The sequence below is a fragment of the Microcebus murinus genome, chromosome 10 (assembly GCF_040939455.1).
Source record: "Microcebus murinus isolate Inina chromosome 10, M.murinus_Inina_mat1.0, whole genome shotgun sequence".
In the NCBI taxonomy this organism is placed as follows: domain Eukaryota; kingdom Metazoa; phylum Chordata; class Mammalia; order Primates; family Cheirogaleidae; genus Microcebus; species Microcebus murinus.
Genome location: NC_134113.1, coordinates 94,227,070 through 94,482,422, shown reverse-complemented (window position 1 = coordinate 94,482,422; position 255,353 = coordinate 94,227,070). Strand labels below are relative to the sequence as shown.

The window sequence follows — 255,353 nt, the reverse complement described above, 5'->3', positions numbered from 1 at the left end:
CTATCCCAGAGGTGACCGGAAAGGTGCGGGCAGCCCCACCAACAAGGTTGGCTCCCCCTGTCAGGTCCCAGCTATCCTGAGCATACTGTAAGCTGAGGCTTTGAGGGGAAAATAACACATCCCCTGAAAATAAGCCCTGGGGTGTCTTCCTGAGGAAAAATAAATATAAGACCCTGTCTTATTTTCGGGGAAACACAGTAGCATGAAAGTTTCTAAGAGGATTCTTGCATGGTCAGTGCCAGGTACATCTTTTGAACTCAAATCAAATTTGACCAATATTACTGAGCCCCTACCACGTGCCAGGCACTGAATCCTATACAAGACTAACTGGAACAACTGGGCTCCCTCCTGCCAGTTGGGGTGATAGGATTCGGGACTAGCAGAGGCTATGTGGAGGCACTTAACCACCGGAGCAAGTGGACACAATTACCATAGTGGACAGTGAGGTTGGAGTGGGAGCAAGTGGGCCCTGACACATACGAAGCTGTTGCGATGGTGAATAAGCCACGGCGTGAAGGTGTCGCTGATGTCAGCCTCACAGGCTGATGTCAGCCACTGCAATGGAAAGTCATGACCCCTTGCCCAGGTTCAAGATCTGAGCCAGCTATTGATTGAAGAGGAGGTTAGGTCCCTTTGAAAAAGAATCCTGTGATACCATACACAAATATATTCGTGAAATATTCCAAATCCTCTCCAAAGGGACCGATGGGCATGTACTAGAGTAACCATATGCCAGGAAAAGGAGAATGCCCAAATCTTCAGGGGATCTAAAATGCCATTATGTAGGTCTGTCCTAGGAACACTAGAAAATTAAAATGCCATTATGAACTTGTTTGTTATAGAGGGTTTGTGAATGGTAGCCAGGAAGTATATGGAGTCCTGGCCCAGTCCTCATGGAGGGTCTGAAGTGGTCGTTTGTTTCAACATTTAGCCTTTCCTGACTGATACAAGTCATTATTATTAAAAGCCTCAGCCCCTTCAGTTTCCCAGACTGGAAACCCTAGTTCCCAACCCTCTCTCTGCTTCTATATCCCATCAGTTACTAAATTATAACTAAATCTTTTTTATTCATTGTTTAAAATGATTTATTATGTAACTTTGATACATGCCAAGAATACATTTAACTTAACATGTAACTTCTAAAGCACAAAAATGAGATCAGTTCTTTTCAATTCATAGCAAGAATGTTATCAATAAACATTGAAACTCTGCTTCCCCTCTAATTTATCTCCTTGCCATTTTCTCAGAAGTAACCAGTATCCTGCATTTTATAAAATATTTTTATCACACATGTATACTAAATAATAGGGTATTTATTTTTGAGTTTTCTAAAAATGGCATCATTCTGTTGTGGATTCCTGGGATTTGCTTTTATTCATTTAACTTTATATTTCAAAGAGTCTTTCATATTTTAGTGTCCAGCTAAAGTTCACAAATACACCACAAATTATTCTTTCGTTCTTCTGTTGATTCACATTTAGGTTGTTTCCACTTTTGGTTATAGTGAACAAGTCATTGCTATGAATATTCTTGCAACTGTCTCCTGGTGCAACATGTGCAAGAGATTTTTGGGTAGATGTCAAGGAGTAGAATTGTTGGGTAGAGTATATACCAATTGTTGTGAATGTTTAATTTATTAGGTAATGCTGAACTGTTTCTAGAGTGAGTGTGCCAATTCCTTCCCCACTATCAGTGTATAAGAATTCCCATTGTGCTATATCACTCCCAAACTTAGTACTGTTGGACTCCAACTTGTTCTCTAACTTGCAATTGTTAGACTTATTAATTTTTCCATCCTAGTGACTTTAAAATGTTATTTCATTGTGATTTTTACTTTGCAGTCCTCTTAATAAGGAAATTGTGCACCTTCCATGTTTATTACACTGATAAGAACAGATACTGCACTTGATCTTAGCTGAGAAGCCAAGGGCCGAGAAGTGAATTTCCATGTTTATTGATCATTCATATTTCCCCTTCTGTGAATTGCCTACTTTATGTCTATTGTCCACTTTCCATTGGGTTGTCTTTGTATTACTGATTTTTAGAAGATCTTTATATATTTTGGATACTAATCTATATGTATTACAAACAAATTTTGCCCATTCGTGGCTTGTCTTTGCACTACCTTGTATTTCTTGATTAACAAAAGTTTCATGTAGTTGAATTTCTCACTCTTAAAAAATGATTATTGCTTTTTGTGTATATATCAAAAAGTCCTTGCCTACTTATCAAGGTCATAAAATACCATACTATGTATTATTCTTTAAGTTTTAATGCTTTGACTTTCACATTTAAAACTTTAATCCAAGCCAAGTGGTGGGTCATGCCTGTAATCACAGCTACTTGGGAGGTTGAGGCACGAGGAGGGTGACTTGAGCCCAGGAGGTCTAGGCTGCAGTGCACTATGATCAGGCCACTGCACTCCAGCCTGGGCGATAGAACAAGACCTTGTCTGTAAAAAATAAACAAAACTTTAATCCATCTGAAATAAATTTTTATATATGATATGAGGAAAGGATCAATTTTAATATTTTTCCAATGGATAGTTAATTACTCCAGAACAATTCATTGAAAGACATCTTTTTTTTTCACCTACAAACCAGACACATAATGACATCTTTCTCTAGTGATCCACAGTGCCACTTCTAGTATATAGCAAGAGTCCATATATGTGTGGGTCTACCTTTTTTTTTTTATTTATTTTATTTTTTTATTTTGGCATATTATGGGGGTACAGATTTTAAGGTTTCAATAAATGCCCATTTCCCCCCCGCCCCCCACAAGTCTGAGTCTCCATCATGACCATCCCCCAGATGGTGCATATCTCACTCATTATGTATGTATATACCCGCCCCCCTCCCCCTCCCACCTGCCCAATACCCTATTACTGTAGTACCTATGTGACCACTTAGGTGCTGTTCAGTTAATACCAATTTTCTGGTGAGTATATGTGGTGCTTGTTTTTCCATTCTTGGGAAACTTCACTTAATAGTATGGGTTCCAGCTCTAACCAGGAAAATATAAGATGTGCTATGTCACCATTGTTTCTTAGAGCTGAATAGTACTCCATGGTATACATATACCACATTTTATTAATCCATTCTTGGATTGATGGACACTTGGGCTATTTCTACAGCCTTGCAATTATGAATTGTGCTGCTATAAACATTCGAGTGCAGGTGTCTTTTTTGTAGAGTGTCATTGGATCTTTTGGGTAGATGCCCAGCAATGGGATTGCTGGATCAAATGGCAGAATCACTTGTATCGCTTTAAGATATCTCCATATTGCTTTCCACAGAGGTTGAACTAGTTTGCAGTCCCACCAGCAGTGTAGGAGTGTTCCTCTCTCTCTGCAACCACGCCAGCATTTATTGTTTGGAGATTTTTTGATAAAGGCCATTCTCACTGGGGTTAAGTGATATCTCATTGCAGTTTTGATTTGCATTTCCCTGATGATTAGAGATGTTGAGCATTTCTTCATATGTTTGTTGGCCATTCTTCTGTCTTCTTTAGAAAAGTTACTGTTCAAGTCCTTTGCCCACTTTTTAATGGGGTTATTTGATTTTTTCTTCCTTATTTTTGTGAGTTCTAAGTATATTCTAGTTATCAGTCCCTTATCAGATGCATAGGATGCAAAAATTTTCTCCCATTCTGTAGGTTGTCTGTTTACTTTCATGACTATTTCTTTGGCTGTGCAGAAGCTTTGTAGTTTGATCATGTCCCATTTATTTATTTTTGTTGCTGCTGTGATTGCCTTTGGGGACTTCTTCATAAACTCTTTGCCCAGGCCGATGTCTAGGAGAGTGTTTCCAACTTTTTCCTCTAGAGTTCTAATAGTTTCATACCTTAGGTTTAAGTCTGTTATCCAGCGTGAGTTGGTTTTTGAGAGAGGTGAAAGGTGTGGGTCCTGTTTTAGCCTTATACAGGTGGCTATCCAGTTTTCCCAGCACCATTTATTGAAAAGGGATTCTTTTCCCCAGCGTATATTTTTGTCTGCTTTGTCAAAGATTAGATGGCTATATGAGGATGGTTTTATATCAGGATTCTCACATCTGTTCCACTGGTCAATATTCCTATTTTTGTGCCAATACCATATTGATTTAATTACTACAGCTTTATAGTATAGTTTGATATCTGGCATATTAATGCCTCCCATTTTGTTTTTGTTGCCTAGGATTGCTCTTGATATTCGGGGTCTTCTTTGGTTCCATACAAAGCGTAAAATTATTTTTTCTATATCTGTGAAGAATGCTGATGGGATTTTTAATAGGTATCGCATTGAATCTGTAGATCAGTTTGGGTAGTATAGACATTTTGATGATATTGAGTCTGCCGATCCACGAGCATGGTATGGATTTCCATCTGTTCACATCCTCTGCTATTTCCTTCCTCAGTGTTTCATAGTTCTCCCTGTAGAGGTCTTTTATGTCCTTGGTTAAGTATATTCCTAGGTACTTTAATTTCTTTGTTGCTATTGTGAAGGGAATTGAGTCTTTGATTTGGTTCTCAATTAGATTGTTGTTGGCGTATATGAATGCCTCTGATTTCTGTGTATTGATTTTGTATCCTGAGACTTTACTAAATTCATTGATCAGTTCCAGGAGTTTCTTGGTTGAATCTTTGGGGTTTTCTAGATACAATATCATATCATCAGCAAACAGTGAAAGTTTGATCTCTTCTGCTCCTATTTGGATACCTTTGATTCCATTTTCCTGTCTGATTGCTGTAGCCAAGACTTCCAGCACTATGTTGAACAGAAGTGGAGATAGTGGGCAGCCTTGTCTGGTTCCAGTTTTAAGTGGGAATGATTTCAATTTTTCCCCATTCAGTATGATGTTGGCTATGGGTCTGTCATATATGGCTTGTATCATTTTTAGGTATGTCCCTTCTATGCCTATTTTCTTAAGTGTTCGTATCATGAAAGGGTGTTGAATTTTGTCAAAAGCTTCTTCTGCATCTATTGAAAGAATCATGTGGTCTTTGTTTTTGCTTCTGTTTATGTGGTGAATTGCATTTATAGATTTACGTATGTTGAACCATCCCTGCATCCCTGGGATGAAGCCCACTTCGTCGTGGTGTATTGTTTTTTTGATAAGCGTCTGGATTCGGTTAGCTAAGATTTTGTTGAAAATTTTTGCATCTATATTCATTAGGGATATTGGTCTGTAGTTTTCTTTTTTTGTTGCATCCTTTCCTGGTTTTGGTATCAGAGTAATATTCGCTTCATAAAAGGTGTCGGGGAGGTTTCCTTTCTTCTCGATGTTGTGGAATGGTTTCTGCAAGATAGGTACTAGTTCTTCTTTGTAAGTGTTGTAAAATTTGGGTGTGAAGCCATCTGGACTGGGACTTTTCTTTTTAGGGAGATTTTTAATTGCTGTTTCTATTTCAGCTGTTGAGATTGGTCTGTTCAGGGAATCTATTTCTTCCTGGTTGAGCCTAGGGAGGCTGTGTGTTTCTAGAAAATTGTCCATTTCCTCCACATTTTCCAGTTTGTGTGCATAAAGATTTTTGTAGTATTCATAAATTGTATCTTGTATCTCTTTGGGATCAGTTGTGATATCTCCTTTTTTATTCCTGATGGAGCTTATTAGAGATTTCTCTTTTCTGCTTTTCGTTAGCTTAGCTAATGGTGTGTCAATTTTGTTTATTTTTTCAAAGAACCAACTTTTTGTTTTATTAATCTCCTGAATAGCTTCCCTGTTTTCAATTTTGTTTAGTTCTGATTTGATCTTGTTGATTTCACTTCTTCTGCTGGGTTTGGGGTTGGTCTGTTCTTCTTTTTCCAGCTCTTTGAGTTGTTTCGTTAGATTGTCTATTTGTGATCTTCTTGTCTTTTGGTTATAGGCATTTATGGAGATAAACTTTCCTCTCAGAACTGCTTTAGCTGTGTCCCAGAGGAGTTGATAACTTGTCTCTCCATTGTCATTTTCTTCATAGAATTTTTTTATTTCCGTCTTGATTTCTTCATTTATGAAGTAATCATTTAGTAGGAGGTTGTTTAATTTCCACGTTTTTGTGTAGAAATGTGAGTTTCTGTTAGGGTGGATTTCTACTTTTATTCCACTGTGATCTGAGAAGATACATGGTATGATTTCTATTTTTTTAAATTTCTTGAGATTTACTTTGTGTCCTAGGATATGGTCAATCTTAGAATGTCCCGTGTTCTGATGAGAAGAATGTATATTCAGTGGATTTTGGGTAGAATGTTCTGTAAATGTCAGTCAGACCCAGTTGTTCCAAGGTTTTGTTTAAGTCCATTATTTCTTTATTAATTTTCTGTTTGGAGGATCTGTCTCGTGTCGTCAGTGGGGTGTTGAAATCTCTGGTGATTATGGAGTTGCTATTAATCCATTTGCTGAGCTCCAGTAAGGTTTGCTTTATGAATCTGGGTGCACCTAAGTTGGGTGCATATATATTTAAAATTGTTATATCTTCTTGTTGAACTGTCCCCTTCACCATTATATAATGACCCTCTTTGTCTTTCACTACTTTTGTTGGTTTAAAAACTAAATCGTCTGAAATTAGAACTGCCACGCCAGCCTTCTTTTGGCTTCTATTTGCTTGGAATATTGATCTCCACCCTTTTATTTTTAGTCTATATGCATCCTTGCAGGTTAGATGTGTTTCCTGAAGACAGCATATACTTGGCCTGTATTTTCTTATCCATTCAGCCAGCCTATGTCTCTTGAGTGGAGAGTTTAAGCCATTCACATTTATTGAGAGAACTGATAGGTAAGGTAGATTACTGTTCATTCTGATGGGTTGGATGTTGTTGCTATGATTTCTGTCTTGAGCCATTGTAATATCTGGCCTTTAATATCTTTAGGTTTTGGTTGTTTTTATATTTGTGGGTTATTATTATGTTGTTCCGTGCGTAACGCTGTTTTAAGTACTTCTTGTAGGGGTGGTCTTGTCTTGGTGAATCTCTGAGCCTTTGCTTGTCTGAGAATGTTTTTATTTTCCTTCATATATGAAGCTTAGTTTTGCAGGGAATAATATTCTAGGCTGGGCATTGTTTTGTTTCAAAAGAGTGAGAATGGGGCCCCAGTCTCTCCTTGCTTGTAAGGTCTCATTAGAGAAGTCTGATGTTATTCGAATTGGCTTTCTCTTGTATGTTACTTGCTTCTTTTGTCTTACAGCTCTTAGAAGGGCCTCTTTAGTTGATACTTTGGTCAGTCTGATGACTGCATGTCGTGACGTCTTCCTGTTTGCATTGAATCTCCCAGGGGTCTTCTGAGCTTCTTGAACTTGTATATCAAGATTTTGAGCAAGGCCTGGGAAATTTTCCTCTATTATATCTTCAAACAGCTTGTCCAACCCTTGAGTGTTGTCTTCTTCCCCTTCTGGTAACCCTATCACCCTCACATTAGGTTTCTTCACATAATTCCACAGCTCTTGTAGGCTTTGCTCTTTTCTCTTGTTTCTCTGCTCTATTTCTGTGACTGATTTATTTAATTGGAGGGTGTTATCTTCAAGCTCTGAGATTCTTTCCTCTGTTTGATCTACCCTGTTCTTGAGACTTTCCACTGTATTTTTTAGTTCCTTGAATTGATTCTTCATTTCCAGGAGTTCGGTTAAACTTTTCTTCATTGTGTTTCTTTCTTTTTCCATATCCTGGAGGCTTTTTGTGGTTTCTTTGTGTTGGTTATTGAGTTGTTGTTGCAGCTCGGTGAGTGTTCTTATGATCCACATACGAAATTCCTCTTCTGTCATATTGGTTGCCTGATTTTGGTCGGTGTCCGTTTCTAGGGGGCTGGTGCTCCTCTTTGGGGGTGTGTTTTCCGTTTGGGTCTTCATATTTCCTGTGTTCTTTCACTGATTTCTTCCCATGTCGATCAGTTGTTGTTTCTTTCCTTTAGGTTATTGTTTGGGTATTCACCCACCTTGTTTAGTTTCTGAGGCGTTAGGTGGTGTCTGTGGGTGAGATTGGACCACTCCCTGTATATTGAGTCAGTGGGTGCCGTGGAAAGGCTGTGCAAGATGCCGTCCTTGTCAGTAGGTGGCGCTTGCTTGTAGGAACAGGGTATGCTGTTGTTTTTGTGTCCTGTTATCAGCTCTTGTTCTAGGCGGAGCTGGGTTGGGTAAGCCTGCCCTCAGGCAGTTAGCAGGGGTCAACGTTCTGTGGCCGGGCGCGGTGGCTCACGCCTGTAATCCTAGCTCTCTGGGAGGCCTAGGTGGGCGGATTGCTCAAGGTCAGGAGTTCGAAACCAGCCTGAGCAAGAGTGAGACCCCGTCTCTACTATAAATAGAAAGAAATTAATTGGCCAACTAATATATATATACAAAAAATTAGCCGGGCATGGTGGCGAATGCCTGTAGTCCCAGCTACTTGGGAGGCTGAGGCAGGAGGATTGCTTGAGCCAGGAGTTTGAGGTTGCTGTGAGCTAGACTGACGCCACGGCACTCACTGGGCAATAAAGTGAGACTCTGTCTCAAAAAAAAAAAAAAAAAAGTTCTGTTCTCTGCTTCCAGGAAAAGCTGTCAGGGCGGGGCTGGAATGGTCCTGCACAGCCAGAAAGTCTGGGTGTGGGGGTGGGGCTGTCTGAGACCTGCAGTCTGGAGCGGGCCTCGCTTCTTTCCACCCTCCACAACTCCGCAGCTACTCCTGGTCCTCTACCAGCAGGCCAGACCACAAGCCACCAGGCCTTCCTGGACTGTGATGCCGGCGGGGAGGTTCCTTGCACAGGAATGCCACCTGGGCTGGGTGCATGGCCTCCTCCTGGGAGGAGGGTTGCCCTCTAGGATGCTGATCCGCCCCTGGAGGCACACACACCTCAGTAGGCTGTTCAGGTATAACCCTTCTTTGCCCTGGGCAATGCTAGCCCTCGGTGCAGGGGATCTGGTCTGCAGGTCCGACCTCTGGGTCCCAGAGTTCAAACTGTATCCTCACCAGGGAGAGGAGTTCTGGTCCCAATTCACCCACAGGGAGCCCAAGCTGGGTCTATGTCTCCCAGCCTCTGAGTCGGCACCGTTCTCCTGGGAACACCATGCCAGCAGCACCTGGGAGAGCTGGCGGGTAGGGAGCTCACTGTCTGAGTTCCCCTGAGTCAGCTGTAGGGTCCCAAAAGGGAAGGTCCCGTTCCCTGGAGGTGCCTCTGGCTGGTGGCTGTATTGTCTCTCTGGGCAGCCGCGGGTAGGGTCGGTGGAGGGGAGGAGGAGGCCATATGGCGCCTGTCGCGCGGCTCGGGTCTGTGCACACGGAGGTGCCCGGAGGAAGTTGGGAACCTGGTGCCACGTCTGCTACAGGCTCACCGCTGGCTGGCAGCAGCAGTCTCTGGGCTGGTGTCCGCAGGTCTCTCCACCCGCTGGGGAGCTCACCAGCAGTCCCAAATGCAGGGGAGGGGAAACAGCAAATCTACCTACCCTTGCCTCTGGTCTCTGGGCTGCTCGGGTGGTCTTAGCCTCCAGTTCTCCTCCGCAGCCTCCTCCTGTGGAGTCTCCCGGGGTCTCAGGTACCCCTCCTTCCGGCCCTCGTCCGCTGTATGCTCGTCTTCTTGCTTCTTTTTGTGTAATTTCTGCTAGAATCTGTCTTTTCTGCAGAGACACTCTGTCTGGCGGTGTTTCTCGTCCGCCATCTTGCTCCAGTATCCAGTAATGGCCATTCTAATTGGACTAACATGATATTTCATTGTGGTTTTAATTTGCATTTCTATGATGATTAATGATGTTGAACATTTTTTCATTTGTTTGTTGGCCATTTTTATATCTTCTTTTGAAAAATGTCTGTTGGCCGGGTGCAGTGGCTTGTGCCTGTAATCCTAGCACTCTGGGAGGCCGAGGTGGGAAGATTGCTTGAGCCCAGGAATTTGAGAACAGCCTGAGAAAGAGTGAAACCATTTGCCAGTTGTGGTGTGTGCCTGTAGTCCTAGCTGCTTGGGAGGCTGAGGCAGGAGGATTCCTTGAGCCCAGAAGTTTGAGGTTGCAGTAAGCAATGATGATGCCACTATTCTATACCCAGGGGGCTAGAATGAGACTCTATCTTAAAAAAAAAAAAAAAGAAAAAGAAAAAGAAAAATGTCTGTTTATATCATTTGCTAACTTTTTAAGAGGGTTGTTTTTTTCTTGCTGAATTGTTTGAGTTCCTTGTAGATTATGGATATTAGGCCTTTGTGAGACACAGTTGCAAGCATCTTCTCCCTATTCTAGGTTGTCTATTTACTCTTGTGATTATTTCTTTTTTTGTGCAGAAGCTTTTTAGTTTAATTAAGTCCTATTTGTCTATTTTTGTTTTTGTTGTATTGCTTTTGGGGTCTTAGTCACATGAGATTAATTTCTTTAGAAATCTTCAGATAAATATACACTATTAGCTAATTATTTCAGTATTATATTAGTCCAATGTTAAAATGTCATCTTGGAATTTTCAAAATTATATTGAAACTAGCATTAGTGAACAATGTAATTACTATTGATAATCCAAATTCATCAGAGACATATGGCATCTAAAAATTTTACCCAAATTGTATATTTGAATAACTTGGTATAGCCTCCAAAATTTGTAGTTTCAAGTAAGGTATTATAAAGACACTGATTATTAATAATACATTTAAATAATAATTAAATCAAATTATTTAAATACCCATGTACACCAATATATACATTACATACTCTTAAATAATGACAAAGGTAATAACAACTTACTTTATCTCTAAGGCAGGTGTAAGTAATTTAGGAAGTTTCATTTAATCTAGTCTTTTAGAAAAATCCAAAGTCTTGCATAAACTGTAATGCCATATTTGCATTTTATTTTACACTATGGGAAAAAGAATATATATATAGAATTCTTGTATGTCCCAAACTCACAAATCCATTTACTTATACCTAAGTGAACTTAGATTAAAATTTAATAATTATCATATTTATTCTGTCATCATAACTTCTAGTTTTTGGTTTTAGGACAAACATTTTTAAATAAAGTATCTTTCAATGATTCAAATACCATATATTTGAATGGGATTTAGACCCAGAATTTTTGTATTTATTTTTATTTTCTCTTTAGCCTTTTTGTGATTACTAATCATTATCCTAGTGTCCATTTGTGTTTTTTTGGTACTTTTTCTTATAACACAGCAGGGACCCTGAGGTCATTAAACCAAAGCAAGATTTCCTTTATTCCCATCCTAAAACTTTTTAAAGGAGATAAAGCAGTTTTATTAGAGAATAAGAATATTTAATATTTTATTAATAATTTATTACTTTACACCAATTCATATGTATGTATTTTATTTTATTTCCTCATCTCAATGGAGTATTTATTTTTAATCAAAGTTTTTATAATTCAAAGTAATCTAGTATTCCATTTGAAAAAGCCTTTCCCAAGTAGGAAATCATCATTTTAAGATTCAGTTTGCCAGGCATAGTGGCTCATGCCTGTAATCCCAGCACTTTGGGAGGCTGAGGTGGGAGGATCACTTGAGCCCAGGAATCTGAGACCAGCCTGGGCAACTTAGTGAGACCTTGTCTCTACAAAATGAATATAAAAAATTAGCCAGGCGTTGTGGCGCAGGCCTGTAATCCCAGCTGCTCGGTGGGCTGAGGCAGGAGGAACACTTGAGCCCGGAGAATGAGGCTGCAGTGAGCTATGATGCATTCCAGCTGCCTTCCAGCCTGGGCGATAGAGTGAGACCTTGTCTCAAACAACATTAAAAAGATTTAGTTTTATGAACTATTAGTTCATGGGGGATATTAACATATTTAAAATATTTGGGTAAGTTAGAGTGGTGACAATTATGATTGTACTCTCATTTTCTAACTAAGAAAGTTTTTCTTAAAGAGCTAGTGTACTTAAAGCATTCAGAGTTTGGTTGTCTATTTAAATTTTCTTGGGAGATGTATTAGTTATTTCTTATAAATGCCATTCCAAAATTTAGTGCTTAAAACAATAACAATAATTATTTCTCCTGATAGTGTGGGTTGTCAATCTGGGTGGTCCACCTGCGAACATTCATGGGGCTGCCTGCAGTCATCTGATGGCTCAGCTAGGGCTGGAACGTTACACAGTGTCTCAACAACACAACTTGTTGTTGGCTAGGGTGGCTCAATTCTCCTCCATGGGGGAGAATTCTTCAGTAGGCTCATCTGGGCTTCATCACAGCATGGTGGTCTCAGGGTGTCAAAAGGGAAAGAGCAGCAACTGCAAGGCCTCCGAAGACCAAGTCTCTGGGCTTCATACAATCTCATTTCTGACACTTGTTATTGGTCAAAGCAAATTATTTCTTTTACAATGTGCTGTCTTTGAACCCGCCCCCCCTCCAACAAAGTCCAGGTCTGTTTCTGGCTTTCTACTATCTTTTTGTCTGTCCATGTGCTTTTGCATAACTGAGGCCACCTGCCCCTGTGGGCTGCCCTCCTGGCTGGCACTAGCCTCAGGGGCTCTGTGACAACCCTTACATCCAAGCTAAAATGTCTTAGGGGGTTGATGGGGCTATTGTAGGCACTGCAGCATAGTGATTGCCCCATGTGTGCCTCTATACATTCCTCTGCCCTCCTTAAGTGTCATGAGGTGCACTGGGAATTCACCATAAGTCCCTTTACCCTAAATCCTTTCACTGTAAGGCCCTAGCTGTCATCTCTTTGTGGTGATCGGTGAGAGACTGCAGGTTCAGTTGAACATGGCATCGGGTGACATTGGTAGAGAGGGGAGGTGAGACTTGGGTTTTGGCTTTGAGCAATTTAAGGGCCACGGTGTACTTGACAGGAATTGGCTTCAGTCTGGAGCTGTATGAGTTTAACTCCTGGAAAAAAATTATTTATTTTACAAATTTATAAGCCCAATCCAGAATCAAGGGTGGGAAGAGATAGACTCCATCTCTTGAAGGGAAGAGAAGAAACGACACATTGCAGAGATGTGGATACAGGGAAGTATGACTTATTGAGGACCATTATTATGGTGATCAATTGCAGTAGCCTTTAAGATTGCTTCCAGGATTTATGTAGAATGCTTTATAGTCTTTCTTATGTCAACTAAAATAGGAATCCATTGCAATTGAGACACGTTCTGGCCTTTACATTTAAAGATATTCTAGAGACAGGCAAACTATTCTTGGTCAAAGTTTCCTGTAGTGGAAACTGTACAACTGGGTTTTATTCAATCTACCCATTTCTTTTGTAAAGAAATACATGGCCTCTGCAGACACTGCTTCTGAATCAAAGGGCTGGAGTTCCCTTGAGATCCTGAAATCATCTTTGATTCTCTACTCACCATTTTGGACATTCATAAAGGAAAACAAACTCTCACTTGTTCTAACAATAGATGAAAATTATTAAAGTTTGGACACACTAGACATTACATGGCAGCCTTGTATTTCAAAGAAAAGAAAAGAAAAGGAAAGAAAAGAAATAGTTGAATTGGGGGTAAAACTCACTTCCAACCTCAGGATAAGATGCTTAAATACCTTGCCCTAGGAATTCTAGCACACTGCACGTTTATTATATGGCTAAGGCAATGGTCCCTTGTTTTGAGGAAGGGCTGCCAGGCAGGGCCATATATTTTGTTCTTCTCTAAGCTCTACTCTAGATGAATTTTTCTAACAGTATGGGAACTCATTCCCTCATCCCTGCAAATAGCTTAATATAAATGTCACAAAGAAAGAAACTTTTTGTCTCAAGTTGTATTAATAAATCTATCTAACTTGATAAAATTTTCAAATAGAGAAACACTTATTCCAAGAGGACAGAGCTTACATCACTTTTCCCTAGAGTTTGATTACTCAGGGTTAACAGTTCAAAAAATTCTCGTACTAACTCCACTAACCATAACTGGCAGCCTCACTAGGCAGGAGGAAATGTCACAGCCACCACTGTTGTATATGTGCAGTTTTCTTACTTTTCGATGGTCCTCAAAGCCAAAGTATCCCAAGTTGTTTGGATCTCGTTAGAAGCACAAAATCAGACAGCCTTCAACATTCACACAGTGATGCATACTAACGCTATTTCTTCTGGGCCATGTTTGGACTCATTTTGGAGTCATAACCATCTGCCTTTTGCTTTTTAGTTTAAGTGAGATGAATAGTCTCAATCTATTCATTTGAATTATATATCCAAAAGTAAAAGAAGAAAACATCATATGTACACGTGTTTTAGTAAGCGGAAGAAAAGAACATCAACTATAGGAGTCCAAATTAATTTGGAACCGCCAACTCTGAACCAACAGCAGATGGCGCCAAAGGACTTTGGTAGCAACCAACAGCTGTGCTGCCACCTCTCTTATTGCTTCCTGCTTTCTCCTCTGCCTACCCAGGGTTGCTAAGGGCGTTAGGAAAGGAGTAGGGATTAAGAGCACAGGCTCAGGAGGTAGACTTCCCAGCTTCACAATACCACGTTCGCTAGTTGGGTGACCTTGGATGCCTGACTTAACTTGGTTTTCTTCTTTGTAGAACAGGAATGTTAAGTCATGAGAGCAAATAGACAACCCACAAAATGGGAGAAAATTTTCGCATCCTACACATCTGATAAGGGGCTGATAACTAGAATCTACTTAGAACTCACGAAAATCACCAAGAAAAAGACCAAACAACCCTATCAAAAAGTGGGCAAAAGACATGAAAAGAAACTTTTCAAAAGAAGACAGAATAATGGCTAACAAACATATGAAAAACTGCTCAAAATCTATAATCATCAGGGAAATGCAAATCAAAACCACAATGAGATGTCTCTTATCTCTAGTAAGAATGACCTTTATCAACAAGTCCCAAAACAATAAATGTTGGCGTGGATGCGGACAGATAGGAACACTCCTACACTGCTGGTGGGACTGCAAACTAGTTCAATCTCTGTGGAAAGCAATATGGAGATACCTTTAAGCGATACAAGTAGATCTACCATTTGATCCAGCAATTACACTACTGGGCATCTACCCAAAAGATCAACAGTCACTCTATGAAAAAGACACCTGCACTCAAATGTTTACAGCAGCACAATTCACAATTGAAAAACAACCCAAGTGTCCATCAATTCATGAGTGGATTAATAAAATGTGGTATATGTATACCATGGAGTACTATTCAGCTTTAAAAAAAATGGTGATATAGCACCTCTTGTATTTTCCTGGATAGAACTGGAACCCATACTACTAAGTGAAGTATCTCAAGAATGGAAAAACCAGCACCACATGTACTCACCAGCAAATTGGTATTAACTGATCAGCACCTAAGCGGACACATAGGAATAACATTTATTGGGTATTGGGCAGGTGGAAGGGGGGAGGAGGGGATGGGTATATACATACATAATGAGTGAGATGTGTACCGTCTGGGGAATGGTCATGCTTAAAGCTCAGACTTGTGGGGGGAGGGGAAACAAGGGCATTATACGCAACCTTAAAATTTGTACCCCCATAATATGCTGAAATATAAAAAAATAAAATAAAGAAACCCCTACCTGCCAAGGTTGTTGTTAAGATTAGATTATTATTACATATAATCATAAAGAATTCTTGGCACTAAATAAGTTTTAAAAGTGTTAGGTGTTACTTGCTGAAACATATTTCTCTCCTTATATATCCTTATATTTCGAAATCTCTAATAGTATCTAATCCTATTGTGTTGGCACCACCCCTTTAATCCACACTTAGGCTCCATGGGAAGCTTCCTCTGACAAATTGACTGGGCAAAAGTTCAGATCTGATTTACGATGGTTCTGATAATATACTGGTACCACCTGAAATTGTATGACCACAGCATTATAGAATCCTTCAAGGGTGACCCTGAAAGGGATTTGAGAAGAAATATCTTTTTTTTTAATTTCAGCATATTATGGGTTATGTATAATAAGGTTACGTATATTGCCCATGCTCACCTCCTCCCTCGAGTCAGAGCTTCAAGCATGACCCTCCCCCAAACGTTGCACATCTCACTCATTGTGTTAGTATATACCCATCCCTTCTTCCCCCTTCCCACCTGCCCGACACCCGATAAATGTTATTCCTATATGTCCACTGAGATGTTGATCTGTTAATACCACTTTGCTGGTGAGTACATGTGGTGCTGGTTTTTCCATTCTTGAGATACTTCACTTAGTAGTATGGGTTCCAGTTCTATCCAGGAAAATACAAGAGGTGCTATATCACCGTTTTTTTTTAAAGCTGAATAGTACTCCATGGTATACATATACCACATTTTATTAATCCACTCATGAATTGATGGGTACTTGGGTTGTTTTTCAATTGTGAATTGTGCTGCTGTAAACATTTGAGTGCAGGTGTCTTTTTCATAGAGTGACTGTTGATCTTTTGGATAGATGTCCAGCAGTGGGATTGCTGCATCAAATGGTAGATCTACTTGTATAGCTTTAAGGTATCTTCATATTGCTTTCCATGGAGGCTGAACTAGTTTGCAGTCCCACCAGCAGTGTAGGAGTGTTTCTATCTCTCTGCATCCACGCCAACATTTATTGTTTTGGGACTTGTTAATAAAGGCCATTCTCACTGGAGATAAGTGATATCTCATTGCAGTTTTGATTTGCATTTTCCTGATGATTAGAGATGTTGAGCATTTTTTCATAAGTTCGTTGGCCATTATTCTGTCTTCTTTTGAAAAGTTTCTGTTCATGTCCTTTGCCTACTTTTTGATAGCATTGTTTGATTTTTCCTTGCTGATTTTCCTGAGTTCTAAATAGATTCTAGTTATCAGCCCATTATCGAATGTGTAGCTTGCGAAAATTTTCTCTCATTCTGTAGGTTGTCTGTTTGTTCTCATGACAGTTTCTTTGGCTGTGCAGGGCTTTTTAATTTGATCAGCACCATTTATTGAATAAGGATTCTTTTCCCCAGTGGATGTTTTTGTGTGCTTTGTCAAAGATTAGATGGCTATATGAGGATGGTTTTATATCTGTGTTCTCAGTTCTGTTCCACTGGTCAATGTCCCTGTTTTTGTACCAGTCACAAGCTGTTTTAATTGCTATAGCATTGTAGTATAGTTTGAAGTCTGGTAAATTGATACCTCCTATTTTGTTTTTATTGCCTAGGATTGATTTTGATATACGGGGTCTTATCTGGTTCCATAAGGAGCATAAAATTATTTTTTCTATATCAGTGAAAAATGATGATGATATTTTCATAGGGATTGAGTTGACTCTGTAGGTCACTTTGAGTAGTATAGACATTTTAACAAAATGTTGATTCTGCTGACCCATGAGCATGGTATATTCTTCCACCTGTTTACATCCTCTGCTATTTCCTTCTTCAATGTTTCATAATTCTCCCTGTAGACGTCTTTTATCTTCTTAGTTAAATATATTCTCAGGTACTTTATTTTCTTTGTTGCTATTTTGAAGGGAATTGAGTCTTTGATTTGGTTCTCACTTTTACTGTTATTGGTGTATAAGAATTCCTCTGATTTCTGTGTATTGATTTTGTATCCTGAGGTTTTCCCAAATTCATTTATCAATTCAAGGAGAGAAATATATTCTTAATGAACAGAAATTCGAGCAGTGCATTTATCTGTCTACTTTGCCAGGAAACAGAGAAGACCGGAAGTTATGGATCTATATTGATTCATGGGTAGTGGCTAATGGTTTCACTGGATGTTCAGGGACTAGGAAAAAGCAAAATGGGAGGCTTGACAAGTTGGGGAAGAGGTATGTAGATCCATCTTTCGTAAGGGCACAGGCATGAAGATATTTGTGTCCCATGTGAATACTCACCAAATGTCATCTGTTGTAGAGGTGGTGCTCAAAAATCATCTTGACAAGATGACCTTTCCTGTGAATGCCGACCAACTGCTTTCCCAAGATACTCCAGTGCTCACTGGAGTCATTAACAAAGTGGCTGTGGTGTCAAGAACAGATGTTATAAATGGGCTCAGCAATTGGCATTTCCCTCATCAAGGCTGATCTGGAGACACTTTTGGTAAGTATTAAACTTGACAATTGCAGAGCCCAAACCCTCATTCTCAATATTATGCTATGCCTGCTGTGAACAATGAGCCACCCGGTAGCAAATTGGTTATATCAGCTCTCTTCCATTGTGGATAAGGATGTAATAATTTTCCTCACTGGAATAGACACTTACTCTGGATGTGGGTTTGTCTTCCCTGTGCATAATGCTTCTGCTGGTACCATCATTCTTGGATTTACTGAATTCCTCTTCACCATGATGGTGTCCTATGCAATACTGCTTCTGTGCTAGGAACTCATTGTACAGGAAAAAGATCAGGCAATGTGTTCATACCCATTGCATTCACCAGTCTTGCCATGTTTCATTTTATCGCCCTGAATTAGCTGGCCTGATAGAATTATGAAATGGTTTGTTGAAAACTCAATTATACCATCGGCAGAGTGACAACCCTTTGAGAGGTTAGGTTTCTGTCCTATAAGATGTGGTGTCTGATCAGAATCAGTGACCAGTAGAAGGTGGTTTTTCTCCCATAGCCAGAAAGCATAGCTCCAGGGACAGAGGGCAGGAAGTGGAAGTGGCCTTTTTCATTGTTATCTATTATCCACACTCAAAATTTGTGCTGCTTGTTCCTGCAACTTTGGTATCTTTGACTTAGAGCTTTCAGTTCTCAAGGGAAGATGACTTCTACCAGAATGCCCAATTTTTCCCATTGAACTGGAAGTTGAGATACAATCTGGCCATTTTGAACTCCTCATGCCACTGAACAAAAGGCAATGTGGTGGCAGAATAATGCCTCCCCCCACCATGATGTCCACATTCTAATTCCCAGAACCTGTGAATATGTTGTAACTTTCCATGGCAAAAGGACTTTGTGGGTGTGATTAAGTTAAGGATTTCGAGATGGGGAGATTATCCTGGATTATGTGGGTGGGCCCCATGTAAGCTACAGGGGTCCTTCTAAATGAAGAGGAATGTGAGAGTCACAGAAGGAGAGGTGGCGATAGAAGCAGAGGTCAGAGTGATGTGGTTACTGGCTGGGGAGCCGAGGAATGCAGAAGCTGGAAAAGCCGAGGAATCCAGAAGCTGGAAAAGCCAAGGAAACAGAGCCTCCCATGGAGCCTCCAGAAGGAACCAGCTCTGCCAACCCCTTGGTTTTAGCCCTGAAAGACCCATTTTCAACTTCTGACCTCTAGAACTGTAAGATGATAAATTTATGTTATTTTAAGCCAATACGTTTGTGGCAATTTGTTTTATCAGCAGTAAGAAATTATATAGGCAAATAAGAGACTTACTGAACAGGCTGAAGTAGTTGATCTTGGTTATCAAGGGGAGACAGGGGCACAGCTGGACAATGTGGAGAGGAGGAGTGCGTCTTGAACCAGAGGCTTTGTTCGAGGGACCTCTCAGGACTTCCACAGACAGGCTAAAGATTAATGAAAGACTACAACAGCACACTGCAGCTAAGACCTCTCGGAACTCAGGAAAATATAGATTTTGCCCCGTACCAAATCAAGACGTCAGCCAAGGTGTTGTGATAAGGTGGGGAAATGGTATATGAGGTCATTAAAATGAAATGTCTGATTTCGAATCAAACGTGTACTTTATTATATCTCAAACAAGAAGCAGTATAATTAATCAAAGTATGCACCTAAACCAAACTATCGACACAGTTTTGCCATCTTAATGGCAGCCTGTTTATGCCAGCAGTGAAGAAGCCTGAAGAGCGAGTGGCCATGAAATCACAAAAGGCATTTTCCACAGCTTGTTAAGAATTGAATATTTTTCCTTGCAAGAAGTGGTCCAAAGCCTGGAAGAAGTGGTAGTCGGTTGGTGCGCGGTCTGGCGAATACTATGGATGACAGAGAATTTCCAAGTCCAGCTGCTGTAGTTTGAGCAGCGTTGTTTGTTCAAGATGTGGTCGAGTGTTGTCTTGCAAGAGGACTGGCCTGTCTTTATTGACCAATCTAGGCTGCTTAATTGCAAGCATCCTCATCATTTCATCCAACTGGTTGCAGTAGACATCTGCTGTAATCGACTGATCAGGTTTCATGAAGCTGTAGTGGATAATACAGTGCTAGACCACCAAACAGACATCAGTAACTTTTTTTGATGAGTATTCAGTTTTGGACTGTGTTTTGGCACTTCATCATTATCCAACCATTGTGCTGAATGCTCGCAATTGTCAAAAAGCATCCATTTTCACCACGCATAACAATTTGGTGTAGAAATGGTTCACCTTTATTTGACGACAGCAAAGAAAGGCAAGCTTCGAGATGATTTCTCTACTGATGCTTGTTTAATTCACGCAGTATCCATCTCCATCTATCTAGCTTCTTTATATTGACAATTTGTTTCAAATGGTCCAACAGTGTTGAACTAGTAACCTTGCTGCTAATTCAAGCGCATGTTTAGTTGGATCCGCCTCCACTATAGCTTTCAGCTCGTCAGTATCCACCTCGGTCTCAGGTCGCCCACGTGGCTCATTTTCAAGATTAACCAGAACAGAACTTTTCAAACCATCGCCCTACTGTGTGTCCATTAGCCACATCCTTCCCATTCTGTTGATATTTCAAGCTGTCTGTGCTGCATTGGTTCCATGATGGAACTCATATTAAAAAACAACACAAATTTTTGACTTATCCACGGTTTCACAAAGATTGCTCTAAAAAATTCAAAAGATACTCACAAGCCAAAACAATGAAAATAAAACAAGAAGTGTCAAAGTAAAATGTCAGAGATATCAACCGTCAAACTTAGTATTAAATACTTAAGGATACTGGACATTTCATACTTACTAACCGAACACTGCAAGGTGGGAGATCTAGTGTCATGAGGGCCTCACCAGGCTAGGCTCGGCTGGGCTAAGTCAGGCTGTGCAGGAAGGCCCGAGACCTCATGGATTCTGCTGTGGTTACAGTTATCTTGCATATATTAATAGAAGTGGATAAAACCAAAGCTATAATGAATCGGGGAATAAAGAATGACGGAAGCAGCATCTAGCATCTAAGACCTTTTCTAAGTGGGTGAGACAGAAGTGATTGAAGAACTCAGCTGACGTGTTTGCCTCCTCATTAAAGGTAGTTAAAACTGTAAATCTTCATAGCATGCGGACCTGGGTGAGCTCTCCTTGGAAATCCCCCTGGAAAAAAAATCCAGAAGTCCTCAGGGCACCAGGAAATGGATTTAGGCCCCAAACCATGTAGGTTTCCTAAAGCTACAGGTTTAATTCCTTACCCCAGCCTCTCCCAAACTTCCTCACTTTTATCCAATTAATTACTCTTAGGGCAGAGCTCTCTAAATTTTTCACGATTAATTCATATTCCAGGTATTGAAACACTCCATAGTTCTATAACATCAATTCTTATTCTTTTTGCTTTTTATTTTTATTTTTTTTATTTATTTTTTATTTTTTTATTTTTTCCCAAACCAACAGCTCTTTTATTGCACCATCAAAATTACAAATACATCTTAGTAATCATGTGGTGTCTTCATGTGGCTGGACAACTCTTAGATCTTATTCATCAGCCTGCTGAACTGTTCCTTTTTCAGAGACATAGATACCATCCAAAAATTTTCTGATATCCTTGTTTTTAACTGTTGTGGCCTGCTGAATCAATGCAGCCGAATTTGAAACAAGCTCAATGTCATTTCCTTCGAGGATCAACTCATCTTTCTGTGCTTGAGATACTGAACAAGCAACACCTGGCCTCATCCGAACCCTGCGGATGTATTTTTCACCTAAGAAATTTCGTATTTCAACAAGAGACCCATTCTCCTGGATAACAACATTGATGGGGAAGTGAGCATACACAGACCTCATCTTGTAACGGAAACCCAGTGTGACACCTTGATCATATTCTGTACATGACTACACATAGTGCGAACAGTAGCCAGTTCCTTTCTATTTCCCCACCATTTGTCAACCCGGAGGCTCTTCTTTTTCTTTCCAAGGAGACTAAGTTCTACATTGATGTGATTGAAGTCCCTCCGCAGGGTTCCTCTGGGACCCTTCACGATAACTGTACGTCCCTTAAGAGTGATGTCTACATTTTCTGGAATGTCGACAGTCTGATTGCTGAGAATGGTCTTCATTCGGAGAATGCTAGGCAGAAATTCGGGGACTACGGAACTCGCGGGAGATACGGCAAAGAGCTCTTTTTGCTTTTTAATACTTTATTAAGCTGTACATGCATGTTGTATCACTTTTCTCTCTGTATGTTACATTTAACAATAAAAAGATTTTAAAATGTAAATCTCTTAAATTGTACCTTTTGGAAACCTTAAAAAGGTGAGTTGTTAACAAAAAAGGTTATTGAATGACGTGTTGTGAGTGGCCTCTAAAGATTGGTGGAGACCATGCTATCTTACCACCCCAAATCTTAGAAATAGTCTGCACTCAGAAACACTTTATAAGGGTCTTTATATTCTTGCTTTACCTAAAAAATTCAAAGTGTACATCATAAACCACAGTCACAGACTGTGCAGGAAAGAGAAAGCAGAACTCCAATCAGAAGACCCGCACTTAAAGAAAAGCATTGGCTCTATATTAAGAAATACAAGGCCGGGCGCGGTGGCTCACGCCTGTAATCCTAGCACTCTGGGAGGCCGAGCGGGCGAATTGCTCAAGGTCAGGAGTTCAAAACCAGCCTGAGCGAGACCCCGTCTCTACCATAAAAATAGAAAGAAATTAATTGGCCAACTAATATATATAATATAAAAATCAGCCGGGCATGGTGGCTCGTGCCTGTAGTCCCAGCTACTGGAGAGGCTGAGGCAGCAGGATTGCTTGAGCCCAGGAGTTTGAGGTTGCTGTGAGCTAGGCTGACGCCACGGCACTCACTCTAGCCTGGGCAACAAAGCGAGACTCTGTCTCAAAAAAAAAAAAAAATACATATATTCACACTATACACATATAAGTATATATGTATACATATTATAAGTAAAAATACTGAAGTTCTGTATGTATCACTTTTTGGAATTCTTCATTTTTTTTTTTTTAATTTCGGCATATTATGGGGGTACAGGTTTTAAGGTTTCAATAAATGCCCTTTCCCCCCTCCCCCCACAAGTCTGATTCTCCAGCATGACCATCCCTAAGATGGTGCACATCTCACTCATTATGTATGTATATGCCCATCCCCTTCTCCCTGGAATTCTTCATTTTAAGATTTTTAATTAACTGCCAATTTTTGTGAGTACTTTTACTCTATTTGCAAGGCATCATTACAGGCAATGGCAAAAAGTGGCACACAAGATAGACATAGTCTCTGTCCTCCTGAGTTTATGCTCTAGTGATGAAGAAAACATTAAGCAAATAATAATGAGATGGGGAGAAGTAAAAAGTGCTGTGGATGCAAGTGGACCCACTTCTGAATTGTAGTGGACGGGGGAAGCCTGAGGAATGACTCAGCGAGGGAAGACGAGGGTGCTGTAGACATAGCAGGGTCTTGGTTCCTTCCCCTAAGGAGGAGCACGAGCTCTCCAAGGAGAAACTCTCCGAAGGCTAGAGGAGCTTAGGAGAGAAGAGGGCGATGACTGAGTGAGGCAGGAGACCAGACACACTGAGCGTTTTACTGGGGAGGGAGGAGAACAAGGAGAGAAAAGGAATTAACTATTCTAAGTTGTGAGACTGTGTGAAGAGAAATAACTTGGAAAACATTTTAGGGAAGAATAGTTGTCTGTTCTGTGATGTAAGTCCTTTTTTCCTCCCTTATCATCAGGAGATATTCAGTAAGGAGATAAATTCAATAATTTAATTTTTATATTCATTAACGTTGGGGAAATGGTTCTTGGGGAAGGAGCATCCTATTTGAAGTGTGTCATTGATAAATTTGAGTTTTCCAGGGGCAGGGGGCCAAAGATGGAGACATCTTTGTAGCTGTCAAGGAATGTTTCGTCTGTGATAGTCTATGGGGAGTGGAAGGATAATGTCTGTAGAGGCCCTCTCTCCGTGTCTATGACCTGGATGTGCCAGTCTCTTCTGGGGGGACAGGGTTGGGGTCCAGGAGGAGGGCAGAGGCTGTTCATAGCATGATGTGCTTCCTAAGCATTGGTTTATAAACTTAATATACATAAGAGTATTTCCTGCTGGTTCTGTTCAGTTCCATTTTGGTCCAAGGGACATAGTTTTCCCTTTGTACCACAACGTGTTCAGGACTGTTGAAAATAGGAGCACATCTTGCCCTAGGAGTCCTTCCACTCTGGCTCTAGCTCTCTCCTGCCACTTTGCATGTACCTTTTTTCCAGGCCATCCCCTCTCCCCAGTTCACGTACCCCTTTCCTTCTCTCTAGTCCTTTTCCCAACCTGGCTGGAGGGGTAGGATCACCAACAGAGATGAATTTACTGAGTTACGACTATCTCTACCTGTAGCAGGGTGAACCCCTTGCCTGGGTGTCTCCCTACTTTTTATTTTTTGATTCAACATTCTTAAAACAATAGGATGGTTCCTATTGTACTTGAATAAAATTCATACCCTTTACATGATCTGGTCCTTGCAACCTCTTCTACACCATTTCCCACCCCTCTCATCTGTGCTTACTGTGCTCTGACCACAGTGCCTTCCTCTTTCTTTTGTCCCTGATGATTCCTCCTGGGGCATTTGCACTGGTTGTGTCAGGATGCTTTTCCATTTCTGGATGCTTCTTAACATTCAGGTCTCAGCTCATGTGTCATCTCTTGAGCGAGAACTATCTAGTCTAGAGCAGTCTAAAACACAGTGGAACCCTTTATCAATTCAACTGTTTTAGTTTCTTCATAGCACCTATCACTCTCTAATGTTTTCTTTTCTATTTATACATTTATTTTCTGTCTATGCTCTTTTTCATGTGTACTGTGAGCACTATGAGGCAAGACCATGATGACTGACATTGAATGGGCTCAGGAACTGGTTCAAAGTTTCCAGGACCAGCGTTTGGCTCCAGTCAGTCTCTACACGAGCCCACTTATTTTCTGCTACCACTATAGTGCGCATGCCCATGTACGTGTGTGTGCACGCACATATACACCCCCCACCGCACGCATATACCGATGTGAGGATTGGTAATAGAGGGGAGGGACATCTCTTAGTGGTGCTACCAGAGTCCTGAGCTAATGTAGTAACTTGCTTCTTTCCACTTCAGGACAGCAGCTGTGAGCTTATAGGTCAGGGAGGACCAGACTTGCGGGGCCACTGAGCCTCCTGGGAAACTTGTAGAAATCCTCAGAGCAATCTGTCAGGCACATACCCTACCCCTGCAACTTGACCTGCTGGCTCCTCTTCACTCTGTCTATTGTGGTGCCTGCCAGTAATTTACTTTTTTGTGCAGGACAATTTTGTTGTCTCGATCTCTACAGTGTCCTTCAAGATCGGCTCAAGAGGATTTTCCTTTCACAATGTTTTCCTAAGCAAAAGAAGTCTTTTTGCACCTCCTCTCCATGCTTACGTCATGTAGACTGCGCTGCAGTTCCTTTGTAATAGCAAATTTTCCTTCCTGCTCCATTCCTGTGTGGTTTTACTTGGAAAGCAGCCAAATGATAAGTACACGTATCAACATCCTGCCTCCTCTGTTGTGTCTGATTAGGACTTACTGAGAGGCCTCGTGGTCTCCACCTGCTCGTGTGTTGTGGTTTGTCTCGTGTATCTTTGGAGACAGGGAGAGATTGGCGGCATCCGTACATTTGTTGGAGATAAACTGCTTCCGTTTTTGAAAATTGGAATTTACTTTATTAATTGCTGAAAGCTTGTGTCTTTGAAACTCAAATATAAATCGCCTAGGAATGTTCTCAAATCTAATTCTTCTTATGTAAGATAATTTCTCCTAAATGTGTAGCACAGTGGCATTCGAGCATTCAATACACATTAGTTGAACATTTTTTAAGTTCTAAACATTGAATATTCAGAGTTACTTCCCTCAAAATCCAGCTTAGGAGAGCAAGTGTCACATTAATAAATGAGTAAGAATTCCAGGCACTATGGTAGCAGCGCCTGGGAGGCAGGTATAGGCTTTTCCCTCGGCAGATGGCTGCGGCTTGCAGGGGACTTAGCATGCCCAGATAAAGAAGGATTCAAGGATAAAGAAAAAATAATCTATTTACGTCATTTTTAGGTATTAAGGGGAAGAACAAATTTTGCTGTATTTTCACGCAGGTTGCAGACAGCACTTTAAGCTGCACCAAGCTTCACGTGTACAACAGCACAACAGAGCACCTGTGAGGAACATCTGGCTTTGGACTCTGAGTGCCAGCCATAGATGGACAATCTTGGATCGGCTGCCCAAATTCTTTCTTTTTTTTTATTGTTGCATGATTTATTTGTGCTTTTCCACTAAGTAGAAAGCAGATTCAAAACCCTAAAGCTCCTCCCAACTTTTTACTACTTTTTCCTAAAATTACCCTGTTATAAAAGCACACCTTTTAGATGATTTCAGAATGTAATTACTAATTTAGGCAAAGGAACTCCTTAATTTTCAGCAGACCTGAGGGTACTGAAAGTCCTAGAGGAAAATATGCTTCCTAGCTCACAGCTGGGATGCCTAGTGGTCTGAAGCAGTGTAAATCTGCTAAGGTCAGCTGTCTAATTCTGTCCCTCTTTTATTTTGGTTTGAGCTGCCTTCTGTGATAGAGATGGAACTGTGATGACACTAAACTTAGATTCAATTGGCTTAAGAATCACCACTCACAAAAACTCAGATTGCTTTGGAGTTGTTAATTGCACAGCCTTGTGACCAGAGGTGGATTAATCATGAAGCTAATGAAGTTTAAGTTTCCTGGCTTCTTATTGTACCAGCTGCTTCCAAGGCCCTGGGAGGGGCGTTAACATTATGTTGCAGAAGTCAGCTCTTTTAAATGCAGTCAGTTAAGATGGTTATGTCTGTCCACTTCATCCTCCTCTCTACCACACTTCCCCTTGCATTGGAGAAGGTTGCAGTAGCCATGGCATTTTAGATAAGTAATTTTGTATTCTTTTCCTTAATGAGAATCCTTCAAATTGCACAAGCTTCAGACTCCTCCCTGGATCCATCCCTAATTCTGACCATGATTGTGGCTTCACCCAAAGTCAACATTTAGATTGTATTAATAATCAAATGAGAGGAAATGGGTCCTTCTTATGAAAAGGTTGTACCATCTTCTTGGGTAGAGGAAAAAAACCAATTCAGTGAAATTATTTCTTACTCAAAAAAGGTAATTAAAGGGGCCTGTGCATGGAGCACTAAATCTCGGGATCAGATTTGGTCAGGAAGTCAGAAGAAACTGAAGAGAGGTTTAAAAAACTTATTTTGGCTGTTTGTCAGTATAGGAGTGGTGGAAGAAAAAAATAAATTAAAGATGATGGATTGATTAATCTAGCGGAAAGGAGATATGATTAAGATTAAGGTTAAGATACTCAGGAACAGAAGGGGAGAGATGGGAATGTGACCACCAACAGAGACTGATATAAAAGGAAAAAGATGCACCTAGGTCCAGCTGCTTTGAAAAAGGATTTTTTAAAATGAGAAATGGCAACTGGGAGCCAACGAAGTCCAACAGAAGAAGCAAGGTGAGATCTGTGAGAGCTGCTTCGAATGAATGCAAAGAATGAAGCCTGGATCCAGAAAACTATTGAGAATCACCCGATTCCATCTTCTTTTCAATTATTCTTTCTTCATTATATTTGTCAGCATAGGCTAGGTTATGCTGCTGGAACAAGTTAATCCAAAAATCTCAGTAGCTCACATACACATAGGAAACTTATTTATCATCATGCTGCAAATCTATTGTGGTTGGCGGAGTGCTCTGCTACACATGGTAACTCAGGGACCCAGGTTGACCAAGGTGCCACCATCTTGCAGATACATCATCTGGAACATATTGCGAAGGCAGGAAAAGAGAGAGACCAGAGAATCATACTTGGGCTTTTCATTGCCTCCACTTGGAAGTGACCCATGTGGCACCCACTCACATTTCATTGGCCAGAATAATCACTGGAGATTAGGGAAATAAATATTCAATGAGTATCACTCTCTATGCTACATACTGTCCAACTCTTGACAGTGAGGCTGTCAGCTTTTTCTTGACTTGGAGAGGCTTTAGAGGTGCAGCTTTGTGCAGAAATTGGTCGCTGTCTGAGCCTCCCCAGGGTGAGATTTGAATATGTTGTATATTTGGTTGCTTTGACTGGTAGGGTCTCTAAGTCCTTGCCTCCACTTCAGTCTGTGCTGAGGGTGATTATTCAAATTTTGTGTCTCCCCTCTTCCCTACCTCCAATGTCCCACGAAGGTCATTAATTGCAAGGTTATTTTCATCCTTTGTTCATGCATTCATTTCTTTATTTATCTAATATTTATTACACTCTTACTATGTGCTCTGGCTTTTCTTGGCACTAAAGACACAGTGAAGATGAAGACACAGTCCTTGCTCTCAGGAAGCTCCCATTTTGGAGAAGATGTACAGATTACATAGACATTGTAGTCATTTCTAGCTGGAAGGACCAGGAAGGACTCCACATAGATGACAGCTGTGTGCATTTATAATGTCGGGGAGATTTAGGAATTTGTTTGTAGGGGGCTTGAAAATGTGTACTCTAGAACACAGATATGCATAAATATAGGGTTCTCTATTTTTATAACTGATGTCATTCTGCTCACTAACAAGGGGTATTTTTTTTCCATTTCTTTCAGGATTTATTTATTTTTTTTAAATTTCAGAATATTACAGAGGTACAAACATTTTGGTTACAGGAATTGCTTTTGTACAGACTGAGTCAAAGTTATAAGTGTGTCCATCACCCAGACAGTGTGCAATGTAGCCATTAGATGTGAATTTACCCATCTAACAAGGGGTATTTGTGTGGATTAAACATTTCTGTTAAAGTTTACTCAGACTCTTCCATTTAATGTGTCTTCTTCAGGTTAGCTCAGGCTCAACATGACAAACATTTTGTCAATTCTAGGTTCAACCTCCCTATCAGGATTGATTTTCCTCTTTTTAAGGAGCTATTCCTTCCTCTTCTCCTCCCAAAGATGATGGTGGGGTGGGGGGATCTTATTACCTAATGGCAGTGGAGAAGGGTCCTTGGTCTGGGCGCTCTCCTCCTAGAAACTGCTTGTCTTTGATTTGGGAGGTTTGTTCTGGTCTGGTCTCTGGGCATCACGTGTTGGGCCTGTGAAGAAATGAATGAGGCCCAAGTGCAGGCTCTTTGTGAGATGTTGCTGGTCATAGCCTGCAAATGGCTGAGCAAGGACAATGGGCTGAGCCTTGATCCGGGTTCTTCACCCATGAACCACCCACAGAAGGAACACAGATTGGTGAGGTGGATCTGCAATGCTTTAATGAAACAAGTCAATCAACAGTTCCTTTATAATGTACAGATCTTTTTAATTCATATGGCATATTTTGGGTCTTAATCACTTTGTCTCTCATAGCAGAGAAGAATCTCCAACAAGGATGTTTAATTATTAACTTCCTCAGTGAAAGGATCACTTTTCATCCCTAAACCTCCACTCTCTCTTGGGTAAATTGGGAATAATAATGCTATATTATAATATTGTTGTAACGTGTTGTATTCCTTTACAATACGTAGGCCAATTAAGCAGTTATCTGAAGTAAAAGAACAGAATTCTTTCTACACTTTATTTCTGCACTTCGTATTCAGTACAGAATGCTGAACTGAAATGCTGCTGAACTAAAATTTCTTGTATCAAAGTTGTCTTCCTGTTACAGTCATGTGTGGTTTTAATTGAAAATGTGCCAAATGATAAATTTATAAACATCCTGCCCACTTAGTTATGTCTGGTTAACACTAGGGCAGGAGGCTTCATGGTCTTCACCTGTCAGTATGTTGTGGTTTTCTTCTGTATCTTTGAACAAAAAGAAACCTGCAGCACCTATTCATTTTGAGAATTGGCTGTCTCAGCACTGCTCTGGGAATGGGGCTGCATTTGTTTTTGGAAATTGGAATTTACTGCATTCATTGCAGAACTTTTACATATTGTGTTGTTTTGATTCCTAGCTTATATCGTTCAATGGCATTGTCTTAAATACAAAAATAGCGTAGCAGTTAATGTTATCATATTATTGTATCGAGTGATATAAATTGCATTGTGAAATTAAATCCTCACGTCATCTTGATTGATGTTCTCAAAACACTTCTTTTTAATTGAGATGACTAGTGTGAAACACCTAGGAGAGTGCCATTCAGTAGACATAATCTGAGATTTTTAAAAATAGCCAGGTGCTGGGAATATAGAGATAAATTAGACACAGAACTTCTACCAAGACAGCATGCCAATTATGAGGCGAGCACCTCCTTTCTAGCCCGTCATCCCCCATAATGGGTCTGCAGCCCCTAACAGTGTTGTCTTAGTCCATTTTATGTTGCTTATAACAGAATACTTGAAACTGGGTAATTTATAAAGGAAAGAATTGATTTCTTACAGTTATAGAGACTGAGAAGTCTAAGATTGAGGGGCTGCATCTGGTAAGGAATTCTTGTGGTGGGGACTTTCTGCAGAGTCCCAAGGCAGTGCAGGGCATCAGATGAAGCCACTGCTCCCGCTCCCACGATAACCCATTAATCCATTAACCCATTAATTCATGAATGGATTAATTCATGAAGACAGAGCCCTCATGACCCAATCACCTCTTAAAGGTCCCACCTTGCAATAGTACCACTTTGAGGATTAAATTCAACGTAAGTTATGGAGGGGACAATTATTCAAATCACAGCAAGTGCCTTATCCAAGAGATCTCAACCCTGAGGTCAGTGAGACCATATTAAACTGGTCACACTAAATGAATGCCCATGCGATCCTTTGGGAAGGTACGACTGGACTCCACCAAGCATATCCTATATCCCAGGCGTCTGGGTGAATGGTGATGGTGTGGAGTCCAAAACTGAGTAAGAAATGGTACATCAGAGCCCCAGAAGGAGGATAGCATCAACTCTAAGTGACTGAGCAGATCTTGATCCTGGCTCCAGCTCCTGGATTCAAACTCCAGTTCTAATATTTATGATCAGTAATTCTCACTAATATGTTCACAGTACAGACAGAGGAGGAGACGGGGCTCATGCATGGCTGTGGGGCTTAGGAGTGGAAGGAACAGATGACAAATAAGTGATTATCAGAAAATTAACAGGAAACATTAGAACATTTAGGGGGAGAAATGCAGATGTTCAATTGCTTTTATGCTGTTTCATTGACCTGATTCTCAAGGAGAAAGTGATGGGCATGGCAGGAACAGACAACCTGTAACTGCTGACTTGGGTGCTGTGCTGCACTAGTGACACGGCTGTGGGTGACATGGCTGTGGGTGGACTGAGAGCTGCCCTTAGGTTTGTCCCACTGAGAACATCAGGTGTGTGTGTGTGGGGGGGCAGGACACTGTCTCTGAGCGCGGCTGGGATCCTGGGGTGTGGTCATGGAATGCTTCCTTCCCATGCGCATGTGCTTCCATGTTGAGAGCAGAGTGAGGGGCTAGAGGGGGGCTTGTGTGACTTTAGGGAGCATCAAGGGAACACTGGGCGTGAGGGGGCATGAAGAAAGGGTTGGCAGCACGTGTTGGTAAGGTCTTCCTTTGAGGCAGGGCCCTGTCTTGCACCACCTATTGCTCTCTCACTCTCTACACCCGTCCTGTGGCAGCTTCTGTGAGCCTCTCTGTTCAGTGGAGGTCGAGCAAGGCAGGTCCAGATGGCTAAACTGGGCATGAGCCCTTCTGCTTTTGGCTTTCCACCTCAACCCCTCTGGGTTTTTATTCTAGTTCCCCACCCTCCGTCTCAGCCTCAGATGTAAGGAGGTGGGGGAGGTGGTAAGGCACCGACAGCTTCAGGCAGCGTCACCCTCTCTCTTTTCTGTTTCACACTCCTTTGTCCCCCACCCTGCTGCGATCCCCTAGCAGAAGACTTTCTACTTTGTCTTCCTGTCTGGGGAAGAAGTTCCCTTAAATCACAGTTTACGTCTTCTTTAGCTATGGTTTATAATACAATCGTGTTTTGAGTTCTACCAGACCAAACTCTTAATATATAAAGGGGATACACTTGAAAGTTTGAAAACGCTGGATTTTAAAAACTATTTATATGCTTCTTGAGACCCCAAAATCCTGTTTTGGGTTGCTAGATCTGAATGTTGACTCCTTTCGCTTTATTTCCTGTAATAATCTCTTTCTCTCCCAAGTCATCATCCAGAGACTCCATCTGAAAGGGGGTATTCACATAAAATAAATGCACTAAGAAAAAGAGATTTGGCATACTAAAAAAGCCGCTTAACTATTTTTTCTATCTTTCTATCTATTGATTTAGCATCACCATCACGATCAATCATCCCATCTACCTAACCAATTTCTTTTATGTCTATATTTTTACATTCATTAATTTATTTTATGGTCAAAACAATGAAACTCTGATATCCTAGGCAAAGGAGCATTCTAAGATGTTTAATTATGAAATAGAAATATTAATTATGACCTTTAAAAAAATCCAGGCAATTTACTTTGGCACTTTCAGCTTCCAGGAATTTGTCATTCCCAGCTCTGCCATCTTGTGGCGATCCTCTAAACCGCACACTTGCAGCCTAGAACCACAGATCTTAGACAGGCAGCACCCGTGAGAAACCGACGCCTTCAGACGTTGGACAGGTCCGCTAGGAGAGTGAGTGGATTACAGTTTGATTTTAAACTTTCTTTGTAAAAATTAAGCACTGCGTATCTGAAGCACTGAAACTGAGAAGTCTAGAACCAATCGGGAGCTATTTGAAGATCCCACGTGTACTTGAGCTGAGTGCTGCTGGCCATGAGCCCTGGCACGGGGGGAAGGGCTAGAAACGGGTGACGTCATCAGTACTGGAGTCTCTTTTGCCTCAGACACTCCCCACTCCAGCCGTCCTTGATAGACAGTGGCCTAGGCCTGGCATGGGTTGAAGGAGATAGGTTTATTTTTTCTTTTCTCCTCCTTCGAGAAGGTCGAGTGATTCAGAGAAGAATACATAGATTTTTCCAGGTACTACATTGCAATATATGGTAAAAAACTTGATATTTCTTCCAGTTGACTAATAATAAATTACTTTTTTTGGAATATAATAATAATAATAATTCTCTTTCTGGGTATCTATAAGAAATCATCTGAAACATGGACAAAATTTATGTGAAAAGATTTTTAAAAATTTTCTAGGACTATTGTGAAACAGCATATATAAAAAGATTTTTATGGTAACATTGATTATATGAAAATGAAGATAAGAAATTTCTTTCCACACTTCCTTTTCCTCTATGATAATTACTGATAAATTATTACCATTAAGGAAGCTAACTCTGAACATATTCTTATTTTCAAAAAGGACATGAAGTGTCTACTGATTGCAACTTTTCAAATAATAAATATTAAATCAGAAGACTATTTTTATTAACTTACACTTTAATTAATTAATTTTATTAATGCAACTGTCAGACAGACTGGCTATTACCCAATATGTCCAAAGCATCTTCTAATGGTAACCCACAGGGTGGAGTAGGGCTTGGTATGAAATGATTGAAAACCTACTCAATGAATAGAGGAAGTTGGATATTCGGTTGTAAGGTTTAATGGTCTCAAGCTCTGCAAGCTGACAAACCCATGTTTACAGTAGGTATGGATGTATCTTCCATACCAGCCAGACAATATCATATGCCTTTCAGGAGACCACCACATTGGCCGGTAGGTGCATTCTCTGGCTTATACAGTGCTTGCATAGATAAGGGCTGTCTTCTCTGACAGCCCTTTTATGCTTTTGGATTAAAATATTAAAACCGAAATTTCCACTATGACATCAAAATGTAATAGATATGAAATCCTAAAGCCAGATTACTAAATACAGAATCTGAAAAGATTTGGTTTCATGCCAGTTGGCCCCAGTAAGTGTATCATGGACATGAAAGAGTCAGAGTGTCGAGGGAGGGGACATTTGTCAAGGATTATTAGTATTAATATTATTTTTTGAAGAGAGCTATTGCAATGCTGTGAGCTCCCCTTCACACCAAGAGGGAAGAAGCAGGGGAATCTTATACCCTTTGCCTTCTCACTATACAACACAGAGTGCTTGAAAGATGGGGAGAGAGACCGAACTCATTGAACTGGTGCTGAGCGGGGCAGCAGGCAGAGGCGGCCGTGTCGGGGCTGGCTGCACTCCTAGAGTTCGCTGGGTGCAGACAGCACCAGCGTGGGGCTGTCCTGAGACCTGTCCAGAATGAGGTGAATGCTTCATTCTCAGGGGCTGGGAAAGAAATTGTAGAATACAGATGGATCATCCCTGAGAAGAGGACTACAAGAGAAAGGGCCCTGGTGATAGAAATCTCTGGAGAACTCACTAAGAACAGGAAGCCAGCCAGCTGAGGATGAACTGCCCTGAGAACATACCTCTCTTTTTCCCTCTATAGCAATTAGTAGGTGGGAGGAAGTAAACAGGCAGAGGGAAAAAAACCCAACCAAATCCACTCTCCCCAAATTAGCTAACCCAGAACTATAGGCCTTAGGATAGAGAAGGGAGGAAAGAAGCCTTACTGTTGAATAAAGATGGCAGGTTTTGATTATTACCTTGGTGTGGACAAAGGCCCACCCCTGATGTTTGTGGGCCCAGGCAGGAATCCAGTGGTGCCCACAGACTGTTTGTCTCAATATTTAAAAGCTCTGCTTCAAGCTAATGAACTTTTAAACAGAATATATCATATCTTCTTCCTTTGAGATTATTTTTTTATGAATGATAAAAACCTCAAATTGCTTGCTAGCTAGCTGATGCTAGATCCCTCAGCCTCCTCTTCCAATAATTCAGGACATTAACAGTATAAACACATATTTTCTCCCCCTTTTTATTTGGGGGAGACCCTTTCACCCCTTTCCTGAGGCCGACTCTGCCAACCTCCTGTGCCTGAGTGTGGAGCGGGGAGGCTTCCCCCATGCTGTCTAGACCAAGGCAGGCAACCTCTGTTTAAAACATGCACCAGTTCCCCACCCCCGTCGCATCTCCTTGGTCCCTTAGAAGAACCTGTGTCTGGAAGGCTGGGTTCAGAATGTGGCCTTGTGGGGACAGCCAGCCCAAGGCCTTCCCTCCTTCTCTGCCAATTCCCACACAAGTGCTTGCCCATCCAGCCTGCACGTCCTTGCTCTCTATAAACCAGTGCTTTCCAAACCTTGGCATGCATGGGAATAACCTAGAATGTGTGTGAAAACAGATTCTGATTTAGTAGGTCTGGGGTGGGGCCTGAGAATTTTTGTTTCTAGCAAACTCCCAGGTGATGCTGCCTGTGGGGGAACCACACTTTGAGAAGCCCTGGTGTAGTTGCACCTCCATTTCCACAGCAAACAGCAGGCCCTCGGTCAGCCCTCAGAGCTAGCGTTGCTCACACCCAGCAGAAACATCCAGTTCTGGACTGGGAGGAGCGTGCCACGAAAGAGGCCGTGCAGGTCCTGGAAGCAGGCTGGGCTCCATTTGGGTGAAGGGTTTCCAGGTTCTGGTCTAGATAGAAGGGGGGTGGTGTGGGCTCCATCTGGGTTGGCACATCCACTTGGCCCATGGACTTCTCACCCTATGGGAGGGACTGGCTGGGGGACAGCCAGAGTGGTGCCCTGTAAGGTTCTAGGGCCAGGGAGGGGGCCAGTTCAGATGGAGTCTAGGTGGGAGGGTGTTCTGCCTGAACACATTCTCACTATTCCACTGAGGTTGTGTCTTGTGACTTAAAGTGACATTGGGGCTGGCAATTAATTAATAGTGAGCAGTCCTGGGATCTGCCATGAGGAGGGAAAAGCTTCCCTCTGGATAAAATTTTAAAGGATGTGTGGAATAAAAAGTTTCATTATTTCGTGAACTGTGTTTATTCAACATGCCATTTATTTTCCATGGCTGACTAATCTCCTTTCTTTAGTGACAGGTCTTTACCAGGATTCATCCAATTTTCTTGGTATTTACTCTGCATAGCATGCTCACTTGCTCACCCCCCTGTTTGTTCTTATTTCTTTTAACTTGTGGCAATGGACTCAAGCCCTGAGCCTCGGATGCAGCTGAGTCAGAGAGGAGCTCATCTTCCTGGGCACGGAAGAAGAAGCCAGCCGGTGTCTTCTGGATTTGTCACACTGGAGCTGGACGAAGAGACCCCTTTACCTCCTGGGGCAAGGAGATGTCTTTGTCCATCTGTGCTGCTGTAACAAAGCACCAGATACTCGGTAAGGTATAAAGAACAGGAATGTATTTCTCACAGTTCTGGGGGCTGGGAAGTTCAAGATCAAGGTGCCAGCATTTGGTGTCTGGCGAGGGCCTGATCTTCACTTCCAAGATGGTGCCTTGTTGCCACATCTTCCAGAGGGTACAAATGCTGTCCTCACATGGTGGAAGGGACAGAGGGTAGAGAGTGTCCCTGTCAACCTTGAGGCCTTTTATAAGGGTGCTAATACCATTCCTGATGGGGGCATCCTTATGACTTAATTACCTCCCAAAGTCCATACCTCTTAATACTTTTGCAATGGGCATTAAGTTTCCACATGAATTTTGGACAGGATACCATCATTCAGACCGAAGCAGGAGGGGAAACAGTTGGTCTGCAGCAGGAAATAACGAAGACAGGCAGTGGGAAGGGGAGAAAGACGTCCCTGAGGGACCCACAAGCACGCCCACCACTGGGTGACTCCCACCGCGCTCCCTCCGCCTTCACCCGCGACAGTCTATGCTGCTGGCCCCCGCTGCCTGCCCTGGTGCTTACCCTCCTGGTGCAGGCCTCCTCGTGGTTCTCTGCTTTGGCCCTGAGCTCAGTCACAGGGAGGAACGAGGGTCTGATCACACCAGAGACATCCTCCCGCCGCTGAGGGAATGAGGGTCGGGGACGCGGCGCCTCGACCCCGGATGATCTGTCAGTCCATCGGGCAGAGCGCGCCCTTGCGGGAGAGAGAGCCGCGCCAGCCGGGATGCAGCTTCTGCCCCGGCCCCCAGCACGGCGCGTCTCGGGGACCTGAGGAGACACCATGTCAAAGGGCCGCGCTGCACATATAAGGAGACACTGAAGACTCAGAATCTCACCGGTGTTTGAGCTTCAGGGCTGATAGCATCTGAGACGGTAGAAGGCGTCTCTGTTGGCGCCCAGTAGGGAGGATGGGGGATGGGGCATGGGTGTATATATCCCCTCCCACTGCTGTGGGCCCCTCAGTGTCCTGCCCCTCGCAGGGCTGTTTGTAGTGGGGCCGTGGCCCTGACGACATGGCAGTCAAGATGGCTTCGAATGGACGTCTCTGTCTCCAGGGACTCTGTTTTCTGCTCCTCAGCGCCCTGGTGGGTGCCCAAAGTAAGAGTTGCCTCTCTTTTCCTGGGGCAACACCGGGTGGTGGGTACCTTGGTGAAGGGAGGGGTCTCTGCCCGCGTGGAGCAAGCCCTCAACGTAGACAAGGTGTTTTGGACCCAGAGGAGGCACAGCGATTGTGAATATTGCTTTTTGTCCTGAGGGGTGGCAGCTGGTCACGGTGGCAGATTTTGCAGAGAAATGATGTCTGGTTCCAGACTGGGCCGAGTCTGTCTCTGTCCCCTCCAGTGTCTGTCTCCCTTCTGTTCAGTGCCAGGGGCTCCTAGTGTGTGGGAAGGACCAGTGCTGGCCCCGGCTGCTGCTCCCACCCCACATCCGCCGGGCTGTTTTTCCTCTGCCTTGGAGAGGACTGCGCCATCAGGATTTGTTTTGTGTATTTGTGCTTCTTTAGGCTACGTGCCTGTGTGTGGGGATGTGAGGGTGTGTGGGCAGTGAGTCAAGGCCATCTGTGTAAGGGGAACTGCCAAGAAGTGACAGAATCAGCTGGTCTGTGAAGTGCACTGTGCCCCCACTGGTGGGCTATGAGTCTCTGTGTGTGTGTGTGTGTGTGTGTGTGTGTGGTGTATGAACCAAGTGTGTGATGATAGGCAGAGGTCCCTTGTGTCAGCCCTAACCAGATCGTAGATAACCCTGCACCTGCCTGCCTCTCTCTGGCTCCCCTCCTTCAGCCCACGGACTCCTCTCTGCCTGACTGCAGTGTCTGCTCAGCTCTGGGCTCCATCAGAGGCTTAGCCTCCTGCTGTACCCATTCCTTCCAACTCTCTGGTGGAGAGAAGAGGACCCTCAGCCATGACAGGGGACCTCTTGTCTATAGACAGAGCATCAGTTATATTATTTCCCAGGTCCCTGCCCTAGTCCTTGCGAATTGTTTCCTGACTCCCGGGGTCCTGGACTGGTCTTTTCCATTCCCTAAGATCCTGTGTGAATTCTATGGGGTGCATTTTCTCTCTCGTGCTTCCCCTGTCCCTCCTTGCAAGCTTGTTTCCAGTGAGCCTTTGACTCAGAGGACTGCAGGCATCAGGGATTGATTGGGCTGCAGAAAATCTAGCCTTTGGCCTGGAGGAGGCAGCTCTTTCAGATTTGGGTGTTGGTCCAGGCTGGGACTACTTATAGCTCTGTCTCCTCTCAATGCTCAGTGTCTTTTTCCTAGAGTCCCTTAGTCCCTAACTCTCCTGGGGAAGCTTCACCCCAGTAAGCTGCTGCTCAACTGGTGTTGGCCAAATGCTAGTGAAGATTCTTCTTTTGCTGGCTTTGAAGGACAGAGGTAGGTTTTGGTGCCATGATACAGGAGACAGTGAGTGTTCCAATACAGGCCTCTTCTTACCAGAAAAGGTGTAGGAAATTTCTTCAGAAGTTACTTAAAAAGCAAAGACATTTCCCCAAAGCAAGCATCATTTTTATTTTCCTTGAAACAACACTGTTTAATTTTACCTTATTAAAAATTTATTCTTCCACTTCATATGACATTGATCTTGCTCCTTTTAAAATGTCGGTTCTGGCATTTCTGGGCATTTGATGATTTCTGAGCTGGACACATATTACAGAAGTCTTTACTGTGAAATCTGTGATGGGCATTGAAAAGAAATTGTCCCCTCAAATACACTTTATACCACTATACATAAAAACATAGACTACCCCGAATTGGATAACTTAGTATGTATTATTTTGTAATCTGTTTTGAAAAATTAGCAATATATTTTGGACAATTTTTTATATTGTTAACTATTCTTTTACAGGTTAAAATATTTTATTGCAGTATTACAAAAACATAGACTATTCCAGGGATAATAAAGAAAATTTTAATTGCTTCCATTATTTCATTATATGACTGAAACTCAATATACTTACCTAATCACTAATATTGGGAATTTACTTTTTGACGTTTTTGCTGTTATGAAAAAGTTGTTCTGAACTTCCTTGTGCAACTCAAGGGCTATTCGTGATTATTTCTCCTAATAACATTCTTTTTAAAAAAATATATATATATATATTTATTTATTTTCCAGCATATTGTGGGGGTACAAATGTTAAGGTTACATATATTTCCCTTGCCCCCCTTCCCCCTCAAGTCAGGGCTTCAAGTGTGTCCATCCCCCAGTTGTTGCCCAGAGTGCTCATTATGTATGTATATACCCATCCCCTCCCCCCTCACCTGCCCAACACCCAATAAATGTTATTCCTATATGTCCACTTAAGTGTTGATCAGTTAATACCAATTTGCTGGTGAGTACACGTGGTTCTTATGTTTCCATTCTTTGGATACTTCACTTAATAGAATGGGTTCCAGCTCTATCCAGGAAAATACAAGAGGTGCTATAACACCATTGTTTCTTACAGCTGAGTAGTACTCCATGGTATACATATACCACGTTTTATTAATCTACTCATGTATTGATGGGAACTTGGGTTGTTTCCACATCTTTGCAATTGTGAATTGTGCTGCTATAAATATTTGAGTACAGGTGTCTTTTTCATAGAGTGACTTTTGTTCTTTTGGGTAGATGCTAAGTAGTGGAATTGCTGGATCAAATGGTAGATCTACTTGTATTGCTTTAAGGTATCTCCATATTGCTTTCCACAGAGGCTGAACTAGTTTGCAGTCTCACCAGCAATGTAGGAGTGTTCCTATCTCTCTGCATCCACATCAACATTTATTGTTTTGGGACTTGTTAATAAGGGCCGTTCTCATGAGAGATAAGTGATATCTCATTGCAGTTTTGATTTGCATTTCCCTGATGATTAGAGATGTTGAGCATTTTTTCATATGTTTGCTGGCCATTATTCTGTCTTCTTTTGGAAAGTTTCTGTTTATGTCCTTTGCTCATTTTTTGATAGGGTTGTTTGATTTTTCCTTGGTGATTTTCCAGAGTTCTAAATAGATTCTAATTATCAGTCCTTTATTGGATGTGTAGCTTGCAAAAATATTCTCCTATTCTGTGGGTTGTCTGTTTGCTCTCTTGATAGTTTCTTTGGCTGTGCAGAAGCTTTTTATTATTTATTTATTAATTTATTTATTTTTGATATTAATTTTTATTTTATTTTATTAATTTTTTAAAATTTCAGCATATTATGGGGGTACAAATGTTGAGGTTATGTATATTGCCCATGCTTCAAGCATGGCCATCCCCTAAACGTTGTACATCTCACTCATTATGTTTGTATATACCCATCCCCTCCTCCCCCCTCCCACCTGTCCAACACTTGATAAATGTTTTTCCTATATGTTCACTGAGGTGTTGATCTATTAATACCAATTTGCTGGTGAGTACATGTGGTGCTTGTTTTTCCATTCTTGAGATACTTCACTTAGTAGAATGGGTTCCAGCTCTATCCAGGAAAATACAAGAGGTGCTATATCACCATTGTTTCATAAAGCTGAATAGTACTCCATGGTATACATATATCACATTTTATTAATCCACTCATGAATTGATGGGCACTTGGGTTGTTTCCACAACTTTATGATTGTGAATTGTGCTGCTATAAACATTCGAGTGCAGGTGTCTTTTTCACAAAGTGACTTTTGATCTTTTGGGTAGATGCCCAGCAGTGGGATTGCTGGATCAAATGGTAGATGTACTTCTATAGCTGTAAGGCATCTCCATATTGCTTTCCACAGAGGTCGAACTAGTTTTCAGACTCACCAGCAGTGTAGGAGTGTTCCTCTCTCTCCACATCCACGCCAGCATTTGTTGTTTGGGGACTTTTTGATAAAGGGCATTCTCACTGGAGATAAGTGATATCTCATTGTGGTTTTGATTTGCATTTCCCTGATGATTAGAGATGTTGAGCATTTTTTCATATGTTTGTTGGCCATTATTTTGTCTTCTTTTGAGAAGTTTCTGTTCATGTCCTTTGCCCATTTTTTGATAGTGTTGTTTGATTTTTCCTTAGTGATTTTCCTGAGTTCTAAATAGATTCTAGTTACCAGCCCTTTATTGGATGTGTAGCTTGCAAAAATTTTCTCCCATTCTGTGGGTTGTCTGTTTGCTCCCTTGACAGTTTCTTTGGCTGTGCAGAAGCTTTTTAATTTGATCAGGTCCCATTTATTTATTTTTATTGCTGCTTGATTGCCTTTGGGGTCTTCTTCATAAATTCTTTGCCTAGGCCAATGTCTAGAAGAGTATTTTTAATATTTTCCTCTAGAATTCTAATAGTTTCACACCTAAGGTTCCAGTCTGTTACCCACCGTGAGTTGGTTTTTGTGAGAAGTGAAAGGTGTGGGTCCTGTTTCAGTCTTCTACATGTGGTTATCCAGTTTTCCCAGCACCATTTATTGAATAAGGGTTCTTTTCCCCAGTGTATGTTTTTGTCTGCTTTGTCAAAGATTAGTTGGCTATATGAGGATGGTTTTATATCTAGGTTCTCAGTTCTGTACCACTGGTCAATGTCCCTGTTCTTGTGCCAGTCACAAGCTATTTTAAATACTATAGTGTTGTAGTATAGTTTGAAGTTTGGTAAATTGATACCTCCTATTTTGTTTTTATTGCCTAGGATTGATTTTGCTATATGGAGTCTTCTCTGGTTCCATACAAAGCATGAAACTATTTTTTCTATATCAGTGAAAAATGATGATGGTATTTTCATAGGGATTGCATTGACTCTATAGGTCACTTTGACCAATCTCTTGGTTGAATCCTTGGGGTTTTCTAGATATAATATCACGTCATCAGCAAAGAGTGAGAGTTTGATCTCTGCTGCTCCCATTTGGATGCCCTTAATTACACTCTCTTGTCTGAGTGCTGTAGCAAGGACTTCCAGAACTATGTTGAATAGAGTGGAGATAGTGGGCAACCTTGTCTTGTTCCAGATCTAAGTGGGAATGCTTTCAGTTTTTCCCCATTCAGTATGATATTGGCTGTGGGTTTGTCATATATGGCTTGTATCATTTTTAGGTAAGCCGCGTCTATGCCTATTTTGTTGAGTGTTCTTATCATAAAGGGTGTTGAATTTTGTCAAATGCTTTCTCTGTGTCTATTGAGAGGATCATATGGTCTTTGTTTTTGCTGCTGTTTATATGGTGAATTACATTTATAGATTTGTGTATGTTGAACCATCTCTGCATCCCTGGGATGAAGCCCACTTGGTTGTGATGGATTATTTTCTTGGCAAGCACCTGGATTCGATTGGCTAGGATTTTGTTGAGAATTTTTGTATCTATATTTATAAGGGATATTGGTCTGTAGTTTTCTTTTCTTTTTTTTTTTTTTGCATCATTTCCTGGTTTTGGTATCAGGGTTATGTTCGCTTCCTAAAATGTGTTGGGGAGACTTCCATCCTTATCAATGTTGTGGAATAATTTCTGCCGGATAGGCACCAGTTCTTCTTTGTAGGTATGCTAAAATTTAAGTGTGAAACCATCGGGTCTGGGACTTTCCTTTTTAGGAAGGTTTTTAATTTAATTTAAGTTTTTAATTTTATTAATTTCATCATATTATGGAGGTACAAATATTATTAGGGTTACAAATATTGCCCCTGCCCCCCTCCCTCCCCTCAATGTGTCCAATCCCCTGGTGGTGTGCATCACACATGTTATGGAAGCATACACTCCTTTCCTCCTCCCCCCTACCGCCTGCCCACCACCCAATAAAAAGTTTTGTTTTGATTTTTTTGACATTTTGGTTACATTGTATATCTTTGCCTCTCCCTAAGAAGAGTTAGAGTTATGCCCTTCCCTTCCAAAATACTCGCCACCTCCCTAAGATTTGGTCCCTCCCCCTCCCGAATACCTGGTGAGCATTGCCACCATTCGAAGACCATAGTTTTAATCAGTCAGTACCAATTTGATGGTGAGTAGATTTAGGGCCCATTTTCCATGTCTTGTGTTGCCTCACTTTGGATAATGGGCTTAAGCTTAATCCAGGATAACATAAATGGTGCTAGCTCACCGTCATTTCTTAGGATTGAGTAATATTCCATTGTGAGGATATACCACATTTTAATTATCCACTCATGAATTGATGGGCTCTTGGGTTGCTTCCATGACCGTGCAATAGTGAATTGTGCTGCTATAAACATTTGGGTGCAGATGTCCTTATAATAGAATGTCTTATGCTCTTTTGGGTAGATGCCCAACAATGCTATTGCAGGGTTGAGTTGTATTTCTATTTCTAGCTGTTTGAGGTATCTCCAAATTCTTTTCCACAAAGGTTGCACTAATTTGCAGTCCCACCAGCAGTGTAGGAGTGTTCCTGTCTCTCTGCATCCTCGCCAGCATTTGTTGTTTTGGGTTTTCTTGGTATAGACCATATATACTGGGATTAGGTGGTATCTCATTGTGGTTTTGATTTCCATTTCTCTAATAATTAGAGAAGTTGAGCATTTATTTATATGTTTGCATGCCATTATTCTGTCTTCTTTGGAGAGGTTTCTTTTCATTTCTGTCACCCATTTCTTGATGGGATTGTTTGCTTTTTTCTTGTTAATTCTTTTAAGTTCTAGATAGATTCTTGTTATTAGACCTTTATCAGAGGTGTAGAGAGCAAATATTTTCTCCCACTCTGTGGGTTGTCTATTTGCTCTACTGATGGTTTCCTTGGCTGTGCAGAAACTTTGTAATTTGATCAGATCCCATTTGTTTATTTTTGATGCTGCAGTGATTGCCTTGGGGGTCTTCCTCAAAAATTCTTTGCCTAGGCCAATGTCTGATAGGGTTTTCCCAACATCTCCGTTAGGATTCTTAAGGTTTCATGCCTTAAGTTCAAGTATGTTATCCATCTCGATTGAATTTTTGTGAGAAGTGAGAGGTAGGGATCCTCATTTGCTCTTCTGCATGTAGCTTCTGTTCTTGTGCCACTCCCAGGCTGATTTAACTATCATTGCTTTATAGTACAGCTTGAGGTCAGGAAGACCGATGCCTCCCAGTTTGTTCTTTTTATTTAAGATTGCTTTGGCTATATTAGGTTTTTTTCTGGTTCCATACGAAGTGAAGAATTATTTTTTCTAGATCTGTAAAGAATGCTGATGGTATTCTGATGGGAATTGCATTGATTCTGTAGATCACTTTAGGTAATATTGACATTTTAACTATATTGATTCTACCAATCCATGAACAAAGTAGATCTTTCCATCTGTTTAAATCTTTTGCAATTTCTTTTTAGTGTTTCATAGTTCTCCTTGTATAAATCTTTTGTATCTTTCATTAGGTATACTCCTAGATATTTAATTTTCTTTGGAGCTATAGTAAAGGGTATTGCATTTTTGATTTGAGTTTCTGCTTGATGGTTCTTGGCATATATGAATGCTTCTGACTTGTGTATATTGATTTTATAACCTGAAACTTTACCAAATTCGGTTATCTAGTCTAGGAGTCTCTTGGAAGAGTCCATGGGGTTTTCTAGGTATAATATCATATCATCGGCAAAGAGGGAGAGTTTGATTTCATCTGCCCCCACTTAGATGCCCTTAATACCCCTCTCCTGTCTGATTGCTATCACTAGGACTTCAAGTACTATGTTGAATAGGAGAGGAGATAGCGGGCACCCTTGTCTAGTTCCGGATTGAAGGGGGAATGATTTCAATTTTTCTCCATTTAGAATGATATTAGCAGTGGGTTTGTCATAGATGGATTTAATAAGTTTAGGGTATGGGCCATCTATGCCTATTTTGTTAAGAGTTTTTATCATAAAGGTGTGTTGGACCTTGTCAAATGTTTTGTCTGCATCTATTGACGGAATCATATGGTCTTTGTTCTTGATTTTATTTATGAAGTGGATTGCATTTATAGACTTGCGTATATTGAACCATCCTTGCATCTCTGGAATAAAGCCCACCTGGTCATGGTGAATTACTTTTTTGATGTGCTGCTGAATTCTATTTGCTAAAATTTTATTTAGGATTTTTGCATCTGTATTCATGAGGGATATTGGTCTGTAATTTTCTTTTTTTGTTGTGTCCTTTCCTGGCTTTGGTATCAAGGTGATATTGGCTTTGTAGAATGAGTTAGGAAGGATACCATCCTTTTCAATGGTGTGGAATAGTTTCTGTAGTATAGGTATGAGTTCATCTTTGTATATTTGGTAGAACTCTGAAGTGTAACCATCTGGCCCAGGACTTTTCCCTTTGGGCAGGTTTTTAATTACTGCTTCAACTTCTGAGCTTGAGATTGGTCTGTTTAGGAATTCTCTTGCCTCCTGGGTGATCTTAGGGAGGTTGTATGAATCCAAGAATTTGTCCATTTCATCTTTGTTCTGTAGTTTTTGGGCATATAGTTTTTAATAATAGTCAAATATAATGTTTTGTATTTCTTTGGTATCTGTTGTCATCTCTTCATTTTCATTTCTTATTGAGTTTATTACAGTCCTTTCCCTTTGGGTCCTTGTCAATCTAGCAAGAGGGCCATCGATTTTGTTTATCTTTTCAAAAAACCAGCTTCTGGTTTTGCTGATTTTTATTATAGTTCTCTTGTTCTCCATTTCATTCAGTTCTGCTTTGATCTTTGTTATTTCTTTTCTTCTATTAGGATTGGAAATCGTTTGCTCTTCTTTTTCCAATTCCTTGAGCTTATTCATTAGGTTGTCAGTATCTAAGCTTTCTGTTTTTTGGATGTGAGTGTTAATTGCTATTAGTTTCCTCTCAGGTAAGCTTTTTCTGTATCCCGCAGGTTTTGGTAAGAGGTATTACCATTATCATTTTGTTCGAAGAAATTCTCGATTTCCCTCTGAATTTCTTCCTTTACCCAATAATTTTTCAATAATAGATTGTTTAGTTTCCATGATTTTGTGAGGGGTTGAGTGTTTCTATAGGAATTGAAGTGTAATTTTATACCGTTATGGTCAGAGAAGATACAAGGTATAATTTCTATTTTCTTGAATTTTTTGAGAACTGATTTGCAGTCTAGGATGTGATCAATTTTGGAGTAGGATCCATGGGCTGCTGAAAAGAATGTAAATTCAAGTTTGCTTGGATGGAATGCTCTATAGAGATCTGTCAGACCTTTTTGATCAAAGGCTTTATTCAGGTCCATTATTTCTTTGCTTATTTTCTGTTTGGAGGATCTATCCAGATCATTTAATGGGGTGTTGAAGTCCCCTGCTACTATGGTAGTGTTATGTAACAAGGTGTTTATATTAGAGAAGGTTTGCTTTAAGTAATTGGGTGCTCCTGTATTGGGTGTGTAGATATTAAGAATTGTTAAATCTTCTTGTTGGATCTTCCCTTTCACCATTATATAATGGCCATCTTTATCCTTTTTTACTTTTGCTATCTTAAAGCTTATATTATCTGCAAATAGTATAGCTACTCCAGCTTTCTTTTGACTTCCGTTTGACTGGATGATACTTTTCCAACTCTTGACCTTCAGCTGGTGGGCATCTTTGTGGGTTAGATGTGTTTCCTGTAGACAGCAGATGCTAGGCTTGTGAGTTTTTATCCACTCTGCCAGTCTATGTCTCTTCAGAGGACAGTTTAAGCCGTTTACATTTATTGAGAGGATTGAAATTGGAGGAAGATTATCATTCATATTGTTGGGTGGAATCTTGTGGCTTTGTCTTACTCCTTGGGCCATCATTTAGTTCGAGATTTAAACTTTAATTCTTTGACGATTTCACTTTGAGGAGTGTCTACTGCCCTGTTCGGTTAGAAATGCGGGTCTAAAAACTTCCTATAGGGATGATCTGGTCTTTGCAAATTCCTTCAGTGATTGCTTGTCTGAGAAGGACTTTATTTCTCCCTCATAGATGAAACTTAATGTTGCCAGATAAAGAATTCTAGGTTGGGCTTTGTTCTGTTTTAGAAGGTTAAGGATAGGCATCCAATCCCTCCTGGCTTGTAAGGTTTCAGATGAGAAGTCAGCTGTTAGTCTGATAGGCTTACATTTATAGGTCATTTGCTGCTTTCTTCTCACTGCACGGAGAATTGTTTCTTTCACATTTACTTTGATCAGCCTAAAAGTCACGTGGCGAGGTGATTGCCTTTTCACATTGAGTCTCCCAGGAGTTCTGTGTGCTTCTTGTATTTGAATATCAAGATTTCTGGCCAGGCCTGGCATATTTTCCTCCAGTATTCTGTGAAATAAGTTTTCCAGCCCTTGAAAATGTTCCCCTTCCCCTTCCGGAATCCCAATTAATCTGATATCTGTTTTTTTTTTAACATAATCCCACACTTCCTGTAAACTTTGGTCTTGTTTCTTGTTTCTGTGTTCCCTTTCTTCCTCTGATTTGTTTAGAGAATAGGCATAATCTTCAAGTTCTGAAATTCTTTCTTCTGCATGGTCCATCCTGTTATTTAGGCTTTCCACTGAATTATGGAGATCCTTGACTGTTTCCTTCATTGCCAGAATTTCTGTTTAGTTTTTCTTGATAGTCTCAATTTCTTTGGAGAATCTTTCATTCATTTCTTGGATTGTTCTTGTGGTTTCTCTATGTTGTGATTCTATTTTCTCTTCAATTCTGTTCAGTTTTGTAGCAATCCATATTCAGAAATCTTCCTCTGTCAGTTTACTCATATCATGTAAGTTGGTGTCAGATGATGGAGAATGAGTATTTTGCTTTGGAAGTGACTTTTCTCTCTGGCCCTTCATGTTTCCTGTAAAATTTTGCTGGTTCTTTTTCATCTGGATGCTTTGAGGATCGGAGATGCAGGGAATGGATTATGAGCTACAATCAGCTATGCTTGAGCTGCCAGGGACCACTGAGGGGTGAAGACTGTCCCTTTTTTGTTTGTCACCAGTGGAACTTTAGTCGCTGCAGACCCCTGGCGAGGATTCACGGAGGATGGCGCTAGCCCCCTCTTATGCCCCTTCCCAGGCAGAGCTCAAGCAGCTGGGGGCCGCAGACAAGTTCCGCTGAGGGGTGAAAACTTTTGCTCCCCGTTGGTGGAGCTTGGGCCGCTGGAAACCCTTGGGGAGGGTCCGCAGAGGATGGCTCTCACCCCACTTTCTGTCCCTTACCGGGAGAGTTCAAGCGGCTGGAAACCGCAGACAAGATCTGCCAAGGGGTGAACACTATCTGCGCATCCCTGCATCAGTGGGGCGTGGGACGCTGGAGTCCCCTGGGGAGGGTCCACAGAGTTTGGCTCTCACCCCACCTTCTGTCCCTTCACCGGGAGAGTTTCAAGGGGCTGGGAACCACGGACGAGTTCCGCCGAGGGGTGAACACTACCTGTGCCTCCCCGCCGTGGCGAGGCTTGAGATGCTGGAGACCCCTGTGGAGGGTCTGCAGAGTTTGGCTCTCACCCTGCCTTTTGTCCCTTAACCGGGTGAGTTCAAGCGGCTGGGAACCGTGGACAAGTTCCGCCGAGGGGCGAAAACTATTAGGGCATCCCCGGCAGCAGCGTGGCTTGGGCCACTGGAGACTCTTGGGAGGGTCTGCAGAGAATGGCTCTCACCCCACTTCTGTCCCTTCACCGGCAAAACTCAAGGGGCTGGGAACCGGGGACAAGTTTCGCCAAGGGGCAAAAACTATCTGCGTGTCCTCAGTGGCGGCAGGGCTTGGGCTACTGGAGATCTCAGGAGTGTCCCGGAGGATGCCTCTCACTCCCCTCTTCCACTCCCTCCCGTACAGGGCTTGGGCTGCCGCCTGAGTCCACCTGGCAACTCAGTCAAATGAGCAATCTGTCTCACTTTTCTGTCCCTTCACAAGTGAGGCATAAGCCGCTGGCGTTTATAGATCTCCCAGCAAAGGCTACCCCACACCGTGCCCTGGAGATTTCAAATTACTTTCCGCTCTTGCCTCCTCTCCAACCTGCCTGCCCGTCCGTGTTACCTCTTCATGCTGTCTTCAGGCACTTTCCTGCTTGCGTGGGCATGGAGGTCAGTGAAGGAGAAGTCATCCCCCTGTGGGAAGGATCACACAGCCGTTTGGCTGGCTGCTGAGCACAGCCAGCTTACACTCCAGTCTCTGCAGTACCACTTGGATTCTTGGAACTTCACAGTAAATCCACTGAGACACTTTATTCCTTTTCTGGGCACTGCTGCCCCTTGAAGCTTCCCTGCAATTCCGTGAAGCTGATCCTGTGGGAGAACTACCCACTCAAGTGATCTAGGCCGCCTTCTTCACCCCCCACTCCAAGAACAGAGAGCAAGGAGGTCATCCCTAGTCCGCCATTTTTAACAAAGCTCGGCAGGCAGAAAAGGAAGGTTTTTTATTGCTGTTTCAATTTCAGTACTTGATATTGGTCTGTTCAGGAATTCTATTTCTTCCTGGTTGAGCCTAGGGAGGCTGAGTGTTTCTAAGAAATTGTTCATTTCCTCCACATTTTCCAGTTTGTGTCCATAGAGGTTTTTGTAGTATTCATAAATTATATCTTGTATCTCCATGGCATCAGTTGTAATTTCTCCTTTATTGTTCCTGATGGAGCTTATTAGAGATTTTTCTTTTCTGCTTTTAGTTAGTCTAGCCAATGGTGTGTCAATTTTGTTTATTATTTCAAAGAACCAACTTTTTGTTTTATTAATCTTCCATATGGTTTCCCTGTTGTCAATTTCATTTAGTTCTGATTTGATCTTGTTGATTTCACTTCTTCTGCTGCGTTTGGGGTCATTCTGTTCTTCTTTATCCAGCTCTTTGAGATGATACATTAGGTTGTCTATTTGTGATCTTTTTGACTTTAGTATATAGGCATTTATGGAAATAAACTGTCCTCTCAGGACTGCTTTAGCTGTGTCCCACAGGTTTTGGTAACTTGTGTCTCCTTTGTCATTTAGTTCAAAGAATCTTTTGATTTCCATCTTGATTTCCTCGTTTATGAAGTGACCATTCAGCAGAAGGTTGTTTAGTTTCCATGACTTTGTGTAGAAATGAGAGTTCCTGTTAGGGTTGATTTATACTTTTGTTCCATTGTGATCTGAAAAGATATATGATATGATTTCTATTTTTTTAAAATATTGTTTGAGACATGCTTTGTGTCCTAGGATGTGGTCAATCTTAGAGAATGACCCATTAGCTGATGGGAAGAACGTATATTCCGTGGTTTTGGGGTAGAATGTCCAGTAAATGTCAGTCAGGTCCATTTGTTCTAGGGTTATGCTTAAGTCCATTATTTCTTTGCTGATTTTCTGTTTGGAGGATCTGTCCTGTGCTGTCAGTGGGGTTTAAAGTCTCCAACTATTATGGTGTTGTTGTTTATCCATTTGTTTAGATCCAGTAGAGTTTGATTTATGAATCTGGGTGCACATAGGTTGGGTGCATATATTTTTAGAATTTTTATGTCCTCTTGTTGGACTGTACCCTTCACCATTATATAGTGACCTTCTTTGTCTTCTATTACTTTTGTTGATTTAAAAACTAAGTTATCTGTAATCAGATAACCGCCATGTCAGCTTTCTTTTGGCTTCCATTTGCTTGAAATATTGTTCTCCACTCCTTTACCTTTAGTCTAATTGCATCCTTGCAGGTTAGGTGTGTTCCCTGAAGGCAGCAATACTTGGCTTGTGTTTTTTTTTTTTTTTTTTTTTTTTATTCATTTGGCCAGCCTATGTCTCTTGAGTGGGGAGTTCAAGCCATTCACACTTATTGAGATAACTGATAGGTGGTGCAGATTTGTGTTCATGATGTTGGGTTGAACTTTGTTGCTGTGGTTTCTTTCTTGAGCCATTGTAGTGTCTGGGCTTTGATCTTTAGCTTTGAGTAGATTTACATTTGTGAGAGTTTATTGTGCTGATCCGTGGGTAACACTGTTTTGAGTACTTCTTGAAAGGCTGCTCTCGTCTTGGTGAATTCCCTTAGTCTTTGCTTATCTGAGAATGTCTTGATTTCTCCTTCATATACAAAACTTAGTTTTGCAGGGAATAAGATTCTAGGCTGGGCATTGTTCTGTTTTAGAAGAGTGAGAATGGGGCCCCAGTCCCTCCTTGCTTGTAAAGTCTCAGTAGAGAAGTCTGGTTTTATTCAAATTGGCTTTCCCTTGTATGTTACTTGCTTCTTTCATCTTACATCTCTTAGAAGGGCCTTTTTAGTTGATATTTTGGTCAGTCTGATGACTGCATGTCATGAAGTCTTACTATTTGCATTGAATCTCCCAGGGGTCCTCTGAGCTTCTTGAACTTGTATCTGGAGATTTTTAGCAAGGCCTGGGAAATTTTCCTCTTTTATATCTTCAAATAGCTTGTCCAACCCTTGGGTGTTTTCTTCTTCCCCTTCTGGTAACCCTGTGACCCTCACATTAGGTTTCTTCACATAATCCCACATCTCTTGTAGGCTTTGCTCTTTTCTCTTGTTTCTTTGCTCTATCTCTGTGCCTGATTTATTTAATTGGAAGGTGTTATCTTCAATCTCTGACATTCTTTCTTCTGTTTGATCTACCCTGTTTTTGAGGCTTTCCACTGAATTTTGTAGTTCCCTGAATTGATTCTTCATTTCCAGTATTTGGTTAAACTTTTCTTCATTGTATTGATTTCTTTAGTGGATTTTTGTTCCAGGTCCTGGAGGCCTTTTGTGGTTTCTTTGTGTTGGTTATGGAGTTGTTCTTGAAGGTCGTTGAGTTTTCTTATGATCCACATTCGGAATTCCTCTTCTGTCATTTTGGTTGCCTGATTTTGGTTGGTGTCCATTTCTAAGGGGCTGGTGCTCCTCTTTGGTGGTGTGGTTTCCATTTGGTTCTTCATATTTCCGGAGTTCCTTCACTGATTTCTTCCCATGTCAATCAGTTGTTGCTGCTTTCCTTTAGGTTTTTGTTTGGGTATTGACATGCCTTGTTTAGTTTCTGAGCCAGTAGGTGGTGTCTGTGGGTGAGATTCGACCACACCCTGTATGATGAGTCAGTAGGTGCTGTGGAAAGGGTGTGTAGGATGTCCTCCCTGTCGGTAGGTGGCACTTGCTTGGAGGAACAGGCTATGCTGTTGTTTTTGTGACCTGTGACCATGTCTTGTTCCTCTAGAGAGGCACTCTAGTGCCTCAGGTGGTGGATGGGGCTCTGGGACTTCCAGGTGTGTCCTTTTCTCCCCCTCAGTGAGGGCTGGTCTGGGAATGAGTCTGGACGGGGCTGGGTTGGGTAAGCTTGCCCTCAGGCACCACCATGCCATCAGCAGGGGTCAAACTTCTGTTCTCCGCTTCTGGGAAAAGCTGACAGGGAGGGGCTGGAATGGCTCTGCTCAGTCAGAAAGTCTGCATGTGGGGGTGGGGCTGTGTGAGATCTGCAGTCTGTAGCAGGTCTCGCTTCTTTCCACTCTCTCCAACTCTGCAGCTACTCCTGGGCCTCTGCCAGCAGGCCAGACCTCACGCCTCCGGACCTTGCTTGGCTGTGATGCCGGCCAGGAGGCCTGCGCAGGAACACCACCTTTGGGAGGAGGGTTGCCCTCTAGGATGCTGATCTGCCCCTGAAGGCATACACACCTCAGTAGGCTGTTGGCATATATCCCTTCTGTGCCCTGGGCAATGTGAGACCTGGGTGGACGGGATCTGGTCTGCAGGTCTGACCTCTGGGCCCCAGAGTTCAAAATATATCCCACCAGGGAGAGGAGTGCCAGTCTCAATTCACCCACGGGTAGCCCAAGCTTGGTCTATTTCTCTCAACCTCAGGGTCTGCCCCATTCTCCTGGGATTACCGTGCCAGCAGTACCTGGGAGGTCTGGCGGGTCAGGAGCTCACTGTCTGAGTTCCCCTCAGTCAGCTGTAGGGCCCCAAAAGGGAAAGTACTGTTCCCTGGAGGTGCCTCCAACTGGTGGCTATATTGTCTCTCCCAGCAGCCGTGGATAGGGTCGGGGGAGGGGAGAATGACGCAATATGGTGGCTTGGGTCTGTGCACAGCGAGGTTTCCCACGGGAATTGGGAGCCTGGTGCCGTGTCTGCTATAGGCTTACTGCTCACTGGTGGTGGGCATCTCTGGGCACGTATCCACAGGTCTCTCCACCCGCTGGGGAGCCTACCTGCAGTCCGAGATGCAAGGGAGGGGAAAGTTAACCATTCCACCTACCCTTGCTGCTGGTCTCCAGGCTGCTCTGGAGGTCTCTGCTTCTAGTTCCTCTCCTCTCCCTCCTCCCGTGGAGTTTCCCGTGGTCTCAGGTACGCCTCCTCACGACCCTTGTCCGATGTTTGCTTGTTTTCTTGCTTCTTTCTTCTAATTTCTGCTAGAATCTGTCTTTTCTGCAGAGACACTCTGTCTGGCGGTGTTTCTCGTCTGCCATCTTGATTCTCAAATATTAAGTCTTCCCTCTTTAGTTTCTGGATTTTTAATGACCAAAAATTTTGGTAGCTAGCTCTCCATTTGGGCCTTGTTGACACCATCATCATGTGTAAAGTGTAATGATCTTGGTGGGCATTCTTTACTCTGTCACTGCGTTCATCACTTCTCTGTAGCCAGTGGCCATGTATGTCACTGGAAGAAGCCCTAGTCATCTTCCAACCCCCATGCGCTGCACGAGTTATGAGAATTGCAAAGAATACATACACTGGACCCCCACATGGCATCCAGAGCTATCAGCTAAATAGCAGGTTGGGCTCTGCTCATACCTCCAGTTCTTACGTTAATTCAGCAAACCTCCCGATAAAGTCCCTACATGATGGAGGGTTCTGGAGATGTAACCTTTTCTTGGCCACTAATATACTATAGCTTTCTCTGCCCTGAAGAACCACAGAAGGATCACATTGCATTTTAAATAGTTATCAAATAAAAGCAATTTTGAAGCAAAGTATTTTTAGAGAGAAGCCTGGTCTAAAGTTCGTCCTTGGTTAGGTCAATCGTGTCAGACCCCTCCCCATCCATATGTAAAATGCAAATAGCCAGAAGTCCTGGCTTTTCTGTCTATGCTCCTTCAGAGTCTCCTCTGTCTGGTCCCCTCTCTCCTGCACTGTCATCACACACGGACAGGCCTGTGGGAGACGCCAGCTGTCCTCCACCAGGCTGCAGTGAAGAGAGCGCTGAGCTGACATAATTCCCTCATAAAATGGGAACGTCCTGAGGAAAGGAGAGGAGGTGATGTAAGAAAAGAGACCAAATTGAAAAGGATTTGATGACCAACTGGACACGAAAGGAGTGAGGAGGAATCTGTATGGGCTGAGTAATAAATAGAAAAAATAACCTAGGTAGAGATAGAGAGAAGACATAGTTATGTAGGGTTAGATTTTTAATTAGTCCTTGAAAATTTGTGTAGAACAAAGAAAACTATGTCCATTCCCCTCACCTGACAACTTCCCCTCCTCAACTTAGCAGCTCACGCTCATGTCTGTTTAAACAAGATGATGCAACTTCTCCGGGAAGAGCATACGTGAATGTTCAGGATTGGTTTTTTCCCCTTGAGGTCATCCTGCTAGGAATGAGGGTGAGTATGTGGACCAGGTAGACCTTGTGTAGACTATGTGTAGTCTACATAACCTGTAACATCCGTGTACCTGGGCAAAGCAATGCCTGAGTAGCCTGTGGGGGAGATGAGAGAAGAGGTGAGTTCACTCTCCTGGGGTTTCCTCTGAGGGAAACTGGGATTAGGAGCTAATCCTCCAAGAGCAGTTGGGATGACACTTGCTAAATTATCACAAAGCAAAAAATACTTTATTCAAAATATGTAGTTTTGAGTAATTTCCATATTGTACAGTTACACATCAGCAGTAGTTTGTTGGGATGCAGGCAATTAGACTATCAGAGAGCTCATCTCATTGCTAACACAACATCATGGGAAAGCCACTGCAGATGTTCCAGGGGCATGTAGTTCAACATCGTCATATGCAGGGTCCCCTTCTTGCCCCTGCAGCAGCCAGGGTCTATCCGGTCCTTTCCCAGGGTCAGCTGTCCCTCTGAGGAACTGCAGAGAAGAACCTGAAATGGTACAGGGACTTTGGTTAGAGATGTGACAGAGGGAGAGGACAGAGCCCTGTGGTGGAAGCACAGTCAAGGAAGAGGGGAGGACAAAGCTTCCCCTGGGGCCACCAATGCCAAGGAAGCTCAGGCTGCCTAACATTAGTTACAGCAGGAACACAGCAGGGCCACTCCATCGGGGTCCAGTCCACGTGGGTCCCTGGGGCCGAGTCCCAGCTTATCTGGGACACACTGGATCACAGGTCTGTGGCCAACGCAGGTGCCCTGTGCTGACCTATTTCCTGGCTTACACAGTCAGTGAGGGGATGGGAAAGGAATTGGTGAGGATCCTAAGAGGGGCTGCTTAATTTTCTCCTTCCACACCTGACAAGTCTGAATTCACAGGGCGAAGGAAGCAGGATACGACATCTGGAAAATGTGTTTCTCACTGACCATCCAACCGTGCACTGGGTGGCCATGGTCTGTGTTCCCAGACGCCCACAGAGCCACCATAGAAACCTCCCACAGTTGTCCCCTCCCCAGGAATCTGACAACATTAAGGAAAGGAATATGGTCAAGCTAAGGGTATGGAAAATATGAGGCCATCCAATGTTTGAATATGCAGGAACTATGAGCACTGAGAAACTCAAATTCGCTTTTTCCTGGACAGAGACAGAAGATTACTGCAGACCAACTCACGCCACGCACCGGCCCTCGCCACACTGTCCTCCTGCGGTGGCAGCTGCCCCCCACTCATCTGCGGGACGGGGGGCGGCTCCTTAACTGGCATCTCTGCAGCATCATCGTAGCCATCACTAGGGGCGTCGGCCCCCTGACCCGGCGGTTCTGAGGGCAGATGGGGAGCAGGTGAAACCACAGTAAATGCTTGGCCTGGGCGGCACCGGCAGTCCCTCGACCCAGAGATTCTGACGGTTCGTCAATGGAGGCACCATCACCCCTGTGTTAACAGGCCTCTCCAAGGCCAAAGTTTCATAAACCGGAAAATAATCCAATTATCCTAATATTTCTCGATGAAAACAGCATATTTCAAAGAGACTCTCATACCAGTGAGCACTACTAAATATTAATAAAACATTTTGTCAGATTATGCATCCCACGTGTTATATTTTTAAACAACGTGTGTCATTGTGACTGAACCAGAGTGGCTCCAGGCACAAAACACCCGGCCCAAACATGCGACCTCATAGAGGCGCAAGAGAAGGGGGAGGATGGACCCCAGCAGGAAACAAGAGAGCCCGCCAACCCCAGGCAGAGGAACACTGTCCCCTCAGGCCCTCATCTCCATGAGGGAAATTCCTCCTGCCCCTGAGCCCAGCCAGGGACAGCCACCTCTGCTACCTGGAGTGGATTTATAGTCTCACCGTTGTCCTCAGCGTCCCCTGTGTAATATGGCAGTTTACTTGCTGAGTCATCTGACAGGGACCCTGATGTGGAGAAAAACATCCAGAAGCAAACAGAACACTCCTCCCATCCCTGTTGGCCCGTGGAAAGGCAGAGAAGAAATCTGCAGCCCACGGGGCTCCTGGGGGGTGAGGGGAAGGCTCAGGGCTTGGGGCTATGGAGAGGCCGAACCTGCAGCCTCAGGTGGGGGCTGCCTCGGGGGGCCTGGGTCAGAGGCGGGTCTGTGGGTGCTGGGAAGACGTGGCTCTCGGTGGCTGACAGCCAGGGCTCCCAGGAGGGCAAGGTGGGGACACACACCTGGGCTGCCCAGCAGATCCTCCTTCAGTGTCCCGAGGTAATCGATCTCCTGGTACACAGGCTCGTTGAGAGCATCCTGGAAACTGGACAAGGCTGAGCAAAGCAGCTGCAGGTCAGAGATCGCCACCTGAGACCACCCTGGAATCAGCAGACTAAACCCTCACCCTCGCCATGCTCGCACGTGGAAAGCCCGCAGGGCTGCCAGGACCCCTTGAAGGGCCAGAGCCCATGCAGATGTCCGCGCCTTCTGACCCTACCTGCCCTGCATGCACAGCTCAGCTCCTACTCTTTCTTGCCTCACACAAGAGGCCATGAGCTCTCTGCCATGACCCCAATCCTAAGGGCCTCCTAACAGAGCCCTTGGAGTGTAGTGTACGGCAGATGGAGTTTGCAGACTAATGGGGTGAGAAGACACCGAGCCCAGTTTTCCTCTTGCCACGCCTGGCCCCACTGCCTGCCTCCACACACTTCCTGGGCCACATAGTTGTCCCCTAGGACGCACCTCTGTGCTCTGCTCTCCATCTGTGCAGCTGAGTCCCCAGAATGATGAGCACCAGGAAGAGAAGGGCTCCCAGGACGAGGCAGAGGATCCCAGGTAGGGAGAAGATGCCAGGGACAGGAGCTGAGCCTGGACTGGCGCCTGAGAAGATAAAAGGGTCATGAGCCTTTGGAGACGGTTGTAAGTCCCACAGATCCCCTCAACACCAGCCATCTCCTGGTCCTCACGCCCATGAAGACAGCAGTTCAGACTCGATGCACCTGCGTGCACCCCATGATGTGCCCAGCCCAGGCCCTGCCCTGAGCCCTGCCCACTGCCTTCTGGATCCGGTTCTAAGGGATTTCTGTGTAGTGAATGCTGGTAATCCGTGCAGCTCTCTGGCTGCTACAACTTAATGAAACTTTATGGCTGCTCCCAGCACTAGATCAGCAGGGCTACTGATATTTCGCAGGAAGAAGGCAGATTCCATGGTGCAGGTCCCTGACAATCTGGGTTATCTCCTCTGTCGCATGGCCCAGAGCAGAAGAAACACTTACCTCCAGGGCTAGGGGGAACTGCTGTCCTTTCACCTGGAGAGAAGAGAAGGAGAAGGAGGTCACTGTACTGGCTTGGCCTGGAAAAGTCACCAGGTCACACCTACCATCACTGGCACATGGTTCTCTCCTGGGTGCCAGGAGATCAGACCCAGGTGTCTCCAGGGCCACAGCGCAGGGCAGCAGGGCATCCTAGGAAGAGCTTTTGGATGTGCACTCGCACCTGCCTCATCCCACCCCATCCTCCTGGTCCTGCTGCTCACCTGAGCACCTGACTCCCGCGTCCTCCTCGTGCTTGCAGTTGCTGCGCCCCCAGGGCTGTGCAGCGCAGGCCCACAGGGAGGACTCCCCGCTACTGCAGCGCACGTCGTCCAGCCAGATGCTTCCATTTCCCGGGCCAAACGCAGCCTCCCCCAGGGCGTCCAGGGCGGAGCCACAGCCCAGCTGCCGACACACCACCTCGGCCTCTGCCAGGCTCCAGGAGTCGTCACACACCGTGCCCCAGGAGCCGTCGTGCCAAACCTCCACTCGGCCTGAGCACACGCTGTCTCCTCCCCTGAGTCGGAGCTTCTCTTTGTCTGAAAAGGCAGCAGCACATCCAGTTACGCCCCTCACCCCTGGTGGGAGGGACAGAGCCCCTGGGGGCAAAGAGGGGAGGGCGTGGGGGCTGCTGTACCTGTGCAGGGGGCTCCAGCTGGGCAGCTCTCAGGTGTGGCTCCTGCAGAAGCAGAGAATGGAGGAGCCTGATCAGGAGCCGCTGGGCGGCCCTGCCCCAGACAGGTGCCTGCTGTCCTTGGGGCAGTCCATGTGCGAGTGACAAAGCAGGATTCATAATGAGCCTTACAGGCTGAGTGTCTGAGATGTGTAATCCCAGTATAACTTGTCCGTATCACTGCCTGCAATTAGTTTATCTGTTTGTTTATCACTCTCCACATTCCCGCAACACAAACACAGACGTGTTCACACACAGGAATGAAAGCTCTGCTAGAGGAAGGACCTCGCCCATCTCAGTCCCTGTTCCTGTTCTCAGGACAGAGCTTCGCCATCGAGTCTGTATGGAGAGCCTTCTACGAATACTGTGATCAGGGCTTGATAAAGAGGTATTGAGTGAATGAATAGATGAGTAAATTGCACTTAAAAATAGTTCCTTTGAATTCTCGCTAATCAGTAAGATAATAGTGAAAACATAAATTAATCTTAATGGTTTGTGATAATAAATAGAAAGTATTTAAAAACATAGTCCAAAAGCAGAAGTAATTTGTGTTCAATAGTCAACTAATATACCTTTTAATGAAAAATTATAGACCATTCAAAACTACTTTAATCTATTTTTCAGTATGACAGGTGGGCAAGCAAAGGAGATTACTATAGTGAGAGGAAAGATTTTAAAAATAGAATATTTAAAAAATAGAACAAGTAGAATTCAAAGAAAGATATATAAGTAGACAGATAGCTATTAGACAGAAATGTCTCCAAGAGACTCAAATAAATGTACAGAGAAAAAATGTATCAGGAAGACACAGAGATAAACACGGGACCAAAAAATATGTCAAATACATACAATCAGAAGCAGTACACATAAACTCAAAACAATACATAGAATCCAGGAGTATACATGGCACTTGTCATAAAATATGTAGCAGATTCATGGAGGAGACACAGCAAAAGGCAGGGAGGGGTAAGGGAAGGTGGGCTGCCAATCCCTTAATGCCTCCAGGGTTCTTGTTCCGGACAAGTAGCACTGTTCATTCCCTGGGAGACCACCACATGGGTGACATCCTTTTATGTTCCTTCTACTTAGAGTGAACCAAACCTGCCCTTTGTAACCTCCATTCATCAGTCCGAGCCCGGCCCTGAAGCAGCTCATGGAGGACTGACCTCTCCCCTCTCCCAAAGCAAAGTCCTTCAAAGGCTGAGGTGAACAAGCTACACCATCCCAGACATTTTTGCTAAAATACGCCAATTATAGACTCCCCGTGACATGGTTTCCAGTTGTTTTTGTACTCAGGACACATGCCACTAGACAATGACATGTACAAGTGTCACTACTAAAGGCAGTCCAGCCAACCATACATGAACACATGAATCACCTTGGGAACTAAAATAAATATATTTCCAGGACTGAATAGAGAATATATTACAGAAGAGAAAGACCACTAAAGATGTGACCACTAAAGACTGTTGGAATAACCAGGCAACAGGTGACCTTTCCTGGACTAATGTAATGATGAGATGGAAAGAGCGGGAGGACTAAGCTGTATCTGATTGTAGAGGCACCAGAACCTGCTCCTGTGCTGAAAGTGAAGGGAAGGGAAGCAGAGAAATGAAGGTTGACTCCCACGCCCTGAGCTTAGGTGACTGGGTCATGGCAGTGACACGAACTGAAATGGGGCATGTGGCAGGGAGGAAAAGTTAGGGGCAGGGATTGAGTGGGTGGAATCAAACATTCCACTTTGGAAAGCTAAATCTGAGATGCCCATTAGATATTGAAGTGAGGCTATCTATTACATATATCAATAAAATATAAGAGTTTGAAGTTAAGGGCAGAGATCAACTGTGAAGGTATACATTTGAGAGCTGTCAGCCTAATGATGTCATTTAAGGCCACAGACCTCAGTGAGACCTTGCAGGGAAGGTACACAGATAAGGAAGAGTAGGACTGATGCTCAGCCCAGGGAGTGTCTAAAATCTAGAGGTTGAGTGGAGAAGTTGCAAGTCAGAGAGACAGAATAAGAACAATCAGCGAGGTAGGGTGACTGTCAGGAAAGAAAGAAAATTGAGAAAGAAAGAGAAGTCAACTTGTTGAATGGTCCTGAGAGGTCAAGAACAATGAAAACAGGAAAGGTTGTTGTATATCATGACATTATCTATTCTAAGGAGTGGTAGAGTCTAACAGTTAAGAGGAATGAGTTCTGAAAACAGGAAACACAGAGGTGGAGACAGTGCGTATCTGGCCATACTGTTGGAGATTTGGGCTGTGGAGGGCAGAGAGGAGAGGTGGCGCAGTAGCAGCAGTGGGACGTGGGGTGGAGGAAGCATGCTGGTTTGTTCATGTGTTTCCCAGATGGGAGACACTCGAGCCCATGTGAATATTGATGAGAATGAACCAGGAAAGAGAGGGAGAAATTGATGTTGCAGAGGAAGACTGCACCTTTGAAACAGTGAAGTCTTTGACAAGGTGAGTAGGATCAGAATGTGTCACCCAGGGAGAAGAGCTGGTGTCACACAAGGCCTGAGGCCACGAATCCAGAGGCCAGGTAGAGGGTGTGCCAAAAAACGTGCAAAGGTAAAAGACAGGTGAGGACGTTCACAGCTGACAAATTTCCCAGTGAAGTGTGAGGCTTGACCATTTAAGGGAGGATGGTGCGGGCAAGAGCCGTGTGGAGAGAGCAGAGAATATGTAAAATACGACCTTAGAGAGAGGGCGAGCGCACGTGCCAGGGAGGCACACTAGACTCTGGGCAGCGGGAGTGTCCACTGGGGATTCAAGTCCTGGAATTCAAAGAGTCCAGCAACGTAATTGTGTGCTATTCTCCAGCCACTTTCAGTAGTCCAGTTCAGGCAAGGCGTGGTTAGGTGGTTGACTTTATCCATCCTTGTGCTTGTCAGGTAAGAGTGACAAGGGGCAATGGAGTTGAGTGTACTTAAAGGAGAATGATTATAGTGTTGAATCACATTATATAATCTGACCAGGAAATGATATGTAAACATAAGTAGCGTGGAAAACTATGAAAAAGGGATGAGGTACAATATTGGGCATCTCTATGAGGATGGAAAGTACTGGAAAGGAGCATTAAGGATATGTGCCATGAGGAGAAGAGGTAATAGAGAAAGGACCAGCAAAATGGAAAGACTGCAAGGTGCATGGTTATCGATGGTCAGCAGTGTCTGCACAGGCAGAGGGGACGGAAGGCAGGGACGTGGAAATGGGTTGCTCACTGAATTGAGAGGCCTGCTGCTGTCTCAGTTGGTTTCGGGGTGTTGACAGTGTCTGAGATGAGATGAGGAAGAACTTGGCTGGTGAACCTGGTGTGACAGGCTTCCCGGCTGAGGAGTGACCAGGGCGAATAACTACAGCAACAAACAGAAGCAGCGGGCGGTATCACCTCATGGGGAATTCAGGTGCTGGATGTTGAGATGAAAGACAGAAGAGGAATTGTTGAAAATGACACCTGACAGCAGGAGTTTACTCATTCCAAGTTTCACCCCAGAGAAAAGTGTGTTGATGGAGAAACACAGAGCCTCCAGTTGATAGGGAAATCAGTGATCTCAGAGAAAGCAGGTTTTGATCAGAACATGAAAGCGAAGGGAACCTGGCAAGTGTAAATAAATCCAACACTGATGCACTCCACATCCCGGCAGGCACCTTGGAACGTTTTGTGTGAGTGAGATCGGGGGGAGCAGTCACGCACAGTGTCAAAGGGTAAGGCTCCGAGGATGCAGGATCCGCCAAGAAGACCGGGATTCAGAGAAGAGATCCACTCAAGGAGAAAGGTGTGAGCACAGCAGGCCCCTGACCTCTCAGCAGTTCCCATGACGTGGCCGACAGGATGAGGAACAAACGTCCCCTCCAGGCATTGCATGGGCCCTGCCTAAGAGAGGCCTCTGCTCTGGTCGCCGCTCCAGGTAATCAGCTATTCTCCCTCCACCCTTTGTCTGCTCTGGCCATGGTGGAACTTTCTCAATACCTCAAAGACACCACGATCCCTCCCACCTCAGTATTTAAACCCCCCCAAATTATCTCTACTCTTACTTCCCCTTAGCGAATTGCTACTCATCCTCAGGTCTCAGCCAAAATGTCATTTATTCTTCTGCTCCAAGTGCACACTCCCAGCGTCTTCTACTTCTTCATGACACTTGAAATTTCTGCCTAATGAGTGTTTTCAGCTCCAGAGTGTAAGCTGCCTGAGGGCCATGACTGCACACCCTTCTCTTCTCTGTCCTCTCACCTGCAATCCAAATTTCTACCTGCAGGGCACTCAATACATTCTGCCCACAGACTGCGACGTTGTGCGTGTGGTGCAGACGCAGCACAGAGTGAAAGACCCGGGCTTAGAGAACAGAGCAGTCAGACTGCAGCTCCCAGCTGTCCCTTACTCACTTTAAGGCATAGGGCGTATGACTACTCTTAGCCTCAGTTTCCTTGTCTGCTTCAAGTGATCACAATGGTACTTACTAACAGTTTGCTGCGTGGATTTCATCATATGTTAAAAAAAACAAACTCAACATAACGATAGCACCCAGCAAGTGATTTATATAACTGACCTCCTATCTCTTACTCTCCTCACTAAGGAAATACAGAATAATAAACATGGCCTAAGATGGCATGAGCAATTCCTTAGAAAATTTATTAGATTATTAGCTCATGTTCTCACCATGTTCAACTCAATCTCTTTGGTATTTTTCACACAAATTGCAATTGGCACAGGGTTTCTTTTTTTAATTTTAATTTTTTTTTATTTCAGAGTATTATGGTGGTACAAACGCTTTGGTTACATAAATTGCCTTTGCACCACCACAAGCATGCCCATCCCCCAGACGGCACACACCTCCTCGGTTAGGTGTGGATTTACCCATCCCCTCCACCCCCCTCCCACCTGTCCGACACCTATGAATGTTGCTTCCCACATGTGCACATTAGTGTTGATCAATTAGTACCAATTTAATGGTGAGTACACGCGGTGTTTGTTTTTCCATTTTTGTGATACTTAGAAGAATGGGCTCCAGCTCCATCCAGGCACAGGGGTTTCCTATTTTTGCCTTTGCAAGTAGGTTGGAACACACGGATTAAAAAATCTCCACCCAAAATTCATTTTGTAGATTTATCATATACTCATCACTTAGATTTGGAAATACAAAATTTCGCTAACAACAACTATAGGGATAGGGCAGACACATAGAAATAGGCAAAAAGTCACCTGCACATCTGATGTAAGCTTCATCATTTGGAAAGCAAGATGTGTCTTTCCAGGGATCAGAAGGACACTGCCAGAGGGAGGTAGCAGTTTTCCGACACCGGATTCCATCCACCCACCGGGGTCTAGAACCTTCTCTGACAGCAACAGAAGAGTCAAGAGTCCCGTTGTCCCCACAGCCAAGCTGTCTGCAGATGATGGACAAGGTCGTGGCTTCCATGGGGCTGTGGCAGACACTGCCCCAGGTCCCGTTGTAGAAAACCTCCAGCCACCCAGCACACTTCTGGTCCCCGCTCACCATCCTGAGGGCCAAGAACTCTGCAATCCAAAGGAGAAAGGAGGGCACAGTAAGCATTGCACTCTTGGTGCTGGGGTTTTTGTTTTTCTTCCTTCCAGTCCCAAAGGTGGTGAACACTCATCGCTGACTCTGCTGAGGAAGCACTGCTATGTGGCAACATGAAAATTTTTCTCCCTGATCTGATCTTGCCAGTTTGTGCCTGTCTTTCTGTTTCTGCAACGATGTAGTGGAATATAAACAGACCTAGCACTCTGCAGGGAGGAAAAGCTGAATCCTGTTTACTGACTACACTTCTGGCAGACTCTATGAAAGGGAGTTTGGATAAGGGGTGGCGGGCACAATAATGGAGCCATGGATATGTTCACCCTTATTAATCCTTGCAACCTGCACACGTGTTACCTGACATGGCAAGGGGACGCCGCAGACATCACTAATACAAGGACTCCAGGATGGTGGGATCATTCAGGCCTATCCTGGATCAACCAGCTCAATCTAATCCCATCCTTAGACCTGCTGTCCTTAAAAGCAGATAACTTTTTCTGGCTTTGGTCAGAGGGTGGTGACACTATGGAAGAATGGTCAGAGAGCTGCAATGGTGCTGGCCGGACAAGGAAGAGGGCTGTGAGCCACGGAGTGCAGGCGACTCCTGCAAGCTGGAAAAGGCAAGACAAGGAATTCTTCCCCAGAGACTCAGAGGAATGCAGCTGTGCTGACGCCTTGATCGTGGCCCAGTGAGACGCATGTCAGACTATGGCCTCCAGAACTGTATAATGAAGTTGTGTTGTTAACTTAGTGACGATTTGTTATGGTACAGAAGCCATAGGAGAGGAATACAGTGGGCCTCAAGATTTTGCTACCACAGGTAACTGAAGAGTGATCCCTGCTTCCAAATGGAAACTCCATAGAAAATGACTGTGTCGGGAAGTATTGCTGAGAGGGAAGGACCAGAACCCCAGCTGCCGAGGGAGGAAAGGAAAGCCCCTAATCTGCACGTCTGCTGGAAAGACGGGCGCTATGGAAGCAGCCTCCTTTCCTCTGGACCTTTCAGCAGTTTGGGGTCTTCCCCCAGGGCTCAGAGGCCACCCTGGAGAGCCCCCCCAGTTCCCCCAGCCTGTGGACAATGTGCCCCCCAGACCTGAGCAGGTGACCCCCGCGTCCTCCTTGTGCCTGCAGTCGTGCTGCCCCCAGCCCAGCGAAGGGCACTTCCACACGTGGGACTCCTTCCCTGTGCAGTTCACGTCGTCCAGCCAGATGGGTCCTGCCCCCTCCCCAAAGCGAGCAGAGCCCAGGGCGTCCAGGGCCTGTCCACAGCCCAGCTGTCTGCACACCACGTGGGCATCCCTCAGGTCCCAGCTGTCATCACAGATGGTGCCCCAGGAGCCCTGGTGGTAGATCTCCACTCTCCCGGCGCAGCGACTGCCCCCATCCGCCAGGCGGAGCTGTCGGCTCTCTGAGGAGAGACAGAGCCATGTCAGTGGGGCGTTTATGCAGGAAATGAGAATGGTTTCTGGTCCTGTGGGACCTCTCACCGGAGCAGTTGGCAGCGCTGTCCTCTGAGGCTGCAGGGGCTGCTGGGTCAGATGGGAAGTCACTGCACTGGGGCAGCAGCTGGGTCTGGTGTCCTACAGAGAGGGTCAGAGAGCAGGAAAGTGAACTCAAGTGGAAAAAATCCGTGATGCAATCTGAGATGAAGGCTTTTATGTTTATATCTTCAGAGTTAATATTCTTTATGGAGATTTCTGCTTTTGATGATGCTAAACTTTGTGTTTTAAATCAAACATACAGTAGGAATGATTTTAGAAAAGTGAAATTATGTCAATATTGTTTGAAAGCATTTTGGAGCCCCCAAGGCAGTGAGAATTTTTGGAGCCAAGGTCTCAGAGAGAAGTAAGAGGTGTGCCTCCTCCTCCTTGGGGCATTGGCCCATTCAAAGGTAATAGCTGAGACCCTGAAAAGTTTAGTAGAGGTTTTGTGAGACTCACAGGACTTCGGAAATATGCAATTCATGGTTTGCCAAGGGGGTGCAGCCCTGTTAAACAACCAGAAACCTTGTACCAAAGGAACAAATAATCTACTAAAAGTAAGCTATTCCTTACAAGAGTGGGTGCTCAGCTCCTAATCTTTCCAATTCTCTTTAAATATGTTCATCTACCCGTAAAACACATGCCCAGAAGCAAAATAAAATTCTTTTTCAAGGATTTTTATGATTTTTCATCTACAATATCAATAAAAATGCCCTCATAAAAGAGATTTGATGAAAAACCAATAGGAAAGCATCTCAGACTGCTGGTGGGCTCCCCAGTGGGTGGAGAGACCTGTGGACACCAGCCCAGAGATGGCCACCACCAGTGAGTGGTAAGCCTGTAGCAGATGTGGCACCAGGCTCCCAACTCCCTCGGGGCACCTCTGTGTGTACAGACCTGACCCACGTGGCAGTGGCCATATTGCTCCACTCTCCCCTCCCCCATCCCTATCTGTGGCTGCTGAGAGAGACAATATAGCCACCAGCCAGAGGCATCGCCAGGGAATGGGACCTTCCTTTTTGGGTCCCTTCAGCTGACTGATGGGTACTCAGACTGTGAGCTCCCTACCCACCCTCCCAGGTGCTGCTGGCCTGGTGATTCCAGGAGAACTGGGCAGACCTTGAGGCTGAGAGACATTGACCCAGCTTGGGCTCTGGTGGGTGAATTAGGACTGGCACTCCTCTCCCTGGTGGGGTCAGGGATTGAATTCCGGGGCCCAGAGGTCAGACCTGCAGACTAGATCCCCTGCATGGATTGTAAGAAAATTCAACAATTTGCAAAAAAACTGGATAACCAAAACAAAAAAATGCAAAAAGACTCCAGGACCTGGAACAAAAATTCACTAAAGAAATTGAAACAATGAAGAAAAATCTAACTGAACTCCTGGAAATGAAGAATCAATTCAGGGAACTACAAAACACAGTGGAAAGCCTGAAGCCAGGGTAGATCAAACAGAAGAAAGAATTTCAGAGATTGAAGATAACACCTTCCAATTAAATAAATCAGTCACAGTGATAGGGCAGAAAAACAAGAGAAAAGAGCAAAGCCTACAAGAGATGTGGGATTATGTGAAGAAACCTAATGTGAGGATTATAGGGTTACCTGAAGGGGAAGAAGAAAACACTCAAGGGTTAGAAAAGCTGTTTGAAGATATAATAGAGGAAAATTTCCCAGGCCTTGATAAAAATCTAGATATACAAGTTCAAGAAGCTCATAGGACCACTGGGAGATTCAATGCAAACAGGAAGACATCATGACAAGCAGTCATCAGACTGACCAAAATATCAACTAAAGAGGCCCTTCTAAGAGCTGTAAGACAAAAGAAGCAAGTAACATACAAAGGAAAGCCAATCCGAATAACACCAGACTTCTCTACTGAGACTTTACAAGCAAGGATAGGCTGGGGCTCCGTTCTTACTCTTCCGAAACAGAACAATGCCCAGCCTAGAATCTTATTCCCTGCAAAACTAAGTTTTGTATATGAAGGAGAAATCAAGACATTCCCAGATAAGCAGAGACTGAGGGAATATACCAAGATAAGACCAGCCCTTTAAGAAGTACTCAAAACATTGTTATCCACAGATCAGCACAATAAACACTCATGAATATAAATCTACTCAAAGATAAAGATCAAAGCCCAGATACCACAATGGATCAAGAGAGAAAACAAAGCAACAAAGTTCAACCCAACATAATGAACAGAAAGCTGCCTCACCTATCAGTTATCTCAATAAATGTGAATGGCTTAAACTCCCCACTCAAGAGACATAGGCTGGCTGAATGGATAAAAAAACACAAGCCAAGTGTCTACTGCCTTCAGGAAACACATCCAACCTGCAAGGATGCAGTTAGACTAAAAGTAAAGGAGTAGAGAACAATATTTCAAGCAAACGGAGGCCAAAAGAAAGCTGATGTGGTGGTGCTGATTACAGATAACTTAGTTTTTAAATCAACAAAAGTAATAGAAGAAAAAGAAGGTCACTATATAATGGTGAAGGGTACAGTTCAACAAGAAGACATTAACAATTCTAAATATGTATGCACCCAACCTATGTGCACCCAGATTCATAAACCAAACTATAATTGATCTAAACAAATGGATAAACAACAACACCATAATAGCTGGAGACTTTAATGCCCCACTGACAGCAAAGGACAGATCCTCCAAACAGAAAATCAACAAAGAAATAATGGACTTAAGCAGAACCCTAGAACAAATGGGCCTGACTGACATTTGCAGGATATTCTACCCCCAAACCACTGAATATACATTCTTCCCATCAGCTAATGGGTCATTCTCTAAGATTGACCATATCCTAGGACACAAAGCATGTCTCAAACAATTTTAAAAAATAGAAATCATACCATGTATCATTTCAGATCACAATGGAATAAAAGTATAAATCAACCCTAACAGGAACTCTCATTTCTACACAAAGTCATGGAAACTAAAGAACCTTCTGCTGAATGGTCACTTCATAAACGAGGAAATCAAGATGGAAATCAAAAGATTCTTTGATCTAAATGCCATGGAGACACAAGTTACCAAAACCTGTGGGACACAGCAAAAGCAGTCCTGAGAGGAAAGTTCATTTCCATAAATGCCTATATCCAAAAGTCAAAAACATCACAAATATATAACTTAATGAATTGTCTTAAGCACCTGGAAAAAGAAGAACAGACCAACCCCAAACCCAGCAGAAGAAGTGAAATCATTAAGATCAAATGAGAACTAAATGAAATTGACAATAGGGAAACCATATAGAAAATTAACAAAACAAAAAGTTGGTTCTTTGAAAAAATAAACAAAATTGACACACCTTTGGCTAGACTAACGAAACGTAGAAAAGAAAAATCTCTAATGAGCTCCATCAGGAACAATAAAGGAGAAATTACAACTTACGCCCTGGAGATACAAAATATAATTTATGAATACTACAAAAACCTCTATGCACAAAAACTGGAAAAAGTGGAGTAAATGGACAATTTCTTAGAAACACACAGCCTCCCTAGGCTCAATCAGGAAGAAATAGAATTCTTGAACAGACCAATATCAAGTACTGAAATTGAAACAGCAATAAAACTCCTTCCTAAAAAGAAAAGTCCTGGACCAGATGGTTTCACACCCAAATTTTACCCCACCTACAAGGAAGAACTGGTGCCTATCCTGCAGAAATTATTCCATAACATTGAGAAGGATGGAAACCTCCCCAACACATTTTATGAAGAGAACATAACCCTGATACCAAAACCAGGAAAGGATGCAACAAAAAAAGAAAACTACAGACCAATATCCCTTATGAATATAGATGCAAAAATTCTCAACAAAATCCTAGCCAGGGACAGGAGGTCATTCGAATTGGTCTGGGTAATATGGCTTGGGGATGGGGAGGAAATAATATTGAGGTTTCTGGTGCTCAATGTACTGTCATAACTAGACCTGGCTATAAAACCAAAGGGCAATATAATTAAGGTAGGAACCAATGGGGATGCAATTGTAGAGGACTTGCAGGTGAACATATGGTTCAAAGTAGGAATTTATGTATGAAAGAAATGTATGTTCTTGCCTCACTTACCATATGTGTTATAGAAATAAATGTGATGTCTGAATGGAGAAATCTTCCCTTGCCCAAACCATTGGAAAAGGGATGTACTACTCTTCATCCTATTTTAATCAGGCCTGTTAGGTGGGAACCTTGGAATTACCTAAACCCACTCAAGTGACTAATTTCAAATAGCGTAGGATAACTGGGGTAGGGGGCACCAAGAATTTATACCTTATTTAAGGATCCGTTAGATGCAGGTGTATTTGTACCCACCATTTTCTTATTTAATAGCCCATTGTGACCTGTGAGAAAAGCTAATGGGTCCTGGAAACCAACTGTGGATTACAGAAATCTCAACATAAGTAGTGTCAGCTGTATCCAGTGTGCTATTTAACAACTCAAACTGTGCAACAAGTTAAGGAAGACTGGTGTTTTGTGATTAATTTTGCTAATGCTTTCTTTTCAATTTCTACTTTGAAAAAAAGTCAGAGCCCATTTGTATTTATGTAGGACAGACTTCAATATTAATTTACTGTGCTCACACAGTATTTAAGTCTTCTGTTATTGACATAGCTGAACTTGAGGGATATTCTACATGATAATTGGCCTGCATTCTTAAAAAATGTCAAAGTCATAAAATTTAAAGAAAGATTCTGAAAGTGTTCCCTATTAAAGGAGACTAAATGGACATGACAATTGAATGCACCACATTACCTTAAATCTTTTACTTGGGACTACTGGTGAAATCTGAATAAGGCTTATGGACTAGATAATAGTATTATAACAAGTTAATTTCTGTAATTTAGTAACTGTACTATAGTTATGTATGGAAATTCTTTGAAGTGTTTTAGGGGTAAAGAGACATCACATCTGCAACCTACTTTTAACTACAATTCAGAAAGATTTTATGTATTTATGGGGAAATGGGGCAAAGAGGGGACAGGGGAGATAGAGAAAGAAAAGGAGAAAATGGCATAATACTAAATCAGGGAATATGGGTAAAGGTTATCTGGAAATTCTTATACTACTCTTACAACTTTTCTGCAATTATCAAATTATGTAAAAAGAAAAAGAAACAAATACGAAAACAACAAAAAAACAAAGGTGAAAAGTCAGAGAGAACTCATTCTCAGGAGATCTTCACTGTAAGAAATGCTAATAACATCAAATCATAAAACATTTAGGAGAAACGTAAGAAGTGATGTATAAAACCATCAAACTCTCACTTTTCGCTGATGATATGATATTATACCTAGAAAACTCCATGGACTCTTCCAAGAGACTCCTAGACTTGAACTGAATTTGGTAAAGTTTCAGGTTATAAAATCAATATACACAAATCAGAAGCATTCATATATGCCAAGAACCATCAAGCAGAAACTCAAATCAAAGACACAATACCCTTTTCTATAGTCCCAAAGAAAATTAAATATCTAGGAGTATACTTAACAAAAGATACAAAAGATTTATACAAGGAGAACTATGAAACACTAAAAAAAGAAATTGCAGAAAATTTAAACAGATGAAAACATCTACCTTGTTCATGGATTGGTAGAATCAATATAGTTAAAATGTCAATATTACCTAAAATGATCAACAGATTCAATGCAATCCCCATCAGAATACCATCAGCATTCTTTACAGATCTAGAAAAAATAATTTTTCACTTCGTATGGAACTAGAAAAAACCTTGTATAGCCAAAGCAATCTTAAATAAAAAGAACAAACTGGGAGGCATCAGTCTTCCTGACTTCAAGCTGTACTATAAAGCAATAATAGTTAAATAAGCCTGGAACTTGCACAAGAACAGAAGCCTGGATATCTGGAATAGATCTGAGATACCAGAGATGAAACCATCAGTATACGGTAATCTAATCTTTGATAAAGCTGACAAAAATATATAATGGAGAAAAGAATCTTCAATAAATGGTGCTGGCAAAACTGGTTAGCTACATGTAGAAGAGTGAATCAGGATCCCTACCTTCTCACCTCTCACAAAAATTCACTCAAGATGGATAACAGACTTAAACTTAAGGCATGAAACCTTAAGAATCCTAGAAAAAGATGTTGGGAAAACCCTATCAGATATTGGCCTAGGCAAAGAATTTTTGAGGAAGACCCCCAAGGCAATCACAGCAGCATCAAAAATAAACAAATGGCATCTGATCAAATTAAAAAGTTTCTGCACAGCCAAGGAAATCATCAGTAGAGCAAATAGATAACCCACAGAGTGGGAAAAAAGTATTTGCTCTCTACACCTTTGATAAAGGTCTAATAACAAGAATCCATCTAGAACTCAAAATAATTAACAAGAAAAAATCAAACAATCCCATCAAGAAATGGGAAACGTCTCCAAAGAATACAGAATAATGGCCTGCAAACATATAACAAAATGCTCAACATCACTAATCATCAGAGAGATGCAAATCAAAACCACAATGAGATTCCACCTAACCCTAGTGAGAATGACCTATATCAAGAAATCCCAAAACAACAAATGCAGGTGAGGATGCAGAGAGACAGGAACACTCTTACACTGCTGGTGGGACTGCAAATTAGTGCAACTTTTGTGGAAAAGAATTTGGAGATACCTCAAACAGCTAGAAATAGAAATACCATTTGACCCAGCAATACCATTGTTGGGCATCTACCCAAAAGAGTATAAGACATTCTATTATAAAGACATCTGCACCCGAATGTTTATGGCAGCACAATTCACTATTGCACAGTCATGGAAACAACCCAAGTGGCCGTCAATTCATGAGTGGATAAATAAAATGTGGTATATGCTCACAATGGAATATTACTCAATCCTAAGAAACGACAGTGAGCTAGCACCATTTACGCTATTCTGGATTAAGCTTAAGCCTGTTATCCAAAGTGATGTGACACAAGACATGGAAAATGGGCACCACATCTATTCGCCATCAAATTGGTACTGACTGATTAAAACTATGGTTCTCAAATGGTGGTGGTGCTCACCAGGGATTCGGGGATGGGGGCATCTTAGGGATGTTGCCAGCATTTTGGAGGGGAAGGACATAACTCGAACTCTTCTTAGGGAGAGACAAAGATATACAATGTAACCAAAATGTCAAAAACAAACAAACAAAAAAGAAAAAAAACCCTTTTCATCAGGTGGTGGGCAGGTGGGTGGGGGAGAAGAAGGGTGTGCACTTACATAATGTGTGCGGTGTGCACCACCGGGGGATTGGACACACTTGAATCTCTGGCACATGGTGGGGGGGGAGGGTAGGGGCAATATTTGTAACCCTAACAATATTTGTACCCCCATAATATGATGAAATAAAAGGAAGAAAAAAAAGGATGTATAAAGCCTCTGAGAGAAATTAAAGAATTAATGAATGGAGGTATATATCACATAAATGAACTTAAAGACTTGGTATTTTCAAAATCAATTATTCTCAAATTTATATGTAGATTAAATCTAATCTCAATTGAATACCATTATGCTTTTTTTGGGTAGAAAATGATAAGTTGATTTTAAAATTTATATAGAAGCACATAAGACCAAGCATGACTTTACACATGGTAAGCAAAGGAAGAAAGTTGGAGGAGCTACTTTAAAGTAACTCCTTACAGTTGTACAGATTTACCATGAAGACACAATAATTAAGAAAGTATAGTATTGGTGCAAGGATAGACAAATGATAGAATGGAACAGAATAGACTTTAGAAAAAGACTCAGACATACTTGCACTGTATTTATTACAAATGCTGCACTGTAATGAGGAAAAGAGTCTTTTCAGGAAAGAATTCTGAGTCAACTGGATAGCTGTATAAAAACATGAAACTTGACCCCAAATTATATCATACACAGATATCAATCTGTACAATTATATACAAAATAAAAGTAATTAATCTTCTATAAGATACTCTTGGAGAATATTTTTACAATATTAAGGTAGGCAAAGTTCTCTTAAAAAGGATTTCTTATATCTCATTTGTTATATCTTACCTTTATTTCTTACGTCTCATGGACTAAGTGCACAGGAAAAAGTTAATAAATTGTGCTTCATTAAGATTAAGAACTTGGCTCATCAAAGAACACCATGCCAATAAGCGAGTGAAAAATAAAAGGCCAAGGGGTCAAATACACAAAATAAATACACCCATATTTGCACCAAAAGTCATTGTCACAGTAATTGAAACATTTTTATTTGTAATGGTCAAGAACTGCAACAACTCAAATCTCCCCCACCAGTTGAATGGTTTGATTCGTGGGCATGAGGTCAATTCGATGGACTACTCTATAGCAATAAAAATGAATGAAGTGCTACTGTAAACAACAACATGGATGAATCCCAAATGTAATATTGAGTCAAAGAAGTTAGGCACAAAAGAGGACATATTGAGTGATTTTATATCCATCATGACAAAAATATCCTTTGTTAGTAGAAGTTAGGGAGTGATTTTCTTTGGAGAGGAAGGAGGGCATAGTGCCTGGGGGGTATGTAAGTGACTTCTGGGGCTGGCTAATGCTCTCTTTGTAGATCTAGGCTGGGGCATTTGACTGGGCTATGTACTTATTGTTTATATGTTGCTCTCCATGTATTACACTTGAATAATAATGTTCATTTAAAAAATATTATTCCTCTTAGCATTTCTTGACCTAAAGTGAAAGATGAATGAACAATGAGAAGAACCACTTTTCACCACAGAATGTCTCACTAATGTCTCACTTTTGAGGTCAGTTTTTCACATTCTCTGCTCTTAGGGACATTTTGCTTAAGGAGCATCCTGAGTACCAGTCAGCCCTCACCTCTCTCTTACCTGAGCAGACCACAGAGGCCGTGTTTCCACGGTTACAGTCGGGAACACCCAGGGCAGTCACGGGGCAATGCCACAGGAAGGGCTCAGCCCCTGAGCAGTGAAATCGGTCTTTCCAGACCCCATCACCTCCTTCCACAGAGTATGCTCCTTTTGGGGTAGAGATGGCGACTCCACAGCCCAGTTGACGGCAGACGACATTGGCGTTGGCCATACTCCAGTGGGAGGCACAGAGCGGTCTCCAGACTCCAGAAATATTCATCTCCACTTGTCCCTCACACTGAGAGGTGCCATTTTTCATGAGCCGGACTTCTGTGTAATCTGGTAGGAGAAGTCAGGAATTCAGCAAAATTTCATGTTCTTCTTAACCCCAGCAGAGTGTGCAGGGAGGTTAAAGTCCTGCCCTGAGTCTCACCTAAACAGACGATTTGAACAGCCCCACTGTGGTGGCAAGTCCCTCCAGGACAGGGCGCTCTCGGGCAGAACCAGAGGCTAGACTCCTGCCCCTCGCACTGGAACTCTTCAGCCCAGACCTGTCCACTGGCCCCTCTGAAGGGCACGTGCCCCAGGACGGACACAGCCTTGCCACACCCCAGCTCTGCACAGATGACCTGGGCAGTGGAGAACGTGAAGTTCCCATCAGAAACTGGAGTCCAGCCTCCACCAGAATTCACTTCTACTCGTCCTGAGCAGGGTCCATTTCCTCCAGCCAGCTGCACAAATCCTAAGAGAAAAAATGAGCACACCGAGTGTCCATGATCCTGGCTTGTCAGTATGAAATGACATATTACAGGTAATGATGGGAAAGCTTTTTTGTTTTTCTCCAGGGGTGGGTCATGGGGAGAGGATTTGACTGTTGGTGTCAGAATGGAACTTACATGAGCAAGTTTCTGAAGACAAATTCAGGGGGAATTTCAAGGGTCAGTTCAGAATGGCTGAATCGCAACACACACACACACATGCTCACTTACATACACACATATATATGTATGTATATGTATGTGTGTGTATATATCCTTTCGTAAGGATACATTATCCTACGTATTAAAAGGATATCTATCTCTCTAAAAATCCTTGTAAAACTCTACATCTTTCCACTGAAGGTGAACGCTGATTTCCAGTGTAATACAGAACCCTTCCAAGGAAACTCTGCATAATTTTTTGATGAAAATTGGAAACATTTCTGAGAAGAAATAGATCATCCAGTGTAGTTCTCAACTTTACCATTCTACTCTTCACAGATCCATGGGCCCCTCGTCCTTTTACAGCCTGAGAGGGCGGTGATGAGAGTAAAATTCACACGGTGAATGTTCCTAGGGCAGCAGCCCAGTGTCGGGCGCTGCGTTGGGCAGACTCCCTGAGGTGACCCAGCAGGACCATCGCTGCCAGCTCAGCCATCCATTTACTCATCTTAAGAAAAGCATTTCTTGAGCATTTCCATGTTGTAGGCACTGTATTATGAAACAACAGACACGCCAAAGCCTTGGAATAGTGTTTGAAAAATACATGATTCAGAACTCTCGGCCAACCATCAACACTACACAGAGGTCATCGCCATCTGTCATTCTCAGGGATTCAAGAACTTTGTTGCAAATGATGACACAGTCTGGGTGTGATTCAGGTTCAGGTGTCCATTGTCCTCCCAAATCAAGAGCACCTAATTTCAAAAGATGGATATTACTATGGTCTACACAGGTCTTCAATTAAATAGGTGTTTTTTTTATATAATGGTTTAAAAACTTCATTAGTTTTAATTACAAAACTACATTTTTTTGGTAATATGTGAATAGTATATAGGAATCTAGACAGAAAATTATTCCCCTTCCTTTTCTCCATTCCCAGATGGCTGAGGTAAATAATGCTCCCAATAACTCCACAGATGTTGTCATCTGAGGTAAAATAGAATTTGGGCTCACCAGAGACAACACCTGCTTGCTTGATGCCATCTGTATTTTTATTTGAAGGTAAGTGAGGTTTCTGTACACATGAGGCCAAAGAAGGGCCCAGTGATGCAGAGCTGTTCACTGAACTCACGACAGAATCATCTGAGGGGAGTGGGTGAAAATTTCAGGGTGAAGCCTGGGTTTACACTGGTGGCTACTGTCCAGCCCCTTGTCCTTTTAATGGAAATCAGTCTTCCTGACTTGACTTGGGAAATGTTGGGACACATTTCTAAGCAGAGGAAATGATGGAGGAAAAGCAATTTTACCAAAGACCACTGAATTTAGAATTAATATCTTTAACCTAATACCACAGAAACCCCAAAGGACCAACATAACAAAAACTAAAAGTAACAAAGACCCTAAAATTCAGAATCAGTGTCTTGCATTCTAGAGAACCAGGCTCATATTTTTGTGTTATAAATTATAAGAGATACAGACACACCGTTACTTTAGTCAAAAAAGGAGGAAGGCACCCAGGCCCAGACTAAGCAAGATGTGAGTCTTCTCTAGTGATATAAAGCAAGACTGAAAAGGACTTACGGTTCCTGGGTGTGTGTTTGGCACATGATCATGAAAGGCCTCTTTGTCAGCTACCCTTGGAGTGGCTGAAAGATGGGAGGTTTCCAGGAAAGGCCTGGGGGCTCTGATTTCTTTCTAAGCAAAGAGGGTACTACACCCCTTCAGCTATATAGCCTAAATCCACTCTCTCTTTCTTTTCCTAGTGTCTTATTTCTCCAATATTCTAAACTTTCTGATGTTGGCCTCCTTCTAGGATAAGATTAAAGAACAACTATAAATAAATTGGGGATCCTTGAGCACTGTGTCCTTATTTTACACCAGAGAAGACAGAACCCAGGGAGGGTAAGTGACTTGTTCAAGGTCACAGACTTAGGGCATAGGGTTGGTGTCCAGACCTATCCTTTTGTGTCTTTGTTTTATGACTCTCAATGACAACTCTCCATCCCAAGTGTCTGCACAGTGTTTCCTCTTCCTTCAGGGCCAGCGTTAAGTGTATATCATGTCCCACCCTCCTTGGCGAGTCACCTCTTGTCCCATAGGTAACCTCCAGTTTCCAAACTTAGTCTATCTGCAAGAGAGACATCAACCTGTGGCACAGGAGGATCTCAGAGGGACGGGCTGTCAGGAAACTGTTCTTTCAACACCTATGCATCTGGGAGAGCCTCAATTTTCTATATATCAGCTTCTCCTGAGGGATCTTTGGCAAGAAGAAATGTCCCCTCTTACCTCTTCTCAGTATTAAAGCTTTAGTGCTTAATTTTATCCAGAGGCAAGAGAGAGCAAGAATGGCCAGATTGGTTTCATCATCTTTCATCTAGAACATGCCTTTACTTCTTTCCTCATAACCAGATTGCATCCTCTATTCTGCCTTTGGCTGTGACTCATCTAACTCTCAGGTCCTCTGACCATAAGCCTCACCTGCCTGTGTGTCCATCTGGCTTCTCGTCATCTATCGCTCCAGGCTCCTATGATACTGTTAGGACAGGAGCACTGTGTTGCCTGAGATGCTGGGACTGTCTTTATTGGATGTGGCATATAGCCATGCAGAGACCCACAAAGATCAAAGCACCTTCTTTGAAGATCAAACTTGCCCTCTGCCCTTGGGTTGCCCATCCACCTTTGAAAGCCAGAAATGGTCAGCATGGTCTTCTGGTCAAGGGGCAGTAAGGAGAAGAAGAGTGGTCACTAGAAGCCATGAAATAGGTGAAAATCAATCCTCTGATCAGGATATGATGAAAATGGGGAAAGAAGGGAGGCTTCACAGGAGGCACACCTAAACTTTCTGCACAGGGCTGATGTTTAGGTAGGAGAAAAGGATTTGAAAGCAATATTGAGAGTCCACTTTCACATTGTCTTATTCAAAATAAAAACATCTTTTCGGAACGTTACATCTTCTAGGAACTTTGGTAGGTGCTGGGGATGTAAATTGCAATAAAACAATGTTCTTATCTTTGCTGGGCTTTTCTTCTAGTGGTGAGAAAACAAGCAGACAGATTTAAGCCCTCCGAAAAGTTTTATGAGAGAGCTGGATAGCACAAAGGAAGGGAAACTGCCCTTTAGGAGGGCTACTACTATATATAAATCAACACCTCTGAGGCAAAATGAAATTGCAGTCAGATAAATCCTTGTGTGTCCTTAGGGAAGTCATTTAATAAAATGTCATCACCAGGACTCTTCCTTCCTGACCTCCATACCTCAACTTCCTGAGTTGAGTCAGCCTTACAACTCATTCTTCTTTCTTACAATCGGCCGTACAGAACTCACATAAATATACCCCTGGAATTCTTCACACCACACATGGAACCTCAGCACTGCTCAGACAATCCTTATGTGTCTTTTGCCATTGCCACCTCCCCCCCAGCTACTATAGGCCTCTGCACCTTCTTCAAGAATTCCATTTGTCATCTAGCTCCCATTCTTATCAAATAAATCCACCAATGCACTTCCCATATCATTGAAGCAATCAGGTATAAATTCACTTATGCCACCAGGTAGAACTCTATAACATCTTACTATAAAATATGCAAGTTAATATCAATATTTTATCGCATTCTCCATTGATTTGCCATCAGGTGGCTGAGTGTCCCTCCAAAGTTTGAATTTATACAGTTCTTGTTTTGAACCAAAAATGGAGAATGAATCTTTTCTAGTAATCATGCAAGGAGAACATATGACTCAGCATTTCATCCACAGTTCTCTGGCCCTTCCACGCAAGAGCTATGCATACTTACCTCTGAATCTGCAAAGGAGTCTCTCAATTTGACACAAATCCATAAATTCCTCTCTGGTTGGTTTAATGATATCTCATGCACCTATATACCTACTAGCCTAGTGCAAAACAATGTCTCACCCTATCCATACAGAAAAACTGAATTCAACCAAGGAAAGTACTCCAACATGCTCACTGTCACAAAAGGAGTATGTATAGTGATTTGAAGATGTTTCACTGTATAAAAAGTAAATTATAAAAACAAAATTATGAAGCTTGATTTTGAGATGACACTAGAATAAATTATCTTGTCAGGCAAGGGCACTGGAGAAGAAAAGAACAGTGATGGAGAATTAGAAGAAAGTAAATGCAGGCCATCACCCGCAGCTACCCGCAGCAGTCAGGCACCCTGGGTGGACGCTCAGACCTCTCCAGCCCATCCATCCCCTATTCCCGCAGAGACCAGACACCTGCTTCCTGTAACTTTCCATTTTGCCAACCAGTGGACACTGCGCTGACCATACCTGAGCAGGTGACCCCCGCGTCCTCAGCATGAATGCAGTTGTGCTTCCCCCAGCCCGGCGAAGGGCACTCCCACACGTGGGACTCCTTCCCTGTGCAGTTCAGCTCGTCCAGCCAGATGGGCCCCGATCCCATTCCAAAGTAAGCAGAGTACCGGGCGTCCAGGGCCTGTCCACAGCCCAGCTGTCTGCACACCACGTGGGCATCGCTCAGGTCCCAGCTGTCGTCACAGATGGTGCCCCAGGAGCCCTGGTGGTAGATCTCCACTCTCCCGGCGCAGCGACTGCCCCCGTCCGCCAGGCGGAGCTGTTGGCTCTCTGAGGAGAGACAGAGCCATGTCAGTGGGGCGTTTACGCAGGAAATGAGAAGGGTTTCTGGTCCTGTGGGACTTCTCACCTGAGCAGTTGGCAGCGCTGTCCTCTGAGGCTGCAGGGGCTGCTGGGTCAGACGGGGAGTCGCTGCACTGGGGCAGCAGCTGGGTCTGGTGTCCTACAGAGAGGGTTAGAGAGCAGGAAAGTGGATTCAACTGGAAATAATCTAGTGAGCATAAAAATAAATAAAAAAATAAAAAAAATAAACTTCAGGAACATCAAAACGCAAAAAAAAAAAAAAAAATCTAGTGAGCAGTCTGAGATCAAAGCTGTTGCATAGAGCCTGTCACAGTCAACCTTCTGGTTTGTAGAATTCTGCACAGGATCTGAAAAGAGAGAACTGTAAGCGTCAGAATCTCTACCTTGATTAGTCAACAGTGTCTTTCTCTGAGTGAATTCAGTTCAAGAGTAACTGGAATGGCTCAGCAGCTGGATTTATTAATATTTCTTGTAAACCACACACACACTTCAGTGCCAGTGACCTGGAAGATGGGAGGATTAGAGCAAAGGGAATGGCATCAAGAACTGGGGTGAGCTCATCAGAAGCCTCAGGCAGTAGCATGAACCCAGGAATAATCCGAATTGTTCCTCTTAGCCAAGTAGTGGCTTACACTTATAGTCCCATAGACTCAGGAGGTGAATTCAGGGGATTGCTTGAGCCCAGGAGTTCAAGACCAGCCTGGGCAACATAGTGAGACCCCTCTCTCTAAAAAGAAAAAAAAAAAAGAAAAAGAATTATTGTTCTTGGTAGTGTTATTCAGACTGAAAAAATGAATGAACACTGGGACAGGTCATGGTTTACTTCAGAATATTTCAGTTGGTATTCCGGATTTAGACTCTAGATCTAGATACTTAATTTAAAAAAATGTGCTCCTCTTTTGAGTAGATTGAGCAACCTCATGTGAGAGATGATGTCAGATGATATTGACATTGACCCAATAACACTGGGAATCATAGACTGATGTTTCTTCCCCCTGTATAATTCTAATCTCTGCTTGGACTTCACATCAGGAGTTGCTATTATTCAATATTTGAACTTTTTTGTTCTCTAGGGGCAATATATATATTTTTAACTCCACCACAGAGCAGAGATAGGTTATATTCCTGCTCTGTAATCACTTGAACGGACAATTTGTATTATTGTTCTCTTCTTTCTAAACAGAATAACACCATTTGATCCAGCAATCCTACTACTAGGCATCTACCCAAAGGAAAAAAAGACATTCTATAATAAAGACATCTGCACTTGAATGTTTATGGCAGCACAATTCACAATTGCAAAGATGTGGAAACAACCTAAGTGCCCATTAATACATGAGTGGCTTAATAAAATGCGGTATCTGTATACCATGGAATACTACTCAAATACAAAAAGCAAAGGTGAACTAGCACCTCTTATATTATCTTGGATGGAATTTGAACCCATCCTTCAAACTGAAGTATCACAAGAATAGAAAAACAAGCACCACATGTACTTGTCATCAAATTGGTACTAACTGATCAACACTAAAGTGCTTGCATGGAAGTAATATTTATTGGGTGCTAGTCAGGTGGAAGGGGGGTGTTGGGGGTGGGGAAACGCACGACTAATGGATGCAGAGTGCACTGTATGGGGGACAGGCACACTTGTAGCTCTGGCTTGGGCGAGGCAAAGGCATTATATGTAACCAAAATGTTTGTACCTCCATAATATTCTCAAATTAAAAAAAAATCAGAAATTAGTAAGAAAAAAAGTGATAAGTAGTTAAGTAATGCCCATCAATGTTTCACTTTAAGTAAATGATGAAGCAGAGCATCAAACCTAGAGCTTTTGCTTCTATGAAGAATAGAGGAGAAATTCACAGCAGGTCAATATTTCCATTAGGTACAACTAGAAAATCTGGAAACTGTAAACAAAGGGAAAAATATATAAAGCATTAGATATTTGTGGAAGCAACATGGACTAAATATACTAAAATCACAAAGAGTAAGATTATTTCAGAGTTTATCCAATGATCTACACCTTCTTTTTCTCTAAGGGAATTTCCCAATTCAGTGCAGGGGCTAACGGCTTAAACTCTGGGCTTAGGCAAGGCAGAGGACTGCTGTCTCTTAGAAGCCAGCACAACTTTGGGAGTTGCATGAGGCTAGGATGACAAAATTGGAGACTCGAGGGTCACTATCATATGGCAAGTTTTCTACTTAAATATTTTCCTGGAATTAAAGCTGTGCAGAGGGCAGGAGGCCAAAGAACTACATCAAACACCTTGGAATTCAGAGTAGATACTCCCTTATTCCCTTGGTGCCAAGCAAGCAAAAATGCACAGACTCAGCCCTGAAAGCTGAATTGACAGCTAGTTGACCACCCTGAAAGCTCATGCCATAGGAACAGAGGCAAATAAGAGTGGACTGAGTCAGTCTAGACTTGCTCCAGTTCAGTTCTGGGTTGGATGTAGATGTTTGGGTGATTGGCACTCCCACCTGCCTGGAAGAACAAAAGATGAATTCTTTCAGGTGTTAGGAAAAATAAGAAATGTCTTATTTGTTCATATATAATTTCTGGCTTTCAATAAAAAATTATGTGGTATGTAAAAAGATGGAATCACATGGCAAATTAACAAAGTGAAAAAAAAAAAAACACCAAGAGACTGCAGAAGCACAGGCAACAAAGATACTGGAGTTAGTGAATAAAAATCTTGATTATGATCAATGTATTTAAGAAAATACAGTAAAGGAGAGAACAAAACAGGTGAAAAGATGAAGAAATTTTAACATAGAATTTTAAACATACAGAAAAATTGTACAATCACCAACTGAAAATAAAATGTTTAAACTTAAGAATTGGATGAACACGTTTAAAAACAGTTTAGACAGAACTGAAGACAGAATCAGTGATTTAGAACTCAGGTCAAGGAAAAATTTTAAAGCCAAAAATCATGGAGAAAAAGATTGGTAGACAAAAATACAGTAGAAAAGACATTGGGAATATAATCAAAAGGTCTAACATACATAATTGAAGTCAGAGAGGGGACAGGGGAGAAAGGAGGAGGTGGAACAGGAGGAAAGAGAGAAGCAGAAGCAATATTTGAAGAGAAAATAAATGAGATTTTCCTAAAATAAATGAAAGATATTAATTCACATATTTAAGAAGCTCAAGAACCCCAAGAATGATATGAAAACTCCCACACTTAGTAAAGCTGCTGAAAATAAAAGGAAAAGAGGAAGGCTGGGCTCAGTGACTCAGGCCTGTAATCCTAGCACTCTGGGAGGCTGAGGTGGGAGGATCACTCAAGGTCAGGAGTTCGAAACCAGCCTGAGCAAGAGCGAGACCCCGTCTCTACTAAAAATAGAAAGAAATTAATTGGACAACTAAAAATATATAGAAAAAATTAGCCGGGCATGGTGGTGCATGCCTGTAGACCCAGCTATTCGGGAGGCTGAGGCAGGAGGATCGTTTGAGCCCAGGAGTTTGAGGTTGCTGACGCCATGGCACTCTAGCCTGGGCAAAAGAATGAGGCTCTGTCTAAAAAAACAAAGAAAAAGAAAAAGAGGAAAATCTGGAATAATAAACAAATTATTTAACATAAAAAGGCAAAAAAGTAGAAAAAGAGGAACATAAAACAGATGGGTCAATTAAAAGCAAATAATAAAAGTTCCCCTTTCTCCACATCCACACTGGCATTTGTTATTTTTTGTCTTTTTGATAATAGGCATTCTATCTGGGTTAGGTGATATATCATTGTGGTTTTGATTTGCATTTCTCTGATTAGTAATATTGAACATTTTTCCACAAGCCTGTTAGTTCTTTATATATCTTTGGAGAAATATCTATTCAGATCTTTTGCCCATTTTAAAATCAAGTTATTATTTTTGCTATTGGGTTGTTTGAGTTCCTTATATATTCTGGGTGTTAACCTTTCCTTGTCAGATACATAGTTTACAAATATTTTCTCCCATTCTGTAGGTTGTCTCTTCACTCTGTCCATTGTTTCCTTTGCTGTGGAGAAGGTTTTCAGTTTGATGTGATCCAATTTGTCTGTTTTTGCTTTTGTTCTCCGTGCTTTTGGAATATTATCCAAAAAAATTCTTGCCCAGATCAGTGTCATAAAGCAGTTCGCCTACATTTTGCTTTTGTAGTTTTATCATTTTGCATCTTACATTTAAATCCTTAATCCATTTTGAGTTGATTTTTATATATGGTGAGAGATAGGGGTCTAGCTTCATTCATTATGGCAAAGAGTATGGAAGTTCCTTAAAAAAAGAAAAATAGAGCTATCATATGTTCCAGCAATTCCACCACTGGGTATATATATAGCCAAAGGAAATGAAATCAGTATGTTGAAGAGATATTTATAGTTCCACTTTTAATGCAGCACTCTTCACAAAAGCTGAGATAGGAAACCAATTATTTTCCATCAATGGATGAATGGACAAAGAAAATGTGTTATGTATACATAATGGAATACTATTCAGATGTAAAAAGAATGAAATCCTATCATTTTTTGGCAATATGGAGGACACTATGTTAAGTGAGATGCTAGGCACGGAAAGACAAATATGATATGATCTCACGCTTATGTAGAATCTAAAAAGTTGATCTCATAGAAGTAAATAATAGAATGGTGGTTACCAGAGGCTGGGAAGGATATAGGAGAGGGAGGGATATAGGGAGAGATTAGTCAATAGGTACAAAGTTGCACTTACATAGAAGTAATAACTCCCAGTGCTCTATTGAACAGTAGGGTGACTATAGTTAACAATATTGTATTGCGTATTTCAAAATAGCTAGAAGAGAGGATTTTGAATCTTCTCATGACAAAGAAATGATAAATATTTGAGGTGATAGATATGCTAAATATCCTGATTTTTGTTTCTACACAATGTATACATGTATTGAAACATCACACTATACCCCACAAATGTGTAAAATTATGTGTCCATTTTTTTTTTTTTTTTTTTTGAGACAGAGTCTCGCTTTGTTGCCCAGGCTAGAGTGAGTGCCGTGGCGTCAGCCTAGCTCACAGCAACCTCAAACTCCGGGGCTCGAGTGATCCTTCTGCCTCAGCCTCCCAGGTAGCTGGGACTACAGGCATGCGCCACCATGCCCGGCTAATTTTTTATATATATATCAGTTGGCCAATTAATTTCTTTCTATTTATAGTAGAGACGGAGTCTCGCTCTTGCTCAGGCTGGTTTGGAACTCCTGACCTTGAGCAATCCGCCCGCCTCGGCCTCCCAAGAGCTAGGATTACAGGCGTGAGCCACAGCGCCCGGCCTTATGTGTCCATTTTTTAAAAAAGCAAATGATGGATATTAACCAAATATATCAATAATTGCATTTAAAATAAATGGATTAAATACTCTAAATAAAATTCAATCTAGATAACACAACAGAATCCAAGTACCTGCTGCTTGTGTTAATAATATACTCACCTTATATATAAGGGTGAAGGAAGATTAAAGTAAAATGAAAAAATTATGTGTACTATGTAAACACTAATGATAAGAAAACTGGCGTATCTCTATCAGTATCACAAAAAGTAGACTTTAAGGTAAGATACAAAAATGTGGTTATAGAAGGACTTTTCATGATTATAATGGGATACATCTTTAATAAAAATATTACAGAGCCTAGTATGATGGCACATGCCTATAGTCCCGGCTACCTGGGAGGATAAGGTGGGAGGATCGCTTCAGCCCAGGAATTTGAATCCAGCCCGAACAACACAACCCCCACCTCAAAAAATTATAATTATCAAAATCCAAGAAAGATGTCAAAATATGACTTCGAACTGTACAACAACATTTTACAATACAAAAAGAAAAAATAGACAACTTCACAATCAAAATGAGGGAACTTTAACACAACTCTTTCAACTGCAGGTAGTCCAAGCAGACAGAAAGGATGAATACCGTACATGTCAAACAATGTAATCAATCCACTGAACTAAACATATTTAGAACACATCATTCGGCAATGATGGAATTCTCATTTATTGTAAATGCACATAAAACATAATTCAAAATTGACTACATTATGAGACAAAAAGTTTCAGATAGTTGAATTCATAGAATATTTCTTCTGGCCACAGTGAAATTAAATGAATAATTAATAAGAAAATATAGCTAGCAATTCTTAAATGTTGGGAAATAGAGCGACAGTCTTCAAAAATGCCTTCATCCAGGAAGAACTAAAGATTAGAAAATTTTATAAAATAATGATAATGAAAATATGTAACTAAACTCCTCTGATGCAACTAAAGCAGTGCCTAAGGGAAAATTATAAGCTAGAATGCATGATTTAGAAAAGAAGACTGGAAGTGAAAAATGCATGCTTTCATTTAAGAAACTAGAAGATCAGCAAATAAAGCCTAAACGAAGCAGAAGGTTGGAATTAATAAAGTCAAGGCTGGGCGCGGTGGCTTACGCCTGTAATCTTAGCACTCTGGGAGGCTGAGGCGGGTGGATTGCTCGAGGTCAGGAGTTTGAAACCAGCCTGAGCAAGAGTGAGACCCCATCTCTACTATAAATAGAAACAAATTAATTGGCCAACTGATAGATATAGAAAAAATTAGCCAGGCATGGTGGCACATGCCTATAGTCCCAGATACTTGGGAGGCTGAGGCAGCAGGATTGCTTGAGCCCAGGAGTTTGAAGTTGCTGTGAGCTAGGCTGACGCCACGGCACTCACTCTAGCCTGGGCAACAAAGCATGACTCTGTCTCAAAAAAAAAAAAAAGTAAAAAGTAAAAATTAATAAGGTAGAAAGCAAACATAAGGTATAGAAAATTGAGAAAAAACCCTTCAGATGTAGTTTATTGAAAATATTAATAAAATTGATAAACACTGAGCATTACAAATAAAGAATAGAGAGAAAACCAACTTACCAATACCAGGAATAAAAGCATAGATATTACTATAATCATTTAGATTTTTTTGGCATCAGTTTTATTGAGAAACAATTCACACACCACCCGATTTGCCTATGTAATTGCGGTCCTCCCATCTCAGCCTCCCGAAGTACTGGAGTCTGTACCTGACCAAAATCATGAGATTTAAATGTGGTCCCGGCCGGACGCGGTGGCTCATGCCTGTAATCCTAGCACTCTGGGAGGCTGAGGCGGGTGGATTGCTCGAGGTCAGGAGTTCGAAACCAGCCTGAGCAAGAGCAAGACCCCGTCTCTACTATAAATAGAAAGAAATTAATTGGCCAACTAATATATATAGAAAAAAATCAGCCGGGCATGGTGGCGCATGCCTGTAGTCCCAGCTACTTGGGAGGCTGAGGCAGCAGAATTGCTTGAGCCCAGGAGTTTGAGGTTGCTGTGAGCTAGGCTGACGCCACGGCACTCACTCTAGCCTGGGCAACAAAGTGAGACTCTGCCTCAAAAAATAAATAAATAAATGTGGTCCCCAAAAGTGTGGAAGAGATTTTAAAGAGAAGAGAATCTGGGCTTGAGTCCTTGGGACACCCTATAATTAAGAGTTCTGGGAAAAAAGGCTGACCTAGCAAACACACTGGGAAGGAACCATCAGTGGGGCAGGAAAAAAACCAAGAGAGTGTTGGCGTCTTAGAAGTCAGGGTGAAGAACGTTCTGAGAGGAGGCAGGAATCAACTGTGCCAGATACTACTGAGTATACTACAGCAAGCAAAGATTATACGAACATTAACTGAGAACTGATCATTGAGTTAGCAATGTGGGAATCACTGATGGGCTTTAAAAGGGGATGTTTTGGTGGAGTGAGGGGTCAGCAAGCCTGCTCTGGTTTAATTTGAGAGAGAGGCGATAGAGGGAAGTTGCAGACAATGACCACAGACTGTGCTCGTGAGGAGCTTTGCTACAGAGGGGAGCAAAGAAAGGGAGCAGTAACTGTAGAGGAAGTGGGGTCAAGAGAAGTTTATTTGTTCACTTGTTTTAAGATGGGGGGCATGTTTGTAAGTTGGTAAATAATCAGCAGAAGGTGGAAACTGATGGGATATGAGAGCTGGGGAGACTTGTTTGAGGCATGCGCTTTAGTGGCCGTGGTGGGATGGGGGGCTAGTGCAGGAGGGGAGAGACTGGTTTCAGACTGGAGATAATTAACCTATTGGGAAAGTGGAGAATTGCCGGTAGGTGAGTAGATATGGTGGTGGGTTTCTGGGAAGTCTCCCTCTGATTGCTTTAATTGGAATTGAAATGCAGGCTGGAATCTTTTAACTAGGTTGTTAAAGTGATTGAATGTGTCTCTCCCTATAGTATCAAAGACTAGTAAAGCCAATATTACACATCTGTATTTTTACTTTGTGATGGAACAAAACTATCAAATATCTAAAATGTGATTCCTATCTGGTACAAATGGTATAACACTATCACATACATTAAAATAAATTCAGGTACAATAAAGTTTTAAATACTCTGCAGTGAAACTGTAAAATTATTTATGGAAAATAAAACTTGACTGAAAGTGATTCTGGAATGAAGAATGGCATTCAAAGCATGGCACTAAAGGCAGAAATCATAAAGGTAAAACATTATAGATTTGACCATGTATAATACTCCTCTTCCCACACAGCCTAAGAATATTAATATGCAAAAAGCAAATAGGAAAATTATTTATGAATATGCAAGACAAACAGTAAATGATGTTAGCTTATAAAAAATTTCTATAAATAAATAAGAAAATGATAGATATTATAGAGAAAAAAATAAAAATGTTACCAGAGATATCTGAGGACCACAATATGAGAAAGAAAATAGTATTTTTGTAGATGATGTTCATATAGACTAAAAAACATGATATAACACACTTGTGGTGAGGTTATGAAAAAATAATACTCTCAGTTAATGTTATTGAGAATTAAAGTTATTGAAAACTACTCTGATGGGCAATTAGGTAATATATATCAGAGGCCTTTATAATTGTTATCTTGCGAAAATGGCTTTTCTATTAGGTCAGTATAGATGTTAATAAGAGTTTTATCACAGCATTATATTTGAAAACATAAATATACAACAAATGGGATTAGATAAATAAATTATGATTCCATAATACAGTGAAATACTGGCAACAATACAAATGACGTAGAAGATACTATAATAAGAAAGAAATTTAAAATCAATTGTTAATTTTTAAAATGGAAAATGACATGCAAGAACTTTATGATCTAATTGTGTGTGTGTGTGTGTGTGTGTGTGTGTTTAGGGACTGAAACATGCCTACTATTAAAGTAGAGATTTAGTGTTCAGAAAGAATCTAAGGAGAGATGGTAAATCCTGACTTTCACTGTGGAGTCTGGTCACATATGTCAGGTCAGGAAATTTTTAATGGTCTTCAGCAGTATGATACCAAAATTGAAATTTCACAAGTAGATGGGGCAAACTCATGTGAACTGAGTGCTTTCATATTTGAACATGTGCTTTAATAATATCCTACAAAAAGTTCTCTCTGAGAAAAAATTATGCTTGTTTGAGTAAGCTGTCATTTCTTTTTAGCTTAATGAAAAATTAATTCATGGCTCTCATGCTGGAAAGGAAGGATAGAATAGAGCACCATTTAAAAATTTTGTTTTGAGAATTTCTAGCTCCACCCCCGAGAACTGGCAAAGCCTGGACAAGGACAACTGTTGCTGGCATACAGCCAAAACTCAAGGACCTTGATTTCTAAGACATATACTAAGAGAGTGAAGAGCAGAGCTTCTTGCTCCTGTTAGCAGGGGTAGAATTTCCCAAAGGAGAGGGACAGATAATTCTGACAGAAGAGGCTTGAAATATGGAGGAAACATGGGCTAGAGAAGAGACAGAGAAGTGAGGAGCATTGTTGAAGCATCCAGGACCAAGGCCCACACCTGAAGAGCTGGCTCTCTGGGTATGTGGCTGGTTATTCTCATTTCAGGAGATCAAACACTGATGTCTTGGACTCCCTTGAGCCAGGGGCTCAATGGAAACCAGATTTCATGTAGGGTCTGAAGGAACTACAGGGAGAAAATTCACCATAAGGACATTTACAAGTATGGGGTTCTTCCTAAATAGCAGATCCTTTAGGATGGCACAGGATAAGCGTGAGTACCCTACAGAGCAGGGAGAAATTGACCAGGAGAAGCACATCCTGAAGTCTCTAAGGCCAGATCCCCGTTCTGCCTTTAATGCTAATATCAATCCATCCATGAGCTCCAATATTCGGCATCAGTTTTCTCCACTGCACAAGGGCATTGAAGGACCACCAACCCGAGAGGCGGGAAGGGAAATGTCACAGACTGGAAGAAAAAGTTCTACCAAAAAGCCAGGGCTTGGGCAAGACTACAGTATAAAGCAGAAACGCCTGAGCTGTGGGTTTGTGGGGAAGAAAACGAGACTCACACTCAGGCTCAGACTGCAGGTGCAGAGTTATCTACGGTGTAATTCTAGTTAATATCGGGAGGGCTTTCTTCATAGGCAGCAAGGTTTCCATATCTGCTCTCATCATGTACACGCACACATATATCATTACCATCACGACCACAGTCGCCAGCAAATCCAGCAGCCTGGCGTAGACAGGGTGAGTTCTATGGACGCCTAGCTAAAAAATTGACTTCCACTGGGCAGACATGTTCCTGTTCACATATTTGCCCTTCATATGCCCTTCAAACTCCTCTTTAACCATGTCTCTCCCTCTCCTTTCTTACACACACACACACACACACACACACACACCCAGTTCGCCAGCAAAAAAATCAGAAATACCAGAATCTTGGTGTGGAAGACATAATATGGAGTACAGAAAGGATCAGAGTACATATCAGAGACCCTGCTGAACTTGAAAAACAGAGACTCCCACAGGAGAAAAATCAGCATTAACTGACGCTAAAGACCTCATTTAGTCAAAACCCAGTAGTCAATACAGAGGCGTCATCTTTACCGTCCCAGGGACCATTCCCCAGAGCCTGAGAGCTAATCGGGCATCTCTGCTGGTCTTAACAAGTGAGAGTCTGCTTACCCTGAGCATCCGCTAAGACACTGAGGAGGAGAAAAGCAAGTCCCCGGAGGAAGCAGTGTCCATTCATGGTTCTTCTGGTCCTCATGTCTTTAGGTCACAGCCTCAGTTTCCTCAAACCATACGAGGATCCCTCTGGCCTTTAATGGAGGCTTCTAAAACAGCAAGGGGGTTATATAGTCCCATTGCCTGACATTGCCATCTTCCGGAGCCAATAGAAACTCTGTTTGACATCTTCCCTGCCATCAAAGACTACATAAAAGGAAACTTTCTGAAGTTCAAACACCAATTAGATGCTGAATCTTAAATATCTCCTTATATGAGATGCAGGGCTTTCTGACATGAGATGTCCTTCTGTCCTGGCGGATGTTTCTAGCTGACGCAGTGAAGCAATATAAAAAAACATTACATATGTGGCTTTCTTTTCTTCACCCCAGGGGTCCACCTCAATGGCTAGTTCAACTGAGTTGGGGATCAGTTAGACGCACTGTTTTTGCATCAGTTCTGCTACTTTATGTGCCCAAGAAAGATGATTTTTTGTTTAAATAGACCTTGGTCTCCAGGTTCCAAATGAACAGCATGTTGTGTCTGCAAAGAATCAAGAAGTACCTAATAGTAAGAATGAAAAGTCATGTGAGTAGAAAATTGGAATTAGAAAGATGAAAAATTCTCATGTGAATGAAAAAAAGGAGAGACAGACGTCCAACGTCTCTCATGGGGTGAGCTTGCCTCTCCGTTGATTTCTGATTGTTAAATGAAGCCTCAAAAGATGTAGGGCTCTCTTGATGACAAGCCTGAATTTATAAAATCTGTCTTTTCTTCCTTCACATTGCAGAGAAATTTTGTCCCCAAGGCTACCATGATCAGTACAGATACTTCATCTATAAATTTTAAAATAAACTTGTCTATATCTACAAAACTTTTGCCAGATTTTTGATAGATATTGCATTAAATCTGTAGATCTTCCAATCCATGAATACAGTATGTGTCTCTCTTTATCTTCTTTGATTTCATTTATAGCATTTTATATATTCCTGCATACAAATCTTGTATGTATATTTTTATGTTTATACCTAAATATTTATTTTTTGTTATTGTAGATGGTATTATGATTATGTTTTTAATTTTGGTTTCATTTGTTCAATGTTAGTATATAAAACTACAATTGGTTATTATGGTCAAAAAACACATAAAATTTATCATCTTAACTCCATTTTTAAGCATACAGTTTAAATCAATTGTGTAGAATGTACAGTTCAGTAGTGGTAAGTATATTTACACTGTTGTGAATCAGCTCTCCAGAACTTTTTCATCTTGCAGAACTGGATCTCTATGCCTAGTAAACAACAGCTCCTCCTTTGAGCCTCCACAAAGTCTCTGGTAACCACCAGTATACTTTCTATTTCTATGAATATAATGAGTTTAGAGACCTCATGTAAGTGGAATCATACAGCATCTGTCTTTTTGTGATGGGCTTATTTTACTGAGCATAATGTGCTCAAGGTTCATCCATGTTGTAGCATGTACATGATTTCCTTCCTTTTAAGGCTGCATAGTGTTTTATTTTTTTTTTTGAGATAGTCTCACTATGTTGCTCAGGCTAGAGTGAGTGTCGTGGCGTCAGCCTAGCTCACAGCAACCTCAAACTCCTGGGCTCAAGCGATCCTCCTGCCTCAGTCTCCCGAGTAGCTGGGACTACAGGCATGTGCCACCATGCCCGGCTAATTTTTTCTATATATCAGTTGTCCAATTAATTTCTTTCTATTTATAGTAGAGACGGGGTCTCACTCTTGCTCAGGCTGGTTTTGAACTCCTGACCTTGAGCATTCCACTTGTCTTGGCCTCTCAGAGTGCTAGGATTACAGGTGTGAGCCACCGCGCCTGGCCGGCTGCACAGTATTCTATCGTATGTATATATAACATTTTGTTTATCCCTTCATTTGTTGAGAGACACTTAGGTTGCTTCTACCCCTTGGCTGTTATGAATAGTGCTGCTATGAACACAGGTGTGCAAATATCTCTTTGAGACCTCATTTTTAATTCTTTTGGATACATACCCAGAAGTGGGATTGCTGGATCATTTGGCAGTTTTATTTTTAACTTTTTGAGGAACCACCATATTGTTTTCCATAGCAGTTGCATCAGTTACAACTGATCTTTATATATCGATCTGGTATTCTGAGATGTTGCTATAACTTATTTATTAGTTCAAAGATTTTGTATCTGTGTGAGTGTGTGTGTGTGTGTGTGTGTATGTATGTGTATGGATGCTTTGGGAATTTAATGTAAACAGTCATGTCATATTCAAATAGAGATAGTTTTATTTCTTTCTTTCTAATGCGTATGTGTTCTATTTTCCTTTCCTTGCTTTGCTGTGCTATGCAGGCCTTCCAGTACTATGTGGATTAAAAGTGGTAAGAGTGAAGATCCTTACCTTATTACAGACTTGGGGGAAAGCATTTGGCTGTTCATCATTAAGAACAATGTTAACTGCAGGTTTTCTAGATGCTCTTTATCAAGCTAAGGAAGTCCCTCTCTATTCCTAGTTTGTGGAGAAATTTTTGTCATGAATATGTGTTAAGTTCTGTCAAATATTCTCTGCTTCTATCTATCCACATTGTGTGATTTTTCCCCTTACTGTCTTTGTCTCATTTTGGTATCAAGGGAATCCTAGCTTTGTAGAATGAGTTAGGGAGTCTTCCTTCTTATTCTATTTTCTGGAAGAGAATGTGCAGAATTTGCATTAATTCTTCTTTAAAATTTTCATAGAATTCTTCAGTATAATGAGCTGGGGATGAAGAATTCTTTCTTGGGAGGTTTCTGACAATAAATTCAATTTCTTTAATAGATATGTGACTGTTGAGATGATCTATTTAATCTGGATGAGTTTTGGCAGTTTATGGCTTTGTTTTTTTAGGAATAGGTTCATTTCACTTAAATTGTTAAATTTATATGAGTAGAGTTGATCTTTTAATGTATATATCTTTTAATATTTGCAGGGTCTATAATGATAATTTCTCTTTCATCCCTGAAATTGATAATGTATATCTTTTCTCTTTGTCAGTTTCAGCCAAATTTTATCAATTCAATTGATTTTTTTCAAAAACCAGCATCTTGTTTCATTGATATTCTATAATTTTTTTTCTATTTCTGTTCTTTGTTATTCTTCCTTCTGTTTGTTTTGGGTTTATTTTACTCTTTTTTCTAGTTTTTTAAGGAGAGAGCTTAGAATATTTATTTGAGACTTTTATTCTTCTCTAATGTAAGCACTTAGTGCTATAGATTTCTTTCTTTGTATGGGTTTAGCTACATATCAAACATTTTTATATATTGTATTTTTTTTTATTCAGTTCAATGTATTTTTAAAATTACCCTTGAGAATTCTTTGACCTATAGATTATTTCAAAGTGTGTTGTTTAATTCTCAAGTGTTTGGAGATTTCCTGTTATCTTTCTATAGATAGTTAATAGTTTGATTTCATTATGGTCAGAGAGCATATTTTGTATGATTTCAATCTTTGAAATTTGTGAGGCTTTCTTTTTTTTTTTTTTGACCCAGTCTACGGTCTATCTTGGTGAATGTTCCATGTACTCTTGAAAAGAATGCTCATTCTGCTGTTTAGTGGAGCATTCTATAGATGTCAATCAAGTCTTGTTGTGGGTGGTGTTTTTCAGTTCTATCCTTGCTGATTTTTTCTCTACAGTGTTTTTGAATGTATCTCTTTGTATATTTATATGTATTTCAATGATTGCCCTAAGTATTACATTATATGCATATGGTAATATACAAACTGAAACTAAACTGTATAACTTACAACAGCGTACTGATGTTGACATTTTACTGCTTTGAATGAAATGTAGGAATATTATCTCTTTAACCTCCCACCTTTATAATATAGCGCTAAACATTCCTTCTACATATCCTGAGAACCACATCAGATAATGTTCTAAGTTTTGCTTCAACTCTCAAACATAATTTAAAAAACTCAAGAGGAAAACAGTAGTCTATTATATTTACCAATGTATTTATCCATTTCATTTCTCTTTTTTTCATTGCTGATGTTCCAAATTTCTTTTTCCTTTCATTTACTTTTGTTTGAATAACTTTATTTAGCCACTGTTTTTGGGCATGGGTGCCAACCACAAATTCTCTTATTTTCTTTCTTCTAAGAATGTCTTTATTTCATTTAAATTCCAGAGGATATTTTCCCTGGATATAGAATTCTGAGTTGACAGTTCTTTCAGCACTTGGAAACTGTTGTGCCACTTTTTCCTGGTCTCCATGGTTTGTAGTGAGATATCAACTGTTGATTCAAACTGTTGTTTCTTTATAGGCAACGTCTCATTTTTCTCTTATTTAAGGGATTTGTCTTTCATTTGCAGACATTTGATTATGATGTGTCTTTGTATAAGTTTATTTGGGTTGATCCTATTTGTGATTCTCTCATTTTCTTGCATCTGTGGATTTATGCTTCTTCCCAAACTTGGGAAAATTTCAGCCATTATTTCTTAAAATATTTTTTCAGTTCCACACTCTGTTTCCTTTCCTTCTGTAACTACAATAGCATGAAACTTAGATCTTTTCTTATTTTCCCACAGGTCTCAGAGGCTTTGTTGATTTGTTTGTTTATTCACAGTCTTTTTCTTTCTTTTTTCACATTGTACAGTTTCTATTGATCTATCTCTAAGTTCAATCTTTCTTTCCTCTGCCATCCTTGTTTTGGTAGTGAACCCATCCAGTTGGGTTTTTATTTTGGTTATTGTATTTTTGAAGCACTGCCAAGTCACCTCTTTCAGCACTGAAGCACTTCTTCCTCTTATTGGGAACGGTGACAAGTGACATTTTTTTGTCTGAATTCTTCTCTGGGAACTTCCTCCTGCTACAGAGCATTTCCTCACCTCAAACTCCTTCCTTGGAGGTGGCCCATAACCAAAGCCTGGTCAAAGTAGGAATGTAAAGGCCCAGTTCCTTTGCTTCATCTTGGGACAGCTCTGAAGGGCCTTCCCAGCTCCCGAGCCACCTATGACCACCAACCAGCCAGATGGTGGCAAGGTGACTGCATTGGGCACCTAGCACCCTGGAAAGGGCAGTGATTCATCTTCAATAGGATCAGCGGCACATATTTTGCATATAGGTTTACCTTTCCTGCCTGCAGGATCTCAGCCACCGTCACTGTTTGTGGGTTGGGGTTCTTACAAAGTATTTAAACTATTTATATGGGATCCCGTACCACGTTTCTCCACACCAAGGGGTCCACTTTCTGTCAAAGGAGGTTTGGCATCGGTTGCATGACCATAGATACCAAGGTCCTATCACCTACCCAGAATCTGCCATAATACCAGAGTGATGAAACAGTCTGCTGAAGGTATAGCTGAAGCATCAGCTTGGAGATGATACCTTGCAAGGATGGGGTCCATCCTCCAGGACATCTAAATCAATGTGTATGGTATTGTGTAACCAACCGCTAAGAATACATGGGTTTGACGCCAGGCACGGTGGCTCACGCCTGTAATCCTAGCACTCTGGGAGGCCAAGGCAGGAGGATTGTTTGAGTTCAGGAGTTCGAGACCAGCCTGAGCAAGAGTGAGACCCCATCTCTATTAAAAATAGAAAGAAATGAACTGGACAACTATAAATATATAGAAAAAATTAGCTGGACATGGTGGTGCATGCCTGTAGTCCCAGCTACTCAGAAGGCTGAGGCAGGAGGATCACTTGAGCCCAGGAATTTGAGGTTGATGTGAGCTAGGTTGATGCCACCGCACTCTAGCCTGGACAACAGAGTGAGACTCTGTTTCAACATTAAAAAAAAATAAAAAGAATATATGGGTTTGAGAACCTGTGGAAATAGTGGCAATACTACTTTCATTTCCAGTGGTCCATTTGAGGAATTTGGGGTTACCATCTTTCAAGTCTAGATTTTGTGGATTTAGAGGCTCTAGTTACCAGAAGGAAAAGGGATTCCACCAGGGGACATGGTAAGAGTAACATTAAACTTTAAGCTATTGCTGTTGCTCAGTCTCTTCAGGATGCTCCAGGTCTCTTCCCCTATTAGAAGGTTACTGTTTTTCTGGGTGCTGATAATTTCCCACGAGGATCTGAGGTGACTTTGCAGCAACTAAAGAGATGCCCATGGAGGTGGAGAACTGCTGCACAGTGGGCGCAGGTAAGAAGATATTTGACACCTAGGTAATCTATTTGGGTATTTCTTGACACTCTCTTGCCCCATTTTGATAATAAATGTACAACTGCAGCAGCCACAGCCCAAGAAGTGTATGGTGGCCAGGGTTTCAGACCCCCTGGGTTCCCCCACCAGCTAAGCCACCTAGACCAGCAGAGCTGCTCACAGAGGGAGAGGCAAATCGAGAACGTGGTGGAGGGGAGATGATGACTAGTTGCTGTGGACTCGAGACCCAGTGGCAATGCTAGGATCTGTTGTTTATCCTACTAACTCTCCTCTTGCATGTTTCCTAAGAAAAGAGGCATACAAGAATCCAACAAGAATAAGCTCGCGGATGAATGGAAAAACAAGCACCACATGTACTCACCACCACATCGGTACTAATTGATCAACACTTGAGTGCACTTAGGAAAGTAACATTCATCGGGTGCTGGGCAGGTGGGAGGGGGTGGGCCAATTCACACCTAATGGATGTGGTGCGCACCGTGGGGGATGGGCACGCTTGCAGCTCTGACTCGGGCAGGGCAAAGGCAATATGTGTAAACTAAACATTTGTAGCCTGTAATATTCTGCAATAAAAAATAAATTAAAAAAAGGAAAAGATAAGCTCACAGAACTGAATGTATGACGTATGCTTACTGTATAAAGCAAGTGAATCAGGCACAAAAGGTGACTGTGGCTGAAGCTGCGGTGTGTCCCTCTGCCTTGATGAAAGCACTTGCTCCATCCCCAGCTGCTGTGGGTGTTGGTGACTGTCCACGCCCTGGGGACAGTCCTTATCCAATGGCTCTCAGTTAATGGGTATGAAGATCTAGCCCTTTGTCTCCGTTTGGGACAACTATGAAGGGCCATGCCAGCTCTAGAGCTCCCTGTGGGATTGACCAGCCTTTCTCGTGACTGCATTATAGTTGAACTTATCCTCTTCCAGTCTGCCTCCTTCGGTCCCCTAAAGGAGTATTTATTCCTCAATAAACTTCCTTCCCTCAAATCTCTGTCTTAGAACTGATTTTCTGGGGAACTTGACTTGTTTCTGTTGTTTCTGTTACAGTGAAAAATATCCAGCCACTGTAATAGTGACTATTGTAAATGCTGGCGCTTGGCCCACACTTTGTACCACATAAACAGCACTGGGGGTTTGGCTTGGGGTTTACTACTCTGCTTTTCTGTAAGCCCTAAAGAGTGGTGCTGGTACCCTGAGGTGTGGGTCACTGCAGATCACAGGCTCCTGGTACCAGTTCTATTGGGAATCCAGACAAAAGAGTGAACAGTTTGCTTTGATCATACAACTCGTGATGGTTTCCACGACATGGTCATATAAATTAGTGGACCCTTGAAAGTGTGGTTTATCATTTTTGTACTTCCTATCACTGTGCGCGTGTCTTCACTCTGCCACCTGAGGAGGCAGGGGATGCAGCACCTGGCCGTCGAGGTGCAGTACAGGGCCAGGGAGCCCTCCCCACTGGCCTGTGACTGCAGTTACTGTGGGACAGATGACAGGGTGAAGAGGACACTGGAGGGAGGTGCTCTGGGAGTGGAGAGGCCTGGGCTATGGGTTCAAACTGTAAAGGAGAATTAGTTTTGACACCTTTGGGGATGAGGTATGTATTGGGTTGAATAGCATCTCCCCCAAATCCATGCCCATTCTCTTCAGAATGTGATCTTATTTGGAAATAGCAATTTAGTAGATGTAATCAAGTTAATATGATGTCATAGTGGATTAAGGTGGGCCCTAATCCAATGACTAGTGTTCTTATAAGAAGAGAGAAATTTATTTATTTATTTATTTATTTATTTATTTATTTATTTATTTTTGAGACAGAATCTCCTTCTGTTGCCCTGGGCTAGAGTGCCCTGGCATCAGCCTAGCTCACAGCAAAGCTCACAGCAACCTCAAACTCCTGGGCTCAAGCCATCCTCCTGCCTCAGCCTCCCGAGTAGCTGGGACTACAGGCATGCGCCACCATGCCCGGCTAATTTTTTCTATTTTTGGTAGAGATGGGGTTTCGTTCTTACTCAGGCTGGTCTCGAACTCCTGCACTCAAACAATCCTCCCACCTTGGCCTTCCAGAGTGCTAGGATTACAGGCATGAAGCCACCTCGCCTGGCCAGAAGAGAGAAATTTAGACACAGCCACAGAGAGATGAACACCGTGTGGAGACAAGAGACACGCCAGGAGAACACCATTTGACGACGGAGGCAGAGGTTGGAATGATGTGTCCGTAATCCACGGCAGGCCAAGTGTCGCTGGCAATCACCAGAAGCCAGAAAGAGGCAAGAAGGGGTCCTCCCCTGGAACCTCCGGGGAGCATGGCCCTGCTGACACATTGACTTTGGACCTAGAGCCTCCAGAACTGTGATAGAATAAATTTCTGCTGTTTAAAACCACTCAGTTTGTGATAGCTTGTTATGACAGCCCTGCGAGACGGTAGAAATGTAAACATATCCTTTCAAAAATCTCTTCTGTGGAGTAGTAATATTCTTGTACTCGGCGCGGCTGTGGTATGAATTGCTGGTCTCTCCAGGCACTTTTGGAGGAGAGGACCTGGCACCTCCCAGGAACGCAGGGCCAAGGATTCAGAGTGGGTGTCCTAGTATGGTTAGATAATCCCAGGTTCTTTCCAGACAGTCCAGACTAGAGAGAAAGTCTGCCTCACAGTCCAGCAGGGACCGTGTTCCCTTCCTTCTGCCCATGTGACAGGAGAGGCAATCTAAGATTCTCTCTGGGGCACACAATGCAGACAGGGCTAAATGTGCCCCAGAGGGGGTTGGCTTTTCAGAAAAGGATCAGGAGTCCCTCCTCGGAAAATTTTTCTCTTCCTTGGGTTGGTTTAGGACAGAAAAGTTGGGGAAACAGATCACTCGCCGAGCACTGTCCTCAGACTTGCTCTCTCCCCACTTAGATGTGAGTGAGCTCTGTCCCTGGGAAGGGGGTTGGATCGGTGCCTCTGAACCTATGAGTCGGTGGCAGTTGTGAAGCTTCTACGTGTTCATTAGCATCCTCTCTTTTAACCAAGGTTGTCCAGGATGGGGCTGAGATTCCCTAAGGGCAGAGGCTGGCCAGTCCCTGCTAGCTCTCACAATCTCCCATTGTGCCTGAAGCAGTGACTTCACCATTCTGAGCACTCAACAGGTGACAGTAAAGGGGCAGGATTCTCCCCATGTTTTTTCCCATCTGCAGGATATGTCTGTTTCAAATACCACTCAAATACCTTTAACCTCAGACCCTGGCCCCGGAATCTTCTTTGTGACAGGTATCCTCAGTTTCATCGCGGGACCTTGCATCTTCCTTTTCCTCATTCACCTGGTGATTTATCATTTCAAAAAGAAAAGAAAGTGCCAAGGTAGGCTCTAGAAAGTACCAGGCACCTTGAGAGAGCTTGTGGGCAGTAGGTGAGAAGGGACCCATTGTGATGTGGATGCTGAATCTGCATTCTGTCCTTATTACGTCCACTGGAAATGACACCTGTGCTTCTCTGGACTCTAAGCCTTAATGACTTCGGGGCGCTTTAAGGAAGTATGATATCATGTATGACAGCAGTAAATTCAGTGCCAGGGGTGAGGACATAGATTAGGATTGGGCCAAGAATTCTGGGTGTATCCACAAAGCATGAAGAAGGTCAGGACTCTGATGGTCTGAGGGCAGCCCCAGGGTCAGATTCTCTTCTTCATAAAATTTATTTATCTATCTATAGTGATGCCAGTCAGGCAGGGGAAGTTACAATTAAATCATGAGCATAGCAGCCATCAATTTAGCCCTTATGGCTTACTAATGTTCTCATTGTGCTGGATTATTTCGTTGAAACTTATTTTATTCTTTGGTATTTTAAATACGTTCATTTAAAAAGTAAAATAAAAACATAAATGATGTATAAAAATGTATTAATAAAAATAAAAAGATTGTTCCATAAAATTTGGATTCAGTCAAAAGGCCACACTCAAGGACCTAGATGGCCACATGTGGCCTTAAGGTCACAGGTTCCTCACCCCTGGTATAGTCAGATACTACTACACAAATTGACTGAAAGAAGATAACATGGGACTTTCTCAAGGTCACACAAGAAGTCACCATTAGATTCAGGATGTCCCTGTCCTGATTCCTAGGGACAGGTTCACTCCTTGCTTTCCACCAGAGACCCTTGCCTGCTCTTAGAGAGCAGAAGACTGATAGTCTAGAATATAATTACAAAAGTGGAGGGTTTTCTGGGCCTGAAATTCTTCTTGAGCTCTCTATATGTGAAATGGATGAGATAAACATGCCCAAGGCCATCTTCATGGGAATGTGACCTGTGCCCTTGTGCTTGGATGGTTACTCTCCTGTCACCATCTTGCAATTCTTACTAGTTTTTGAACAAGAAGCTCTGCATGTTAATTTTGCCCTGGGCCTCACAAATTATGTAGCCCAGAGGACAGTTCCTCATAGACAAATAAAACGGAGGGATGTTCAGTCTCCAGTAGTCCTATTCTTATTTCCTGGGAGGTTGAGTTTGAGCCTTTAATTGCCAATCCTTCCTGCAAAGACAAATTTGAGCATGCCCATAATTCTTAATTTCAATCAGGATTACCTTCCTAAGTAATTTCTGTTATTTCTAGGTACTTTTAGAGAAGATAGGAAGAGGGTGGAGTTTGTGATGGGCATTCTCCTGTAGTTTGAGCCATGCACCCATTTTTTGGATGTTGTGACCATATTTTCCTAATTACAACAATCACATAGATTATGTAAAGATGTTTTTGGTTAATTCAGGATGTAAAAATGCAGTTATACTGGCAAAACATTGATATTAGGTTACATTTTGGTACTCTAGAGTTACTAATATATTAAAATTACCCTGGTAAGTATATTTTTTCATGAGGACAGGTTTTGGGGTGAGGGGACGGAATTACTCCTTGGTTCTTTAAGACCCTTGGCAGAACTGACTACACGATTTTCAGGGACCAATGTAAAATGAAAATGTGAGCTCCTTTGTTCAAAAATTATTAAGACTTTCAGGATGGTTAAATCAAATAATTTGGCCCAGCATGGGGCCCTTCTGAGCATGGGACCTGGCACAGTTGCATGGATTGCCCAAGAAGCTGGCCCTGATACACAGGATTTCAGAGCTGGGAGGCCCGATCTGCTACCACAGCCTGTGTGAAAGCAGTGTGTCCCTGGGGGAGAAGAAAAACCGTAGGAGGTGAACGAGCTATATCCATTTCAGGTCTTTCAGAAAAAGCTGGGTTTATCCCTGTGGGCATTTGGGAAGTCAGGATCTGGTCCCTAAGTGTTCTCATGGAATAGATGCTAATGGGCAGGTACCTTACTGCCACCAATTTCCTGCAATTTAGCCATGGGAAAAGTGGGACACAATTCCTTCCTCCCATGCCATGTCCCAGATGTTTGTATAGACTGAGAATAAGCTTTTCAGAGTTCCTTAATTTGCTAGTAATACCTATGACAGCTGTTCCATAGACAGTGATCTGAGATCAGTAGTTTACATCTAACAGGATTTTCCTGACATATTTTATATAGTGCAGAGGGAGCCCAGTCCGGGCCCCTACGTATGCTGTGTTTTCACCTTGCCCGTGATTCTGGTGCCTCTACAGGACTATGTTTTATCTCTGGGTCATAGCTATCACACAACCAGGCCTTAAATTTGCTATTTGTGGTTTCTCACATTCCTCAGGGAATGATCTGGTGAGGAGAGATTCAGGAAGGGAGACGTTCCTGAGTGCCGAAGAGATGGAGTGCGTATGTGAGGATGCTGAGTTCGAAGACCTTGGGATGCAACTGGAAGAATCAATATGCATATATTAAAACTTTTGTTACGCTTTGGTCCAGACAGTCACTGTGTGTGTTCAGATAAGATAACGCTGACTTGTATTCCATTTTTTTGTACGTTGTCCAATAATAAATACTCCAGTTCTTCCAGACCAGTTTTGTGTTATTGAGAAATCTTTGTGAACATCTAGAGACGTCAGCGCAAACTGCTTTTATAGTATTCTTACCCTAGCTGCTTTAATGTCAATATATTTTCTTCTTCTGGATGAAATCCTAGGGGAATAATTCGTTGTCAGACTGAGGGAGATGATGAATTCAGCTCCAGAGTTGAGGTTTCTCTACCTCTAAGATGACCTCACAGTAAAAATACCTGAATATTCCAGAAATGTTCTACGCTAATTATGTCATCCTTTCTTACATAATTTTGGCCCCTCCCCCTAAAGATTCTGAAATTTGGTAGGTGTGGCGGAACTTTCTTAGTAAAAATAAATCTAAAATATCAGAAATCCAAACACTTCGCAGAGACACATTGGAATAGGAAAGTATAATTAGTTGGGAGCAGAATGTTTTCAAGATCTTAACTTTGCAAGTTTGGATGTGAAGATTCTCAGATTCCAACTTATTTCTAAGCTTAATTCTGTCTTTTCCTGGTTGAGTTCCTGGGTATAGTACTTAACATGTGCTAATGGGCAACAAAGACCTAACCCCTTATATTAATGAAGACTATCTCATATTCTCAAGTGTAGTGATATTTTAAATGTTTAGGTTTTAGTTGGGAAAACAATTTTTGCTTCTCTGTTCTCACTTCCTCTGGCTGTGGATAAAGATCAGAACCTACATGTCTCTTGTTAGAGTAGTGCTGGAATTGGATTAGGGTCAGGGTTAGTGAGACTCTGTTAGGGAATGGACTATTCTCATTCCCTCAGAATGTTATAACCATGATGAATGTGGATATTCCTTTCAACTCATTTCCTACAAAATACTGGTGCATGACATCTTGAAAAATATACTATAAATAGTTATATTTTCTCTATAAAATTACTCTCTAGTCTACTGTCTTTGATTTATTTTGAAGAAATGAAGTAACCCTCTAAGTTCAAGCTGGGAGTACAAGAAAGTCAACATGATAAAACCTATAGACACAGGCCGGGCGCGGTGGCTCACGCCTGTAATCCTAGCTCTCTGGGAGGCCGAGGTGGGCGGATTGCTCGAGGTCAGGAGTTCAAAACCAGCCTGAGCAAGAGCAAGACCCCGTCTCTACTATAAATAGAAAGAAATTAATTGGCCAGCTGATATATATATATAAAAAATTAGCCGGGCATGGTGGCACATGCCTGTAGTCCCAGCTACTCGGGAGCCTGAGGCAGTAGGATCGCTTGAGCCCAGGAGTTTGAGGTTGCTGTGAGCTAGACTGACGCCACGGCACTCACTCTAGCCTGGACAACAAAGTGAGACTCTGTCTCAAAAAAAAAAAAAAAAAAAAAAACAAAACCTATAGACACAAAAGTGCCTACTTTTGTCTCCAAATTCCATCCTAATGTGTGTCTGCCGATCAGTGGAAGGAGAAGTGAGTGAGGTTCTTTATTTCTGACCTGCTGTAGAAGGGGCAATAGGTTCACATATTGTGCAAAGTAGAATCAGGCTTGCCAATCTTCTGGGCTTCTTGGGAAAACCATCAGAGTTCATACGTCTGCTGAGCACAAACACACCATCTACATACAACATGTCCCAGTTCTCAAGTCCTTTCAATAATAAGAAACAAACTGGTTTGCGTCATTAACTCAATATGCTCTCCCTTGTATTTCTAATGGCAGTTAAGCTATTATGCATCTGACTGCTTCTTCCTGAAAGGGTGTTTTTGTTGCGTTCTCAATCTCTGTCTTGTGCCTCTTTTCCCCCTTGCCTCTATCTTCTCTCCACCCCATTTCACCTGTGGTGTACACATTTTGCTGCTTCTTCCTCCTCCAAAATATTACTACCAAAAGCTTATTTTATATAGTCAACATTCCCTGAGGTTTTGTTGTTAAAGGGGGTGAGGAGAAATGTAGTGTGGTGCAAATGGTAAAAACAATCACCTAATCTTAACGTCACACTGCTGTTCTCCCCCTTCCCCTCCACCCACGGGAATTTCTTTTTGTGTCTCTTTTCATTTTCACCCTGTCACCATTACTTAGTACACAGTGTCCCCTCTCTCAATGGGCCCTTCCTAATTTCTTTCTCTTACAAGTTTTGAAATGCCTCCCATAAGTCCTCTTGACTCCCCTGCCTCAGGATAAAGAGGCCGCAGGAGAGTAAGCCAGTAGAGAGTCCTTCAGCCCACAGGGGCAAGGTAGAAGGATGTCGCCCCCTTCAGACTGTGTGCTTCATTTATGGGCAGGAAATCAGAGAAAAGGTTTATCTGTTTAGTAGGCACTGCCTGGCCAGCCTTTGGTTCCCTGATTCTCACATATAAAGTATCTTGCACGCAGGTGGACCCCACTGAACAGGATTTGTGTATTCTGCCTATTTGGAGTCTAGGCCAGCCTTGTGCGTTGGTCCAACAGGGCCTGTCTAAATTTCTGTGTAGGAGCATGACAGTTTTAGCATATAAAAAGATCAGTCTGGTTTGTAGGTACTAATAGGAATCTTGCCCACATGGCAGATTCACTGTAAGGAATATAAATCCAGTTGTAATAATTGGGCACCGACTGACCTCCTGTAATAAAGTACACAGAGAGCGTTAACTTTTACTACTATTACCCACAACCCACCTCCTTTTCCTGAATGCAAAAGCAACTGCTGTTATTTCTTTTGATATGGCGAAATGTTCCTTCCTGTTACATACCACTATGATTATAAATGCAAATGGGCTTAATGATGAACAGAAAAACATCCTGCACCTTTAGCAATATCTGATTAACAGTAATGCAAGGGGCCTTGCTGGCCTCTACTTGGCAGAAAGTTGTGATATGCTTAAATCTTAGATTGCTCTGAAAGATCTGCAGTATCTATCGAACTTCCTAAACTAGCAGGCTTACCACTGATTCATCATTGAGATAGAGGGGCATTTAATTTTAACAATTTGAATTCAATGTATTAATTGATACCATTTTATGTAGTTTGGCTCAAAAATGACAACTACTTGTCTTATGTTCTCAAAGTGTTACTTAATATCATAATTTCTTGTATATGCCATGGTTTTTTATTCCTGCCAAAATGGCGAGCTAGCAGAGGCATCCAGCTCCCAAAATCAGCCCTGGAGAAATAATAGTGATAAGTATCCAAAGAATTAAGCACATCAGAGTGAGTCTCTTCCTTGGGGAGAATGAAGCCAGACTGAACCGGTGAGTGGAGACAAGTGAGTGAGGAAAGGTTGGTGAGTGATGTCAACTGGGAAGTGGGCTGCAAGGGGAGAGAAGGAAAGTGTAGGCTGGAGGAAAGTTCTGGCCTTGCTTTTACTCCAATTCATCTTATCACTTGTTCTATAGCCACAGAAATCTGTGGCAGCAATCTAAGCCACTCGCTGTGTCCATGACAAATACCGGGGAAGTACAAAAGCACTACTAAGCTGAGAAGTTAAAAAAAAATTAAAAAATAAATAGTAGGATGGATATAGTTGAAGAACAAACTGGTGAGATGAAATAGCAATTCGAGGAATTTTCCAAGAAGGCAGAAAAAGTAACTGAAATGCTAAGGGACCTAGAGACACGAGAAAAACACCAGCATCTACTTAACAGGGCCCAGAAGGAAGTAAACAAGACTGGAGAGGAGGAAAGAGTTGAAGAACTCATAGATAGAAATTTCACAGAAGTAAACAAATAAGGTCTCAATTGGAAAGGACTTGTAGATTTCCACTCAGGTAAAATAAACAAACAATCACACCAAGACAAGTTATGGAGAAATCTAAAAAGGACCAAAGCAAAATTTCCAGAAAAAAGAGTATGTTATCTGCCAAGAAACAGAAATCAGATAGACTCTAAACTTCTCAGTAGCAATATTATTTATAAGAAGACAATAAAATAATATTTTAAAAGAGTTTAAGAAATGAGAACTTTGAACTTAGAGTTGTATGTACAGCAAAAATAGCATTTCAAAGTGAGGAAGAAATATATTATAAGTTAAATAAGTTTGCAACTGTAGAATATATATATATATATAATAGATATACTGCTGCTTTTAACATAAGAAGAAACAGTGAACTTGAATTCAAAAATAAATATAATGGAATTGAAGTGTTATTTATTTATTTATATTTTTTGTTTTGGCATATTACGGGGGTACAAATGTTTAGGTTACTCATATTGTCTTTGCCCCACTTGAATCAGAGCTTCAAGTGTGTCCATCCCCAGACTGTGCACACTGCTCCTATTAGTTGTGAATATACCTATCCTCTCCTCCTCTCCCTCCTGCCTGACACATGATGAACGTTGCTACTATATGTGCACATAAGAGTTGATCCGTTAATACCAATTTGAAGGTGAGTATAAGTGGTGCTTGTCTTTCCATTCATGTGATACTTCACTTAGTAGAATGGGCTCCAACTCTATCCAGGTTCACAAATTTCATATATTGCATTTTCATTGTTGAAAATATTTTCTAATTTTCACTGTGGTTTTCCCACTTTGGTCAGATAATATAAATGAGTGATTCCAAATATTTGAAATTGTTGAGATTTTCTCATGATCTTAAAAAATTAAACGTATATATACCATAAGATCCAGCTACTCTTAGGCATTTATACCAGAGAAAGAAAAATTTATGTCTATACAAAAACTTGAACATATTTTCGCATAGCTACTTTATCTGTAATAGCCAAAAATTGGAAATGACCAAAATATGCTATCTTTACAACTATGTGAATCTGTAATTATTTCAAAATGAAGTTTAAAAAAATATAGTCTTTGGTTAATTATAGACTGGATGAATTTATTAAAGAATATATGTTATAACCCAATCTATGGTGCATAAATTCAGATTTAAAAATGCCTAAGAATTAAAATGTCTGGTTATTCTTTTATGCTTTTATAACTGGATAACTGATCTTGGCGAATTTCCTAAATATTTAAATGGAGTTATCCTTTATGCTAACCTATGCCATTGAATAAAACTGTAAGAAACTCTCAATTGCCATTTTCTTGATAAAAATATTCCAAAGAAAATAAAATTTTAAAAGAGATTCTAATAAACCACCTTTTAATTCTATACCAATTCCCTATACCATTTAAATATCTTTGTCCCCATCAGTTCTCCTTTAATTATTTGTGTTTATATTTTGGATTATTAAATACAAAAGGATGAAAATAATGAATCAAACTCTACATAAGAAGGATAGAGCTTTTTGAGGGTAGAAAGACAAGCTAGAGTCAATGAGTTTTGTTTTAGCTTAAAATAACAGCTTTTCTGTATGAGAATATCAACACACACAACAAAATAACACGGGCAGTAGGTATTATTATATGTGGTTATTAATAATGATCAGTAAAGCAGTACTAATGATTTTTTGTTTCAACTTCTGAACATTAATTCTTATTTCAATAATTGTTTTAAAAAACTTAGGCTGAGAAATTTTAAGTTTTTGAGGGTCTTCTGACATTGTTTTTTCTGTCCAAAAGACAATAAAGGCACATAATGTAGGGCATGTTGGTTCTCTGTTTTCATTTCCTGAAACCAGAAGGGCACTTTGACTCTCAGGAGACCATTTCCTCTTAGTTCCATTTCTTTCATTGCTATTCTTTCCTCCGTGTTGTTCCATAAAGAATTCCCCAATTATCTCAGCCCATGATGACTTTTGAATTTTCTGCCTGGGATTTTATTCCTCAGTTGGAGTAGAAGCTCCCACAAGGAGGTTGGGTTTTGACCAAGAATTGGGATCACTGTCTGCATTGGAAGGAGCACTAGAGAGTCATCCCTGTGACAATGGGCTGAGGATCTCTGAGGAATTGCTCTTTTAAAAAGAGGGGAATGGGGTGATGGAAACTTTTTGAAAAATGTAAGATGGGTTTGTGTAGTAGGTTAGGAATGTAGAGCTATTTCTTTAGGAGTTCCATTAGTGATCAAGGCTGTGTTCTTTCACTGGGGAGTAGGATGAGTTCCCCTCATCTCTATCCCCACTGTGCTTCCAAAGACCAAGGTAGCATGTTCTGGTGATATTCTGAGTAGCCACTGCTAAATATTCTGTTTAGTTCGGGAGACAACATAATGCCCATCTTGGAAAATAAACTGTTGCCTTCCCTTTGACACAAGTGACTGGGGAGATATCCCCATGATCCATGGGAATGTGTGTCCAACACATTATTGACATGACAAAGTACACCAAGACAGGGAATGCCAGGAATTCTAGAGAAAAACTTGAAATATTTCTTCAGGAAAATATATTGTTTTTTGGTCCTTTAAGCTAGATGTCCCTCTGCTGAATAAGACTGGCTCTAGGACTGAGAAGTCTAGAGAAACAGACCGCAGTGCAGCGACACGCTTGTTCTGAATATCTGTGTGACAGTCTACCCTCCTCCTGGTCTACCCTGCTAATACCATGTTTTAGGTTCAACGAATCTGCGGTAGAACGAAAGCTACCTGAGATCTCTCATTCGTATATAGCACATATGCGATGAAGCTTAGCCAATCCCCACCCAGATCATCATCACTCCCATTGTGTCTGAAATGGTGACTTCATCACTCTCATCACCTAGGAGGTGGCAGAGTTGGGGCAGAGAATTCCATATTCTCTCCCACGTCCCAATGGCAGAGGTTGAACCAGGGACCAGTTTATTCCCAAATGGTGTTCGTTGGCTCTATGCTCTATTTGCTATGCTTTTTGTATTTTTTCTCTTTGTCATGTTCTCTCCCTTTTTACTTGAGATAGACCAGCACATAAAAAGACGTAAGTGACATGATGGGCCTTTGGGTATAGGGGATCTGTAGTGAGATAATGTGTGATTTGAGGAAGAGGAAGGTAACTATTACAATGTGGGAAACAAGAAAACAATGCCTATTCTTCTCTCGTCTCTAAGGCCCAATGACTCAGGGCTGAAAATATTTAGAAATCATAATCTTATATAGAAGATGGAAATATTGAAACTTGTTTAAAGAGTTCATTCCCAGTATCTTTATGGAGCATGAGGAAATATCTTAGGCCCTAGTTGAGATGATGGCAACACCCCAGTATACAGACATGGGAAACCTTGTGGGATCTGGGGAAATATGAGGGAGTTTCCAGACGGCAGTCTCTGAGCACGTGTGTTTTGTGTTAGTCTTGCTCAGATGCAGGTGTTCTCTGCATAATGCTGTGCGTAAAGACAAAGAAAACAATGAGACGAAGATGGACCATCTGGGAAGGCCAGGTGAGTGTTCTTTGCCCTTCACTTTTGGGTTGTTAGGTCATAGAAGACAATTATTATAAATTCCATAGTCCATGTGCTAGATGGCTAATCCCATGCTCGTTTCTGGACTCAGGGAAACGGTCTCTTCATGTTCTGTACTGTGAAGTGGCTGTAAATTTGCTTTAGTAATAGGGAAAAGGTCAGAAGGACTCTGTAGATATGAGATCGTCATACAAACAGCCTGAGGAGACTGAAAGTCTATTATTTTGGGGTGACATTCTGAACATTTATTGACTAATTCCTGCAGATTGTGTGTATTTTGGACTTGCTTCTCCAGTTAAGGCCAGCTGTGCCTTCCTTCTCACTGTTTTATGGATCCTTGTGACATCAAAGAGCAGGAAAACAGTAAATTCCAGTGTTCTCTGTGCCCACCACATCACTCCCTTTTTATCAGTATGTCCTACAGATGATGTTCTGACCAGGTTTCCCTCACATGAAATTGAAATGTCTAATCTGTAAAAGTTTGCTATTGTGTTGCTTTGAGGCAAGAAAAATAGGTTGAAAATAAACTTCTATCTGAATACGTATTTGGATGTGGGAACTTTTTTGTTTGTTAACTCAAGGAAAGAATGGTACCACATGTCTGGATTTGTCTCGTCTCCACCATAACTAAAGTATGTGACGGTCTTAACTGTAGACAACCAGAACGTCTAGCCCAACACTGCCATTGCATCAGTGAGGACATACAGTTTATAATGAGAATATCTGGTTCAATATTGTAGTTGGGTAAGTCACGTGAATTACCCCAAAGTTCACATGAAGTCACTGTAACTCCCAGTCATTTGTACCAATGTCTCCACTTCCTCAGTTCCGGCTCCATTTCCTCACCCTGCTGCTGTTCTTGACCCTGCTTGCCCTTCCAGCCCACAGCCAGAACAACACCAGGAGTGATGATGGTTCTGAAGGGGTCAAAGTGTGGCTTTGTCTGCAGCTTTCCCTTCCAGCAGTGAGTGAGAAGAGTATCTCCCCCGTGGGGGTAGAGACACGGGCTTGCTGTCCAGGGCCTCTTGTAATGACCAAGGACAGGTGAAGTGGATACAGCTCTCCTCTCTGAGACTCGGAATCGGAATGGGCTCCTGTCTCTCTCATCTGTAACTTTCCCCTTTTCAAGGCATTTCTGCCGTTTCTCCGTATCCTCACACAGGCTGGGTAAATCCTGAGTTCCGCCACCGGTTACGCCTCCTCCACCCCATTCCCAGCCAGTGATGCACACGAGTTATGCTACTGTAATCATAGTTCACAAATTCAAGTGTTATTTCCTTGGAGTATTATAGGATTTTGGGGGGGTTGCTATTTCTAGGTGTCTTGAAGCTTGAGGAATTGCTTTATATGCTAAAATACTGGCATTTTTGTGATATTTTCTTACCTTATGATGACCATTATCCCTAATATAATAGATTAATATTTTTATAGATATATGGTTTCTTGGGTTTAATGAGATTTTCCTGATTTTTTAATGTTCTCATAGAAGCTTACAGCCAGAAGCATTAAGCTGATGTGGAAAATATCAACTAAAATATTTTAATAAGCACATGAGAAAACTTGTTTTTTCTTTGCTGTGTAAGATGAAAGTTGTGTGGTATTTGATGCAGATTGACTTTTAGAGCTCAGGTAATAACATTCATTTAGGGGAAATATATAAAAGTTGGGATTATCTGCATAGATATTTTGGGAATCAGGACAAAGTTGCAAAGAAAGGATTTGATTCTTTGAGGAATAAATATTCTGGAGATGTGGTTTCCTCCCTTCCATTCCTGTGTATTCAGCTGATTGAGATATAATAATCTCTTGTGACAAGTATTTTCCAGACTGTGGGTCAACAGTTCTACAGTCCTGTCCTAACATGATTGCTTTAAGTCTGTGGTTCCCAGTCTCTGGGTCGTAGACCAGTACCAGTTCCTGGCCTGTTAGGAACCAGGCCACACAGCAGGAGGTGAGAGGTGGGTGAGTGATGGAAGCCTCATCTGTTTTTACAGCTGCTCCCCGTCACTTGGATCACCACATAAGCTCCTGTCAGATCAGCAGCGGCACTAGGTTCTCATAGGAGCTTGAACCCTACTGTAAACTGCACATGCGTGGGATCTAGGTTGCTGCGGCTCCTTGTGAGAACCTAACGCCTGATGATCTGAGGCGGAGCTGAGGCGGTGATGCCAGCGCTGGGGAGCGGCTGCAAATACAGATTATCATTAGCAGAGAGGTTTGACTGCAAAATCAATGCAACGTGCTTGAATCATCCCTAAACGATTCCTCTAACACCCACCCCACAGATCTGTGGAAAAATTGTCTTCCATGAAACTGATCCCTGGTGCCAGAAAGTTTGGAGGCCTCTGCTCTAAGTGTTTGATGATGTTTGGAAATTTTTACAATCTACTTCTGTTGCATTTGTTTCTGCTGTCTAAAAATGGTGTTGCCATTCTGCTGGGTCATAGGTATAACCAAGCAATTCTCGTGTTGTTTCAGGCCATCCTCTGGAGTCACCAAGGAGAGAAGTTCTGGGAGGGAAGGAGTATGGGATAGGAAAACATTCCTCATTACTTGTGAAAGTGGCAGGAGAGCCCAGGGATTCAGAGTCTGAGATTGGTACCCCTGGGACTTCAGTTTGAGAGCAGCTGGGTTTGTAAGGAATAACCTGTGACATCATATTCCAGAGAGGAGAAAAATTCTGAGACCTTTGTTATCTATGTTTATACAGAAAAAAAAGGCCATAAATATTTTGAGACTCTCAGCAAAGTTCTGTGTTACCAGAAAATTTTTGTTGAACTTCTAGCTTCTCCAACTCAATTGCTCTTAGTCCAAATCTCAAACAGATTTTCTACTTCCAGGCGAAATCCTAAGTGACTGACTCATGCTGTCTTCTGCTCCTAAAGCAACATGTAGAGTCATTCTTATAGGAGAAGAGAAGCTCATGGCCACTATATGACTAAACAAACTCTGAATCCAGGACCACCCAAGGTAGTCACACAGAAGTATCACCTGAATGTTCTAAAATGTTCCGCAAGTTGCATTGTTTCCTCATATATGAGCCATGCTCCTCTCCAATCTTTGAGTGAAATACGATTTCACGGAGATGTCTGGGGAAGGAAACACCACAAATTTCTTTTTCTCCCCAAAACTTTGTGGCCTCCAAAATATTATTTTTTTCCTCTTTCTTTCTTTTTTTAGACAGAGTCTCATTCTGTTGCCCTGGCTACAGTGCAGTGGCATCATCATAGCTCACTGCAGTTTCCAACTCCTGGCCACAAATGATCCCCTTGCCTCAGGCTCCCAAGTAGCTGGGACTACAGGCTTGCACCATGCCTGGCTAATTTTTTCTATTTTTAGTAGAGATAGGGTTTCAGTCTTGTTCAGGCTGCTCTCGAACTCCTGACCTCAAGTGGTCCCGGCCCCAAATAATATTTCTTTTACTAGTCAAGTGAAACTAATTTTCTCTCTTCACTTCCATGTCAAGTTTTCTTTTCATGTAAGTTCGAGCCCATAATTCTTCCTCTTCTTTATCTATCACATATACTTGTTTACCTGTTCTCTCTCTCTGTTCACCTCTCTTGACTACATGCAATATCTTGGTCATTACGGGTCCACGTGGAAACCTTTAGTTAGATATAGTAGAGGTACATTAAGGTTAGGTCTATTAGAGATAGGGAGAGAGAGAGAAAGGAAGGAGGGAGAGATATCTGGGCTGGAGACATGGAACATGTTGCTTTGAGATGAAAGGAACTTCTGTCAGTAGAAATGCTGAAAGTCTGGTGCTACCTGCCAGAATAGTTATGTGAACATCATGTCTCGGCCTTTTGGCTAAGGTCAAGTGCAGAATAGTTATGGGAAGGATTTCAATATGGACTTGGAAGTTAAAATAGTCTGCAAAGTCCCTTCATTGTCTAATAATTATAATGATTTGTGATAAAAAACTGCTGAAATACCAATTCACTCTAATGTTTCTAAAAGCATATGTATCTCTACTAAGATAATAGTCATAATGGCTGTGGGATGTCAGTCTCCTGTGTCTACATCTGTTTCTTTGGGGTGTGTGTCACTTGATGTGCTTGTACAGCATCTTTTTCTTCATAGATGCCCCTGCAGTTTCTGCATAGAGTTCCCTGGGCCACTTTTCCTCTTTTTAAAATTTTCCATTTTATTCTTTATTGCTCTATTTTTGTATGTTATTTATTAATTTTTTTTATTTGAGGAAATTAAGAGAGTACAAACATTTTGGTTACATTTTATATCTTTGCGTCTCCCCAGCTAGGGTTAGAGGTATGCCCTTCCCCTCTACAATGCTTACTGCATCTTTCAGTTGTGAGTCTACCCTCCAACCCCCTAATCCAAAATTTATTAATTTTTATTGATTCTTTTTATTATCTTGATTCTCTAAACATCTAAAAAATAATTTTTCCTGTTTTATCATTGGACTTGTGTATGTCTTTCCTATTGTTTTCTGTTTCCTAAGTCTTTGATTATTTCATACTGAGTATAATGTTTTTACTTTCTTTTTTTTTTTCTGTCTACCTGTTGGTGATATTAAGATATGTGCACCTGTGCACATGTATGCACATGTACACACACACACATACACACACACACACTGATTTTTGTCCATGGTTTCTGGCTCATGACTCCCATAGCCCTTGTTGTAATGTTGGGGTGCTTTGGGCCTCAGGAAACATAGTATTTCTCTCTCTGGCCTTCCCATCCCCTCCCTTCACCTGTCCAAGGCAGGACTCTAATCTGATTGTGGGTCATATGACTCTCATTCCAGAGAAGGTCCTGCCCCGTACCCTGGGGAAACAAATGCTGCACAGAGAGGCCAAGAAAAATCCAAAGACAGGCCCTGCTGGGTTTCCCCACTCAGTCTATTTTAGCAGATCATACCCTTATTGTCCAGTCACATTTCTGCATGGCTGTCAATCATGCCTATGTAACAAAGCCTTCATGAAAACCTAAAAGGACTGGATTCTTAGAGCTTCCAGACAGACCAACATGTGGAGGTTCCTGGAGGCTGGTGTCTCCTGGGAGGGCATGGAAACTCCACACTCCTTCCTGCATACCTTGTCCTGTGTATCTCTTCGTCTGCAGCCTTTGTACTATTCTTTATAATAAACTGGTAAATGTAGGTTTTTCCCTGAGTTCTGTGAGCCTCTCCAGCAAATTAGTTGAACCCAAACTGGGGTTCATGGGAGCCCCAACTTGAAGCTGGTTGGTCAGAAGTTCCAGAGGCCTGGACTTGGAACTGATGTCTGAAGGTGGGTGGGCAGTCTTGGAGACTAAGCCCTTAACCTAAGGTATCTGATGCTATCTCCAGGTAGACAGTGTCAAAATTGAGTTGTAGGACACCTAGCTGGTGTCTGCTGCAGAATTGATTGCTTGCTGGTGGGGAGAAATCCCCACATATTTTTGAATCACAGACATCTTCTGTATTGATTGTTTGGTGTGAGAGCAGAGGAAAATACAGTTTGACTTTTTCCACAAACACTACCCCCAAAATTTCATGCCAATATTGTTTCATTCTTCATGTCTCAATACTTTGGAATGAGAGAATGCAATTCTTAGGCCCTGTTGTACCACTCCACAAAATGTAATTCTTTCCAGGGGAAACTGAATTCAAGGAGACTAGCCCCCCAAACAGACATCAAACAAAAAGCCCTCTAGGTATTTGAAACAGGAAGTGGTTTACTACAGGAAATACTTGTGCTTAAAAAACCCTCATCAGGAAATTTCAAACCCTCAGGAAACCATTGCTAAAGGTCACCATGTTGCAGCCCCAAGGCTAGCAATTTTTAGGACAAATGCAAAGGCCTCTGCAAAACAGACTCCCAAGAATAGGTCTCACTGGTGGACCCTAGCCCAGATTTTTCCTGTGAGGGATTGCGGGAAATGTAGTTCTCAGCTCCCCAGACCCAGACGTTCAGGGAGAGCATAAAAGGAGGCAAGAATGGTGAGAACTGATAAGAGGTTGCGTATGCAGTGCAAACTCCCTGCTAACTTTCAGCAGAAAACCACTGATCGCACTGTGGGCCTCCTGTGGCTGCATGTACTTCTGCTTATCACTGTGACTCCTAGGTTGCAGGAGGGCTTAACATTGGCCACGCACTGTGCCAGGATCCTGTCCTTGTAGAACTTAATTCCAAGTGCAGAAACCATCCTCTCTTTTATCTTTCTAAAAGCACTCTACAATCACAATAGCTTCCAATTTATTTCTCCTAAATCTTGGCTGTTTATTTGTATATCTTCATGTATGGGGCACCAACATTTTAGTTTTAATTTTTTTCCCAGGAAACCATTACTCTTCAAAGATGCGTTCTGTCTAATGATGTACCTGATGTATTTATTAAAAATATTCTTTGTAGTCCAATCTCTGAGACATAAATTGAGATTCAAGATAGCCTTATAGTTTCGTTTATTGACAATGTGTGGTTACTTCCCTTATATTTGTATAACCAGTTTATCTCGGTTAATTTCTAAAATCAAAAGGAATTATCTTTTATTCTAAGGATGACATGGAATAAAATGTCCAGAAACTCCTTAATTGACATTCTTTTGATAAAACATAAATATAAATAAATATAAAATGTTAAAATGGTTCCATTGAACCATTATTGTGTTTCCATATGATCTTAATATACTGCATAAATGTCAACAGCCTCACCTTTTTCTCCTTTATTTATATTAATATATCGCACAATTAAATTAATCAAAGTTTTAAAACGTTGTTAGTGCAAAGTCAAATTTTTATAGTTTTCAAGTTTCTACCTCATTCATAATTTTAAAAAGATGTTTTTTTCTTATGTTTATCTATACAAGGGGACATAAACAGACTATAGTATAAAGAGTAAAAATGTTGAGCAGAATTCTGCATAAGGAGGAAAAAATTTCCTTGGAGCAGAAAGAATTATTGAGTATCTTTATGCCTGAAAAACCTGCCATAAATAACCAAAGCTTTCCTGTGGCACGTATTTAAACAAATGACAAAAAAGCAAAACACAGTAGATATTCTTCTTTCAGTGATTATTAGTAATGATAGGTAAAATAGTATCAACAATTGCTTTTTTGTTTCGGTTCCTAAATATGAATTTTTGTCTCAATAAATTAAAAATTGAGGCAGTGAAATTTTCAATTTCTCTAAGAGTGTCCCCAAAATGAATCCAATAAGGCACATAAATATTTTGTTTCCTGGTTTTCATCCCCTGGAACGAGAAAGTCTCTTTGACTCTCAGGAGAACATTTCCTTATAGCTCTCTTTGTTTTGTTGTTATTTTTCCTCTCTAACATTCCACAAGTAATTCCCCAAATATTCCAGCCCATGATGACCTTTGACTTTTCTACATGGGATTTTATTTCCTCAGTTGGACTATACACTCCCAGAGGGAGAATTGGGTATATTTTAGATTCTTAGGCAGTGTCACTTTGGCAGTGATTTCTCTTTTTTCTTTTGGGTGACAAATAGGGAGCTTGTGGACCTTGAGAGAAAACACATTCTCATGACAGAGATTAGGCGTGAAGGACCCTGTGGAGGTACATTAGCCTCTTTTCAGGGGGTCTCCGCTGCTTGCCCAAGGCCACGAATCCAATGGGAATCATTTTGTGCACAGGGAGTGCTGCTGGGACACCGTCATCCCTGTGGCGGTGGCTGGGAATCTCTGGGGAAAGTGATCCGAGGCATGAGACAACTTCTACTGTAAGGTGCTCTTTTGAAGGGCGGGGGGAATGGATTGATCTAAATTCCTTGAGAAACATTAGTCGTCTGTGTTGTAGGTTAGGGATGCAGAGTTATTTCTTCAAGGGAAGTTTGTTTCATTAGTGAGCAAGACTGTGTTTTTGCACAAGGTGAGGTTATGGCCTGATTCCTCTCCTCACTCTGCTTCTGGAATTGCTGCCGTGGACCAAGAGAGCGTGATATTTGGAGCAATCTGCTGCCCAATGTTCTGTTTAGTTCGGAAGACAACAGTACCCTCATGTCAGAAAATGAACTGTTCCCTCGCCTAACACATGTGACTGGGAAGACATTACGGCAGTGAATGGGACATACGTTCCTGACACGAACAAGCATGCCAAGACAGGAATGCCAGAGCTGCTAGGGAAGGATCTGGAATTTCTCTTCAGGAACACTTCACCTTTCCTCCTCTTCCAACTTGACTATCTTTTTGTCTAGATAAACCTGGCTCCAGGGCTGAGGAGTCAGGGGAAGCAGGTGATTCCTTTTGTACAGGGATGTGATTTCAGTGCAGGAACACACTCACCGTGAATGTTTTTGTGTGCGTTGTCCCTTTTTCTAGTCAGGTTTAGATGTTCAAGTGTTTAGGGGCCATTGAGTCTTCTGCATAAGCGAAGCTACCTGATTTTACTCAATGCTTCCTTTATGGCATATGCAGGATAAAGCTTGGCCAATCCCTACTGAGGCATTCATCACTGCCATTGTTTCTGAAGCGGTGACTTCATCACCCTCGTCACTTAGGAAGTGACAGAGCTGGGGCAGAGAATTACCATATCCTTATTCGCATCTTCATGTGTGAGTTTAGATCAGTGATCAGCTTACACCTAAATGTGGCCTCCTGGCTCTGCATCCTACTTGCAATGACCATCCTTTTCAGTGTTTTTTTCTCATTTTTTCCCTTCTTCAGTGAGGTTGATGAACACATAAAGAAATGTAAGTCCTGATACAGAGCCCAGAGAATGTATATGTGTATATGTGGAAGAAGGGGCTGGGGGGAAGGGATTCATTAAAATGTAAAGTACTTGAAAATATGTTCTTGGCTACATGATCTGGGAAAACAATCCTCTTTCCTTTTAATGGCCTTGGGCTAAGAGTTCTTAAAAATCATACTCTCATGTACGACAGAAAGACCTGGGGGACATGGATATCAGGTCTAGGCTAGGAGGCTCACTCCTGGTATACCTATGGAGCATGGGGAAGTATTTGGGGCTCTGACTTAGCTGGGGTTAATGCTCAGGTATGAAGATATGGGGAACCCTGTGGAATCTGGGGAGATACAGGGAGCTTCCAGGTGTTGTCTCTGACCCAAGGTGCTTTGTCTTAGTCTTGCTGGGATGCAGATATTCTCTGCATAATACTGTGTATTAGTATAAAGATCACAATGAGATAAAAATGGACCCTCTGGGAAATCCAGGTGAGTATTCTTTGCTCTTCACTTCTGGGTTGTTTTCTGCCCACAAACTGGCAACTCTGGTCAGTTCTACAGTCTGTGGTGCTAGGTAGCTTGTAACATCATACACAAATTTGGTTTCAGTGAGACAGTTCTTCATATTCTACACATGAACTCCCTTCCTCTAAGCTTAGCCTAAAATCTCCAGGCATTCTCTCTGGGGAGAATATTTACCAAGCCCAGTTTTGGTTCTGAGCCTTCGTTAACTTTTGAGGATGGAAAAGCTCCTTCTTTTTGTCTATTTCTGTGATGTTTCTCTTTCTACAAATGGCCCCTTTCTACTGATGCGGTGATTAAAATTTCCATATTATATGCTGGATAGGGAAAGGAAAGGTGCCACAAATTTTTTCAGGCAGCGGGTATACATATGATTTTGAAATAGGAATAAGGATAATAGGACTCCATCATTTGTAGAGATAAAACCACGAGAGAAAAATTGGAAGTCCATTTTTCTTTTTGAGAATGTTCTATCTGTTGACCATAATTTCTATAGACTGTATGTGTAAGGAGACTTGCTCCTCCAGGTAAAGTGAGCTCTGCCCATCTCTGTGCTGTTCTAGAACCTCATGACATCACAGAGGGGGACACCCTGGATTCTCAGGTCCCAGTGTCCCTGCTATCTTTCCCTCATCATGAATGTTATGTTTCCTAAAGATGTACTTGACCGGGTTTTCCTCACACAAAATTGAAATGTCTGGTTATGTTGCTTGGAGGTAGGTAAAACAGGTAGAAGTTTTTGGCTGAATAAATATTTGGATTTGGGAACATTAACTCAAGGGAAAAATGACATTTGTCATATCCCTCAAATAATCAAAGTCTACAGCAGTTTCAGTTGTAGACAACCAGAATGTCTAGCCCAACACTGTTCTCACTGCATCAGTGAGAACATACAGTTTATAATGAGAATATCTCAGTTTATAATGAGAATATCTATCTCTCCAACTTCAATATTGTAGTTGGATAAGTCAAGTGAATTATCCCAAAGTTCACATGACGTCACTGTAACTCCCAGTCATTTGTACCAATGTCTTCACTTCCTCAGTTCCGGCTCCATTTCCTCACCCTGCTGCTGTTCTTGACCCTGCTTGCCCTTCCAGCCCACAGTCAGAACAACACCAGGAGTGATGATGGTTCTGAAGGGGTCAAAGTGTGGCTTTGTCTGCAGCTTTCCCTTCCAGCAGTGAGTGAGAAGAGTATCTCCCCCGTGGGGGGAAAGAGACACGGGCTTGCTGTCCAGGGCCTCTTGTAATGACCAAGGACAGGTGAAGTGGATACAGCTCTCCTCTCTGAGACTCGGAATCTGAGTGGGCTCCTGTCTCTCTCATCTGTAGCTTTCCCCTTTTCAAGGCATTTCTGCCGTTTCTCCGTATCCTCACACAGGCCGGGTAAATCCTGAGTTCCGCCGCCGGTTACGCCTCCTCCACCCCATTCCCAGCCAGTGATGCACACGAGTTATGCTACTGTAATCATAGTTCACAAATTTGAGTATTATGTCCTTTGAGTATTATAGGATTTTTTGGGTGCAATTTCTAGATGTCTTGAAGTTTGAGGTATTGCTTTATATGTGAAAATACTGGCATTTTTGTGACATGTTGGTCTTGATGGTGATCATTGCCCCTGGTAATTTAGAGTAAAAGTTTCCTGATAAATATTTAGTTTCAATGAGTGAGATATCAGGTGTGAGGAGAGCATTCTTCCAGATTTTCTTACAGACACACAGAAAGTTAGACGTAGAAGGAACCACAGAAGATACAAGCTCTAATCTATCCAATTAACAGGTTAGAAATGCCTCTTTTTCTTTTGGTGGTGTCAATAAGATGAGAATGATTTGGTTTTGCTCTTGGATTCCAAGTAACCACTCCTCCTAGGGGAAAACCTAATAAAGTTGGGATTGTTCACATGGAAATTTTGACAAATCAGTACAGGGCCTCAGAGAAAGACTTGTCTGTCATTCAGGAATGAGAGATCTGGAGCTGTATTTTCCTAACTTCCATTCCTTGTGGATTCATCCTATTTGTATTTTCTGAAGTGAAATCCCCCATTCTCCGCCCACATGTCCTTGCTGATTAAGCAGACAGAGGAGTTCTATTAATGCATACAGCTGGTGTCTGGCAATCAGCTCCTGTGATGCTTACCAGGCTATGACCCATGAGCCAGGCTATGACCCAGGCTCTGTCCTGATATAAATGTTCTGAGATATTTGCTGATGTTTGCAAATGTTTGCAATCTGAGTTTCTTGACATCGTTTCTGCCTAAGTGGGGTTCTGTGATTTTGCTACGCTAAGCTACAGACAAGAAATGCTCTTTGTGTTTCAGGCCGCCTTCTTCAGTCCCCTGGCGGAAAAGCTCTGAGAGGCGAGGAAACTGGACTTGAAGAAGATCAATCACCTGTTGTGAAGGTGGAAGGAGAGAAAACCCAAGAAGTCTGCCCAGTAACATCAGTGTGAGAGGGGCTGAGCCAGTCCAGTAAGGGGTCCCTGTGAGATCATGTCTCAGGCAGAAGGACCCTCATTATTTGTGCTCAAATAAAATTGATAATTTCCTTTCCCTAAAGCAATATGTGGTTTCAAGAATATGCATTTAAGAAATACATATGATAAGAACTCTTTGCTGACTCCCCAAATCTGCTGTCATTCTTGAGCATGTGCCTCTTCAGCTAGAGGCTTTGTTTCTTAACTCCACCTGCAGTAAGTAGTAGCTATGTGACTAAATATTAGCCAATTTCCCATGAGAATGCTCTCAGAAATGATCCATGCTAAGTCCATGTAGTTGGCTGAAAGGAAAATGCCTTCTCTGTTCTTGAGCCAGAAATGGACAAACTTCGAAGTCCTGCTTACAGGAAGGAGAGCCGCTTTCCCAGCCAGGATTTTTGGAGAACCTCTAGAGCTGAGGCCACCTCTTGCCCCTGCACATTTCCCTTAGAGAGAATAAACTTTGTTCATTAATTAACATAGTTTTAGGCCTCTTTGTTAGAGCTACCTCTATAGCCTCTATTATCCGGGATCTTAATTTATAAGCTTTGTGACTTTCAGAAAGTTACATTTCTGGGTCTCATTTGTGATGTCAATCACAGCTAACACACTGCTGTCTGTCCTGATCATGGTGTTCAGTATATCACAAGAACTGCTGATCTCCAGTTTCAAACACAACAGTACTTAACATGATATACAAGATCCTCCACAACCAGATTCAACTTACCGAACATGTAACTTAGGCCCCAGCAATGTGTGTGTGTATTTTACCATTACCTGAGCACTCTAGTCTTTACTCAATTTTATTCATGTGTTTATTATTCTTATCCCTAGCTGGTCTTTCTCTATAAATGACCTGTACCTTTCCTCTCTCCCAGACATATTTTTTTTCATCTAATAGTTTAATCAACTGCAGAATCAAGGAGAGCCAAAAAAAATGGATAATGCTGAATAACAAAATACATTTTTCACTTTTATAACAGTCTTATTTGGTGCTGCTGGTCAGTGGGCATTTAATTCCATCCTGCAACTGCCACCCATTAGGGAGTGTCAATCGGCTGCAGCCACTCTGTGGAAGGGGAAAGAACGCGGATTGTGCAGGGAAGGGCTCCACATCCCACTCTTCACTGGGAAGACCCAGGCACGTGATCACGCCTCGTTGCAATGAATGCTAAGAAGTACAGCTGATGCGTATGCCTAGCTAAAAGTCTTATTACTTGTCAGAGGAGGATGGGCTATAGTGTCCTGCTGATGATCCTATTAATAAGGAAGAAGAGAACTGGTACATGTGTACAACAGTGGGTTTCTTGGGCTGTGTGCCTATTCTATCCCACTCAATAATGGATTGTCCTAGGGTTAGAAAATAGCATGTTATTTAGTCTGTTTTGCTCTTGAGTCAAACTGGCAGTGCTTGAATCTGGGATCTTAATTTGTAAGCTTTGTGACTTTCAGGAAGTTACATTTCTACATCTCAGTTATTATTTTTTTTTAGCTAAAAATGAGAATTATAATAGTACTTACTTCACAGAGTTAATGGGCTTTAATGTGAAGTACAATACATAAAGCACTTGAAACAGGGCTTTACATATAGTATACAGTTAATAAATATTCATTACTCAGGTTAGAGAAAAGCTTTAGTACCTTCACAAAGGTACTAGGTCCTTGTTATTGTTTTTTGTTTTCAAAACAAAAATATTTTTAAACTGGGTATTTTGAAATCACTTTCAATTTACAAAACATTTGAAAGGGTACTGAATATTCCCATATGTACCTTTTCCCCAGTCTCCTCTAATTTTAAGATTTTACATAACCTTGATATATTTATCAAAACTCAGAAATTAACATGGATACAATACTATTTAGTGAACTATGGATCTACTTTGTATATCCCCAGTTTTTCTGGTAATGTCTTTTTTCTGTTCCATAACCCTAAGATAATAGGGTTTGCATTTAGTCATCATATTTCTTTAGTCTTCTCCAATCTGCAACAATTTCTCCATCTTTCCTTATCTGTTATGACTTTGTCACTTTTGAATAGCAGTCATTTTGCAGAAAGCCCCTCAATTTGGTTTGTCTGACGTTTTCAAATTAGTATGGGTTTCAAGAAAGAACACCACAGAGGCAACGTGCCCTTCTCCCTGAGTCATATCAGTGGGAGCATGATTCTTAATATGACTTTATTTCTGGTTACGTGAATCGTGGACAGTTAGTGTAGATGACGTTTGCCAGGTTTTTCCATGCTTTCAGTCTTTTTCCTTCCTAGCTTTTCTTTTTCTTTTTTTTTTTTCCAAATAAGAACTCATTCTGGTAATTATGTGCCATCTACTTCTTTTCATCTAAAGTACATGTATTCACTTGATTTCTTTAATTACGTCTTCTGTGCCTGGATTCTGCGTTCCTTCCCATTTTAATGCACATTTTTGAGGTCTACAGCTTCTTGTCAAGTACATCTTAATGTGGGAGCCCAGACATGAATTAAGCACCACAAATTTAATACCAATTGCCTAAGAATGAATAAATCCTGAGAATAAGTTACTTTTTAAGAAATAACAATGAAGTGTTGGCTCACATTTAGCTTGTTGCCAACTAAAACAACCAGGTCATTTTCACATAAAATGCCAACAGGCTGCATCAAGTTAAACAGAGGTCTGGAGTTTACTGCCATTTTTAGAGTCCTGGCTCTGTTACATTACCTTTGTTTCTTTATGCGAATTATATATCCCCAGAGCTAGGCCTTCTCATCCATAAAATGGGGCACAGGGAACCTCTCTCACAGTGTATGGAGAATATTTAATAAGCCTGTCACAGGGTTAGCAACAGCAGACATTGTAGCTAATTAGGTGGGTAACTAACCAGGTTTGGCGTTCATGAACTCTCAAAAAGCTAACTGGTTATACATGATAGAGGCAGAAAACAACTACCTGAATTTATGAAATATTTTCTTTTCTTTTTGGACCCTGGATTACAGAAAGGAAAAGGGAGTGTCATAGGAAAGAATCAGTGATTTGACAATCCAGTCTCTTATAAGAACTGAAAAATTCACTTGAAATGGCCAAAATTCTGGAAAATCCCTCTATCTGCCCTAAACTATCTGAGGATCACAGCGAGAGGTGAGAGAAGCAGCCCCCAGAGACCCTCCATAAGGTGCATCAGACCTTACTGTGGAAAATCTGCAATCATCTTGTATCCTCAGAGACATCACTCAACGATCAGGACCTATAAATAAATAGGATGGTTGGGAGGAGTATAGAACCACAAGAACATTTTCTCTATGATCCTCGGTCCCTCTCTCTTCCTAAATGCAGCTGAAAAAATAGTTTCTAACTCTGATTAAAAGGCCTCCAACTTGGGAAAACCGTGTAAGACCAGGCAGTATGTTTAGAGATCTATAAGCTTGTGGAAATCTGAAGAGGACAGGTGACACATGAGAAATTATCTTATCTCTAATCAACTAACATTTACGGATCCCTTAATTATATACTGATTTTTAAATTATATTCTGGGTTCTTTGCTAAATCTCGTAGAAATAGCTCAGATGTGATTGATAATGCCACTTTTGAAATTAGTCAAATTTCAGATTCTCAAATTATCTGAGTTTTACTTTCCTCAACTAGAAAATGTAGATGATTAATGGAAACCACCTTAGATGGTTGCTTTGAAATTTGAATGGCTTAATGCATAGCAGTTAGTAATTTCTTAATACAATGATTATTTTTGAAACGTGAAGTTGAGTTATTCTGGTAAGGGTATAAGGTTAGCAAAAATTATTTCAGGGACTGCAAGTAATTGAATATGAATGGAGTATGGAACCACAGGCAGAGGTGGGAGAATGAAAATGTGTATAAAGTCCACATCCTATAATTGTCCTGGCCATACCAAATGATTTGAGGGCAGATACACTTATTTATAAGTGTATCTTCAGTCACTTGTACTATATTTGGGGCATTTTGGTTGCTCTATAAATGTTAATTGAATAAATTATGTTTCAGATTTTTTTTCTGGAATAATAGAAACAATATATTAAGCTGGGGGAAGATGGTGCTTTCAAGTTAGTTAGGATATCCTAGACTTTTCTCATAGAAAGTATCTCATTGAGCTCATTGGGGAGTGAAGGGCCCTTCAGTATGTCTCATACAGGAAAATGACACAGCTTGGAAACAATCACCCACACCTCTCTTTCCTTTGCCTTTCTTTAATCCTTACATTATTTCCTGATTTAAAAATACAGGCCCTGGGGAGGAACTAAGTGTTTCTCTTTTCTTTGCTGAGTTCCCAGAGGCAGAGTTTACATAGAAACATAAGGAACTATGGAGGAAAGTCTACTGGAGAACTGTCCAAATGAGACTCATTTTTTGAGCAAATAAATATATGGCCCCCAATTTAGCTATCTCAATTGTCAAAATATGCTCCTTTGTTGAAGGGTCAGTTCCATCACTGGGTTGTAGTTAGAGGATATTAGCAGCTCCATGTGTCAACTTGGATTGATAGAGAGTCCCTAAAAATGTGAATTTCAAGTTACCCCACATGGCTAGTTGCCTTTCATGAATTGAGCTCTGTGCATCCCAGGAAAAGATGTATCTTTAGAAAATAGTGTGTGACTTTGCGTTCTAGCACAAATTACACTGTGCATGTAGTTAAGGAATTCTGGGATTACCAGTTCCTTATGGTTGTGGTGTTGGTTATTTCCTCTTACTTGTGATACCCATCTATCTATCCATCCATTTATCCATACATTAACCACCTTTCTCTGTCTCTCTCTGTTTCTATCTCTCTCAGTCCCTCTCTCTTTCTCAGTGTGTAAGTGCAAATTTTAATTTATATCTTAGGGAAGGTCAGTCACCCCTATTAGTAATACGTACTTTAGGTGTGGAAAATTAGTTCCTGGAAGACAACAATCAAGAGTTATGAACTTACTCTTATAAGCTCTTCAGCTGTATTTATTTCCAATCAACTCTAGATATAGAATACATATGTTTTCATAATTAGCAAAATAGATGTTAGAAGTGATTTTTGTACATTTTAATTTTGATGTAATTTAAAAGGTACATAAAAATAATCACAAGAACTACTCTCCCTCCTTTATTCATTTAGTATTTGATCCATCACCTTTCCTCCTTTTTCTGAACTGCAGATACCACGCACTTTCCCCTAAATTTATCATTGTGTATTTTCTAAGAACAAAAATTTTCTTTTATGTAACCAAGTATGATTATCAAAGCAAAATATAATAGTATGCTGAGTTTGTATTCAAATATTGCCAATCGTGTCAAAAATATCATTTGTGGTAATTTTTCCTTCTTACCCAAGTTCCAGTCAAAAATCATGAATTGCATATAACTGTCATGTCTCTTTATAAATTCTTCTTTAACCTGAACTCAGAATATTATAAATAGATGAATAAATAAATATATAGATGGATAGATATATATCAATGAATATGTAGGTAGATATAGAATACATACAAATGCATTTATGTATGTGTGTATATATATGTGTGTGTGCATGCATGTATATGTATGTGTATTTTTGTTCCAACACTCCGCTGAGATGGCTATATCTTAGTCAGCTTAGTCATCTTGGGCTGCCGTAACAAAGTACTACAGACTGGGTGGCTTAAACCATACAGATTTATTTCTCACAGTTCTGGAGGCTGGAAAGTCCAAGATCAAGGTGCAAGTTGATTTGGTTTTCTGCTCTCTTCCTGGCTTGTAGACAGCCGCTTCTCACTTGACTTCACATGGTGGAGAAGGAGCATGCTGATGTCTCTTCCTCTTATTATTAGGCACCAGCCCTCTTGGGTGAGAGCGCCTCACCTTTATGACCTCATTTAACCTTAATTATCATCTACAGGCTCTATGTCCAAATACAGTCACATTGGAGATTAGGGATCCAACATATGAATTTTGGGGGCACAAATTCAATCTGTAGAAGATTACATATAATGACACTTCAAAAGCAATGAGATCACTTAGGACTCATGTAATGCTTTCTAAATTTTATTTCTCTCTAAAATAAACCAGGGCTTCATGGAAAGGTGCCTGATTCTAGGACTGGGTAAAAGTAAGTATTAGATAAACTTGAAAACTAGAATTGTTCTATAACTTAAAGAAATCAAAGAATGATATAAATGAGTCTAACGGACACAGAAGTTAGCACGAGAAGCTTCTGTTTGGCCAGTAGAGCAGTAGACTATAATCATTTAATAAATTAAAAATGCATAAATTTATATCTAATAAATACATAAAGGAATTTATAAATAAATGGAGAAGTGAAAGTTCTGTCTTACAGTAGAATTTCAACAAGTAAATTATGGACTTAAAAATAACTTTTGGCAATCATCTTAGTAATAATTGATAGTATATAACAAGTGAGATAGAGTGCTGTGAGCAGGTTGGCAAATTCTGTGTCCCAAAGAAGCTATAAAACTAAACAAAATAGTTAAAAACAACCATTTTATAACTCTGGAAATTGACCAAAAGCAAAAACAATTCTCTGTCTATTCATGAAAATGAATAATCTTAGAGTAAGAACAGTGGGGATCTGTGACATTATTGTTTGGGGTTGCTCTCATTCCCCCCACCCCTCAAAAAATAAAAACAGTCTAAAAAGATATTTAATAGGAAGATGTGAGAAATGGGACAGCAATAGGTGAGATCTCCATATATTGCTGACTGACTGGAGTTTGCACACACATGCAGAAGAGAAACACAAGAGACTCTGGAAGAAATTAAAAGCAAGGAAAGACTTCAAAAGTGCCTGAACTTAGAACATGTTCTTCAATACACAGAGCTCTATTAGCAGAGCAGAAAAGCTTTACTGGTTCACTGCATTTGAGCACAACGTCTAACTAACCGCTGTCTGACCACTAAGCTATCCGGATAGAGGGATACCCATACAAAACCAGGTTTAAAAATAGAAAATAAGGCCAGATGCGGCGGCTCACACCTGTAATCCTACCACTTTGGGAGGCTGAGGTGGAGGATTGCTTGAGCTCAGGAGTTCGAGACCAGCCTGAGCAAGAGCCAGAGCCTGTCTCTTCTATAAATAGAAAGAAATTAGCCAAACAACTAAAAATAGAAAAAATTAGCTGGGTGCAGTGGCACATGCCTTGTAGTCTCAGCTACTCAGGAGGCTGAGGCAGGATTGCTTGAGCCCAGGAATTTGAGGTTGCTGTGAGTTAGGCTGATGCCACGGCACTCTAGCCCAAGCAACAGAGTGAGACTCTGTCTAAAAAAAAAATATAAATAAAAATAAGAATAAAAAACTAAGCAGAGATATCAGTGGCTGTACAATATGGAGACATTAGATTTCATAGATGTAGTCCAGGCAAGTTAATAAACAGATAAAAAACCAAACAGTAACAGTAAATGGAACTGCCCTGGGGGAAAAATTAGAAAGCAGAATTACTACAGTATATTATCTAAAATGTACAATTTTAAATAAACAAAAAAATAAATAAAAATTCAGAAAAGTGATCAATACTCATGATGAAAAACAAAAGCAATCAATGGAAACTGGCTCTGACTGGGCTTAGATGCTGGACTGAGTAGACAAAGTGTTCAAAGCAGCTATATGAATAAGTTTGAAAAACTAAAGAAAACAATGTTTAAGGAATTAAATGGAAACATAATTACAATGACTCAACAAAGAAGAGATAATAATCTTAAAAAAATAACCAATAGAAATTCTAGAGTTGAAACATACGATAACCAAAAATGATAAATTTACTAAAGAGGCAAAATAGATTTGTAATTACAGAATTGAAAATCAGCAAATGTGTGGTTTAATAGAAATGATCCATCTTAAGAACACAGAATAAAAGAGTTCAGAAAAATAACAAGAGTAATTCAGAATATTAGCACACACAAAGGGGGAGACACAGAGAAGAGGGAGAGAAAGAAGTTGAAAAATATTTGAAAAAATAATGGTTGAAAACTTCCCATATTTGATGAAAAACACAAATTTACAAATCCAAAAAGTTCAATGAACCAGAAGGAGGACAAACACAATGAAATCCTCACCAACACACATCACAATCAAATTGTTGATAGACACGGACAAAGAAAAAATCTTGGAAACAGTAGGTAAGAGAAAAATGACTCATCACGTACAAGGAAACAACAATATGATTAATGCTGCACTTAATGGAAGTTCAAAGAAAAAATAATGCAATAAGAATGAAGAACCTTTATTTTGTGTAGTTGAACAATATATATTCATTTATACTCAAGAGTAAGGACAGAGAAAAGATTGATAGGAACATTCTAAAATATTAACAGTGATCATTTCAGAACGATAGAATTTTTAGTATTTGTTATTGTTCTTTCAATATTTTTCATTTTTTGAAACACATTTATTTTGTAATAAAACCCTAAAGTTTCCATATATAGACATAAGGATACCTCTGCATTTTTGCACAGAAACTTATATAACAATTTTACTGCAGGACAACAATGTTAATTAAACATATATTGATTGGTTAGGGTTAAATTTTAATATTTAAACTCTGCTATATTTCCTCACAGCATATATTGCAAACATGTTGCATGGATAGGTCTCGGTATTTAAAGTACATTCTAAGATCTTGCTGTCTCTCGAGAAGCAGCTTTCAAAACAAGCTTCTCTTGGGAAGTGGGCTATTTATTCTTTCTGCTCAGATTTATAGAACAAAGTCTCCTGATTTTCAGGATCTCCAACTCATTGAGGACAGAGACAATAAATGAACAAAAACTATTTGGCAGCTTAAAGATTTAAAAATTTCCCTTCGAGTAACCTAGTCCTCTTTTTCTATTTTACATCCCTTGTAAGAGCTTCATGAAGCCAACTGCTTTTTCCAAAATTATTTTACTATGGAGAATAGGTATTGGTTACTATAATTTATTTGTTATAATTCCTATGGGAACAGCAATATGTTCAAACTCTGAGGAAGCCAAGCTGGAAGCAAAGGCAATTGAGCAAAACCATCCATGAATAAATCTAGCAGGGGTAAAGTAAAGATTATTCTGACATTCAGTTTTGAAAATGATGCTCTCTACATTCAAATCTCTATTGAATTAAAGTAATTTGAACTATAACCACAGCCATAAGTCAGCCTCAAATAATTTTTTTCATTGTTTAGCAGGAGTAAGAGTAGGTGGAGAGTGTTTTTAGTTAGTGATTATCTTACTTTAAGCTGCTGTAATAGAATACCATAAACTGGATGGATGGCCTATGAACAACAGAAATTTATTTCTCCTAGTTCTGGAGGTTGGAACCCTGAGGTCAGGGTGCCAGAGTGGTCAGGGGTGGCAAGGGCCCTTTTCCAGGTTGTAGACTGTTGTCATCTCAGTGTACGTACACTCAAGTAGTGGAAAACAGTGGGAGAGCTCTCTGAGGTCCTATTAATAAAGGCTCTAATTCCATGCATGGGGGCTCCACCCTCATGACATCACCTCCTGAAGGCCTCACCTCCTACAACCATTACATTGGAAGTTAGGCTCTCAACATATGAATTTTTTTGGTAGGGGTACAAACATTCAGCCTATAGCAGCAATACACATTGAATTTTTTTGGTACGGGTACGGACATTCAGCCTATAGCAGCAATACACATAATCTAACTTTTATTATTTAATACCACCAGTCTTTATCAATTGAGCTGCTCTCCTATTCTTTAGGAAATATTGGTTGAACCAACTTTTCATAATGTAATTTGACTTCCTCTTCACTCATTTAAAAGTTGCTGTCTCCTTCAAAGACATTTAGAGGCTGATCTGAAATTATAAAAGAAGAGACAATAAGTTACTATCCTTCTAAATAAAGCTACTAGCATATATGAAGATAAAGTAAAGGAATACACACACACGCACACACCCAGAAAAAATTGATCAATCACAACAAATTTAGCAGATATTATATACTAACATTCTGTTGGTTTTTTTTTTGCTTATGTCCATATATTAGGAAATTTTCTTCATCTCATGGTTAATCTAGAATTCTGAGTCCCAGAATATAATTACATAATTTATTTGTCAAAGAAAAAGAGTTAAATAATATAAAAATAAAAATGGAAGGCAAAAACTGCATATGGTTTTGCTTTTTGGAATGTGTCTGGGAATTACTCTTTCAGAAGTCCTTAGATTGTAATCATTAGAGAAATGCAAATCAAAACCACAATGAAATATCATCTAACCCCAGTGAGATTGGCCCATATCAAGAAATCCCAAAGCAATAAATGCTGGCGAGGATGTGGAGAGACAAGAACACTCTTACACTACTGGTGGGACTGCAAATTGGTGCAATCTTTGTGGAAAAGAAGTTGGAGGTACCTCAAACAGCTAAAATAGAAATACCATTTGACCCACAATAGCATTATTAGGCATCTACCCAAAAGAGCATAAGACATTCTATTATAAAGACATCTGCACCCGAATATTTTTGGCAGCACAATTCACTATTGCAAGGACGTGGAAACAACCCAAGTGCCCGTCAATTCATGACTGGCTAATTAAAATTTGGCATATGTTTACAATGGAATATTACTCAATTCTAAGAAACAACAGTGGGCTAACACCATTTATATTATCCTGGCTTGAGCTTAAGCTCATTATCCAAAGTGAGGTGACACAAGATCAGAAAAATGGGCTCCATATGTACTCACCATCACATTGGTACTGACTGATTTTCAATATGGTGCTCAAAGGGTGGTGGTGTTCAGCAGAGATTCGGGGGGTTGGAGGATAGACCCACATCTTAGAGACGTGGCAAACAGTGTGGAGGGGAAGGGTGTACTCTAACCTTTGCTAAATAAAGGGAAAATTATAAAATCTAACCAAAATGTTATAAAAAAACCATTTATCGGATGTCGGGCAGGTAGGGGGAGAGGGGATGGGTTTATATATATACATTATAAGGGCATTGTGCGTTGTCGGGGGCATGGACATACTTGAAGCTCTGAATCAAGGGGGGAGGGAAGGCAGTGACAATGTATGTAACTTTAACATTTGTACCCCCTTATTATGCTGAAATAAAAAAAAAGTCCTTAGATTGGACTCTGCTAGGTCCGAAGTTATGATTAATGAGGTTCAGATATGGCAAAGCATTCCTTCGTATCATACGATGATAGACTTGCTGAGTGCTATGAGCTGAATGGACACAGGGTCTTGAAAGAGGTAACTGAGGTGAAATGAGGTCACGTGGGGGGCCCTAATCCAATGTGACTAGGGTTCTTATAAGAAGAGGTTAGGACACCGACAACACAGACCCAGAGATGACCACGTGAGGACACAAGCAGAAGGCAGCCATCTGCAAACCAAAGAGAGAGACCTCAGAAGCAGTGAACCTGCTGACATCTTGGTCTTGGACTTCTACCCTCCAGAACCATGAGAAAACAAATTTCTGTTGTTTAAGCTGCCTTATCTGAGGTATTGTTATGGCAGCCAGCCCTAAAGAACGAATACACTAAGCATAATAATAAACTAAACAGAATTGCTGAGAGAAAATGGTTTCTAATATAGAACCTTAATTTCAAGTATTTTAAAAACAGCATTTGTATCCATTTGCAAAGAATAACTGTGACAATATAAATTACTGTATTAAAATTTGTTTAGAATAATCTAGTCTTGATCCTTTCTTCTTTACATCATGCAAATGAAAACATCATATGATACAATTTAAAAAATGTTTAAAAATTATCATGAGTACATAATAGTTGTATATATTTATCAGATACACATGATGTTTTGATACAGGTATATAATGTGAGCTAATCAGGGTAATTGAGGCATTCATCGCCCAGGTATTCTTTGTGTTAGGAACTTTCTACTTCCACTCTTTTAGTTACTTTAAAGTATACTCTAATTTATTGTTGATTATAGTCACTGTGTTATGCTATCAAATATTGTTCATTCTATCTCTCTAACTAGAATATATTTTAGTTGAAGCTTTTTACTGAACTTTTCCAGATAGAGAAACTATTAGCATTATCAAGACATAAGTACTGGCAAATGAAGAGGGAGGACGCTTCAACCATGAATACTAGGAAGTCCTGGTGTTACTTAGAAGAGCTACCATTTTAAATTGTGCTGGTGCTAGTTATTATCTAAATGGTTTTTGTGTAGCTTGCCTCAGATTTTGCTAACTTTTTCTTGTTATTATGGTAATTTAATATATTTTTGAGAAAAAATGGAGAAACTCAAGCCCATTTACTTGGCTCATTGGGTCAAATTTGAAACTGGTTTGTGCTGGTGATTTTTAAATATTTTGTAATGAAAATCAGGAGATATGACTTATGTTTGCACCCTGGCATTTGTTCTCATAAAAAAATGCAGAATTGGCTTTGGATTACATAGGAATGCTCTTTTTAGAATTGCTAGCTCCCTCATGCTGGGAATTAGAAAGTGTTCTCAATCCTCTTTATACTGTGTTTTCTAGTCCTTTGACTTCATTGAGATCAATTTCTCTCTCCATCATGCCTGGACCACCCACTGTACCTTGGGTGTAGGCAATGGTTAATGGGGTCTTATTAAGCCTTGGAATTCTTTGACACTTTAACAAAAACCCACAGCAAGCTGTAATTCTAACAAATGACTATCATAGAACTTGAGAGAAAGGAATGCTCTTTTCCTGCCAGACTTTCTAGCTGACCTTGATTTTTCTTCTCTTTGTTCTGGCACCAGTGGGTGGTTTAGGATTGCCCCAATGTAACATTGTCATATAGTGAGTGTTTGATTTTCTAAATCTTTAGAGCATGATTCTACTGTTTATCATGTTGATATTTTCTCATCAGACAAAGCCACTTACATTTAACAAATACTGAGCGTGTATTATCTGCCAGGCGCTGAGATTAAAACAATAAAGAGTGATATTAATGCACTGAATCTGGGTTGTACTTAAAAGAATAAAGTGTGAACATTCTACCCTGTGTAATAAAAATGGACAGAGATCCTAGGAATGGAGGTCATCACGAGCAGTATTTAAAGCCGAGATCCAATCAACCTCTTTCTCAGTGACAGACTATCCGCAGCCTCAGCCAATGCTCAGAAACAATTCTGCTGAAAAACTTTGTACATTTTCTATAGGAGCAACTTTCTCATCACCCTCTCTCTTTTCCAGAGGTTAACTCGGAATATTTAAAGACTTGGGATATGAGCAAGTGCTATAGTATATGGTAGTATAAAAATTTGGAAAAAAAGTACGTTTAGTTCTGTGAGAGTTAAAGATTAAAGTATTAGTTTTAGCAGTAGGAGTAGAACTTCTCAACTTACCTGGGGGTCCTTGGAAGCCAAAGTCATTTATTTCATGGCTTCAGAGGCAGGAAGAACTTCCAGCAGTGCTATGTGGCCAGCATCTTCACAACCATGGGTGACACTGTTGTCTAAAAGAAAGGCAAAATCTGTATTACTGGGAAGTAGAAAACCTTTCTGCAGAGGAAAGAGCTGTTAGGTGCAGTCTTTGTGTAGGTGGGAAAATACAACAGAGCAAGGAATGCTGATCACATAACCAAAGAGCAAGTTAGCTACCGTTTTGACCTAAAACACTTACCACATTTAAAAGGATAAACTATTAAGTATTATCACAAGCAGTGTAGCTTTTTATCAGACTATCTCCCAATAATTTAAAGGCCTAAGACTGTGATATTTGTATTTTGATTTTAAGAAAAAGACAAGCAAACTCGGGGGTTAGAGTGACTGTTCAGAGATAGGAGGGCACTAAAATTTGTAATGAGGGACTGTAGCATTCTTGGCAGAATCGACAGCAATGATGAATTGTTTGTTGTCTGTGGATAACTAATTATTAAGAAGGTTGAACATGACTGGATGTGTTGTGGCTATCTGAATTTGTGGTTTCTCATCCAGCATGTAACATGCTTAGAAGTCATCACACCCATCCACACAACAAGAAAAAACCTGAATAAACCCCAAATCAAGAACTCTTATGAGATTTACCAAAGAACTGAAGTCAAAGGACAAATCACTGCCCCCCAAATTGGAGAGGCAAGCAGGCAGACACGGAGTATTACAACTACTGGAGCAGAACCCTCTGTGGGAATCAGTAATGGGGTAGGAAAGTCTAAACTGTAATTGGCAAATTGCTGGAGGCTCAGTGTGGACAAGTTTGAGTATTAAAAATTCCAGCGGGACCCACATTTTTGTTTTACTTTTAGGAGCCCTACCACGCTCTCACAGTGGAGATTGGAGCAAAATTCCTTTGTGATTCTGGTTGGTGGAGGGGGAAGTAGTCATTTTGAAGTACACATAAAGCATTCTGTTCTTCTTAACAAGGCCTGTCTTTGTGAGAAACCATTTTTCCAGAGCCCAATAGGCTGGGGTTTTACCAGAGCATAACTGACTTGGGGAAGGGAAATACCCAACTTCAGCCCCCTTTAGGCTTCCTGTCTCAGCTAAGGAGGGAGGAAGAAAACCTCAGAGCACTTGTGAAGGTCATGGTGCAGGGGCACAGTCTCACTAGAAGACAGGTTAACTCACAGAACTATCGTGCGCTGCCCTTCCCACAACACCTTGCCATCGCTTCAGTAGGGTTCCTATAAAATAACAGGGGACTACAACTAAAAGAACTGCACATCTGAGACCTTATTGAAGGAGAAGTCACTAGGGAGCCCCAAAGATAGCAGGGGAGATAAAAATAAGGACTCCAGAGGAAATATTAGCCTCTGACACCTCACAGATACAGCAAACGATAATATAGCCTAACCCTTAGCCAGATAAAACCTTATGCTAATGACCTTTTAACCTAAATTCCTGTGCCCAGTTAATCATGTTTGTATTTCAACAACAACAAAAAATTACAAGGCACACTGAAAGACAAAAACTACACTTTGAAGACACAGAGTAAGCATCAGAATCAGACTCAGACGTGACAGAGATGTTAGAATTATCAGACCTGGAATTTAAAACAGCTATGATTAATCTGCTAAAGACACTAATGCAAAAAGTGAACAACTTGTAAGAATATTTGGGTAATGTAGGCATACAGATGGAAATTCAAAGAAAGAATAAAAAATAAATGCTAAAAATCAGCAACACTGGAATAGAAATAAAGAATGCTTTTTGATGGGTCCATCAATGGACTGGACATAATTGAGGAAAAAAAATCAGTGAGCCTGAAGAAATGTCAATAGAAACTTCAAAAACTGAAATGCAAAGAGAAAAGAATGAAAAAGAACAGAATATCCAAAAATTGTAGGACAATTACAAAAGGTGTAACACACAAATAATGGGAATATCAGAAGGGGAAAAATGAGAAAAAAGCAGAAGAATGTTTGAAGCAATAATGACTGAGAAATTTTCACAATTAATGATAGACACAAAACCACAGATCTAGGCAGCTCAGAGAACACCAAGCAGAATAAATACCAAAAATCTATGCTGTGCATGTCATAGTCAAACTACAGAAAAGCAAAGACAAGGAAAATATCTTGACAGAAGCAAGAGGAAAAACAATCTTATTTATAGAGGAACAAGGATAAAAATTACATTTAATTTCTTTTCAGAAACTATGCTAGCAAATAGAGAGTGAGCGAAATATTTAAAGTGTTGAAAGACAAGCATGATCAACCTCAAATTCTGTATCCTTACAGAGTGAATTAGAAATACTTTCTGGCCAGGCATGGTGGCTCACGCCTGTAAGCCTAGCTCTGGGAGGCCGAGGTGGGCGGATTGCTAGAGGTCAGGAGTTCGAAACCATTCTGAGCAAGAGCAAGACCCTGTCTCTACTATAAATAGAAAGAAATTAATTGGCCAACTAATATTTATAGAAAAAATTAGCCGGGCATGGTGGCACATGCCTGTAGTCCCAGCTACTCGGGAGGCTGAGGCAGAAGGATTGCTTGAGCCCAGGAGTTTGAGGTTGCTGTGAGCTAGGCTGACGCCACGGCACTCACTCTACCCTGGGCAACAAAGCAAGACTCTGTCTCAAAAAAAAAATACTTTTGTAGACAAACAAAAATTGAGGTCATTTTTTGCCAGTACACTTGTCTTACAAGAAATGTTAAATTCTTCAGAAAAAAGGAAAGTAATAGAGGTCAGAAACTTGGAGCTACAAAACAAAACAAAAAAAACAACTAGAAAAGAGGAGCATTAGAAAAGAAATAAATACAGGTAAGAGAAAATCTTTAATTTTTCTTATTCTCAATTCATCTCACAGGTAAATTTGCTCATCTTCATTCCTGAAAGTTATTTTCCCTGGATATAGAATTCTGGGTTGACAGTTTTCATCAGCACTTTAAAAATGTTGTTTGTTTTTTGACCTCTTGAAAAATATGTTTCATTTGAATACTTGCTTGTCTATATTTTCTTCTCCCTACTTTTGATATTATTTTGTGTTTGATTTTCAGCAGTTTGAGTATGATGTGTCTGCAAATGTATATATTTCATGTATTTTTTGGTGTTTTCTAAGATTCTTAAACCTATGAATTTAAGTCTTTCACCAAACTTTTGAAGTTTAGGGCCAATATTTCTTTAAAATTTTTGTCTGTGTCATGTCTGTCTTCTCTTTTTTCTAATAGTCCAATGGTTTGTGTCTTTTGACATATTCTCAGAGGTTCCTGAAGCTCTGCTTATTTTTTGTCTTTTTTCCCATTTTATTGAGTAATTTCTATTGATCTGTCTTCAAGTTCACTGATTCTTTTTTCTGTGCCTCCATTCTGTTGTTGGGGCAATCCAGTGATTTATTTTCTTTTTATTTCAGATATTGAAATTTTGAATTTTCAAATTTCCATGGGATTCTTTTGTTATACCCTCTATTTCTCTCCTGAGGATTTATTTTTCTATTAGTTTCTAGGAGGATCACTTTTACCTGATGGAATATAACTATAATAGCCACTTAAAGTTTTTAATAATTTCAACTTATGTTTTTTTTTTTTTTTTTGAGACAGAGTCTCACTTTGTTGCCCAGGCTAGAGTGAGTGCCGTGGCGTCAGCCTGGCTCACAGCAACCTCAATCTCCGGGGCTCAGGGATCCTACTGCCTCAGCCTCCCGAGTAGCTGGGACTACAGGCATGCGCCACCATGCCCGGCTAATTTTTTGTATATATATTTTTAGTTGGTCAATTAATTTATTTCTATTTTTGGTAGAGACGGGGTCTGGCTCAGGCTGGTTTGGAACTTCTGACCTTGAGCAATCCGCCTGCCTCGGCCTCCCAAAGTGCTAGGATTACAGGCGTGAGCCTCAACTTATGTTTTATATCAGAGTTGGCAGCAGTTCATTGTCTGTTCCTTAAGGATTGGCCAGATATTTCTGCTTCTTGGTATATTGAATAATTTTGGTTTGTATGTTGGACATATTCAATATTATATTGTAAGATTATGAATCTTATTAAAATACTTTGGAGAAGATTGGTTTTTGTTTTGTTTTGTTTTAGTAAGTGATCAACCCAGTTAGGTTCGGATTACAAGTTTCGTCTTACCATCTGTGATGGTGTTTTTAGTGTCAATTTAGTTCTGAAAGCCTTTGCCATTTTCTTTGGGTATGCTTCTTGTATACACCACTTGTGTGTTTGTCTGAGATTTGTGTACTATTTATATCTTATTTCAGTTCTCAAAACTTTTGCTATGCTTTATTGCGTGTTTTGCAGATTTGCAGCTGAAAGTTAAACCTGGTACTTGTACTGTTCTAAACACAGAGTTAGCGACCTCTTCTATAGTTCCCCACTCTATGGAATTTCTCTGTGTTTTCTAGCTCCCTGTGGTTTCATTTCCCATTTTCTCTGGCAAGAAAAAGTGGGTTATTTCAGTTTTATTTCCCCAGGCTGTTACACAATTTCACATGATTGGGACTACTTTTTGAGAGAGGTGGTAAGAGAAAAGAGAATAAGGATTAAGAATAAGAAAGAGAGTAAGAAAAGAGAATAAGGCAACTATTTGTACATCAGGGGTCATTCTTTTATGTTCATCTATTCAGAAGAACTGATCTTCTTTCAAATTATTAGTTGCCTGTGTCACACTGCCTATAGCAGTGCAGACGTGAACTCATGCAGGGCCAGGAAAGCAAAGGGAAAAAACAAAAGAAGATTCCCCCATCCTCCCTTGATGTCCCTTCCCCTGTTATCTGGCCAGAAAGATGGGTATCTTTAGGGGTCTAAGAAGAAAAAAACACAGGGACCTTACCCACACAACCACAATAATCTTTCTTTAGTGTTAATGCTCCTTCTCAATCTATTTCTTACTTTTCAGAGTCTTATGGTTTTTTTTTTTTATAAGTGGACTGTTTAGTGAAATTAAGTACATTCTGATAGTTGCACAGCCATGACCACCACCCATCTCCAGAAATCTTTCTATCTTGCAAAATTAAAACTCTATACTTACTAATCAATAACTCTCCATTCTTCTTCCCCTATTCTCTGGCAACTTCTATCTACATGAATTTGACCACTCTAAGTACCTCATGTAAATGGAATAATACAGTATTTGTTTTTTTTTTTGTGACTGGTTTATTTTACTTAGCCCAATGTCCTCAGAGTTCATCTATGTTGTAGAATATAACAAAATTCCTTCCTATTTAAGGCTGAGTAATATTCCATCATATGTGTGTACTACATTTAGTTTATCCATTCATCTATCAGTGGACACTTGAGTTGCTTCCATATTTTAGCTAGTGTGAATAATGCTGCTATCAATATGGGTATACAAATATCTCTTTGTGCTTTTAATTCTTTTGGGTATATAGCCGCAAGTGAAATTGCTGGATCATAATGTAATTTAATTTTTATTTTTTTGAGGATCCAATGTATTGTTTTCCATGGTGGCTCTACCATTTACATCTCTACCAACAGTATACAAGGATTCCAATTTCTGTACATTTTTGCCAACAGTTGTCATTTTCTGTTGTTTTAATAGCAGCTATCCTAATGGATATGAGATGGAGTGGTTGTTTTTTATATTTGCTTAGAGGTTTTAATCATACTAATAATCAGTAGGATACATAGGCTGTAATTGGCTTACTCTATCTCCCTTGAAACTGATGTCATCAATTTCATTAGGCATTTTTATCATGCCCTATTTTCCTCTTGTATGTTTTAGTGTACTTTCGCTTTTTTTCTTTCTTTGAGTAAGTTTAATTATTACCTACTGGTCTATTGTACAGCTCACTTTTTCTCTTTTGAGCTGTATATTTAGTTTGCTTTTAAACCTACTTATTGAGTTCTTAATTTTAGTCTTGCATTTTTTATTTATAGGATTTCTATTTTATTCTTATTCATAGCTTTCAATTCTGTGGTGCAATGATCTGGCCATATATTTTCTTTATTTCATGAATCATAATTATTTTAAAGTATCTAACTGATAACCCCAACATTTGAGTTACTTGTGGTTCTGTTCCTTTTGTATCATTTAACATTCAGTCCTATTACTTGGTTATGCCTGGTATTTTTTTGATTACTGAATATTGTATTTACAAATGTAAGGTGCTCTGAATGATATTATTATTATTATTATTTTTGACACAGAGTCTTGCTCTGTTGCCTGGGAGAGAGTGCCATGCAGTCAGACTAGCTCATAGCAACCCCAAAGTCCTGCACTCAGGAGATCCTCCTGCCTCAGCCTCCCGAGTAGCTGGGACTACAGGCATGAACCACCACACCTGGCTAATTTTTTCTATTTTTAGTACAAATGGGGTCTCACTCCTGCTCAGGCTGGTCTTGAACTCCTGAGCTCAAGTGATCCTCCTGCCTTGGCCTCCTAGAGTGCTAGGATTACAGGCATGAGCCACTGTGTCCAGTCTTGAATGATATTGTTTCCCTCAAAAAGATTCAGTTTATCCTCTGGCAGACTGCAAAGAAGCAGACCATGCCAATATAATCAGGTACTAATTAATAAAATGCAGAGCAATAAAAACTGTCCTATACCTCTGGTGGTAGTATAAGTGGAAATAATCACTTCAAAGGACAATTGTATATATCTAGAAAATTTCAAGATAGCATACTCCAAATTGATGCAATTCCTTTATTAGGTGCATGTTATGGGGTGAGTCGTGTCCTCCTAAATGCACCTTAACCTCTAGTACCTCAAATATGTGTGTGTTTGGAGGTAGGATTTTAAGAGAGGTAATTGAGTTAAAATGAAGTCACCAGGTAGCCCTTAATCCAATATGACTGGTGTCCTTAGAAGGAGAGGAAATTTGGGCACAAAAAGGCACAGAGGGAAGATGATGTGAAGATACAGGGAGAAGCTGGCTATCTCTAAGCCAAGAAGAGGGACCTCAAAAGAAACCAACCCTGTTCACACCTTGGCGGTACTGATACCTTGATCTTAGACTTCTAGAAGCCAGAACTATAAATAAATAAATTTCTGTTGTTTAAGCCACCTAGTCTGTGATGTTTTGTTATAGCAACCCTAGCAACTAATACAGTATAATAACGCCACTATCATTAACGATATAAGTGGGATTTAAAATTTTCAATCAGATAAAATACAGAATGCTATTGAAAAATCAATAAAATCACTCTCTATTCCATTCTTTTAACCTAACAGCTCCAAATTTTCTTTAGTGTAATACAAATTCATCTCAACTATTTAAAGTCAAATGACAAAATGCACACAGATAACACAGGGGAGGATCAATAGTTCTAATATTAACAGAGAATTTACAAATTAAGACACTTATTAATGCCAAAGGGAAAATGAAATTCTTAAAATGCTTTAAAATTGGCCAACAAACAGATAAGAAGTCAAAACAATGTTAGGACTTCCATTCAAAAATGGCAGTGGGGAAGCAAGCTGGCTTCACTCCCTGACCCCACAGAAATCCAAAAACAAACACACAGTGCCGAAATTATCACCAGCGATATCCCAGAACTCAAATATGAGAAGGAGACAGTTCCCAGGGTCACAGAGATGTGAAAAATCTTTGAGCAGAGAATTACACTTTTCACATTTGCATTATACTTCCCCACAATCTGCCCAGCACTAACCAAGCAGAAAATTTCCCCCCAACTCATGGTTTCTACACTGAAAAAAGTGAGATCAAGGTGAACACCAGTTTTCCCACCATCTTGGGTTTCCTGGCAGGAGACCTGTCCCTGCCTCAATCCACAGGAAGGATTAAGAATACCCAAAGGGAGAAATATCTCTGAGTTCAAGCAGAAACAAGGAGGAAGGCAGAACTACTATCTCCAGCCTTGGAAACTGTGCTGGGTAACTTGACCAAAAGAGACCCAAATCAGAGTGGCTGTTCAGTAGTACCACACTATAGGAGGTTCATTCCACAGGTCCTCTGGCCACAAACCCCAAACCAGCCTTCCCACATTACTGCGATAATTCTTTCTGAACCTTCCCTATTAGAGACCTACTGCACTCTAATTGTTTACTAGAGCTGAGGCAAATTTTGTAAAGTTGCAAAAAACCAAAATCAACATAAAAGAACCAGTAGCATTTATATACACCAACTACAAACAATCTGAAAAAGAAATCAAGAAAGCAATCCACTTTACAATGGCTGCAAAGAGTATACAATACTTAGGAATAAATTTAACCAAACAAGTGAAAGATCTATACAAGGAAAACTGTAAAGCACTGATGAAAGAAATTGAAGAGGACATTAAAAAATGAACGATATTCATGCTCGTGGATTGAAAGAATTAATATTGTTGAAATGACACTACTACCTAAAGCAATTTACAAATTCAATGCAATCCCTATCAAAATACCAAAGATATTCTTCACTAAAATAGAAAAAAACAATTCTAAAACTTACATGGAACCACAAAAGAGCCTGAATAGTCAAAGCAATCCTGAGCAAAAAGAACAAAGCTAGAGGCATCACACTACCTGACTTCAAAATATACTACAAAACTACAATAACCAAAACAGCATGCTATTGGCATAAAACAGACACATAGACCAATGGAACAGAATCGAGAACCCAGATAGAAATCCATGTATTTACAGCCAATTGATTTTGGACAAAAGCACCAAGAACATACAATGAGAAAAGGACAGTCTCTTTCATAAATGGTGCTGGGGAAACTTGATAACCATATGCAGAAGAATGAAACTAGATCTTTATCTCTTACCATATGCAAAAGTCAAATCAAAATGCATTAAAGACTTATATTTAAGATCTCAAACTATAAAAATACTAAAAGAAAATGTTGGTGAATGCACCAAAGCATTGATCTGGGCAAAGATTTTTTTGTGTAAGACCAGAAAAGCACAGACAACCAAAGAAAAAATAGACAAGTGGAATTATATCAAGCTAAAAGCCTTCTGCATAGCAAAGGAAACAGTCAACAAAGTGAAGAGACAACCCACAGAATGGGAGAAAATATTTGCAAACTAGTCATCTGACAAGAGATTAGTAACCAGAATATATAAGGAGCTCAAACAACTTAGCAAAAAACCAAATAATCTGATTAATAAAATTGGCAAAAGATCTAAATAGACATTTCTCAAAAGAAGACATACAAATGGCCAATAGGTATATGAAAAAATGCTCAACATCACTAATCATCAGAGAAATGCAAATCAAAACCACAATGAGATATCATTCCACCCTAGTTAAAATGGCTTTTATGAAAAGGAAAGTGAATGATGAGTGCTGGTGAGGATGTGAAAAAAGGGGAACTCTCATACACTGTTGGTAAGAATGTAAATTAGTAGAGCCACTATGGAAAACAATATGCAGGTTCTTAAAAAAATAAAAATGGAATTACCATATGATCCAGCAATTCCACTAGTGGGTATATATGCAAACGAAAGGAAATCAATATATTGAAAAGACATCTGCACTTCCATGTTTATTGCAGCACTAGTCACAGTAACCAAAATATGAAAAAAAATGCTAAGTGCCCAATGGATGAATGGATAAAGAAAATGTGGTACACACACACACACACACACACACACACACACACACAGAGGAATATTATTCAGACACAAAAAAGAATGAAATCTTGTTATTTGCAGCAACATGGAGGGAACTGCAAGTCATTATGTTAAGTGAAATAAGCCAAGCACAGAAAGACTAATACTGCATACTCTTACTCATATGTCAGAGCTAAAAAATGGATCTCATGAAGATAGAGAGTAGACTGCTAATTATCAGAGGCCAGAAAAGGTAGAGGAGAGTAATGGATGAAGAGAAGTTAATTAAATGGGTATAAATATATGGTTAGATAGAAGAAATAAGACCAAGTGTTTGATAGATAATAAGGATGACTATAGTTTACAATAATCTATTGTGTATTTCAAAATAGCTAGAAAAGAATAATTTGAATGTTTCTAGTATAAAGGAAAAACAAATTATTAAGGTGATTGGATATCTCAAGTACACTGATATGAACTTTACAAATTAATCATGTGAATGTATAAAAATTATCACATGCACCCTGCAAATACGTACATCTATTATGTATCAATGAAAATGAAATTTAAAAAACAACTAAAATAACAATGAGATGCTATTTATCAAATACTGAATTAGCAACATTGTAAAAGAGATGAGAATGTTCAGCTTTAGTGAATATTCAGTAAAATACGTTCTCAATCATAAATTATAGGAGTAAAATTTGTGACAAGTATGGGGAAGTCACTTGCCAGATAGTGTTCATTGTGTTTTCACAGTGATTCTACTTATACGTGATTTTCAAAGAAATGATTTAAAGTTTAATGCACTGTTTTGAAGTTAGCCATCACATTACAAAAGAATGTAATAAAATTGGACAACCATTATTGTTTATTGGGTTTGTAATGAAGCTGAGGACAAGCCATTTCACTGCTCATCAGAAGCTACGTACTTTTCGTTTTAGTCCTCTCTGCTTGGAGCCTCTGCCATGGATGAGTATGCTACTGAGCATGAAATGAGTGAGGATTCCAACTTTCTTAACTTTGAGCCACATTTTATTTCATCTACTCCCCCTTTTGCTTCCCTTTCATGTGAAGTATTTTGTATAAGAGGCTGAGGTACACCTCCATCAAGTGGGAATTTCTAAAAATCAGTGGCATTTCCTTATACTCCCACCCTGTCTTTGGAGTGAAGCCCATGGAGCCACAGACCTGAGGTTCCTGTCTGACGCGGCTCCTCTCTGTTGAGGCAGGTATCCATCTCGTGGAACAGGGTCTCCTCTAGAGAATCCTTTCTTCTTGATGAAGCTGAGAATGGGTGCTCCATGGTTAGGGTTTCAAATGGCCTATCCTTTATACGAGGATGCATAACTCTCATACTTGATACATATTCATACCTCTGAGCTAAAATCTGATGGTCCTTTTAGGGCCTATCTCTGCTAGTGAATTCTTAATAGTTCTAATATTTATTCTCCTTTTTGCTGAACCCTTAAAATTCCTCCATTTTTATAACCAAGTCCTTTCCATAGCATTTACTATGTGTTGGCCACTATTCATATGGATGATTTATTAATTTAACTCTCATAACAACCTAATTAGGCAGTACTATTATTTTCTTTATAGATTAGGGAATGGGAGATAGAAAAGATAGTTTCTAGCCAAAGGCCACTCATATAGCAAATAACTGGGGTTCAAATCAAGGATACTCTTGGTCTTAATCCACATTTGTTTCCACATTTTCTATTGGTTATTTCTGCAATCCAGATCCTGAACCAAAACGCAAGTGCATTTATTCCTTTCTACAGGAATCCCCATCCCTTTTCCTATGATCCCAGATAACTCACATTTTTATAGCCCTGGGGGACTCTCACCTCTCTGGGGCAGATGTTTTTGTTTCTGTACTTGAAACCGTAGGAGAAATAGAACAAACAGAGCCAGGAGAATGAGCCCCACGATACCAGATAAAATAAGTGCTGAATGACCTGTATAAAAATTAAACATTGGTAGGTATTAAACTAGTAGATATCAATGGTGAGTTTATACATTGGAAAAGGAGCTGGTTCCCTAGTTGCTGAGAAGAATGATGGCTGCACATTTCAGCACACTCTTGAACAGAACAGTACATAATCTCTGAGAGCTATTTTCAATGAAAACTATCTCTGAACAATAGACTCCATTTAACTGAATCCAAATCTTTCCATGATGCTATTGGCCTAAATCACCTCCAATTGTATACAAAAGGTTTCATGATTAAACCTTTCCTCTTGCGTTGCATTCACCCCTTAAACACCAGGTTCAGAAAATACCTAGGGCTTGAGATGTTTCTGCCAGTCTGATAATATGCGAGAACCTACAGAGATGATTATATCTCTGAGAGTAACATGAGTGTCTTATCCTTCTCCACACAAAAAGAGAATTTTTCTAGAGAGAAGGTTTGTGTAGCGGAACAGTCCATAGAGCAGTTGCTCTATGATGCCCGTTGCTGCCCTGCATGGTTTCATGATTTTCGTAGGCTCCAGCCTTCTAGATTATCATTGAAGTTTGTTCTCCCTTGACTTCTCATATAGTTTTAGGCATTGGTGACATCACTCATGGGCAGAAAACTGTACCTGAGGTGTTCAGTGACTTTTGCAACTGCCCTGGAAGACAGAGGGAGAGAGAGGGAGAGAGAAAAATGCAAATGAAACAGATATCAAAGAAAAGAAACTGGGTAATTTTTTGTATCCCCTGGGCATATTGGGTGTCATTTAAAATATCAATTAGAATCCTCTTGCTTGGAAGTCTGAGGGTAAATCCAGCTTTCTTCCCTCATAATTATGGGAGCAATTTTAGATAACTATGGAATGTTATCTTATTTAGTTAGAGAAAATGTTAAGTTTAACATATCCTTTTATTCTTTGCTCAGAAACCCTGCTATCTTCCAGCTCAACTATCTGAGGCTGTTTCTCAGTGTCCTTTACCTTTGTTATTTATTTATTTATTTTTAATTTTTTCGTGACAGAGTTTTACTCTGTTGCCTGGGCTAGAGTGCTGTGGGGTCAGCCTAGCTCACAGCAACCTCAACCTCCTGGGCTCTAGGGATCCTTCTGCCTCAGCCTCCCAGGTAGCTGGGGCTACAGGCATGTGCCACCATGCCCGGCTAAGTTTTTCTATATATTTTTAGTTGTCCAGCTAATTTCTTTCTATTTTTTTTTAGTAGAGACAGGGTCTTGCTCTTGCTTAGGCAGGTCTTGAACTCCTGAGCTCAAAAGATCCACCCACCACGGCCTCCCAGAGTGCTAGGATTAGAGGCGTGAGCCACCATGCCTGGGCCGTCCTTTACCTTTAGTAGGGCCCAGTTCAAGTGCAGCCATTTCACACTTACCAGAGCACCTCACACCAGCATCTTCCTTGTGTCCACAGTCACTTTGGCCCCAGGGTTTGGCATGGCAGTGCCACAGAAATGACTCGTTTCCCTTGCACTGCATCTCATCCAACCAGATAGGTCCAGTCCCCGGGCCAAATGCCGCTTCCCCCAGGGCAGCCAGAGCAGAGCCACAGCCCAGCTGCCGACACACCACCTCTGCCTCTGCCAGGTCCCAGGAATCGTCACACACCGTGCCCCAGGAGCCTTCGTGCCAGATCTCCACTCTCCCAGAGCACTTGGTGTCTCCTCCTCTAATTCTTATTTTATCTAGAAAGGCACAAAATGGGAGAATGTTGGGGTAGAAAGACTTGAAAGTGGTAGGCATGCGTGGTAAGGAAGGCAGAGAGGCAGAGTTTCAGTTGTACGTGGATTACAGAATAAGCTGTGAGGTGAAGAGGCCCCTACACATGCCTGTGCTTTGTCCTAGTCGTGGCAAGGGGTGAGGCATTGCCAAGCCGTCAAAACTAGATATTCATTTTCTACTGCTGGATGCTTGAAAGCAAATTAGTGATTTCATTCTTCAAATCCTGAAGTTCTGTCTTCTGACCCAAACCTCCTATCTTGCCTCTCTAATGTTCACAATTTCTTCAAATATAACTTTCATCTGACTTAAGTCTGGTCTGTAAGACCATTGCTTCTTCTATGTCATCCAACGATCAGTCCTTTCCTGCCTTTACTTCCCCACCTGTAAATCATGCTATGATCATAACCACAAACATTCTCTTGCCCAAATGAACAGTGTCTTGAGACTAGTGACCTCCCAACATACCCTAGGCGGCTGTGTATAGATGCAGGATAAGTTTATCTATCTCCTTTGATCCAATTCCTGCAATATGGAGTTGCACTGCAAATGATTATAATTCATGTCATTTTAAATTTATTTTTTAAAAATTCTGCTGAACCCTCAGTATTTTTGACAACTTAACATTTTTCTTTATTTCTTATTCTTCATTATTTTGTCAAATGCTCTTTAATTCTAAGCCTCTACCTTACTTCTGCCCACCAGCCCCATGAAGACCAAAAGGGAATCTCAGGATTTCTTTACTGGATTTCAGATCCCTTAATAGTATAGGAAAATCTACAGCTTCAGTAGACAATTGACTTTTAGGTATTTTGGCTTCTATTTGAAAAAGCTTTTTGACCTTAGTTTCTCATCCCCAAGTCTACTAACCTGCATGTACCCTTTAAAAGATCTCCTTTCCTCTTGCCATAAGAGCCTCTCTCCAGTTACCATGCTAACTTGCTCCTCTCTCTCACAGCCAAACATCTTGGAAGAGTTTGACTTTTTCCTCTCTTCATTTTTAAATCTCCTGTTCATTAGTAAATACTTTTAGACTAGCTTCTATCTCCTACCAACACACAGGGCATCACTGAATGGCCTGTACCATGGTAGGTTTAAACTACAGTTTTTAATTCAATCGCCTTTAATCCTTTCACAAAATTGACTCAAGAAAACTAGAATAACCCAATAGTCTTGGACATTCTTTTAAATAATAACAAACTACCATGAAAAATAGCTATAGGTATTCTTTTGCAAACATTAAACATAATTATGTTGTTCTCTATGCTATTAAAGACCATAAAAGCTGGTAGAATTTATTCTAATCAATTTTACCTTGCAACAAAGCTTAGTAGTAAAATCAGCAAATATAAAAAGATAGAGCACTAAATTTAGGGAAAGTATGACACAGTATCATTTCCATATGTACAGATGCAAAATTTCAAAGTAAAATATTAGTAAATTAAAACTTAATATGAAATCCAAAATTTCAGATAATATAATCAATGATTCAATAGGAAAATAGATTGAGGGGAAGATAGTGATAAATATGCTTCAAATAATTTTTCTGTCTGAGGATTTTTAATGCGATGTTACTTAAAGTAGAAAAATAACTTAAATTTCCTAAATGTCCAACAACAGGCATTTGGTGCATCAAATCATAGTATATCATAATACAAAGAAGTATGTTTTATCATGAGAAAATGTTGCTGAATCAGAAATGCAGGCAATACAAAAATGCATAGTATAATAATTTTTTTGCAATAAAGTATATGAATTTATATAAGAGATATATATATACATTTGACACTCAAGACTGTATCATCAGCTACTATATCATCAACTAATAATGGGATTATAGCTAATATCTATGTTTTTTAATGTTTTCTATATTTTATTTTTTTGGGGGAATTATTTTATTTTTTGATAAGATTACAATAGCAAAAAGAAGCAAGAAATAAAAAATATAAATTGCAAATGGACAATTTTACAATAAATGTTCATACTCATTACTAACCAAACCTGGCAAATTATGTTGAGATAGTGGAAATTTTAATTTGGGAAAGAGTGTGTATGTCTGTGTATGTTCTCTCTGTGTAACACTGGTAGGAAGGGTGAGATAAAATTGATGCTGTCATATACTGATCATAAGAATGAAAATTAACACACAGGTTTCTGTGGGAGCAATTAGCTAGTATGTATATAGAATTTAAAAATGTTCATTCACTTTACCTACTCCCTACAGGACTAGAAATATAATTTTCAGATATAGTCAGAGATTCACCAAAAGGGATGAAGAAGCTTATAAAGGCATTATTTATACTGGCTTGACTTTGAGAAACAATCTTAATATCAATAAAGACATGGTTATTTATGTCCATAGGACAAATTACTATGTGCCATTTGAAGGCCATTTACTGAAATGAGAATATATTCACAGTATAATTTTATATAAGAAGTAGGATATAAAGCACCACATGTACTCAACAGCAAATTGGTTTCACTGATCAACACCTAAGTGCACATATAGGAATAATATTTATTGGGCGTTGGGCAGGTGGGAGGGGGAGGAAGGGATGGGTATATACATATATAATGAGTGCGATGCGCACCATCTGGGGGATGGACATGCTTGAAGCTCTGACTTCAGGGGCGGGGGAAGGGGAGGAAAAGCAACACACATAATCTAAACATTTGTACTCCCATAATATGCTGAAATAAAAGAAATAAAAAAGTAGGATATAGAAATCCTACTTTATATATACATGGCATTATACATCTTTAAATACAGTGTGATACTATATATGGAATGCATATATATCATACTACATATACACATATATAGTATTATATATATTGTATACCAGAATCATAACTTTAAGTTTTTGTACAAAAGGAATACTGACATATATGCTTCTGAATATTAGCAATGGTTATTTTTGATGGTAGGATTAATTGTGGAATTAATTATAATTTTAAAATTTCCAAAATTTCTGCAAAAAACATGTTAAATTTTAATTGAATAAAGCTATTTATAAATGTTTTTTATAAGTAATCAACTTCCCATTCTGGAAAGTTCTACAGAAGATAATGAAACATTTTAGTCTCCCCAATTAATTCACATTTCCCTGAAAATTTTGAACTTTCTAGAATTTCTAAGACAAATTGTACATGTACATGTCCAAATTTTTTCATTTTTTAAAATACCACAGTTTTTATGAGAGTTGTTATCCTTTTATGTTCTTTTTATCTAGCTGCTCACAGGAGGCTTGAAGGAAGCAAAAGAGATAATACACATTTAAGACAGAAAACCTCTAAAATTTTAAACCGAGTAATAAATTTCACCGTGAGACAGAAGCAATGTCAATACTCATTGTCAGACACTTTTCAGTGAGTCTGCCATGTGCTCCCAAACTGACAGATTAGCTATTTGGGGCAAATTATAATTCACAGGGCTTCAGTGACGCCCGTGTTCAGATCCCCACCTTCACATGTGATCCAGGTCTCTTCTGCTGGGCTGGAGATTCTCTGCTCCCATGGGGCAGATGGGCACTGCCATATGGAGATATGCATTTTAGGACACTGAACGTCATCCACCCACACGAAACCAGAGCCTGCTTTGTTTGAAGGGGCGAGGCTGACAACTCCATTCTCTGCGCAGCCCAGGTGCCTACACACAACCCCTGCTGTGTCTGCAGTGATGTTCCTCCTGCCGACACCGCCCCACGTCCCGTTGTAGAAGACTTCCAACCTCCCAGCACAGCTCTCCATCTCAGTTTCACTGTGGAGCCTCAAGGCTGTGAATTCTGGAGAGAAATAGAGAAGCTAGTGTTAAATATTTCCTTTGGAGTTTCAGAAAAGTCATCCCTGGGGAATCCAGTTTTTTTTTTTTTTTTACCCTGGAAATAATAACACTAGGACTCAAAATATAATTTCATAAACCACTCTAACATATTAACAGACTGCATGCGATGGAAAGTAAGGATCTTGTGTGATTTCAGGGTTAATGGGGGGTATCCCAAGGATGGTATTTATCCTTAAATTCATATCAACTTAAGCTAAAGTGCAACTTTCTTCACTCTACTCTCTTAACGTAAATTTGATTCAGAGATAATCAGAGGTTAATCCCATTTCTGCTACTCATGAGGTTGTGTTCTTAGGCAAGTTACGGTTGTTTGGCCTGTTAAAGACAGGGTGGATAGAATGTAAGGTCTCTTTCTTGGGCTTTAACCTTTTCTGATTCTAAGACCAATTCTCTATTTTCCTAAATTACAAAATGGCATCCAGACAAATGCAATATCATGCAAAGGTATTAAGAAATCAGTGTGAGAACAGAATTAAAATCAAGTTTCCTAAATGCCTACATTGTACAGTTTTCCCTACACTTTACCATTGCGTTGTGTGTGTGCATGTGTGTATGTGTGTGTGTAGAAGAGGGTGCAAGGGTTGCAGCTCGGACCTGAGCAGGTGACCCCCGCGTCCTCCTTGTGCCTGCAGTCGTGCTGCCCCCAGCCCAGCGAAGGGCACTTCCACACGTGGGACTCCTTCCCTGTGCAGTTCACGTCGTCCAGCCAGATGGGCCCTGACCCCTCCCCAAAGTGAGCAGAGCCCAGGGCGTCCAGGGCCTGTCCACAGCCCAGCTGTCTGCACACCACGTGGGCATCGCTCATGTCCCAGCTGTCGTCACAGATGGTGCCCCAGGAGCCCTGGTGGTAGATCTCCACTCTCCCGGCGCAGCGACTGCCCCCGTCCGCCAGGCGGAGCTGTCCGCTCCCTAGGAGAAGAATAGGTAACAGGTTACATTCTTTAGAGTTGCAAAACATTTCTTGGACAATTTGATTCACTTACCTGAGCAGATGAAAGCACCATCTTCTCGAATAGCAGGTAAATATGGGTGAGATAGATTTGCAGGGCATGGGAACCGTAGCTGGGTCTGGTTTCCTGATAGGAGGTGCAGGAAATGGGGCAAAAGTAAATCAAAATACATGAAAAAGTTTGAAGAATTCTGTGATAAAGTGGAATCAGCAATCATGGTAAGGATTTTTCAAAACTTATGGTCAATTAAAATTGTCTTAATTTATAATGTCTACTCGTAACCACCAAAGACAGCTGAGTGTTACCTGTGCCCTAGGAGTGGCCCCAGTTATCATTATTTATTACATGTTACTCTTTGACTCCCATGCCTCTCTCCTCCCCAATCCCCCATTTTCTTACCCATATTTCCTTTACTATCATATTCCCTCTACCATGTCTGGGCTACCTTGCAAATAGGTAACCATAAGCACTGTTCTCTTACCTGTGCAGTTCACAGAGACAGTGTTTCCATGGGTACAGGGAGTTGCTCCAAGGACTGTCATTGGACAATTATCTAGAAGTGATTCATTCCCTAAGCAATGAAACTTGTGCCCCCAAACATGACCTTTTCCTTCTCCAATATATTTTTTTCCTGTGGTTGAGAGAGCAAACCCACAGCTGAGCTGCCTGCATAGGACATGGGCATCTTCCAGGTCCCAGTGGGTGTCACAGACGGAGCCCCAGTTTCCAAACACCTTGATCTCCACTTGCCCCTCACAGTGGGTTTTGCCATTCACAAGTCGGGCATCTATATACCCTAGGAGGAGACATGGCTTTAGAGAAGAGACCATAGCTTTTCAACTCCAGACCCATACTCCCTTCTCTAGCCCCAGGCAATTAAGGTCATTTAAAATCTCACGAGAACAGACAACTCCAACTTCTCTGCCATGGTGACAGGTGTCTTCTGGATGGTGCACTGTGGGGCATAGGGCAAGATGAGTTTCATTCCCTTCACACTGGAACTTTTCAGCCCAAGTTTTGCCATTCCCTTGTCCAAAGTGAGCTCCCACAGAAAGAGATATGGCCTCTCCACAATTTAATTCTCGGCACAGCACATTGGCAGCAGAGAGAGAGAAGTCGGAATCACAGACAGAGCTCCATGTGCCTGCATGTTTCACTTCAACACGTCCAAGACAGGGACCGTCAGATCCAACCAGCCTAGGCTCCCTGTGAGCTACAGAACAATATTTTAAAGGTTAGTTTTTATGGTTCTTCAATATCTGTCTTTGTCTCCAATCTCTGCATCTAACCCCAGAGCACTTTTTCTTCATGCGTCGTTAGAACACTCCAATTGCAGGGGATCAGAGAATGATATCTTTGCCATACAGACCTGGTTCATAGATCTGGATTACACGTTTACTTTCTGTGTTTCGGTGACACACCAATCCTAGGTTTAGAACTCCTCAGAAAGGTTTGTTTTGTGTGTCCTCAAAGTATGTCTGTAATTCCCAAACTTCTCACTCCTTTCGTTGCTACTGCCTGGACTGAGCCACCATCATCACTTCCCTGAGTCATTGCAATAGATTCCTATGGATTCCCTACTTCTACCATTACTCCTCTACAGTTCAATTTTTAAAAATAAAAAGCCAGAAAGGCCATTTAATGTAATAATTCAGGTTAGATTAGTCTTCTGCACAGAATCCTCTAATGGCTCCACATTTCACTGAGAGTAAAAACCTAAACTCCTGCAAAGACCTACTCGTCCCTGAGTGACTTCTGCCCACTGACCCCTTTGCGTCCTGCTGTTCTGCTCATTGCTTTTCACACTGGGCTCTGTCCTTTTCCTCAAACACATCAGGCATAATCCTGCCTCCAGGCTTTTGAACTGGCTGTTTTCTCTACCTGTATTTTTCTTTCGCATATGTGCACATCGCTGACTCTCTCACTTCCTTCAAGTCCTTCAAATTTCACTGTTTTAGTACCATCCCCAAGCATCCTGTTTGGAATTGTATTCTGTCCCATACACACTCGGAATTCCATTTGCCTGTTCTATTGTTTTCTATAGCCCTTCACATCTGCTAACAGTATTAATATATATTTTACTTTATCACAGAAAGTTCTGTTATATGGCACTACTCCAGAATCTCCTACCAATAAAAATGGAGTAACTTCCCTGGAAATTATATTGCTTTTTAGTCATAACCTTATCTATTTATTCCCTTTAAAATTCAACTTTTTGGAAATAGTGTAGCTACTATCCTAGTAGCCTTATCTTCTCAACTTGATCTTCTCTTTTTAATGTGACAAAAATGCTTTTATTAAGTTTACTAGTGATTTCCTTATTGCTAAACTTAGAAAATGTTCAGTTTCATGAAAATTGGCTTCTTAGTATATTTTTGGTCAGAATTGATATCCCCTGCCTTTTGAAACAACCTCTTCCCCTTTAGGGACATGACATTCTCCAATCACTAGTTCTCAGTATCTTTTTCCAGTTGATTTTATGTCAATAAACTATTAAATATTTTTGTTCCTCAGGGCTAAGAACTTCTTTTTCTTGGATCTAAGTTTAAAAAAATTCTAGACTTACATTTTATTCCTATATTTTAGTTTCCATTCACATATCTAGGACTCTAATAGTTCTACCTCCATTTAAGATCTGTCTTCTGGTCATCTAAATTTTATATCTAAGTGCCTATAGTCATCTTGACTGGGCTGTTTTACAAATACCTTAGACTTGACACATACAACACTGTACTCATCATCACCCCACCCCCTTCAACCCGCTCCTCTGTCAGGATTCTTTTCAGATGATGAAACTGCAGTATGTCTGCCCACTTAGTCCAGAAATGTTGGAGTGATCTTTGGGTCCTCTTTATCTGTATTCTTGCATTCAATGTATTATCAAGTTCTGATGGTTTTAGCAACTAAATATTTCTGGAACCTCTTAACTTTTCACCAGCCCCACAGTGAACATCCTAATCAAAATTCACTAACCTTCATTAAAATTATTTAATAACTTGACTCTCAACATCCAGTAGCTTCTCCTCTACAAATAGGTAACATCCTCTAATTATGGCTTCTCCTTTCATTTTGTACTTCTACTTCTTACAATTTTAAGCAAATAATTATTTTATTATATATTTTTATTATACTCCTGTCTTCTAGATAGGAGGGTAGGGCTACTTTTCTCCCTTTCGTCTACCCTTAACCTAGTACTGTTAAGTAGTCACTCCATAAATATTTATTAAATAAATGAAAAAATAAATAATTGAATAAATGCAAGTATCTTTGTTCAAAAATTACCTGAGCAGATCAAATTAACTTCCATATTAGGAAAACACCGTGACCACCTCCAGTGTATACAGTCCCAGAGGGAGGCTTCATTTCCAGTGCAGCTAGTTTGAAAATGGGACATGAGTAATGTGTCCCCTGTGAAATTAGGCTCTAGGGAGGCACTGATTGCAGACCCACATCCAAGTTGCCTGCAAATAACTTTAGCAACGTTCATTCTCCAGCTGTTATCACACAGGGTTGCCATCGTACCCTGGGCTTTCACCTCGACTCTTCCAGCACACCTGCTGCTTCCACCCACAAGCCTCAGTTCCACATTTGATTCATCTGTAACCATAAACCAGAATGATTTTAGAGAAGCATGCCATGCAAGACATTCAAAATTTGTATCCACTTACTTACACTAACATACACCAGTGGCCAAAAGTTGGAAGACTGTCCAGGTTCTGACTTCACTACTGTGTTTAATAATTTTATTTTCTCTTTTCCTTCAAAGTTGATTTTCCTTCTTATTGAATTTTAAAAAATGCCAAAAGTATCAACCAGGTATGTTTAAAAGCAATGAACATTTCTGGCTTAAAAAGCAAGGATATCATTTTGGTTGCACAATCTGATCAGAGATTTAGGATGAAAAATAATGTTACCTAATGGTCTTAATTCCCAATTTTGAAGAATTACATATTTTCTGTTAGAGGCCAAGGAGACTATTAGGGAGAGGTTATATAATATAATGAGGAGTCAAGAAAAAAATGCATTGGGCTATGATATTAACACATCCAGGAAAACTTAAACACTTGCATATTAGAGATGCTAAATGAAATAATTCCAAAAAATAAATTGGAGCTCAGAAAAAGAAAGCACAAAATTCATTGCATATGAGAAGAATAGGTGATTTTTTTAAGAATTAAGAAATCAGAAATTGATTCTGGGCCAAATTGAAACAGCCAGATTTTGAAATTGAAACTTTTGGAGGGAAGAAAAATGGTGGACTAGAGGCAGCCTGCCAACTTGCTGCTCCCAAGGAAATAAGTGAAAAGTGCAGGCAGCCGCCTACACACAGATCTCTCATCCTGGAAGCAGCATCGTGAATTTACAGAGAACCAATGTGAGACACTCAGTGTGGAAGAAAAGGTGATGGAGTGAAACATATAAAAAGATTAGAGAACATGAGGAGAACAATAGGAGAATAGAGCATGGGAGTGCCATGCTTGTCCTCCTGTTGCAGTGTGGACTGAACTGTAAGATGACATACACCCCCCCTACAGACTTCCTTACCTGCTCAGACAGGGACACGCTTGAAGTCTGTGTAGAGCTGCTGCACTAGACAACAGGTGCTGTGGGGACCAGGCAACAGCTAAAGCCATCCTGAGCTCTCTGGTGCACCACGCTGGGTCTACACTGTGCTGGGGCTGGGGAGGGAGTGGACCAACTTCTGGCTTCCCTGAACCATACTCTGGAATTCAAAGCCAGGAGCTTCTCTCCTAAAGTGCAGTGGGACCTGGGCATGGGAATTGACTGGAAAGCAACAGGCTTTTAACTGAGAGGCTTGGATGACTGCTTTGGAGGGGTCTGGGTAGGGCATGGAGAGATACAACCTCTGCACATCTGACCTGGCATCCACGAAACCCTTGTGCCTAAGAAGTAGCCTGCAGCTTCCTTGTTTCTGAGTCTGCCATTCAGGCCTAAGCCACCTCCTGCCTGCCTGGCCTAGATCTCCCACTCCAGGTCTGGCCATCTTGTCATCTACACAGCCCGACTTCTGGCTCAGAACCCCTGCTCAGAGGCTTTGCTTCTGGCTCCACTCCAGTCCTGGCTTGGAGGCTTTCATACAAGAGTGCAGCAGGCTCTGAACTGAGAGGCTTGGGGTGGCTGCTTTGGCAGGCTCTAAGAAGAGCATGAAAGCTCCATGGTCCCTGGGCTTCTGGAGCCAACAACAGCCAACCTAATTTGGCATTAGTGGGACCCTGGTGCCTATAACCAACCAGCTGCTTGCTTGCCCCAACTCCACCCTCTGGGCCCCAACTGTCTTCTGCCTACTTATCCCGACCCTGACCTCCAGGTTGTATCAGTGGCCATGTGCACAGTCCAACTTTTGGTTCAAGGGCCTTGCTCAGAGGTTCTGCTTATGGCTCCTTCCTAGTCTCAACTCTGAGGCTTTCATGACTGAACCTGAGGCTCTTCCCCTGAGACTACAGAAATCCTGCCAGGCCTGAGACACCATACCCAAGTCTCCAGTGCTGCATCTGGACCTCAAGACCACAACCCAGAGCCTCTATCAGCAAACCAAGGCTGGAAGAACTGCTACAAAGTCCAATGCCCTGCGAGAGAGGCCCAAGCCTCAAGTCACCAGCACACAGTGACCTACTTTGAGCAATCTTCCACAACCCAAGAACCCAAAACAACCTTATTCAGCTGCTACAGTTACTTCTGTGGGGAAACATGGGTAAAGCAATCTCCACAACACCAGCCTCAGTGAAGACAGTCTTGTCCAGCTCCCAACTTGAACATCTTACAACTATCTGAAGAGTTCCCAAAAGGAACAGTAGTCCTACAAACCTAGTAACCCAGAACTCAGAAAAGAGGGTTCAGATGAGAAGAAAAAAACAAAGGAACCCTGGCAACATGAAATATCAAAACAAATCAATACCCCCAAGGAATCACAATGGAACTACAGTGGTGAAATCCAACTACAAGAAAATTGTTGAAATGATAGAAAAGGAATTCAGAATATGGATGGCAAATAAGATGAATGGAATTGAAAAGAAAGTTGAAAACCAACAAAAAAAGCCCCCAAAATGCTTCAGGAAATTAATGAAAAAAACACTAAAGAGCTTGACAAAATTAGGAGGATACAATAGAACTTAAAAAAATGAAAATTTTTCACAGATTTTCAAAATGCAGCAGAAATTTCAGAAACAGATTAAACCAAGGAGAAGAACGAATCTCAGAGCTTGAAGACAAGGCTTTCAAGCTAACCCAATCATTTAAAGAGGCAGAAAAGAAAACAATAAGGACAGAACAATCACTTAGAGAGATATGGGACTACATGAAGTGAACAAATATAAGAATTATAGATATTCCTGAGGGAGAAGAAGAAAGCGCTAAAAGCATGCAAAATCTATTTGAGAGAATTATTGTGAAAACCTTCCATAGTATTGCCAGAGATCCAGACATCCAGATACAAGATGGTCATCAAATGCCAGGAAGATTCATAGCAAATAGAACATCTTCAAGACACATAGTATTCAACCTGGCCAAAGTCAAAGTGAAAGAGAAAATTCTGTAAGCAGCTACATATAAGCAATGACTGACATTCAAGGGAAAAACCATCAGGATAACAGTAGACTTCTCAGTGAAAGCCTTACAAACCAGAAGGGGGTGGGCTTCCATCTTCATAAACAAAACAACTGCCAGCCTAGAATTTTGTATCATGCAAAACTAAGTTTCACATTTAATGGAAAAATTAAGTCTTTTCCAGACAAGCAATGCTAAGGAAATTTTTCAAGTCCAGATCTGCCCTGCAGGAAGTACTCAGGCCTAAACTATATATGGATCAGACAATAGACTCCCACAAGTATAAAATCCCCCAAAAGATAAAGGTTGGAGCCCAGTCACTATAATGGCTCAAGAGGTAAGACAGAGCTATAAAGTCCTACTCAATAGGAAGAACATAAATCCACCCCACTAATCAATTCTTTCAATAAATATGAATGGCTTAAACTCTCCACTCAAGAGACACAGGCTGGCTGAATGGATAAAAAAAATACATTTAGAGAGTATTATCTTCTGTCTCCAGGAAATAAATCTAACTCACAATGACTTATTCAGACTTAAGGTGAAAAGATGGAAAACCACATTCCATGCAAATGGAAACCAAAAGAAAGCCAGTGTAGCAGTTCTCTTATCAGATAACATAAACTTCATATCAACAAAAGTAAAGAAAGACAAAGATTATCATGATATAATGATAAAAGGAACAATTCAATAAGAAGACATAACAATTCTAAATTTTTATGCACCTAACACAAGTATGCACATATTCATAAAGCAAATCCTACTTGATCTAAACAAAATGGTAAATGGCAGCACCATAATATCTAGGGACTTCACTACACCTCTGACAGAACTGTACAGATCCTCCAAACAGAAAGTAAACAAATAAACAAAAAATGGACTTAAACAGAACTCTAGAACAAATGGGCCTAACAGACATTTAGAGAACATTTTACCCCCCCCCCCAAAAAAAAAACCCAACAACATTGAATGCACATTATTCTCATCAGCTTGTGGAACATTCTCTAAGATTGATCACATCCTAGGCCACAAAACATATCTCACATGCCTCAACAAATTAAAAAAAATAGAAATTATACCATGTATCTTCTCAGACCACATTGGAATAAAATTAGAAATCAACTCCAACAGAAGCACTCATTTCTACAAAAAGTCATGGAAACCAAACAACCTACTGCTGAACAATAGTTGGGTCAAGGAGGAAATTAAGATGGAAATCACAGACTCTTTGAACTAAATGATAAAGGGGCAGAAGTTATCAAAATCAGTGGGATACAACTAAAGCAATCCTGAGAAGAAAATTCATAGCCATAAATGCCTATATCCAAAAGACAGAAAGATCATAAATCAACAATCTAATGAATTATCTCAAGGAACTGGAAAGGATAAGCAAACCAGTCCTAAAACCCAACAGAAGAAAAGAAATAACCAATATTAGAGCAGAACTAAATGAAATCAATAACAAAAGAACTATACAGAAAATTAATGAAAGAAAAAGTTGGTTTTTTTGAAAAGATAAAATTGACAGGCCTCCCATTGGGTTAACCAAAACCAGAAAAGAAAGGACTCTAATAAGCTCAATAAGGAATGAAAAAGGAGAAATAACAACTTATACCATGGAAATGCAAAATCTCTGAAAACTATAAAAAGTCTGTGATCATATACTTGAAAAAGTAGAGGAAATGGATGAATTCTTAGAAACATACAGCCTCCCTAGGTTCAATCAGAAAGAAATAGAATTCATAAACAGACCAATATCAGGTAGCAAAATTGAAGCAGCAATAAAAATATCTTCCAACATTAACAAAAAAGTCCCAAACCAGATTGTTTCACATCCAAACTTTACAAGACCTACAAAGAAGAACTGGTGCTTATCTTGGAGAAATTAATCCACAATATTGAGAAGGAAGGAATTATCCCCAGTACATTTTATGAAGCCAACAACACCTTGATACTAAAGCCAGGAAAGGATTCAATGACAACAAAAAACCCTACAGACCATATTCAACGAATATTCCAATCCTTATGAATATTGATGCAAAAATTATCAATAACATCCTAGCAAACTGAATGCAGCTGCTGCTCATCAAAAAAAAAAAAAAAAATCCATCACGACGAAGTGGGCTTCATCCCAGAGATGCAGGGATGGTTTAACATACACAAATCTATAAATGTAACTCACCACATAAACAGAAGTGAAAACAAAGACCATATGGTCCTCTCAATAGATGCAGATGCACTTGACAAAATTCAGCACCCTTTTATGTTAAGAATGCTTAACAAAATAGGCATAGATGGGACTTACCTGAAAATTACAAAAACCATATATGACAAACCGACAGCCAATATCATAGCGAACAGGGAAACATTGAAAGCATTCTCACTTAGAACTGGAACCAGACAAAGTTGTCCACTATCACCACTTCCATTCAACATAGTGCTGGAATTTGTATCCAGAGCAATCAGACAAAAGAAGGGAATCAAATGTATCCAAATGGGGAAAGAGGAAGTCAAAATATTGCTCTTTACTGATGTTATGATCTTATATCTAGAAAACCTCAAAGATTCTGCCAAGAGACTACTGGAATTGGTACACAAATTAAGCAATGTCTTGGGTTACAAAGTCAATGTACACAAATCAGTAGCATTCATATACACCAACAACAGTCAAACTGAGAACCAAATCAAAGGCTCAATACCTTTCACAATAGCAATAACAACAACAACAAAAATAAAATACCTAATAATATATTTAACTAAGGAGGTTGAAGACCTCTTCAGGGAGAACTACAAAACACCAAGGAAGGAAATAACAGAGAATATAAACAAAGGAATAAAAAACCATAACATAAACAGATGGAAAAACATACCACACTCATGGATCAGCAGAATCAACATTGTTAAAATGTCTATACTACTCAAGGTGTTCTACAGATTCAATGCAATCTCTATTAAAATACCAACATCACTTTTTATAGATCTAGAAAAAATAATTGTATGCTTCATATGAAACCAGAGAAGACTCCGAATAGCTAAAGCAACATTAAGCAAATAGAACAAATTGGGAGGCATCAATGTACCAGACTTCAAGCTATACTACAAGGCTATAGTAACCAAAACAGCATGGAACTAGTAAAAGAACAAAGACATAGACCAATGGATCAGAACATCGAACCCAGATATAAAACCATCCTCACATTGCTGTCTGATCTTGTACAAAGAAGACAAAAATACACACTGGGGGAAATAATTCCTTTTTAATAAATGTTTCTGGGAAAATTGGATAGCTACATGTAGAAGACTGAAAAATAATCTATACCTCTCACCATAAAAATCAACTCAATTGATAATAGACTTAAACCGAAGGCATAAAACTATAAGAATTATAGAAGAAAATGTTGGAAAAACTCTTATAGACATTGGCCTAGGCAAAGACTTTATGAAGAAGATCCCAAAAGCAATCACAGCAACAACAAAAATAAATAAATGGGACCCGATCAAATAAAAAAACTTGTGCACAGCCAAGTAAATAATCATTAGAGAGAATAGACTACTTACAGAATGGGAGAAAATATTTGCATGCCATACATCCAATACAGGGCTGATAATTAGAATGTACAAAGAACTCAAGCAAATCAGCAGGAAAAAATCAAACAACCCCTTTAAAATTGGACAAAAGACATGAATAGACACTTTTCAAAGGAAGATAGACTAATGCCCAACAAACATATGAAAAGATGCTCAACATCTCTAATTACCAGGGAAATGCAAATCAAAAGAGCAATGAGATATCACTTAACTGCAATGAGAATGACTTTTATCAAAAAGTCCCCAAACAACAAATGCTTGTGTGGATGTGGAGAGATAGGAAAACTCATACACCACTGGAGGGACTGCAAACGAGTACACCCTCTATTAAAAATAGTATGGAAATATCTTAAAGAGCTAAAAGTAGAACTACTATTTGATCCAGGAATTCCACTACTGGGTATCTATCCAAAGAAAAAAGACATTCTATAAAAAAGACACCTGCACTTGAATGTTTATAGCAGCACAAAGCACAATTGCAAAGATATGGAAATATCCTAAGTGCCATTCACTACATGACTAGATTAAGAAAGTATGGTATATGGATACCATGGAAAACTACTCAGCCATAAAAAAATGGTGAGCTAGTATCTCTTGTATTAACCTGTATGGAAGTGGAGATCATACTTCTAAGTGGATTATCATAAGAATGGTAAAACAAACATCACATTTTTTTTTACCATTAAATTGGAACTAATTGACAAATACTTATGTGCACATATGGAAATAACATTAATTAGAAATCCAGCAGGTGGGAGGGGGGAGGTAGGGATGAGCAAATTCATACCTAATGGGTACAATGCACACTATCTGCAGTATGGTCACATTTATAACTTTGACTCAAATAGTACAAAAGCAATTTACGTAAAAAAATATTTGTACCCCTGTAATATTCTGAAATAACAAAAAAGAGTTAATGGGCAGTATTTACTGAGCACTGATGTGCCATAAGTTGCTGTAAAAATTTGACATACATGTGATAATTTAATACAGTACTCATAAAACACTAAAGATACTACTATTATCCCTATTTTATATATGCATAAACTTAGGGTAAGAGTAATAAAGTAACTTACCCAACATTGGTCTGTAGCAGAGCTGGGACTGAAATATATGTATTCTAGTTAGTATTCAATATACTATTACTTTGTGTTGGAAACAAGGTCAACCAGCCTTGTGAGGTGGATAATATTTATTTTGCAAATGAAGAAACTGAGGTTTAGGGAAATGAAAAGAGTTGCCAAATGAAATTTGCTAAGTCAGGAGGGAAGTCAGGCATTGAATCTATGTCCAACTTCAAAACTGTGTAAAAAAGAGTTCCAAATGAAAGTTGCTAAGTCAGGAGGGAAGTCAGGCATTAAGTTTATGTCCAACTTCAAAACTGTAAAGTACAGGATATAGCACATAGTAAGTATTCAAAAAATTTCTGTATATTAGATATTTAAGTTATATTAATATAACACATAATTTTGGCACCTTTGAAGGGTTCAGAGAAAGAATTTTTAATGATTAAATGATTTTATGTAATATAATAAATTAAATAATCTTTTTGCTTTTTGATATCTATGACAACAAAGACAGCATATTAGAATACAACTTAGCCTCTGTGTTTTCTCTATTCTTCCCTTAAAAATATATTAAAACATTGAGCACATTTTTATTTTTGATGAAATTATACTTTTTATTCTTTCATTGTAATTATCCTCAAATTTTTCCTAAAGAAAGAAAAGACTAAAAATTATTTACATCAGTGTTAATTTTTAAAAACCATCAAAGCATCATAACATCTGTGCTATTCATAAAGGATAACATTACATGCAAATTTAAATATAAAATTTTATATGGACAGTATGACAAGAATAAGGACTAAGGAAATTAACCATTTTATTTGTGCCTCTAGTTCAGGGTACAGCTAACTTTTTCTGTGAAGGCAAAAATAGTGAATATTTTAGGCTTTTCAGGCCACAAATGGTCTGTACTTCATACTCCACTTTGTTTTTTTGTTTTGTTTTCTTTTTTGTTTTTGCATAAGTTAAGATCTTTGTGTAATTGGCAGGAGTTTTGAAACCATAATCATTTGAGGGTAGTAGAGCACTTTTATCAATTTTGCCATAAAAATAAAAATAAAATTTACAAAATGGAACTCATTTCAGGTACTAACATTTAGAAAGCTATACATTTTGGGGGAGGAGTGTAAATATATACCTTTCAGGAATCTCTATAAAAATTGAGGTTCACTGAAAGAGTGTCTAAAAGCAGATGAATATTTTTTCCCTAAATGAAGTACTCTAAATATCATGGAAAACATATTTTATTGCCTTGTAGCAACATACATCCACTCTGAAAGAATCTTAGATAGAAAAAACAGAGCTATAGTAGATGAGTCAGCATAAGAAGGTGACATAACATTCACTTTTAAGTGTTGCAGAATTAAAAAATATGTGTATATATGTATATATATATATATATATGTATATGAGTACATATGTGTGTGTGTATAAAACAATAATATCTCCCAATAAGGAAGTATGCAGTTTACAGTAACAGATATAGGCACAGAGAAAAAACCTGTGGGTAGTTTCTATGGACTAGACTTACAGTCCACATTCAGGGATCCTTAACTATCTTATTCAAAGACACATTGATATTTGTGAGCATGGAGAGAAGAACTTCTCCTTAAAAGACAATAGTTTAGGGAGGAAGCTTTAAGAGGCTTCAAGATAGCTAAGTAGAGATACTCATCACTCCCACCAAGATGGACAAAAACAGTGAGTAGGTAATACACATTGAATAAAGAGTCTAAAGGATAACACTTTAATTCTGCAAAGAAGTGACATGGAACATCCAAAGCGTGGAACGAGGTACAAATAAGGCAACCAGCCTGACCAGGATTGGCTGGAAACCCAGTGAGGCTCCTCAGTATAGAAAAAGGTAAACAAGAGATTCTACATTCCCAGTGATTCACATTCCCACTGTGGACTCCTGCAATTCTCGTCATGGTATCCTAGTCTCAGGGGCCCTGAGACTAACATAGGTAGCTGCCTAGAGTCCACACAACAGCACTATTCCAGAGACAGAGCTCATATTGAGTCTCACACTTCCCCAGGATACAAGCAGCTGCACCATTTTGACAGTTCAGCCCCACCAGACTGTATTCTGGTCTGGAGCTCAGTTGTCCCTATATCTCCACATCCCTGGAGTCCCACTGACGCCTCCACATAACTACTCAAAGAGCTGCAATAGTGCTGTGCTGGCTAGATCCAAAGTGCAGCCACTCCCCCAGAACTTTAGCCCATGCAGTGTCCTATACTCTGGGGAATGGGTGGTATACCAGGAAGGCTGCCCCCAGGACTAAGGGAGCCAAAGCCTATGGTCTCCAGAGCCTGAGAGTCGCCTGCCTGGGGCCAATGCCACTAACAACAACCCCACCTTTTTCAGCCGCAGGGCCACTGTGTACTTCAGTGAGCCTTCAGTGGGACTGGCAAACAGCCCACCTAGACACTATTCTGGGGCATTAGGGCAGGCTTACCCCACCTGATGCTCCCTTAGCCTGCTGCCCAGAGTCCTGGAGATTGGCCTGCTTCACCCACTACAGCCTGTGCTTGTTTGCACCATCAGCAACCTTGAGGAAAGGTCACCATCACTGCTGGCACATACCCATATGTGCCAATTGGAGGCCTGGGGACTGGCATGCCCAGCCCATCACTGGTACTTCTAGCACCAGTATGTGCTTTCTAGGAGTCTAAAGGTTGGTCTGCCACCATTATTGCCATTGCTGATAACATTCTTGCTTGCCAGGTAACAGAGAACTTGCCTACTCAGTGCTTCCACTGCAGATACCCAAGCAAGCCACCTAGAAATCCAGGAATTGAACTGCCTGGACTGGCTAACACCAGTGATTGCATATACTGTTCAGGGGCCCAGGGACAAACATACTTGGCCTGACATCACCACCACTGAGGCCCAAGTATAGGCTTGCCTGATGTTCCCATTCCCAGCAAACCCTTACCACACCCTCCACTAACAGCTGCAGTTTAAACCACAGAGGAAATCATACACACACTGATACTGATTACTGTAAAAAAATTACATGGAGATTATACTACTGCATGCACCCAGAATCAAAGCTAAACTTCCCTACACAACCAACATTATAGATATATTGACAGGAAAAATTTTCCTCAACAAAAGCCAGTCCAAAAAATTGGAAAATGTGACTGTTACACCAGATGCACAGATATCAATGTAAAGACAAAGACACAAGAAATACAAAAAAGCAAGGAAACATGAAACCTCTAAAGGAACACAATAATTCTCCAGCAACAGATGCCAGCAAAAAAGAAATCTATGAAATGCCTGAAAAACAATTTTAAATAATGATATTAAAGAAGCTCAGTGAGATACAAGAGAACACAGGAAAAAAGTACACAGAAATAAGAAAAACAAGTCAGGACTTTAAAGAGAAATTCAACAAAGAGGTAGAAATCATAAAAAAAGAACCAAACAGAAATCCTGAAACTGAAGAATTCAATGAATAAAATAAAAAATACAGACTGGGCATGGTGGCTCACGCCTGTAATCCTAGCACTTTGGGAGGCCGAGGCGGGTGGATTGCTCAAGGTCAGGAGTTCGAAACCAGCCTGAGCGAGACCTCATCTCTACCAAAAATAGAAATAAATTAATTGACCAACTAAAAATATATATACAAAAAATTAGCTGGGCATGGTGGTGCATGCCTGTAGTCCCAGCTACTCGGGAGACTGAGGCAGTAGGATCGCTGAGCCCCGGAGATTGAGGTTGCTGTGAGCCAGGCTGACACCACGGCACTCACTCTAGCCTGGGCAACAAAGTGAGACTCTGTCTCAAAAAAAAATATATAATCAAGAGCTCCAAGAACAGACTAGATAAATTCTGAGGAAAAAATTTCAGAACTTGAAGACAGGTCTTTTGAAATAACCCAGTCAGAGAAGAGAAGAGAAGAGAAAAGAAAAGAAAAGAGAATAAAAAAGAATTAAGAAAAACTATGTGACACATGGGGCACCATAAAGTGGCCAATTATTTGGATTCTGGGTATTCTAGAAGGAGAGGAGATGGGCAAAGGCATAAAAAAAACCTATTTAGCAAAACAATTGTTGAAAAATTTCTGGGTCTTACAAGAGATTTAGACATTTAGACACAGGAAGTTCAAAGATCCTCAAATAGATACAACCCCCAAAAGGTCTTCTCCAAATCACATTATAGTCAAACTGTCAAAAGTCAAAGACAAAGAGAGAATTCTAAAAACAGTAAGAAAGAAGTGTCAAATTGCATATAAGAAAACCCAGATCAGAATAACAAGGAATTTCTCAGCAGAAACTTTACAGCCCAGGAAAGAATGAAATGATATATTCAAAGTGCTGAAAGAAAAATATGCCAGGCAAAAATACAATACCTAACAAAGCTATCCTTCAAAACTAAAGAAGAAATAAGCTCTTTCCCTAAGAAGCAAAAAATGAGTAAATTTATCACCACTAGATTGTCCCTACCAGAAATGCTTAAGGGAATCCTACATCTGAAAGTAGCTATCATTATAAAAGCACACAAAAGCATACAACTCACTGGTAGAGCACACAAATAAATAAGAAAGAGAAAGGACTCAAATGTTAGCACTACAGAAAACCACCAAACTGTGATGATAAACAATAAGAGAGAAGGAAATGAACAAAGAATACATAAAACAACCCAAATAAAGTAACAAACTGACAGGAATAAGTCATTACCTATCAATAACAACTTTGAAGTAAACAAATTAAATTTCTGCTTAAAAGATATAGACTGGCTGAATGGAAAAAAAAATGACCATACTGTATTCTGCCAACAAGAAACTCAGATCACCTGTAAATACACATAAAGACTGAAAGTGAAGGGATGGAGAAAGATCTTCCATGAAAATGGAAACCAAAAAGGAGCAAGAGTAGCTTTACTTATATCAGATAAAATAGACTTTACATCATAAACAGTAAGAAGAACAAAAAGAGACAAAGAAGGTCATCATATAATGATAAAGGAATCATGAAGAAGACGTATCACTTCTAAATATATATACTTCCAAAAATGGAGCACCCAGATATATAAAGCAAATATTAAATCTAAAGGGAGAGATAGACTCCAATACAATAATAGTTGGGGACTTTAATCCCCCCTCTTCAGGACTGGACAGATTATCTAGACAGAAAATCAATAAAGAAACATTGGATTTAAACTGAACTTTAGACAAAATGGATGGCTATAACATAGATATAACAGACATTTAAAGAACATTTTACCTGACAACTTCAAAATGCACATTCTTCTCATCAGTATATGTAACATTTTCCAGAATAGACCATATGTTAGGTCACAAAACAAGTCTCAACAAATTTTAAAAAATCAAAGTCATATCAAATATCTTCTCAGGCCACAATGGCATAAAACTAGAAATCAATAACAAATCAAAAGTCTGGAAACTGTAAAACTGCAAGAAAATTAAACATATTCCTGAATGAGTGATCATTGGTTCAATGAAGAAATTAAGAGAGAAATAAAATTTCTTAAAACAAATGAAAATAGAAACATAGCATACCAAAACCTAGGGGATACAGCAAAAGCAGTGATAAAAGGAAAGTTTATAGATCTAAATGCCACATCAAAAAAGTGGAAAGATTCTAAATAAACAATCTAATGGTGCACCTCAAGGACTGACCGCAGAAGAGGACTGCTGGGGCTCAGACTAAGAACAGACTTGGGACATTGCAGAAATTTTAAGATGTGATTTCATGTGTCTTAACTGGGTAAGATTATTTTTTTTTTGAGTGAGAAAGGATGAGATAAAATCTAGGATGAGTTTGAAGAGAACTCCCTATCAGCAGAGAACTCCCTGTCAGCAGCAAAATAAGTAGAAGACTACTTATTTTGAGTCAATTCTTCTCTTACCTAGAGATCATAACCTTTCAGAGAAACTCTGCTTCTCCTTAGTCCCACCTCCCAGGCTGCTAGTCATGTATTTTTCTTTGGAAAGGCAGGGTTGCCCCATTTGACCACTTTGTCAAGCCCCTTTTTGTGATGTCATTTGTGCCAGGCAAAACAGACCCCACCTCCATATAACACTTCTCAAAACCAGGTTTTTTTCTTTGCCCAGAACTCAGGACAAAGGCCTCTAGTGGAATATTTCAATGACTCAGCAAGAGAAATATTGAACTTTGACTCTTTCTTGCTGTCAGGATGTCTAAAGATAAAACTCCTTGAAGATGTAGGAAATACCAATAAAACCATGCTGAGCCTGGGAGCACATTTCAGGTTAAAGAGTAAAAATTAAAAAAAAAAAAAAAAAAAAGAAACTAGAAAAGCAAGAATAAACCAAAGCACAAAAACAAGAACATATGCAAATCAATAAACATGATCCATCACATCAACAAAATGAAGGACAAAAATTATATGATCCTTTCAGTAGATACAGAAAAAGCACTTGATAAAATTCAATATCCCTTTATATTAAAAACTCTCAAAAAACTAGGCATAGAAGGAACATACCTCAACATAATAAAGGCCATATATGACAAACACACAGCTAACATCATCTTGAATGGAAAAAAGCTGAAAGCCTTTCCTATAAGAACTGGAACAAGACAAGGATGTCCATTTTTACCACTCCTATTCAACATGATACTGGAAGTCCTAGCCAGAGCAACCAGAAGAGAGAAAGAAAGAAAAGGCATCCTAATTGGAAAAAAGAGTCAAATTGTCCCTCTTTGGGGGTGACACAATTGTATATTTATTAGTAGAAAAAAACTTAAGACTCCATCAAAAATATCTTAGAACTGATAAATTCAGGAAAGTTACAAGATATAAAATCAACATGCAAAAATCAGTATTAATTCTATACACTAATAACAAAATAGCTGAACCACCTCCCCAAAGGCAATCCTATTTAAAATAGCTACAAAAACACCTAAGAATAAATTTAAATAAGGCGGTGAAAAACCTCTATAAGAAAACTACAAAACACTGATGAACAAAACTGAAGAATACACAAATGATAAGACATATGCTCATTGATGGGAAGAATTAATATTGTTAAATCCATCATACTATCTGATATAGTTTGAATATTTTCCCCTTCCAAATCCCATGTTGAAATTTGGTCCCCATTGTTGGAGGTGGGGTCTAGTGACAGATATTTGGGTCATGGGAGTGGGCTCCTCACAAATGGTTTGGAGCCATTCTTGTAGTAATGAGTGAGTTCTTACTCTTTAACTTCCCTTGAGATCTGGCTATTAAAAAGAGCCTAGCACCTCCTCTTCTCTCTCTTTCCTCCTCTCTCACCATGTGATGCCAGGCCCCTTTCCCTTCCTCCATGATAAGAAGCTTTCTGAGGTCCTCCCCAGAAGCAGATACTGGTGTCATGCTTCTTACATAGCCTGCAGAACCATGAGCCAAATAAACATCTTTTCTTTATAAATTCCCCATCTCAGATATTCTTTAATAGCATTGAAATGGTCTAAGATGCTACCCTAAACATTTCACAGATTCAGTGCAATCCCTATCAAAGTACTAATAATATTCTTTGCAGAAATAGAAAAAATCAATCCTAAAGTTCATATGGAACCAAAACGGAGCCTAAATAGATAAAACAACCCTGATCAAAAAGAACAAAGCTGGAGGCATCACGTTACCTGACTTCAAAATATACTACAAGAGTACAGTAACCCATACAGCCTGGTGTTGGTATTAAAACAGACACATACACCAATGAAACATATTTGAGAACCTAGAAATAAAGCCACATATTTACAGTCAACTTAGTTTTGACAAAGGTGCCAAGAATATATATTGGAGGAAGCACACCTCTTCAACAAATGGTGCTGAGAAAACTGGATATACACATGAAGAAGAATGAAGCTAAATCCTTATCTCTTATCATAAACAAAAAGCAACTCAAAATGGATTAAAAACTTAAATGTAACACCTGAAACTCAAACACTAATAGAAGAAAGCATTGGAGAAATGGTCCAGGACATGGATCTGGGCAAAGAATTTATGGCTAAGACCTCAAAAGCACAGGCAACAAAACCAAAATAGACAAATGGACTGTATTAAACTAAAAGCTTCAGCATAGCAAAAGAAACAATTAACAGAGCAAAGAAACAACCCATTGAATGGGAGAAAACATTTGCAAAGTATTCATTTGACAAAGGACTATATCCAGAATATACCACAACCTCAAACAACCCAACAGAAAAAAACTCATTAAAAAGTGGGTAAAGGATTGAATAGACATGACTCAAAAGAACACATACAAATGACCAATAGGTATTTTAAAAATGCTCAACATCACTAATCATCAGGGCAATGCAAATCAAAGCCACAATGAGATACAATCTTACCCCAGTTAGAATGGCTATTATCAAGATGACAAAAACAAACAAACAAACAAAACAACAACAACAACAACAAAAACAAATGCTGGCAAGGCTGTAGAGAAAAGGAAACTCTTATACGCTTTTGATGGGAATGTATATTAGTACAGCCATTATGGAAAAAAGTATGGAGATTTCTCAAAAAACTAAAAATAGAACTACCACATGATTCAATAATCCCACCACTGGGTATATATCCAAAGGAAAGGAAATCAGTATATCAAAGGGATACCTTTACCCAATTTTTATTGCAGCATTATCCACACAATGGCTAAGATATGAAATAAACCTCAGCATGCATTAATGGGTGAGTATTCCATATACCCAATGGAATACTATTCAGCCCTAAGAAAGAATGAAATCTTGTTATTTGTAGAAACATGTATGGAACTGGAGGTTACTATGTTAAGTGAAATAAGCCAGGCACAGACAGACAAAAACTGCATGTTCTCATTCATATGTGGGAGTTATAAAATTATTTCATAGAGGTAGAGAGAAGAAGGATAGTTACCAGAGGCTAAGAAGGGTTGGGGTGTGTGTGTGTGGGTGGGGGTGGGGGAAGAAGTAAAGAGAGATAGGTTAGTAGGTACAAACATACAGTTAAATAGAAAGAATAAGTTCTACTGTTCGATAGCACAGTGGGATGACTATAGTTAATATATTGTATATTTCAAAATGGCTAGAAGAGAATGTTTTAAACATTTCCAACACAAAGAAATAAATGTTCAAGGTGATGGATATCCTAAATACCCTGACTTGTTCATCACACATTCTACGCATGTATCAAAATATCACTTGTACCCTATAAATATGTACAGATATTATATATCAGTAAAAGCATAATAAAAAGAGAATAGTTCAGTGGCAGAACAAGCTTCCAGAAAACAACAGGCAAAATTCAAATTGGAAGATCATCTCTGAAGAAAGATTATGATTATTTGTAAATCATAAATGTAAGTCTACCTAAATTGAAAGGCAGAATAGAATTGTGGAAGTTTAAGAGCAAATTCCAAATTTATACTGGAATTTAATGATTATTTAAAACATAATTTACCATCTTACCCATTCATCTTAGAAAAAAATAGAGTAAGGAATAAATATGTTGATACTGACTGAAAATATGGAAACTCTAACACTACTGAAATAATATATCAGAGTCAAAGATTTCAACTCTTCAAAAATTGTACTACATTGGTAGGTATACATGGAATTTTTCTTTGTACAATTTGAAAGTTGTCTAATAAAATTTTGATCTCAGAGAAGGAATCTGCAAGGTAATTTATAACATTTTTGAAATTATATAAATCATAAGCCCCTACCTTTGGATGAGATTCATTTGTTCTAATGCTAGTGGGACCAATCTTAACATAAATAAGTCTTTCAAGTAAGAATGAATACTTGAGTCATCTTGGGAAAGAAATGTTGAGTATGTGAGTGTTTCAACACAAATGTTTAAGTATTTATATAACTGTATTCTGATTAATTTATAATTAATTAAAGTTATATAATTTAATTATATAACTGCAGTTTTTATGTTTATATAACTGCATTCTGATTAATTTATAATTAATTTATATAATTTTATTATATAACTGCGTTCTGATTAATTTTTCCTAAAACTTACTTGACTATGGATAATTTCTCTTTGTAGAATCCCTTGTAATACTAGTGCTTGGTGACTCTAATTTTGGGAAAATTTAGGTAAATATCAGAAAATGAGGTTTCCTTTCCTGAGAAAATAGACTTGGTCCTATAGAAAGATAAATTTAAGATCTAAATTGAGGATATGAGGTATAGTCAGTTCTGAAAAAATAAGAAATGAGTACGCTACCATAAATGTATGGATTAAGAAAAAAAAATGAGTATGGTAGAGAGCCCAGAACCTTTCTCTTACATGAAATCCTGGTTTGGATATCTTACCAGAACAGGTCACTCCAACATCTTCCTCGTGTCTGCAGTCATGCCTGCCCCATCCACCATGCCTGCATGACCAGAGAGCTGACTCGTCCCCATAGCAGGAAACATCATCAAGCCAAATTTTTCCAGATCCCACAGAAGCACCTCCCAGACCCATGACAATGATAGAAGATGGACAATCCAGTTGGCCACACACCACAGCTGCATTATCACTATTCCAATTGTCATCACATACTGTGCCCCATTGTTCTTGAAACTTCACCTCCAGTCTTCCTGAGCAACGGTTAGGGCCATCCACCAGTCTCAGGCTCCACGTTTCATTGCCTACATCAAAAACAATGAGAACAATAAGGCAAGTAGTTAATGGGTGTGATGGTTAATTTTATGTGTCAGCTTGGCTAGGCTATAGTTCCCAATTATTTGCTCAAACATCAGTCTAGATGTTGCTGTGAAGGTACTTTTTTTTTTTTTAGATGTGATTAACATTTAAATCAATAGACTTTGAGTATAGCAAATTATCCTCCCTAATGTAGATGGGGCTCATCCAATCAGTTGAAACCTTAAGTGAAAAGACTGAGACTACAGACTATCTTCAGATTCAAGACTACAACATCAACACTTCTCCAAAGTCTGCTAACCTACCTTGCAGATTTTGGACTTGTGAGACCTCACATACACACAAACACACACATACACATTCACACACACATATATTTATAGTATATGTGTGTATATATGCTGATATAGATACATATAGATATAGGTGTAGATAGATACATGTAGATAGACACACACACACACACACACACACACATACACACACATACACATTCTATTGGTTTTGTTTCCCTAGAGAACCTTGACTAATACAGATTTTGGTATCAATAGTGGTTCCCCCTAAAGCAAACACTGCAGGAACAAAAATAAACAAATGGGATCTGATCAAATTAAAAAGGTTTTGCACAGACAAAGAAACTATCATTAGAGTGAATAGACAGCCTACAGAATGGGAGAAAATATTTGAAATGGGAGAAAATATTTGAAATGGGAGAAAATATTTGAAATGGGAGAAAATATTTGAAATGGGAGAAAATATTTCTACACATCTGATAAAGGGCTGATAAGAAGAATCTATCTAGAACTTAAAAAAATCAACAAGAAAAAAAAATCAAACAACCCCACCAATACATGGGCAAAGGAAATGAACAGAAACTTTTCCAAAGAAGACAGAATAATGGCCAGCAAACATATAAAAAAATGCTCAACATCTCTAATCATTAGAGAAATGCAAATCAAAACCACAATGAGATATCTCCTAACCCCAGTGAGATTGGCCTCTATCAAAAAAATGCCAAAACAACAAATGCTGGCGAGGATGTGGAGAGACAGGAACACTCTTACACTACTGGTGAGACTGCAAATTAGTGCAATCTCGGTGAAAAAGATTTTGGAGATACCTCAAATAGCTAACAATAGAAATACTATTCGACCCAGCAATAGCACTATTAGGCGTCTACCAAAAAGAGCAAAAGACATTCTATTATAGAGACATCTGCACCCAAATGTTTTTTTTTAATTTTTAATTTTTAAATTTAAATTTTATTTATTTATTTATTTTTATTTCAGCATAATATGGGGGTACAGATTTTAAGGTTTCAATAAATGCCCTTTCCTCCTCTCCCCCCACAAGTCTGAGTCTCCAGCATGACCATCCCCCAGGTTACACCCGAAGGTTTATGGCAGCACAATTCACTATTGCAAGGATGTGGAAAGAACCCAAGTGCCTGTCAATTCATGAGTGGATAATTAAAATTTTTATATGTTCACAATGGAATATTACTCAATCATAAGAAACAACAGTGATCTAGCACCTCTTATATTTTCCTGGATAGAGCTTGAGCCTGTTATCCTACTTGATGTATCACAAGATCAGAGGAATAGCCTCCACATATACTCGCCATCAAATAGGCACTAACTGATCAATACTATGATGCTCACATGGTAGTAATATTCTCCAGGGATTAGGGGGTTTGCGGGGGTAAACTCACAGCTAATGGATGTGGTGAGTATTGTAGAGGGGAAGGGCATGCCTCTAATCCTCGCTTGGGTGAGGCAAAGACATGAAATGCAGCCAAAATGTTTGTACTCTCATAGTATCCTGAAATAAAAACAAAAATAGTGGTTCCAGAGGAACAAAACATTAAGGATGAATTTTCTGAATTGATTGTGGGGTTTCTAGAATTGGTTCACTAATCTGATAAAATTTAAGGACACTAATGACTCTACATCAAGTAGTAGTGAGAACACTGACAATCTGTGGCAGGATATGGCAATAGAAATATGCACAATATCACCATTGGATACTCCTAATCAAGTAATTAGTAGAGGCAAGGTTTTGGGTGAGCATGTGTTTGAAATCTTAGGACATATTTTTTTCTAAAATGTTAATGTAGTTTTTATTTGCATTATCATATAAACAATAAAGTAGCTTTATCATAGTAATTATTATTGTTATTAATGATTATAATACTAAATCAAAGTTAATATTGTTTTGTATTAATAGCTCTACTTGTCTTTAAACACGTATTTATATCACAAATTTGATACATAGATTTATTTATTTCGGTTTGTTTTCAATTTTTGTGAGTTTTTAATTTAAATTTATTTTTATATCAAAACCTGTGGGATACAGCAAAAGCATACCTGAGAGGAAAACTAATAGCAATAAATGCTCACATCCAAAAAACAGAAAGCTTAGAAATCAACAACTTAACAAATAGACTCAAGGAATTAGAAAAGGAAGAGCAAACCAATTCTAATCCTAGTAGAAGAAAATAAATAACTAAGATCAAAGCAGAACTAAATGAAATTGAGAACAAGAGAATTATACAGAAGATCAACAAAACCAAAAGCTGGTTTTTTGAAAAGATAACCAAATTGCCAGCCCTCTTGCTAGATTGACAAGAATTCAAAGGGAAAGGACTCTAATAAACTCAATTAGAAATGAAAAAAGAGAGGTCACAACAGACGCCACAGAAATACAAAACATTATTTTTAATTACTATAAAAAACTATATACCCAGAAACTACATAATGAGGAAGAAATGGATAAATTCCTGGAAACATACAACCTCCCTAAATTCACCCAGGAGGTAACAGAATTTTTGAATAGACCAATCGCAAGCTCAGAAATTGGAGCAGCAATTAAAAACCTCCCCAAATGGAAAAGTCCTGGACCAGATGGCTACACTTCAGTTTTACCAAACATACAAGGAAGAACTCATACCTATACTACAGAAATTATTCCACAACATTGAGAAAGATGGCATCCTTCCTAACTCATTCTACGAAGCCAATATCACCTTGATACCTTAGGACATTTTTGCCAAATCAACAAGCATAGTAAGATGGGATGATTGATCCCAATTGCACTTAAAAAAGCGAGGAAAGAAAAGGATGAGCTCAGACATTCAAATTCCCAGCTCAAGTGCCATACGACCTGAAAGTTTCTGTCTTTCCTGAAAGAAGCTGGTATCTTCTGTAGCCACAGAACTGAGATTGCTGAAAATTAAACCCTAGCCTCAATCTGGAGAGGGACTGAATGACAATGCAAATTGAATTTCCAATCTCCCAGGGTGTCTACTGTTAAAGTGAGGCATTGATTAGGAAGGAACAGAATAATGAAAATTGGGATGAAGACATATGGGAAGATCTGATGGGGCTGGGACCATTGAAACCCTAAACCCTACTGTTTCTTCTTTGATAGTAGAGGCAGCCCTCCACCCCAGTCTGAGGATATTAACCCTACTTTGCCCGAAGAGACCGAAACAACCTCCCCTGAGGTAATAGCCTTGAAAGATACCCCCAATTCTCCTTACCTCCCACCCCTCTTTACAACTAGATTCAAATCCCACCAGGCCTCGAAGGTGAGGTACAAAGTGTCTCATATGGAGGTGTGCACAAAAGAACATAATTTTTCTAATTTATATAAACAGAAGTCTAGGAAATATGTGTGGGAATGACTATCAAGGGTGTGACATAATGGTGAAAAGAACATAAAGTTGGATCAGGCTGAATTTACTGTATGGGCACACTAAACAGAGATTCTTGGTCCAGCGAGGTGGCTCATGCCTGTAATCCTAGCACTCTGGGAGGCCGAGGCGGGAGGATCGTTTGAGCTCAGGAGTTCGAGACCAGCCTGAGCAAGAGTGAGACCCTGTTTCTACTAAAAAAATAGAAAGAAATTAGCTGGACAACTAAAAAAATATATATATAAATTAGCCAGGCATGGTGGCACATGCCTGTAGTCCCAGCTACTCGGGAGGCTGAGGCAGAAGGATTGCTTGAGCCCAGGAGTTTGAGGTTGCTATGAGCTAGGCAACAGAGTGAGACTCTGTCTCAAACAACAACAACAACAACAAAACCCCCAAAACCAAAAAAACAGAGTTCCAGATTTACTGATCCAGCTAGGGGTTAGAAAGGGCTCTGTTTGTTTGATTGGTTGGCTGAAACATGGACCAAAAGGTGGCCTACACTAAATGTGAAATGCCAGAACTGACTCTGTCTATGATAGGGGAAGGGACTCATGGGGTCAGGGAAATTGGAATGTTATAGTGGATTTACCCCATAAGACCTGCTCACCCACCCAGGAGGGCTCAGTGGACATATCTTTCACCACAACTGTGAGAAATAATTTATTAGGAGAGTCCCAGTACCCTTAAAGAGCTCTGTGCTAGCTCTACTCTACAGGACAGGAATTACAGTGGGAACTGCTGCCACTGACCCAGGATCCTTGGATGCAATGGGAATAATTGGATCCCAGTGTGGCAGAGGACAAATGGTGGCACTTAATCACCAAATAAAAAGTGAGCATGAGCTTTGCGCAGTGGCAGTATCGTAGCCAATGAGGTTTATCCGAGGCGCGATTATTGCTAATTGAAAACTTTTCCCAATACCCCGCCATGACGACTTGCAATATAGTCGGCATTGGCAATTTTTGACGGTCCCCACGGGGACTGGATTAATAAAAAAAAAAAAAAAAAAAAAAAAAAAAGTGAGCATGGTCACTGTAACCAATGGACAGCAGTCAAATGGACAGAAATCAGAATAGTCTGACAACGCAGAGCTGTGGTGTTTGCTAGTTGACTGTGATATCCCTGGAAGTGAAACAGGTGTGCTCTCTACTCAATTCTTACTTGATCTCTATATGTGGAAGAGTTGTAGGAGAAGTCAACAGAAGCTTAACCTAAAAACAGAGAGTCGTGACTCCTCAATAAATTTCCAGACTTGAGGCAGTTTGTAGACTCTATGAGGAATACTATTTCTCTTTTCAGGAAAGAATAAACAAGAAGTCTTACCTGAGCAGCTCACAGTCACATCCTCCCTGTGTAAACAGTTATGCTTTCCCCATCCACGGTGTTTGCAGTCCCAGATGTTTGACTCATTTCCAATGCAAGAAACATCATCCAGCCAAATAGGTCCTGATGCTCCTGTAAGCGGGGTCACGCCAAGCACGGGGACAGGATTTCCACATCCCAATTGTTTACACACAATAGCTGCATTCTTTGTGCTCCACAGGTCATGACACACGGTCCCCCACTGTCCGTGGTATTTCACCTCCAATCTCCCATAACAGTGACTTTCTGCCCCCGTGAGCCTGAGGTCCAGATCTGACTCATCTGTAAGCAAGACAAAACCATACATTTGAGATCAAATTGAGAGGGTCCTTTGAGAAGACCAAAGGTGATATTTTCCTCACCGTCTAAAGTTACCACTCTAAGGCTTTGCCTAATGGATGATATACTGGCCATATTTTTGATGAAAAGTTTGGTATTGTTTCTTTTGATAATTTCTTATTCAATTATGGAAAAAAGGTGTACCTACAGCATGAAAAACAGAAGCAAATTTCCTGAAGCGAAGCTATAAAGCCTCTCAGAATGACTAATTTGGACAAGACAGGCAACATGGGATCATGAGGAGGGGTTCATGGAGGCATAAATATATTCAGGAGATAACTCTAGCAGGGTTCTGCAGTGGAGTCCAGCACTGGCAACAAAGCTCACCTCTCATAGTCTTCATTTTAGTTTGTTTGCCCATGCTTTATAAGATAAAAGGAGGCACAAGCACATGAAAATACCCTTTTATAAAATAAATTCCTCTTTTTGATCTTGATTTCTGCAATGTTCAAAGCACTTGAGAAATATTTTTCTATCCAGCCATTGCTATAATATAGGAAAGGTATAATATTTTATACTGGACCCCGTTAAAAATTCTAAAAGCTTTCCAGTTCCTTCTCTGGGTATCCAGTAAGACAATTGCTTCTAGTATACAAAATAATCTCCCATTCTATTCAACCTAGTGTGTGTGTGTGTGTGTGTGTGTGTGTGTATATTTAAAACATAATATTTAATGGTTTCATAGTATACCATCATACAGAGGTTCTGTAAGTTATTTAATCAAGACACAATTCTTGGTTATTTAAGTTGATAATTTTTCATTTTCATAAATTATGCTGCCATAGATATCCTTGGCACACAAAGTTTTTAGTATGTCACCAATTACTTCCAAGAGAAACATAATGGAAAACAATGTTTTTAATCTAGGTTAAATGTATATGTGTATGAATACATGTATATATGTCTATATAATATATATAATTTCCATATATACTAAATAAAAATTCTTAGAAACAAAGCAAATAAAAAATTTAAGTTCCTGAGACAAATAAATACATAAATGTAGTATATTCCTCTTCTAGTATAGGATAACTAAATATTGTAATGAAAATTTCTCCCCAAGTCAGACCAATTCATATATTTTTTAAAAAGACTGGGTTTTTCTGTGTTGCCAGGCTAGAGTGGGTGGCTATTCACAGGTGTGGTTATAGCACACTACAGCCTTGAACTCCTGGGCTCAAGTGTTCCTTCTGTCTCATCCTCCCAAGTACCATGTTTCCCCAGAAATAAGGCAGGGTCTTATATTTATTTTTCCTTAAGAACACACCCTAGAGCTTATTTTCAGGGCACGTGTTATTTTCCCCTCAAAGCCTCAGCTTGCAGCACGCACAGGATGGTCAGGACCTGACAGGGGGAGCTGATCTTGTTGGTGGGGCTGCCCGCACCTTTCCCGTCACCTCTGGGATAGTAGCTATCATGATGGGGCAGATGAGAAGGGCTGCTCGTCTTCTTTACCGCTCTGTGACAAAATGCATGGGTAGTGCAGATACACTGCGTAGCCATGCCCATTACTAGGTCATATTTTCGGGGTAGGGCTTATATTGAGCAAATGCTTAGAAATTCTGCTAGGGCTTATTTTATGGGTAGATCTTATTTTCAGGGAAACATGGTAGCTGGGACTACAGGTGTGCACTCAGCCAATTCATATGTTTAATATTACCTTAAAAACAATTTTAATTTTAATTCACATTTAGAAGAATAAAAATGAAAGAATAGCAAATAAATTTTATGAAAAATAAGGTTAATTAGGAGATATATGCATCAGTACATATTAGCTTACAGAAAGCTACAATAATTAAAATATGATGGCTCTAGAAATAGAAGAGGAGGGTTATGTAATTTGCAAAGGGCAGCTGTAAAATATAAAGAGTTCTTACATTTATGAAGAAAAAGATATATCACACAATAGAAAAATGGTCACAGAACATGGTAACTCACCAAACAAATATAAGTTACTAATATAGATTTGGTGTAAAAATCCTTATTTCTTGTCAAAGAAGTGAGATTTTTGAGTATCGACTCTGGAGCTAGACAGCCTATATTTGAATTCCAGCTTCACTCCTGCTCTTTTAGCTGAATGACTTTGAATGGGTTACTTTCTCTCAGTATTTCTATTTCCTCAGTGTGAAATAGAGATCAGAGCAGTAACCTACAGCCTGGGACTTCATGAGGATTCCATGAAACCATATATGTAAAGTAAATAGAACACTGACTGGCACACGGTAAATAATAAATGTTAATTAAGATTAACAGTGATTTAAAACATGAAAATATTTAGTGTTAATGGAATGTAGTGGGATGGTAGAGAAATTAAATTTTGTAGAAGGGGAAAAACTCAATTCAGAGAGAATAACTTAGTAATATATAACCAAACTTTAAAAAGATGTGTACTTTTTTATATGACAATTTCATTTTTAAGTATTTAGCAAAATAAATAAAGTGTGAAAAATGTATTTCTCAGTATATTTAATAAAATAATGTTTTTAATAGTGAAAACTTGAAAACCTTTACATTAGTTAAGGTGAATAGTTAAAGAAATTATATAATAGTACCTTTATGCATTTTACTAAGTAGCCTTTAACATTATGATAGATTAATAATGACCATCTAGAATATGTCTATAGTATCTTGTTCAGCAAAAAAGGTATGCTTACACATACACATGATCCAGCAATATAAACAAAAAAATTAAAAAATTAAATTAATGGTGGCATTGCAAGTGGATTTTTAAAATCTTTTGAATTTTTTTGTATTTTCACTAGGTTTATAATTTGAAAAAATTGTTTTCAAAAACAAAAAGAAATTTGTATGATATTTTATATCAGTCTATAAGAAAGATAAAGGTAAAGTAAACTTAATGTGTGCAAAAGAATTGATAGTTAACTTTGCCTACCAAATTGATAACATTAAAGGTGAACAGAATAAATAGATAGAGGTTGATAAAACAAATTTCACTTCTCAAATTCTGGAATTTATATACACTTTATATTCAAGTATGTCAGTATTGTATAATATATATTATAGTGTAGTATAATATATATAATATTATATATCTTATGAGATCATAGTATACTATATATTATATAGTATAATATATATCATATGATATATCATATATCATACTAACATCATATTAACAGCCTATACACTAATAATGGAGCTTGGGCTAAATAATTTTCTGTACTCATAGGATGGAATGATATGAAGTTTTAAATTTTTTTAAAGAAATTAAAGACATAGGAAAATGCAAATGTTACAGCAAGAAAAGATATATAATAATGAGTTGCATTATCTATCTACCTATCTCTGTATTTATGTATCTGTCCATTCATCCATCCCTCCACATATAAAGTGTTTGTGTGCATGTGTGTATATGTTTCACTTGCAGGAACACAATTCTTTGTTTATACTATATCTATCATCTGTCAGGCTTCTATGGCAAGTACTGAGAGATCAGTAGGTAATAACACTATCCATATATACCCTCATGTATTAATAAATAGCATGGCTAGAATTTGTCATCTAGGTTCACATCCTCCCCTGACACTACCACCCCAGCCCATTTAGAACTCTTGATATTCTCTTTTTTAATTCATGAAGTGCTACAAAGAAGAATGATTACTTGATTTTATTTACGTATTTCTTTATCTTTTACTTTATTTACTGCCTGGACTTTTTTTCCCGTTTAAAAGGCCATGGAAACATTTATACTTAAAATTAAAATCTGTGACAAATATTATACATATAGTTTTTCTTTGTTCTCAATTCTGCTAATGACATTCTAGGTTATTACAGAATTATGCATCATGTCTATGTATAAAAACATACCTATATTAGCTATTTGGATTTATATAGATTTTTAATTCTCTATAATGAACATTAATTTATAATCAATCCAATAAATGAAATAAACAATATAAATTATTGAATAAAAATTTAAAAAGCAGCAGATAAACTGTTAAGAAAACTGTAAATTAGTAAAACTCATGAGTTTTATATGAAGAGGAGCCTCTTAGTTGTTTTAGAAATACATATTAGAGTGATGCATTGGTACTAGCTCCATCTGCTTTTGGGAGAGATTGATGGCTAGGCCATGAAAACTCTCTTTTTACAATGAGCCAAGGGAAACCAAAGGCAGCAGGATGATATTATTTTTTCTTATTATGTTAAAGTGGTATATGTGGATGGTTCACTCACAGACCCAAATTACATTTTTACATTTTATTTCTTCCAAATCTGAGTTATGAAGAGTAAGCAGTGGTTTCTCATCAATAAAAAGCAAGTTGTATAACACAGAAGAAAGCTATAAGACAAAAGGTCTTTATGCAACTCAGGGGTATGTTTGGGATTTTTTTTTTTTTTTTAAGATTCAAGAAAAGCTTCCCTCTTCAAGTTATTAACTGTTTTACTCTCCTAACAAATTTTTCCTGAAAATTCAAATTTGTACACTCCTGTGATTTTTAAACCTTACCAGAACAGAGTACTCCAGCATCTGATCTTTGGAGACATATTGCCTTTCTTTTTCCATCATATATGCAGTCCCAGAGAGCTGACTCATTTCCAGTGCAAGATATGCTGTTTATCCACATTTCTTTAGATTCCTTACTAGGTTTAGCATAGTGATTGCTGGAGACACTAAGTGGGCATCCTAGCTGTTTACAAACCACAGAGGCTTGCTTATTATTCCAGTTTTTGTCACATATTGTCCACCACTGTCCATGCACTCTCACCTCCACTCTTCCTGAACAATTGCTGCTTCCATCTGCCAGTCGCAGCCCCAAATCTGCTCCATCTAGAACGAAGTCATAAAGAAAGTCTGGGCTGGGTTTGGGAAAAGGTCATCGGCTTCCCTCTCCTCCAATTCCCCATGTGAAGATTAGATGTATCTTACACATACTGGGAAAAGTAAAGAATTAAAATGCATTTTGTTTTGGAATTTCAACAAGAAGACTTGAATATTGAACTGCATATCAGTCTTTATGAAAACAATCTTCTCCTTAACATAAAAATTGAAATTATAAACCTACAAACCTTGCTTTAATCTCGGTTAAATTTTATGAAACTATATGTCACCATGAAAAGCCTTAGAATCCTATATATCATAAATTACATTTTCAAAATACTAGATTAATCATTTTTAACTCAGTAAAATAAAATAAAGAGAATATTGGGAAATACTTGCATTTCAGTAACTTCAGAGGGAAAAATGACAAAAGAATGCAGAGTTAAGAAAAAATCTTTCTTGGATTTAAATAGAAACACGTTCTTTCTCATGCTATGTTTTCTATGAAGAAACTAGTTTTCATTTATAAAATACAAGGGCTGTCTGAAAAGTATCCAGCCATGTAATATACTTTCCAGAGAGCCCTTGTATATTTGTTGTAGGTAATGAAATTTGTTCCTGGTAAATTGTAAATGAACTGGGTCTTTTTGCTTCATTGGCATATGTATCATGATACTTCTGCTTTTTCATACATGCAAGATTAAATAGGTACACGGAATAAAAATGTGAATTCTTTCTTGAAATAATCGAGGAAAGAAGATAGAATTTGTATGTTTTGTCTCCTCCCATTATCTAACTTTTCATACATCATTACAAAAATGTATTTTGGTACTTAATGAGAAATTTGATTCACATTGAATATGTTAGTATCGGAAGATTTATAAGTTTATTTTCCTATAAATAATATGTGAGACATGATAATAATAATCATACCTATATTTATTGGGAACTTCCTGATCAGCCGGCACATTTTAGGTACTTTCTCTACACTATTTTATTTAGTGCTATCCACAGTATGAGAATTCTGCAGCTTAGAGATTGCTTTATACAGGGTCACACAATTATCAAGTGACAGATTCTAAACTGTAAACTATATTTTTTGGCTAAAAATCCCTGTGACTATAGGGCTGAGGAGAAGATCAATGTACCCAAGTACCCATTTTCCCATGGTCGGACATACACATCTGTTTTCATTGTTTGGACTGTTTCCAACCTGTCTTTGGCATCTGTACCTTCATGGCCCTTCCTTACTCTACCAGAGGCATGCAATTCTAGAAATTCCAGAGGTTGAATAACAACTTTTCTTACAGTCAGGGATATTATATCAAGCCAGAAGTACACTGTTATGAATTCACTTTATCATAGGAAAAAATTTTTATTGAGACAGGATCTCACTTTACTGCCCACGTTAGAGTACAGTGGTGCGACCATAGCTCACTGCAGCCTCAAACTCCTGGACTGAAGCGATCCTCTTGCCTCAGCCTCCCAAATAGCTGGGACTACAGTGCAAGCCACCACACTTGGCTAATTTTTTAAAATTTTTATGTAGAGATGGGGTCTCACTATGTTGCTTAGGCTGGTCATGAACTCCTGGCCTCAAGTGGTCCTCCTGCCTTGGCCTCCCAAAGTGCTAGGATTATGGGCATGGGCCACCATGCCTGGCCTATTGCAAGAAAATTTATGTTAAATACAAGTGGTTAAAGTTCTGTCCCTCTTCCCTTCTCCTTCTCCCTCTTCTCTCACCCTCTCTCATTTTCTCGGGTCTCCATATTCTCTCCCCCAACATTTTCTCTCCCTCTCTTTTCTTTCCATTTATGTAGAGAAAAATCTTAGAAAATGATGGGTTGATTAAATATACCATGGGAAATTCTCATTTTCAGGGTGGAAGTGGTTGGTACCCATATAAAACTTGCAAGCAAACGGGTGTGGAAAGAAAGAAAAGGATTAAAAGATGTTCTGAACATATTTTCTTTTCCAAATATCCTATGAGGACAGACTCAAGCCTGTGGCTAAGTGAGAGCTACTGTAACTAATAAACCTCACTGTCTACACGTGTTGTTTTATGTGCATAGTTTCCTTTTACAAACTCTAGATTTAAGTAAAACTCTCCTTAAAAACCATGACCTGATCTCGAACTCTACAGAAAAGAAGATGATGAAGGCATCTTGTGGAAGGCTAGTAGAGTAGGGTCAGGAATAATTTACTAAAGAAGCCTCTTCCATCAAGACAAAAGTGACTCTCAGAGGAAAAAGGAGTCTACCTCTAGAGATTATTCTTTCATAAGGATCTTAGAAGGTGTGGGTTTAATTTCATTAAAAGGGTTAGCAGTATTTTTTACACATCTTTGAACATATAATACTAATGTAAGATACATATGAAGCAATATTTTAATCCCTGACCACACAAAACTATAAATAAAAAGCAGAGGGGTAATTTGCTTGTAGTTGAGAGTCTAAAACTGGAAAACAAATGGCTACAGCCAAAAATTATACTAGTGTAAGGCATAAAGTAATTAGCAAATTTTTAGGTAAGTACTGTTTAAAAATAGTTTATTTTAGTGAAAAGAAGTTCTGAAGTGAACTCAATTATAACATTATATAAAATGTAGTTCTGTTTATGCATATACCAAATAATCAGTTTAAAATTATACTAAATATTAATAGAAACCATACACTTGTGTAGACCAATAGCAATTTTGACTAGATTGGATAGTTTGTTGTGGAATCAGAATTACGTAAAATAGTGTCAGAAGGTATAATTCTCATTTCCAAAAACGGAGGTTTACAATGTAATATCCTGGAAGACATGCAAACATACTCCTAAAGAAAAATTTCAAATGTCATTTGGTTGTAACTTCAAAGATTGGTCCTATTTTTCCAAAAGAGGTATTTTATCTGATGTAATCACGTGGATGTGGCTCTTACCTGAGCAGATCACAGACACATCCTTCTGATGATTACAAAAATCATTTACCGCTCCGCGTTTGCAGTCCCAAAGAAAAGATTCGTTACCAGAGCAGGAGAAAACATTACGCCACACAGTGCCAGACCCTGATTCCAAATGAGGGAAGCCAGCGAAATGCAGTGCGCGTCCGCACCCCAACTGCTTGCACACTACGTCAGAAGCGGCATGGTTCCAGTCATTGCGGCAGACGGTCCCCCACTTCCCTTGTACTTTCAACTCTACTCTCCCAACACAGCGCCTGCTTCCACCCACAAGCCGTAGTCCGAGGTCAGTCCCATCTGAAACAGAGATATAAACAAAAAGCCCTGATAAAGTTTTGATAAGCAACTTCAGACTCCAGATCTTGCCCCCCAAATAAGCATAGATATATAATAAACTGAGATTCAGTGAATGTCTAATTCTGCTTTTTAAAGTTCTTGCACAAGTACGTGTTTAATGTAGTAGAATCTTTTCCCAGGAAGGGATCATAGTATGATGTTGACAGTCCATCAGAATATCTGTTATTTGAGGAATTAAGCACAATAACAAATAGAAACACCCTTTCTGATTGTGACTTAAGAGTATATCAATCAGGGTTCAGGAATGCATGCAAATTTGTTGTCAAAACATGAAACTTTCCTGACTCTGAGTCTAGCCAGAACATGGTATTAGAACTTACAATTGTGACTCAGGGTCAGGCCTGGTTAGTACTTGGATGGGAGACAATTATGTTTAAGTGGTGGCACTGGGATAAGATAGCATCATCATCGTCATCATCTTCATCATTTACTCCCACTTCAATATTGTGATATTTCTTTCTTTGAACAAACATTTAACTCTGACTTCTTGCAATATAACTTCTAACAATTCATCCTGAATTTGAATCTACTCTGGGATACCAATGAACAATAAAACTTCTAAAGGTGAAAGCAAGTGTGACCAGCAGCAAATTGTGAGCTTGTTATTTTATTAAAATATTCTGTTGATTTAATCCAAATTTGCAGATTTTCTTATTTCTTTACATCACCTAGAAAATTTGACCACTACATTTTACATATGTATATTATGTGTATGTACACACCCCCACCCCCACCCCCACACAGAACAACTGGCCTTTTGTATCTGCAGGCTCCATATCCACTGATTCAACCAACAGGCAATTGAAAAATCTGCATTTGGTTGAATCCATAGATGTGAAGCCGGCAAATAAAGAGGGCCGACTAGGGGACTTGAGCATCTATGGATTTTGGTATCCATGGAGGATCCTGGAACTACTTCCCTGTAGATATGAAAAGCTATACATATACACACACATGCATATATGCACACTCATATACACATACATACATACATGCAAATACATAATATATTATATATGTGTATGTCTTAGTGACATATATTTATACATGTATGATATGAATCTGTTATAGTAACTAATTGTGTAAAAATGATTTCTTCACCTACTATTAACAATGTTCCTTTTCTGTCTTCTTGTTATTTATATGCAAGGGGAATCCTAAAATTGAATAGATCTACACTGGCCACTTCTATTACTTGAAATAAAGAAAGAGAAAGTATCTTTAGACATTAGCTTAAATATTACATTCTTTTTTTGTCTGTTCTGAATGCATTCTCTCTAATACATACTCTTAAATAATATATCACTACATTCTTGAGAGTTTATATATCTATAATGCCACCTTAACAAAGAGCCTTGAAATACACAGATGTAAAAACAGAAAATTATAAAGATACCATATATTCAAAGTTTATCTTCATCCACTATGATAGAAAAACTATTTGATGGTAAATGTAGATGTAGAATAACTGTTCAATTAAAGATCTTAGCTCCTTTTGACTATAGCCATTTGCCTGGGTATTAAAATACCTTCTTAAATAGAACTGATGTTTAAATTATTAGAGTTTATTATTAACAGTTTAATCTAAATTACTGGAGTTTATTATTAACAGTTATACAGAGACCTGATGTTAACTATAACGATTTTTAATTATTCAGAAAGAAGAATTTAGTGTCCTGATCTTCTCCCAGTCTTTGCATCATCTTCCAAGAATTCTCATTTTCTCTTTGTGTCTCTCTCATTGCTTATTTGGTCCCCATATTTCTCAGTCAAATGAATTAGATTATCTTTTCTTTTTTAATAATTTTTTGAATTTGATATTTAAATTAAGCTTTAATTTAAATATTCACATACAGTAAAGTTGATTGGTTTAGGCATGCATTTGTGTGTGTATAGTTCTATGAATTATAATATATGTATACATTTGTGTAACCATCACCACAGTAAGAATATAGAAAAGTTTAATTGCACCAATCACTCATTGAAGGACTTTTAGTGATGGTGCATTATTATTGATTTATATGCCTTGCCCAACATTCAATCAGTCATCCAAAGGGATAAAAAAAGAAATAAAGAAAGAAGAATCATACTACGCATTGCTACTTGCATGTGTATATGACTTCTGTGAAAAGTGGTATTATTGAGGCCATAGAATAAGTTTATATGTCTACGGTTGGAATTATCACTTTCCCAAGAAGAAATTATCCTAGTGTTATATATTTTTAAAAAGATAGCCAATAGATAAGGAATATTAGTTTAAAAATTGGTCTTTTAGTAGGCATAAGAAAGGAATCCATGTTTTTCTTTCAAGTATCTATCATTTGTGAATATTTTTAAGTACATAAAAATCCCCTCATAAAGTTTTATTTTTGTATATCTATTTATGTTAAAATCTGCCTAAATATAGTGCACAGAGTTCAGAACCCATCAAGAAAGAGAAGCTCAGTAAACATAGACTTTGGGTAGGATGGTATCCCAAAGGGTACATTCCTGGGAGTAAGGAGTAGAACAGGTTTGTCTTTGTGGGAGCTGAAGCTTAGATTTAAACAATCTCTCCGTGATTGGATTAAGGGTTATCTGCCTTCTGCCAAAGACATAAGATTATCCTAGACCTCCAGCTATCTTCATAATTTTTCCTAAACCATTTATATTACTTTCTTAGAAATAATAAAGGCATGAGAAAAAAAGAGGATCAAAAATCAAGAGAAGCAAAAGACACAAACCAAAGGGAAATATGAATTACCTGAAACAGACTGTAAATTACCATCCTTAACATGTCCAGCAAAATAAAAGACAAAACTAGAAAGGTGATAGTCAAAGGGTACAAAATTTCAGTTACGCAAGATAAATTATGGAAATTTACTATAATATAGCACATTGTCTACAAGTAACAAGTATTGTACACTTAAAAGTTGCTAAGAAGGTAAATCTTATGTTAAATGTCATTACCATTAAAAATATTAATAATAAAGGGAGTAGGGTGAAACTTTGGAGGGTGATGCATATGTTTATGGACTTGATGGTGGTGATGGTTTCATGGGTATATACTTTTTCATAAAATCATTAAGTTGCATATATTAAATATCTATAGCTATTTACATGTCAAACATAAAATCATTAAAGTGCTTTAAAAAAGAAAGAAAAAGATGGCCAGATAGCAAAAAAAATGACAATGTCAGACTTGGCAAGTATGTCTTGCTCAGTGAACATGACAGTCTATTCCCCCCAGGCAGGTGTATTTCCAAGTTGTAGATGGTTCAGATTGTTTGCATTAAATGGCTCTGGTCAATCATTAATTATAACTTACTTCCTTTGCTATTCTTTCCCACTAAACATATTACACAATTAACATAATAAATTTATGTACCACTCTTCCTATGAATAGTGTATATTTTGACCAGCCATCAAAAACATTCTGGTCTACTTAGTAGTTGCATTTCTAAATGCAAAATAATAATTTGTTTATATGTCATTCCATCATAAATTTAGCAATGAGTAAGTCTTGCTGCCTCAGATAATTTCTTGTTGCTTTGACAAAATTGAGTTTCTGTAACTGAAGCCAAGAGTCTTTAAATGAAACTATAAAATCCTAGAATATTTTGATTGCCAAGATATCTCTTTTGTGGTTCTACCTATTGTTCAGAAACTAAAATAAGCAGTGAAATTAGAGGATATATTTTGTTTACTACATAACATAATTAATTGTACAGCTAGAAAAATACAAAAAAGAAGTCAATGGAATTTATTTAGGATGAAATATACATTTTAAAATTTATTTATATTTATTTATTTTTATTTCAGTATATTATGGGGGTACAAATGTGTAGGTTACATATTATATTTACTTTTTTTTTTTGAGAGAGAAAGAGAGAGAGAGATTTTCACTCTGTTGTCCGGGCTAGAGTGCCATGGCGTCAGCCTAGCTCACAGCAATCTCAAACTCCTGGGCTCAAGCGATCCTCCTGCCTCAGCCTCCCGAGTAGCTGGGACTACAGGCATGCACCACCATGCCTGGCTAATATTTTATATATATACTTTTAGTTATCCAGCTAATTTCTTTCTATTTTTTTAGTAGAGATGGAGTTTAGCTCTTGCTCAGGCTGGTCTTGAACTCCTGAGCTCAAACAATCCTCCTGCCTCGGCCTCCCAGAGTGCTAGGATTACAGGCATGAGCCACCACGCCCAGCCAAAATTCACTTTTAATATTCTTTAAACAGCATATATTCATGTAGTCTGCCCAGTAGTACTTAAGTTGAAATATGTAACATACCTTAGTACTTAAGGATGAAATATGTAGCATAAACTTTTTTCTTATTCCTCACAGAATCACCCATTATGTCTGGTATACAATAGAAAAAAGCCAAAGAAAAATCATGTCTTTATTGTTTATTACTTATCTCTTTATTTCTTTTCTTCACTCAATGCAGCATCTTCCCTCCATAAGCCAGCTTCTATGACTTACCAGCTTCTATGAAGTGGCCTTCCTCATGACCTCATTCTCTCACTCAACTATACCATACCAAACCTAGACTCGACCTCCCCCTCTTCTGCTCTATTTCTATACCTATGTACCACCTTCACCACCTTCAATTCCTCTTTTCATCTAGCTACAATTTCAGCAAGAGTTTAATATGATATTTCACACTTTTTGGAAAATTTGCATTCACTTAAATGTAGTGAATATATAAAACTAATATTTGCTATTCTGCTGGTAATGTTCCTTTCATAGATCCTAGGTAGCTGGAAGAAGTGAATGAATGATGTTTGTAAAGTTAAATTCTCCAATCAAATTATTGAGCCCACAGGCATCAATACCAAAGTAAAATATAAATAATAATTTATTTAATCTGAATTTCATCTACAAAAGCAGAAATTTAATAATTTAATTACATATAAAATGTGTTATGTGGCAAAATTCTGAAACATAATCAGAAGGTAAATGATTAACAAAATTTCATAAACAGGAAAGATCTATGTAAAATAAAGGATATTATCTCATATTTGAAAGAGTAAATTCTGACATTTTTATCTTCCTCATTTTGTTATGAGGAAAAAAATACATTTTTAACCACGTAACAAAAGTCATTTTGGGTTAAATGATAGAATTTTTAGGAAACATTATGGCATTTATAAATAAAATAAAATGTTCACTTCAGTGGGCAATATTGCAATTATTAAAAACATTTTATGAATTTTCTTGGATTTGCCTTTGTAGTAAATTTATAAAACACAAAAATATTTGTCTTGATACCTCTAAAATATTCCAAGAATTGGTCAATCTAAAAGGCCTCAAGCACTACTGACATGCTGACATCTACCAAATTCATATCTCTAATTGAGAACTTTCATCTAGAATTTCCAGTGGAATATCCACCTCTACATTTCCCAAATAACTAAAAAATGTTCTAGCATCTTTCTTTTAAATGCTACTATTAGCCACTTGGTTGCGCACATAAAAAATTTGGAAAGAATTCTTACCCTTCCTTCTCCCTTACTTTTATTTTCAGTTCTTCTGGTGCTATCAATTCTACTTCGTAGATATAACTCCGACCCATCCACTTATCTCTATCTTCTTATTATAGCCCAATCAAACCACTATCATCTCTTACCTGGACTCCTTCAAAAGGTTAACTTATTTCTCTGCATTCAACTTGACTCCCATCAAGCTATTCTTCATTCAGTTAGTTCACATGGTATTTTAATAATCAATTTTTACCATAGTAATTATACATATAAAATCCTTCAAAGAATATCCTTGGCTCTTAGGGCAAAGTCTAAAACTCTTGCCATAGCTCCCCAATTTCTAGCACCAGCTAGAGATTATTATCACTAATTATCACCTAACCTTGCTCATTAAGCTCTAGTTACTCCAGCATTCTTTCTATTCTTGGAAGCCACCAAATACTTCAGGAGTATTGTGCTTTTCTCTTTGGCTGAAATACTATTTGAAAAATTGCTTCTAATGCTTCAGGTTTCAGTGAAGCCAATTCTGAATATTCACATTGAATAAGTCATCCTATTAAATAATTTTATAAAAAACCTGTGTCTTTCTTTAAAAACATTCATCAGAGTTTATAAATCTACAGATGTTAGTAGAAGACAGAATAAGAGAAATCAAAAGACCTCATAGAAGGTTCTATGTGTTCTCCCCAACTTTAAATCACCTTGAGGCATTTAATTCTTTCAGATTATTATCGTTGTTTTAGTAGGAAGAACTCCATTAGCAAACAGAAGAGAGATCATTTAGAAATTAAAGAACTCTGGGTTTTTCTGGAGAGGGAATCAAGATGGCCAACGAGAAACACCGCCAGACAGAGTGTCTCTGCAGAAAAGACAGATTCTAGCAGAAATTAGAAGAAAGAAGCAAGAAGATGAGCCGACATCAGACAATGGTCGGAGGGAGGAGTACCTGAGACCACGGGAGACTCCACGGGAAAAGGTTGTGGAGGAGAACTGGAAGCTAGGACCGCTGGAGCAGCCCGGAGACCAGCGGGAAGGGTAGGTGGATGTTTCACCTTTCGCCTCCCCTGCATCTCGGACTGCTGGTGGGCTCCCCAGTGGTTGGAGAGACCTGCAGACACCAACCCAGAGAGGGCCGCCGCCAGTAAGCGGTAAGCCAGTAACTGACAGGGCACCAGGCTCACAAACCCCGCAAGGCATCTCTGTGTGCACAGACCAGAGCCGCACAGCAGGCACCATATTGCCTCCTTCTCCCCTCCCCTGACCTTACCCGCGGCTGCCCAGAGAGACAATACAGCCACCAGCCGGAGGCACCTACAGGGAATGGGACCTTCCCTTTGGGGGGCCCTACAGCTGACTAAGGGGAACTCAGACTGTGAGCTCCCTACCCGCCAGCCCTCCCAGGTGCTGCTGGCATGGTGATCCCAGGAGAATGGGGCAGACCCTGAGGCTGAGAGACATAGACCCAGCTTGGGCTCCCTGTGGGTGAATTGGGACTGACACTTCTTTCCCTGGTGGGGATATAGATTGAACCCAGAGGTCAGATGTGCAGACCAGATCCCGTGCACCGAGGTCTAGCATTGCCCGGGCCACAGAAGGGATACACGTGAACAGCCTACTGAGGTTTGTGTGCCTTCAGGAGCAGATCAGCATCCTAGAGGGCAACCCTCCTCCCAAAAGGAGGCCGTGGACCCAGCCCAGGTGGCGATCCAGCGCAGGGAACCTCCCCGCCGGCATCACAGGCAGAGGAGGCCTGGTGGCATGTGGTCTGGCCTGCTGGCAGAGGCCCAGGAGTAGCCACGGAGTTGGGGAGGGTGGAAAGAAGTGAGTCCCGCTCCAGACTACAGGTCTCAGACAGCTCCACCCCCACAGGCAGACTCTGACTGAGCAGGGCCATTCCAGCCCCTCCGTGACAGCTTTTCCTGGAAGCAGAGGACAGAACTTTGACCCCTTTTAAGGGCATTGGTGGTGCCTGAGGGCAGGCTTACCCAACCCAGCTCTGCCCAGATTCACTCCCAGACCAGTGATCACTGAGGGGGAGAAAAGGACACAGCTGGAAGTCCCAGGGCCCCACCGACCACCTGAGGCACTAGAGTGCCTCTCTACAGGAACAAGAGCTGATAAGAGGACACAAAACAACAGGGTAGCCTGTTCCTCAAAGCAAGCGCCACCTACTGACAGGGAGAACATCCTGCACAGCCTTTTCCTGGCACCTACTAACTCATTATACAGGAAGCAGTCAAATCTCACCCATAGACACCACCTATCGGCTCAGAAACTAAACAAGGCATGTGAATACCCAAAAAAAAACCTAAAGGAAAGAAACGACAACTGATTGACATGGGAAGAAATCAGCGAAGGAACTCAGGAAATATGAAGAACCAAACGGAAAACACACCCCCAAAGAGGAGCACCAGCCCCCTAGAAACGGACACCCACCAAAATCAGGCAACCAAAATGACAGAAGAGGAATTTCGTATGTGGATCATAAGAAAACTCACCGACCTGCAAGAACAACACAATAACCAACACAAAGAAACCACAAAAAGCCTCCAGGACCTAGAACAAAAGTTCACTAAAGAAATAGAAACAATGAAGAAAAGTTTAACTGAACTCCTGGAAATGAAGAATCAATTCAGGGAACTACAAAACACAGTGGAAAGCCTCAAGAACAGGGTAGATGAAAAAGAAGAAAGATTCTCAGAGATTGAAGATAACATGCTCCAACTAAATAAAACTGTCACAGAGATAGAGCAGAGAAACAAGAGAAAAGACCAAAGCCTACAAGAGATGTGGGATTATGTGAAGAAACTTAAAGTGAGGGTCATAGGGTTACCATAAGGGGAAGAAGACAACACTCACAAATTGGACAAGCTATTTGAAGATATAATAGAGAAAAATTTCCCAGGCCTTGCTCAAAATCTCGATATACAAATTCAAGAAGCTCAGAGGACCCCTGGGAGATTCAATGCAAACAGGAAGACGTCACAATATGCAGTCATTAGACTGACCAAAATATGAACTAAAGAGGCCCTTCTAAGAGCTGTAAGATGAAAGAAGCAAGTAACATATAAGGGAAAGCCAATTCGAATAACACCAGACTTCTTTACTGAGAATTTACAAGCAAGGAGAGACTGGGGCCCCATCTCACTCTTCTGAAACAAAACAATGCCCAGCCTAGAATCTTATTCCCTGCAAAACTAAGCTTCATATATGAAGGAGAAATACAGACATTTTCAGATAGGAAAAGTCTCAGAGAATTCACCAAGACAAGACCAGCCCTACAGGAAGTACTCAAAACAGTGTTACGCACGGAACACCATAATAAAAACTCACGAATATAAAAACAACCAAAACCCAAAGAATAAAGGCCAGATAATACAATGGCTCAAGAGAGAAATCAAAGCAACAACATCCAACCCAAGAGAATGAACAGTAATCTACCTTACCTATCAGTTCTCTCAATAAATGTGAATGGCTTAAACTCTCCACTCAAGAGACATAGGCTGGCTGAATGGATAAGAAAATACAGGCCAAGTCTATGCTGTCTTCAGGAAACACATCTATCCTGCAAGGATGCATATAGACTAAAAGTAAAAGGGTGGATATCAGTATTCCAGGCAAGTGGAAGCCAAAAGAAGGCTTGCATGGCAATTCTAATTTCAGACGATTTAGTTTTTAAACCAACAAAAGTAGTGAAAGACAAAGAGGGTCATTATGTAATGGTGAAGGGCACAATTCAACAAGAAGAGATAACAATTTTAAATATATATCCACCCAACTTAGGTGCACCCAGATTCATAAAGTAAACCTTATTAGAGCTAAGCAAATGGATTAATAGCAACTGCATAATCACCGGAGATTTCAACACCCCACTGATGGCACAGGACAGATCCTCCAAACAGAAAATTAATAAAGAAATAATAGACTTAAACAAAACTCTGGAACAATTGGGTCTGACTGACATTTACAGGCCATTCTACCCCAAATCCACTGAATATACGTTCTTCTCATCAGCTCACGGGACATTCTCTAAGATTGACCATATACTAGGACACAAAGTAAATCTCAAGAAATTAAAAAAAATAGAAATCATACCATGTACCTTCTCAGATCACAGTGGAATAAAAGTAGAAATCAACCCTAACAGAAACTCACATTTCTACATAAAAACGTGGCAATTAAACAGCCTCCTAATAAATGATTACTTCATAAATGAAGAAATCAAGATGGAAATAAAAAAATTCTATGAAGAAAATGACAGTGGAGAGACAAGTTATCAACTCCTCTGGGACACAGCTAAAGCAGTTCTGAGAGGAAAGTTTATCTCCATAAATGTCTATAACCAAAAGTCAAAAAGATCACAATCTAACGAAACTACTCAAAGAGCTGGAAAAAGAAGAACAGACCAAACCCAAACCAGGCAGAAGAGGTGAAATCAACAGGATCAAATCAGAACTAAACGAAATTGAAAACAGGGAAGCTATTCAGGAGATTAATAAAACAAAAAGTTGGTTCTTTGAAAAAATAAACAAAATTGACATGCCACTGCCTAAGCTAATGAAAAGCAGAAAAGAGAAATCTCTAATAAGCTCCATCAGGAATAAAAAAGGAGATATCACAAGTGACCCCAAAGAGATACAAGTATAATTTATGAGTACTATAAAAATCTTTATGCATACAAACTGGAAAATGTGGAGGAAATGGACAAATTTCTAGAAACACACAGCCTCCCTAGGCTCAACCAGGAAGAAAGAGATTACCTGAACAGACCAATCTCAAGAGCTGAAATAGAAACAGCAATTAAAAATCTCCCTAAAAAGAAATGTCCCAATCCAGATGGTTTCACATCCGAATTTTACCACACGTAAAGAGAAGAACTAGTACCTATCTTGCAGAAACTATTCCACAACATCGAGAAGAATGGAAACCTCCCGACACCTTTTATGAAGCGAATATTACTCTGATACCAAAACCAGGAAAGGATGCAACAAAAAAAGAAAACTACAGACCAATATCCCTAATGATTATAGATGCAAAAATTTTCAACAAAATCCTACCTAACCGAATCCAGACGCCTATCAAAAAAATAATTCATCAAGACCAAGTGGGCTTCATCCCAGGGATGCAGGAATGGTTCAACATACATAAATCTATAAATGCAATTCACCACATAAACAGAAGCAAAAACAAAGACCACACGATCCTTTCAATAGATGCAGAAAAAGCTTTTGACAAATTTCAACACCCTTTCATGATACGACCACTTAATAAAATAGGTATAGAAGGAACATACCTATAAATGCTACAAGCCATATATGACAGACCCATAGCCAACATCATACTGAATGGGGAAAAATTGAAAGCATTCCCACTTAGAACCGGAACCAGACAAGGCTTCCCACTATCTCCACTTCTATTCAACATAGTGCTGGAAGTCCTGGCTACAGCAATCAGACAGGAAAGTAAAATTAAAGGTATCCAAATAGGAGCAGAAGAGATCAAACTTTCACTGTTTGCTGGTGATATGATATTATATTTAGAAATCCCCAAAGTTTCAACCAAGAAACTCCTGGTTCTAATCAATGAATTTAGTAAAGTCTCAGGATACAAAATCAATACACAGAAATCAGAGGCATTCATATACGCCAATAACAATCAAATTGAGAATCAAATCAAAGACTCAATTCCCTTCACAATAGCAACAAAGAAATTAAAGTACCTAGAAATATACTTAACCAAGGAGGTAAAAGACTTCTACAAGGAGAACTATGAAACACTGAGGAAGGAAATAGCAGAGGATGTAAACAGATGGAAATCCATTCCATGCTCGTGGATCGGCAGATTCAACATTATTAAAATGTCTACACTATCCCAACTGATCTACAGATTCAATGCAATGCCTATTAAAATCCCATCAGCATTCTTCACAGATATAGAAAAATAATTTTACGCTTCATATGGAACCAAAGAAGATCGTGAATATCAAGAGCAATTCTAGGCAACAAAAACAAAATGGGAGTTATTAATATGCCAGATATCAAACAATACTACAAAGCTGTAGTAATTAAAACAATCTGGGATTGGCACAAAAATAGGAATATTGACCAGTGGAACAGATGTGAGAATCCTGATATAAAACCATCCTCATATAGCCATCTAATCTTTGACAAAGCAGATAAAAACATATGCTGGGGAAAAGAATCCCTTTTCCATAAATGGTGCTGGGAAAACTGGATAGCCACCTGTAGAAGACGAAAACAGGATCCACACCTTTCACCTCTCACAAAAATCAACTCACGCTGGATAACAGACTTAAACCTAAGGTATGAAACTATTAGAACTCTAGAGGAAAAAGTTGGAAACACTCTCCTAGACATCGGCCTGGGCAAAGAGTTTATGAAGAAGTCCCCAAAGGCAATCACAGCAGCAACAAAAATAAATAAATGGGACATGATCAAACTACAAAGCTTCTGCACAGCCAAAGAAATAGTCATGAAAGTAAACAGACAACCTACAGAATGGGAGAAAATTTTTGCATCCTACCCATCCGATAAGGTTCTGATAACTAGAATATACTTGGAACTCACGAAAATCAGCAAGAAAAAAAACAAATAACCCTATTAAAATGTGGGCAAAGGACTTGAAAAAAATTTTTCTAAAGAAGACAGAAGAATGGCCAACAAACATATGAAAAAATGCTCAGCATCTCTAATCATCAGGGAAATGCAAATCAAAACCACAATGAGATATCACTTAACTCCAGTGAGAATGGCCTTTATCAAAAAGTCTCACACAATAAATGCTGGCGTGGTTGCGGAGAGAGAGGAACACTCCTACACTGCTGGTGGGACTGTAAACTAGTTCAACCTCTGTGGAAAGCAATATGGAGATACCTTAAAGCGATACAAGTGAATCTACCATTTGATCCAGCAATCTCATTGCTGGGCATCTACCCAAAAGATCCAATGACACGCTACAAAAAAGACACTTGCATTCGAATGTTTATAGCAGCACAATTCATAATTGCAAGGCTGTGGAAACAGCCCAAGTGCCCATCAATCCAAGAGTGGATTAATAAAATGTGGTATATGTATACCATGGAGTACTATTCAGCTCTAAGAAACAATGGTGATATAGCACATCTTATATTTTCCTGGTTAGAGCTGGAACCCATACTACTAAGTGAAGTATCCCAAGAATGGAAAAACCAGCACCACATATACTCACCAGCAAACTGGTATTAACTGAGCAGCACCTAAGTGGACACATAGGTACTACAGTAATAGAGTATTGGGCAGGTGGGAGGGGGGTGGGTATATACATACATAATGAGTGAGATGTGCCCCATCTGGGGGATGGTCATGCTGGAAACTCAGACTCGTCAGGGAAGGGGGGAAAGGGCATTTATTGAAACCTTAAAATCTGTACCCCCATAATATGCCGAAAGAAAAAAAAAAAGAACTCTGTAGCTTCCTGAAATTCTAAACATAAAAAAAAAGGTAAATGAAGAATTGGATTCTAAGAACAATAACTAAGAAATATATCTTAGTTCTTATATTTAAGAAATACATGCCTCTCCCACCTCCCCGAACATCTAATAAATTAATCAGGTAAAATGTAAAATACATAGGTCACCTAAAATTGTTGAAAACTATGCTAATTGCTAGGAATAAAGCAGTTTAAAAGGATTTCCATTTTTCTGGTGTTAACATTTCTTGTGAGAAGGAGAGAAACTAGTCAAATAATTAAAAGGTGATTAACACAATGAAGAATTAGGATAGAGTATTATGATAGTATATAATAGGTTACGATTATATTTAGGGAAGATTTCCCCAGGAAGGTACTCTTTAAGATGAAAGATGACCAAAATTGAGCACAGAGAGATGAAGGAGGAAGAGTTTTTTCTAAGTAGAGGAACAAACAGAATGTGTCAATGTTCTGAGGTGGGGTAGAGAATATCATGTACATGAAAGAACAGAGCTGAGTTAGCACAGAAAAGGGGAGAGTAGGAACATCTTGTAGAAAATCAGGAATTTTTAATGTTATTTTAAGGTAAAATGAATGTGCTTCAGAAAACAGCACTTCAGTTACGGTGTGGAGAATAGATTTGGGGTGGTAATAATGCATGCACAGAGGCCAACAGGAGGAGGTTTTGCTTTCCATAGTGGCTTCATAGAGGTGGTGGGTGATCACTGCTTGTTGTATATTGATTGCCATGGAAATACTGAAAATGAGCCATATTTAAAAATATTTAAATAGTAGAATCATTTTTGTCTGGTGATGTAATGAATGTAGTGTGTTTACAAGGAAAGGAGTGACTTAAAACTGATCCCTTAGATTTCTGACCTGAGTAAGCAAGTGGGTGATAGTGCCACTTACTGAGCTTCAGAAGACTGGAGGATGAATAGAGGGATAAAGACAAGCTTATTTTTAGAAATGTTAAGGTTCAGGTACATTTTGGACATTTCATCGTCACATGGATACATGTATCTAGAGCTCTTAAGAGGTATCTGGCGTGGAATTTTAGTTGAAGCTATGAAAGTAGATTGCCGAGGGGGAGGGTGCAGAGTTTGTAGATCAGGGGCATAGGCCTGACGGCATCTGAGGTTTGGTAGTTGTAAAGAACAGGCAAAATGTGGAAGTACGGATGAGAATGAGTGACCTCAGAGAAAGAAGGGAAAATTACGATATTGCATCAAGAAGTTCCATGAGAAATGTTTTTAGGAAAAGGGACTTGTCAGTCTGTGGAATGCTGCTGAGGGATCAGGAAACATTAAAACTCATAATGTGCTTTGGATTTGTTAGGGAGAGCAGTTCAGGAAGAGTATTTAGGATAAATCCAGAATGGAGTAATTTCAGGAGTAACAGAAGTTCCTTACAACACAGATAATGATTGGCCTTAACGATTTCTTCTCCAGAAAATGATTGGCCTTTCCTCTTCCCTTCCATACATATCATTCCCAAAGTGCCCAAATTGTTCCTTTCTTCCCCATAATGTCTTGGGCTCTTACCATCACAAGTTAATGCGACACCCTTACGGTTACTGCAGTAGCGAGATCTCCATCCACCGCGCGTGCAATTCCAGAGTGCTGTCTCATTCCCGTGGCAGGAAATACCGTGCAGCCAAATGGGGACAAATGTAACTGTGCTAGCAATGGCTTCATAAAAAATGAAAGAAGATGGGCATCCCAGTTGCCTGCACACCACAGCAGCAGCATTCAAGTTCCAACCATTATCACATACAATCTCCCACCTTTCTTGGAATTTCACCTCCACTCTCCCTGAGCAGGAGCTGCTTCCACCCCACAACCTCACATCCATATTGGTTTGGTCTACAAGAAAGACAAAAAGACATGTCAGAAATGGACCTGACTTTGAGTTTGAAATAAAATCAAAAGGATGCTTAGGAGATAGCCATGTTATAAATAAGTTACCAAAAATAATAAGAAATCTGTTGAAAAGACCTAAAGAGAGTGTACATGAGACTTTTTTCCTAAACACAAATACACAGGCAAAAAAAAAAAAAAGCCTAGAATGAAAAACCAATAATTACCATTACATTCTTTATCGTTTTGCTTTGATTCTATGTCTCATTATTTTCAAAATATTTGTTCTTTCAGTGTACTCAGTACATGAGAAAAGGCACCTAAATCAAAGCTAGTCCCTATTTACAATTTCTTTCTAAACTCAATTATAGATATAAAAAAGAGACTACATTGGTAACTATAGTGTTTCTTTCTCTCTCCCTCTCCTTTTCTCTCCATTCCTCTTCTCCTCCCTCCTTCCCTCCTTCATTTCTTTCTAAACTCTGTTATAGCTATAAAAAAGAAAAATAATTGGACATTACTTTGGAAATGAGGAAAAGTTTAGAATATAAAATATTTTCTCCAACTCTCAGAGAGACAATGTCGAAGTCAGAATAGAAACTTCTGGCTTCCAGCAGATTCCTTTTGAGGGTAGGACTTACCTTCTTACTCTGTTAGACTCTTACCATAACAGGCCACGCCGGCATCCTCTGCGTGACTACAGTCATGCCTTCCCCATTGCTGGTGTTGGCATTCCCAGAGAGCTGACTCATTCCCATAACAGGAAACATCATCAAGCCAAATTTGTCCACGTCCAGGCATGGCTCTTCCAAGACCAAGCGTGGTTTGATAAAACGGACATCCTAGCTGTTTGCACACAACAGTCATGACAGCATCGTTCCAACCATCGTCACACACAGTTCCCCACTCTCCCTGGAATTTCACCTCTACTCTCCCAGAGCAGGGACTGTCTCCACCAGTCAGTCTCAACTCCAGGTCTGTTCCATCTGCAAGAAAGACAGAGACACAAATTAGAGGTGATAATGGTTAGAAGGCAGAAATAATATGAGTAGCTGAGATAGATGATGATAATTTAGCCTAAATGTCATTATTAGAACTTAAAGTGGAGGGAAAAAAAAGCTGAGCAAATTTGAGTTGAAAAGCTTTGACTTTCACCACAGAAAAATAGAAACCACCTTACAACATAGTTTTGTTTTGCATTCTAAAGTGAAAATGAAAAGAGTGGGAAGAAATTTTTCCTTTTGATGAGAGTCTCACCGATATAAACCATAGAAAAGAGAATGTTAGCTTTTTCACAGGTTGGATGACAAGAAAGTCCCTTGGCTGGTTGGTTTCAAAATAATCTATACCTGAGTATTACATTATTACCTCACATTTTTGAAAGGGATATTTTATATATTTTTAACTTAATAATTGAAATCACCATGTAAGGTTAACATAATAATCTTCACATTTATAACCTAATCAATAAAATCTACAGAATTAAATACTTTTGAGTAGTTCTAGCCTCAACTATTTTAAATATATTCTACAAGACTTGCTGGAGGGACCTAGTTGTCCATGATTGTAATATGTTATTCAACCTTCCCTAGTCACAGCTATTTGGACTAGATGTGAACAACCACCTCAGGAAGTCAGTCCTTCACATGGCCATTGACTATTCATATTCCCCTTTTCTACAAATTTGATATAAGAACAATGGACAATAACTTGGATGGTTTTTTCATTGAAGCCATGAGACCAAGTGGAGTTAGCATACACTCTACTTACAAACCAAAATTTTGAGTTGCAGATGCTAAGAATTGAATTGAGAAACAAATGTGAGGGGAGAAGAGTAAAGGAATCTTGTATTTGCATGTAAAACTTTACGATGATGAGTTTTATGCCTATCATCATGGTGAGAAGGTGTGACAGTAGGGCAGGTGAGACAAAGGGAGAAAGAGAAGCAATAAAGAGGATGAAAAAGAAAAAAGAGAAAGGGAGTGGGGAGAGGAAAAGAGAGAATGAGAGAAAGAGAGAGAGACACACAAAAAGAAACAGAGGGAGACAGAATATAATAGGAAAGCCTTCCCACTTCTGAGTTCCAGTCCATAATGGCCCAGATAGAATGTATTTTTCACAAGATGGCACACTACTACCTTGAAAATGAATTGTGAGTTAACCATGAGTCTTCATTCAATCTGGTCTTGACTATACTATAATATATTCCTGGGAATAACTGGAAATTTTGGTTTCTCTATAGTTCTCAGGATTAATGCTGTTTCCTATTTCTTTTTATACATTTCTTTTTATACACTTTAATTTTTAGTTGAAGCTTGTGGGGGCATTCTAATGCCTGTGCTCACATTATACAACTCTTAAATCTAATTAAAGCTCTTAAAATTATACTTGATACACACCCACACGCACATATTCTAATACAGCTGACATTTGCCATTTCTATTTTTCAGTTCATTAATTTAGGAGGTTTTTCTATGTGCACATTGATATTTCTACTGAAACCAAATTTTTATAAAAGCATGATAAATTAATCCCTTTATTCTGATAAAATTTTTTTATCAAGTAAAAATATTAATTTCTAAAATATTACTCTACAATAACAAAATGATAATGGAAAGCATTATTTATAATCATTGTATTGCTGCCCTTTTAATTTTGTGATTTAAATTTTAACTATTGGTATTGACTCCAGGCATGAAAATTTACATTTTCTTACAGTTCCCAATTTTTGCTGATCATGTTATAATTCTACTACTGTCAATTCGTTTAAAATTTATATTCTGTTCTGTAACAATAATCTCCATAAATATTTTAGCCTGATTTAGATGATGAAATTCTGGATTTTGAGCTGATTTTATGAGTTAAGATTTGGTGACCTGCCGTGGGAAGGAACAAGTGTATTCTGTATGTGGGAGAAACATGAACCATTGGGAGCCAAATGGTAGGTTGTAGGAGACGGTCCTTAATATGGTCCCTAGTGATTCCTGCTTCCTAGTATTTATGCACTTGTGCATGATGATGCACTAATTATTAAAATAATGCAGAAGGAGGGAAAAACATGCACCACATGTACTCGCCATCAAATTGGTACTAACTGGTAAACACTAAGGTGTTCACATGGTAGTAGTACTCATTGGGGGCTGGTGGTGGGGGGTGGTGGTAAACCCACAACTAATGGAAGCAGAATGCACTGTATGGGGGAAGGACAGTCTTGTAGCCCTGGCTTAAGCAGTGCAAATGCATTACATGTTGCCAAAATATTTGTACCACCAAAATATCCTGAATAAATTATCCCCCCACCAAAATAATGCCGAAATGATGGACTATCACTTCTAAAATTAGGTTATATTAATTAATATATTAGGTTATATTAATAAAATGACTGTGGCCTCTATTGCATTCTCTCTCTTACATATTTTTTTTGGTGAGTTTATGATTCTTTTGCAGTAAAAATATAACTAAAATTAGAATAAAAAGTTCAGCAAAAGTATTTAAAAATTCAGTAACTCTTAGTTTTACCACAGGTAAATTTGATTTGACGATAGAAAAATCTATCATGTACCACATTAATGGATTCAGAGGAAAAATTCATATAACCATTTCAATGATGTAGTAAAATAATTTGATAAAATTCAAGGTCTGTTTATTTTTTTAAAACTAGCAATAGAAATAAAATTCTTCCCTCTAAGTGATATATAAAGAAATGCAGTAAGAATAATTTTTAAAAGAGAATATTGGAAACATTCTCTTAAAGTCAAGAATAAGAAAAAGATTCCATTATTATTGTTTCTATTTAGTACTATACTGGAGATTCTAGCTAGTACAATAAACCAAGGGAAAGAAATTAAAAGCATAAGACTGTAGAGAAAGAAACTTAATTGCCTTTATTTCAGATATAAGTTTTTACTTGAAAATATATATTAGATATAATAGGAAATGATGGCAATTGGGCTGGCTAGAATTTCAATATATAATAACAATAACAATTGCTTTTCTCTTTTTTAGTAACATTTAGTGAATATAATTTGAAACAAATATAATAGCAACAAAATTATTATTAATATCAAAAATTAATCTAACAAAAATAAGTAAGATCTGTATTTAAGGGATTATATAACTTTATTATATAACATTATTGAAATATGATAAAGAATAGATAAGTGAAGCTTATATAGCAAATTCAGTAATAAAAAGCATCCATATTATAAAGACTGTCATTCCTCCCTTAGTAGACTATAAATCCAGTACCAATCAAAATTCCAATAGTCACATCAGGGGGGGAGTGAGGCGCGGCTTAAGCCGCTGCCAGCAGGCAGTGGCACTAGCCTCTAACCGGCGCTGAGAAACACCCCTTCCTACACCGAGCTCCACTCCCACGTAGGCCGGGAGGTGCCTGAAGTTGGTGAGAAGTGGCAGCGCGGGATTAAGCTGTGTGGAGAAGAGACTAGAGTAGGGAACGCGCTGAGTTCGCCAGAGCACACAACGGCCGCGGTTTAAGGCGGGGGAGGGTCCGCGCGCAGCAACCGCTCTCCGCACATCAGGAACCAGAGCCCTGCCGAACACTCCACTCCCAAGTCAAGGGTAAGGGGAGTTTACACAGCAGGAGGCTTTGACTTTGGATTTGGAGGAGGTTTGGGATAGCACTTAGAGGTCAGAGTGCGCAAAGTTAGACTCCTTGATCCATTAGGACCCCCCTCCCTCTGCCCCTCCGGCACCGCTCCCGCCCCTGCATTCCGGCGCTGACTCGGCATTCCAGCGCTGACCTGCGCTCGGGATTTGGAGAGGAGGCGCAGAGAGAGCGCTGGTACGCGCCGCTGCTCCACCAATTTGATATTGGACCGTCACTTGCTGCACAAGCGGCACTGACTCTGTGCTCAGAGAGTGGACCCTGCCTGGACGGGGCAGAGCTACAGGGGAGATTGATTGCCCTTGGCGGATTTAAGGCAGAGAAAGGTTGCCTTCCACACTCTCCTGCGACCCGGAGCCCCGCCCTGGGCTCCAAAGTCTCTGTCCCAGCCTTGGGGGCGGAGCTGAGATAGAAACTGTTCTCATTCCTGCCGCTTATCTCCACCTGGGTAATTCAAGAGACAAAAGGCAGGGATAGGTGGGTCCCATTGACTGCCTGCCAGCTTTTGGTCAATCTCACCCTGCACAGGTCTCCCGCTTGCTGTGCCCAGAGTGTGGAGCGCTGGGCCTTGCAGGAGGCAGCCGTCAGTGGTTATAAGGCAGAGATATTTTACAGACCCCCACATCCGGGGATTTGGGGCTAGGCCTTTGGCTCCAAAGTTTGTATCCCTGCCTTGGGGGGCAGAGCCGAGATAGAAACTGCTCCCATTCCTGCCGCTTATCTCCACCTGTGGAATTAAAGAGACAGAACAAGGGGCCTGGTGGGTCTGGCTTCAGGACAATCTCTCACTGCACAGGTCTCCTGCGCTCTGTGTCCAGAGTGCAGAACCTGCCTGGCAGGAGACACCCACGAAGGAAGTTACCCTTAGCTGCTATAAGGCAGAGCGTCTTTACGTGTACCACCGTCCTGTTTCTTGTGGCTGAGCCTTGGCTCCAAAGTTTCTGTCCCCGCCTTGGGGGCAAAGCTGAGATAGGAACTGTTCCCATTCCTACCACTTATCTCCACCTGTGCAATTAAAGAGACAGAAGACAGGGTTCCCTGGGTTTGGCTACGGGCCTGCCGGCTTCAGGCCAATCTCTGTCTGCACAGGTCTTCTGTGCTCGGTGTCCAGGCCCTGGAGTTTGCCTGGGCAGAGCCGAGCCTTGTAGGAAGCAGCCTTCGGCGAATACAAGACAGAGAGACGTTACAACCCACACACTCTGGTGACTTGCAGCTGGGCCTTCGGTTCCAAAGTCTCTAGCCCCGCCTTGGGGGTGGAGCTGAGAGAGGAACTGCTCCAGTTCCTGCCATCTATTCCCACCTGTGTAATTAAGGAGACCAGCAGGAAGGGTAGGGTAATTAGCTGTTTCCCCTCCTCTACATCTCGGACTGCTGGCTCCCCAGCAGGTTGAGAGACCTGCAGACACCACCCCAGCGAAGGCTGCAGACACCACCCCAGCGAAGGCTGCTGACAGAGAGCAACTCCACCTACTGGCTCAGAAACTAAACAAGACTTGTGAATACCCAAACGAAAACCTAAAGGAAAGAAACAACAACTGAGCAAAATGGGAAGAAATCAGCGAAGGAACTCCGGAAATATGAAGAAACAAACGGAAAACACACCCCCAAAGAGGAACACCAGCCCCTTGGAAACAGACAACAACCAAAACCTGGCAACTAAAATGACAGAAGAGGAATTTCGAATGTGGATCATAAGAACACTCACTGACCTGCAACAACAACTCAATAACCAACACCAAGAAACCACAAAAAGCCTCCAGGAAATGGAACAAAGGTTCAACAAAGAGATTGACACAGTGAAGAAAACTTTAACCGAAGTCCTGGAGATGAAGAATCAACTCAGGGAACTACAAAATACTGTGGAAAGTCTCAAGAACAGGGTAGATCAAGCAGAAGAAAGAATCTCTGAGCTTGAAGATAACACCTTCCAATTAAATAAATCAGTCACAGAAACAGAGCAGAGAAACAAGAGAAAAGACCAAAGCCTACAAGAGCTGTGGGATTATGTGAAAAAACCTAACGTGAGGGTCATAGGGTTAGCCGAAGGGGAGGAAGACAACACTCAAGGGCTGGACAAGCTTTTTGAAGATATAATAGAGGAAAATTTTCCCAGGCCTTGCTCAAAATCTCGATATACAAGTTCAAGAAGCCCAGAGGACCCCTGGGAGATTCAATGCAAACAGGAAGACATCACGTCATGCAGTCATCAGACTGACCAAAGTATCAACTAAAGAGGCCCTTCTAAAAGCTGTAAGACAAAAGAAGCAAGTAACATATAAGGGAAAGCCAATTCGAATAACATCAGACTTCTCTAATGAGACTTTACAAGCAAGGAGAGACTGGGGCCCCATTCTCACTCTTCTGAAACAAAACAATGCCCAGCCTAGAATCCTATTCCCTGCAAAACTAAGCTTCATATATGAAGGAGAAATAAAGACATTCCCAGACAAGCAAAGCCTCAGAGAATTCACCAAGACAAGACCAGCCCTACAAGAAGTTCTCAAAACAGTGTTACACATCGAACACCATAATAGAAACTCACGAATAAATAAAAAAAAAAAAAACCAACACCCAATGATTAAAGGCCAGATATCTCTATGGCTCAAGAGAGAAATCAAAGCAACAACATCCAACCCAAGAGAATGAACAGTAATCTACCTTACCTATCAGTTCTCTCAATAAATGTGAATGGCTTAAACTCTCCACTCAAGAGACATAGGCTGGCTGAATGGATAAGAAAATACAGGCCAAGTCTATGCTGTCTTCAGGAAACACATCTAACCTGCAAGGATGCATATAGACTAAAAGTAAAAGGGTGGAGATCAGTATTCCAGGCAAGTGGAAGCCAAAAGAAGGCTGGTGCGGTTGTTCTAATTTCAGACGATTTAGTTTTTAAACCAACAAAAGTAGTGAAAGACAAAGAGGGTCATTACATAATGGTGAAGGGCACAGTTCAACAAGAAGAGATAACAATTTTAAATATATATGCACCCAACTTAGGTGCATCCAGTTTCATAAAGCAAACCTTACTGGATCTAAGCAAATGGATTAATAGCAACTCCATAATCACCGGAGATTTCAACACCCCACTGATGGCTCAAGACAGATCCTCCAAACAGAAAATTAATAAGGAAATAATGGACTTAAACAAAACTCTAGAACAATTGGGTCTGACTGACATCTAAAGGACATTCTACCCCAAATCCACTGAATACACGTTCTTCTCATCAGCTCACGGGACATTCTCTAAGATTGACCATATCCTAGGACACAAAGTAAACCTCAAGAAATTTAAAAAAATAGAAATCATACCATGTATCTTCTCAGATCACAATGGAATAAGTGTAGAAATCAACCCTAACAGAAACTCACATTTCTACACAAAAACATGGAAATTAAATAACCTTCTACTAAATGATTACTTCATAAATGAAGAAATCAAGACGGAAATAAAAAAATTCTATGAAGAAAATGACAATGGAGAGACAAGTTATCAACTCCTCTGGGACACAGCTAAAGCAGTTCTGAGAGGAAAGTTTATCTCCATAAATGCCTATAACCAAAAGTCAAAAAGATCACAAATAGACAATCTAATGAAACGACTCAAAGAGCTGGCAAAAGAAGAACAGACCAGCCCCAAACCCAGCAGAAGGAGTGAAATCAACAAGATCAAATCAGAACTAAACGAAATTGAAAACAGGGAAGCTATTCAGGATATTAATAAAACAAAAAGTTGGTTCTTTGAAAAAATAAACAAAATTGACACGCCACTGGCTAAGCTAACGAAAAGCAGAAAAAAGAAATCTCTAATAAGCTCCATCAGGAATAAAAAAGGAGATATCACAACTGATCTCAAAGAGATACAAGATATAATTTATGAGTACTACAAAGATATTTATTCACACAAACTGGAAAATGTGGAGGAAATGGACAAATTTCTAGAAACACACAGCCTCCCTAGGCTCAACCAGGAAGAAATAGATTCCCTGAACACACCAATCTCAACAGCTGAAATAGAAACAGCAATTAAAAATCTCCCTAAAAAGAAAAGTCCCAGTCCAGATGGCTTCACACCCGAATTTTACCACACTTACAAAGAAGAACTAATACCTATCTTGCAGAAACTATTCCACAACATCGAGAAGAACGGAAACCTCCCTGACACCTTTTATGAAGTAATATTACTCTGATACCAAAACCAGGAAAGAATCCAACAAAAAAAGAAAACTACAGACCAATATCCCTAATGAATATAGATGCAAAAAATTTCAACAAAATCTTAGCTAACCGAATCCAGACGCTTATCAAAAAAATAATCCATCATGACCAAGTGGGCTTCATCCCAGGAATGCAGGGATGGTTCAACATATGCAAATCTATAAATGCAATTCACCACATAAACAGAAGCAAAAACAAAGACCACATGATTCTCTCAATAGATGCAGAAAAAGCTTTTGACAAAATTCAACACCCTTTCATGATACGAACACTCAAGAAAATAGGCATAGAAGGGACATATCTAAAAATGATACAAGCCATATATGACAGACCCATAACCAACATCATACTGAATGGGGAAAAACTGAAAGCACTCCCACTTAGAACCGGAACCAGACAAGGCTGCCCACTATCTCCACTTCTATTCAACATAGTACTGGAAGTCCTGGCTACAGCAATCAGACAGGAAAGTGGAATTAAAGGTATCCAAATAGGGGCAGAAGAGATCAAACTTTCACTGTTTGCTGATGATATGATATTATATCTAGAAAATCCCAAAGATTCTACCAGGAAACTTCTGGAACTGATCAATGAATTTAGCAAAGTCTCAGGATACAAAATCAATACACAGAAATCAGAGGCATTCGTATATGCCAACAACAATCAAATCGAGAACCAAATTAAACACTCAATACCCTTCACAATAGCAACAAAGAAATTAAAGTACCTAGGAGTATACTTAACCATGGAGGTAAAAGACTTCTACAAGGAGAACTATGAAACACTGAGGAAGGAAATAGCAGAGGATGTAAACACATGGAAATCCATTCCATGCTCGTGGATCGGCAGACTCAACATCATTAAAATGTCTATACTACCCAAACTGATCTACAGATTCAATGCAATACCTATTAAAATCCCATCAGCATTCTTCACAGATATAGAAAAAATAATTTTACGCTTTGTATGGAACCAAAGAAGACCCCGAATATCAAGAGCAATTCTAGGCAACAAAAACAAATTGGGAGGCATTAATATGCCAGATATCAAACTATACTACAAAGCCGTAGTAATTAAAACAATCTGGTATTGGCACAAAAATAGGATTATTGACCAGTGGAACAGATGTGAGAATCCTGATATAAAACCATCCTCATATAGCCATCTAATCTTTGACAAAGTCGACAAAAACATACGCTGGGGAAAAGAATTCCTTTTCAATAAATGGTGCTGGGAAAACTGGATAGCCACTTGTAGAAGGTTAAAACAGGACCCACACCTTTCACCTCTCACAAAAATCAACTCACGCTGGATAACAGACTTAAATCTCAGGTGTGAAACCATTAGAATTCTAGAGGAAAATGTTGGAAACACTCTCCTAGACATCGGCCTAGGCAAAGAGTTTATGAAGAAATCCCCAAAGGCAATCAAAGCAGCAACAAAAATAAATAAATGGGACATGATCAAACTACAAAGCTTCTGCACAGCCAAAGAAACAGTCATGAAAGTAAACAGAAAACCTACAGAATGGGAGAAAATTTTTGCATCCTACGTATCAGATAAAGGGCTGATAACTAGAATATACTTAGAACTCACCAAAATCAGCAAGAAAAAATCAAATAACCCTATTAAAAAGTGGGCAAAGGACTTGAACAGAAACTTTTCTAAAGAAGACAGAAGAATGGCTAACAAACATATGAAAAAATGCTCAACCTCCCTAATCATCAGGGAGATGCAAATCAAAACTACAATGAGATATCACTTAACTCCAGTGAGAATGGCCTTTATCAAAAAGTCTCCAAATAACAAATGCTGGCGTGGATGTGGAGAGAGAGGAACACTGCTACACTGCTGGTGGGACTGCAAACTAGTTCAACCTCTGTGGAAAGCAATATGGAGATACCTTAAAGCAATACAAGTGAATCTACCATTTGATCCAGCAATTCCATTGCTGGGCATCTACCCAAATGATCCAATGACACTCTACAAAAAAGACACCTGCACTCGAATGTTCATAGCAGCACAATTCATAATCGCAAGGCTGTGGAAACAGCCCAAGTGCCCATCAATCCAAGAATGGATTAATAAAATGTGGTATATGTATACCATGGAGTACTATTCAGCTCTAAGAAACAATGGTGATATAGCACATCTTATATTTTCCTGGTTAGAGCTGGAACCCATATTACTAAGTGAAGTATCCCAAGAATGGAAACACAAGCACCAGATATATTCTCCAGCAAACTGGTATTAACTGAGTAGCACCTAAGTGGACACATAGGTACTACAGTAATAGAGTATTGGGGCGGGGGGTATGGGGGACGGGTATATACATACATAACGAGTGATAGGCACACCATCTGAGGGATGGTCATGCTGGAGACTCAGACTTGTGGGAGGAGGGGGAAGGGCATTTATTGAAACTTTAAAATCTGTACCCCCATAATATGCCGAAATAAAAAAAAAAATTAAAAAAAAATTCCAATAGTGATTTTAGTAAATTTTCAAGCATATTCCAGCATTTATATGGAATAATAAAAGAATAACAATAGTCAAGACATTTTTGAATAAAAAGAATAAATTTGGTGTACATGCCCATGTATATATAAAAACATATTAGCAAGCTGGAGTAATTAAGACAGTGGTGTATTAGTGCAGGCATAGACAAATTGCTAATTGGAACAAAATCATTTGCCTCCAAACTATAATATATGGTATAAATGGCAATTCAAATTTCCTAGAAAGGAAAGTCTCTATAATGAATTATACTAGGTTAATTGATTACTTATTTAGAATAAATTAAATTAGATGCATATCTTATATCATAAAAAATATAATTTGGAAATTTGCAAACGTATATGAAAAGCAGCACTTTGAACATTTAGAGGGGAAAAACAGTAATTTTAACTTTGGGTAAATAAATTTTTTTAAACAAAATGCAGAGTACTAAATATTTTTTAAAAGATTGATAAGTTAAGAACTTCTGTTCTTCAAAAAACACTATGTAAACAGTAAAAAGATAAGTAAAAATCTTGGAGAATATATTTTCAACATAAATTATCACTATTGACTAGGATCTAGATAATATTTTAAGAAATATATATATTTAGAAAAATAAACAAAATGGGCAAATGACTTGAACTGACACCTCACGGAGAGAAATGAAAGATATGATCATTAATTATATGTAAAGAAGCCTAAAAATTAATATATAGGAAACTGAAAATCGGAATAACAAGATAAAATAGAAATTATGCCATGCATCTTCTTAGACTATAGTGGAATAAAATTAAAAATCAACTCCAACAGAAACTCTCATCTCTATACAAAGTCATGGAAACTAAACAACCTTCTGCTGAATGATTACTGGGTTAAGGAGGACGTTAAGAGGGAAATCAAAATATTCTTTGAACTAAATGATAAAGGAGACAAAAGTTATAAAAATCTGTGCAACACAGCTAAAGTAGTCCTGAGAGGAAAATTTATATGCATAAATGCCTACTTCCAAAAGACAGAAAGATCACAAATCAACAGTCTAATGAATTGTTTCACAGAACTGGAAGAGGAAAAGCAAACTGACCCCAAACCAGCAGAACAAAAGAAATAATCAAGATCAGAGCAGAACTAAATGAAATTGATAAGAAAAAATCTGTATAGGCCAGGCACAGTGGCTCACTCCTGTAATCCTAGCATTCTGGGAGGCCGAGGCGGGCAGATAGCTTGAGGTCAGGAGTTCGAAACCAGCCTGAGCAAGAGCGAGACCCCATCTCTACTATAAATAGAAAGAAATTAATTGGCCAACTAATATATATAGAAAAAAATTAGCCGGGCGTGGTGGTGCATGCCTGTAGTCCCAGCTACTTGGGAGGCTGAGGCAGAAGGATTGCTTGAGCCCAGGAGTTTGAGGTTGCTGTGAGCTAGGCTGATGCCATGGCACTCACTGTAGCCTGGGCAACAAAGTGAGACTCTGTCTCAAAAAAGAAAAAACCATATAGAAGATTAATAAAACAAAAAGTTGGTTCTTTGAAAAAACAAAAAAATGTGACAATCCTCTTTCTAGATTAATAAGAAGCAGAAAAGAAAGGACTCTAATAAGCTCCATCAGGGATGAAAAAGGAGAAATTACAACTGATACCACAGAAATACAAACTATCACCTATGAATATTATGAAATCCTTTATACACATAAACTTAAAAACATGGAGGAAATGGAAAAATTGTTAGAAACACATAGCCTCCCTAGGCTCAATGAGGAAGAAATAGAATTCCCAAATAGACCAATATCAAGTACCAAAATTGAAGCAGCAATAGAAACCTTCCTAAAAATAAAAGTGCTGGACCAGATGGTTTCACACCTGAATTTTACTAGACCTATAAAGAAGAATTGGTGCCTATGCAGGAGAAATTATTCCACAACATTGAGAAGGAAGGAATCCTCTTCAACACATTTTATGAAGCCAACATCACACTGATACCAAAACCTGGAAAGAACGCAACAAACAAAGAAAACTATAGACCAATATTCCTTATGAATATAGATGCAAAAATTCTCAGAAAAACCCTAACGAACCAAATTCAGTTGCTTATCAAAAAAATAATCCATCAAGACCAAGTGGGCTTCATCTCAGAGTTGCAGGTATAGTTCAACATATGCAAATCTATAAATGTAATTCACCACATAAATAGAAGCAAAAACAAAGACCAAATGATCCTGTCAATGGATGCAGAGAAAGCATTCAACAAAATTCAGCATATAATATGAATGTTTAACAAAATAGGCATAGACAGGACTTACATAAAATTGATAAAAGCCATATATGATAAACCCACAGCCAACATCATACTGAATGGGAAAAATATGAAAGCATTCCCACTTAGAATTGGAACCAGACAAGTTTGTCCTCTGTCACCACTTCTATTCAACATAGTGCTGGAAGTCCTATCCAGAGCAATCGACAAGAAAAAAAAAAAATCAAGGGCATCCAAATGGGGGCAGAAGAGCTCAAACTATTGCTCTTTTCTGATGATGTGATCTTATATTTGGAAAACACCAAAGATTTTGCCATGAGACTACTGGAATTGTTAAACAAATTCAGCAAAGTCTCAGGTTACAAAATCAATGTACAGAAATCAGTAACATTCCTATATGCCAACAATAGTCAAACTGAGAACCAAATCAGAGACTCAATACCCTTCACAATAGCAACAAAGAAAATAAAATACCAAGCCATATATTTAACTAAGGAGGTGAAAGACCTCTATACAGAGAACTATGAAACACTGAGGATGGAAATAGCAGAGGATGTAATCAGGTGGAGAACCATATCGAACTCATAGGTCAGCAGAATGAACATTGTTAAAATACCTATGCTACCCAAAGTGAACTATAGATCCAATGCAATCCCTATTAAAATACCAGCATCATTTTTTGCAGATCTAGAAAAAATAATTCTATGTCTTACTTGGAACCAGAGAAGAAGCCCCATATAGCAAAAGCAATCTTAAGCAAAAAGAACAAATTGGGAGGCCTTAATTTATCAGTCTTCAAGTTATATTACAATGTTATAGTAACTAAAACAGCATGGGACTGGCACAAGAACAGGCACATAGACCGATGGAACACAACTGAGAACCCAGATATAAAACCATCCTCATATAGCCATCTAATCTTTGACAAAGCAGACAAAAACATACATTGGGGAAAAGAATCCTTAATTAATAAATGGTGCTGGGAAAATTGCATAGCCACATGTAGAAGACTGAAACAGGGTGTGCACCTTTCACCTTTCACCTCACAAAAATCAACTGATACTGTGGTGATTGCCTTGGGGGTCTTCCTCAAGAATTCTTTGGTCAATGTTTTTGGTCAATGAATTTCTTAGGTCAATGTCTGATAGGGTTTTCCCAAAATCTTCTTCTAGAATTCTTAAGGTTTCATGTCTTAGGTTTAAATCTGTTATCCATCTTGAGTGAATTTTTGTGAGAGGTGAGAGGTAGGGATCCTGTTTCAATCTTCTGCATGTAGCTATCCAGTTTTCCCAGCACCATTTATTGAAGAGAGATTCTTTTCCCTATTGTATATTTTTGTCTACTTATCAAAGATTAGGTTACCGTATGCTGATGGTTTCATCTCTGATATCTGAGTTCTATTCCAAATATCCATGCTTCTGTTCTTGTGCCAGTACCAGGCTGATGTAACTATTATTGCTTTATAGTACAGCTTGAATTCAGGAAGACTGATGCCTCCCAGTTTGTTCTTTTTACTTAAGATTGCTTTGGCAATTCTATACGAGAATTTTCTGGTTCCATACAAAGTGAAGAATTATTTTTTCTAGATCTGTAAAGAATGATGGTGGTACTTTGATGGAGATTGCATTAATTCCATAGATCACTTTAGGTAATATTGACATTTTAACAATATTTATTCTACCAATCCATGAACAAGGTAGATTTTTCCATCTGTTTACATCTTCTACAATTTCTCTTTTTAGTGTTTTGTAGTTCTCCTTGTATAAATCTTTCATATCTTTCATTTAAAATAAACAAATGGGATCAGATCAAATTAAAAAGCTTCTGCACAGCCAAGAAAACTATCATTAGAACAAATAGACAATCCACAGAATGGGAGAAAATATTTGCTTTCTACACTTCTGATAAAGATCTAACAACAAGAATCTATCTAGAACTCAAAAGAATTAACAATAAAAATCAAACAACTCCATCAAGAAATGGGCAAAGGAAATGAACAGAAACTTCTCCAAAGAAGACAGAATAATGGCCAGCAAACATATAACAAAATGCTCAACATCTCTAATCATTAAAGAAATGCAAATCAAAACCACAATGAGATACCACCTAACCCCAGTGAGAATGGCCCGTATCCAGAAACCCCAAAACAACAAATGCTGGTGAGGATGTGGAGAGACAGGAACACTCTTACACTGCTGGTGGGACTGCAAATTAGTGCAACTTTTGTGGAAAAGAATTTGGAGATACCTCAAACAGCTAAAAATAGAAATACCATTCCACCCAGCAATAGCATTGTTAGGCATCTACCCAAAAGAGCATAAGACATTGTATTATAAAGACATCTGCACTCGAATGTTTTTGGCACCACAATTCCCTATTGCAAGAACATGGAAACAACCTAAGTGCCTGTCAATTCATGAGTGTATAATTAAAATGTGGTATATGTTCACAATGGAATATTACTCAATTCTAAGAAACAACAGCGAGCTAGCACTGCTTATACTATCCTGGATTAAGCTTTAGCCCATTACCCAAAGTAAGGTGACACAAGATCAGGAAAATGGGCTCCACATGTATTCGCCATCAAATTGGTACTGACTGATAAAAACTAATGTGCTCAAATGGTGGTAGTGTTCATCAGGGATTCCATGGAGGGGGAGACCCACATCTTAGGGATGTGGTGAGCATTGTGGAGGGGAAGGGCATACCTCTAACCCTTCCTAGGGAGAGGCAAAGATATACAATGTAACCAAAGTGTCAAAAACCCCCACATTTATCCAGTGTTGGGAGGGGGGTGGGAGAAGGGAGGAGGGGATCAGTGTATACTTACATAATGAGTGTGATGAGCACCATCTGGGGGATGGACCCGCTAAAAGCTTTGACTCACGCTGGGGGGAAGTGGGGGAGTAGGGGGAGGGGTGGAAAGGACAATATATGTAACCTTAACAATATTTGTACCCCCATAATATGATGAAATAAAAAATAAATTAAAACAAATCAACTGATGGTGGATAACTGACTTAAACCTACGCCATGAAACTGAAATAGTTCTAGAAGAAAATGTTGTAAAAACTCTTACAGATATCAGCCTAAGGAAAGAATTTATTAAGAGGACCTCAAAGGCAACCACAGTGACAAAATAAATAAAGAAATGGGACCTGATCAAATTAGAAAGTTTCTGCACAGCCACAGAAACTATCATGAGAGCAAACAGAGAAACTACTGAATGGGAGAAAATATTTGCATGCTATACATCTGATAAAGCACTAATAACTAGATGTATATAGAACTCAAGAAAATAAGCAAGAAAAAAACAACCCCATTAAAAAGTGGTCAAAGAACATGAACAGAAACTTTTCAAAAGAAGACAGACTAATGGCCAAGAAATATATGAAAAAATGCACAACATCTCTAATTATCAGGGAAATGCAAATCAAAACCACAGTGAGATATCGCTTAACTCCAGGGATCATGGCTTTTATCAAAAAGTCCCAAAACAATAAATATTGGCATGGGACAAAGTCAATACATGTCACCTAAAAATTTTTACCCCCTTAATATGCTAAAATAAAAAAAATAAAAATTAAAAATAAAATTAATGAGGACAAAAAAGAAAATAATGAAAACATGGAAAAATGATCATTTCTGTATCATATCTATGAAATTTTAAAATTTAATTTTAATTTTTAATTTAAGTTACTTTAAAATTTTAACTATGAAGTTATTTTTAAAATAATTGAAATATTACTTAATTCACATGCATCCAGATGACAGAAATGTACACAGCCAGTAAAATAGTGTATCAAGTGTGATATGTAAGGAAACAAAGATGTTGAAGGTAATGTATATGCCTAATCCAATACTAATTTTCCTTAAAATATTATACAGTCATATGAAAATATACCACAAATTGGTTTTTAAATTCCTAATAGTGTTTTTCTGAGTGTTAATATTCTATATGTTTTCTATTTGTTTAGTTCTCTCTGATTTCTATAGGTTGCAAATTTTTATTAATATATCTTTCTAATTGCAAAAATATGATATTGATATTTTTTCAATGAGACATTTCACTTTTAGAAATTATCTTTATCTTTATCTGAAGTAAAAAATCTCAAAGAAAATTTTAATGTGGAATGTATGAAAATATTAATACTTCTGACACCTTTATTTACTGGACATATTTATTGGACTTCCAAAATTAGTTTTGCATGTTCTATTTCCCTCAAAAAAGTTATTTTGGATAGTGAGTAGGGCAAAGGTGAGATGGAGTATTGTAAGTCCCAAAGTCATCCCTCAGAACTCACCAAAAGTACTGGTGAGAAAACAGGAATTCAGGAGCAGGATGTAAATTACCACAGTAGACAAAAGATTCTGATGACAGCAGCTTCTTCCGAAATCTGGAGAAATGAAATATAATGAGTTCAAATTTAGTATCTTTCTGAGAATTTGTATATGACCTTAATGATTTAAACCCATAATAAGATAGAAGCAGTAAAAAAAATATTCTGCCACCCGTCAAATATATTGTACTAAAAGTCTGTATTCCTCCAAAATGTCACAGCATTAGATCCTGTTTATGATGCAAAGCCACAAAATGGTTTGTATTGGGGCACATATTTTAGGATGTGATGTTGAAAGTTTGCATTCTATGTCTAAATGTATTTCAAAACTGTTTGGAGTGCTTTGATTAGCATTTTGGGTCTAATTCTTTTTAGTTCTCAACTCTTCGATCTACCTTCTCTTCAGTTTTATTACTATGTTATTCCTCCTAACATTATCACCCCATTTTGCTCATTCATTTCCTCATTTATTGATTATGAGATATGTACCAGATCTAGTGCTTCGATATAGGAATAGAGGAATGAATAAGTGCTCTTCTTTGCATTCTACTGAGTGGTTTGTGACTGGAATGTACAAGCTAATCAAACTGGTAGTTGGCTTCAATAACTGCTGATTGAGCTCATGATATTTACCAAAACTATCCACTTTTTTTCCAGTCTTAACATTTTACCTACAGGATCTTGCCACCTTTTCCCTCTTCTCCCTGACTTACTAATCTATTCTCAGTTCTGGAGCTAGTCAAGCTTATACTACATCTGGGAGAGAAGAATGAGTTGAGATAGAAACAAAGTATAAGCAAAAGAGTTGAGAATTTATTCTGAGAGTAATTTGGGGGCTTTAAAAAATGTAATCAGAACATGATAAATACAACGTATATTTTAGAAAGTTTATTTTAAAGGCAGATGGGAAGATTAATCCATAGTAATTTACAGGGATAAATGTAGAGGGAATGTTTTAAAATAATATTTATTATGTTTACTTGAACGATATAGAAAATCTATAATTGATAGAAAACTATCTTCTTTCTTCCTCCCTTCCTTCCTTCCTTCCTTCCTTCCTTCCTTCCTTCCTTCCTTCCTTCCTTCCTTCCTTCCTTCCTTCCTTCCTTCCTTCCTTCTTTCTTTCTTTCTTTCTTTCTTTCTTTCTTTCTTTCTTTCTTTCTTTCTTTCTTTCTTTCTTTCTTTCTTTCTTTCTTTCTTTCTTTCGACAGGGTCTTGCTCTGTTGCCCTGGGTAGAGTGTAGTGGCATCACTGTAGCTCACTACAACCTTAAACTCCTGGACTCAAGTGATCCTCTTGCCTCAGCCTCCTATGTAGCTGGAACTACAGGTGTGCACTACTACACACTGCTAATTTTTTCTATTTTTGGTAGAGAGAAGCTATATAGCTATTAAGAAGAGAAGCTATAGCTATTAAGGTATAATTGCCAGAACTTGTGACCCTCTATCTAATACCATCTCACAAAATTCAAGGACTTCATCTTTCTTGTTCTATTTCTAATTATACACATGGCAGGCAGTGTGTTAAAGTTAAATAAACAGGGGCCAAGATAGTGGACTTGAAGCAGCCTGTACACACTACTCTCAGGGAGGGGATCAAAAATGGCAAGTAGATATTCATCATCAGATAGATTGTCTAAGAGAGAGCATTGGGAATCAACAGAGAGATAATGGGAGGCTCCCACAGTGAAGGAGAAGGAAGATGGGTGACCCACTCAGCAGGATCAGAGGTACACAGGGAAGGCACCAACATGTGGGGAAGGGACAGAGGAGAACCACAGGGCTCCACACTTCCCCCATGGACATTGCAATTGGAGCTGCAGGAGGGCTCCCTCCACTGCAGCACGCTGTTGGACTGACATAGGGAGCTGACGAGACTGTGCAATGGCATTGCTTTAGAGAGAAGGCACAGTGGGGTCTTGCTGGTTTATGAACCCTGAGGGCTGTGGATGGTGCCATTTTGAAGTTCTAGTCCCAGAGAGCTGCATCTACCAAAGGGTCAGATCTGTAGCTGCTGCTATATTGGGGAGGATGCCAGGCACTCTTGTGCACCTTTTGGGTGGGTGCTGCAACCCCCACTGCTGTTGGACAACCCAGGCAGAGTGGAAAGCCATGGACTTGGAGCCCACTGCCACCATCTGGGTGGCTCCACCCAGCCACAGCTGTGGTTGGAACTGGACAGAGAGAATTTCCACAGCCCCAGGCACCCACTTCTGTTTTCTGGGTGGCACAGCCACTGTCACAATAGCCTGGGTAATAGTGCCACTGATGGACCTGGGTAAGGTAAATGCTCATGCCCTGCATGCCCATGGCCCATGACAACCACAAGGGAACAGGGAGACACAGGAGAGCAGCAGTGTTAATTAAAGGCCCACAATGCATCTACCCCTTTCCTGTATGGTCAATTTTATGGAATAGGACTCAAGCATGTAATCCAGGAACCTCTCCTTCTCTTCACTGGGCAATAGAAATTCACAGCAGAGAACAGGTGTACCACAAGCTATCTGTCTTGAGCTGAGAAAAGAGGTTTCAGATGAGAATGAGCAGAGGTTTCAGATGAGAATCAGAATAAGAATTGTGACAATATGAAAAACCAGGCTGGCTTGATACATACAACCCAAAGGATTACAATAGCTCTTCAGCAATGGATTCCCACCAAAAAGGAAATTGTTAAAATGTCAGATATGGAATTCAGAATATGGATGCTAAGTAAGATCAATGGGATTGATGACAAAGTTAAAAACCAAAACAAAGAACCACCCCCCCAAATTCAGGACATAAATGAAAAATTCACTAAAGAGGTGGAGCTAGATAATATAAGAATAATATAACAGAACTTCTGGAAATGAAAAGAATCATTTAGGGAATTTCAAAATACAGTAGAAAGTTTTAAAAACAGGCTAGACCAATCAGAAGAAAGAATTTCAGAGGTTTTGAATTGATCCAGTCAATCAGAAATGTGGAAAAAAGAATAAAGAAAAATGAATAATCTCTCTGATAAATATGGTACTATGTAAGCAAATGAATATGGAATCACAGGTATCTCTGAGAGAGAAGAAGCAAAAGAAAAAAGCATGAAAAAATCTATTTGAGGGAATAATTGAGGAACACTTCCCTGGTATTGTCAGAGATTTAGACATCCAGATACAAGGTCATTGAACACCTAGAAGATTTATAGTAAATAGGACATCACCAATGCACACAGTCATCAGTCTAGCCAAAGTCAAAGTGAAGGAGAAAATCTTACAAGCTGCAAGATGAAAGCATCAGATAACTTACAAAGGAAAATTCATCAGACTAATGGCAGACTTCTCAACAGAAACCTTACAAACCAGAAGGGATTAGGGCTCCATTTTTAGTCTCCTTAAACAGATTACAGCCAAGAATTTTGTATCCTGAAAAAGGAAGTTTTATAAATGAAGGAAAAATAAAGTCTTTTCCAGGCAAGCAAACACTAAGGAAATTTGTCACCACTAGACCTACCCTACAAGATATGCTTAAAAGTGCTCTGCACATGGAACACAACAATCACTACCCACCAATATAAAAACACCTGAAAGTTAAAAGTCACAGCTCTTATAAAACAGTAACAAGAGGGAGAAAACAAAGCAACTAGATAACATTCAACATGATGAACTGAACAGTATCTCACATATCAATACTAACATTGAATGTAAATGGTCTTGGGGGTGGGCGTGGTGGCTCATGCCTGTAATTCTAGCACTCTGGGAGGCCGAGGCAGGAGGATTGTTTGAGCTCAGGAGTTCAAGACCAGCCTGAGCAAGAGTGAGACTCCCATCTCTATTTAAAAAAATAGAAAGAAATTAGCTGGACAACTAAAAATGTATAGAAAAAATTATCCAGGCATAGTGGCACATACCTATAGTCCTAGCTACTCAGGAGGCTGAAGCAGAAGGATTGCTTGAGCCCAGGAGTTTGAGGTGGCTGTGAGCTAGGCTGACATCATGGCTCTCTAGCCCAGGCAACAGAGTGAGACTCTGTCTCAAAAAAAGAAAAAATGTAAATGGTCTTAATGCTGCACTTAAAAGATATAGATTGGCTGAATGGATAAAAAATACAACCCAAATATATACTATCTCTAAGAAATCCATTTAAATCACAAGGATTCTCATAGACTCAAGGTAAAGGGTTGAAAAACATATTCCACACAAATGGAAAACAAAGCATAGCAGTAGTTGTTGCTCTTATATCAGATAAAATAGACTTTAAATCAACAATGGTAAAAAAAGATGAAGACAGACATTATATAATAACAAAGGGAGCAATTCAACAGGAAGATATAACAATCCTAAATATATATACCTAACACAGCTCCCAGATTCATAAAACGAATCCTACTAGATCTAAGCAAGGAAATCAACAACAACATCATGATAGCCAGGGACTTTAATACTGCACTGGCAGACCTGGACAGATTATCAAGACAGAAAATCAACAAAGAACCACTGAATTTAAATGGAATTCTAGAACAAATGGACCTAACAGACATTTATAAAGCATTGTATCCCCAAACTGAAGAATATACGTTATTCTTATCAGCACATGGGACATTTTCCAAGATAGATTATATGTTAGGTCACAAAACAAACCTCAGAAATTTCAGAAAAATTAAATTCATACCATGTATCTTCTTATACTATAGTGGAATAAATCTAGAAATCAACTCCAAGAGGAACTCTCAAAACTATAAAAATGCATCAAAATTAAAAAACCTGCTACTGAATAAACAATCCTTTGGTCAATAATGAAACCAAGATGGAAATCAAGAGATTTTTGAATTGAACAACAAAGATAGCAGAAGCTTCCAAAATCTCTGGGATACAGTAAAAGTAGTGCTAAGATGGAAGGCCATAAAATGTAAATAAGATTATTCTTTAAGTATCATACATGAATTAAGAATTCACACTGGAATTCATTAAGTTGAGTCTTGCTAGATAAGAGGCAGCCTTGCCCTTCACCATTCCATATTTCCACTAAACATCCATGAAACATAAGCGGAAAGATCACTATTAGTTTCAGATATGCTCTGTAATATTTCTTGGCCATATTTTCCTTTCTACATCCTTACTCTTTAGCGTCCATTAAAGACTTGTTCTTTGTGTTTTTTTTTATTTCAGTATAATATGGGGGTACAAATGTTAAGGTTACATACATTGCTATTGCCTTCCCTCCCCCCTCGAGTCAGAGATTCAAGCATGTCCACCCCCCTGACAATGCACATTGCACTTATAATGTATATATATAAACCCATCCCCTTCCCCCCACCTGCCTGACACAATCTTTGTTTTTTTTTTTAATCATAATGTCTTTTTATTTCTATCTTTTACTAAAACGTATAGCAAGAAGATCAAAGGCTTGGATATAGTTGGTCCTGGATTTAAAGTACACTTTGAAACCTACTATATGACCTTACATAAATCAGTTAGCCCCTATAAATGGTCATTTGCCATCTATCAATGGGTTTAATAATATCTATATCACAAATTACTTGTGTGAATTAAATTGAAATGATGTAAAGCATTTACTGTAGTACCTGGAATTTGGCAACAATAAATATGAGTTTCTCATTTATACCTGCTTTTCCTTTCTACAACTTCATATCCTCATGTTAATTCTAATCTCTAGACTTTATCACACATTTTTTTGTTGACTTTATTAACAATTTTTCCCTTTCTTGGATTTCAATTTTGCTTCCAATATTGCTACTACTCTAAGCTCCATGAAACTTTCAATATTTTTAACATTTTTCATGTACTATTTTTATACTTACTGCATAATATTTATGTCTTTCTGTTGTTATATATACTCCTACCAACCCACCATCTCCCAAATGGCAGAGCAAAATAAAAGCAAACCCTTACCAATATGCCAAGAGTTTTGAGGCAGCATCATTATGGTACTATTTCTTCCTGAGTCCTAAGATTTAATTCCTGGGTCCTCTTATATATGCTCCAGAAGCATACTCATGTGTGAAAACAGATCTGTATTTTAGAAAAGAGAAGACTGTAAAATTCAGTTCATGATACTGAAAAGGAGAACTCATTATAAAAGCTGAGATTGTTTTTTTGCTGGCTACTTCCTCATCATGTTAGGATATGGATAATGAAGGAAGTTAAAGAATTGCCTAGAAGATCCCACAGAATAAAGGGAACTGTACCCTGAAACTGCTACCCTGAAATTCCAAATAGTTTCATGCCTCACATTTAAAAGTTTTTGTTATATAAATGTGATCTAGTAAAAATAATTATATAGATCTTTATCTAAAATATAAACTATGTCACCAAATTCATTTACTTTACCATCCACATTTCAACCAGCTTATATCAAAGGGATCAGAAGGAAGTTACTTTTGCTCAGAACTGAATTTTCTATGAAAGTTTTGTTAATGTCAAGATGGGCACACAGTTTTCTTTTCTCTCTGCATCTATGCCAGCATCTTTTGTTTGGGACTTTTTGATAAAAGCCATTCTCACTGGGGTTAGGTGATATCTCACTGTGATTTTGATTTATAATTCCTTGATATTAGAGATGTTGAGCATTTTTTCCATACATTTATTGGCCATTAGTCTATCTTCTTTTGAAAAGCTTCTGTTCATCTTTTGCCCATGTTTTAATGGGGATGTTTGATTTTTTCCTGCTGATTTGCTTGAGTTCTTTGTAGATTTTGATTATTAGCATTTTATTAGATGTATAGCATGTGCATATTTTCACCCATTCTGTAGGTTGTCTGTTTGCTGTGTTGATTGTTTCCTTGGCTGCAAAAAAAAAAAAAAAAAAAAAAAAAGATGGACACAAGTAAACACATTTGGACATATGGACATATTCTATATCTATGAAAATGTTTAACAAAATTGAGTCCTTTGAAACTCAGTTTTCTAATGTAATTGATAATGTGAAAGAAAATAAGGCTTAGTCATCAAATTAGTTTGGAAAATATTGATTTAAAACATTTTGTGGAAATCCAGAAGTGGCCTCTCAGCTCACAGTGATTATTCTTTGTTCTGATGGACCTATATGCCTATCCTGCTTCTTTGGGGAAATAGCTTTTACCATTCCATGTTTGATATGGAGGATTATATCATCTTATAAGTCCCTGTCATCCTGATTACATGTTCACATACAAAGAAAAGCCAATGACCCCAAATGACTCCATAAGAATGATTTCTAGAATTTTTCATGCCATACCTCCATATGGAGTAGTCTGATTAATGAAAATGAAGCATACAGAAATTAAAATGAGTTGTAAGAAAATAAAGACTTTAGATAAATTAGCCCTTATAAATATCCATTGCTAAATTCAAGAACTTTGTCCTTTTTGTCCCTTTTTAACCTAGATATATGGCAAATGTTTATATAACAAAAGCTAGATGAAATTAGGCTGCAATTAATACCAAATGTATTATGAAGCCTAATGAAATCTCAAATCTTGCTAGATATGAGCTAGCTGTGCCTTTGAAATGATAAAGTGACTTTCTCAAAAGGTGTTCTCTTTTTCTCTTCTTGGACCTGAGATAGGTGCCCAAAGTCAGAAGTCAGAAGGAATAGATAAAATTTTTTTCTAGGAAAACTTGAGATAAAACAAATAATTGGTGAAATATAATTTCCTATCTAGGACAGATCATATGATGGAGGGAAGAGAGGAATAAAATAAATACTGAAACTTCATCTAGTATTTAATTTCTCAGCCACAGTTTCCTGAAATTTTCAAAATACAGTATGACTGGAAACATTTTGTGCTGACAGAATCCACAAAAAATTATTGCTGATAAGTGCTTGAACTTTGATCACATGGAAGTGAGAACTAAACCCATAAAACAATAAAAAATCTTGTTATTGCTATTCTTTGACAGAACATAGGCCTCCACAAAAATTTTGCTTATATTTTAAGTTTCTCCAAATTTCAGTCTCCAAATTTCTCTCCCTCAGATACTTTGTGGCAGATCATAATCTAAATGTTTGAGTTCCTTTCTTACTTTTAAAATGAGAAGGCATAATGAATATAATAACCTCTTTGGATAATTGGTAGATATTCTGCTGTAAGGTCTATCACAAGACTATAATCACATTGTGAATCAGGGCTGTGGTCTCACCTGAAGGCTTGACTAAGGAAAAATCTGCTCCCATAGCCACTGTTATTACATGGATTGAAATGTGTCCCCCCAAAATTTATAGATTGAAGCCATAACCCACAATATGACTGTATTTGGAGACAGGGTCTTTGTGGAGATAATTAGGTTAAATGGGGTTCTAAGCATGAGGTTCTAATCCAATAGGATTGACGTCCTTATAAGTAGAAGAGACTCCAGAGCTCAAGCTTTCTCCACATATTCACAGAAGAAAGGCCATATGAGGACACCAAGAAAAGGTGACTGTCTTCAAGTCTGAAAGAGAGCCCTAACAAGAAACCAAATTTCCCAGCACTTTGACCATAAACCTCTAGTCTCCAGAACTGTGAGAAAATAAACTTCTGCTGTTTAAGTCCTCCAGTTTATGATACCAAATATAGATTTTGGTATTGAGAAGGGGTGTGCAGCTGTAAGAAAACCTAAAAATGTGAAAGTGACTTTGGAACTGGGAAATGGGTAGAGGCTAGAAGAGTTTTCAGGTGCATGCTGTGAAGAGACTATTCACAGAAATATGGATGTTTAAAAAATTCTGGTGAGGTCTCAGCCAGAAATGAGGAACATGTTATCGGAAACAGCAGAAAAAGCAATCTTTGTTATAAAGAGGCAAAGAACATTTTGAACTGTGTCTTAGTGTGTTGCACAGTGGCTTTTGAGAATGGCAACCTTAGATATTTAGCAGAGAAGATTTCTAACCAAAGTGTTACCAGCATAGCCTGGTTTTTCCTTGCTTGTAGTAAAAGGCTAGAGGAGATAGATTAACTAACAGATTCATTAAGCAAAAAGAAATCAGCACTTGAAGATTTGGGAAATTCTTATCCCATCTATATGCAAAAAATGATAAAGTGTGTTCTGGGGAGAACACCAAGGGTATGGCTGGACAGCAACTCCATAAAGAAATTACCCATAATTTTGTTCAGTCTCTTCAGCAGGAGCCAAGAATACAGATGGAATTATACCAGCAGAGACTCTACTGGTTTGAATCAAAGAGAACAGAGCTGGGATGAAATAAAGGAAGTGCTTTCTGACTTCTGGGATACTATAGGATGGAAAATAGAGACATTCAGCTGTGAACATGATTTATCCTTCAGGAAATGGGAAGAATGACCCTGAGGTGATTATTCAGAGGTCTTCAGGGCTGTCATTCCTACTCTAGGCCTAGGAAGAAAGGCTGTTTTGTCCTCAGTTTCAGCAGGCCAGGCTGTCCCCATCCAGTGCCTCAGGGGTAGGGCTGCCACAAAGTGCCAAATGGGCCAGACTGTCACTTAGAGTTGTGGTGGTGATGCTGCCACCCTGGTGGACCTGGAGGGCAGGGGATCCAACCAAAGATAATTATTCTTGAGCCTTAAAATCTAATGGAATTTACCTTGCTAAGTTTTGGACTTACTTGGGACCTTTCACCCCTTCCTTCTTTTCTATTTCTCCCTTTTGGAATGGTTATGTATGCCCTGTGCCTGTCCTACCATTGTTTTTCAGAAGCATGTTACTTGTCTGGCTTCACAGTTTCACAGCTGGAGAGAAATTTTGCCCCAAGATGAATCAAACCTTGAATCTCACCTCTACCTGATTGAGATCAGACTTTGGACTTTAGACAAGATACTTTGGGTTGTTGGAATGGGGTGAAGGTATTTTGCATGTAAGAATAACAAAAATCTGGGGAACAGAGTGTGGAATGATAAGGACTACATTGTACCCCACCTCCAAATTTATAGGTTGAAACCCTAATTGTGGCTGTAGTTGGAGATGGGGCCCTTAGGGAAGTAATTAAGATTAAATTAAGTTATAAGGGTGAAGCCCCAATGCAATTAGTATCCTTAGAAGAAAAAGAAGAGACACCAGAGAGTTCTTTCTCTCTCCACACAGGTAAAGAGAAAAGTCCAGGGGAAGACAGAGAAAGGGTGTCTGTCTGCAAAGCAGGAACAGGGTCCTCACCAGAAACCAAGTTTCCTGGCACCTTAATCATGGACTTCTAGCCTCCAGAACTGTGAGAAAATAAATTTCTGTTGTTTAAGTCACCCAGTGTGTGTTATTTTCTTATGACAGCCACAGCAGAGTAAAACAGTCACTAATATGTTTTGTGGCAGAATGTTGTACCAAGGGACCTGGGTTTTTTTTTGTTGTTGTTGTTGTTTTGAGCATTTTTACATAACTGCTTTATATTTTTTATGTAAATGGATTTATTTTTTCTTTTAAAATATTAAGGGTGTACAAATGTTTTATGTTACATGGATCTCTTCTGTAATGGTGAATCCCAGCTATAGGTGTATGCATCATCCAAACAATCTTCATTATATCCATTAGACAGGCTTTTCCTCTCCCCTCCTCCCACCTTTCCTCTGGTTGATTTCCACTGAGTTTTATGGTCATATGTTAGTTCCAATTTAATAGTGAGTACATGTGATGTTTTGTTTTTCCATTCTGGAGATACTTCACTTAGGAGAATGATTTCCAGTTCCATCCAGATAGTTGCAAAAGGTATCAATTCATCTTTTTATGGCTGAGTAGTACTCCATGGAACATATATACCACCTTTTATTAATCCATTCATGAATTGATGTGCACTTGGGTTGATTCCACATCTTTGCAACTGTGAATTTTGCTGCAATAAACATTTGAGTGTAGATGTCTTTTTGATTAAAAGTCTTCTTTTTCTTTGGGCAGATACCCAATAGTGAGGTTGCTGAATGGAATGGTAGGTCCACTTTTAGTTCCTTGAGGAATCTTCATACTATTTTCCATAAGGGTTGTACTAATTTGCAGTGCCACCAATAGTGTGTAAGCATTTCTTTCCTTCTATATCTATGCCAGAATCTATTGTTTTTGGACTTTTAATTTTTGACACCTAAGTAACTATTTGGATGAAACTAACATGTCCCCATGATGAGAAGTAGAGTCTAATGTCTAGTCGGTTTTTTTACTACATATTATGGGGGTACAAATGTTTGGGTTACGTATGTTGCCCTTGTTCCCCCTCCCCTTCGAGTCGAGGCAGAGCTTCAAGCGTGTCCATCCCCGAGATGGTGTGCATCACACTCATTATGTATATATATAGCCATCCCCTCCTACTCCCTCCCATATGCCTGGTGTCTGATAAATGTTATTCCTATGTGCACTTAGGTGTTGATTAGTAAAACCAATTTGATGGTGAGTAGATGTGGTGCTTATTTTTCCATTCTTGGGATACTTCACTTAATAGAATGGATTCCAGCTCAACCAGGAAAATATGCGATATGCTATATCACCGTTGTTTCTTATAGCTGAATAGTACTCCATGGTATACATATACCACATTTTATTAATCCACTCATGTATTGATGGGCACATGGGTTGTTTCCACATCTTTGCAGTTGTGAACTGTGCTGCTATAAGCATTTGAGTGCAGATGTCTTTTTTATAGGATGTCTTCTTTCCCTTTGGGTAAATACCCAGTAGTGGGATTGCTGGACCAAATGGTATTTCAACTGTTAGTTCTTTGATGTATCTCCACACTACTTTCCATAGATGTTGTGCTAGTTTGCAGTCCCACCAGCACTGTATGAGTGTTCTTATATCTCTGCATACATGCCAACATTTGTTGTTTTAGGACATTTTGATAAAAGTCATTCTCACTGGAGATAAGTGAGAGTTAATTGTGGTTTTTATTTGCATTTCCCTGATGATTAGAGATGTTGAGCATTGTTTCAGATGTTTCTTGGCCATTATTCTATCTTTTCTTGAAAAGTTTCTGTTCATGTCTTTTGCCCACATTTTAATGGGGTTGCTTGATTTTTTTCTGGCTGATTTTCTTGAGTTCTATATGGATTCTAGTTATTAGTTCTTTACTGGATATATAGCATACAAATGTTCTTTTCAATTCTGTACATATATTTGCTCTAATGATTGTTTCTTTGGTTGCACAGAAGGTTTTAATTTTATCAGGTCCCACTTACTTATATTTTTTTATGCTGTGATTGCCTTTGTGGCCTTCTTCAGAAATTCTTTGCCTAGGCCAATGGCTAGAAGAGTATTTACAACATTTTCCTGTAGTATTCTAATAGTTTCACCCCTAAGGTTCAAGTCGTTACCCAGGGTGAGTTGATTTTTGTGAAAAGTGAAAGGTGTGGTTTGTGTTTCAGTCTTCTTCTTGTGGCTATCCAGTTTTCCCAGCACCGTTTATTGAATAAAGTTTCTTTTCCCCAGTGTATGTTTTGGATTCTTTGTCAAAGATCAAAAGACAATATGAAGATGGTTTTATATCTGGATTCTCAGCCCTGTTCCATCAGTGTATCTCTTCTCTGTTCTTATGCCAGTATCATGCTGCTTGGTTACTATATAGCCTTGTAGTATAGCTTGAAGTCTGCTAAATTGATGCTTCCTATTTTGTTCTTTTTGCTTAAGGTTGCTTTTGCTATACAGAGTCTCCTATGGTTCCATACAGAGTGTAGAACTATTGTTTCTAGATCATCAAATTGTTGGCATTTCATTAGAGATTGCATTAAATCTGTAGATCACTTTGGGTTGTATAGATATTTTAACAATGTCAATTCTGCCAATTAATTATTATGGTATGTTTTTCCACCTGTTTGCCTCCTCTGCTATTTCCTTCCTCAGTGTTTCATAGTTCTCCCTGTAAAGGTCTTTTAACATCGTTAAACATGTCCCTATGTATTTTATTTTCTTTGCTGCTATTGTGAAAGGTATTGAGTCTTTTATTTGGTTCTCAGCTTGACTATTTTTGATTTATATGAATGCTAATGATTTGTGTACATTGAGTTTGTAACATGAGACTTGCTTTACTTATCAATCCCAGTAGTGTCTTGGTAGAATATTTGGGGTTTTCTAGATATAAAATCACATCATCTGCAAAGAGTGCTAGTTTGACCTTTTCTCCACCCATTTGGATGCCCTTGATTTCTTTCTCTTGTCTGATTGCTCTGGCTAGGACTTCCAGCACTATGTTGAATAAATGTGGTGATAGTGGGCAACCTTGTCTGGTTCAGTTGTAAGAGGAAATGCTTTCAATTTTTCTCCATTCAGTATGATGTTGTCTGTGGGTTTGATGCATATGGCTTTTATCATTTTGAGGTATGTCTCATCTATGCCTATTTTGTTAAGCACTCCTCTCATAAAAGGGTGCTGAATTTTGTTAAATGCTTTTTCTGTGTCTTTTGAGAGAATCACATGGGTTTTTTAACTTCCATTTATGTGGTGGATTTCATTTATAGAATTGCATATGTTGAACCATCCCTGCATGTCTGGTATGAAGTCCATTTGGTTGTGATGCATTCATTTTTTGGTGAGCACCTGAATTTACTTTGCTAGGATTTTATTGAGAAGTTTTGAATCTATATTCATAAAGGATGTTGGTCTTTAGTTTTCATGTTTTGTTTTGTTTTGCTTTGTTTGAGTCCTTTCCTGGATTTGATATCAGGGTGATGTTGGCTTCAGAAAACTTTTTGGGGAGGAATCCTTCCTTCTCAATGTTATAGAATAATTTCTGCATGATAGGTACCAGTTCTTCTTTGCAAGTCTACTAAAATTCGAGTGTAAAACCATCTGGTCTGGGACTTTTTTGTTTGAAGACATTTTACTGCTGCTTCAATTTTGTTACTTGATATTGGTCTGTTTGGGAATTCTATTTTCTCTTGAATGAGATTAGGGAGGCTGTGTGTTTCTAAGAATTTGTCAATTTCTTCCATAGTCATAAATTCTTTGCCTCAGTTGATATCTAGAAGAATTTTTCCTATATTTTCCCCTAAAATTCTTATGGTTTCATGCCTTTGAATTCAGTCTTTTATTCAGCTAAGATTAATTTTTGTGAGTGGTGAGAGGTAGGGGTCCTGTTTCATTCTTCTGCTTGTGGCTATCCAATTTTTCCAGTACCATTTATTGAATAGGGCTTCTTTCCCCCAGTGTACATTTTTGTCTGCTTTGCCAAAGATCACTTGGTTATAGGGAGATCATTTTATACCCAGGTTCTCTGTTCTGTTCCATTGGCTGAAGTCTCTATTTTTGTACCAATGCCATACTTCTCCAGTTAGTATAGCCTTATTGTATAGTTTGAAGTCAGGTAATCTGATGCCTCCAGATTTGTTCTTTTGCTTTGGCTATTTGGGCTCTTTTATGATTCAAAAAAAACATAGAATTATTTTTTTCTAGATCTGTGAAAAGTATAGTGTTGTTAATTTGATGGGGATTACATTGAATTTGTAAATCACTTTGGGTAGTATGGACATTTTAACAGTGTTGATTCTATTTATCTATGAGCATGAAATGTTTTTCCACTTGTATCCTCTGTGATTTATTTCCTCAGAGTTTCATAGTTCTCCTTGCAGAGATCTTTCAGCTCCTTGGTTAAGTATATTCCTAGGTAGCTTATTTTCTTTGCAGCTATTGTGATGGTATTGAGTCTTTGATTTGACTCTCAGCTTGACTGTTATAGGTATAAGGAAGTGCTATTAATTTACATTCATTGATTTTATATCCTTATACATTTTAAAATTTATTTATCAATTCTTGGAAACTCTTGGTAGAATCTTAGGGGTTTCTAGATACAAGATTTTTGCATCTACATTCATGCAAGGGATATTGGTCTATAGTTTGTTTATTATTGTGTTTTTGCCTGGCTTTCGTATCAAGGGAATACTGGCTTCATGGAATGAGTTGGATAGAATTCTCTCCTTCTCAATATTATGGAATAATTTATGTATTATGCCTACTAGGTCTTCTTTGTAGGTCTGATAGAATTGGGCTATGAATCCATCTGGTCCAGGACTTTATTTTGTTGGGAGTTTTAAAAAATTAGTCCTTCAATATCACTATACACTATTGATCTGTTCAGGAGTTTAATTATTCCTGGTTGTGTTTTTGGAGGTTGTGTGTTTCCAGAAGCTTATCTATTTTCTCTGCATTCTCTAGTTTGTGCATGTAGAGATTGACACAGTATTCATGGAAGATGTTTTGTATTTCTGTGGTATCAGTTATAATATTACTTTTTCATTTCTATTTAGCTTATTTGGGTCCTTTATTTCTATTTTTGGTTAATCTAGCAGGAGGTCTGTCACTTTTATCTTTTCAAAGAACCAACTTTTCATTTTATTAATCTTTTGTATTTTCCCCCCAATTCATTTAGTTTTCTAGCCTTTGTTATTTCTTTCCTTCTGCTGACTTTGGGTTTGTTTTTTTCTTCCTATTGTAGTTCCTTGAGGTATGAAATTAGGTTGTCAATTTGAGATATTTCTATTTTTGATTTAGGCATTTAAGGGTATGTATTTTCCACTGAGGAATGCCTTTGCTGTGTCCCATAGATTGTGATATCTTGTGTCCCCTTTGTCATTCAGTACAAAGAATTTTTCAATTTCCATATTAATATAATTATTGACTCCAAAATCATTTAGCAGCAGGTTGTTTAATTTTCATGACTGTGTGTAGTTTTGAGTGTTTCTCTTGTGCTTGATTTCTGTTTTATTCTACTGTAGTCTGAGAAGGTACATTGTATGATTTAGATTTTTTTTGAAGTTCTTGAGGACTATTTTATGGCCCAAGATATGATCCATCTTGGAGAATATGCTATGTGCTGCTGAAAAGAATATGTATAAATGTCTGTTTAGTCCATTTGATTTAGAGTTTTAGTTAAGTCCATTGTTTATTTATTTTTTGTTTTGATGAGTTGCCAAGACCTGACAGAGGGATGTTGAGGTACACAGTAATTACAGTGGTGCTATTTATTGGCTTAGCTCTATTAAAATTTTCTTTATTTATCTGTGAGCTTCTGTATTGGGTACATATATATTTAGAATTGTTATGTCTTCTTGTTGAATTATTCCCTTTACCCTTTATAATGACTCTCTTTGTCATTCTTTACCTTTGTTGGCTGAAAGTCAATTTTATCTGACATGAGAATGGCTACATCTGTTCTCTTTTGATTTCCATTTGTGTGGAATATGTTTTTCATCCTTTCAACTTCAGTCTATGTGCATCTTTGTGGTCTAGATGTTTTTCCTGGAGACAGCAGATATTTGGGTTGTTTTATCATCCATTCATCCAGCTTATGTCATTTAAAAAAATTATTTTTATTTCAGGGTATTATGAGAGTACAAATATTTTGGTTACATTTTATGTCTTTGTCTCACTCAAGTGAGGATTAGAGGCATGCCCTTTCCCTCTACAATGCTGTGTCCTTTAGTTGTGAGTTTACCCCCCAACACCCTAATCACTGGAGAATATGACTACCATGTTAACACCATAGTGTTAATCAGTTAGTCCAATTTGATGGCAGGTACAAGTGGAGTCTGTTCTTCTGATTTGTGATATGTCACTTCAGATAATAGGCTCAAGCTCAATCCAGGAAAATATAAGAGGTGTGAGAGGAGGATTCAGTCCATTCGTGTTAATTGATAGCATTGACATGTGGGATGTTGATCATTCATCCAGCTAGGTGGTCCCTTATTGCCTCATTTTACCTCTTGTTCTATTATTTTATAAAAGTTGTCACTTTTGGGCTTCTTTTTGATGATTTTACATTGGTAGGTATGTGTTGTGCTGATTTTTGTATAATGATTTTCTGAGTGGTACAGGGCAGAACTGGTCATGGCAAATTTCCTCAGTGTTTGCTTGTCTGGAAAAGACTTAATTTCTCAATTGATTGTAAAACTTTGTTTTGCAAGATACAGAATTCTGGGCTAGCAGTTATTCAGTTTGAGTTCTTTGAAGTTGGGGTCCCAATCTCTTCTGGCTTGTAATATTTCCACTGAGAAGTCTACAGTTAGCTTGATGAGTTTTCCTTTATAAGTTATTTGATGATTATATCTTTCTCCTTACAGAATTTTCTCCTTTTTTAATTATTATTTTTTTTATATCAGCTATTGGGGGGGGCAAATGTTTAGGTTACATATATTACCTTTACGCTACCTGAGTCAGAGCTTCAAGCATGTCCATCCTGCAGACAGTGAATACTGCAGCCATTAGATATAAATATACCTACCCCCTCCTTCTTCTCCCACCTGCCCAACACCCAGTGAATGTTACTACTATATGTACAATTAACAATTAACACTTAAGTCAGTTAATACCAATTTGATGGTGAGTACAAGTGGTGCTTGTTTCTCCATTCTTATGATACTTCACTTAATAGACGGGGCTCCAGCTTTATCAAGGATAATACAAGAGGTGCCAGGTCACCATTGTTTTTTATGGCTAAGTAGAACTGCATGGTATACATATACCACATTTTCTTTCTTTATTATTTTTTACAGTATATTATGGGGGTACAAATGTTAAGGTTATGTATATTGCCCTTGCCCCTCCCCACTCAAGTCAGAGCTTTAAGCATGTCCATTCCCTAGTTGGTTCGCACTACACTCATTAAGTATGTATGTACCCATTCCCTTCCCCACCACCTGCCCGACAAGCGATACATGTTATTCCTATATGTCCACTTATGTGTTGATCAGTTACTACCAATTTTCTGGTGAGTACATGTTGTGCTTATTTTTCCATTCTTGGGATACTTCACTTAATTGAATGGGTTCCAGCTCTAGCCAGGAAAATACAAGAGGAGCTATATCACCGTTGTTTCTTATAGCCGAATAGTACTCCATGGTATACATGTACCACATTAAATTAATCCACTTATGTAGTGATGGGCACTTGGGTTGTTTCCACAACTTTGCAATTGTGAATTGTGCTGCTATAAACATTTGAGTACAGGTGTCTTTTTAATAGAGTGACTTTTGTTCTTTTGGGTAGATGCCCAGTAATACGATTGCTGGATGAAATGGTAGATCCACTTGTATCCTTTAAGGTATCTCCATATTGCTTTCCATAGAGATTGAACTAGTTTGCAGTCCCACCAGCAGTATAGGAGTGTTCCTCTCTTTACACATCCACATAAACTTTTACTGTTTGGGGACTTGTTAATAAAGGCCATTCTCAGTGGAGATAAGTGATATCTCATTGTGGTTTTGATTAGCATTTCCCTGATGATTAGAGATGTTGAGCATTTTTTCATGCTCAACATCTCTAATCATGTTTCTTGTTTGTTGGCCATTATTCTGTCTTCTTTTGGAAAGTTTCTGTTGATGTTCTTTCCCCACTTTTTGATAGGGTTGTTTGATTTTTCTTTGCTGATTTTCCTGAGTTCTAAATAGATTCTAGTTATCAGCCCTGTATTGGGTGTGTAGCTTCTGAAAACTATCTCCCATTCTATGGGTTTTCTGTTTGCTCTCTTGACAGTTTCTTTGGCTGTGCAGAACCTTTCTAATTTGATTAGGTCCCATTTATTTATATTTGTTGGTGCTGTGATTGCCTTTGGGATCTTCTTCATAAATTCTTTGCCTAGACCAATGTCTAGAAGAGTATTTCCAACATTTTCCTCTAGAATTCTAATAGTTTTACACCTAAGGTTCAAGTCTATTACCCAGTGTGAGTTGATTTTTGTGAGAGGTGAAAGGTGTGGATCCTGTTTCAGTCTTCTGCATGTGGCTATCCAGTTTTCTGAGCATGATTTATTGAATAAGGATTCTTTTCCCCAGTGTTTGTTTTTGTCTGCTTTGTCAAAGATTAGTTGGCTATATGATGATGGTTTTATATCTGGGTTCTCTGTTCTGTTCCACTGGTCAATGTCCCTGCTCTTGTGCCAATCCAAAGCTGTTTTAATTACTATAGCCTGCAGTGTAGTTTGAAGTCTGGTAAATTCATAAATCCCATTTGTTTTATTGCCTACGATTGATTTTGCTATATGGGGTCTTCTCTGGTTCCATATGGGACATAAAATTAGTTTTTCTATATCTGTGAAAAATGATGATGGTATTTTAATAAGGATTGCATTGACTCTGTAGGTCACATTGGGTAGTATAGACATTTTAACAATGTTGATTTTACCGACCCATGAGCATGGTATGGTCTTCCACCTGTTTACATCCTTTGCTATTTCCTTATTTAATGTTTCATAGTTATCTTGTAGAGGTCTTTTACCTCCTTAGTTAAATATATTCCTAGGTACTTCATTTTCTTTTTTTTTAATTTCAGCATATTATAGGGGTACAAATTTTAAGGTTTCAAAAAATGCCCTTTCGCCCCTCCCCCAACAAGTTTGAGTTTCCAGCATGACCATCCCCCACATGGGGCACATCTCACTCATTATGTATGTATATATCTGCACCCTCCCCCCTCCCACTAGCCCAATACCCTATTGCTGTAGTACCTATGTGTCCACTTAGGTGCTGCTCAGTTAATACCAGTTTGCTGGTGAGTATATGTGGTGCTTGTTTTTCCATTCTTGGGAAACTTCACTTAGTAGTATGGGTTCCAGCTCTAACCAGGAAAATATAAGATGTGCTATATCACCGTTATTTCTTAGAGATGAATAGTACTCCATAGTATACATATACCACATTTTATTAATCCATTCTTGGATTGATGGGCACTTGGGCTGTTTCCACAGCCTTGCAATTATGAATTGTGCTGCTATAAACATTTGAGTGCAGGTGTCTGTTTTGTAGAGTGTCATTGGATCTTTTGGGTAGATGCCCAGCAATGGGATTGCTGGATCAAATGGTAGATCCACTTCTTTTGCTTTAGGGTATCTCCATATTGCTTTCTACAGAAGTTGAACTAGTTTACAGTCCCACCAGCAGTGTAGGAGTGTTCCTCTCTTTCTGCATCCATGCCAGCATTTATTATTTGGAGACTTTTTGATAAAGGCCATTCTCAATGGAGTTAAGTGATATCTCATTGTGGTTTTGATTTGCATTTCCCTGATGATTAGAGATGTTGAACATTTTTTCATATGTTTGTTGGCCATTCTTCTGTCTTCTTTAGAAAAGTTTCTCTTCAAGTCCTTTGCCCAATTTTTAATGGAGTTATTTGATTTTTTCTTGCTGATTGTTGTGAGTTCTAAGTATATTCTAATTATCAGCCCCTTATCAGCAGTGTAGGATGCAAAAATTTTCTCCCATTCTGTAGGTTGTCTGTTTACTTTCATGACTATTTCTTTGGCTGTGCAGAAGCTTTGTAGTTTGATCATGTCCCATTTATTTATTTTTGTTGCTGCTGTGATTGCCTTTGGGGACTTCTTCATAAACTCTTTGCCTAGGCCGATGTCTAGGAGAGTGTTTCCAAAATTTTCCTCTAGAATTCTAATAGTTCCATACCATAGGTTTAAGTCTGTTATCCAGCATCAGTTGATTTTTGTGACAGGTGAAAGGTATGGGTCCTGGTTCAGCCTTCTACAAGTAGCTATCCAGTTTTCCCAGCAGCATTTATTGAAAATGGTTTCTTTTCCCTAACGTATATTTTTGTCTGCTTGTCAAAGATTAGATGGCTATATGAGGATGGTTTTATAACAGGATTCTCAGATCTGTTCCACTGGTCAATATTCCTATTTTTGTGCCAATACCAGATTGATTTAATTACTACAGCTTTGTAGTATAGTTTGATATCTGGCATATTAATACCTCCCGTTTTGTTTTTGTTGCCTAGAATTACTTTTGATATGGGGGGGGTCTTCTTTGGTTCCATACGAAGCATAAAATTAGTTTTTCTATATCTATTAAGAATGCTGATAAGATTTTAATAGGTATTACGTTGAATCTGTAGATCAGTTTGGGTAGTATAGACATTTTAATGATGTCGAGTCTGCCGATCCACGAGCATGGAATGGATTTCCATCTGTTTACATCCTCTGCTATTTCCTTCCTCAGTGTTTCATAGTTCTCCCTGTAGAGGTCTTTTACCTCCTTGGTTAAGTATATTCCTAGGTACTTTAATTTCTTTGTTGCTATTGTGAAGGGAATTGAGTCTTTGATTTGGTTCTCAATTAGGTTATTGTTGGCGTATATGAATGCCTCTGATTTCTGTGTATTGATTTTGTATCCTGAGACTTTACTAAATTCATTGATCAGTTCCAGGAGTTTCTTGGTTGAATCTTTGGTGTTTTCTAAATATAATATCATATCATGAGCAAACAGTGAAAGTTTGATCTCTTCTGCCCCTATTTGGATACCTTTAATTCCATTTTCCTGTCTGATTGGTGTAGCCAGGACTTCCAGCACTATGTTGAGTAGAAGTGGAGATAATGGACAGCCTTGTCTGGTTCCAGTTGTAAGTGGGAATGCTTTCAATTTTTTCCCATTCAGTATGATGTTGACTATGGGTCTGTCATATATGGTTTGTATGATTTTTAGGTATGTCCCTTCTATGCCAATTTTATTAAGTTCGTATCATGAAAGGGTGTTGAATTTTGTCAAAAGCTTTTTCTGCATCTATTGAAAGAATCATGTCACCTTTGTTTTTTCTTCTGTTCATGTGGTGAATTCCATTTATAGATTTACGTAAGTTGAACCATCCCTGCATCCCTGGGATGAAGCCCATTTGGTCATGATGGATTATTTTTTTTGATAAGCATCTGGATTTGGTTAGCTAGGATTTAGTTGGAAATTTTTGCATCTATATTCATTAGGCATATTGGTCTGTAGTTTTCTTTTTTTGTTGCATCCTTTCCTGGTTTTGGTATCAGAGTAATATTCGCTTCATAAAAGGTGTCGGGGAGGTGTCCATTCTTCTTGATGTTGTGGAATAGTTTCTGCAAGATAGGTACTAGTTCTTCTTTGTAAGTGTATTAAAATTCGGGTGTGAAACCATCTGGACTGCAACTTTTCTTTTTAGGGAGATTTTTAATTGCTGTTTCTATTTCAGCTCTTGAGGTTAGTCTGTTTAGGAAATCTATGTCTTCTTGGGTGAGCCTATGGAGGCTGTGTGTTTCTAGAAATTTGTCCATTTCCTCCACATTTTCTAGTTTGTGTGCATAAAGGTTTTTGTAGTATTCGTAAATTATATCTTGTATTTTCTTGGGATCAGTTGTGATATCTCCTTTTTTATTACTGATGGAGCTTATTAGAGATTTCTCTTTTCTGCTTTTTGTTAGCCTACCCACTGGCATATCAATTTTGTTTATTTTTTCAAAGAACCAACTTTTTGTTTTATTAATCTCCTGAATAGCTTCCCTGTTTTCAATTTCGTTTAGTTTTGATTTGATCTTGTTGATTTCACTTCTTCTGCTGGGTTAGGGGTTGGTCTGTTCTTCATTTTCCAGCTCTTTGAGTCATTTCATTAGATTTTCTATTTGTGATCTTTTTGACTTTTGGTTATAGGCATTTATAGAAATAAACTTTCCTCTCAGAACTGCTTTAGCTATGTCCCAGAGGTTTTGATAACTTGTCTCGCCATTGTCATTTTGTTCATAGAATTTTTTTATTTTCATCTTGATTTCTTCATTTATGAAGTACTCATTTAGTAGGAGGCTGTTTAATTTCCATATTTTTGTGTAGAAATGTGAATTTCTGTTAGGGTTGATTTCTACTTTTATTCCACCGTGACCTGAGAAGATCCATGGTATGATTTGTATTTTTTTAAATTTCTTGAGGTTTACTTTGTGTCCTAGAATATGGTCGAACTTAGAGAATGTCCTGTGAGTTGATGAGAAGAATGTATATTCAGTGGATTTTGGGTAGAATGTCCTGTAAATGTCAGTCAACCCAATTGTTATAGAGTTTTGTTTAAGTCCATTATTTCTTTATTAATTTTCTGTTTGGAGGATCTGTCTTGTGCCATCAGTGGTGTGTTGAAAGCTCCACTGATTATTGACTTGGTATTAAACAATTTGCTTAGCTCCAGTAACGTTTACTTTATGAATCTGGGTGCACATAAGTTGGGTGCATGTACATTTAAAATTGTTATCTCTTGTTGTTGAACTGTGCCCTTCACCATTATATAAGGACCATCTTTGCCTTTGACTCCTTTTGTTGGTTTAAAAACTAAATTGTCTGAAATTAGAACTGCCATGCCAGCCTTCTTTTGGCTTCCACTTGCTTGGAATATTGATCTCCACCCCTTTACTTTTAGTCTATATGCATCCTTGCAGGATAGATGTGTTTCCTGAAGACAGCAGATACTTGCCTGTATTTTCTTATCCATTCAGCCAGCCTATGTCTCTTGAGTGGAGAGTTTAAGCCATTCACATTTATTGAGAGAACTGATAGGTGAGGTGGATTACTGTTCCTTCTGTTGGGTTGGATGTTGTTGCTTTGATTTCTCTCTTGAGCCATTGTAATATCTGGCCTTTAATATTTGAGTTTTGGTTGTTTTTATATTCGTGAATTTTTATTATGGTGTTCCATGCATAACACTATTTTGAGTACTTCTTGTAGGGCTGTTCTTGTCTTGGTGAAATCTCTGAGACTTTGCTTATCTGAGAATGTCTTAATTTCTCCTTCATATATAAAGCTTAGTTTTTCAGGGTACAAGATTCTTGGCTGGGCGTTATTTTGTTTCAAAAGAGTGAGAGTGGGTCCCCATTCCCTCCTTGCTTGTATTGTTTCCGTTGGGAAATCTGGAGTAATTCGGATCTGTATTCCTTTGTATGTAACTTGCTTCTTTTGCCTTACAGCTTGTAGGAAGGTCTCTTTCGTTGATATTTTGGTCAGTCTGATGATACATGCTGTGGTGTTTTACTGTTTGCATTGTATCTCCCAGGAGTCCTTTTGACCTCTTGTATTTCTAATTCTAGGATACTGGTTAGACCTGGGAAGTTTTCCTCAATTGTTTCTTCAAATAGCTTATCCAACCCTTGTTAGAGACTAAGACCCTCAACACCCCAAGGACTTGTCCTACGTACGGGCCTCACCCTAGAAAATTCCCAGGACGAAAATAAGCACCTAACCCTCCAGCTATAGCTCCGAGAAGAATGCACTCCATGACGTGCTTGCTCCAAGGTGTGCTACCTGAAATTGTTTGCTCCAGGGTGTGCTACCTGCAATTGTTCCCGACCCCCGCCTGGTTGAGGTTGATTGATCAGTTACAAACAGCTTTAATGCCGATAAGATGCTAATTGGGGCTAATTGACCCAAACCTGAGCCTCATCATCCCCCCACTCTATTTTTCTGTTCATACTTCCTTGTTTCTGTATGATTATAAAACCAGCAGAAAATCTAAGTAAAGTAGACCTTGACAACCATTTGCTTGGTCTCGTTCCTTTCTCTCGCCCATCTCTTTCAGGCACGGTCGCCCCCGCGAGTAACAGAAGGTCCCGCGGGCCAGGACAAACCCTTGGGTTTTTTCTTCCTCCTTCTCCGGAATCCAGTGGACCTGCAGGTTATTTTTCTTTGTATAATCCCACAATTCTTGTAAGCTTTGCTCATGTCTTCTATTTTTTTCCCCTAACTCTGTGATTAACTTATTTGATTTGAATGAGTTTTCTTCCAGCTCTGAGATTCTTTCTTCTGTTTGGTCCACACTAGTTTTGAGGCTTTCCACTGTGTTTTGAATTTCCCTGATTAAATTCTGCATATCGAGGATGTCTGATTGATTCTTCTTCAAGATGTCGATCTCCTTATTGAATCTTTGTTCCAATTTTTGTATCTTCTTTTTAGTTTTTTTGTGTTGGTTGTTCATTTTTTTCTTGCATATCATTGGGCTTCTTACAATTCAATTTTGGAATTCTTCTTCTGTCATTTTAGTGTTTTGTGTTTGTTCAGACTCCATTTCTTGAGAGCTGGTGTGTCTCCTAAGGGGAATATTTTCGGCTTGAATTTTTGAATTGCGTTGGGCCCTCCCCATCTGAGTCAATTGCTAGAGATCAGTCGTCTATTTTTTGTAGTGTTTTTATCAACCACTGGGGGGAGCTCTTCCACCACACTTGTAACGTTCCTCTGATAGGAATATTTTCAGCAGTTTTTCCCTAGATTTTGGGGAGAGTGGGTTTTCTCGTCTTGCCACACCTCCAGGGGTGGTGCCTACCACTTTCGGCAAGAGAGATGCAGGCTGGGGGGAGGAAGTATCTCCCTAGTCTGCCCTACACCCTGGGGCCCCAGTGGCTGTAATTCCCCTCGGCTGTTAGACTTCTCATTAGTTTGTTGATGGAGCCAGGCCTGGCGAGCCAATGACAGATTGTGTAGGGAAGGGATTTGCCAGGATAGACTCTAGGCAAGGGGCAGGGGGACTTGCCTGCTGATGGCTGGGCTGTGGATCCCCTCAATGGTGACCGCTAGCCCACTCGTAGGGCACCAGTACTGGGGCGACTGATTAGGGTGCAGCCTGTGCTAGGTTGGAAGCCTGGATCAATAGGATGCCCCATAGCTTCCTTCATGCTGCCTGCCAGACCACATGTTCAGTCAGAGCCCACGCTTTTACTGACCTGCACTTTGCAGTTTTATTTGCCTGGGGCAGTTCCAGCTTAGCGCCCCCACTTAGTCTTGCTGCTTACCAGAGGTGAGTCCTCTAACTGCCTCCCCAGTCCACACAGTTAAATTTCTTCCCGTCTAGAGCTGTCCTACCACCGGTCTCAGGGGAGACCACACCGCCTTTCACCATCAATGCACCTTCCAGCACCCTCTCCTTCTGCTGCAATTTCGCACCAGTTTCAGAGAGGTCTCTCACTGGGTGGGTGTGGAGATCAATGGGGGAAGCAAGGAGTTCTCCTTTGGGTCTGGTCCTACTTCACCACCTGGCCCAGTGGGCCAGCACCCTCCCACACCTCTATTGTTTGCTTTGCACTCTCCAGAAAATGCGTTTTAATGTCCCGATCACCTTGTTTTTCCTCTTATGAGAGTTCCATGCTGCACCTCTGTGGATTCTCAATGCTGTCCTTGTAGTGGGGAGATCCACTCGCATGTAGGATACCAAGATCTGTGTCTCCTTCTCTGGGAGCAGAAGTCCAGAGGATTACCTTTACTCCGCCATTTTCCCCCCACTTTATTTTCTTTGTTGCTATTTTGAAGAGAATTGAGTCTTTGATTTGGTTGTCACTTGTACTGTTGTTGGCATATAGGAATGCCTCTGATTTGTGTGTATTGATTTTGTATCCTGAGACTTTACTGAATTCATTTATCAATACAATGAGTTTTGGTTGAATCCTTGGGGTTTTCTAGGTATAGTATCATGTCATCAGCAAAGAGTGAGAGTTTGATCTCTTCTTCTTCCATTTGAATGCCCTAATTCTACTCTCTTCTCTGATTGCTGTAGCAAGGACTTCCAGCAGTATGTTGAAGAGAAGTGGAGATAGTGAGCAACCTTGCATTGTTCCAGTTCTAAGTGGGAATGTTTTTTATTTTTTGCCACTTAGTATAATGTTGGCTGTGGGTTTTTCATACATGGCTTGAATCATTTTTAGGTAAGCCCCATCTATGCCTATTTTATTGAGCGTTCTTATCATAAAAGGGTGTTGAATTTTGTTGAATGCTTTTTTTGCATCTATTGAGAGGCTCATGTGGTCTTTGTTTTTGCTCCTGTTTATATGGTGAATTACATTTATAGATTTGAATATGTTGAACCATCTCTGCATCCCTGGGATGAAGTCCACTTGGTTGTGATGGATTATTTTCTTGATAAGCTTCTGGATTCGATTAGCTAGCATTTTGTTGAGAAATTTTGAATCTATATTTATAAGGGATATTGGTCTGAAGTTTTCTTTTTTTGTTGTATCCTTTCCTGATTTTGGTATCAGGTATATGTTGGCTTCATAAAATGTGTTGGGGAGGTCTCCATCCTTCTCAATGTTGTGGAATGATTTATGCAAGATAGACACCAGTTCTTCTTTGTAGGTATGCTAAAATTTAGGTGTGAATCCATCTGGATCAGGACTTTCCTTTTTAGGAAGGTTTTTTATTGCTGTTTCAATTTCAGTACTTTATATTCGTCTGTTCAAGAATTCCATTTCTTCCTGGTTGAGCCTAGAGGGGCTTGTGTTTCTAAGAATTTCTCCATTTTCTCCACATTTTCCAGTTTGTGTGCAAAAAGGTTTTTTGTAGTATTCATAAATTGTATTTTGTATGTCTGTGGCATCAGTTGTAATTTCTCCTTTATTGTTCCTAATGGAGCTTATTGGAAATTTTTCTTTTATGCTTTTCATTAGTCTAGCCTAAAGCGTGTCAATTTTGTTTATTTTTTCAAAGAACCAACTTTTTTTTTTATTTATCTTCCATATAGTTTCCCTGTTGTCAATTTTGTTTAGTTCTGATTTGATCTTCATGATTTCACTTCTTCTGCTGGGTTTGGGATCTGTCTGTTCTTCCTTTTCCAGCTCTTTGAGTAGATTCACTAAGTCATCTATGAGATCTGTTCGACTTTTGGATATAGGCATTGATGGAAATAAACTTTCCTCTCAGTACTCCTTTAGCTGTGTCCCACAGATTTTGATAACTTGTGTCTCTTTTGTCATTTAGTTCGAAGAATCTTTTGATTTGATCTTTATTTCCTCATTCACGAAGTGATTATTCTGCAGAAGGTTGTTTAGTTTCTGTGACTTTGTGTAGAAATGAGAGTTCGTGTTAGGGTTGATTTCTACTTTTATTACACTGTGATCTGAGAAGATACATGGTATAATTTTATTTTTTAGAATTGTTTGAGACATGCTTTGTCTCCTACAATATGATCAATCTTAGAGAATGACCCATGAGCTGATGAGAAGAACGTACATTCAGTGGTTTCAGGATAGAATGTCTTGTAAATGTCAGTCAGGCCTATTTGTTCTAGGGTTTTGTTTAAGTTCATTATTTCTTTGTTAATTTTCTGTTTGGAGAATCTGTCCTGTGCTGTGAGTTAAAGTCTCCAGCTATTATGATGCTGTTGTTTATCCATTTGTTTAGATCAAGTAGAGTTTGCTTTATGAATCTGGGTGCACCTAAGTTGGGTGCATACATATTTAGAGTTGTTATGTTTTCCTGTTGAACTGTGCCCTTTACCATTATATAGTGACCTTCCTTGTCTTTTATTACTTTTGTTGATTTAAAAACTAAGTTTTCTGAAATCAAAACAGCCAGGCTAGCCTTCTTTGGGATTCTGTTTGCTTGAAATATTGCTCTTCACCCCTTTACCTTTACTCTAAATGCATCCTTGCAGGTTAGATGTGTTTTCTGAAGGCAGTGGATACTTAGCTTGTGTTATTTTATCCAGTCGGCCAGCTTATGTCTCTTGAGTGGGGAGTTCAAGCCATTCACATTTATTGAGAAAACTGATGGGGGAGGCAGTTTTCTGTTCATTCTGATGGGTTGAACTTTGTTGCTTTGTTTTCTCTCTTGTGGTATGGTGGCATCTGGCCTTTGGTCTGTAGCTTTTGATTGGATTTACATTTGTGAGTGTTTAATGTGCCGATCCATGGGTAACACTGTTTTGAGTACTTCTTGAAGGGCTGGTCTTGTCTTGATGAATTCCCTTAGTCTTTGCTTTTCTGAGAATGTCTTTGTATATCCCTCATAAAGAAAACTTCATTTTGCAGGGAACAAGATTCTAGGCTGGGCATTATTCTGTTTCAGAAGAGTGAGAATGTGGCCCCAGTCTCCCCTTGCTTGTAAGGTTTCAGTAGAGAAGTCTGGTGTTATTCGGATTGGCTTTCTATTGTAAGTTACTTGCTTGTTTAGCCTTACAGCTCATAGAAGGGCCTCTTTAGTTGATTTTTTGCTCTGTCTGATGACTGCATGTCATGGTGTCTTCCTATTTGCATTGAATCTCCCAGAGGTCCATTGAGCTTCTTGTACTTGGATATCTAGATCTTTAACAAGGTCTGGGGAATTTTCCTTTATTATATCTTCAAATAACTTATCCAACCCTTGCGTGTTTTTTTATTACCCTTCTGGAATCCCTGTAACTCACTTTAGGTTGCTTCACATAAGCCCACAATTCTTGTAGGGTTTGCTCTTTTCTCTTATATCTTTGTTCTGTCTCTGTGACTGACTTATTTAATTGGAAGGTGTTATCTTCAATCTCTGAGATTCTTTCTTCTGTTTGATCTACCCTGTTCTTGAGCCTTTACACTGTGTTTTGTATTTCCCTGAATAGATTCTTAATTTCCAGAAGTTTGGTTTGATTTTTCTTTATTATTTCAATTTCTTTAATGAGTTTTTCTTCCAGGTTCTGGATTTTTTTATGGTTTCTTTGTGCTGGTTATCCAGTTTTTCTTGCAAGTCATTGAATTTTCTTACAGTACATGTTTGAAATTCTTCTGTCATTTTAGTGTTCTGATTTTGGTCAACGTCCATTTCTAAAGGACTGGTGTTTCTCTTTAGGGGTGTGCTTTCCATTTGAGTCTTCATACTTCCAGAGTTCTTTTGCTGATTTCTTCTGCTGATTTCTTTACACCTGGATCAGTTGTTGCTTCTTACCTTTAGATTTTCGTTTGGATAATGACACTTCCTTGTTTAGTCTCTGAGCCAGTAGGTGGTGTTTGTGGGTGAGATTCGACCACATCCTGTATGATGAGTCAGTAGATGCTGTAAAAGGGTGTGCAGAATGATCTTCCTTGTCAGTAGGTGGCACTTGCTGGGAGGAACAGGCTACTGTGTTGCTTTTGTGTCCTGTAACCAGCTTTTGTTCCTCTGGAGAGGCACTCTAGTGCCTCAGGTGATGGGTGGGCCATGGGTCTTCCAGGTGTGTCTTTATTCTCCACCTCAGTGAGGGCTGGTGTGGGAGTGAGTCTGGGCCGAGTTGGATTGGAAGTCTGCCCTCAAGCACCAGAAATGCAGGTAGCAGGGATTAAAGTTATGTTCTTTTCTTCTGGGCAAAGCTGTCAGGGAGAGGCTGGAATGGCCCCACTCAGCCAGAAAGTCTGTGTGTGGGGATGGGGCTGTCTGAGACCTGCAGTCTGGGGCAGGCCTTGCTTCTTTCCACCCTTCCCAACTCCCCAGCTTCCCCTGGACCTCTGCCAGCAGGCAGAACGTCATGCCAGTGGGTCTCCCTTGGCTGTGATATAGGCTGGGAGGTTCCCTGCACAGGATCACAGCCTGGGCTGGGCACACTGCCCCCCCCCCCTTGGGAGGAGGGTGCCCTCAAGCATGCTGATCTGCTCCTGAAGGCACATACACAAAAATGAGTAGGCTCATTCACAAATATCCCTTCTGTGCCCTGGGGCAATGTGAGACCTGGGTGCATGGGATCTGGTCTGTACTTCTGACCTCTGGGCCCTGGAATTCAATCCCTGACCCCACCAGGAAGAGGAGTGCTGGTCCTAATTCACCCATGGGGTGCCCAAGCTGGGTGGATATCTGTCAGCCTTAGGATCGGCCTCGTTCTCCTGGAGTCACCAGGCCAATGGCACCTGGGAAGGCTGGAAGGTAGGGAGCTCACTGTCTGAGTACCCCTCAGTCTATTGTAGGGCCCCAAAACCAAAGGTCCCATTCTCCAGAGATGCCTCCACCAGTGGCTATATTGTCTTTCCTGGCAGCCACAGATAGGGAAGGGAGAGGAGAGAATGCAGCAATATGGCGCCTACTGAGTGGCTCAGGTTTGTGCACACGGAGGTGCCCCCATGGAGCTGGGAGCCTGGTTCCATGTCTGCTACAGGCTTGCTGCTCACTGACAGTGGCTGTCTCTGGGTTGGTGTCCACAGGTCTCTCCAACCACTGGGGAGCCCACCAGCAGTCTGAGATGCAAGAAAGGGGAACGTTAACTGCTCCACCTACCCTTGTTGCTGGTCTCCAAGCTTCTCAGGAGCTCTCTTCTTCCAGCTCTCTGGTGCAACCTCCTCCTGTGGAGTCTCCCATAGTGTCAGGTACCCCTCTCTCTGCCCCTCCTCCAATGTATGCTTGTATGCTTGCTTATTTCTTCTACTTTCTTCTAAAATCTGTCTTTTTTGTGGAGACACTCTGGCTGGTGGTTTTTCTTGTCAGTCATCTTGCTCCGCCTCACATATGCCACATTTTATTAATCTATTCATGTATTGAAGGGCACTTGGGTTGTTTCCACATCTTTGCAATTGTGAGTTGTGCTGCTATAAACATTCTAGTGTAGATATCTTTTTTACAGAATGTCTTTTGTTCTTTGGGGTAGATGCCCACCCAGTAATTAGATTGCTGGGTCCAATGGCAGTTCTACTTGTATCTCTTTATCTACACATTACTTTCCACCGAGGTTGTACTATTTTGCAGTCTCACAAGCAGTATATGCGTGTTCCTATCTCTCCACATCCATGACAACATTTATTGTTTGGGGACTTTTTGATAAAGGCCATTGTCACTGGAGATAAGTAATATCTCATTGTGGTTTTGATTTGCATTTCCCTACAATTAGAGATGTTGAGCATTTTTTCATTTGTTTCTTGGCCATTAGTTTATCTTCTTTTGAAAAATTTCTGTTCAGGTTTTGCCCACTTTTTGATAGGGTTGTTTGATTGGTTTTTTTGCTGATTTTCCTGAGTTGTATATACATTCTAATTATCAGTCCTTTATTGAATGTGTAGCATGCAAATATTTTCTCCCATTTTGTCATTTGTCTGTTTCCTCTCATGATAATTTCCTTGGATGTACAGAAGCTTTTCAATTACATTAGTTCTCATTTATTTATCTTTGTTGTTGCTGTGGTTGCCTTTGGGATCTTCTTCATAATTGTTTCCTTAGGCCAATGGCTATAAGATTGTTTTTTGCAATATTTTCCTCTAGAATTCTTATAGTTCATGCCATTGGTTTAAGTTTTTTATCCACAATCAGTTGATTTTTGTGAGAGGTGAAAGGTGCAGATCTTGTTTCAGTCTTCTACATGTGCCTATCCAATTTTCCCAGTACCATTTATTGAATAAGAATTCTTTTCCCCAATGTATGTTTTTGTCTGCTTTGTCAAAGATTAGATGGCTATATGAGGATGGTTTTATATCTGGGTTCTCAGTTGTGTTCCATTGGTCTATATGTCTGTTCGCCAGTAATATGCTGTTTTAGTTACTATAGACTGGTAGTATAACTTGAAGTCTGGTAAATTGATGCCTCCCAATTTGTTCTTTTTGCTTAAGATTGCTTTTGCTATATAGGATCATCTTGGTTCCATATGAAGCATTACAATATTTTGTCTAGAACTGTAAAAAATGATGTTGATATTTTAATAAGGATTGCATTCAATCTGTAGATCACTTTGAGCAGTATAGACATTTTAACAGTGTTGAGTCTTCTGACCCATGAACATGGTATGGTTTTTCCACCTGATTATATCCTCTACTGTTTTATTCCTCAGTGTTTCATAGTTTTCTCTGTAGAGGTCTTTCATCTCCTAGTTAAATATATTTCTCAATATTTTATTTTTTTTGTTGCTATTGTGAGGGAAATTGAGACTTTGATTTGATTCTCAGTTTGAGTGTTGTTGGTGTATAGAAATGCAAATGCTTTGTGTACATTGATTTTGTAGCCTGAGACTTTGTTAATTTATCTATTAATTCCCAGAGTCTCAAAGTGGAATCCTTGGGTTTTCTTAGCTATAAATCATATCATCAGCAAAGAATGATAGTTTCACCTCCTCTTTTCCCATGTGGATACCATCAGTTTCCTTCTCTTGCTTAATTGCTCTGGCTAGGACTTCCAGCACTATGATGAATAGAAGTGGTGACAATGGGCATCCTTGTCTTGTTTCAGTTCTAAGTAAGAATGCTTTCAACTTTTCCCCATTTAGTATGATATTGGCTGTGGGTTTGTCATATATGGCTTTTATAATATTGAGGTATGTTTCATCTTTGCCTATTTTCTTAAGAGTTTTTATCATAAAAGGGTGCTGAATTTTGTTGAATGTTTTTTCTGCATCTATTGAGATGATCATATAATCTTTGTTTTTGATTCTGTTTATGTGTTTAATCTCATTTATGAATTAAGTATGTCGAACTATCCTTGCATCCCTGGATGAAGCTCACTTGGTCATGGTGGATTATTTTTTTTTATTTACTGCTAAATTCAGTTAGCAAGAGTTTTATTGAGTGTTTTGCCTCTATAATCATAAGGGGTATTGGCCTATAGTTTTCTTTTCTGTTGTTGCTATGTCTTTCCCTGGCTTTGGAACAGAAGCTTTTCAAAAGAAGATAGAAGAATGGACAAGAAACATATGAAAAAATGCTCAACATCACTAATCATTAGGTAAATGCAAATCAAAATCACAGTGAGATAATACCTAACCCCACTGTAAATGGCTTTTACAAAAACTCCCAGAACAATAGATGCTGGTGTGGATGTGGAGAAAATGATACACTTATACACTGTTAGTGGGACTGCAAACTAGTACAGTATCTATGGAAAATACTATGGAGAGTCCTCAAGAACTAAAAGTAGACCTACAATTTGATCTAGCAATCCCAGTACAGGGTAATATTTACCCAAAGGAAAAAAAAGTCATTTTATCAAAAAGACACTTGCTCTAGAATGTTTATTACAGCACAATTCACAATCTCAAAGATGTGGAATCAACCCAAGTACCCATGAATTCATGAGCATATTAATAAAATATGGTATATGTACACCATGGAGTACTACTCTGCCATAAAAAATGAATTAATACCTTTTGCAACAATCTGGATGGTACTGGAGACCATACTCTTAACTGAAATACATCAAGAATGGAAAAACAAACACCACATGTACTCGCTATTAAATTGGAACTAACCAATCAGCACTTATGTGCATAGATGGAAGTAAAACTCAATGGAAATTATGCAGGTGGTAGAAGAAAGGTGGGGATGGGTGAAATCATATTTAATGGACACAATGTACACTACCAGGATGATGAACACATTTACAACTTTGATTCAAGCAGTACAAAAGCAAGCCATGTAACCAAAAGATTTGTACCTCTACAATATTCTGAAATTAAAAAAGAAAACAAACAGTGGGAGGCATCAGTTTACCTTATGTCAAAATGCATTACATAGCAATCAAAACAGCATGGTCTTGGCATAACAACAGACACATACAGTTATGGAACAGAATAGAAAGCACAGAAAAAAGCCAGATATTTATGGTCAATTTATTTTCAACAAAGGTACCATCACCACAGAATGGAGAAAGGACAGTCTCTTTAATAGATGGTGTTGGGAAAACTAGATATTCACATGCATAGAAATAAAATTACATTCTTATCTCATGCCATGTATGCAAATTAGCTCAAAATGGATTCAAGACTTAAATGTAAGACTTGAAATCATAAAATTCCCAGATGCAAACTTAGGGGAAAATGTCATGACTTCAGTCTAGGAAATGATTTTTTTGGATATGAATCATAGGCAACAAAAGCAAAAGTAAACAAATGGATTTATTAATACATCAAACTAAAAAGCTTCACCAAATAAGATAGCATAGCAAAGAAAATAATCAACAGAGGAAAGACAACCTATAGAATGGGAGAAAATATTTGAAAACCATAACAGAAAGACAAATGCCATATCATTTCACTTGTGTAGAATGTAAAAAAGTTGAACTCACAGAATCAGAGAGTAGAAGAGTGGTTACCAGTAGTATCAGGGAAACTGTTGGAAGGATATTGGTCAAAGGATACAAAATTTCAGTTGGACAGGAGAATTTCGAGAGATTTATTGTACAACATGGTGAATATAGTTAATAACAATGTGTTGTATTCTCAAAATCACTGAGAGAAGTAGATTTTTAAGTGTTCTCATAAAAAAATGATAAGT

General features: G+C 39.4%; 1 protein-coding gene, 2 long non-coding RNA genes, 1 other non-coding gene and 1 pseudogene across 5 annotated transcripts; 2 read left to right on the top strand and 3 right to left on the bottom strand.

Annotated features, from left to right (window-relative positions):
* Positions 1 to 21,253: 21,253 nt before the first annotated feature.
* Positions 21,254 to 21,955, bottom strand: LOC142873418 (large ribosomal subunit protein uL6 pseudogene; annotated as a pseudogene).
* A 33,562-nt stretch (positions 21,956 to 55,517) lies between these two features.
* LOC142873417 (uncharacterized) lies at positions 55,518 to 56,505 on the bottom strand. The gene is made up of 3 exons (XR_012921484.1): positions 56,478 to 56,505; positions 56,141 to 56,203; positions 55,518 to 55,604 (listed from the first exon to the last, which is right to left on the bottom strand). It is a non-coding gene; the product is annotated as an uncharacterized LOC142873417 (long non-coding RNA).
* Positions 56,506 to 56,814: 309 nt separating this feature from the next.
* Positions 56,815 to 226,830, bottom strand: CD163L1 (CD163 molecule like 1). Its single transcript, XM_076007858.1, has 24 exons — positions 226,694 to 226,830; positions 220,777 to 220,869; positions 203,544 to 203,864; positions 202,564 to 202,884; positions 187,712 to 188,029; positions 184,476 to 184,796; positions 179,627 to 179,947; positions 174,273 to 174,593; positions 156,049 to 156,363; positions 153,665 to 153,979; positions 153,248 to 153,562; positions 152,800 to 152,892; positions 152,411 to 152,725; positions 151,437 to 151,757; positions 79,278 to 79,592; positions 74,498 to 74,806; positions 74,086 to 74,403; positions 65,252 to 65,344; positions 64,858 to 65,172; positions 63,428 to 63,742; positions 58,186 to 58,227; positions 57,747 to 58,087; positions 57,513 to 57,545; positions 56,815 to 57,360 (listed from the first exon to the last, which is right to left on the bottom strand). Exons 1-24 carry the CDS (start codon positions 226,722 to 226,724, stop codon positions 56,815 to 56,817), a joined length of 6,348 nt encoding a protein of 2,115 aa, XP_075863973.1. The 5' UTR covers positions 226,725 to 226,830.
* Positions 109,168 to 121,573, top strand: LOC142873302 (uncharacterized). 2 transcript variants are annotated; one of them, XR_012921349.1, is made up of 3 exons: positions 109,168 to 109,366; positions 109,737 to 109,826; positions 121,337 to 121,573. It is a non-coding gene; the product is annotated as an uncharacterized LOC142873302 (long non-coding RNA). The 2 variants fall into 2 exon arrangements; XR_012921350.1 differs by lacking the exons at positions 109,168 to 109,366; positions 109,737 to 109,826 and adding an exon at positions 118,309 to 118,503.
* Positions 179,144 to 179,284, top strand: LOC142873480 (U4 spliceosomal RNA). Its single transcript, XR_012921510.1, has one exon. It is a non-coding gene; the product is annotated as a U4 spliceosomal RNA (small nuclear RNA).
* Positions 226,831 to 255,353: the final 28,523 nt, after the last annotated feature.

Coding starts and splice junctions, on each gene's coding strand:
- CD163L1 (XM_076007858.1), bottom strand. CDS start 226,724: ATGATGCTGCCTCAAAACTCTTGGCATATTG. Junction 174,594..179,626: donor TGTGACTGTGAGCTGCTCAG/GTAAGACTTCTT, acceptor TTTTTGATGTAG/GCAATGAAACGTGGAGCCTG. Junction 74,404..74,497: donor TGTTCAAATCGTCTGTTTAG/GTGAGACTCAGG, acceptor TTCTCCTACCAG/ATTACACAGAAGTCCGGCTC.